Consider the following 243,793-nt stretch of genomic DNA (forward strand, 5'->3'; position numbering starts at 1 on the left):
CAGTCCATCCTAAAGGAAATCAGTCCTGAATATTCATTAGGACTGATGTTGAAGCCCCAATACTTTGGCCACTTGATGCAAAGGACTGACTCTTTGCAAAGAAAAGACCCTGATGCTGGGAAAGATTGAAGGTAGGAGGAGAAGGGGATGACAGAGGATGAGATGGTTGGATGGCATCACCGACTCAATGGACATGAGTTTGTGCAAGCTCTGGGAGTTGGTGATGGACAGGGAAGCCTGGCATGCTGCTGTCCATGGGGTCACAAAGTGTCAGACACAACTGAGCGACTGAAGGACAACTGACACAAATTCAGTTTCGTGGTGCCAAAAGGTAGAGTAGAGTCCAGCAGGCTAATGCTGGTTATTCTCTCATTGACTATCCAAAATTTCAAAAGTTCTTATGTCAACCATCTTCTTTCCTTTAATGTCTTCATTTGGTACCAATATAATTTAATATTTATAGGGTTCTGTCTGTAACTGTGGCCAAAATAAAGCATTTAGGGCTTATAATTCTCTCTATTCCCTTATAGCTCAGTTGGTAAAGAATCTGCCTGCAAAGCAGGAGAGCTGAGTTCGATTCCTGGGTCAGGAAGATCCCCTGGAGAAGGAAATGGCAACCCACTCCAGTATTCTTGCCTGGAGAATCCCATGGACAGAGGAGCCTGGCAGGCTACAGTCCATGGGGTCGCAAGAGTCGGACACGACTTAGCGACTAAAGAGAGAGAGAGATCTACACCTCTGAATGGCATAAATAGTTTAGACAAAAAATGTCACCTTCCATATCAGTAAACAAAGGATACTGCTGACATCAAGGCATTAGTGACTGCCCCCACCAGCAGACAGTGCAGCCTGAGGGGATTCAAGATGGCGAGCACTCGGTACTGGCCCTAAATAGTTAAGGTGCATACCGAAGGAATGATTCCAGTGAGCCAGACTCCTACATCTTCCCATACAAATAAAAGTGCTAAATTCATTTTTTTAATTAACAGTAATCTTTTGATGTTCCAACTATCTGTTTTTTGTTTTTTGTTTTTTCGCAAAACTCCTATATATCCTGGTTCTTCCCTTTCCTATTCAGAGCAGGCCCTCAGAATTATCTGAGAGGCTGCCTCCCAGACTTAAGCCCTCAGCAAATCCACCAAATAAAAGATAATTCTCAGTTTTTAGGTTTGCATTTTTTTTTGAGTTGATGATAATAAACCTCATGACTAATTTTCCTGCAAATGAAGAAAACTTATTTTCTGTAGAAATCAAAGGCAACATAAAGAAAACTTTAGATCTCTAGAAATGACTGAGTAAGTAAGCTAAAAGATGAGATACACTGAGTAGGCCTTAAGTCTTGCTTTTTCCAACCATGTTCCAGTACCTTTTATAGAAGTTAATTCCCCAAACCCTCTTCTTCCACTTTAGAACTTAATTTCTATTTTCATCATTTTCCTAGGACAAGGTGGACATTCTTACCTCAAGGAATGGCTCTGGTGGGCAGGATTACTCTCAAGTGAGTCCATAATGCCAAGAATGGTGTTTGCTTGCAAAATGTTGAATAAATTACATGCAGTTGTTCAAATTGATCAGTTTATCCAACTGGTAAGGCTGGCATATAAGTCTGGAAGTTTTTGTGTGGGCATAATGTCTTATATGTAAAGTAAGTCCTATGAATTTAGAATTAATTTTTATTCTGTCTTCCTCCCACCCTCATGTTCTCAATACTGTCTTGGAATGCCAGGAAAAAACTTATCATCTGAAATCTTATATTTTATCACAAACTTCTCCTCTTGTATTTTATTCCTCATAATAATTGATGAAAATGCTTCCTTCCTACATTTCCCCGGCTCCTAATTCTATATGTGACTATTCTAGCTGCATAGAGTGGGTAACTTTCCTAGCAAGGACCAAAACGTGGATAAATGAAAGTCCCCTTGGGCTGCTTAGTTCTGAACAGAGAGGAGATGAAGATTGTCAGCATTCTCCCTCCTCCTAGACTTGCCCGGAGGATTAAATGAGACTCTGTATGAGGTGAAAGCACTTTCATTAATGTGATGTCCAGAGAGAAGGCAGTGTTATCTCTCAAGCACTTTTGCAGATTTATATCTCCCTGCTAACTCCTCTGAACTCTTTCAAATTCCAAGCCTTAAACTTCCAGAGAAAGGACCTCATAAATTGTAGTTTCACACACTTGCCAGCCATGTCCCTCTGCAGCCTTTAAACTTCCATCAGTTTTCCTGCACCAAGTAAAACATTTCAGTATTTTTGAGATTCTCTTAAAGAATTGGATAACTTTTTTTTTTTAACAAATGGTGGTATCTAAAAGGCTTGTTACCTCAAAACTGGGTTTTGCCTCTTGGTGGGTGTCAAAAGACACAACCAAACCAAAGACAAGAAGAAAAAAGGATTTGTTACTTGAAGCAGGTAAGAATTCCGGGGATCTTTCCCAAAGCGCTGTCTCCCCAAACAGCAAATTGGGAAAGTTTCAAGCTCAAAGTATGTGCATACTCATGGAGGGCTTGAGCAGAGAATCCAACATAGAAATGAGATGAAGGTTGATAAATTCTAAGCTAAGGCTTCTATCTAGTTTATAGAAGTCATGAGGGTTGGGCAAGTTCAACATCATTCCTTAGGTTCAAATGGATCTAGTGGTGGAGGGGATTTAAATTCTGCAAAATAGCTCAAGAAGGTACTTTAGGCTAACCTTTCCACTGAACCAGAATTGGCGGTCTTTACAACCAATTTATCGTCTTTACTGTTGTTACTTTTCTTGCCTGATAACAGTTTGTCCTTTTGTTCCTTTAAGATCATTAATTACTGAGGCCTGTTCAAGGACAAGCACTGTTGGCCAGGCTTAGAGCACACAATAGCTTAGGCCTAAGATGGCTTCTCTTACATCAAAAAGCTGTATCTCATTCTTTTCCTTTGGGAAACCCATACCCTATCTGCTTACAAGATGAATAAAAATAATTTCTTTTTTTTTCAATTTTTTCAATTTTTAAGATGTTTCCACATTTGTTTTCTTACTTCATTTGAGTAACTGTTGTCAGGGACCCTACTGGGAAGATTCCAAATAAATACTTGGATGATTCTCTTCCTTTACTCTCTCTCTTTCTCGTACCTTCCCACCCTCTACCTATGCAATAGAAAGTAGAAGAATATTACATGGCTACATTTGTAATTGTATTCTCACCATGCACATGGTTTCTACAAGTATTGAAGAGAGAAAAGCACTGTCTTCAACATTAGAGATTTTTACCTAGAGACAAACACACAGTACTTCATGAAGTCAGTATTTTCCTAAAGCTATCATCATGAAAGCTATCATGATAAAAATATAAATAATGAGATATTCAAGAAAGCTTATGTTGACGAAAAATTAACTAGTCAGTCTAAAAAAGAAATGGAAAATTTTATTCAAGCCAAATTGAGAATTATAACCTGAGAACAGCCTCTCAGCAAACTATTCTGCCCATTAGAGATCAAAGCACAGTTGTATAAGTTTTTCAAGACAGGAGGCTGTACATTAAATGCTGTATAATGTACACTTTACACAATCCAGATATGCATGTACAAAGAAGGTAGTGGGCCCCTCAAGATTAAGGAGGAAGGATATCTGCTAAGGAGGTCTGGTTAATGCACAAGACACACTAAAGGGGAGAGGGGAGGCCCAAATGGGGGAAAAAATTATGTTTACATTTTTCTCATCTTGCCATAAAATATGAATTTTATTTCATTGCTTATGATTCCAAGAAAACCACCATTGTTGCTATTATGCACAGTCTTCTAATTGTTCCATTCTGTATGTTTCTATTTCTTTTACGATGTTTTGAAGCTGATTACTCTTGCAGATCTGGCTGGGGATGGGGTAGGGGCTGGGAGTGGAGTGGATAGCAGCCAAGGGGAAAAAGAAAAAGGGTACTGGTGTCTTTTATCTGTTCCAGAAGCTCTCTCAACAAGAAGTATGTGCTTGGCATAGTTGCGGTGTGAAATACTACATTCTGTGGGCAAGCATTCAGTGGTGACCCAGGAGAATAATCTGCCCTCAATACAAGAACCCAACTCTTAGAGGGATTTTCCATTGCTCTCAAAGTTAATTGCATCTCCCTATCTCATGGAAGTCTGGAGTTGCTCAGATAAGAAAAGGCCTTCAGGAGCACATTATTAGGACTTGAGCTAAGATACTGTTACTTGCTTGTAGATCCCCTGCAATCCAGGGCTGGCTGACTACACAGGCCTGTGGGTATCTCTGCCTAACCCTGACTGGAGTGTACACCTCTAGAAAGTGTTCTAATTTTACAAGTTGCTTTATTGTTAATTTGCCCAATAGTAGGTACTCTTGAGCAAACAATAATTCTCTGCTCACTTCAAAGCCTGCCTCTACCAGATTTCAGCAGAGTGACCAACTATGTTTCTGGTACTAAAGTAACTAAAATCTTTATTGAAGGTCTTTTAAAATAGATATTTCCCTGTCACCACTTTTTGCATTAGTGAGTTTGCATCATCAGGTAATTATGGTTTATCTGGAACCTTTTAATACCAAACTTTCCCCACCTTCCCTAAAAGAAGTTAAATCATTCCTTTTCATTAGATGTGAGCGTCTTCAGGATAAAAGACTACTGTTTTGCCTGTGTCAGTTGTTGAATACATGTGCCTGTCCTTTATATTAACGCTGCTGCTTGCTTTCCAGTGGGAGCAGGAGAGGTGGTGAATTTTGCAGCTTATGCGTTCGCTCCTGCCACTCTGGTCACCTCACTGGGCGCTCTGAGTGTTCTTGTAAGGTATGTGAGCAGTAAGGAACTTGGCTTCTGCAGAGATTTTAATACCATGATTCACATAACCCACAAGAAATAGATTACTAAGCGTATCATCGAAGCAAAATTTTGAAAATCACAAAAATAATTTAAGACGATTCCACAATAAATAGCAGTAGAAATAAGAAATGGAGTGTCTTCCTGCCAAACTTGAGGTAATTGTGTGTTTTCTTTGTGATGATTCAGTGAAGCCAAGCAGTTTTTCCCCTCTCGCCTGAACAAATTGCCACAACCCTCTTTATGCTTTCTCTTGTCATAGTGGTTAATGACCATAGTTATCAGAGGACTTTAAAAAGCATGATATTTGGGTTAAATTTCAGCTCTTTACTAAAACTCTTGCATTGATGCTGAATTACTTCCATTTGGAGACATCTTAGTTTCTTTTAGTCCTGCAAGCAGGAGTCATTTTCCTGTCAATAGAAAGTGGATCTAATATATCTGAGTTGATTGTTATTATGATCCCAAATGAATGTGTTCCATGAGCCCATGAACTGTTTTATTTTGTAACTAAGCAACTATTGTGTTTGTTGTCTTTCCCTTTTATCTCCATTATCAACCTCTAGAAGAAGGTTTATGACTAGGCCTACCCACTGGTGGGAGTGCCAGGGCATAAGGAGAAGGGACCACAGCCGACCTAGTGGTTGAACAGCAGGAAGGCATAATCTGTGTCCATCGTGGTGCCAATCTAGAACTTCCTGAGGCCATAGCAACCAAAGCAGTGGGAGCATTGGATAGGTGAAAGTATCAGGGCAATAGCAGCTGGTAAGGAAATATTTTAGTATTTTGACAAGCCATTTGGTTGTACTTGTGTGTACCAGCTAACTACTGGCCCTGAAGAGCAGAGTTAATTCTGCTTTAGGCTTATATCTCTTTTTGAAGCTTTCATGAGCATGCATGTTCTAAATGTATCATGCCAGTAAGATGTAAAAATATCTTCTACTTTGACTTTACAGAAGAAGATGGGGAAATTGAAAACAAATTGAGTGGGACCTCTTAGAAGGTCATGGGAAATTTTCAGGTGTACAGAATGCCTATTATGACGTTTTAGATATAAAAGCAATTAAGCAGATTTGATTAATCATCTTTTCTGAGTTTTAAAGCTAATCAGAGTACCGATGTAGAAAATAAACCTACAGTTACCAGAAGGTGAAGGGAGAGGAAGGGATAAATTGGAAGACTGGAATTGACATATATATACTATATATAAAATAGACAACTAATCAGAACCTACTGTATAGCACAGGGAACTCTACTCAGTACTCTGTAACGGCCTATATGGGAACAGAATCTAAAAAAGAGTGGACATATGCATACTTATAGCTGATTCACTTTGCTGTATTCCTGAAACTAACAGAACATTGTAAATCAGCTATACTCCCATGAAATTTTTTTAAAATAGCAAACTACCAATGATTTTTTAAATGTTAATCTTAAAGTTTGACAAATGGTAGAAATTTTTCTAAATACAAATTTAGTAATATATAACAAACTTCACACACACATAAATAAAGCAAGCAAGCTAAGTGGGGTTTTCAGTGTCCCGTAGCATATTCCAAGCAGTTGACTGAGATATAGACTGGTTCACACCACAGCCTGACAACTGAGCTGCTGTGGAATCCAAAGATAATTAAATAAGAGTGATTTTTTTTTTCCTTCTTCCCACAGTGCAATATTGTCTTCGTACTTTTTAAATGAGCAGTTGAACATTCATGGGAAAATAGGCTGCATATTAAGTATATTGGGATCAACTGTGATGGTTATCCATGCCCCACAAGAAGAGAAAGTTGCTACTCTGCATGAAATGGAAATGAAATTGAGAGACCCAGGTCTGTAATTCAACCGAAAGAGACACTCAAATTCTGCTCCACTTTCTCTCCTCATCACATGAGTTTGTAATAATATTATAATATGCTTCCTGCAAGCCTGTCTGTGGGTTGAGATATAGTACAAGCCTTCTGAAAAGGTGCCACAGCTTATTTTTGTGTCCGTGCTTCACTTCCAGAGAATGAAGGGAAGAGATGGGAATTGGAGAGGGGAAAGGCATATATTCCAACCCAAACTTTGACATCTTCCTCATTCTGAAAATAAAGTCAATCGGGCAATACCTGCTGTACCTTATAGTGTTGTCTGTGAGGTTCAAATATGTCTGTGAAAGTCCATTGTGAGATATCAAAAGCCATGCAGTAACATGTTGTTGCTGTTCCTGTTTTTAATTTAATCATGGTTCTCTTTCTAAAACACTTATGCTCCTAAACTCATGACTAACAAGATTTCACAAAGACCTGACCCTATTGGCATTTTCTAAAGTCTAATTCTTTTCTCCTTCTAACAGGATTTATCTGCTTTGCTGTGATCATAACTGTGATCTCCTTGGTACTAATTTTGATTGTGGCACCCAAGAAAGGACAGACCAATATATTGGTCTACATATCAATCTGTTCATTGATTGGAGCATTTTCAGTTTCCTCTGTCAAGGGCCTGGGAATTGCCATCAAAGAACTACTGGAATGGAAGCCCGTTTATAAGCATCCCCTGGTCTTTGTTTTGTTGGCTGTACTTGTGCTTTCGGTGACGACACAGATCAACTATCTCAACAAAGCACTGGACACCTTTAATACATCTCTTGTGACTCCCATTTATTATGTGTTGTTCACATCCATGGTGGTGACTTGCTCCGCCATCTTATTCCAAGAATGGTATGGCATGAATGCCGGAGATGTCATCGGGACTTTGAGTGGGTTCTTCACCATCATCAATGGCATCTTCCTTCTACATGCTTTTAAAAACATTAACATTACCTGGAGTGACCTGACATCCACTACTCAGAAAGAAGTCCTCTCTGCAAATGGCAGTGAAGACAAATACGTCTTACTAGAGAACACAGACTGTTCAGTCCCAGGGTTTGATGATGACATTACCTTATATAGCAGGACTGGTCAAAATCCCTAGAAGCCTGGACTTTAACCAGCAGGAGACACTTGGAGAGGAGAAGCAATACCTGATTCTTGAAAGAAATATTAGGAAAGCTGGCATTTTTAAAGTTCTAACTCATAATGTACACATGAGGCCAAATAAAAATGCCTGCACTTTTGGCCATCAGGTTTGAAAAATCAAAGTTTTGGTCCGGAAGACTTCTGCTGTTTTTCATTTCTGCACACTTGAAACACTCCCTAAGCATGAAAGAAATCAAAGAATTAGATAACTCTCAGAATAATCTCTTTCTTCTGGTCACAGTGTGCGTGACTCTGCCAGGTGGCTCTTCGTTCCTTTGGCTGCTATTCTCAGTCTCTCAGTAATTCATAGGTAAACTCAACTGTGTACTGATAAGCAGAATATCAGCCATCACTCTCTAATGAGTCATAGTTTCAAATTATTAAGACTGAGAACCGAGATCACTGATGCTTCCCCTCGCTCTACAGCTTCCTTCTTTCTAAACTAAAGAGCTAAAGGGAAGAGCGTTAAAGAACATACACATGTTGGAAATCTTCTCGGTGGTATGCTAGACTGCAAGACACATGTGCCCATGACGGGCTTATAAGTTGTAATTTATTGATATATCACAGAGATTTATTAACAATTAAAATGGGAGAATGGAAGAGAGAAATACTTAATACCTTAGGTAAATGAAACTGTTTTTCCTTTTCACAAAAACAAATGCACATGATTATGTTCATAGGTTATTTTAATTCAGACCTGAACAATATAGGACACAACTGAGTTTCTGAAGAAGTACAAGTGATTTCAGCTTTGGAGTTCTCTATATTAATTTTGTTTTTTACTTTTGTTATTATCCCAAGTGTCATTTTTCTTTTTGATGTAGAGACTTTCAAAGAATAATTGCTACATTATTTTAACATTATATTATACTTCAATTTTTCTCAAAGGTTTAATCCCCAAAGGGTGGGTTTTCCACAAACTAGAAACAAATAGAAAAATCTTTATGAAAGACCTGAATGAGTTATCATAATTGTCCTCTTGAAATCTGACACTTTGACCTTTATTAAGGAAATTATAATTGGTTACTAACCTTTAAAAAATATACATATCCTACCACGGAGAAGGAAATGGCAACCCACTCCAGTGTTCTTGCCTGGAGAATCCCAGGGACGGGGGAGCCTGGTGGCTACCGTCTGTGGGGTTGCACAGAGTTGGACACGACTGAAGCGACTTAGCAGCAGCATTCTACCACAATAAGTGGTAGATTGTCTTTTTCTGTTGAATTTCATCCTGGCCATGCTTTCCATACATTTTATTGTAGTTATCTGGGGAGAATAGGAAGGTGGGTTAACTTCTTAGAAAACAAAATACTAAGACCTCAGGGTAAAATACTAAGACCTTAGTACAGGGAAATATATTTTCATGTTTAAAGCCTGCATAAAATTTTCCTATCTTCAAGTGCACGGGAGAAGTAACAATTTTGGTGGTCTTTACTGTTAATGGGTAGATTACTCATCACTCATTAATTTAATGGAAAAGAAATTAGCTATATTATTTCTAGACTAAAGTTATTTCTCTCAAAAAAATCCTAACCCCAAAAACCCTTCAGTTTGACTGGATTTTTCTTCTCTAACGTCAAATGTTAGTAGTTTTATTTGTTTGTAATCTAGCTTAAGTCTGTCCTGGGTAATTTCTTCAGAATTCCATTAAAATGACTTGAGCATTTCCACAGTTTCGCTGAACTATGACTGACGTCCATAGTGATGACCTGAGATGATTGCAACGTTCTAAAGTGCTGGTATAGTCTCTTTAGCATAGGGCTGCGCTAGTGGTAAAGAACCAGCCTGCTAATGCAGGAGACATGAGAAACACAGGTTCAATCCCTGGATTAGGAAGATCCCCTGGAGAAGGGCATGGCAACCCACTCCAGTGTCCTTGCCTGGAGAATCCTATGGACAGAAGGGCCTGGCAGTCTACAGTCCATGGGGTTGCAAAGAGCTGGACATGACTGAAGTGACTTAGCACACACGCAGTGTTGAGTGCAATTCAGTGCCTTCCAAATATTTGAAAATTGATAATCCATGGAAGATTCATGGGTTGATACCTCAGGTCAAATATATGTTTACTCTGTTGATTGCTGTTTCATCTAAATTGTATATCAGATTCATAAGTTATAACCACAAGCTTGTGTTCATTGAAAACGTGGTTTCTAAAAAGGTAGTGGTTAAAAGTTGTAGAAATTCATTTAAAGTTTTTCTTTTTTTCTGTTGAAAACTGTTGCTTTCTCCAGGACACCTTCTTAGTGAGCATCCAACCTGACTCCAAGGTAGTCCTCCGTTTAACTGAATCTTGGTTTCAGGTATTTCCTCAAAGTCACCTGTTACAAAGCTTTGCCCTTGGTATATTATGCCCAGCTTGAAGGTTCCTGGAATACAAGAAACCATGTGTACCCTGGGATGGATAATGAACTGGTGTTGACACATATGCCCAGGAGAAAGTCTCAGAAAAATCTAATGAGTTGAAATATATTGAGAAGCAATGAAACATTTGAAAAACTCTAAAAATCTCTGGTGGGCATATGCATTGAAAAACCAAAATTTTGCAAATCCAAAACCCAGAATACTTTTTCCCAAATAGGAAGATGTTGTCTAAGGAGGAATAAAATGCTGGATCCCTATATTCAGACTAACTGTGTTAGTCTTAACTGGTACTTTCAAATGTATATATTTTAATATATATACACTTTATCTCAGATACCTTAAGATTTATTATGTGAAAATCTGTACATGTATCATTAAGGATCACAAAGCTGTCTTCACACAGCCAAAAGCAAAGCCTTTCCTAATTCTGTAAACATAATAGTTTCATTTTATTTTCTAACTTAAAATTTTATTCTTAGATCAATGGTTAATTATTTAATTTTTAGTTCAGATTTCCAAATGTTCATAAAAGCCTCTCGATTTGGCAGCATGCAGTTAACATTTTTAAGGGTATGAAATCAAATATATGTATATGGAAAGCACTCACATTTATGCCTGACATTGAGGCATTCAATACAATTCAGGTCTCTGAAACATTTTAATTCTCATAGTCTTAATATTAGACTGATAAGGACCATTAGTCATCAGTTTTCATAAATTGTTTTTTGTTCTCAGTTTGTCACTTTAGTTCATTTTTAATAATTCAACTGAAAATGAATTCTATTAGTGTATTATCAACAATACAAAATGTCAGACAAAAATATTTTTCTTAATAAAACCAAACTAAATACAGTTTTTACATCCCAATAAAGCTTTGTAGAAAATAACATCAATATATATGAAATATTTTCAAATATTTAAAAAATTGTGATCATGAAATTTTCTATTTTTCTAATGTTTATAAATACTGTGCATTTTAGAAAGTTTACAACTTTTAATGTTTCTCTATATCTTTTCATTTGTAATAAAATAATGTGGCTTACTTATCCTTGTTGGAATTCCATTTTGAGTTTCTTAAAGTTTATGTCATGGCAAAATTAAAAAGAAAAGTTCAAGGTTTAAAAGGCTTTGTGCTTAATGCTTTGTCATTTTCCTTGAAATTAAAGTCTATGTTTTAGAAAAAGGCTCTGCACAAAGCCATCTCCTGTATAACTAACTGATCTGGCACCTGAACAAAAAGTAGAAGAAACTGTCTTATCTTTTGATAATTTTGTTGAACAGTCAGTGTAATGGTATCTCCTCTCAGTTCAGAAATTTAAAAGAAAAATGAGAAAAAGAAAAAAATATATAACAAAGTTTGGTAGCACTGCATTACATTAAAATGTATATTCTCAAACCCTCTTTCTGGCCCCAGGGGAACTTGACCACATGCCTTTATCAACTTTATCAGTATTGACCATATCACCATAACTTTATCAACTTTCCTTATTTTAATTTGAATTCATGTTTAAGAACAGTTCTCTCAGTTGTTTCTAAGGAAATAAATTGTCTAGGGTACAAAAGCCTCTTTCTTACCTGTGTCTGTTTTTTATATGAACAGAAATAATTTGCAGTTCCCTAAATCACATTGCTACTTAGGGCCAGAATGAGGACCAAAACCCAAGCTCCCCAAACTCCCCACTCCACAGTATGGAGGGCCACTCCTTAGGCACATCTAAGGAGGCCTTGGTGGAACAGATCTCCCCAGAGTCAGAATGAACGACAGCTGCCCCCAGCAAGCCATGTTAGCGTAGACCAAACATTACAGTACCCTAGCTGCAGTGTACAGGAAGCCTCTAAGAGGTAAGCTTAGATTACAAAGAGTCTTAAATTTTATCTACAACAATGAACAATACATGTTTCCCAACTGAGAATTTGTTTGCCAAAAAACAAGCAGAAAAAGCTTTTTGAGAGAGCTGACCACCCGAGACACCTTTTCCCACTTCAGTTACAAATCATGAAAAATCTTTCTTCTTGAAGGAAAACTGAGTCTCCATTAATGCCTTTAATATGGGAGAAAACCTCTGAGTTCTAAAGCACTTTTGTGTTTCATATGGAGAACTCCCCCTGTGGCTAGGAATAGAGCTGGCAGGAATCAGTAGGCCAAGCTTCACTAACCTCAAGCTTGTCCAGTGGTCAGGAGACAAGGCCTCACACCAGCTTTCTGCACTGGGGTGCTTTTAAGACCATGCAGCCCTGCCTCACACAGCCACATGTAGGCCCGACCAACTACTTGACTGGGGCAGGGGGCGGGGCCGGGGGGAGAGGTGTGTGGTGCAGAAGGGATGACAGATGGAGGTAAAAGCCCTGAGTACCATATTCCCAGAATTCCCTCCCACACCCTACTTTCTGTGATCCAGCCAGAAATTCCTGACTGCCAGCATGAAACTCAGTCTGTTCCCACAGCTTGTGGCACTATTTAGAACAGCCAAGACATGGAAGCAACCTAAGTATCCATCAACAGAACATGTGGTATGTATACACGATGGAATAGTAGTCAGCCATAAAAACCAGTGAAATAATGCCATTTGCAGCAATATGGATGGATCTACTTCCCTCATAGCTCGAAGATCCCCTGGGGAAGGGACAGACAACCCACTCCAGTATTCTTGGGCTTCCCTTGTGTGGCTCAGCTGGTTAAGAATCCACCCACAATGCAGGAGACCTCGGTTCGATCCCTGGATTGGGAAGATCCCCTGGGAAAGGGAAAGGGTACTCACTCCAGTATTCTGGCCTGGAGAATTTCATGGACTACAGTCCGTGGGGTCACAAAGAGTCAGACACAACTGAGCAACTTTCAGAGATTATGATATTAAATAGGTCAGAGAAAGATAGACATCATATGATATCTCTTACTTGTGGCATCGTTTAAAAAAATGATACAAATGAACTTATTTACACAGAAACAGACTCACCGACTTAGATAACGAATTTATGGTTACCAAAAGCGAAGTTGGGGAAGGTGCTGCTAAGTCGCTTCAGTCGTGTCTGACTCTGTGTGACCTCATAGACGGCAGCCCACCAGGCTCCGCCGTCCCTGGGATTCTCCAGGCAAGAACACTGGAGTGGGTTGTCATTTCCTTCTCCAATGCATGAAAGTGAAAAGTGAAAGTGAAAGTGAAGTCCTGTCTGACTCCGAGCGACCCATGGACTGCAGCCTACCAGGCTCTTCCGTTCATGGGATTTTCCAGGCAAGAGTACTGGAGTGGGGTGCCATTGGGGGAGGGATAAATTAGGAGATTGGGATTAAAACATATGCAAAATACTGTATATAAAATATATAATAACCAACAAGGACCTACTGTATAGCGCATCAAATTCTGCTCAATGTTATGTGACAGCCTGGATGGGAGGGGAGTTGGGGGGAGTATGAATACATGTATATGTATGGCTTGTTGTTTTTTGTTTTGTTTTTTTTTTTGCTATTTACCTGAAAATATTATAACGTTGTTAATCAGCTACAACCCAATACAAAATAATAATTTTTTTAAAAAGAATACATATATAAAACTGAATCACTTTGCTGTACACCTGAAACTAATACAACACTGTAAATCAACTATATTCCAATAATTTTTTAAAAGAAAACTAGGTACAATAAAAGTATTATACTTAAAAAAGCTTGTGGATTGCATTGTGAATGCCTTCTATAGACTCACCAACCATGGAAACCAAATACAGGGCCTGACTCTTTAGCATCTATGAATCAAGTCTCTAGATCTTCCCTGGAATGGATCTGGGTGAAGTATATGGCTCCTCCTTGAGTTAATTGTGCACAACAAACATTCAGAAAATAAACTCAAAAACATCCCAATGAAATCGTTTCATAGACCAAGAAGGGACAAACTAGCTCTCCAACTCAGAAAGTCTCCTTGTTTTTCAATTAGCTTTTGCCTTTGTTTTCACTATAAACATTTCATCATTTCACTAGAAGAGTTTAAATAAAGTATATGTGAATAAAAGAGTGCACACTTCTCCCAACCCAGGGAATGGTAAGGCTAGGTTATAATGGACAAGCCTTGCAGGAAACAGAAATTTAATTATTATGGATAGAATGTGGTTTTATTTACCCTTGTTATCTTACTTGAACTTAATTCCTTCTGAGTAATCTTGCATGCACAGAAAAAAAGGGCAAGGCTTTGAGAGTCTGAGATCACAGGATCGCAGGGTGTAAACTTAAGGAAGGCAGTGATTCAGTCTTTTTAGCAAGTACTGAGACAGACTTTCTGCAAAGGTAGGCTGCTGGATTGAGTTCACCTGGGCAAGAAGGAGGGTCAACATTGGAGACACCACAGTGTGGTTTCACTGTGAGAACCAAACTGGTTTAGGTCAGGTGGACTTAAGGAATTCAATGTAATTCAGGTTACAGGCAGCATTTCCACTTCTTATGGGAGGTGCCTGCTGATAGGAGATTACCCTGCTGCCCGAGAAAAAACAAAAGGCATGGAGGAACTGGTCAAACAAGATCAAGTGTTATATTATTTGTTTTGCTTCATGGTGTGGCATAGCTGGGGCTGGAAGAAGCAGGTCCCCGCCAGCAACATGGGCATGTGATCTTACCTTCACAACATTGGGATAATTTACAGTCCAGCCGAATGAAGATTAAACCCTTCTGACAAACTCATCCGTGTGTCCAGTGTCTCTGAAAGACCATGACTTCAGAATCATCAGTGACACATAAAAGGCTGAGCTCTAAAACCTGTAGCTGAACAGAAACGTCCAAACAGGTTCCCAAGCAGACAAGAAAACAAGGCTTAATTTCAGAGTCAGAAACTCACCTGACTTTCACTTCCCCCAATCAACCAGCAGATTCCACAAAACAACAAAATACATGAATTTCCGGCTCTTTTCCGAGATTTCATGAAATTCTGTATGCAGAGTGCCCCCCACCCCTCCTCCATCAGATATAAACAGTAACTCCTCAGAACTTGTCCAGTGGTTAAGACTTTACCTTCCAATGCAGGCATTGTGAGTTCAATCCCTAGTCCAGGACCTAAGATCCCACGAGCCTTTTGCCCCAAAATCCCAAAACGCAAACAATATTGTAACAAATTCAATTAAGACTTTTAAAATGGTCCACATTAAAAAAAATCTTAAAAATAATTTTAAAATGAGTACATCCTCTCTAGGTTCTCAGCATCTTTAATATCTTCCCAAGAAACCTGGAAGCACTGCCATCCAGAAAGGAGAAACTGCAGACTCCCTGCCTCTGGATTTCTGGCTCTTTGTAAAAAAAAAAAAAAAAGGTCCTTGTATTCCTTTAGCCCTCCTTGGCTTTGATGTCCTGGCTGTGCTGGTGGCTAAAGGCAGGCTAACTAAAGCATCTGATGTCTTATTAAGGGGCCCCCTGTTGAACAGCTGTTAGTCATCAGGCATCACTGAGATATCTTTCTCCTTTTGTTCCACCTTTTAAAAAATCTTCACAAGAAGTCTTGACCCAGAGAAAACATACATAAAGTATTTTATTTCACACAATGATTTTTGACCCTGACTGCACATTACTTTCACCTGAGAAGGCTGTTTTACCTTCCCAAGCCCAGGCCCCACCCCAAACCAATCAAAGAGAACATGTGAGGGTGGGGGTACAGCCAAGCTATTTTGTTAGAAGTTCCCCAGGTGATTTTAATAGGCAGCCAGGCTTGAGAACCACAGATCTAAGACCCCACCTATCCAAGTCACATCCCCATGGTAAAGCTGTTTTTTTAAAAGTGCTAAAATATAGCATGTATATTCTGTGGCTATGGTTGTTTTCAATTTCGTAGATTTCAATAATCTTTGAAGTGAGCTACATAATTGGGACCTAAGTAGAAGCATATAGTAAGATAGCTGCCAATAGAAGAATCAGTAGACACGTATCATTTAGGAATAGGCTTGGCTTCTGGTAATTAAATGACTAATATTGGCTTAAAGAAATAGGGGTTCATTTGTTTCATAGAACAAGAAGCCTAGAAGTGGGCAATGCAAAGCTGCCACAAAGGAGAGATTCATGCCCTTTGTATCTCTCTGCTCCATAGACAAGGCTGCCATTTAATAACCACAACCACCACCCAGCTGAATTTGAACTTCACACACACAATACCTCAAATAGTATAAGAATGTCCCTACAATCCTTGGAACACACAGTTATAAAGAGTTTAACTGATGACAGTTTTCAAGCCTCATCACTGCCTTCTTCCCTTCTGCCCACGCCCAAGCAAGCTGATAGGAACGGCTGCTCCTTCCGTAGCATCGGAAGTTCAAACTACACCAGCCCAGCCCCTTCCTCTCTGCCCCACCCTTCCTCACCACAAAACCCCAAGGGAACTGCTCCTCCCTGCGCTCTCAAGTCAACTTTTGGGTCTGCTGGGGAGCGTGTTCACGGGTGTCCGCAGAAACCCTCACTCTGAGTCATAAACCTTTCACACTCTCTCGATGTGTGTATGACAACGGCAGTCTCAACATCTGAACCAAGTCTGGGATAGGGGTTCATCCATCTCTGAGGGTGACCACAACAGAAGAGACTACAACACACTAGAAAACTGTTGGGAACCCCCTGGCGGTCCAGTGGTTGAGTCCACGCTTTCAGTGTCCATCCCTGGTCTGGGAACTAAGGTCCCTGCAAGCCATGCACGACGTAGCCAAAAAAAGAAAAAAAAAGTCTGTTATCCCAAATTGAGATTTAACTGGTCCTTCTATGTTTAATCTGAGAATCCCATCCACGGTAACTATACCTACTATACCTCCAGGTCTCAAGGCTGTGCTCCAAGTAGGAAGAAGCAAAAATTTTCCTTCTGGTGAAATTGGTTGTTCCTTTGGGAAGGGAAGCTATCCTTGGGTGCTTCTGGCTGCATCTCGTTATGTAGAACTTTCTCATGCGGGTAAGCTTGTCATGGGGCTTTAAGAACGTATCTGCCAATGCAGAAGATGTGGGTTCAATCCCTGGGTTGGGAAGATCCCCTGGAGAAGGAAATGTCAACCCACTCCAGCATTCTTGCCTGGAGAATTCCACGGACGGAAGAGCCTGGTGGGCTACCAGGACTCATAAGAGCCTTATGAGTCCATGGAGTCATAAGAGTCAGACATGACTTAGCAACTAAAGCAACAAGCTTGCCGCAAGACAGCCTTAAAAATTGAATTTTTCAACCTTTCATAACAGGAATAATAAAGGGTTTTACCTGACTTTTGGAAGATAAAATGCCAACAATTACCAGGAAATATGTAATAGGCATAATAACTTTGAAATACGTCACTCACTCACAAGGTGATTTCCCTCTCTCTGAATCCAGTTAGTTTGTGGGAGTAGGAAGGCAAATACTCTGGGAAGAAGGATATGGTCTAAAGACCTGCACCATTGACATCAGCTGGGAGCTTTTTAGTGACTAAGACTCTGAGGCCCCACCTCAGACCTATTGAATCAGAACCTGCGTTTTAACAAAGGCCGCAGGTGATTGTACATGCATTAGCGTTTGAGAGTAACTGACCTGGAAGAACAAGGGTTGTCACATTTGACTCCTGTTGGAATAATCCAAAGAACTTAAAAAGTCCTGTGCTAGCGATTCTGATTTCATTGCTCCAGGATGTAGCCTGAGCATGAAATCTCCCCCAGATGGTTCTAGTAAGCAGTGAAAACTGAGAGCCACTGGGCTAACAACCATGGTTCTCAGCCCTGCATGAGAATCACTTGGGGCACTTTTTTGTAAAACCAATGCCTGGGTCCCCTCAAAGCAGTTGAATAAGATATTTTTGAAGAGCTCTTGGATCATTCTAATGTGTGAGGACCACGGCAAGGAAGTAAAAAATCTCATATTCTTTGGGAGAGTGATGTTAGATGGGTTGAAGATACCACCGAAGCAGGGGAGGCCAGGTGGACACTGCCAAGGGCAGTGAGGGGCTTTTGCTGTGATTCATATTTCAGACTCCTGGAGGGGGTTCCCTCACAAACAGTCCCTGCCCAAGTCTGGCAAGCAGCAACCAGGCTGATAAGCAGTGTTGCTGAGACCAGATTTGCCAGGGGACACTGCTCCAATCCAAGCAGCCCTCCCATTCACGTCAGCACCTCAAGGTCACCTCGCCAGGGCTGATAGTCATGGTCTCCATCAGCAGGGCTGGACTGATTACTGGCGGTCACCATCCATTCTGATTGGTGTCTGTCTGTGACAAATCAGTTGGTAAATATTTTGAATATCACCCCCTGGATAAAGTCACCCCTCTCTCTTCTCTGCCCAGATGCTACCTTGGCAGAAGCAGAAGGAAAGGCAAAATCTGAGAGACAACCCACTTCACCCACAGAAAATATTTTCATTTTTGCCCTGGACTAAAGTCACAAGATTAAGCTAAATTTTCTCAGCACTCTTAGCAGGTAGGGGAACCTGAGGAAAACAGGATAATTTCAGATAAAATAAAATAGCTGCAGGCTGCTTGTACATCTGGTAGGAGTGTGAAGAAACTTCTATCCTTGTGTAGACACAAGGATAATCTACTTCCTCTATTAAATATCTATGTGTCTATATGAATTTGTTTCTCTATAGATTTATTTGGGAATCTTTTTTTCTGTTAATCTGATGTCAATCCCTAATAAAACATAATTTTCTCTATGTAAACAGGGAAAAGGAGATATAGAAAATTTATGGGTAAGTCAAATTGTTCTGGAAAAAGTAAGAATTCTACTAAAAAGAGCGATGAACACCTGAGATTATACACTAGAATCAGAAGGAAAAATGGCCCACTATTGTGTGGCAAAGCAATGGATTGTCCAAGAATCCCAAGAGGAGAGCTGCTTACCAGACTGGATCCCCACCTCTGGAAGATGAAGCCTCCGGATAATTCCACCACTTGTATTTCATTGAGTTATTCCATGAGTGTTTAGCTTAACTCTGTGTTGGGCCCTATTTAAGGAGCTGGGGATATAGCAGTGAACAAAAGAGACAAAAATGCCTGACCTCACACATGTTACAGTTTCAGGGATAATGAGACAGACAATAGACCAAATAAATAAGTAGAAATATATTATTTTCTGTATAGTGTTAAGAGCTGTAGATAAAAAATTATATGGAAAAAGGAGACAGGGAATGTCCATGGTGGGGTTATCATTTTAAATAGGATGATTCAAGACAGCGTAACAGAGAGGGTGACTTTTGAGCAACAGTCCTGAGGAGATGAGGAGGCAAGCCACGTTGCTATCAAGGAGAAGCACTCCTGGCAAAAGGCAGGCAGATGCAAAAGCCCTGAGGTGAGAAGGTGCCTGGAATGTTCGAGGGACAGTGTGGGTTAACAGGGGAGGAGCAGGAGATGAGGTCAATGAGTGGATGCGCACAAGTGACAGAAGGAAACCACTCTGCTTCAGTCCAAGCTGATTCTTCACCTGCATTTTCAGCTTTCCCAGACAGCTTATCATACAGGAAGTCACCAACCCACCACTACCGGCACTAAAAGAAGGCACCTATATTTCTTAAGATCCTCATTTACTGCTGAAGCTTTCTCTTTAGTTGTGAGAAAAATTACCCCAGACCACTTCAAAACATTAAAGTGCTGGAGAAAAACAAACCTGGCCAACTGGCACTTAATACTGACAAAGTCCCCCAGTTTATCAATCATGCTTGAGCTAATCTGCTTTAAGGAAATAGGGATCATAGCTGAACAGCTCCAAGTTGTTACTAGTGAAGATGCTGGACCACGTGTTAAATGACCAAGAAAGCAAGAGACTCACGGGGAAGAGAAGAACGGTGGATGTCTTTTGATTATCTTTCCTGCATCTGTTACTCACTCCTCCGCTGCCCTCCCCAGAGCTCTCAGTTTCTATTTCCAAGTGCGAGTGTGCTCAGCTGTGTCCAGCTCTTTTTGTGACCCTATGGGTTGTAGCCTGCCAAGCTCCTCTGTCCAGGGGATTCTCCAGGCAAGAACACTGGAGTGGGTTGCCATGACCCCCCTCCAGGGGATCTTCCCGACCCAGAGATCAAACTCGTGTCTCTTATGTTTCCTGCATTGGCAGGTGGGTTCTTTACCACTAGTGCCACCTAGAAAGCCTCTCCCATTGTTAAACCTTATGGTAATGACTCCTGCTTTCTGCAGCACCCTTTCCACTATGCAGCTTCCCCTTTCTGAAGCACTGAGGATGACAAAGATCAATTTCCAATCATTCCTGCAAATGGTATGTGAAAAATTAAGGTTTAATGGTGATTACTGGTTATTTCATTTTGAATCTAAAACCCTGGACTTCAGAAATAATGGAACTTGATGTAACATTTGAGTATCTTGCTTTTGCCACCTTTTGTTCTTATGGAAAAAGCAAGTCATCTTCTAGAAGGTGCCAGAGGTACTTTCTATGACAAAATGAGGCTTCCTCAATTTTCCAATTTCACAGGTACCAAGGGTGAAATCTCAGAACAGAGATTCAGGTTCTGAATTGTCCTGGACAGTGGATCTCACTAGAAACAGAAACTTCACCAGGTCCTGTTCAAAGGACTTTCTCCTGTAACAGTGTTCAATACTGGAGCACAGGAAACTGTGCTGAAATAATCAAATCTGTGCAAAAATAGTTTATTAAATAACATAAGGAAGATTATGAAGGACAGTTCCAGAATGCCCACTCATGTGGCTTGTAAAGGTGCATTTTTCATAAAGATCTGTACAGCTCAAAAGCATGACATCCTGCAGGGGAGGCTCCTTTATTCCAGGATTTGGCAGAATTTATTTTCATCTTCTACACATGCGCCACCAAAGTAAAAAAAAAAAAAAAAGTCACTCTTCTTCAGTAAAGGATAAGGTTCTCATGTAGCCTTGGGGGCTCTCAGGGCGCTTCTCCTGAACAGCAGTCACTGTAAAGACCACCATGGAGCAATTTTCCATTCTTCATGCATGAGACATAAAGAGTGTTACAGAAAAATCCAAGTTTAGAAGTCACTTTCAAACATACATGTAGAAAAGTTATTGTCAGAATACTCTCAAGCTTTAACAAATTGGAAAAGCCTGTGATCTTTGCACTTTCTCAGAGTCAGTGGCTCTAAAGGGTGATAGTCACCAACAGTGACTTCACCCAGGGTTTCCTTTCATGACGGTCCTGCAGGATGATCCTCTGGGTTGGCAGTCCCTTTAGGTCACCAGGTTTCTGCAATCTCTGTAAGAACCTGCAGCAGCTCAGCAAACGTCGGGCGGCCTTTAGGTTTCTGGAAAAGGGAATTGAAGGCGGTCAACTTAGCTTAAGATTCACACAGAGACCAGCTTTGGAACTTGCTGGCAGGACCCAGATCCAGTCTGGTTCACCACGAACAGAAGAGACAGATATGTTGGCTGATAGACAGGGCATGAACAGCAGCTGAGCGAGGCAGGGGTGTGAAAATATAAGGGAAGAGATCGCTGCAAAAATAAAATGGCTAGAGCTGCAAACATTCACATGGCTATTTAAATTAACTGAAATTAGATACATCTTAAAATTCAGTTCTCAGTCACCCTAGCTACTTTTCAATTCTTTGATAGCCAGGTATCACCTGACCTACAGGACAATGCGGATAGCATACTTCCATCACCACAGAACGCTCCATAGATCTGCCCTAGAGATCTATTTGGATGACTTGATATGCATGGAATAAAGGAAGAGCTGGGAGAGAGGGGCCTCTAGAGTCCCAAGTCCCCAAGCTCTGCCCATTATTCACTATACCTGACCCCCTGTAGAAAGACAGATTTTAGTCAGAAAGCAAAAGGCATATTTCCATGAGGGCCTTTTCAGGTCTTGAAGCACTGATTGTGCTGTCTTCAGGCTCAGTCAATAAATTCCAAGCCATGAAGATTAGAGCCTTTTTTCTATTTCACAGTGGGATGTGGTTTGACTTTGACTCCATGAGGAAGCTCCATGGCATCTTTGAAATCCATGGGAAATAGAAATATTCATGGTAGTAGAGGTCCCTGGCAACAGGGTTAGTAGGGAGACACCACCCCTAGTGGCTTGTAAACAGATGGCATCAATAAAAGTACAGAGTAGGAGACAACCTAAATGTGCATCAATGCAGGAATGGATAAAGAAGATGACGTACATATATACAACGGAATACTACTCAGCCATAAAAAAGAGAAAGCAATATCATGTGCAGCACCATGGGTAGACCTAGAGATTATCATACTGAGTGAAGTCAGTCAGAAAGAGAAAGACAAATACCGTATGACTTTACTTATATGTGGATAAACTATGAAACGAATGAACTTATCTACAAAAAAGAAAGAGACTCACAGACATAGAGAACAGATTTTTGGTTGCCAAAGGTGAGGGGGAGTGGAGGAGGGAGGGATTGGGAGTTTGGGATTAGCAGGTGCAAACTATTATATATAGAATGGATAAACAACAAGGTCCTACTGTATACACAGGGAACTACATTCAACATCCTGTGATAAACCATAACAGAGAAGAATAAGAAGAGTGTACATATATGTATAACTGAATCACTTTGCGGTACAACAGCAATTCATATACAACATTGTAAGCCAACTATACTTTAATAAACTACATTTTTTAAATAGAGGAAATAAAATATAACAATTAAAGGACAGAATAGGAGAATATGTGAGCACATGTGAGAGTCTTCCTTGAGACTTCAAGAATAAATAGAGGAGCTTGTTGCTGGTGCTGAGGTTGTGCCAGTAGTAGAGCCAATGAAACAAGTATGCTGCTGCTGCTAAGTCGCTTCAGTCGTGTCCGACGACTCTGTGCGACCCCATAGATGGCAGCCCACCAGGCTCCGCCATCCCTGGGATTCTCCAGGTAAGAACACTGGAGTGGATTGCCATTTCCTTCTCCGATGCATGAAAGTGAAAGTGAAAGTGAAGTCACTCAGTCGTTTACGACTCTTGGCGACACCATGGACTGCAGCCTACCAGGCTCCTCTGTCCATGGGATTTGCCAGGCAAGAGTACTGGAGTGGGTTGCCATTGCCTTCTCCAGAAACAAGTATAACCATGCTAATATAATCATGTTTGAGTCTAGAGATGCTTAAGCACCTTGTTTACTTGGTCTTCAGTATCTTATTTACTCCTTTCTCTGTCTCCTCTCCACAGACATGTAAAATCTCAAAATGTATTCTATTGTATATGCATGTACAAGTATATTGCTTTAGACATGTACATTCCTGAGCTATTTACATTATTATTGCAAAGATGCTCTTCAGACATCTGTTTGCTACTAACAGCTTACTTAATATTTTTTTATGTCTTTCAAGAGCCCTTGCAGAGCAGTTAATCATATGTAAAGTATTTTCATACACTGGGGATCTTTATAAAATTAATACTTTTCTGGAATGGAAACAACCATGTTACTTTTGAAATACTGAATTTTTTTAGTGTTTGTGAATTGGAAGTTGAGTGATTTCTTTTTTAGCCAGGAGGAAATCCTCATCCAGTTGTAGCTATTCTGGGCTGAAACTGTCAACTGGAAAGAGAGAACTGTCAAAGTCACAGAGGAGTCTGATGATGGGGAGGGGTGTGTTGAGTTGTCCCCAGAAAAGACAGAGGTGGGATATAAACTCATCTGGCCTTATTTTTAAGGTTGGCATTTCAAGTAAAAGAGAAACTGGCCTCCTGAGAGAGAGTTTTCTGAGTACAAGTTCGTGGCACACTTCCTGCCTTCATTCCTATTTTTGTTTAATCTATCAGGAGTCTCAAATGCCACAGGAGAGATAAAACCCATTACTCTTACCCTTGGAAAAGCAAGACGAATTATAGTAGAGTGAAGTAAATAAAAACACCATCCTTCTCTTTCAACGTGAAAATTGAACAAGTCTGATTCCACCCTTAGTTTCCACCCAGAAGTTCTTAAAAGGAGTAAAACCTCTCATCATGGAGGCTTTAATAACATCGAGAGTTTCTGTAGGAACCAATTTTGGAAAGATAAGACTTAGAAAAGGTACTGAATTCCTCAGTTGAAAGGCCACTGTTAAAATGTGTTAATGATTTTTGTTGTGGAAGTACTTCTGGCTCTCAGGGATCATTACCAAGAAATAGAAACCGTTTCCTGCCATGACAGAGTCCTGGGGTAACATGGGTGATAATCAATCTGCTCTCAGATGCAGGAACTGCCAACCTTTGAAGGAAATTAAGGGCACTCACCTCATGCCAGCAGCTATACATGACTTCATATATGGACATTGGTGCCAGGTAAGGTCGGTACAGCCTGAAGCCTTTAGAAATAGCTTCCACAACTTGCAAATTTGACCTATTCTCAAAAGGCATTTTTCCTTCTGAGAAAACTTCCCACATCAAAACTCCTGAAAATAAAACACATAAAAATAAGAGGTTAGACAGAGGTGGTTACTTGGAACTGAGCTGTTTCCAATTACAAGGCATTATTTCCCTCCTGTAGCCATGGAGTTGCAATCATCCAGAATGACTGCAGTTCTATCCAGGAAGCAGATCCCATGCATCTTAGGTTTTGAACTGAATATATTCCAAGGGAAAACAATTCCTTCCCTTTTCTGTTGGTTCTGACTGCCTTCTTATTGGAAGAAAATGCTGGCAGCATCTTTAATTCAAAGTACTATTCATGTCTCCATACCCTGATATCAATGAAACTTTCTACCATTCCATAGAAAATGACAATATTGTGTAATCCCCTGCTGCCTGCTAAGGCCAGGAAAACTCCTGACCAGGAGGCATGCATTTCCCTCTTTCCATTGAAAGACTGCTGAGTAGAGTCCCAGAAAATCTGGCAGGGGTTCTGTTTGTATAAGCAGGTGTTCAAAACTCATTGATGATTGATGAAGCTCCTTCAAGTCTCTCAATTTGAGTTCATTTAATTATTCACTTATTCTACAAATATGTATTATATATTGATCAGACTCCACCCTTATGTTAGAGCCACAGAATTAAGATTGAAACCTGTCCAAGTTCTTAAGAATTTAAGAAGCTCACTGTCCAGTGAGGAAGAAAGACAGGTGGTCAGGTAAAACTCAAGGGTTTCTAATTGTTCTATAACTACCATTGATGAAATCCTTATGTTGCTATCATTGGTCTCACAACTCAACTGCTCTCCAGCAGAGCTTAAAATGTCACCAGTCAAGACTATCACATGTCAGTGGAGAGCTAATGAGATCAATACAAGCTAAACCTTATTGTGGGCAATAACATTCACACCCTTTGAGGGTACAGATGTCTCTCACAACCTAAGAAGGCACCCAGGAAGGCCCAGGTGAAAGAAAATAGATAGATCACTTACACATTTATTGCCATTTTCTGCAAGTCAACTCAAAGAACAAATTCCGTCAGACATGGATCCACGGTATCTCTTTTTCAATGAAGAATATTACCCAATATAAATAGCTATTGATAGACCCCAAGGAAGCCTACGTCTAATTTCACAAAATATGGGAATAATAATGTAAATGAGATGGCATCACGGATAGGCAAGCAATGAAGGTTATTAATTACACTCAAGATTAAATGACACTGTAAGATCAGTTTTCCTTGCAAGTCTCTGTGGTGTGGGAAGGTTGGCTGAATTTGTTTTCTAAATCAGTAGACTCTGTAAACGGTTTTACAGCAAGTGCTCAGTGGGAAAGGAAAAGACCCCAAAGGCAAATTTATATAAGAAGGTTGCCAGTTGCCAAAGACAATCTGATGTGTTAGAACACCTGAGACAGAAACACAGTTATAAGAAGACTTTTAGCTAGATAATATCAAGAAATCAAAGTTAAAAGAGCAATCTCTATTTTATTCAATAAAGCTCCAACAAATGAACATCAAATTCACTCACCGAATGACCAGACGTCAGATTTGCTGCTATATCTGTTGAAATGAAAAACTTCAGGAGGGGACCACTTGACTGGGAACTTGGCTCCAGAAGAACTGACATATTCATCATCCAAAACGTACCTACAGCCATCAGAGTTCAGAGCACATTGTGTTAATCACCCCTAAGTTCTGTGTACTTCTAATCCTTTTGGTTAACTCTGATTTCTAAAATACAAAGTCTTTTACCACAGAAAGGCTCAGGATACCTTCTCTTCTTGCTATCAAGGTAGGAAAGTAACCCTGATATAGTTTCCCCCTTAAACCAAACCTCCATTGTGTTTATTATATTTGAATCTCAGAAAACCATAGCAATTCTTCAGTTTAAAACAGGCCTGTGGTTTAATAATGCCAGGCATGAAGGAATCTTGCAGACAGAAATTCAGGATGAGTCAGCAACCACCTGTGTCAAGAGTCAGACAAGGACAAAACAGGAAAATGGTAGCTGCAGGGAAGCCAGTTTCAGTGGTCAGCAACAGGGACCAGTCAGGCCATCTCTAGTATGTGGCCCCATGAGACAGAAGGAGTTTGGATTTTGACCCTGAAGAGAGCCAGAGAGAAACCCTGAAATCACTAGGATTAAATTTCTAGCAACCTGAAGGAAAGCAGACTCAAAATATAAATTGCACTGAATTGTTGAAAATAAGGTTTTCCAACCTTATTTTCACACCCTTGCTGACTGTCAGCTACTACAATTGATAAGAGAAATGCAGGAAAAGGACAGCAAAATCAAAGCTGAGCAAACACATTTTTTTTCTATTTCAGAAATATATAAGGACAACTTTTCTCTTAACCTTCTACATATGATAAGTAGACTAAGAAATTCTTTTTATTTTTAAGGGATGACATAATTTTATTAATAATGACCTGACAGATCAGAAGACTAGCCCACAGTCTCAGTTTCCCTTATAGCTAAATTGGTGCATGTCCTAAAGCTCAAAGTGGGTCAGCAGGACATCCAACCACATCAACACTTCCCTCAGGGAAAAAAGAGCAAAGCCAATCACACCTTCAGTCTGTCTGTAGATGAATGTAAGATTCCCTACTATGAGTAAACAAAGAAAGAAAGTGCATCATGTACCTTGTCATTCCAAAGTCCGAAATTTTTACTATACATGTAGAACTGACCAAACAATTCCTTGCTGCCTATAGAAAGAAGAAAAGAATCCAGGTTTGAATACAAAGTTTTTTCTTTCCAGAGTTTGTACTCTTCCTTATTTCACTTGTGGCTCAGCACTACCTCTGAGTGAACAACCATGTTACTTCATGGTGATAACTGTCGATGCTACATAGGATTTAATGTATCTGCCCTTGCGAGATGGATTTTAGTGATTTTTTTTTTTAAGAAATGATAAAAAAAGAAAAATTTTAACTAACTTTTTTCCTTTTTAAAATGTGTAATCTTTCTCAAGAAGTATCCTTGACAAGTATCAGGATAAACTCAACCTAAGAGGTAAAAATCTATGAATCTTGATATAAAAAACAGTGTGTATTTAAAACTTTACCTTTATAAATAAAAAGAGGAAAGTCCAATATGCATGAAAAATAAAAGATCATTATATATCTTTGGGATAATCATTGTATAAAATTACTTATAGAAATTAAGAAATTGTATTTAAAATTTACATTTCATTGAATGTAACATCATGGGGTCACAAAGAGTCGGACACAACTGAGCGACTGAACTGAACAGTTTACAATTGATATTTTCTTATTTATTAAACCACAGTCAACTAAATATAGTAGTATATAATGTAGAAACTATTTGATGCCAAGATAATCTATTTTCAGTCAGCTTAGTCAGGAAAACCATTGACTTCATTTTTTAGCCTCATGTAGGTCAAAGGTTTGACAGAATTTTTCTCTTTTGAGCTAATTTGTGGTTCAGTTAGTTCAAAAACAAAAGAAAAAACTTGAAATGGAGAGCCAGCAGGGGCCAGTCTGGAAGATGTTGACAAGTGCCAGCAATGATCTCAAAGTCAAACCACAAGGCAAGCCTTCAACAGAGAACACACACATTGTTAGCTAATAGATAAGTGGCATGTAGGTGGAGAAAACAGGACACAAAAGACAGTGATCAAGGAAGGAACCAAGACTAGGTAGGTCTGCAAGAAGACAGCTGGAGCAAATGGAATTACCTCAGCTGTCACCTGACTGAATTTTGAATTCTAATCTTCATGGGGAGGACAAACCACAGAGACTAGGAAGGTGAGTTAGGTGGAACTGATACCATATCCATCCAATAAAATGTGTGCTCAATGGCAACTCAGGCCAGACACTGGGGAATGCGTCATGAGGCATGTAGAACAATGGTGGAGCTTTTCTATGTGCCAGGCACTGCTTTAAGTGCTTACACATATTAATTCCCGTAATCCTCCCAGTGAGCCCATAGGAAGGAGGTGCTATAATTAACACCACTTGACTAGTTAACTAACTTAAGGTCACAGGGCTAGTAAGAAACAAAGGTGAGATTTCAACTAGCTGAGGCAGGGTATGCCATCTTGACTACATAACAAACTTATCAGGGAAATTTTCCCAAAAACTTGATCACTACATTTTACCCCCAAAGATTCTGATTTCATTGGTTGGTGGTATGGGCTCAGTACTGTGATGTTTTAAAGCCCCCAGATGATTCTAATGCCCAGCTAAGTTTGAGGGCCATTGCTCAGCAACTTGCACTCTCATGACACTGAACTGCAGCTCAGAAGTCTACGCCTTGGTGTCAAGGAGTCTGGAGTCTAATATTTGTGTAAACAATGTAAATAATTATTAAAGGAGGTCGTATATAATAAACGCCAATGAGAGCTCTAAATCATGTGTAGGACAAGCAATGGTGTGCTGGGGCTAATGAAATTATGACCCCTTTCTTGCCCCAAAATAGTCCAGCCTGAATGACAGATATTATGGTCATCCTAGTCATGGCTGATGGAAGTTCAGGATTACCTGTAAGTGTCAGTAAAAGGGACTCCTCATAAATTCTCAAATTTTCATTGGATTTAATTTGGGAACTTAGAAACGAGACATGAAAGGACACAGAAGGAATAGTATGAATATCATGAATAAATACGGAGCAGATAGAAAATGTTTTTCAAGGGGAGGTAGCAAGGCAGAGAAGCAGAGCTATTTGCTTCTGAGGTAAAACAAGCTTTGATCTTTTTTGTTTGGAGGGTTGTTCTGAGTGATACAGAACAGAATGGTTTAACATTTCGAGTCCCTCTCAATAATGCCAGTAGTGCTTTTATGCTGCTGTAAGAACCAAACCATCTCTACTCAGAGGCAGTTTCACCCCCCTGGGTGAGACCCACTGGGGCTGGTGCTTCAGCATGGTCCTCCAGCACCTGGCAGAGAGCTTGTCATATATAGGCACTTAGTATGTATTTGATTATTGGTTGAAAGAAAGAAAGATGGCAGTAAGAGAAGGAAGAAGAAAGGGGGAGAGAGGAAGGGAAAGTAGTTTAGTTCATTTGTTGGTGAATAATTAGTTCAAGACATATGTAGAGTAACATCTTACTTGGTTACAGCATCAGTAGGCAATAGAAAATAAATCTACATTTCTCAACAAATTACATGAATAGAAAAATGTTTTAAAATTAAGCCAAAGGATGCATTATTCAAAGTACTGAAAGTCCTAACTTATCATGTCCTTCACAAAATAGCAAATTTGCTCTGTACTTACTAAATCCCTATGGATAAAGCAGTTTCTCTCCAGATACTCCATTCCTTCACAGATATCTTGGCACACACTCAGTAGCATCTCCTTGCTAAGCTTTCCTTTTCTCTCTCTCAGATAGTTAAGCAGGCAGCCATTTTCCATAAACTCTGTCACAATATAAAGGGGCTTCTGCTGTATACACACTCCATAAAGCTGAACCAGCTTCGAATGAGATAACTTCCTGTTGAAGAAAACATAGACCCACCCATGAGCAAAATCGCTTTTGCGTTTTCAAGTGTTTGAACTCAACTGGTGATACTTACCATTTCCATATAATGTTCATCATCAAGCTATGATTGAAACTAACCCAACCACAGAGCAAGTAGGACAGTTTCCTTTCCACTTTATGTGCTAAGAGAGTGGGGTCAAGAGGTTATGCGGTACTACTTCCTAAGTTGTGGTACATACAGGATAGTCCATATTCTATTTTTCTTTTTTCCATTTTGTAAGCTTTTTGTTTCCTCTTTACTGCTACTCCTTGCCCAGTTCCGGGTCCTTGAGTTTCAACCTCCCCAATCACAGCTGTCTAGACAAAAAATTCGGGACAGACAGAGGGAAGAAAGAGCAATTGATGTGAATTTTTAAAAGAAAATTAAATTATAACTAATAAATGCATTTAAAGGAAAATTTTAGATTAAGTTGAAGACTGAAAAACATTTGCTGACATGAAACTCTTCTATGTATTTAGTAATCACAAACATACACACAGACACACCCATATCATAGAAATGAGCTTTGAACTGTTGGATAACTTAAAGAAAATTTCACTTTAGAGAATTAAAACATTTGTGCTCAGCTGCTTGAACTTTTCTCTCCTCTCTTTTTCTCTTTTCACACACACATACACAGTGTCCTTGAATATCACCTACTAAAATACACTAAAATAAAGTTTTTAAGAAATGATACAAATGAGGGGCCTCCCTGGTGGCTCAGTGGTAAAGAATCCACCTGCCAATGTAAGAGACGCAGGTTTGATCCCTGATCTGGGAAGATGCAATGAAAATCACGCACACCGCAGCTAGAGAGCAGCCCCGGCTCACCGTTACTGGAGAAAAGCCCAAGCAGCAACAATGGCCCAGCACAGCCAAAAATAAAATACACTTAAAAAAATTTTGTTTAAGGAAATGAAATGATACAAATGAACTTATTTACAAAACAGAAACAGATTCACAGACTTAGAGAATGAACTTATGGTTACCAGCTGGGAAAGATGGGGAGAAGAGATAGTTAGGGAGTTTGGATCCACACATACACACTGCTATATCTAAAATGGATAACCAACAAGGACCTACTGTATAGCACAGATAACTCTCCTCAATGTTATGTGGCAACCAGGATTGGAGGGGAGTTTGAGGGAGAATGGATACATGTAAATATATGACTAAAAGAAGAGAAGCGAAAAGCAAAGGAGAAAAGGAAAGATATAAGGATCTGAATGCAGAGTTCCAAAGAATAGCAAGAAGAGATAAGAAAGCCTTCCTCAGGGATCAGTGCAAATAAATAGAGGAAAACAACACAATGGGAAAGACTAGAGATCTCTTCAAGAAAATTAGAGATACCAAGAGAACATTTCATGCTAGTATGGGCTCGATAAAGGTCAGAAATGGTATGGACCTAACAGAAGCAGAAGATAGTAAGAAGAGGTGGCAAGAATACACAGAAGAATTGTACAAAAAAGATGTTCATGACCAAGATAACCATGATGGTGTGATCACTCACCTAGAGCCAGACATCCTGGAATGTGAAGTCAAGTGGGCCTTAGAAAGCATCACTATGAACAAAGCTAGTGGAGGTGATGGAATTCCAGTTGAGCTATTTCAAATCCTGAAAGATGATGTTGTGAAAGTGCTGTACTCAATATGCCAGCAAATTTGGAAAACTCAGCAGTGGCCACAGGACTGGAAAAGGTCCGTTTTCATTCCAATCCCAAAGAAAGGCAATGCCAAACAATGCTCAAACTACCGCACAATTGCACTCATCTCACACGCTAGTAAAGTAATGCTCAAAATTCTCCAAGCCAGACTTCAGCAAGACGTGAACCGTGAACTTCCAGATGTTCAAGCTGGTTTTAGAAAAGGCAGAAGAACCAGAGATCAAATGGCCAACATCTGCTGGATCATGGAAAAAGCAAGAGAGTTCCAAAAAAACATCTATTTCTGCTTTATTGACTATGCCAAAGCCTTTGACTGTGTGGATCACAATAAACTGTGGAAAGTTCTGAAAGAGATTGGAATACCAGACCATCTGACCTGCCTCTTGAGAAACGTATATGCAGGTCAGGAAGCAACAGTTAGAACTGGACATGGAACAACAGACTGGTTCCAAGTAGGAAAAGGAGTACGTCAAGGATGTATATTGTCACCCAGCTTATTTAACTTATATGCAGAGTACATCATGAGAAACACTGGGCTGGAAGAAGCACAAGCTGGAATCAAGATTGCCAGGAGAAATATCAATAACCTCAGATATGCAGATGACACCACCCTTATGGCAGAAAGTGAAGAGAAACTAAAATGCCTCTTGATGAAAGTGAAAGAGAAGAGTGAAAAAGTTGGCTTAAAGCTCAACATTCAGAAAACGAAGATCGTGGCATCCAGTCCCATCACTTCACGGCAAATAAATGGGGAAACAGTGGAAACAGTGTCAGACTTTATTTTTCTGGGCTCCAAAATCACTGCAGATGGTGATTGCTGCCATGAAATTAAAAGACACTTACTCCTTGGAAGAAAAGTTATGAGCAACCTAGATAGCATATTCAAAAGCAGAGACATTACGTTGCTGACTAAGGTCCATCTAGTCAAGGCTATGGTTTTTCCTGTTGTCATGTATAGTTGTGAGGGTTGGACTGTGAAGAAAGCTGAGCACCAAAGAATTGATGCTTTTGAACCGTGGTGTTGGAGAAGACTCTTGAGAGTCCCTTGGACTGCAAGGAGATCCAACCAGTCCATTCTGAAGGAGATCAGTCTTGGGTGTGCTTTGGAAGGAATGATGCTAAAGCTGAAACTCCAGTACTTTGGCCACTTCATGCGAAGAGTTGACTTATTGGAAAAGACTCTGATGCTGGGAGGGATTGGGGGCAGGAGGAGAAGGGGACGACAGAGGATGAGATGGCTGGATGGCATCACTGACTCAATGGACGTGAGTCTGAGTGAACTCCGGGAGATGGTGATGAACATGGAGGCCTGGCGTGCCGTGGTTCATGGGGTCGCAAAGAGTCGGACACGACTGAGTGACTGAACTGAAATGAAAGCCCTTTTATGCCAACTTGAATATGAAATAGAATATTCAAATTAATGTTTGTAATTATAGGAGGTGTATAATTAACTAACATTTTGTTAGTCAAAAATGCCTTGAAATGTTACTTCTTTCCATTCATAAAGATAATACAAGATCAATGAATCAGGGAGATTAATTATATTAAAACAACATGTATGAGTGATTGATACATTCCCCTATAATGAGCAAACAGAAACACTCCAGTTAGTAGGGGGAAAGATAGTCAAGCACCTATATATGATTTTAATTTGTAGATATAGGTATTATATGGTGGCGCTAGTGGTAAAGTCTGCCTGCCAGTGCAGGAGACATAAGAGACGGTTTCCATCCCTGGGAAGATTCCCTGGAGTAGGAAATGGCAACACACTGCAGTTATTCTTGCCTGGAAATCCCATGGATAGAGGAGCCTAGCAGACGACAGTCTATGGGATCGCAAGCATCAGACACAACTGAGCAGCTGAGCGCGCGCGCACACACACACACACACACACACACACGTACATATTATATGTGTAGATTTTGTCTGATTTACGTTTCTGATTCATGAAGTGTGCTTTCACTTAGCGGATGCAGCTTACATGTGTGCAGAATAATGGCAGGAAGCCAATTTTGAGATGGAAAACTAATTTTCCAAGAGAAAACTGCCAAATTGATACTCACACGTAAGCATTTGAGAATTAGAACATTACACTGTATTTGCTCAGTAAGATCACTAGCAACAGTTTATCAGAAAAAATTATCAGAAATAAGGCAAGAACAAATAAATAAACCCTCACTTGTATGGTTCAGTCTAAGAAATAGGACAAATATTTTCAAGGTCACAGAAAGATGCAAACAGAAAAAGAATGCTGTTGTTTGCTGTAACTTTAGGATCCATTAATACACATTCCTTTCTCATCTTAGAAAAATGCATATGATTCATTGTAGAACAAACATGTCATATTTATGTAAATTTGTTACTTAAATATTTTCAAACTCTGTAGTCTTCTTCTCTTCTAATTGTTCTTTTTTCCCATGTGATCAGATCAAGTTTCAGAGTTTTTAATGTCATCTGTGGTGACCAGGCTGACCTCTCTCCTGAACTCTAGACTCATGCATTTGACCCTTGGTCATACTTGGCTACCCAAAAGGTCTCTCAAATTCAACATGTCCAAAGCAGAATTACTAATTTTTCCTCTAAAACTATTCCTCAGCAGGTCTCTTCCATTTCAGTAAATGGTGCCATTCTCTGCTTAATAGTGCACCCAAGACCTTGGTTTTCACTTTTTGGTCCCCCAGTCTCCTTAAGTGATTTGCAACATCTAATTTATCAGCAAGTCCTGATAATTTTATCTCAAAAATGTATCCTGAAACTATTCCCTTCTTTCCATCTCTGCTATCACCCCTTTCACCATCATCTTCCACCTGCTTTATCGAAAGGGCTCCTAAAAATGTATAATAAGATTTGAAAAAAAAATGAAATATTTTTTCCCAAAAATTGCTCAAATTATGTTTAAACATCTCAGAAGAAGGATTTAAATTCAAATTCCTTGTTTCTGATAGAGATTCTAGGTGAAATTTTACAGGTGAGGAAATTGAAGCTTAGAAAAACGAAACAACTCAAGCCACACAGAAGTCAAATAATTCGCCCAGGTCCCACAACTAGCTTGGGCAGAGTTGTGACACAAATCCACTTGTGACCGACTCCAAGATCCATGTTCTTTCCATGACACCTGGATGTTGTGCCTACTTGTCTGGGTTTTGTGTATACTTACATCATCACTTTAGCCTCTTCAATGAAATCCTCTTCAGACATGAAGCCTTCGTTGATGGCCTTGATAGCTACCTGGACATGTGCTCGCCATTGGCCTAAATAGACCACTCCAAACTGACCACTTCCAATCTGCTTCACAAAAGCCAACTCAGATGGATCTATCTCCCACTTTTCTGGAAAAGTAAAATATCCATGTTACAAGTAAGGAAAAGTTAAATTTTAGAGCTAGAAAAGATCTAGGAATTATCTCAACCTATTTTCTTTTATTTTTCAGAGAGGTCGAAAGCATTTACAAATGAGTAGAAAAGGCCTGTTACCATTTTTAATACTATCATTGTGGCTTAAAAGTGTAATTCCAGAATTCAAGTTTAAATGCAATAATTTCTTAAGGAATTTTGTATGTTGAGCTGTGCCATATAAACACATTTTCATAAAATAAGTAAAAATAAACAAAGATACAAACCTCACTTACTTAGAAATTATGGGTATCAAAACAGGCTTTTTCTTTCCTGAGAGACCCAGAAGGAAACACAGTTCTGTGTCTTTCTAAACTATACCTGCCAAAACCAGATGTGGGACCTAAATATGTACATCCCCAGACTCTTTTTGTTCTGATAAGTAAACATGTGAGGTAGATAAAACCTGGGCTCCCCGACCCCGATCCCAGTTTCTTTTACAGTTCCTCTGCCACTCCCACCCCTAAAGGGCTTTTTTGCCCTTTCTCTTTTGCAAAAAGTCTAATCAATTCATCTAATAAATATTTTCAATATTAAGATTCTAACCTATATCTAAGTGTATGTTTGAAATGAGAATTGCATTAGTGAATATGTCTCGTCCTATAGAAGCAAATCAGTGGGGGAGGGGGGACTATTTTTAAAATAATACTTTGGAAAAATGAGAATCAAATCTTAACTTTTTAGTATCCCTTTTTACATAGCAATGCCACCATCTGCTGGAACTTTAAGATAATGCATTTAAAAGAATCGAAGGGAATTCTCTGGCTCTCCAGTGGTTAGGATTTCATGCTTTCACTGTCCAGTGCCCAGGTTCAATTTCTGGAAAGGGAACTAAGATCTCACAAGCTGTGAAGCATGTTCTCCCCTACCCACCACCCCCCCAAAAAAAAAGAATTATAAGGACTAATGGACCCTTGTATCGGGCTAAGTAACACAGGAGAATATATTTATGACCTTGGGATTGGCATAGATTTATTCAACAGAATATAATCATAGAAGAAAATATTGATAAATTATACTTCATAAAATCTTACTTATCAAATATAGCCCACTAAGAAAATGAAAAGTTAAGCCTCAGACTGGGGGAAGGTATTTCTTAAAATACATAACCTACCTAAGAATTTCTTTTCAAAATAAGAATAAATCAACTAGGAAAAGGCATATAATCCTATTTTTAAGTGTCAAATAAAAACTTGAATAGAGTTTTCTCTCACAAAAGAGAATACCCAAAATGGCAACTGAACCTATGAAAAGTTGATCAAGGAAATTGCATATGTAAACCAAAATGAGATATGCACACACAGACTAGATTGGCTAAAATGTGAACCAAAACCAAGCCACAGCAAACAAAAACCACAAGAATATGAAACACTGGCAAGGACAAAGATGCGGAACAGCTGAAACTCACATATGTCATTGATTGAAATATAATTTGGGATAAGCTCTTTGGAAAACTGACTAAATCTGAGTGTGTGCATACTCTATGACCCAGCAAATCTACTTCTAAGTATACATCCAACATTGTCTGGCCATAAATGTGATTAAACTTTACCAAAAGACATATAAGAATGTTCATAATAATATTATTTAGAAAAGCCAAAAATTGGTTACAACCCAAATGGCTATATAAAGAAAAATGGGCAAACCCATTGCAGTATAGTCACAAAACAGTAGTGCAGCGCCACACAGATGAGCCAACCACATCCGACACCATGAGTGAACTCACCCATGGGCCAGTGGGAGAAAGAAGCCAGACATGGATGCACGGTGTTGAACTTTGTTTATATAAAGTAATCAAAATTAGACAAAATGAATCAGACTCTAGATTTATGAGCTATATACTGTTAAGGATATTTAAATATTGAAAAGTTTATTTTTTAATGAATGAGGACCATATTTAACTTAGATAAACTGCTAATGATAGAATTTTTAAACATGTAGTATTTATGGGGTAGAGAAATAGTCTAAGCACACATAACACTCTGGAATCACCTTTCCATCCCAATTCAGAGACTGAGTCCTGGGTACCTGCTACACAATAATTGTGTGTGTGTGTGTGTTTTTTAAGTATATTCTTAGTCCCCATAGTGAGATAAATTTAAGGAAATAAAATAACACCAAATTAGAAAGAAAGATTCTTTGGCTCTTATTTATTCTCATAGATTCGTAACTACCACATTCACTAGAAAATACTTCAAATCAAACTTCACCCAAGTTCTATTTGAAAAGGTGAAAAGGACAGATTTCACAGTTCGTTTTAGTAGGTCCCATTGGGAAGAAGTCATTTCCCAGTCACCCACATAACCAGAGAGCAACAACCCAATCATTCAAATAAAAAGAATTGGAATTTATCAAAGAGGTCCCAAATAATGTATAATGAAATTTAAAGCAAAAGTGAAACATTTCCCCCCAAAGTTTAAATGCCTTTATGAGATGCATTTAAATGCATTTAAATCTCAGAAAGCAGATTTAAACATTGAGGAGAAAACATATATCAAGACAGACATCTCGAAAGAGCTGAGAATTCAAAGAACATAGAACTTGGGATAGACTCTTTACTTGATTTGATTTTTACTTGAGCACACATGCATACTTTACCATAACTAAAACCAGCTGTGGCTGGCAAACAACTGCCCATCAGACCAACTGGGTAACGGAGACGGGACATGAGTCCTGGGAAGAAAAAGAAACCAGCATTTCAGTTCTAGTTCCTGGTACAAGAGAAAAAGCCAAACATACCAGAAGATGGAACCATTCCCTAAACAGATCAGCCAGAGAAAGTATTCTACAGTTAGTCTGTTTGGTTATTTTTCCTATTTGAAAAAGACTTTTCATAATATAGTATATGCTCATTGAACACAAGTTAAAGAATCCAAGAAAATACAAAAATGAAAAGGTCCCTTACAAAATCTTAGTATCCAGAGATACTTTGTTATCATTTTTGTGACCATCTTTGCAAAAATCTCTATATGTGTACTTGAAGGTATATACACATATGTATGTTTCATGGAAATGTCAATGTTTTGCTATAAGCTTCTTATACTCAACATATAATCGATATACATCAATGACTATGAATCAACCTTAAAATTATTTCCAAGATTTCACTATAGAAAAATATGCTGTATGCTGGAGGGAGTGAGATGAGGGTAAGAGCATGGCAAGCAAAAGGATGAGATTGAGATAGCTCATGTTTGGTGACTTTGATGTTCTTTTAATTTTTTAAAACAGAATATAGTTGATGTACAATATTATATCAGTTACAGCTGTACAATAAGGTGTTTCATAATTTTTCAAGGTTATATTCCATTTATAGTTATAAAATATTGGCTGTAACTCTCTATGTTGTATAATATATCCTTGTAGCTTATTTTATACATAGTTTATACTGCTTAGATTTCAATTTTCTTAGTGAAGTAGAGAGGCAATTTGCTGATGGGCAGTGGATAATACTGGAAAGAGGGTTTTGAGGAGAATGGTAGAAATTTGAACAGAAGAAAGGATGCTTACTAGTGACTCTGAAGACCTAGTTGGGGTTAGAGTCCTCATCGAGTTGGGACTCCATAACACATGATCCAAATAAAAAACACCAGAGGAACTGCTTTAACACCCTAACACTTCCCTCTGAATTCAAAGTTTTCGCTTGCCAAATATTTTTGTTTTGTGAATGACTACCAATAGTTTAGTGACAGTGTATCTCTCTGATAGAAACAGAAAGAGCCTGTCACTCTCTGCACTGTCCTTACCTCTGGTAAGGAAATGGATTGTTATGAGCGTAACTGACCAGAAGTCAAAAAGTAGACGGGCTAGTCATGGGTTTCAAGCCTCTTCTAAAATGGTCTCTCAAATAATCTAATTTGCTTCTTTCTGGAAAAGACAGCAGTCATTAAACACAGACTGTGGAGCCAGAGGGTTGAATGGCTCCAGTGGCTTCATAGATTTCTGTGGTTTCAAATCTTGGCTCAAATACCTATTAATGGTGTGACCTTGAGCACAACGTATGCCTGAGTTTTCTCATCTGGGAGATGGAGATGTCAACAGTATCAACCTCATCGGATTTCTCTGAGGATTAAATAAATAAATAGACATAAATAGGGTCTGGCCCAAAGTAAGTCTTCAATAAATACTAGTCGCTTCTGGATCCCATGCCTTTCCTCTTATCATTTTTCTTCCTCTTTGTCTTATCTCTTTTCTACTTTCTCTTCTGTCTAACAGCAGCCATAGTTATAAGTTTTCAACTCCTGTCTTTCATCTTCTTATTGTTTGATCTAGCTTTAATTTTAAAAGTTATCTGTATGGTATTTCATACACTGTAAGAATAATTTATGTATATGTATATTGTAATAATAAAAAAAAACCTAGGGCAAGCTATAAAGCAGAAAATAAAAGTTTTCCTTACCCTCAGTCTCCTTCCTCAGAGGTAAACATTAACAGTTTATAGTCTGTAATCATGTTATTAGTTTAAAACTTATTATCTAAATTTAACAGAATTTTCCTAGGCACGCATGTCTGTGTGACTGTGTATTACTCTACAAAAGTGAGGCTATAAATATACTGTTTTGCACTTTTTTTTCCTTTATAAACAATTTATCACTAACAACTTTTTAGGTTAGCACATCCTGATCTGCCTCAGTACTTTTTTTAACCTCACCACCACAGACACTCAGTTTCTTAAATTTCTTCTTTGAAGGAAGAGGAAAGAGAAGAGTAAAGAAGAAAACTCAGACCTGATCTGATTCTAAGGGTTTCTATCTCTGGCCACAAATACGTCCTCACTGGCCTCACTCAAACACGTTGCCATTTCCTCTCTAACTAAAGGCCCAGTGACCACCAGGAGTATCCAGGTGGACTCAGCCCATAAGTGTATAAAATTTCCATGGATTTATTCCTGATATAAAAAACCAGTGTAATGGAAAAGTGACTGCTTTCCGAAAGGGATTCTTTTTTTGTCAGCACAACTTTTCATGAGATAAATCTTAAAAAGTACTGTGCATCAAGAAATCAAAACAATATGAAAGTTGCACTGGGTTCCAAATTCTCTAATGTTGAGGTAAAGAGATTCCCCTTGGACTCAGAGTAGTCCAGGATAGACTGAATGATGGCTGAAGGTCAGAGCTGTGATTGTAATTGTGATGGAACTTTCTGGAATCTTATATCTTTCCACGGATGATAGGTTTGCAAAAGTAGCCATCATTGCAAATAACAGCAAGAGGAGGGGGTTAAATATGCCTCTGGTATGGTATACTTAAGTCAGATTATAACTGTGAAAGACTGTGCCTGCTCTCCAAACAGGAAATACAGAGAATGAGACATTTAAGGGTAATTTTCTACTGTAACTGTCTAGAGAGCAAATTTATAGGGGCAAAGGAAAAAAAAAGCATGATTCTTTAAGACATTTGAAATGTTGTTACATTGAGCACCATGCAAATTTCAAGAACAAACGTATAGTGACTAAATGGCCTTTTGAATCTTTGTCATGTATCTTTTTTCTAAACTGGCAGAAATGTGAAAAATCAACCTACCTCTTGCCCCTCTAACTAGAAAAACAAAAAAACATCTCCTCCTTCTCTCCTGAGGAGGAGAACTACTCATAAGACAGGTTGTATTTCAAGCTCTTAAACATTTCTACAGGGATATTTGCTCCTGTTAAATGTCTGACCAAAGACACATAAACCTGCCTGGGGCCTGGCTCCCCAACTCTCCCAGCCTGAATCTTTCAACTTACCGGCTGCATTGTGCTGGTGATACCATATCAACTCAGGGATTGATTGAAACAGGTGTCTTTCAGCCACATACCACTGTCCTGAGTCACTCCTTTTGATTTGATAATGCTTGATGGTAGCCTCCATATCTCTATAACCAGTAAAATGTGAGTTCGTAAACAAGCAGAAGATCACTTTGAAACCAAGTCAATCATTAAGCAACAGGACTCGACTTCAAAACCTTGTATCCTCACTTCACACTGAAAAGTAGATAGGATTACAATAAACAGGTGCCTCACCATTGCTGGGAAAATTCCACAGCTATGGTATTAGGGTCTTAGATCAAATATAACTTCAGCCAAAGATGTCTAGGTGACAAGTCTAGTGTCCAAAAATGTACAGCTCGTAATGGATACGTATAAGCATCTACTGAATCAGGTATCAGTCCAGTGAATAAGCAAATGCACTGTGAGACATGTGAGACAAAGAAAGGAGGAAAGCCACAAGAGGGTGTCTTGATGAGCAGGTTTGTTATGGGCAAGTGGGGCTTAATCCCTTCAGGAAGCCATGAGAGAAATGTGGAACATACCTACAATGCTCTTCGTCACTTCCAGCCCACCCCCGGGGGACCACGAGAACCCACAGGCAAAGAACATTCTCAGGAAGAAAGAAACAGGAAGCTTTCTGCATTCAAGAGAGCTCTCTGTAGGTAAACCCTGGGGTTAGCCAAGGGATATAAGGAAAGCATCAGCAGTGTGTGCTACAACTAATCACATCTCCTCACTTGATACTTGAGAAAAGGAGGCGAGAGAGTGTAAGTAACTTATATTTAATATCACACACAGAGCTTCTTAGGGGATAAAATTGGAACCAATTAGTTGTCCCAGTATCCAGGCCAGCAATTTTCTATGTTAGGCTCTCACTTCCATTCTCTATGTGATGGTGACTCCTTAACAATGACTATCCTAGTGACTGTTATTTCTAAAGTGACCAAAATCACAATTGCTTACCTTTTATCTCTTATAAACACAGAAATGGTGTAGGATCCCAAATGTCTTGAATTTCTGACAATAAATGCACCTTCTTTAGACTGCAAAACAATTCATTCATTGTACATGTTTATTCCTTATTTGGAAGAAAGACAAATATCTCCATAATGAAAACTAAAGCTATACTGACTACTATAGAAGGATGATATTGTTTTTATAAGTACACACAATCTTATCTCTTAAATTCTTACAGATTTAGATGTCATACCTATAAAATAAAATAAAATTGGGTTAAGAATCTGCAATGTATGAGCATTTTAAAACTTCGCTCATGATTTTTCTAATACTGCATTTGACAACCTTGTACCCCACCATTTAGTTATTTTTGTATACTGATTAAGTAATAGATAAAAGAGCTGATGAATAAGAAGAACTCTGAGACAGATGAGCAGGATTTTTCTCTACAGGCAAAGAAACAATATGGCAAGTAGGGGTGAGGGAGGCAGGGAGAAATACATCTAGGAAGCTCAGGAATGGGAAAAAAGACCAGTTTATTACACAGATGGAAAGAGAATAGACTTGGAGAAGTCTTGAGAGAAGAGCAAGGAGAACCATTTTGTTTGCTCTAAGGATACAGGCTTCCCAGGCGGCAGTAGTGGTAAAGAATCCGCCTGCTGATGCAGGAGACACAAGAGATGCAGATTCGATCCCTGGGCCGGGAAGATCCTCTGGAGACGGGCATGGCAACCCACTCCAATATTCTTGCCTGGAAAACCCTATGGACAAAGGAGCCTGGTGGACTACAGTCCATGGGGTTGCAGAGTTGTACACGAGTGAAATGACTTAGCATGCATGCATGCAGGGATATAGGAGACACAGAGGGAGACATGGCAAGAGGGAAGAATATTATAGTAAGGTTGATGTTTACATTATCAGTTGGATCCCCAATGACATTCTTTGGGCTTCCCTGGTGGCTCAGATGGTAAAGAATCTGCCTGCAATGTGAGAGACCTGGGTTGAATCCCTGGGTCAGGAAGATTCCCTGGAGATGGGAATGGCAACCCATTCCAGTATTCTTGCCTAGAAAATCCCACGGACATAGGAGTCTGGCAGGCTATGGTCCATGGGGTCGCAAAGAGTCAGTCAGGACTTAGCAACTAATACTTTTGACATTCTTTGAAACTGCTTTTAAATAAATTTGAAGGTTGGACTGCTTGGTTTGGTTTGTTTGATATTAACAAACAAAAAAATCTTTGCCTCTATTAAGTTTGCTTACGTTCATGCAGAGGAAAATATCTCAGATCTTGTCAAACTCATGAACATTTACACTTATGAAGTACTGGTGAGAACTGCACAACCCTAACAGCATGATGTGACCCCTCAAGAGGAACATAATACATTGTCTCCTCCTTCCAGATGCTTACCAAGAGACAAGCCTTTTCTGGTCAGAGTTTTTAACCAGTGGTACAGTAGAGAGCCCAGAAATAAACCCATGCTTATATGGTCAAATAATCCGTGACCCAAAAAAGGGCAAGAATACACAATGGGGGAAAGACAGACTTTTCAATAAACTGCAGTGGGAAAACTGGACAGCCACATGCAAAGGAATCAAACTGGGCTACTTTCTCCCACAGTGTACCAAAATAAACTCAAAGTGGATTAAAGACTTAAATGTAAGACCTGAAACCATCACAGTCCTAGAAAAGAACATGGGCAGTATGCTCTCTGACGTTGGTCTTAGCAACATTTTTTTTGGATTTGTCTTCTCAAAAGGAAGACAAGGAACAATGGAAACAAAGCAAAGGAAACAAGCAAAAATGAACAAGACTACATTAAACTAAAAAGCTTCTACATAGTAAAAGAAATGAGCAACAAAATGAAAAGGCAGCTTACTGAATGGGAATAGATATTTACAAAAGATATATCTGATCAGCAGTTAGTACCTGAAACATACAAAGAACTCGTACAACTCAACATCAAAAACTAGACAATTTTGTTTAAAAATGGGCAGAGGATCTGAACAGACATTTTTCCAAAGAAGACATCTAGTTGGCAAACAGACCCATGAAAAGATGCTCAACACCGCTAATTATCAGGGAAATGCAAATCAAATCCACCTTGAGATATTACCTCACACCTGTTAGAAAGGCTGTCATCAAAGAGACAAGTGTTGCCAAGGATGTGGAGAAAAGAGAACCCTTGTGCACTCTTTGTGGGATTACAAATTGATACAGCCACTATGGAAAATAGCATGAAGATTTCTCAAATAGAACAACCACATGGTCCAGCAATTCTACTTCTGCGTATTCACCCAAAGAAAACAAAAACATTAATTTGAAAAGGCACATGTTCATAGCAGCATTATTTACAATAGTCAAGATATGGAAGCAACCTAAGTATCCATTGATAGATGAACGGATAAAGAAGATGTGGTGTACATATACAATGGAATATTACCTAGCCATAAAAAATAATGAAACCTTGCCATTTGTGACAATATGGACAGACCTAGAAGGTATAATGCTAAGTGAAATAAATTAGACCAAGAAGGACAAATACCACATGATCTCACCTATATGTGTAATCTAAAAAGCAAAGCAAACAAAACAAAAACAGACTCATAGATACAGAGAACAAATGGGTGGTTGCCCAACGGGAGGGGGTGGTAGGGAGCATGAACTAGGTGAAGGGGATTGAATTACAAACCTCCTGTTAGAAAATAAATCAGCCACAGGGATGTAATATGCAACATAAGAAATATGGTCAATAATATTATAGTAATTTTGTATGGGGACTGCTGCTGCTGCTGCTAAGTTGCTTCAGTCATGTCCAACTCTGTGTGACCCCAGAGACGGCAGCCCACCAGGCTCCGCCATCCCTGGGATTCTTCAGGCAAGAACACTGAAGTGGGTTGCCATTTCCTTCTCCAATGCATGAAAGTGAAAAGTGAAAGTGAAGTCACTCAGTCGTTTATGACTCTTGGCGACCCCGTGGACTGCAGCCTACCAGGCTCCTCCATCCATGGGATTTTCCAGGCAAGAGTACTGGAGTGGGTTGCTATTCCCTTCTCCGGTATGGGGACAGAATGTGACTAGATTTACAGTGATCATTTCATAATACATGCAAATATCAAATCAATATGCAGTACATACACCTGAAACTAATAAAATATGTTTACCATGTAACAATATGTTGACATGAAACATGTCAACCATGTTTCAATAAAAAAGGAAATTCAAATACAAATGAAAAAATCTAGAATACTGACACACTACTTATTAGGACCTCTGCTATATAGTTCAGGCAATACTCAGAAATAAATTCACAGTCTTATTATATCAATAAATGAGAAGAATATAAAATAAACATAGCCAACTCAAGAAGTTAGGTTAAGAATTATAAAATAAACTCAGGTAAAGTAGAAGAAAAGAATTAATAAAGGCAAAGGCAGAAAATAATAAATTATAAAAACAAAAATATAATATAGGTAGACAGTAATTACATTCAAAGTCTGGTTGTCTAGGGAAAAACAATAAAATAGGTAACCTACTAGTTAACCTAATTAATAAATAGTGGAGGAAATCTATTAAATATGTCACAAGGATTCAGAAAAAAAAAACTTCTTGGCTCTATATATTTGAAAACTTGAATAAAATGGACAAGTAGCTAGCAAAACATAAAATTTGTCAAAATTGATTCCAGCAAAGCTAGAAATCTTAATAGACCTAATAAATTGAAAAGCAGATAAGGTTTTAAAACAGCTTCAACATTAAAAAGCACTACATTGCACTGTGATGTTACTAAATCTTAAAAAAAAAAAGATAGATCAATTAAATAATTCCAGAGCATATGAAAAGAAAAAATAGGCTCAATAAAAAAGTAGGCTCAATATCCATACCATAACATAGCAAAGATTGTGCACAAAAGGGAAAATTACCAACCAGTCTTCACTCGTATCAATGCAAAAACCCTAACTAAATGTTAACAAACAGAATCCAGTAGCACAACAAAAGAATAATACAGCATAACCAAGAGGGATTACATACAGGAATGTAAAAGTAATGTAACATTAAGAATTTTATTAATATGAGTCAACATTTAATAGATCTGAGAAGAAAAATCTCACTTAAATTTCCATAGATGTTGAAGAAGCACTTAATTTCAATTTCTATTATCAAGGTTTTTTTATTCTTTATAAAATAGGAATATATGTATATTCTTTAACACAATAGCCCTTATTTACTTTGGTCCCAAGTCCAGCATCATGCTTTATGTGGAAATCATTCTAACTAAAATTAGGAAAAAAGAAATGCCCACTGTCAGCAGTGGTATTTTAAACTGTTCTAAGAAACTAGCCAGTGCCATTAAATGAGGCAGAAATTAGAACCCTGAATTAAAATTGTAAAAGAGGGTTGAAATAATCTGTTTGCTACTGCTAAGATTATGTACCTAAACCTAAGAGCATCAACTGAAAAACTACTACAGTAAAATAGTTGAGCCACACTCGCCTTCTGTGATGGCCCATACTCTGTCTGTGGAGTGTGTCTCTCTCTAAATAAATCCGCTTCTTAAGAAACTTTGAATTCATCAAAGTCATCAGTTACAAAATTAATTCATAGAAATCAAGAGATTTCAAAAGTAAAAATAAAAAGATATGCCCATTTATAATAGAAACAAAAAGATAAATTATTTTAATATAAATTTAAAAATACATGTGCATGTGTTAAATGAAGAAAACCTTAAAATTCTCCTGAAAAATACAAAAGCATTTGCTTTTTCTAATTAGGTCTTTCATCCATCTAATATCAATTTTTGCTTGAGGTTTGGGTCTAATTTTGATTTTTTTCTATGTGAATAATTAATATATACATCCTGGAACAAACTGGTCCCCAAAACACACTGATTTGTAATGCATAAATAATTTTCCCTAAATTAATCTGTAAATTTAATGCAAACAACAGGAAGACTTCTTAAACAAGGCAAAGTAATTCTGAAGTTCATACAGACAAAACATATATTTTCAGAAAGTTTCTTAAAAAGGGAGACTAGCCAGAGAAACCTTCATTGTTTAAAACAGTAAACTGTGCTTTGCTGTACAGCAGAAACCAACACAACATTGTAAAGCAACTATACTCTAATAAAAATTTTAAAAATAAGTAAGTTAAAAAAAATTGACAACTATATCAATATCTCCAATGTTAAGATAACTGGGTGCCACCTAGTGCTTGATTTCTGCAGCTACTAACCTTACATATTCAAAACTGCTACTATTAATAAAGCCCAGGTTTTAAAAACTGCGTTTTGAAAATGACTTTTTTGTTGATATGTTTATAGTGGCAGAAGAAGATCATGAAAAGAATGCATATGATATCAACATTAGCATGAAAATAGCCACATGCCCCTTAAATATGAAAAACAGACCAATCATTTTTCACTGCAAATGCAGATTTCTGCTTCCCTTAAATTTCACCAAAATCTCAAGGGAACATCTCTGTAACTGGAATGTACAAAAACTCACTATATGGTAAACAGGCTAGTCAAAACTAGGGCTTAATTATAATCCACGATGAGTATACAGCAAATGGTCTGTTCAAAACTTCCATTTACTTACTCAAAGTGGTCAAAGTGGAGAAGGCAGTAATGTATATTTTTCTCTTTCTTAAAAGGGTAGATGTGGTCTTTGCCAGACTATTTTATGAAACTTTTACTAACCTTCAAGAAACAAATAACATCTATCTAATATAAACAATTTCAGATATTAGAAAAAGATTAAAAACCCCACATTCCAACTCATTTTATGATGCTAGGATAACATTTATACCAAAACCAGACAAAGAGAACAGAAAATTAGAAGCCGGGCTCACTTTGAACTTAACAGGAAAAATGCTAAATTGAGGAAAGCCAAAACTAGCAATATATATTTTAAATGACTCATAACCAAATAAAATTTAAACCAGGCATAATTTTAAAAATAAAAATTGGAAAATATGTAAATTATACAAATATTTTAAGATATATAGGAAAGATATGTATGTATTTGAAACATCATACATACATTCTTCAGACAGATTAAAGACCTCAATGTAAAAGCACGTCTTTAAAACATTTAACGAAAAATATAAAATTCCTTTATTATCTCAGAAGAGAGAGGAATCTCTTATAGTAAATAACACAAAACAAAAAGCAGATATCATAAAGGAAAATATTGAGAGATTTGACATTAACATTTTAAAATTTTTGTATACGAAAATACTCTAAAGTTTACAAAAAGCCAGAAATCCAAAAAAAAATCATTGTAACACATAATGCCAAAAGATTGGTATTCAGAATATATATTTCTTAAGTACAACACATATTGATCAGTATAAAAAAAACCAAACACATTATAGAAAAATGAGCAAAGGATATTAACAGGCATGTGACAGCAGAGGCAGTACAACTGGTCAAAGACACATGGAAAGTTACTTCAGCTGAACTGTTTACCAAAGAAATTACATTTTAGAATACAGAATTTTTCACTCAATGAATTGGGGGGAAAATGTGAAACTACCCACTGTTAGTAAGAATATGAGTGAGTGTTAATCACTCAGTCGTATCTGACTGCAACCCCATGGACTGTAGCCTGCCAGGCTCCTCTGCCCATGGGATTTCCCAGGCAGAATCCTGGAACAAGTTGCCATGCCTTCCTCCAGAGGATCTTCCCAACCCAGGGATCGAACCTAGATCTCCTGCATTACAGGCAGATCCCTTTCCATCTGAGCCATGAGAAAAGCCCGTGTAGGAAACCAGCTTTTTCACTCCCTGTAAGAGTATAAATTGATCTAAGTACCTGAATCCTGATTTGAATACACAGTATCTAGTAATGTTAAGTCTGCACATATCCTCTGACCAGATGATTCCATTTTGGAGTGTAATTCAAAGAACCCCTTGCCCTTGTATACAAGATGACATGCACAAGGATGTTCTTTGCAGCACTGTTTGTAAGAGCAAAAAATTAGAAATGATTAGAATGTTTATCTACAGTAAAATTGATATATTTTATATACTCATAATGAAATAGTACATAATAGTTGAAGGTATGTGTTGATCCATGTGTGTGCCTATGAATTAAATGGAAAATATAATGTTTGGTTAAAAAATCAACATATATGTGCTCTCCTTGACATCTAATATTAAAACACATTAAATAGCACTATAGGTTGTTTATATACATACATGTGATAAAAGTAAAAACCCATGGACAAAATGGGACCATGCTCCTCTATTGCGGTTGCCTCTGAGAAGTGAGGACCAAAAAGATAAGGGAGAGGGTGGGCCTCAACAGCTTCTGTAATGTCTTATTTTATTAAAGAACGTTATGATCAGTGCTACTATTTGTGATATCTGGGTTGGGGGTACGGAGGTTTTGCTACAAAATGCTCCATTCTACTCTTGGTAGGGAGGTCAGATTCTCACCCTGTTCTGGCTTCCTCTCAGATGCAGAACCTCATGTAGAACCCGCCCAGCCCAGTGATTCGGGCCGTATTGCCTGTGACAAGCTTGCTTTCCGTGGACCGAATTGTCCACTTCCTTTCTCCAGTTCTGCCTGCTTATCACTACATCTTCCTTGTCCGTTCTGAACCAGCTAATTATATAATGTCACCATGCCAGGCAGATATCACATTGGCTGTCATGCTCCCTTTTCTTGTAGCCAATGAGACCGGGCCAGACCTCCAACCTCCATCCCCACCAGCTCCTGAGAGGTCCGTGTTCCTCGTACTCCGCCTATCCCCCAAATACTAACTGGATCTTCCCTGTGTCATAGGTCATTACTGGCACTGAGTTTTGAGTTACAGAACTGATTTTTTTCTCACTCATATTACTAGATTTCCTCAGCATCTGACATCAGGTCATAATGACATGCATACTTCTCAGCTACTTTCTAGTTTTGACTATGCATTTACCCACAGCTGATACTTACCGTCAGTTGGCAATTTAAACTATACTCAGTTTTGTTTTGTTTTGACCTAAATGAGCAGTTTTGATCTAAGTTTGCTGCTCCACTCTTCCTTTTGTTCCCAAAGAATGAAAGTGCAGCTGCATGTATTTTTCTGTATCTATGCTTTTTACGAGTCTAAGCTAAGCTCAGGACCGAGAATCTATTGGACTGACATTGATGCAAATGTATACAGGCAATTCAATTAGAGACCCTTCTGGCAGAATGCACTTTGGAGCGAATGAAGCAGTTTTGGTATGTTAGAAATGAAATCATTTCAGGAGAAAGATATGTGAAATTGTGGTGAAAATCAATGGAAAACATGATTTGATACAAATTAATCTAGTTTATAATTTAATAGAAAATGTAGTACCAGTGAAGTTGTAATAATATTTTAGAACTAAAAAAATCAGGAAGTAATAAAACATTTTTAGCTGAGTATTTATAATTCACCTCTCTCAGAAATTTTGAAACTATCCACAAAATTATTCATGGATAAATTACCTCTTGTCTCAAAAGATGTTCTGCCTGATTTCTAGTGATATTCCTATGGTACCACCTGTAAGAGCAATAAAAATAATTTTTTAATGTTATATATCATTTATTTCCAGAAAAAAACCCTATTCCATTTCCTTCATTTAAAAAAATGGTCATTTTTGTACATTTGGTACAAAAATGTCATCTGGTCATTGTACATTTTTTTTTTCTGTCAGTGTTTTAGGATTGGCAATAAATTATCTCTACAGGAAAAAATAAAATAAAATAAAAAAACACTCCAGAACTAATTTTATAAAGGGACTGATTAATTCACATAAACAATAATGTAATATAATAATATATCAAGTGATTTATTTAACAGTTATATTAATTGCAAGCCAGTATCTCATTTTTCTACCATATTTCAATTCAACTTTCTGAAACACACTTGGTTTAACACACTTAATTTTGAATGGTTTAACTTCCTGAAAATTTCCATGAAATGTATGTGGTTAAAAAGCCATCATCTTCGATAAACACTTTCCTGAGCTTTGGTTAAACCCAACTAAAACATACACACTTCTTTCCCCTCAGGAATATCTTATTTGCCTGCTCTTACATGTGTCGTCACCTTTCCAAACTTAAAACTCACACTGACTTATCTGACTCTCCTAAATATGTTGTTGCTGTTTAGTTGCTAAGTCATGTCCAACTCTTTTGCGACCCCATGGACTGTAGCTCGCCAGACTACTCTGTCCTTGGGATTTCCCAGGCAAGAATACTGGAGTGGGTTGCCATTTCTCTCTCCCAGGGATCTTCCCCAGTCAGGGGTTGACTCATGTCTGCTGCATTGGCAGGCAAATTCTTTACCACCGAGCCACCTGGGAAGCTCCAAAGTATGTCACCTTGTAGTAAAGTCAGTAATTTAATAGAGTAAATGGAACAACCAGTATACTAATCACCCCACCCCACACCCTCCTGGGCCTCATATTCTCCTCATTCTTCCTTCACTCACTAAACTTCCATCACACTGGATTTCTTTCCTGGCTGAAATTCACCAAGCCCTTTTCTGCCTCCAGCCTTCCTGTTGTGTCTGCATGAAACACGTCATTAAATGACCTTAAAATATCAGACGTTCACACAGTAATCATAATTAATGAACACTGTAATTTAAACATATGGTTTTGGGACTTCCCTGGAAGTTCAGTAGTTAAAACTTCATCTTCCAATACAAGGGGTGTGTGGGTTTGATCCTTGATCTGGGAGCTAAGATCTCACATACCTCAGGGCCAAAAGACCAAAAACAAAACAGAAGCAATATTATAACAAATTCAGTAAAGATTTTTTTTAATGGTCCACATAAAAAATCTTTAACAAAATATTGTTTTTATTTTTTTTTAAATAAATAAACATATGGTGTGATGTGACAGCACCTAAGCAGTAAGCAAATGTTGTACGGGAAAGAGAGAGGAAGTGACGATAGAACAGAGGAGAAGAAAAGAAAAAGGAAACACTTTCATTCCAAAACAAGCCTTTAAGAAGAAGCTAATCTAATATTACCAGAAATACTATTTTTGTGGACAGTGGAAGAAAGGGTGTGGGTATAACCAGGCATTAAGTCAGGTGGGGGAGCCCAGTGGTGGCTGAATGAGACTCATACCTGCCTGGGACAATGGAACCTGTCTCCTCATGTGGACTTCCCCTAACCTTCTATAGTAGAAAGCTGCCACTAACTAGCGTGGCCAGGTGTTTAAAATATTAATATTAACGCGCTTAAATTGAAAACGGTCTTTTAAAAGGATGAACCACAGAGAACAAGGGATGATTACAGATGATTCTAGTCAAAGTCATATAACTGCCTATTGCTAATGGGAGCAAGAGTAACTGTGAATTTAAACTGTGCCTATCATTCAATATTTGTTAATGAATATTATTATTGTGGGAGGGAATTTCAAGATGAGTCTGAGACCTCTTGCTGTAGAAAGAAGAAATTTTTCAAAATAAATGAGGCAGAGTTAAATTTACAGGGAACCAATTTAAAGAGGCCCCCATACTGGCTAAGTTATGAAATATAGGTGCTAAAAAGAAACTAGTGATTATAGCTCACTGAAATAGACTGAAGTTGTGAAAAGAGAAGACAGCATGCTGCTTAGTCACTTCAGTCGTGTCCGACTCTTCGCGACCCCATGGACTGCAGCCTAACAGGCTCCCCCGTTGATGGGATATTCCAGGCAAGCGTACTGGAGTGGGGTGCCATCGCCTTCTCCAGAAGACATCATAATGACACTCAAAAAGGGAGGAATTAACATAAAATGATTTTTTTTCTAAATAATGTTTCTTTACCTGCTATCATGTTGGTATTAATTTTGTTGCTTTGTATTTATTTATTATAGTGATAAATAAAATGTTAATTGTGTTTAAATATAAATTAAAAATCCATCCGTGTGGAAGTCATTCTCAGAATGACTTCAAAAAAGTAACAAAAGAACCAGATAGAAGTATATGATGAACTTAAGATCAGTTAAAATAAGGCAGAATTCCATCTGCATTACAATAATGATAAATAAAAGGCAGAAAAAGGATAAATGTAATTTAGAGGAGGTTGAGGCATGGTATTTTAGAATTTCAGCTATTTAAATCAGATGATAAAAGGTAGAAGAGGTTTTTTGTTTTGTGTTTTTCAAATAGGTAAGGCTGCAACTTCTTTATTAAGACAACACTGACTATAAAATTAATATTGAATGATGTCATTAGAAGCCCCAATACACAGGATTGGAGTGGGGATTCTATTAATACATTTTTTAAAATCTACTACATCTAACTGTGGTTGAGTACAATCATCACATATGGAACATATATGTAAGCCTCCCATGTGCCAGTCTTAGATTTTTAATCAGTAAAGAATAGTATTGTGGCTTTGAGTTTTAGACCTGGAAACCCTATTAGATCTGAGAAAGTTAACTTGCTTCAATGGTGACTTTCTGGAGAAGGAAATGGCAACCCACTCCAGCACTCTTGCCTAGAGAATCCTATGGACAGAGGAGCCTGGTGGGCTGCTGTCCATGGGGTTGCACAGAGTCGGACACAGCTGAAGCGACTTAGCATGCAGGCATGCATTGGAGAAGGAAATGGCAACCCACTCTATTATTCTTGCCTGGAGAATCCCAGGGACAGAGGAGCCTGGTTGGCTGCCGTCTATGGGGTCGCACAGAGTTGGACACGACTGAAGCGACTTAGCAGCAGCAGGTGACTTTCTGACCCTGAGAAGATTAAGCATTTAGTGTAGAGAAAATGAGATAAGTCAGACTATACATCCATAGCTCAGAATAATCAATGTCTGCTACTTAAAATATCAAAAATTTTAAGAGAATCTGGCATATCAGGTTTTTTGTCTTTGCTTTAAGATTTATAACTAATCTTCAACTTGTTTACTAGCTGAGCCACAAGGGAAGCCTCTGATAGCTCAGTTGGTAAAGAATCCACCTGCAATGCAGGAGACACCAGTTCAATTCCTGTGTGGGGAAGATCTGCTGGAAAAGGGATGGGCTACCCACTCCAGTATTCTTGGGCTTCCCTGAGACCTGGATTTGATCCCTGGGTTGGGAAGATCCTCCGGAGTAAGGGAAAGCTACCTACTCCAGTATTCTGGCCTAGAGAATTCCATGGACTGTAAAGAGTTGGACACAACTTTCACTTCACACTTCAACTTGATATTTGAAGTTTGAGAATAATTAATTTTTAAAATGATATTCACATGGTTAAAAGAACTCAATTCACATTATGTTTAATTAAACATTTATGTTTAATTTATTACATTTCCAGGATCATGTAAGGACTTACAAGGGGCTATTACAATTGCAAATTTGACCTGTCAGGCATGTCCTTTATAAAGAAAACTGAATTTATTCAGTTTATTTATGCAAGTTAAATGTTTCAGGAAACTTAATTAACTGAGTTTGTAAATAGGATGGATTGTTTAAGGATATTTTTGTCAAGTATGAATTTAGGTAATTGTTCTTGTTTTTAGATTTATAAATAGTATATCAAGATTTAAAAGTTCAATTTGAAGGGTTACTGAAAACAAAGTTTTTTCATTGCATTGTTGATAATTTGAATATTAATTTCAAACCAAAGTAGCCATAAACATTTCTCTGTATAAAGGATCCCCAGAGATGTCAGAAGCCCACAGGGACAGGATTCCTTCTTCCATCAGCCCCTTAACTCTCCCCTTTCTCCTTTAGGCCTCAAGTCACGTCCTCAGAAAGGTCTTCCCCACTCAACATGCTCATTTAAATTATATTCCCTCCCCTCTTGTTTCCTTCCTGTGCCCCATACTATTCCTTCATAACACCACAATTTAAAATGATGTGTCTGTTTGTGAATTCAGGGTTGCTTAATGTCTATTTCCTTGTGAAGCTGTAAGTTCCATGAAAACCAGGACTCCTTCTGTGTATTCTGTATTGTGCTTCCACTGGTTACAACAGCTAACATCTAATATTATCCTAAGTACATAATGATAAAGACTGAACAAATTAAGTGGAGGACTGAAGTAACTCTGAATGTAGTGTACCAGTTATACTAGGCAAGGTGGACAAAGCTGTAAATGTCTTTCTTGTTTCACAGTTCAAGGAAATAGTCGTAACTTCTAGAATGTATTGAAAAGCTACTATGTACAGGCATTATTGTCCCCAGGGTTCAGATCATTCAGAGGTTTAAAGACATTAGGTAACTTTGCTCAGAGCTGAACCATTAGTCAAGAGTGATGCCAGGATTTGAACCCAGATTTTTCTGATTTATAAGCCCATACTGCTGCACTTCAACATGGGACAGTAATTTCTGTACAGTCAGTAGAATGGTGCTTGGTGCATAGTAAGTGGTTGATCAATTTTAGTGATTTATATTGATGTTCTGTATTTTAATAACCTTCTTAAAACCATAATAAAATTAAAAATTGGTCTTTTCATAATTAGAGTCATTTATAAAAGGGGCTTACAGAAACATAAATCCAGGCTAAGGAAATGAGATGATTATCTAACTTCAGAGTGGCTTAATTTGTGATCCAGTATCTGCAGTATAAACAAGTTGTTAAAGCCAGACGCTAAGCCTGTTCTAAACAGGGGAAGCAACAAGCACATCAATTCATAACAGAAGGAAGAAAAGTAGCCCCGCTGATTACTGAGCGTCCACTTGCTAATCACCAGGCACTGTGTTAGGTACCTTCACACAGGTCTCCTTTAATTTCCAGGAAAATCCAAACTGAAGTTAGAATATGGTGATAAAATCATCTTATTTTTCTGGTTTTTCTTAGCAGGAGATTTTCAAACAAAATTTTCCCTCATCTGGCCTTCAAAGAGTTCAAAGAGACCTGTTTGTGCTGAGCAGCTTCAGCTGGGGCTAGTGATGAGTTCCTCTCCCCTGCCCACTCCCCACCCCCAACTCCACATGGGGCATGCCTGAGCAACTGTAGAGAGTTGTGAGGCTATTTGCTAAGGAAGGTGGGGTCAGCCACCTGGGGGCTTTGAGTGGAGAAGGAATTTCAGGGCAGAGCTAAATGACACAGACCAAGAGAGGGGTTATGACAAGCTAAGCAAAGGAGAGGAAGAGACAAGACACCGTGATGGAGCTGAGGACAGAGACTTGAGAAGGAGAATGGAAACAGCCAGCAGAAAGGTCTGGTAAGGTTATGTGTTTTCGGTGACAGATGTGCTGAGTCTGGAGTTTCCCAGGTGGCACTAGCGGTAAAGAACCTGCCTGCCAATGCAGGAGATGTAATAGACACGGGTTCTGTCCCTGGGTTGGGAAGATCCCCTGGAGGAGGGCATGGCAACCCACTACAGTATTCTTGCCTAGAGAATCCCATGGGCAGAGGAGCTTGGTGGGCTAAAGTTCATAGGGTCGCACAGAGTCAGACATGACTGAAGCAAATTGGCAGGCAGGCAGGCATGCTGAGTCTGGCCTACAAATGGGCTTCAATGAGCAGCAAGGCAGTCCAAGGCTGAGTTCTCTTTCAATTTGCCTGGTTCTCAGGGAAGTACCTGTTCTAATGCCTCAATTCACATCACCTAATACAACCTACTGGAACATATGCTAATTGCAAAACCAGTATCTAAGTCGGGGGAGGGCACTCAAGTGCTCAAACTGCAAACCTAAATTTATAAAAGACTAGGAAATCAACCCTGAATACTCTTTAGAAGGACTGATGCCAAAGCTGAAACTCCAATACTTTGGCCACCTGACGTGAACAGCTGACTCATTGGAAAAGACCGTGATGCTGGGAAAGATTGAAGGCAGGAGGAGAAGGCGGCGACAGAGGATGAAATGGTTGGATGGCATCACCAATTCAATGGACAATTCAATGAACTTGGGCAAAGTCCAGGAGATGGTGAGGGACAGGGAAGCCTGCCAAGCTGCAATCCCAGGGCTCCCAAAGAGTCCGACATGACTTGGTAACTGTACAACAAGGACCACTCCTAGCCCTGTCACTCTATCTGTACATTAATATCTCAACTTTATTTTCTGATCTGCAGATTGAGGGGTTAAATAGTGATTGCTAATGTTTCTATCTTCTAAATCCATTAATATAGTGTAACAAGAATGCATTTCTAAGCAAAACTCTAGTGAACATATCAAAAGTTCTTCTGAACTATAGCATTAGCCTATTTCTCATCTTCAGTGATTTCTAAACACTTCAAAACATGAGTCAAACTATAGTAACATGTCTGTATATTGTCTAACTTAATTAATGAACAATTTATGTCATTTTTCATTTAGTTTTGGTCTTAGTTCCCCAACCAAGGATGGAACCCACGCCTTCTGCAATAGAAGTGTAGAGTCAACCACTGGACCACCAGAAGTCCTCATTTTTAAAATAATAACTTTTCCACTTAGGACTTGCAGTAAAACAAGTGCAAGATGAGTGTTTGGCTTCTTGTAGTCACTGTTAAAATTTCCTTTAACTGGCCAAACAAAACCAAAAAAAAGTAATTGTAAGAAAAAGAAGTTTCTGAATCAGCCATTATTAAGATTAAAAATCTCTTAAGCTAAAGTTTCCAAATGTGTTACTTTCTTTTCCCTTTTCAGACCCAAAACAGTATGTATACTAATAAGTTACCCAAATGTACCTGATTTTTATAGATTAACCACGGGACATATTTTGGAGGACACTTACTCATATATTTCTAAATTAGTTGGTTTGTTTTCGGTCACATAGTTGCTTGGAATTAAGCCTTCATTCCTACAAACACAAAGCAAAAGTCAAAACTGTGGCACATCTGTGGCATTATTGTGGCAAAGATCCCTTTAAAAAACCTCAAGGATGCAGAGGAAAATCAAATTCATTTGACTAATTAAATTGTTGAGAGAAGAAAAAAGTTTTTTCATTTCAACATTCAACTAAAATCTTTGCACAACAAATACTAAGTTTCTGATGTTTAACATTAGTAGTTTAAGATGTTTTCTCACACAGATATCTTTGCAAATAGGAAAAGGGCCGCTTAACATAATCACTGGGACATCATAGTGACTAGATTAAAAACATACCAATTGGAAAGATATTGACTTAATTCTTTTTAATTGCTGCAGAGCATCCCACAGAATAGATATTCTAGTTTAGCCATGCTCTATTACAACAAAGCTGTAAAGAAATACTTGAATATGCCTTCTTGTGTACAAGTAAGAGTATTTCTCTAAGACAGATACAAAGTGGGAAAATTGCTGGGTTGCTGATTAAGCGCATCTTTTCAGTAGATAACAGCAAATCGCTGTCAAAGGGCAACAATTTTCACACTTATCAGCGGGGAGGAGTTTTTCTTTTCCTATAACTTCACCAACAAAATCTGAAATTTAAAATTATGAAAGATCTCCAAGACATATTATTGAGGAATACAAGCAAGTTGCAGAGCAATGCATATAGTCAGATTTAAGTAAATTAAATCCTCAGACAATACCATATTTTTAATACATCCAAGAAAGTGCATTGAAAGTGATCTGGACAGGAAGATCATTGAAATGAATCACTAAATGAATAATGGTACTTACTTTTGGGAAAGAGTCTGGGTTTGGAGGTGTGGCAAAGCAGAATTTGGGCACTATTTGTCATGTTTGAATATTATTTTTTTTAAACCTATATTCACTGATTAACTTTGAAGTTAAAAATTGGTGCTGTTTCTCTTTAAGTCTGAGTCATGACAACATACCACCTGCAAGGATAGTTACTGATACAGACCTGAACCTACTAACTTACATGGTCTCTGGGACATCATTCCTCTTTACCCACTGAAAAGTCGCCAGCATATGTTGAGTCTTAATTAAGAACTGGTAAAAGAGCCAAATCATTAAGAAAACATAAAGAAAGAGATTTGTATGTACTTCTAATGCTTAGATACTTATAACCTCAAAATCTTGACAAGGCCAAGAATTCTCTCCCAGAAAGCAGACATACTCCTCAGAATTCTTTTCTACCCAGGACTCCAGTCTAGAATTAACAATCTATTGCAAGCGGTACAGAGAAGTATTTTTGTATCCCAGGGCCTTTTTTTCTAATTTCATTCAGAAACTACTGCAATGTTTACTTCCAAAACTAGTCATTGTAGAAATATGAAAATGAGTAAGACACTGTTTCTGTTTCTATCTTAGAGCTTAATAGGAAAACAAAATTCAAATTCCAAAAAAAAAAGCATAAATTAGAACAAAAACTTGTATGGTAGAAACTAGTATTCTTATTTACAAATAAAATTCATTAAAAACAGAACTATCTTATGATCCACCAATTCCACCTCTGGGTATTTATCTGAAGAAACTGAAAACACTAACTTAAAAAGATACATGCACCCCCATGTTCACTGTAATGCTATTTATAATAGCCAAGATATGGAGACAACCAAGTGTCCACTGATGGATGAATTGATAAAGAAAATGTGGTATATATGAAATATTATTCACCCATAAAAAGAATAAAATTTTTGTCATTTGCAACAACATAGACGGACCTTGACAGCACTATACTAAGTGAAATAAAGACAAAAACCATGTGGTCTCACTTACATGCGAAACTTTAAAAAAAAACAAAAAAATGAAAAATTGAAACAAAACAAGCTCAAAGTACAAAGAATACACTGGTGGCTGCCAGAGGCAAGGGTGGTTGTAGGGAGATAAAATGGGTGAAGGGGATCAAAAGGTATAAACTTCCAGTTACAAAATAAATGAGGCTTGGGATATGATGTGTAGAATCATGATGAGTTAATAGTACCGTATTGCATGTTTTAACTCCACAGTGATAACAGAACAGACTTCTGTAAGATTTCAATACATTTAGACCATGAAATTTTTGCACCTGGTCTTTTGTCCCTGAATTACGTTCCAGTGTCTCCTAGTTTATTGTCTATCAATTCAGTTCAGTTCAGCAGCTCAGTCATGTCTGACTCTTTGCAACCCCATGGACTGCAGCACACGTTTCCCTATCCATCACCAACTCCTGGAGCTTGCTCAAACTCATGTAGATCAAGTCAGTGATGCCATCCAACCATCTCATCCCCTGTTGTCCCCTTCTCCTCCCACCTTCAATCTTTCCCAGCATCAGGGTCTTCTCCAATGAGTCAGTTCTTTGAATCAGGTGGCCAAAGTATTGGAGTTTCAGCTTCAGCATTAGTCCTTCCAATGAATATTCAGGACTGATCTCCTTTAGGATTGACTAGTTGGATCTCCTTGCAGTCCAAGGGACTCTCAAGAGTCTTCTCCAACACCACAGTTCAAAAGCATCAATTCTTCAGCACTCAGCTTTCTTCACAGTCCAACTCTCACATCCATATATAACTCCTGAAAAAACCATAGCTTTGACTAGGCGGATCTTTGTTGGCAAAGTAACATCTCTGCTTTTTAATATGCTGTCTAGGTTGGTCATAGCTTTTCTTCCAAGGAGCAAGTGTCTTTTAATCTCATGGCAGAAGTCACCATCTGCAGTGATTTTGGAGCCCAAAAAAATAAAGTCTGTCACTGTTTTCCATTGTTTCCCCATCTATTGGCCATGAAGTGAAAGGACCGGATGCCATGATCTTCATTTTCTGAATGTTGAGTTTTAAGCCAACTTTTTCACTCTCTTTTACTTTCATCAAGAGGCATTTTAGTTCTTTTTATTGTCTATAGGAACTTGAATAGAATTTGTATCCTACTGTTGTGTGAAAGCTGTATAAATTTATATTATGTTGAATTGATTCATAGTGCTTTTCAGGTCTACTATATCCTTCTACTTCTCTGTATATTCATTCTATCAATTTTTGAGAGTTTAATATTGAAACTCTAACTAAACATCTTAATTTACCTACCTAAAAACAATTATATATAATAGAACTATATGTAACTTTGTTCTATATTTTCCATGTCTCCTGTAAATATGTTACCTTATTTTCATAATTTAAAAAAGTTAAAAAACATTAAAAGTGAAAAATAGTACCATATTGCATGTCTGAAAGTTGCTAAGACAGTAAATCATAAAAGTTCCCATCACAAGGAAAAAAAAATTGTAACTATGTACGCTGCCGAATGTTAACTAGACTTGTAGTGATTATTTCACAATAAATATAAAGAGCAAATCATTATGTTGTACCCCTGCAACTAATATAGTGTTCCATGTCAATTACAGAGACTTCCCTGGTGGCTATATCTGAGAAGAAAGAAAGAAAGGGAGAAGGGAGGAAGGAAGGGAAGGAGGGAGGGAGAAAGGAAAGAGGGAAGGGAAACAGAGAGGATTAGTAATTTGCCCAAAAACACACAGCAGTGTGTGGCTACATCAGGATATAAAGCCACATGTGCCTAGTTTGGAGAGTCTGCCTGAAATCACAGCATTATAATGCCCATTCATACAGATGGAGAGGTGTGGGAACAGCTTCTGTTTCATTTACAAGGGAGAGTTATAAACCTTGAGAAAATAAACAGAGTCTATTTCTCTAATAAGCTAAACGGAGTCTATTTCACACTTCGGAAGACTTTAGGGACTGAAAGAGGAAATATTTGGTCAAGACAAACCACCAGTCTTACCCCAAGCGGTCTCTTGCCTTCCACCAGTGAGGATCATACTTCTCCAAGATAAGGTATTCCTCTGCTCTCTTTAAGGCTAAATCATAGGGCTCTCTGGGCAGGAAATCGTACAGTGCCTTAACATGGATCTTCTCTTCAGAAACCTCAGAGGGTGGGAGGGGAGGCAGTGGCTTGCGTTTTGATGGTTGCCCATGGCCCCTGTTGGACTGTAAAACACTAAGAAGTGAGTCGTGCTACTATTGTTTAAGTGATCTGAGCTAAAAAAGAACAAGGGTAGAGAGTATCTGCCTGCCGCCTTTTTTCTCCCAGCTAGCTGCAGTAAAGCAGAAGCCCTGATGGTATAAACGTAGGAAATGACTAACTACAAAACAATTTTCTGATCCAGCAACACACTCATCATTCTGTAAATTCTCGAGATCACAAATTCTCTTGCCAGCATGGCACTGAATATTTTTCATGTCACAATTCTTAAAATTTTATTTCCTCCTTAATAATTTCACTTTAAGGATTTTTCTCCTTTGGAAAAAGGAGGAAGAAAAAAAAAAAAACCAGCTTTTCCCTTTAATAAGCTGTAAGCTTGTGTATGGGCTTATAAACTTCCCAAGAAAACTTATTTTCTCACACTGAACTGAAAACTGATCCTGGCCTCAAAATGGCGATAGCCAGAAGGCATTTTTTCCCCAATTTCAAATTCTGCCAAAATATTGCAGAATAGGCCATTTTAACTGGTCTTTTTTTCTTTCCCTTTCTTCTAGGCTGTTGATTCACTATAAGTTTATTGAAAACTTATTATGTGCCAAGCATGACATTAGGTTCTGGGCAGGATAGCAAACAGTACCTCACGAAGCACAGACCCTAAAAATGCCACCTTCCTCAACCCCTTCTCCCCCTTCAAAATGATACTCACTTGCTTCTTACTTGGCAAGTCACTGAACCATGGTCTGCGACGCTGTGTGTATTTTTCTGAAAGTTCTTCATCTTTGCTAAGGCTTATTTGTGTCCTCACTTGCCTGACATTGAAAAATAATCACGTTACAAGGGATTATTTTACTCTTAGCTATAAATCCACTAGACTATAAACAAGCTAGTAATAAAGTCTCCTTCCTATTTTTTATTTAGAAGACTTCCTAACTCCTTGGGCAAGGCACTCTGGGACCTCTCAGAACTTTATTTTACTTTTTTAAATCTAGCACCAGAGACACGAGCATATAGAGTTGTTATGAATAATAAAATTGAGAAAATACATGTCACGTGGGCAACATAGAGTCTGGTGACTCTTAAGGGCACACAATTACAATCATGATAATGAAGACCTTACTCTGTGTCAGGCACAGTGTTTCACATTTCACATGCATCGCCTCATTTGAAAGTATCTATTGTTAAAAAGTAGACGTGGTGTAGCGATTAAGAACATGAGTTTGGATCCCAGATCTACCATTTTTATAGCGTGGCCTTGGGCAATGTAACCTCCCTAGGCCTGCATTTCTTCATCTGTATAATGGGGATTGTAAAAACAAATAAAAAGGGTGGTTTTGAGAGTTACTAAGAGCTAAAAACGTAAACTTTTTAACACAGTCTGACATATAGGACTCCCATTAAATGCTGGCTGTTACTATTATCATGGCACCCTGGATTTTTATCTTTATGCATCATTTACTGGGCACCAAAGTATAAAACACATTGGTAGTTTCAGGGAGAATCTCAAATAAGACAGGATTTTTGCCCTTAAAAGGTAAAAATTACAGAGTGAGACACAGACACATAAATAGCATGCATGAAACAAATATTAAATACAGAACCAGGCCGCATGCTCTGGGAACACAATGGAAGGAGCAATTAAGTCCAAGAGATTGGAGAAAGACCATGGACCTGACACGTGACCTATCGCTAGCTTTAAATGAATGGCCATTCAATAGGGAGAAATTGGGAGGAGTTTCCCAGGCAGATGAACAGCAGATTCAAAGAAACAGGGAGATTCCACCCAAGAAGTTGCCCTCGGACTTACCGCTTCTGCACGGAACAGCAACAGCAGCAGCAGAAAATCGACTGGATGGTATTATCTGAAAAGCAGATCATTTTCAACTGTTAGAAAGCCACGAGTCCGTGATATTGGAAAGAGGAGGCTGCTGGCACTATTCCAAAGGAGGAAATCTCCGAGGGCATGGGTAATAGAAAGAATCCTATTAATACGGCACATGCCAACCTATACCTGCCCTTCTTCACTAGTAAAAGGTGAAAGATTGTCACTAACACGAAAATAAGTTACTGGCACCCTGGCCACTGTGGTTTCCCTTCTCAGGCTCTTGTCCCTGGTTCTGGTTTCATGCATTTCCTCAGTCAGTGAATGATAAATGACCGGTGTATTCACTTCACCTTGATCAGGGCTGATGTCGGCTGACAAACGTACCAAAGAATATGACTCCAAAAACAACGTTCTCCTAGAGAATCTACTAGCAGGGATTTAAAATTAGGTCCATTACATTTCTTCAAATATATTTTAAAATACATTTATATAAAGTAATATGAATATACTAAATATATTTATAATATGTAATATACTGCATAATAATTAACTTAGCATGTTTATTCTATTTTTATATTTTGTGTATAAAAATACACTTACCTTTTTGGATCTCAAACTTTCTATGGATTAGGTTCAAACAAACTGAATATTTAAAGAAAGTACTAACTACTTAGTAAATCTGAGTCATTCTTACACTTCTTTTGTCAAGCTTAATCTTTATTTGTTAGATTATTTGCCTATTTTCAAACCATAAATAAATTCTGAATATATCAAAAGCTGTTTTATGTTCATAGAACCTACATTTCACAGCAACTCTTTCTCATACTGGCCCCTGAAAATGAAGTATTATTAAGAAAGCAGAGTACATTAGACAAGACCATTAGCTTTGAGGTTAGAAAGGGCTGCATATGAATTCTAGCTGGAGGTGGGTGGGGTGCTGACTATATCAAGAATAAATCCCTTTACTTCTCTAAGTCATTGTTTTCCTATCTGTAAAAACAAGAAAATCATACCTATCCCCTTTGAGAAGCCTTAAGGGGCAGAGATTAATCTCCGCCTTTGTGGATTTGGGCAAGCTAGTTAAGTGTTTTGTGCTTAGGTTTCCTCATCTGTAAAATGGGAATAATAGAATACTTAGCATGTAAGGCTACTGTGAGGATTAATTGAATGAGTTCCTATACAACACCTAGAGCAATGCCATGTATGTAGTAAGAGGGCAATCAAGATCTATTATTATTACAGTTTTGTTGAAAAGATTAAATTAAATATTTTCTCTAAAGTTTCTCTCCTGGAACACAGAAGAGGGACGGATACAAGCAGAAGCCACCCAGTACAATCTACCCCTCAGCATCCACTCTATGCCCTCAGAACACAGGGTGCAACAAAGCCCCATCAGCTAACATTATCACCAGGTGCTGTCAATTTGATTATACTCCCACCTGAAACTTGGTACTTTAACCATCATTAGGATTCTTACATCAGATGGAGAAAGAAGGAAGGTGAAAACAAGAGTAACATAGGACATAGTTGCTACTATTCCCACCTTTATAGCTATCCTGAGTCGTAAGTCGATCACAGATGCCCTCTGTCACCTTCCATTCCTTGGGCTCTCTTCCCTTTGCTAACACTTTGATGGAAGGAGTTTTCATCTGCTGGAATTGCCCAAATGTTCATTCCAGATTCCATTAGGATCTGGTCCTTAGTTGTTCTTAATGGGGTTGTTACAATTTTCTACTGAGCAGGACTATTTTGAATATTAAGGAATGAAGCTAGTGGCTACTGTAGCCCACACTCTGTCTGTGGAATGTATTTCTCTCTAAATAAATCCACCTCTTACCTATCACTTTGTCTCTCACTGAATTCTTTCTGTGATGAGACAAGACTGAGCTTCATTAGGTCCTGAAACCAGATACTGAAACCCCCACCAGATGGAAGAAGTTAACTTTATGCTGCCCACAAGCACGTAGTCCCCAGGCCTGTTGGAACCAGAAGCTGATGATGCTGACTCACCACTAGCCAATCAGAAGAATGTCCACGAGCTGATCATGCCCTGTTCCTTGAACCATTCCTAATAAAACTCCTCATTACCGCCTCCAGGGGGAGAAACACTGTGATCTACTCACCCTCCACCCACCTTGCCTGGCAAAGCAATAAAGCTATTCTTTTCTACTTCACCCCAATAAAGGAAAGGAATGAAGCTAGTATGTCCCCTGAGTTTCCAAGCCCTCTTTGTCCTCATTGTAAAGAATGAACCCAGTTTCTTCCTGGAAATTGAGGTACTCATCTCTGATACATTGAGTCCTTTCTGTGCCTATCAGCTCACTGATACCAAGAATCCCATAATGGTCAGAGGGCAATCTTAGCTCCCAATATTCCCTAAGAAAAGGATTCTTCTCTGGGGCACTGGTATCTCCAAGTTCACCAAACACAAAAGTCACAGGGAAAGAAAATAACAATATTCCAGTGGGTTATTAGTGGGTTAGAGGGGCCACTCCAACCTCTTCTTCCTCAGTTGCCAGACGCATGCATCCTAGCTTTATGAAGACATCACCACATTTGCTGCTGGTTTAAGACATTTACTGTATCCTATAGAACATCATTCCAGCTTTGCAAGATGTTGTCTCCCAGATGTCATAGGAATTAAGGCTTTAGCCTGCCATTTAGCTACCAGAAGCCAGAGAGCTTGAAGCATGTTGAGCTAAGCCCTACAGATAACTTTTCCAGGAGAAGAAGGAATCGGAGAAGGCAATGGCACCCCACTCCAGTACTCTTGCCTGGAAAATCCCATGGATGGAGGAGCCTGGTAGGCTGCAGTCCATGGGGTCGCTAAGAGTCGGACACGACTGAATGACTTCAATTTCACTTTCCACTTTCCTGCATTGGAGAAGGAAATGGCAACCCACTCCAGTGTTCTTGCCTGGAGAATCCCAGGGACGGGGGAGCCTGGTGGGCTTCCGTCTATGGGGTCGCACAGAGTCGGACATGACTGAAGCGACTTAGCAGCAGCAGCAGCAGCAAGCTCACTAAGCCACTATGGAGGCTGGTTCCACATTTAACTCCTGCTGGTCATCCTTCCAGGACAGAACAGGGTGAATAAGATAAAGACACCCAGGACAGTAATCAATTATATATTGTTTCCTTTTCCTTTCACCGAAGTTGACCTTCAAAACCTAGATTCATGTATTACTTACATGCCTTTCTCTGATTTGGACACTGCCATTATTGTGTCTTTGGGCTATAGACACCTTGGGGGTCCAGTTGGCAAACATCTCATTTCTATCAGGCAAAGATTCACCTTTACCCCTCTGATTTAATAGCTTTCTTCCGTAGCCAAGAAACCATCTGTTCTCCATCCCAAAGTTGATTTCTGGAGAAATCAAATAGAGTCTGGGCTCTCAAATAGAGTGCCCCGCCCCCCCGAATTTGCACCACACTGTGTATTATTAGGCTTTGGGGTCTCAACTGCTTCTGTCAGTTTTCAAAATCTTACTGTTTTTCCCCCACCCTTCTGTTACTTAAAAGGTCTAAGTCTCCGTTATCTGAATTATACCAATAGCCTCCTAACTTCCTACTGCTTCTACCCTTAACTCCCCCTGTGGTTTCTTTTCCGCAGTCAGAGTAATTAATTTAAAACCTAGGTCAGATCATGCTACTCCTTGTCTCAAAAACCCACAACGGCTCTCCATTTCACGGGGCGTTTTAGCCAATTTTCTCCCAAGAGTCTCTAAACCTTCCGTGGTCTGGCCTCCTGGGGCCTTCTCACCCCTCTCTCCAATGCGCTCATGCTCATCTACCCCCCACACTGGCCACACTGGCCCCACAGTGCTTCCGGGCCAGGCCTGCTCTCAGCACAGGCTCTTCACTTCTGTTCTGCCTGGACCATTTCCCTCAGGTATCAGTCCTTGCCTCTCTCCACTCAAGTCTGCTCCAATGTCACCTTCTCAGTGAAGAGTACCCTGACCCATGACTATTGCTACCTGTCCTCCACCTAGTAACTTCAGGATTCCTGACTTTGCTCTATTCTTTTTTTTGTGAATAGCATTCCTCACATTCTAACATGATTAGCAATTAGTCATTTTTCCCCTTACTGTCTCCTCAAGTAGAATGCAGACAGGGATCATTGTCTACTTTGTTCACAGGTAGATCCCAAGAGGCCTGAACAGTTTTTGACACCTAATCATTACTCAACAAATATTTGTTGAGCAAAATCAACGTATGAATGAATGGGTTTGAAGGAGCATCAAATGATAACTTTTCCAAAGCACCCACCTGTTTTGATTCAATCCCAACAGGAAAATGAAAACTGAATGTGTAGGGGACAGAATAAGCAAGTGCAACTAAATAAGCAACAGAATAAGTTGTGAACTGTAAGAGTGGGGATATAAGATTAGGTTATGAAAGTCCTTGAAATAAGAGAAGATAGGACCTTACTGTGTATGTAGAATGGAGTCACTAACTACTGAAGACAGAGAACAATTTGGTCACAATAAAGCAGAATAAACTCTGTACTCAGCCTAGAAACCTTTGTAAGATGGTCTGGCAAGGTAAGCGATGACCTTTATGGTCACAGGTTTTAATATAAGCTAGAACATTGAATATCACTGAAGCTAAGTATTTATAATGGTTACTTCACTCCTTGAATAACTGCTGGCATGCTATATTTATTCTCTATAGTTTTCTGCATGCTTGAATACAGAGTATATTATAAAACTAAAATTTGTGAATTAAAAAAAGAAAGCAAAGACCCAGAAAATCAGGTACGCCTGTGACTAGTTAGATGCCTATTCTAGGATTGAAAACTTTTTGAATGTATATGATTTTTAGTGATAGATACAAAGATTTTTTATTTATCTAATTCAGCCAGCTGTCTCACCTTTTACCCAATTGGAATGATCATCTTCCTTGCAAGCCCCAATAAGAAAACTAGGCAATCATTTCCCCTTTCCAGTTTTCCTATGTCTGTGTATGAGTCCATCAAAATCATGGATTCTGTCTGAGCCCCATCCTTTATAACCAACTTCCATGATTCAGTTCAAATTATTCAGCTTTTTACATCTTCTCTCCCCTGCTACCAGCCTAGTCCAAGCCCTCATAAGTCCACACTTATAATTCTGCACTAATACACTTAATCCTCACAATGACCCCATGAACGAAGTCCCATTTTTCAGATGAAGACCCTGAGTCACAGAGATGTTGGGAGTCAAGGGCTTGTAAGTGGAGAGCCAGGATTAGAACCCAGGCAGGCTCAATCCAGAGTCTGCTCTTAACCTTTTTCAGTTACTGAATAAACTGGTCAAATTCCCCACTGGTCAAATTCCTCCCCCTCAATACATCCTATATACTCATTTCCCTAAAGTCTGTCTTAGCCAACTGCTCCTCATCCTCAGCATCTAAAATGACTCTCTCCGGTGACTATAGTTAATAATACTGTATTGCATTTCTGAAAGTTGCTAAGAGATTAGATCTTAAAATTTCTCATAATTACACTAACCAGGTACGGTGACCAATGTTAACTAGACTTATTGCGGTGCTCAGTTTGCAGTGTATACATGTACCAAATCACTGGGCTTCCAAGGTGGTGCTAGTGGTAAAGAACCACCTGCCAATGCAGGAAACATAAGAAATGCAGGTTCAATCACTGGGTCGGGAAGATCCCCTGGAGGAGGGCATGATAGCCCACTTCAGTATTCTTGCCTGGAGAATTCCAAGGACAGAGGAGCCTGGCAGGCTACAGTCCATAGGGTCACAAAGAGTCAGACACGACTGCAGCAGCTTAGCAGAGCACAACACCAAAGCACTATGTTGTACAGCTACACCTAATATAATATTATAGGTCAGTTAATGAAATTAAAACACGCTTACTCCTTGGAAGAAAAGTTATGACCAACCTAGATAGTATATTCAAAAGCAGAGACATTACTTGGCCGACTAAGGTCCGTCTAGTCAAGGCTATGGTTTTTCCTGTGGTCACGTATGGATGTGAGAGTTGGACTGTGAAGAAGGCTGAGCACCGAAGAATTGATGCGTTTGAACTGTGGTGTTGGAGAAGACTCTTGAGAGTCCCTTGCACTGCAAGGAGATCCAACCAGTCCATTCTGAAGATCAGCCCTGGGATTTCTTTGGAAGGAATGATGCTAAAGCTGAAACTCCAGTACTTTGGCCACCTCATGTCAAGAGCTGACTCATTGGAAAAGACTCTGATGCTGGGAGGGATTGGGGGCAGGAGGAGAAGGGGACAACCCAGGATGAGATGGCTGGATGGCATCATGGACTCGATGGACGTGAGTCTGAGTGAATTCCGGGAGATGGTGATGGACAGGGAGGCCTGGCGTGCTGCGATTCATGGGGTCACAAAGAGTCGGACACGACTGAGCGACTGAACTGAACTGAACTGAATCCTCAATAAAAAATTAAACTGATAAAATGGACTCTCAACAACACATGGCAACAAGATTGTGTCTTTCCTTGTCTTCAGGGCCTTTCAAAATGTGATCACCCCCATCCTGACTCTTACTGTTTACCAGTTCCTGTTACACCAGCTTCTTCTATCTGCTGTACTCACAGACATCTTGCCTAGTTCTGCCTCCAGCCTGAAAAGGGCTTCCTTTGTACTTCACTCCCATCTAATCTTCCTTCAGGCTTCTAAAGCACTGTAACTTGTCTTGCCCTGTGGCTCTTAATTAGGTACCATCTTCCATGGTCATCTATACTAACTGGGCTTCTCAATCTCACCACTACTGATACTTTAGACACTTTAGACTGATGAATTCTTTGTTGTGGGGAGCCGTCCTGTGTGTTGCAGGAAGTTTACCAGCATCTCTGGCCACTATGCACTAGGTGCCAGCGGCAACAGCCCCATCACCCTTCTAATACCCACCTCCCCCTCACAGGTGTGAACACCGCAATATTTAGCGGCATTGTCAGATGTCCCCTGCGGGCAAAACCACCCTTTGTTAAGAACCATTGAGCTAGATTGTAACTATTGAGCTAGATTCGTGGTCTGAGTTGCATGCTTTTTTGTCTTGTCCATAACATCCAGCATCAGAGGCTCCTTTAGAACAAGAAGTCAGTAAATAACTGTTAAGTAACACCTTCCTGATCTCTACACCATCATATTACATTTAGGCTCTATTTCTCAGTAACTCACTCTACCACATGGTATCTCACAGCTTGATGCTGGCCACAGACAAAGCTAGGTTGACCACGTCCTTTTGACTAAGTGGAACAATAAGGCTGAAGAAGACAGCTTCCGGAGCTTATAGTAGGTCATGAGTCTAACATTTTGTTCCAGATATAATAAAAGAAGAAGGAGGAGGAGGGTGGGAAGAAAAAGAAATAACAGTTTATTCGAAATCAAACATCGATCCATGAGATGCTAAACGAAATTGTAAAACTGGTGTTCAAATTTTTTTTTTTCTGTGTTAGGATAGATATGGAGTTGAGCGATCATTAGGGTCAGAGTAACCTGAAGTCACATCATGGCTCCATTTTCTTGTAGCAACAATATGATGTGGGGCAACTACTCAGGAAACTCACCTGGAAAATGTTGGAAATAAAACCTACCTTCTAAGAGAGGCAGTTCCCCACTCCTACCAACGAAGCCTTTACCATATGCAGACACTACTGCTGCTGCTGCTGCTGCTGCTAAGTCGCTTCAGTCGTGTCCGACTCTGTGCAACCCCATAGACGGCAGCCCACCAGGCTCCCCCATCCCTGGGATTCTCCAGGCAAGAATACTGGAGTGGGTTGCCATTTCCTTCTCCAATGCATGAAAGTGAAAAGTGAAAGTGAAGTCGCTCAGTCGTGTCCGACTTTGTGACCTCATGGACTGCAGCCTACCAGGCTCCTCCATCCATGGGATTTGCCAGGCAAGAGTACTGGAGTGGGGTGCCATCCCCTTCCCCAAGGCAGACACTACAGTAAGATATTATTATCATATACTAATTCACACCCTATGGGAGTGACGCTACTGGTAAAGAATCCGCCTGCCAATGCAGGAGATGCAAGAGGCACAGTTTTGATCCCTGGGCCAGGAATATCCCCTGAAGTAGGAAATGGCACCCGACTCCAGTATTCTTGCCTGGGAAATCTCATGGACAGAGGAGCTACAGTCCGCAGAGTCACAAAGAGTCAGACATGACTGACTGAGCACACACACATACACACACACTCACGCCCTACACTATTTCAATGTGTAATAGTAAGATCTTACTGTAATAATAATGTAATACTGTTATTATTAATGTTATTATTACCTAGAGCCAGACATCCTGGAATGTGAAGTCAAGTGGGCCTTAGGAAGCATCACTACGAACAAAGCTAGTGGAGGTGATGGAATTCCAGTTGAGCTATTTCAAATCCTGAAAGATGATGCTGTGAAAGTGCTGCATTCAATATGCCAGCAAATTTGGAAAACTCAGCAGTGGCCACAGGACTGGAAAAGGTCCGTTTTCATTCCAATCCCAAAGAAAGGCAATGCCAAACAATGCTCAAATCACTGCACAATTGCATCATCTCACATGCTAGTAAAGTAGTGCTCAAAATTCTCCAAGCCAGGCTTCAGCAATACATGAACTGTGAACTTCCAGATGTTCAAGCTGGGTTTAGAAAAGGCAGAAGAACCAGAGATCAAATTGCCAACATCCGCAGGATCATCAAAAAAGCAAGAGAGTTCTAGAAAAACATTTATTTCTGCTTTATTGACTATGCCAAAGCCTTTGACTGTGTGGATCACAATAAACTGTGGAAAATTCTGAAAGAGATGGGAATACCAGACCACCTGACCTGTCTCTTGAGAAACCTGTATGCAGGTCAGGAAGAAAGAGTTAGAACTGGACATGGAACAACAGACTGGTTCCAAGTAGGAAAAGGAGTATGTCAAGGCTGTATATTGTCACCCTGCTTATTTAACTTATATGCAGAGTACATCATGAGAAATGCTGGGCTGGATGAAGCACGAGCTGAAATCAAGATTGCTGGGAGAAATATCAATAACCTTAGATATGCAGATGACACCACCCTTATGGCAGAAAGTGAAGAGGAACTCAAAAGCCTCTTGGTGAAAGTGAAGGAGGAGAGTGAAAAAGTTGGCTTAAAGCTCAACATTCAGAAAACTAAGATCGTGGCATCTAGTCCCATCACTTCATGGCAAATAGATGGGGAAATAGTGGAAACAGTGAGAGACTTTATTTTGGGGGCTCCAAAATCACTGCAGATGGTGACTGCAGCCATGAAATTAAAAGACGCTTACTCCTTGGAAGAAAAGTTATGGCCAACCTACAGAGCATATTAAAAAGCAGAGACATTACTTTGCCAACAAAGGTCCGTCTAGTCAAGGCTATGGTTTTTCCAGTGGTCATGTATGGATTTGAGAGTTGGACTATAAAGAAAGCTGAGCACCGAAGAATTGATGCTTTTGAACTGTGGTGTTGGAGAAGACTCTTGAGAGTCCCTTGAACTCCAAGGAGATCCAACCAGTCCATCCTAAAGGAGATCAGTCCAGGGTGTTCATTGGAAGATCTGATGTTGAAGCTGAAACTCCAATACTTTGATCACCTGATGTGAAGAGCTGACTCACTGGAAAAGCCGTGATGCTGGGAAAGATTGAGGGCAGGAGAAGGGGAAGACAGAAGATGAGATGGTTGGATGGCATCACTGACTTAATGGACATGAGTTTGGGTGGGCTTCGGGAGTTGGTGTTGGATAGACGCCTGGCGTGCTGTAGCTCATGGGGTCGCAAAGAGTCGGACACGACTGAGTGACTGAACTGAACTGAGTGTTATTATCCCCATTGCACGGAAGAAACTGAAAAACAGAGAGGTTCGGTAATTTGTCCAAAGCCACATACCTAAAAAGCAACCAAGCACAAATTTAAGCCCACAGAGCTTGGTTGAGTCCATGAGCGAACTGATGAGTCTCTTCTTGTGGATAAGAAGATTGTGTAAGATAGCAAAGGGGAATGCCTAGAACAGAGCAGTTAGCCATTTAATTTCCCACCTTTCCCGTCAGTCAGCTTCCTAGAACTCATTCATGTACTGTGTATTCCCAGGGTGGAGTGAAGGTAAACAGACAGAAGGAGACTGTGCTTCTCCCTCTGAAGACAGAATGGGAAGAAGGCTAAGCAGGTTAAAGCTGACCTCCAGTCCCCCAACTCCTGTGTTCTGAGTCCATTCTCTACCCTATTTACCCCACTCAGGACTCTAATGGGCCCCCTTCCAACTAAAACAGCTCTCCAGGTATAAATGCTATGACAGTCAATTGATGCAACAGCAAGCATGCACTGCCGTGCTTCTTCTAAAGGCACTTGCATGTTTGCAGGCATGACACTCATATTTATCAAGGTGATCAGAGAGAGACTGATTTAAGGAATTGGCTCACACAGTTATGAGGGCTGGTGAGTCCAAAATCTGATGAGGCAGACTGGAGACTCAGGGAAGAACTGCAGTTTGAGTCCAGAGGCAGGCTGATGCCCCACTATTTTCTTGCTTAATGGAGATCAGTCTTTGCTCTATTAAGGCCTTCAACCAATTAAATGAGGCTCACCCACATTGTGTAAGGTGATGCTATCTAATTATCTCATCCTCTGCCACACCCTTCTTCTTTTGCTTTCTATCTTTCCCAGCGTCGGAGTCTTTTCCTTAAATATATAGAGCTTTCAAAGGGTAATTGCTGGTATTTGTCAGCAGACATAATATCTGGGGACTAGGAAAAGGCCTTGCCCTCTTCAATGAATTTATAATACATGACTACACACTAGCAGAGTGGATAATAAATCCAGTAACAATCTCTCAGTTACCTTTACTCTCTTCTGCAGCCTAAAATTTAGGAGGAAGATTATTCAGGAATATTCATTTGATTTGCAAAGCAGAAATAGAGACACAGACGTAGAGAACAAACATGGATAACAAGGAGGGGGAAGGGAGGTGGGATGGATTGGGTTATTGGTACTACTACGTACACTGCTAGGTACAGAAGAGATAACTAATGAGAACCGACTGTATAGCCCAGGGAACTCTCCAAATACTCTGTGGTGACATAAGTGGGAAGGAAATCCAATATCCATATACGGGATATATGTATATGTATAACTGATTCACTTTTCTGTGCAGCAGAAATTAACACAACTTTGTAAGACAACTATCAGTTCAGTTCAGTTCAGTTGTTCAGTCGTGTCCAACTCTTTGCGACCCCATGAATCGCAGCACGCCAGGCCTCCCTGTCCATCACCAACTCCCGGAGTTCACTCAGGCTCAAGTCCATCGAGTCAGTGATGCCATCCAGCCATCTCATCCTCTGTCATCCCCTTCTTCTCCTGCCCCCAATCCTTCCCAGCATCAAGGTCTTTTCCAATGAGTCAACTCTTCGCATGAAGTGGCCAAAGTACTGGAGTTTCAGCTTTAGCATCATTCCTTCCAAAGAAATCCCAGGGCTGATCTCCTTCAGAATGGACTGGTTGGATCTCCTTGCAGTCCAAGGGACTCTCAAGAGTCTTCTCCAACACCACAGTTCAAACGCATCAATTCATCGGTGCTCAGCTTTCTTCACAGTCCAACTCTCACATCCATACATGACAACAGGAAAAACCATAGCCGTGACTAGACGGACCTTAGTCAGCAAAGTAATGTCTCTGCTTTTGAATATGCTGTCTAGGTTGGCCATAACTTTTCTTCCAAGGAGTAAGTGTCTTTTAATTTCATGGCTGCAATCACCATCTGCAGTGATTTTGGAGCCCAAAAAATAAAGTCTGATACTGTTTCCACTGTTTCCCCATCTATTTCCCATGAAGTGATGGGACCAGATGCCATGATCTTCGTTTTCTGAATGTTGAGCTTTAAGCCAACTTTTCCACTCTTCTCTTTCACTTTCATCAAGAGGCTTTTTAGTTCCTCTTCACTTTCTGCCATAAGGGTGGTGTCATCTGCATATCTGAGGTTATTGATATTTCTCCTGGCACTCTTGATTCCAGCTTGTGTTTCTTCCAGTCCAGCATTTCTCATGATATACTCTGCATATAAGTTAAATAAGCAGGATGACAATATACAGCCTTGACGTACTCCTTTTCCTATCTGGAACCAGTCTGTTGTTCCATGTCCAGTTCTAACTGTTGCTTCCTGGCCTGCATGAGATTTCTCAAGAGACAGGTCAGGTGATCTGGTATTCCCATCTCTTTCAGAATTTTCCACAGTTTATTGTGATCCACATAGTCAAAGGCTTTGGCATAGTCAATAAAGCAGAAATAGATGTTTTTCTGGAACCCTCTTGCTTTTTCCATGATCCAGTGGATGTTGACAATTTGATCTCCGGTTCCTCTGCCTTTTTCTAAAACCAGCTTGAACATCAGGAAGTTCACGGTTCACGTATTTCTGAAGCCTGGCTTGGAGAATTTTGAACATTACTTTACTAGCATGTGAGATGAGTGCAATTGTGTGGTAGTTTGAGCATTCTTTGGCACTGCCTTTCTTTGGGATTGGAATGAAAACGGACCTTTTCCAGTCCTGTGGCCACTGCTGAGTTTTCCAAACTTGCTGGCATATTGAGTGCAACACTTTCACAGCATCATCTTTTAGGATTTGAAATAGCTCAACTGGAATTCCATCACCTCCGCTAGCTTTGTTCGTAGCTTTCTAAGGCCCACTTGACTTCACATTCCAGGATGTCTGGCTCTAGATAAGTGATCACACCATCGTGATTATCCGGGTCGTGAAGATCTTTTTTGTATAGTTCTTCTGTGTATTCTTGCCATCTGTTCTTAACATCTTCTGCTTCCGTTAGGTCCATACCATTTCTGTCCTTTATCGAGCCCATCTTTGCATGAAATATTCCCTTGGTATCTCTAATTTTCTTGAGGAGATCTCTAGTCTTTCCCATTCTGTTCTTTTCCTCTATTTCTTTGCATTGATTGCTAAAGAAGGAATGATCTCTGTTCGTTTCCAAGGCAAACCATTCAATATCACAGAAATCCAAGTCTATGCCCCAACCAGTAACGCTGAAGAAGCTGAACGGTTCTATGAAGATCTACAAGACCTTTTAGAACTAACACCCAAAAAAGATGTCCTTTTCATTATAGGGGACTGGAATACAAAAGTAGGAAGTCAAGAAACACCTGAAGTAACAGGCAAATTTGGCCTTGGAATGTGGAATGAAGCAGGGCAAAGACTAACAGAGTTTTGCCAAGAAAATGCACTGGTCATAGCAAACACCCTCTTCCAACAACACAAGAGAAGACTCTACACATGGACATCACCAGATGGTCAACACCGAAATCAGATTGATTATATTCTCTGCAGCAAAAGATGGAAAAGCTCTATACAGTCAACAAAAACAAGACCAGGAGCTGACTGTGGCTCGGACCATGAACTCCTTATTACCAAATTCAGACTTAAATTGAAGAAAGCAGGGAAAACCGCTAGACCATTCAGGTATGACCTAAATCAAATCCCTTATGATTATACAGTGGAAGTGAGAAATAGATTTAAGGGCCTAGATATGATAGATAAAGTGCCTGATAAACTATGGAATGAGGTTCGTGACATTGTACAGGAGACAGGGATCAAGACCATCTCCATGGAAAAGAAATGCAAAAAAGCGAAATGGCTGTCTGGGGAAGCCTTACAAATAGCTGTGAAAAGAAGAGAAGCGAAAAGCCAAGGAGAAAAGGAAAGATATAAGACAATTATACTCCAATAAGAAAAATTTATTTGTCCTCATTCAATAGCAAAGACAACTGCCTTGAAATAAAGGTACTACTCCACCATGACTTTAGTCACAATAAGGTTTTCCGCTGAAGGCCAAGGACAGCTGTGAGCAGGGAGGCCCACTTCTGCCTTGTTCATGGTTCCAGTTCTGCACAAAACAGTTGCTAGCAACTAGTTGCTGCCCAGTGAATTACCAACGAGTGAGTGAAACGGTAAAAGCCAAACAGCTTCCTGACAATCCTCGTTTGGCGTGACTCTTCAAGACACTTGGCATGTCTGTTTACAGACTGAAGTGTTGATTCATGCCAAAGTAAATGACAATGATTATTGGATTCATGGTCATTTGCTATTTACAGCATCACAGGTCATCCATGTGAATGAGTAAACGAAGTCACTGCCACATGCCCACGGTGATTACAGAAGCTATTCTTTGAATTTTTTCTCAGTAACCTGCAAAGAGAAAGCCTTTTTGCGCCTTTGTAAAATTTCCGATTTAGGCAGAAATTCATGCATACCTGGCCTTTGCCAGAGACTGTCTAAAACGCCCCAGAGACAGACAATGACTATTTGCCTGCTGGAAGGTTATACTCAGGGTTGAGGATTATCGCTGGAAGTAATCAGAGCTTCCTCTCTCCCAGGCTTACATCTGCGCTGTTCTTTTCATCTGCTTCTTATTCCCCAGCAAATGTCTTTAATTATCTATCTCGTACTAGCAAATCAGGAAAAGGGCATCACATCCCGGCATAATCTCTGTGACCTTTAGGAACTGGCACGTCTCTCATGGATAAGGGAGTTGGGCTTCTCATTTTATTTGATATTCTCGTTCTTTCCTGTGAAAGCTTGCCCTCTTCTCCCATCCGCGAGTCTCCTTTCCACCTCTGGCCTTGCGCACATGGCTACGGCAGGGCTCGGTTTGGGGACGGTTTTCCACCAGGGGGCGCTAGAAGGGAGCAAATGGGAGAAGCACCACCTCTCACAACATCTCCCGGAGGCTCTCAGTCCCAAAGATGAACCCAAGCACAGGAGCTGTTGGGCCACTGCTGTCTGGGAAGCAAAGCTGGCGCGTTTCTAATGTTTTCAGGTTTGTATGTGTATAACCTCACGTTCATCCCCGGGCGTTTCCGATGGCAGAGTTTCGTTTTGAATCAGTGCGCCAAGTGAAACTCATTCCTCCTGAGTTTGCTTATAACAACTGGCTGGTTGCTTATAACAACTTTGCTAGTAATAGATGGCTGGAGAAGGCAATGGCACCCCACTCCAGTACTCTTGCCTGGAAAATCCCATGGATGGAGGAGCCTGGTAGGCTGCAGTCCATGGGGTCGCTAAGAGTGGAACACGACTGAGCGACTTCACTTTCACTTTTCACTTTCCTGCATTGGAGAAGGAAATGGCAACCCACTCCAGTGTTCTTGCCTGGAGAATCCCAGGGACGGGGGAGCCTGGTGGGCTGCCGTCTATGGGGTCGCACAGAGTCGGACACAACTGAAGCGGCTTAGCAGCAGCAGCAGCAGCAGCAGTAATAGATGGCTGGTGACTTTTATTCGAAAACGTGAAGAACTGGCTCGTTTCAAGAGCTGCCACGAGCCAAAGACTGGGCTAGTGGCTCAGCCCACACAATCCAGGTTGTGGTTTTAGGACCAGGAATTCTAGGGCAGCTGCACTCACAGCTGAAGAATTCCAGGAATGGCAAAGTCTGGGAAACTTTGGCTTTGGAAAAAGGTCTCTGGGCTATTGGAGCTGATCCTCCTAAGTCCACTGTAAGAACCGCCTCTTTTTTTACCCCAGAAATTCACAGAAAGGGCACACCTCTTCATGACTGCAGTAAACTTCCACCACTAGATCCATTTCTGGGACTTCCCAGTAGGTCAGACGGTAAAGAATCTGCCCAATGCAGGAGACCTGGGTTTGATCCCTGGGTAGGAAAGATCCTCTGCAGAAGGAAATGGCAACCCACTCCAGTATTCTTGCCTGGAGAATTCCTTGGACAGAGGAGTCTGGTGGGCTACAGCCTGTGGGTTTGCAAAGAGTCAGACACGACTGAGCGACTAACAGTCCACTCCAGATCTATTAAGGGACTTTTGAAGACAGATACATTTTAGTGAACTTAACCCCACATCATCGGGGAGGTGTGACACATAGCTAGCTTTTTTCTAGCTTGGATTTCTACCTCTGAGCAGGCACCGCAAAAAGGCTTTCTGTTCACCGAACGAAGAATCCACATCAATGAGGATTCTCATTGAAAGAGAGGGAGGGGAAGAGAGGGAGGAAACGAGAGGGAGAGAAACACACTGAGTTTTTCAGAGAAATATTTACTCAGTTTAAATCATTATCCTTGATACAAACTTATGGTCACCAAAGGGGAAAGGTGAGGGCATGATAAATTAGGAGTTTCGGATACACATATACATAATACTATATATAAAATAGATAATCAACAGGAACCTACTGTATATAAATAGCACAGAGAACTTTTACTGAATATTCTGTAATAATCTATATGGGAAGAGAGTCTGAAAAAAAGTTGATATATAACTTAATCATTTTGCTGTATACCTGAAACTAACACATTGTAAATCAACTATACTCCAGTATAAAGTAAAAATTAAATTTTAAAACATTTAAAAGATATCCTCAATTCTGAGTTTATGCTCTATGTATCTTACATTTTCCTTGTTATGGGTGTGCGCCTCCTCTGATATTAAAAGGACACTCCTTTCACAGAATTAAGAAACAGTGTGTTTCCATTCTTCTAAAAATAAGTCATCAGAGATGTTAGTGTCTTTTAAATGTATTGACAAAATAAGTCAGTGACTCTGTATTAGATCTCAAACTGGTTTTTGGACATTATCCTGTCTGTTAAAGCTTCAAGTTACTCCACTAAGAGATTCGTTGGTTCCTAATAGAAAACAGGCAGCTAGCTCATGGGACAGTATCTGATACTCTGGGTGGAGGACAAGCGCAGTGCTGGCCTGGCTGTCCTGAGGAGCTGCTGTGTGAGGAAAAGGGCAAGGGGACTCTGGAAGCTCGCGGAGCTGCATGGGGCACTGGGCACTAGGGGAAATGGTGTCCTGGGAGCAAAGATGCTGAAGGAAAAGGGGGAGTCTCCCTGAAGACTGACAGCCCATCCATTCACAGCTTTAGCCAGCAAAGCCCCGGATATCAAACATTCCAGCTCCAGAAGCCCTTGTTTGCTCCAGGAAAGAACTTCATTCCTCCTCAGTTCTGAGCTAGCATGAAGAGGATTTTGCAAGCATCCTGCACACAACTCCTCCATCACCAGGTCTCAGAGTGGTGTTTCCTAGGAGGTTATGGTCTGTGACCTCCAAGTGCACAAACAGCTCATGGACATCACACCCAGACATCTGGCCAGCTTGGTGGCCACCAGACCCACTGGCAGCCAGCACTGGGCCACACTCTCCAAAGGCAGGGAGGAGACAGATGCTGGTCAGTGGGCTTCACTGAGCAGCAAGGCATCTGCTGGTCACACACAAAAAAACATGGAAACCTCACAAACCCGGTGCCAGACCGTGGCTGCTGTGGGCATTATTGCTTTTATGCAGCAGTGAGGGGATAAAAGTGAAATGATTTAGAAACAAAATAGAGTAGAAGGAAAAGTATTCTAGTGTCCATATTAACACTGAGCCTATTTTTCAGAAAGAGGACTGACTCCAGCCTGAGGCAAACTGGCCAAGTCTTCTTCAGGTCCATGGCTGTCCTAGGTTTTGCCACTGATTTAGCTATTCATTGCTGGATGCCAAACCTAGAGGCAGAAACCATCTCACAGTTTCTGTGGGTCGGGAGTCCAGGCACAGCTTTGCTGGGTGCCTCTGAATCAAGCTGAAAAGGTCACGAAGCTCATGACATTGTGGTAAAGGGGAGTTGGGTTAAGTTGGAGAATCTGCTTTCAAGTTCACTCACACGGCTGTTGCTGGCTTTGGTGGCATGGCTCATGGGGATGGGGATTCTCCATAGGCTGTCCAAGAAGGCTCACAGCATGGCAGTGGGCTTTCCAAAGGACAGGAAGTCTGAGAGCGCTAAGACAGAAGCTACAGTCTGCTGCAAGCTCATCTCCCAGGACCACTCTATCCAGCCCAGCTACCATACTCCATTCATACTAGAGAAGAGAGATCATGCAAGGGTGTGACAGCAAGAGGAGGCATCACTGGGCCACCTTAGAGATGCCTATGCAGCCACCCTCCTTATCTTTGTATTAACTGGAAAAGAAATAACAGAGAATATAAATTTAAAGGGGTTCGTGCGGGACTTAAATACAATGAGGAATGTTGTTGTTTTTCAGTTTTTGTTTGTTCAGTTGTTGTTCGCTCAGTCACGTCTGACTCTTTGTGACCCCATGGACTGCAGCACGCCAGGCTTCCCTGTCCTTCTCTGTCTCCTGGAATTTGCTCAAACTCACATCCATTGACTCGATGCTGCTATTTAACTAACTCATTCTCCTCTGTCGCCCCCTTCTCCTCCTGCCTTCAGTCTTTCCCAGCATCAGGGTCTTTTCCAGTGCCTCAGCTCTTTCCATCAGGTGGCCCAAGGAGGAACAAGAAGGAATAAGAGGGGCTTTGAAATCAGAGGCCCAGGAAAGGTAGCGTGATCATGGGGTCCTTACCTCGCCACCCCCAACCCCGATCAAATGATGAGTCCAGAAAACTACCTTTTAACAGTATCCCAGGCACACTTTGGACACACTAAGACTTAAGAAGCACTCAAAGATTACTTTTCCTTCTACTCTATAAACTGGAAAGAAACGAGAAATAAGGTGATGATGAGGTGGAAGGGAGGGCGGTGGTCAGCTTTATGAGCCCCCAACATTTCTCCCTGGTCCCTGTGCCCTAAATAATCCCCTGGGCTGGGACTGTCCTCAAAGCAGCCGTTAGTTGTTGTTTCACAAACTGACCCTCACTGGAGCAGGGCCCTGGCACCTCCCTCAGGCTCTGCCCACCAGTCTGTATGATCAACACTCACCTTCCACCTTCTCCTGTCCCGCAGCAGCAGCCTAGGAGGCCAGACTTCTATGACAATCCTTAAAACAACCAATGTGTTTCTCAAATGACTGTGGCCCAGCAAACACTTAGAAATACGGTTTCAGTTGGTACTAACACACCCTGGGGCACCCCTCAGTTTTCTCTCATTGGCAGTGAACACTCATTTATTTCACCCAGGAGGAAACAGAGTCACATCTAAGTGCACTTTGTTGGAATAAATAAATCGGTGATTCTCACCATGCAATCAAATTATCAGAAGCTGGAAAGGACAGTGATAGTTCATCAAACCTATGCCCTTCCAGACCAGACAGAATGATCCTCAAAATATCCCCACAAATAGGCAACCTCTTATTCAGTCCTTTGGGCAATCTAATCGTTATCTCAACCCTCACTGTTTATTTTATATATAACTGAATCCTTCCTGTTATTTACAGCCTTTTCTCTAGTTCTGATCTCAGGAGACATGAAGAACAGATGCCCACATGGCTTTTAATAAAAGGTTCTTATTAAGTCACTGCTCATCTTTGTCCTGTTGCTGGGGGAGGTGGGGACACGGGTTACTGCTTCTTAGCTCTTAGTGCTTCACTCTGCTTTGCCTGTAAGTCTGACAACAGGCATCCATCTTTATGTGTGGATCCTGACAGTAAGTTATAGTTCAGGTAAGTACAAGTAGGATAGCCTGGAAAATTTTTTTTTTTTTACAAATCTTATCGAGTCCTATGAGGTGATTTAGTTTAAACCCATGACATTTTAAAAATTGCAAACAATTTTTCCTAATGCCACTTAAAAAATCAGAAGTGCAAAAACTGTTGTCAGCTGGCCTTGACTGCTTTATTCTGATGTTACTGAGCATAGTTCTCATACTCATCCAGTATTCAAATCAGTGTTTTTCTTCCCAATTTTTAATTTCTTGCATAACAAGACTCTCTGAGTCTTCAAGGTAAATTAATATGCATTTCCAAAACTTGTACATGGGACTGAATAGTCCTCCAAATCAATTCCAAAATTAAGTTCATGAAGAACCTGTCATTTTAATTTCTTGTTTTCTATTATACTGTGTTGGGAGGTAGGCAAAAAGAGGGTTCCTGCTGTACAGATGGGGACCTCACATAAAGAAGTTGCCAAAGGTGACCCCCTAAGGTTGCAGCAAATCCTGAACTAGAACTTGGTATCCTAGACTTCTGCCCTCAGTTCTCTACACTAAATATTCTAACACAAATACTTTTCAAACTGATCACATTTCTACTCACAGAAACTTTGGGGTTTTTTTGTGTTCTTAAGGCTGAATATTTTCTAAAATGACATCATCACCATGCTTGTCAAATAACAAACAAAACCCTGTCACAACATCTGGGGAAATTATCTTCCAAAGATCATAATTTCTGGAATTCAAGAGTGAGAACCAAGCCCAGAACAAGCCCTGAAGATAAAGCCCCGAGCCATCTTACTTACAAGTGGAAAGAATCATGCTGCCTTATGTGGGGAGCATACAGCCTTCTGGTCTTCAGCGATGCTCCTGTCACAAAAACACATCTTTTAACTGAAATCATAGCTCACCGAGGGTGTTTCTCACGGGCAAAGTTAACCCCACCTATTTTCCTGTTCTAAAAACCTCAGCGAAGTGTGTGAATGACAACCTGGTGGCCTATATAAGAGAAAGCTGAATAATCTCCATCCAGATCTGAGGGTAGTTGCTGTTTGCTCCTCCTTCCCGACTGTGTGGGTGACCCCACCAAAGACCATTTCAAGAAGTCACAAGGTTTGGGTAAAAGGGACCTTAAAAAAGAGCATGAATGCAAACTTCTGTCTCTGAACAGAAGAGGAAATGGAGGCACAGATGGGATAAGGGGCACAGTTCATGGTAGAAGCAGAACTAGACTGTCAGTTTTGAAGTACCACGTCTAGAATGTTCTGTCCTCCGGCTCAGTACTAACACTTTTCGGCACCATCAGAAGAAAATTTATTCCGTGGGGAGGAGGGAAAACCAACCCAACCCCAGGTAACATTATCAATGATAAAAATGCACTTAGGAGTTTCACTTTATCCCACTGAAAAATAAACAAAAAGTGAGTAAACTAAAGGGAACAAGTGCGCTGAAGACATCGCAAATTCACATGGCCCTTCCTATTTCCTGCTTTATAGATTAAGATCTCTTTACATATTCTGGGTGGGTTCTTCTATTTCTACTCCTTTTGCTGCAGCTAGGGCTTTATATATATATTTTAAAAAAAAAACTTTTTCAAAACGTTCTAGTGAACGATTTAAAGATTTTTTAAGATGCTTCCAAATGTAGCCAAATCTTGCTTTCCCATCAAAAGTATTCATCAACTGTTAGGCAAGGGCTATAGCTTCTCCTTTTTCATCAAAGCCACCTAGCACTTTCAGTGCAGCTCCTCAAGGTCAAACGGGAAACACGGGATGTGGCTGGGAGGCGCAGGAGTCGTCAAGGCGAGGAAGGAAGGAAAAAAGCGTGAAAATGATTGTAAGGTAGGCTACAGCTTGTGCACAGCCAACTCCCTGAATGAGCTACAGTTAACATATGCATATGTTGTTGTGATGGGGGTACGGTTAAACAGGAAGATGAGGAGGAAGGCAAGAAACAGACTGTGGCAAGGCTCAGGACAAATGTTTTATTTTTTTCCATTAGGCAGGGAACAGGGAAGGATGGAAGGCAGCTGAACTGAACAGACTGGAAAGATGATTCTCCAGGGTCATATGAAGGTGCTGCTCAGAGAAGCCAGCCACAGCTTGTGTTCCTTCAAACGTCTTGTTTTTCCCTACATACAACATGTATAATTTTTTTTAACCATTTAAGCACTTTTTCAGTTAAATGGTTCTAGCACCACTGCGTGGAGAAGGTAATGGCACTCCACTCCAGTACTCCTGCCTGGAAAATCCCATGGATGGAGGAGCCTGGTGGGCTGCAGTCCATGGGGTTGCGAAGAGTCGGACACGACTGAGCAACTTCACTTTCACTTTTCACTTTCCTGCGTTGGAGAAGGAAATGGCAACCCACTCCAGTGTTCTTGCCTGGAAAATCCCAGGGACGGGGGAGCCTGGTGGGCTGCCATCTATGGGGTCGTACAGAGTCGGACACAACTGAAGCGACTTAGCAGCAGCAGCAGCAGTACCACTGCGAGAGCTGGGTTTGATCCCTGGGTTGGGAAGATCCCCTGGAGGAGGGCATGGCAACCCACTCCAGTATTCTTGCCTGGAGGATCCCTATGAACAGAGGAGCCTGGCGGGCTACAGTCCATGGGGTCGCAGAGTCCGACACGACTGAGTGACTTAGCACACATAGCACACAGTACCACCGCTGCAGTATTCAAGTCAGTGCCGTCCACAAAAGTAGATGGGTCACTCACCTTGACTTTGCCTGCTCTTGCCTCTAGATCCTCAGAGTAAACAGGGAAATGAGAAGTCACATGTAGAAGACATGCTGTCTGGGTCCCAACAGGCTGGCATGTGCCCTACAAGCTGGCATGTGATAGAAGCAGCCCCACCCATGTTCATGAGACTTGCAGGATGGTAAAGGAAGTGGTCTTGAGTGTGTAGTTTGAAAAAAAAAATTAAACATGGAGGCCTCAGCTCATTCTTGGAAGCAAGAGCCATAATAAATCCTTTGAAACCCGAGGCTTGCAGTACACAGGTTTCTTTGGGCCCTGCATAAATGAGTAAGACATTTTAGTGCTTCAAGCATACGAACCACAGAGGTGCCTTTTTGATGTCCCAAGATCAACAGGAGTCCTAGAGGAAACAGGTAGCTAGGGAACAGTATTTGTGCTATTCTGAGGCCATGGGCTCATCTTCTGACCTGTTACTTGCTTAGGGAACCAGAGAGGTAGACTCCTGAACCCAGCATTGCCCTCCTGTGAGCTGTTTCTTTGGCAACACTGTGGTTTAGCCTCTGCAGCTATTCCTGGGGGAGGTTCTATAGGATGTTGCTGGTCAAGACAACTCGCTGCCGGGCATTAAGTAGCTTCTTCACATAAGAACTACTGAGTGAATGCTACATAAGGAGTGTTCACACAGTGCTGCACAGAACAGGGTCAAGACCAGGGCCCCTGGAGCAGATGAATTCCTGAAGAAAGCCCCTGTGTCCTCCTGGGCTTTCTATGGCTTCAAAACCAACAATCCTGTGTGGAGCAATACATGGCCTTTGCTTTCATGATAGAGACTGTGTTTCTTTTCCCTGGGCTCATGAAGAAATGAGGTTCTAATTCAGATGGTATCTTGGTCAGAAATTATAAGGGGCAGAAACCCACTCAAATAACCTCAATCACAGGGTCTACTATGAAGCTATAATAGAAAATTTATTTGACACAGGAACTCAAGTCCAAGCAGGCCTCCTGAAAACCATCTGGGAGACAGCCTGGTACACCATGTTCTCCATTATTCCTGGCTGTTTCCTGGATTCTGCCAGAACTTGGCTTGCTCCTGCATCTTGCAGGCAGTGGGGACAGGCATTGTGCTGATCATCACTGATCCTTCTGCTCCAGAGTACACCTCCACTCACAGCATTTATGTCCAGGGACAGAGTTTCGGACACAGAGACTAACTGAATGGCTGAGTTCAATTCTCCATACAACTCCAATTAGCTGTGGATATCATGGACAGGACCTTTCAATTCTTTGTGATCTCAAGGACAACAGCCCTCCAGGGCCCTCTGTCCATGGAATTCTCCAGGCAAGAATACTGGAGTGGGTTGCCATCTCCTTCTCCAGGGGATCTTCCCAACCCAGGGATTGAACCCAGGTCTCCTGCATTGCAGGCAGATTCTTTACCATCTGAGCCATCAGGGAAACCCAGTTCAATTTTCCATCCAACTTCAATTAGCTGTGGATACCATGGACAGGACCACTTAGCCCAACACAAACCCTGCTGGGGGCTTAAACTGGACAGGCACCCCAAACATGGCTACTCAAGTAAGGAGCGGGCACAAGCAATAGACGGGTCCAGACATTCCTCTTCAGTAGGGAATGTTTTATCCCTGGGGGAAAAGGAATTAAGACAATCCATGTCCTAAGAAGGTTGGCTCATGTATTACAGCATTAAATGTTTCAATTAAACGACAACTCATGAAATCAGCTATATCCCAATAAAAATTAAATAAAAAAAAGACAACTCATGTTTCTTATAAATATATAACTTTATATATTATATATATTTATAATATGTACAGCATACAAATATGTTTTAATGAAATACTAATGGCAATCTTGAAACCAGATGTTTCAAAACCTAAGATGGGTACTGATCCATCCAGAACCCACATTCTAGACAACACCCTGGCCCAGATTTTTGAGAAATCACAGGGCAGATGGGTGGCTGGACTGCAGCTCTGACGCCCTTCCTCCTCCCAATTACCCTGGCCTTCCATTGATACCAGCGGACATGACCCCTTGTACACCCCAGAAATGGACTGACTCTGGGGGCCTGGGTACAGTGCCTGGCCCACAATGGGCACTCTAGCACTTGTGGAATGAATAAAAGTGGGTGCTTTTAACCACTTTGTCTAACCCAGCATTTCCATTAATCCAGAAGATTCAGTCACAGAGCTACGGCTGGTCATGAAGCAAATGCGTCAGGTGTTTCCACTTTGTAAGTAAAACAATCTACCCGTCCAAGTGCTAAATAAATTAAGAGTCTGCCACAACGTGCCATTTCATCCTTGTGCTTTGGAATCTGGAAGCCGTCGGTCACAGCAACACTCATCTTCCAAAAGTTTCTCCACATTCGACTAGTTCATCTATCGTGTGCAGCAAATCTTCAAAGGAAGGCCTTCCCTCCGGTTTCTATAATTCAAAATCAAAGAGAAGCTGTGGGTTCCAGAACTCATCCCCAAAATGAGTTTTCACTGCTCAAACTCAGACGGCACAGTGTACCAGAGTGAGGGACTCTTTGCTTCCGGACCGGAGCACACATACCTCTCCATCAGGTCTCACTGATCCTGCGTGTGTTGCTGCTACACTAATCTTTCTGCCCCACGGCTTTTGCATCCAACTCAAGAACCTAGTAGAGATCCCAACTACCTGTAAAATCAAGTTCTGCTACCCTGCAGTGCCCTCTATGACCTGTTCCACCCCCATGGCCTTGCTACCCAGTTTTATTTCCCACAAAACCCTCATCTGGGCTCTATGCTCAAGCAGAACAGTCTCCACACCTGTGTACACACACTACATCCAGTGCCACCACCTGATCTTTGCTCACACTATCCCCTCCCGGCCAGAGCCACTTCTTGGCCAGAAGGCCTCTTCCCATCCCAATCAATGCTCTTAGGAGGCAAATGATAGCAAGTGACTGAGGGCATGGGCTTTGGAGTTGGACAGGACTCTGTTTCTCTACGGCAAAGTGGCCTTGGGCAGGCATTAACATGGTATCCCCATCCACACCGTGGTCAATGTATCCAAACTTCACAGGGTTACTTTGAGGACTAATCAAAAGCACTTAGCATAGTGCCTATCACGTAATACTTGTGAACTAATGTCACTGTTGGAGAAGGCAATGGCACCCCACTCCAGTACTCTTGCCTGGAAAATCCCATGGACGGAGGAGCCTGGTAGGCTGCCGTCCATGGGGTCACTAGGAGTCAGACACGACTGAGCAACTTCACTTTCACTTTTCACTCTCATGCATTGGAGGAGGAAATGGCAACCCACTCCAGTGTTCTTGCCTGGAGAATCCCAGGGACGGGGGAGCCTGGTGGGCTGCTGTCTATGGGGTCGCACAGAGTCGGACACGACTGAAGCGACTTTCTTCCAAAAGTCACTTTCGTGTCTAATCTCTGTTGTTGTTGTTTAACTGTCAGTCAGGTCCGACTCTTGTGACCCCATGGACTGTAGCCTGCCAGGCTTCTCTCCATGGGATTCTTCAGGCAAGAACACTAGAGTGGGTTCTCATCTCCTTCACCAAGGGGTCTTCCCGACCCAGGGATCAAACCCACGTCGCCTGCATTAGCAGGGAGATTCTTCACCACTGAGCCACCAGGGAAGCCAGTCTCTTCTATGAGGTAACATTTCAACACATGGAGAAGCAAAGCTTCCAAAGACTACGAGTAAAGAGACCTGAGGAATTTGAGGCTTGGAGAAAAAAATCCTCTCTGGCGAAAGAGTATATATTTCAGTAACACCAGAGGGCCACTGAAAGAAGAGCTACTTCTCCAGGTTTGTTCCCAGAGTCCCCAACTCAGGCAACCACGGCAGGATGCCCACTTGGGAGGGAAGGGGCAGCCTGAATTGGCTATCTTATTATTAGTGTTTTCCTCATCTTCACATCTTCTTCCTGTTACTCAGACCGAGTTGAGAAGAGCAGCTTCCTACTTAAGAGTCTGAAATCATGTAAAGCATGCACTAGGCTATAATGACCACACATTAAATTAAAATCTACCAAGCCCAGATCCCTGAATGCTTTAGAGACTGAGGAAGAAAGCACCCCAAAAATGTAATACCTCCTGCCAACATCTCAGCATCACCTCGTATACATATCTGGAGGCCAGTTTTGGCTGGTGCAGTCGGTGGCCGCGGGTAACCATGGTTACCACTTCATAGTTGGTGTTTTTCTCAAAGGGCATTCTGCCTTCAGTGAATACTTCCCACATTAAGACACCTGGAAGACGAGAAGGATTGCCAAACAATGCACCCACTTCCTCTTTAGGGCAGAGTTGAGGAGAAATGGAGCGTGAGTCTTACCAAATGACCAGACATCTGATTTGCTGCTAAAGCGGCTGTAATTAAACACCTCAGGCGGACACCACTTCACAGGAAATTTAGCACCAGAAGAACTCGTGTACTGATCATCCAGGACATACCTAGGGTAAGACAGTGAGTTATGATCTCTATTTTGTACAGGTTCTTTATTACGCCCCTACCCCCACCCCCGCCGCCCACCCCAGAATCAAAACACAGTTGATTGAAGTCCAACAAGCATCCGGTTGAAGCTGCTTGCCTCTGCAGCCACGCCTCTGCGATTGTTGTCTTCCTCTGAGTGCTTGAGATGGAAACGGTGTAACATTCTATCTGCACTTTCACTTTTATGTTTTTCTTTTTTATAAGGCAGTGGAGGCAGCACACAATAAAAGCTTGCAACCTTTTTCTTAAATAAGCAATTATGTCCTATAAACCAAGTTCTACCCAAAGGTTGCATTTATAAAACATCTAAAGCAGAGCTGCTCTAAGGAAGTGGTGCAAAGAGCCTGGAACATGTGCTTTTGCCCCCATGATTCCACAGAGCACCACTTAAAACTATAGCAAATAAGAAGAGCAAAATGATGTCTGTACACTGTGGTGTATATACCACAACATCCCTCCTCTATACATACACACTCAAAACAATACCATGTAATTATTCCATGGGAGTATACTTATGTCCTTCCGGAAAGACACACACAAGCTGGTAACACCAGTTACCCCTGGGGAGGATCCTTAATTGGGATGGTAAACCTGGGTTCTTCAGCCCTTTTTATGTGTTCAGTATGTATTTGCAAGAGGAAGGTGTTTATGAAGTACAGGGACATATAAAGTTAACTTATACAAGCTCCATGGGAAAATATTCAAATACTTGCACAAACTTCCCTTGCTGTATAGACAAAGATGGTGACAATGCCACCATGGGTGCCTGTCAGGAGAGTTTGAATTGAGTGTGGAATGAGTGTTTTAGAAGCAGGGATTCCCAACCTCTAAGATCTAATGCCTGATGATCTGAGCTGGAATTGATGTAATACTAATAGAAATAAAATGCACAATAAATATAATGTGCTTGAATCATCCTGAAACCATCCCCCACCCCTGGGTCCATGGGAAAATTTTCTTCCATGAAAGTAGTCCCTGGTGCCCAAAAGCTTGGGGACCACTGTTTTAGAGGGACTGATGCAAAAGCACAGGTTTTTCTGAAAGCCTGACATATACGAAAATCAAGCATGAAATTGGAGATCTTCCTGGCAGATACAGAATGTCTTCACAGAATGAAAACAAAGAGCACTGGGTCATTACTTTCTGAGAGTCGGCAGTTCTGGTCCCATTTCTGACAGTAATGGCTTTCAAACCTCCCTTGGCTTGAGTTGCCTTAGGAGAGAGACCTGGCTGCATGACCTGGCTTTACCTGCTTTATAACTGTTCCTCACGCCGGCCGTGGGCCAACCACCCTGACCCTCTTTTGACTCCTGAGCAGGCCAAACTCATCCCTAATTTCAAATTTTTGCACTCACTGTTCCTTACCACCTGGATTATTTTACAGTCAGATTTTTCACCTAATTGACTACTGCCTACCTTTTGAGTCCCTTTCCAAATATCCTGGTCTCAAAGAGCCTTCCAGAGCAACAGACCTATAAAAGTAACCATCACCCCACCCCACACATCACTCAGCACCCACCACCCCACGAACCCCAGCTTATCACTATCACAAGGGTTGGCGAATGTTTTCTGTAAAAGGCAAGATCATGAATATTTCAGGTTTGCAGGCCTTTGTCGAGTGAAAGCAGTCAGACGAGTCTATGTCCTAATAATATCATATTTATGGACACTGATATTGGACTTTCAGATCATTTTCACATGTCATAACATTTTTTTAAGTTTTCTTCAGACCATTAAAAAATGTGAACACCGTGGGTGGCTCAGGTTGTACAAACAGAGGTGTCAGGTCAGATGTGGCCCGGAGGCTGATGTTTGTGAACCCCTGTGCTGGTACCTCACTCTGTTGTTTCCCCCTCTTAGTGCTTCTGAGGTCTTATGCTTCTCTCTCCTCCTGAATTAAAGCTGCACGTGGGCAGGGACTCAAATGTCTTAGCCTCTGCTAGGCTTCAATCTCTAATGTTGTGCCTAGCGCAGCACAGGCACCTAATTTTTTTATGGATGGAGGTACAGATGCCTGGAGAATTCCATGGACAGAGGAGCTTGGCAGGCTCCAGTCCACAGGGTCGCAAAGAGTCGGACAGGACTGAAGTGACTTAGCACTCACACACGTACAGATGAATGAATGAAAAGAAGGAAGGAGGGAAAGAAAGGACAAATGAAATACTTTTTAAAGGTCTTTTATAACACACTACTAAAATTTTAAAAATTAGGAGAATAAAAACACTACAGATTTGGTTATTCTAAAAACTGTACCCCAAACACATTTCTATCAAAACAAAAGATTCTAGAAATTAAATCCTCACCAGGGAGAAAAGAAAGCTGTATATTTAACAGGCTATACTACCACCTAGTGGAGAGAATGGTTAACAATGATTAACACAATGTATACAGTACTGTTATTAATACATTTATCTTTATCTCAGGATGGCTAACAGGATTTCCTTTTCGCTTTATCAGTACAGATTATTTCCATGCGTATCAATTTTATGAACTAATGTGAACATCAACTAAAGCCACATAATGAAGTACTGCTGCTGCTGCTGCTAAGTCGCTTCAGTCATATTTGACTCTGTGCGACCCCATAGACGGCAGCCCACCAGGCTCCCCTATCCCTGGGATTCTCCAGGCAAGAACACTGGATTGGGTTGCCATTTCCTTCTCCAATGCAGGAAAGTGAAAAGTGAAAGTGAAGTTGCTCAGTCGTGTCCGAATCTTAGCGACCCCATGGACTGCAGCCTACCAGGGAAATTCAATGAGATTTTCCAGGCAAGAGTACTAGAGTGGGTTGCCACTGCCTTCTCCAAATGAAGCACTAAGTAATCATAATTTCTCAACAGTTTAGCTGAGAAAAAATCAAAGCTAACAATAAAAAGACAAATTCAGCAAATAATTTTTTAAAAATATAGATTATCTAATTTATTTTCTAACCTTATATCAAAAATACTTAAGAAGCAGAAAAATCGATCTGTACAAAAATGATGCATACTTCTAATGCTTTGCTAATGGAGCAAAAGATATTTCAGAAGAGTTCTTAAATAGGCTTTAGAGGAAGAAGTTGACACAAACTGCAAAGAAAAGGTCAAGGGAAAGGCCACAGCCTTAATTTCATCCCAAATTTAGAGAAAATGGTCACATATACGCAGACTTACCTAGCCATTCCGAAATCAGACACTTTCACAATTCCTGCCTCATTTACTAGACAATTTCTGGCAGCCTGGAAAACAACATTAAAATGGTATATTAGTGTAAAAGTTCAATAAAAATAGAAAAATATAAGCTCTGTGCATGTTAAATTTACTGTAAGCCAGTCAACATTTGCAGAGGTGTCTTACATGAAATTTTTTTTACCCCTATGGAAATGTCTTCAACATATATGTGAAAGAATGGATAGAAAGACAGGTCAAAAGTCTCATGTGCAAACAAGGCACTATTACATAATCTTTGCCAACTGTCGCCACTAATGACTAACAGAAGGGTCAATCAGCTTTTTGCTATTCTTATTAAATTACCTGATTTTCTTACTGATAGTCACAACACCTCTTAAGGTCCTTAATTCAGGTTCTTACTAGGTGAGCTATATAACACAAAACCACCACAGTGATGGGTGAAAAATCTTTCACCCAGTGGTTTTGCTCAATGATTGGTCTTCCCTACCCCAAACAGTCAAAAGAACAGCCCTGCATAATATAGTTTGCTTTTTCACTTACGACAAATACAGTTCTAGATTATTTAAATTTTCTTGCCCATTCTTTAAGGTTACAAGGTTCAAGAAAATAGTTTGGAATAACACATAGTATCCCTCAGAGGGAGGACATGATGACAATCATTTAAAATGCTAAAGCCATAGGGTAAAAATGTATTTTTCTTCCTGATGCTTCAGAATGAGGTTATTTCCTGTTGAATGTGTTTTAAATGTTTCTTTAAAAGTATTACTTAATGCCCATTCTCTGGGTTATCTCCATCTTCCTGTAAAGATACCCTACAGTGCCTTTACATGATGGTCACCAGGACTCCTCACCCAGGAGACAGACCATCAAAATCTTTTAGGGATGACAAAAACATACCCTACTGATGTCAGTATCACAGGCACAAACGTATCAGAATTGCCTTCACCAAGATGTGTGTATAAAGAGGTGTACTCTGTCATACCCACGGAGACTACAGATTTCCATCAGTTTTACAAGTGTAAGAAAGAGGAAGGTGCTAAGTTCACAAGTTTCAATATGACAAAGAGATGTTCTTTATCATCACTGCACATAATAATAACAATAAGTAATGCTACACAGATCACATCTGCCTTTAAAATTTTTTATTTATTCATTTATTGGCTGCACTGGGTCTTCGTTGCTGTGCATGGGTTTTCTCTATTGCAGCAAGTGGGGAGTACTCTCTAGTTGGTGGTGCACAGGCTTCCTATTGCAGTGGCTTCTGTTGCGGGACTCTAAGACTCTAGGGCTCTTGGGCTCAATAGTTGCAACTCGCAAGCTCCAGAGCATGGGCTCAGTAGTTGCAGAACTCAAGCTTAGTTACTCTGCAATATGTGGGATCTTCCAGGACCAAGGATCAAACCAGTGTCCACTGTACCGCAAGACAGATTCTTAACCAGGGAAGCCCCCTAACCCCCACCCCACCCCACCACCTTTCCACATCTTCAAATTTGAAAAGTCCTTTGCCCCTATCATAAAATGTAGTCTTTAAAAGTTTTGTCCAGTGACTGGGAATCCGCCTGCCAATGCAGGGGGCATGGGTTCAATCCCTGGTCCAAGAAGATCCCACACGCCATAAGCAGTGGAGCCCATGTGCCACACGTGCCGAGTCTGTGCTCTAAAGCCCCTGCACAGCAACTACTAAAGCCCGCGTGCCCTAAAGCCCACGCTCTGCAACAACAGAAACCACTGCAATGAGAAGCCCATGCACTGGAACTAGAACAGACTCTCTAGTCACCACAGTTACAGAAGGCCATGGGTAGCAATGAAGACCAGCATAGCCAAAATAAATTTTTTAAGTTTTGTGAAAGAAAAGCCCAGGGCTAAATGATTGCACTGGTGAATTCTATCAAACATTTAAAGAAGACTTAACATCAAATTTGAGTTCTCTAGCTCTTCCAAAAATTTTTTAAAAGGTGCACTTCCAATCTTATTTAATAAGGTTGACATTACCCTAACACCAAAGCAGGATAAGGACACAAGAAAATAAAATTATAGGCCAATATCCCTGATGAACACAGATATAAAGATCCTCAACAAAATATTAGCAAACAGAATTCAACAGCACATTTAAAATGATCACATGCTATGATCCAGTGGTATTTAATCCTGAGATACAAGAATAGTTCAATACACGCAAATCAAAAAATGTGAGGAACCACACTAACAGAAGGAAGGATAAAAATGATTATCTCAATAGACACAGAAAAAGCATTTGACAAAACTGAACATCCCTTGATTTCATGATTAAAAACTCTCAACAAATTAGAAGTAATGTACTTAATAGAAGTAATATACTTCAACATAATAAAAACATATATTACAAGCTCACAGCTAACCACATACTCAATGGTGAAAAGCTAAAAGCATTTTCTTCAAGATCCAGAACAAGACAAGGATGCCCACTCTTGTCACTTCTTTTCAACACAGTACTTGGGAGTCCTAGCCAGAACAAGATGAGAAAAGAAAATAAAAGGCATCCAAACTAGAATAGAAAAGTAAGACTGTTGCTGTTTGCAGATGACATGATCTTATATATAGAAAACTATAAAGACTCCACTAAAAAACTGTTAAAAAAAAAAAAAAGAATTCAGTAAAGTTGGATACAAAATAAACAGAAAAATCAGTTTTGTTTCTATACACTAACAATGAACTGAGAGAAATTAAGAAACCAAGTGAATTTCAATAGTACAAAAAACATTAACATATGTAGGAATAAATTTAACCAAGGGGGTGAAAGACCTGTACATTGACAACTATAAGACTGATGAAAGAAACTGAAGAAGACACAATTAAGTGGCAAGATGGCCCGTGTTCACAGAGTGGAAGAATTAATACTAACAAAATGCCCATACTACCTAAAATTATCTATGGATGAAATGCAACCCTATCAACATTCTACTGCATTTTTCATAGAAATATAAAAAATAATCCTAAAATCCATATGGAACTACAAAAGATCTTGACTAGCCAGAAGAATCTTGAAAAATAATAAAGCTGGAGGCATCACACTTCCTGATTTTGAACCAGATTACAGAAATATAATAATCAAAACAGTATGGTACAGGCACAAAAAGAGAAACATAGGCCAACGGAACAGAAACAGAGAAACTGGAACTAAACCCACACATGTATGGTTAAATAATCTTTAACATGGGCACCAAGAACACACAATAGGGAAAGGATAATCTCTCCCATAAATGGTGCTGGGAAATTCAAATATCCATATGCAAAATAATGAACCTGGACCCTAACCTTACACCATACACAAAATTAACTTTTGGATATGACACCAAAGCATGGGCAACAAAAGCACAAATAAACTAACTAGGGCTACACCAAAATGAAAAGTTTTTTCACAACAAAGGAAACAATCAACAGAATGAAAAGGCAAACCACAGAATGGGAAAAAATGTTTGTAAACCATTCCTCTGATAAAGTGTTAATATCTAAAATAAATAAGGAACTCATTCAACTCAATAGCAAAAAAAAAAAAGCAAATATCTGACTGAAAAATGGGCAAAGGACAGAATACATATTTCATCCACAAAGACACACAGGGAATTCCCTGGTGGTCCACTGGCTAGGACTCTGCACTTCCACTGGAGGGAGCACGGATTCAATCCCTGGTCAGGGAACTAATATCCTGCATGCCACAAGGCACAGCAAACAAAACACAAGACACACAAATGGTCAATATATATACGAAAAGGGGCTTGACGCCACAAACCATCAGGGGAATGCAAATCAAAACTACAATGAGATATCACTTCACACCTATTAGAATTACTCCAACAAAAACACAAGATGACAAACACTAGCAAGAAATATAAAAGGTAGAAAAAGAGGGATATTTGTATGCTGTTGGTGGAAATGCAAATTGGTACAGCCACTATGGAAAGCAGTATGGAGGATCCTCAAGACATTAAAAATAGAACTACCATGTGAACCAGCAATCCCACTTATGAGTACATATCCAAAGGAAACAAAATTAGTGTCTTAAAGGAATATCTGCACTCCCGTATACAGAGCAACACTATTTACAACAGTCAAGATATGCTAACAATGTAAGTGTCCATCAGTGGGTGAATGAATAAAGACAATGTGGGGTGTGTGTGTGTGTATGTGTGTGTGTATGTGTGTGTATGTATATATACATCCATTCTGCATGCATGTGTAGTATGTGTGTGTGTGTGTGTGTACACCTGTGTGTACATATATACATGCATCAGTTCAGTTCAGTCTCTCAGTCGTGTCCAACTCTTTGCAACCCCATGAATTGCAGCACGCCAGGCCTCCCTGTCCATCACCAACTCCTGGAGTTCACTCAGACTCACGTCCATCGAGTCAGTGATGCCATCCAGCCATCTCATCCTCGGTCATCCCCTTCTCCTCCTGCCCCCAATCCCTTCCAGCATCAAAGTCTTTTCCAATGAGTCAACTCTTCCCATGAGGTGGCCAAAGTACTGGAGTTTCAGCTTTAGCATCATTTCTTCCAAAGAAATCCCAGGGCTGATCTCCTTCAGAATGGACAGGTTGGATCTCCTTGCAGTCCAAGGGACTCTCAAGAGTCTTCTCCAACACCACAGTTCAAAAGCATCAATTCTTTGGTGCTCAGCCTTCTTCACAGTCCAACTCTCACATCCATACATGACTACTGGAAAAACCATAGCCTTGACTAGACGGACCTTAGTCGGCAAAGTAATGTCTCTGCTTTTATATATATATATACACACGTATATAAATATACACATACAGGCATGCAGAATGGAACATTATTCAACCATAAAAAAGAAGGAAATCCCATCAGTTGCAACAACGTGGATGAATCTGGAATAAACTATGTCAAGTGAAAAAGGTCAGTCAGAGAAAGACAAACACTGTATGGTATCCCTTATACATGGAATCTAAGCGGGGGTTAAAAAGAACAGAACTTGTATAAAGAGAGAGTATACTGGTGACTGCCAGGGGTTAGGGGATAGGGGAAATAAGAGATGTTGGTCAAAGGGTACAAACTTTCAGTTATAAGTTCTGAGTATCTAAGACATAGCATGATTACTACAGTTAATAATAGAGTGTTGTATACTTTCAGTTTCAGTTCAGTCGCTCAGTCGTGTCTGACTCTTTGTGACCCCATGAATCGCAGCACACCAGGCCTCTCTGTCCATCACCAACTCCCGGAGTTCACCCAAACTCACATCCAACGAATTGGTGATGCCATGCAGCCATCTCATCCTCTGTCGTCCCCTTCTCCTCCTGCCCCCAATCCCTCCCAGCATCAGAGTCTTCTCCAGTGAGTCAACTCTTCGCATGAGGTGTCCAAAGTACTACTTTAACAGGAACTAACAGTTCTACCAACATACTGAAAATAGACACACTGGGCAATAATAGGCAGAGAAGAAAAAGAGAAAGAAAAAAGAATGGAGGAGAAAGGGAGACAGAATAAGACAGAGGAAAATCAAGAAGTGTCTCTATCATAATAATTTAGAACCAGTAAAAGATTACTGATATTTTCTGGAGTTATTAACATGGCCCTCCATCTCTTCCCAATGAAGAAAATGAACCGAAGGATTTTTGTTATATAATAGTTTCTGCTTCTAGTCTAGAAAAGACCTTCGTATTAAGTCAAAAGATGAGTCAACCCTTAACTTACCCATTTATCACCATATGCAAATTATCTCACTTCTCTGATGCTAATTTCCCTATATAAGACAATGGTGCTCAGAAAATCTGTTATCACTGGCTACCTCATGAGATTCTTGTGAAGATCAAATATCAATGGAGGGTTATTAATTGGAAATAAGACCACTGTAACTATATGTACTACATGTATTAGATTTAATAAGATCTTTCTGTTAAAACTATCGGGCAAGTTAAATTTATCACATTTAAAAATAATGGGGAAATACTGTTGAGAACAAAACTTGGGTATGAATAAATCATTGCTTGTCTGCTGACAAAGCTATGGTTTTTCCAGTAGACTAGTCAAAGCTATTGTTTTTCCAGTAGTCATGTATTGATGTCAGAGTTGGACTATAAAAAAGCTAAGCACCAAAGAAATGATGCTTTTGAATTGTGGTGTTGGAGAAGACTCTTGAGAGTCCCTTGGACTGCAAGGAGATCCAACCAGTCAATCCTAAAGGAAATCAGTCCTGAATATTCATTGGTAGGACTTATGTTGAAGCTGAAACGCCAATACTTTGGCCACCTGATGCGAAGAACTGACTCATTGGAAAAGACCCTGATGCTGGGAGAGACTGAAGGCGGGAGGAGAAGGGGACGACAGGGGATGAGATGGTTGGATGGCATCACAGACTCGATGGACATGAGTTTGAGCAAGCTCCAGGAATTGATGATGGACAGGGAAGCCTGGCATGCTACAGTCCATGGGGTCACAAAGGGTCAGGCACAACTGAGCGACTGAACTGAACTGAACTGCTGACCCAGATTACAAAGGAATTTGGCCAGTGACAGGGAAGCAGGTGGTATGATTACCAGGTCTCTGTGGATGAAGCTGTTTCTCTCCAGGTACTCCATCCCTTCACACACATCTTGACACATGCTCAGTAGAATATCTCTACTGAAATGGCCTTGTCTCTGCCGGAGGAAATTCAGAAGGCATCCCCTCTCCATGAACTCAGTAACAATGTAAATGGGTTTCTGCTGCGTGCATACACCATAAAGTTGTACTAACTTCGGGTGTGTCAGTTTCCTGGGAGGGAAGTTAAGCATACAGAGAGTTACTGCAGAGAAAGAAACCACCAGGGCTGTTAGCTGGCGAGGGGCCACTTCTGAATACAGAAAGGGGAACCAGAAAAAAACACAGAAACTTACATCATCACTTTAGCTTCTTCTATGAAGTCTTCCTCACACATGGCACCTTCCCGAATAGCTTTGATGGCTACTTTGTACTGAGCTCGCCACTTGCCGAGCCTCACCACTCCGAACAGTCCACTCCCCAACTCCCTCATAAAGGTCAGCTCTGAAGGGTTAATCTCCCATTTTTCTGTGAGACAGAAGGAGAAAGTGGTTAAAGTTTAAGCAGGAGAACACAGTAGAAATCAGTGAGAAACAAACTATAACCGACGTCAATCTAAAAATTATACAATTAATACTATTACTGGTAAAACAGAGAGCAGACTTGCAACCTGCATGTAAACTACAGAAGGTGGCTTTCTACTCTCTAGGACGATGGACCCATTCTCAGCTGTCACAATAAAAGCAGAGTGAACTGAAGGAAAGAAGATGCTGCATAATCAGCTAATAATGGAGCTGAAAATTAAAGGTGCTCTTTTTTTTTTTTTTAAACAAATACCTCCTCCTTTACCATTCTTCTCCTTCAGGTTTTTTTTTTTTCAAGTCCATCAAGTTGGAAAGAGTTTAACCTGTTTGAAAGGCTTTCACCAGTAGCACAAAGACAATCAAGTTGGATCTCTTCTCTACTAACCTCCATCTTTACATTCCTGTGAGTAGCCAACCAAGCCCGGTGAGAACCAGGAAGACTTTGATATAATTTAGAAGTAACATGGTAATGCTTCTTTTTCATAAACAGGCAGGTTTTGTTTTTGTTTTTTGTTTTTTTGCCATATAATGAATAATGATGAAAACAGAAAACTTAGGGTTACTACAGCTATTAAGTATAATCATCTAACATTTCAGACTACAAAGACAGCTCCACTATGTGCAATCCTACGCATCTAAACTGGCCTTGTGATAATGGGTTCTTTCCAAGAAAAATTACCCACACAACTACAAAAGGAGTTACCGTAGCTGAATCCTGCAGTAGTTGGTGCATTCTTCCCCTTTGTGCTAACTGGGTACCGCAGCCTTGTGACAAGTCCTAGAAATCAAAGAAAAGTATTGCAACTGAATTCACTCTGAATCATTCCGCACAGTAAAACACTAAACTAGAAATTCACCACAAAATTCATTCCTTTATTCACTTACTGCTCATCTTCTGTATGTACATACAGCCCTGTGCTGCTGCTGCTAAGTCACTTCAGTAGGGTCCGACTCTGTGTAACCCCAGAGACGGCAGCCCACCAGGCTCCCCCATTCCTGGGATTCTCCAGGCAAGAACACTGGAGTGGGTTGCCATTTCCTTCTCCTGTGCTATATGCTGGCAAAAAGTAAAGGAAGGAAGGAAGATGATCCTACGTTGTCAAAAGCAAGTCTGTGTGCCGGGTGCACAGTGAGGCCAAACAAACCAAAATGTCAGAGTTCGGAGCAGATAAAGGTTTATTGCAGGGCCGAGCAAGGAGAATGTGTGGCTTGTACTCAAAAGACTCAAACTCCCCAAAAGCCTTTCAACAAGGGTTTTAAAGACAGTGCTGTGGGAGGGGATCATCTGATGAGTGATTAGTTCATGGACCTTCTACTGACTGGTGGTAGGTAACAGCGTGATGTTTCAGGAATCTCAGTCATCAGCCTTCTAGTTCCAACCAGTCTGGGGTCTACCTGCTAGTGGTCAGCAGGCAGTCACCTTCCTGCACCTGGATGGGGGTCTTAGTTTCTTCAGAGCAACTCAAAGGTATGCATCAGATTGTTATCTATATACTTTCAGGAGGAACTAGGAGTCCGGTAACTCTAATCATGAACTGCTTGAGCCTGTCCTTGGGATTTCAGGGGAGGCTTTTTTTTTTTTTAAACAAACAAGAAATGGGAAACACACAGGGGTTTTTGTACCCAGGAAGGCCCCACAGGGTTCTACTTGGTTTCACTACTGAGTTGACAATTTCATATTTTTTAAATATACATATGTTTTTATTCATTCAACATTATTTTTTTTAATGCAGTGTTTATCAGGCACCATGCTAGCATACTGTCTTTGCAAACACTTTAAAGGATGTTTAAAGTTAGTTTCCAAAAATTAGTATCAATTATTGTATCATGTTCTTTCCCAGTATGATTTGAATTATAAAAGGGAACTACAGTAGTCTACTAAAAATTAAAGTGATTCACCTGACATAACTCTGTCTTTGTAATCTCAGCATAAAAACTGGACTCTATAAGGAGGGAGATGGGAGGGAGGTTCAAGAGGGAAGGGACATATGTATACCTATGGCTGATTCATGCTGATGTTTGGCAGAAACCAACAAAATTCTGTAAAGCAATTATCCTTCAATTAAAAAATAAATTTAAAAAATAAAGCATTTAGTAGAGAAAAAAACAAAAAATTGGACTCTACAACATTAACAATTGGGAATACCAGCTACTGGAAATCAGAGATGTACCTTAAATCCTTTAACTTAAGTTGCTTAAGTACTAAATAAGAAATCCCAGGTATTTCACCTATAGATACCTTGTAGCACAATGTGTTTTCTCTAGTATACCATATCTCATAGTAATTTAATATTCTCATGTACTTCTCTGTCTCTCCCACCAGATGGTGAGATTAATAACATCTAGTTCACCATAGTCTCCCGACAGCCTGACATAGCTACTGGTATGCAGTAGGCATTTAATACATGTTTCTGAAATGAATTAACTGAGATAATGATGAAGAATAAAATTCACACAAGAACAAACAGAAATGGGGGAATGTGAACACTGAAAAATAATAGAATAAAAGATTAAAAACAGTTCTTTGGGGGTAAGTTGATATGAAATTTGTTCATCAATATTAAACACAGAGTTGCTATATGATCTAGCAAATCCATTCTTAGGTAAGTACCCAAGAAAAATGCAACATGTTCCCAGGCAAAAACTTGTACACATATGTTCATAGCAGCACAACTGAAAACAGCCAAAAGGTGGAGACAACCCGAATGTCCATCAACTAATGAATGACACCAAACGGATAAACAAATCCACACAATGGATGATTATTCATCAGCGGAAAGGAATAGAGTACTTATAGAGGCTCTGACATACTATACTCAGAGAAGTTAGTCACAATAGACCACATATTGTATGATTCCATTTACATGAAAAATCCAGAACAGGCAAATCTGTAGAGAGAGAAAGTAGACTAGTGGTTGCCTAGAGCTGGACTGGTGGAGTGGGTTGAAGTGAAGTGAAGTGAAGTCGCTCAGTCGTGTCCGACTCTTTGCGACCCTGTGGACTATAGCCCACCAGTCTCCTCTGTCCATGGGATTCTCCAGGCAAGAATACTGGAGTGGGTTGTCATTCCCTTTAGGTGGTGACTATTAATGGGTTCAAGATTTCTTTGTGGGGGGTAGTAAAAATGACCTTAGATTATGGTGACAGTTGACACAACTCTGTAAATTACTAATTTATGAACATATCATACAGATGAACTTTGTAAATTATATTTCAATAACTGTTTCTATCATTTATCTGAGAAAAGTAAAGAGAGTCAAATAGCAACAGTCTTGGCAAAAGCCTTCAATAAGATATCCAAAGTTAATTTTCCATAAATTGGGTTGGATGCTTAGCTAACCTCTACTCAGTTAGACCTTTGAAGTCAAAAGCTAGAAACCTCTCTGTTTCATCCTGTGGAGCCTCAATGGGCAAAACTGTGGCCTCTGGTTTTGTTTTTGCTGTTTGGTTTATTCCCATTCAGTGGCAAGTGTAGCAGAGATTCAGGAAGATGAGGAACTTGTCTGGGACACTATTACTCTAGTCTCTAGAAGCCTCTAACACAGACCTAAACCCAAGCTGTTCATCTGGTGGCTTCTGTGACAACTCTGACACAGACATATGTTGAATTTTAGTCTGGTACTGTTAAAGGAAAAAAAAAAATTCAATGACACTGTCACAGACAGATGGTTCGGCAGGCTTCATTCAGCACCACTGTGACAGGTATTGGGACCACAGCAATGGGATTTTAGAATAGGGGAGAGAGACGGACTCAACTCCAAATACAGCATGGGCAAGCGAAAGCTTACAGCCAAGGAGAAGAGTGGGGTTCAGTGGGTGAAAATTACTACAAGAAACACCAGTGGAGGGAGGAGTGGGGATGGTTCTAGCTAAGCCAATCTAGCAGGAATCTTGCAACAAGATTATTCTCGCTGAAGATAAGCCAGGATGCCTGACAATCACCCAGGGGATGACTGGAGATGAGGAACTCAATCAGATATTGAAGGTGCTTAGATATATATCAGATCTCAAGGGTAAGAGGTTCTGGTTAAACTGACATAGCAGGGTTATTGCTAAAATTGGACTTTATAAGAAAATGTACTGATGGACCTAGGAGATGGTTCCAGAGCCTAAAGTTTGGTCAAGCAAAGAGTGTTTGTCAGCACCAAGGGTATAAATCACAAAAATGTGAACATTTGCCACCTACAACAAGAATAACTTGCATTTAAAGGTCAAGACTGTACTTCTTTAGTCATTATTTCTGATTTTTCTTTGTATATATCATTTCCTTAATATGCAATCATTTTAAATCAATGACATTCTACAACTAATTACAATATAAAATTGCTCAAGGAAGAACTCATCACAATGTCTAATTATTCTAATCATATTTGAAATAGGTTTTAACAGCTCACTTACCTGCTGCATTGTGCTTATGATATTCAATAATCTCAGGAATTGAACCAAAAGCATGTTTTTCTGCCAGATAATACTTCTTTGGAGATGTCATTGTTTCCTTTATATGGTAATGCCTGAAACCTGAGGAACCCTCGCTGTAACAAAAATCCAAATGTGTTAAAACTAAGTTGGAATAACATCACTTCACTTGTAAAATATTTTCTACCAGGGTCCCTACATATAGCCCCATCTAGTCTCCAACACAAATTTTATTTTTCCCCATGTTCTTCTTAGTTTTACCTTTCAAATTAGCAGATGAGATTTAAAGTGGTCACTGATAGCATCATTGATCTCTTGCATGAGATTGTGGAAAAGAATTTCTACCAACTCTTTACTAATAAAGTCTTAAAATAGCAATTAGCTGGCTACTGCTTTTTGTCCCTGCTATTGATGTTACAAATGTTCAGAGGACCTCTAAAAGTGAATAAACTGAACTTATAAAACATGTACAACTTCTGTTTTAGATATCTTTCTGTAACACAGATCTTGAGTCATCTGCTGAAAGTCCTTTTCAGAGAACTCTGGCTGGTGTTAAGATAAAGCTCAGGCTTCACATTTCCTTCTCAGGTTCCCCTCTCCTCCCTTGCCCTACCTCTCCCATTCTACAATCTAGTTACAATACCCTTTGCTCAGCTCACCAAGTGCTCCTTCACTTCTGGGTCCAGCAATTTCCTGTGTCAGAAACACTTGTTCCCCTCCCTCCAACCTCCACCTGCCTCACCCATCAGGTCTCAGATTGGATGTCAGTAGGCAGTATTAATGACTAACTCAGATGTGTCTGGGCTATGTACCCCCGTACCCGGCCACATATACACTCTGCCCAGCACTCACTCATCTATACCAGCACTGCCTGTTTGCTTCTCTGAAAGAAGCTCCCACCAGGCGACTGGAGGGCTGGTTCTGTGTGTGCTTTGCTCAGTGTGGGAGCCTTAGCACCTAGCACAGTACAAAGTAATTATCTGTGGAATGCTGCTAAGATTTCTGTGTGTGTGCTCAGTCCCTCAGTGGTGTCTGACTCTTTGTGACCCCGTAGACTGTAGCCAGTCAGGTTCCTCTGTCCATGAAATTTTCCAGGTAAGAACACTGGAGTGGGTTGTCATTTCCTACTCCAGGGGATCTTCCAGACTCAGAGATCAAACCCGAGTCTCTTGCATTGGCAGTTGTATTCTTTACTGGGCCACCTGGGAAGTCCCAAGGTTTCAATAGCCATTCTCCACAAATACATATATAGAAAATGAGGAAAATTACTAGATATGAATACAAACATGTTATAGACTTTATGGCTTCCTGGTGACTCAGACAGTAAAGAATCCGCCTGCAATGTGGGAGAGCTTGATTTGATCCCTGGGTCAGGAAGATCCCTTGCAGGAGGGCATGGCAACCCACCCCAGTGTTCTTGCCTGGAGAATCCCCATGGACAGAGGAGCCTGGTGAACTACAGTCCATGGGGTCACAAAGAGTCGGACACAACTGAGCAACTAAGCTCAGCACCGCACACAGACTTTAGAAATCAAGTTCAGATTTTTAAATTCTGAATTGCAGCTTATTTTTCAGGAATCTATGCAAACTATATAAGAACTGTATTCAAAGATTCTGAATTAAAAGAGAGAGAGATTACTTACCCGCCAAACTTTGTATAAAGGGAGACTGTGTACATGCCTGGTTGACTGGAATCTCTTACCATAAAACCACCTTCTTTATCCTAAAATCCAAGTTAAGAAAAATTTTATGTCAATCCAATATCAACACCATACAGAAGATCCAATAACCCCATCTTATGAGTTTATGATTATTATCCTCTGCCTAGAAAATCTGGCTGGAGAAGCACAATTTACCAACAGGTAAGTCATCCACGTGACCTTTCACTTCACATTACTGGACCGTGAGATTAGTTAAAGAAAGCACACTCATAATTCCCCACAGTTGCAACTCTTCACACACACACTAGTAGGAGACATTTCAACAAGATAATCTCTCAGGGCCTTTTCAGACCCTGACAGACAAGGTTTTGCAATTCCTTTACTTCCTGGACATTTGGGGAAACAGTTACTGAAAAAGGTATTTCTTAACAACTGGGTTTCATTTCATACATTTTTCATATTTGCTAGAAGTCCTGAATCCTAGCTCAATATCATCTTTGTCCACATAGCATTTTTCCTGTAAATATCTCAGTGCTCTTTATAGAAACACTTTAAAAAGTCCTTAATTCTCCTAGAAATCTATGTTAAATATCACTCTTTACAAAAGGAGAGACGGAAGCACAAGCAAGTTAAGCAGAGAAAACCAAAAGGCAGAAACACACTGAATGGTCAAAAGATAAATCCTCATCAAGTTCTAAGCCAAAGAGCAAGAAACAGAAGCTAGGAACCTCAAACACCTCTCCACCAATAACGCCACAGTCAGTCTCCATCACTGAACCTGCTTGGGAAGTGTGCCTAGCAGATGAAAATAAAAGTTTGTCCTTATTCCTAGGAAAGACAATGGAATGAAATAAAGCCCCCAAAATAAATCTGATAAGAACAATTAGGGACAATGATCATAATAATTTATTGGTCAGTAAAACTTTTTTTCCCCTGAGTTACTTAACATTATTTGCTTACACAAAATTTCCCGGAAATGATTTCACTCTATGAAGCTATTCCTTTTCTTTGCTGGAAGATTTTCTAGTAATACACATTTTGTTTGTTTGCTTGCTTATTTTCTTTTGTTTTTGGCTACACTGTGTGGCATATGAGGTCTTAGTTTCCCAACCAGGGATCAACCAGGTGCCCACTGCAGTGGGGAAGCAGAGTCTTAACCGCTGGACCACCAAGGAAGGCCCGAGTAAAACACACACTTATTGAAAACTTACTCTTATGTTATATGTGGACCTACTCAATCCTCCAAACAGTCTTTGGAGGTGGGTACTATTATCCCCTTACCTGTTTACAGGTGAGAAAATGAAGCACAGAAAGGTTGGAAATTTGCCCCAAGTCAAACAGATAGTAAACAGCAGGACCAGGATTTAGACCCTAAGCCTTCTAGGTACCCACTGCCCTACAGCGGCCTTTCACTGTGGAGCCACCCACAGAATGGGAAGAGAGGTGACATGTCATATGAATCAAGCATCAGCTGAGTTCAGTTCAGTCAATCAGGTGTGTCTGACTCTTTGCAACTGCATGGATGGCAGCATGCCAGAATTCCCTGTCCATCACCAACTCCCGAGGCTTGCTCAAACTCATGTCAGTAGAGTCAGAAATGTCATCCAACCATCCCATCCTCTGCTGTCCCTTTCTCCTCCTGACTTCGATCTTTCCCAGCATCAGGATCTTTTCCAATGAGTCAGTTCTTTGCATCAAGCGGCCAAAGTATTAGAGTTTCAGCTTCAGCATCAGTCCTTCCAATGAATATTCAGGACTGATTTCCTTTAGTTTCAGCTTCAGCATCAGTCCTTCCAATGAATATTCAGGACTGATTTCCTTTAGGATCGACTGGTTTGATCTCCTTGCAAACCAAGGGACTCTCGAGTCTTCTCCAACACCACAGTTTAAAAGCATCAATTCTTCGGTGCTCAGCTTTCTTTAGAGTCCAGCTCTCATATCCATGCGTGACTAATAAAAAAACCATAGTTTTGACTAGACGGATCTTTGTCGGCAAAGTAATGTCTCTGCTTTTTAATATGCTATCTAGGTTGGTCATAGCTTTCTTCCAAGGAGCAAATGTCTTTTAATTTCATGGCTGCAGTCACCATCTGCAGTGATTTGGAGCCCAAGAAAATAAAGTCTGTCACTGTTTCCTTTGTGTCTCCATCTATTTCCCATGAAGTGATGGGACCAAATGCCATGATCTTAGTTTTCTGAATGCTAGACTTTAAGCCAACTTCTTCCCTCTCCTCTTTCACTTTCATCAAAAGGCTCTTTAGTTCCTCTTTGCTATCTGCCATAAGGGTGGCATCATCTGTGTATATGAGGTTATTGATATTTCTCCCAGCAATCTTGATTTCAGCTTGTCCTTCAACCAGCCCAGCAGTTTGCATGATGTACTCTGCATATAAATTAAACAAGCAAGGTGACAATATACAGCTTCGACATACTCCTTTCCCAATTTGGAACCAGTCTGTTGTTCCATGCCTGGTTCTAACTGTTGCTTTTTGACCTGCATACAGATTTCTCAAGAGGCAGGTAAGGTGGTCTGGTATTCCCATCTCTTAAAGAATGTTCCAGTTTTTTGTGATCCACACCGTCAAAGGCTTTGGCATAGTCAATAAAGCAGAAGTAGGTGTTTTTCTGGAACTCTCTGCTTTTTCGATGATCCAATGGATGTTGGCAATTTGATGTCTGAATCAAGCATGATCACCTGCTCTTGCTCTCTTCCAGTATGGGCTTTCCAGGTGGCACTGGTGGCAAAGAACCTGCCTGCCAATGCAGGAGATGTAAAAGACATGGGTTCAATCCCTGGGTCCGGAGGATCCCCTGGAGGAGGAAATGGCAACCCACTCCAGTTTTCTTGCCTGGAGAATCCCATGGACAGAGGAGCCTGGCAGGCTACAGTCCATAGGGTCACAAAGAGTCAGATACAACTGAAGCAACTTAGCATGCATGCATGTACTGCTCTCTCAACATAAACTACAAGAAATAAGCAATAAGCACCCAACCCAACCAAACCTCAACTAGGGATAATAAGCAGGAGATAAAATGAGAAAGCACAGGCTTAAAAGAACTATTACTAAATAGAATAACTAGGTCATAAATTCAGAGAATTGTAGAGGCCATCTTTTAATACAACATCTCTGCCTTACAGATGTAAAAAACAGACTAGAAAAGTCACAGCTAGACTTGGATGGGTCTCCTTATTCAGTCCACTTAGCTTCCTCTAAACTAGATTTCATCTTGCCACTGTAATTCTTTCTAAAGTGCAAGAATTTTAGCACATTTCTAAAGGCAACTAAATACTGTGTTAACACTTCATTTATAAAAGACAGCATATAAGATTGATGTTAAAACTGTTTTAAAACAACTTGAGGCAAAAAAGAAAACTACATATAAGTACTAACATTAAGGTAGCAAATGATAAATCAGTAAGAAACAGTAAAGAAAATGTTGGCCATGTATAGCTATTATCCACTGTTATAAATCTGTTGACAGGAGTTTGAGCGAACTCCTGGAGATAGTGAAGGACAGGGAAGCCTGGCCTGCTGCAGTCCATGGGGTCGCAAAAAGTCAGACATGACTGGGCGACTGAACAATAGTGAGTTTTTTCCCCCCTTGAAAAACACACACTGGAGTTCTGATCCCTGGTACTTCAGAATGTGACCTTCGGTGGAGATTTACAGAGGCAATCAAGAGAAAATGAGGCCATGGGGCGGGGAGCCCTATTTCTATGTGGCTGGAGTCCTTATAAAGGGGAAATCTGGACGTAGAGCCAGATACGCACAGAGGGAAGAACCACAGGGAGAAAGGGAGAGAGGCCTCATTCAGATCCCTCCCTCACAGCCCCCGAAGGAGCCCCACCTACTGACCAGCTGGATTTCAGGTTTCTAACCTTCGGATCCGTGAAACAACAAACTCCTGCTTGTGGTACTTTAGCACAGCACTCAGTGTGTGGTACTTTGTTTACAGTAGCCCCAGGAAACAAATATAGCAGCCTTCACTTTTAAATGACTTAAAAAAAAATTTTGTACTTACATCACGGTATTTTTTTAGGCTTTGGTCACAGAGGTAGGTGGAATTACTAATCAGGAATTCATTTCAATTGATTCTGTGCTGGAACCAAACCCACAAAACAAGTACAAACACTTACCTCACTTCTAAGGAGTTGCTCGGCTTTGCTCCTATTCATATTTCTACAATACCATCTGAACAGAAAAAGATATGTTTAAAACCTGAGGTATTTTAATTGTTCTGTTTTTTTTTTTTTAGAATTAGCAAGGCAATACTGCTCACCATTGACAAACAATAAATAAGAACAAGATATCATGCATATTCTCTATAAAATAGAAAACCACTAGTAACATTTGGATGTACATACTTGTGGCCTTTTTCTACCCATATTTTTATAAAGACCCATATGTATGCTAACATTCTCATTTTCATTATTAAAGTGAGATCAAACTATACTTGTTGTATCAGAACCTGGATTTTTTCACTTAACAGTGTATCACACACATCTTTGCAAAGCAATATAGTTCACATTCTGGATGTGCCATAATTTATTTAAGCTCTTCTTTATTAGTTAACATAAAAATCATTTCTAATTTTTCACTATTATAATAACAGCAAGAATGAATTTTACCCCACAGACTCAAATATGCAGGAAATGTCACTACAATATTGTCTTTAATTCAAATTAAATCTAATCCCAAGCCTCCATCCCACCAACAGGCAGTAGATTTCATCTCAGCTTATCATGAAGACTCCCCTAGTGAACTTCACAAAGGTCCCAAGCGTTGAAAGAAACAGAGCAAAACAGAAGAGGAGGCCTCCTGGGTCTTCCAGACGTACTGCTTCTAGCATAGTCCTAACCCCTGGTAGCCTCCTCAGGTGTGCTGTAAGAATTCTGCCAGGGCCAAGCAGCGGCGCCTGCCCTACCCACTCTGTGCTAAGCCCCTGCATATCAGCGCCCCTTTTAACCCCTGGGAAATTTTTTTCTAAGGAAAGATGGATACTGCCATCTCCCACTTCATACTCAGAAGTATACCCCTTCCCTTGCTTTCTGCAGCTCAATCTCTCCATGGGACTATGAGCAAGTTGGCCAAAGAAGATCAACTCAAATTGTCAGGTTTATTTATTTTTTTGGCCGTGTGACATGTGGAATCTTAATTCCCGACCAGGAATCCATGCCCACACCTCCCACCGCCCCCACATCCCTCCCCATGTAGGAAGCATGGAACCTTAACCATTGAACTACTAGATAAGTCCCTCAAATTATCAGCTTTACACTTGAGTTTTTGTTCTCTGTTGTTTTGTTTTAGATGGCCTTTTGTGGGCAGAACCCTCCACCAGTCATATTTCCTGAGGGTTCCAATATTATAAAACTTAGCTTGGCCCCTCTAAACACATGAATTTTTTTATCACTGTTTCAGGCTTTTATAAGAGGATGAGCACCTGCTTTTGGCCCAGCAAATACCACGAGACGGGCAAATACAAAGGCCTTTCCTGACTGAGGAAGAGAAAAATACAAAGAAAAAAAACATAAGATCTTTTTTTGTCAAGATTCTTTTAGGCAGTTGTAGCAGCCAAACACAAATTCTAATCTCAGTACAAGCCGGTAACTTATTTTATTTGGAGCCTGAAATGATTAACCAGGCCTCAGAATTGTGGGTATTAAGATCTCATTTCTGTGGACCCCACTTTATGAACTGGGACCACATTCAACAAAGCTATAGTTCTGATCAATTTCTGAAAGCAAACTGAAAAATGAAATAAAGGAGGAGGGGACTTCCCCATCTGTCCAGTGGTTAAGACCTCACCTCTCAATGCAGGAGGTGTGGGCTTGATCCTTTTTTTTGTTTTTTTGGGGGCTTGATCCTTGATTGGGGAGCTAAGATCCTACGTGCCTTGAAACCGAAAAAAAAAAAAAAGAAACATAAAACAGAAACAACATTGTTAACGAATTTACTAAAGACTTTTAAAATGGTTTACATTAAAAAAAAAAAAAAAAGGAGAACAGATTGGATTCTGCCTGTCCCTAAAGCTTTCTCATTGATAGAGAAAATATTTATCTTCTTAAAAACAGTCTTAAGAACAGTAACTAGAGCTCTCATTACGCATTATAAACCAGCAGGATCTGAAAGACTAAAAAATATTCTCTTAACTAATCGGAGAAGGTAATGGCCACCCACTCCAGTACTCTTGCCTGGAAAATCCCATGGATGGAGGAACCTGGTGGGCTGCAATCCATGGGGTCACTAAGGGTCAGACACAATTGAGCGACTTCACTTTTACTTTTCACTTTCATGCATTGGAGAAGGAAATGGCAACCCACTCCTGTGTTCTTGCCTGGAGAATCCCAGGGACGGGCGAGCCTGGTGGGCTGCCACCTAGGGTTGCACAGAGTTGGACACCACTGAAGCGACTTAGCAGCAGTAATTAATCAGAGAAGATCCAAGCCCATATTCTCACAGCAAGAGTAAACAATGGAGGTTTAGTCTCACATTCACATGCAAGTAGTCGGTAAAACTAGACTATGGCTTTCAAGAGGAATTAGATGTAAGAAACTCAGAGGGAAAAAAAACAGGTCCTTTCCTCACTTAGTATATTCAAGCTCCTAGGAAGGGATAAAGAAAATAAGGAAAGAAAAGGAATTCACAGCACAAATCCTGTCCTAAGCAGTCATTTTTATGGCATTTGCAGGTTCTCCAGAAAGGATGCTCTCTTTCCCTAGAATAGAAACTCTAAATAGACACTGAAGTGTATGTTGAAGGAAGGAAAACAGGAGGCAGTGATGAGCAAATCAAAAGATGAATCAACTTGTGGCTCTTGGTGAGCATTTCCTAACGGTTCTTTGTGGCTTCTTTGTCTCCTCTATGATAGCTGTCACCGGGCAAGGAGGGAGAGACAAGAGGGAAAGGATAGAGGGAAAGAACGATGCACAGGGTGGGAATGTGAGGAAGCACACATGGTGAGGAGGAGAGCTACAGCTCTAGGAAGCCAGCACACGCATCTCTCACAAGACTGGTACACAGATACCTACAGGAGGTCAGTCAGTTCCCCTTGGTCAAGGTACAATATATCTCTAGGAATAACATCCAGGATTTGTAAGTAACTTGTCATTCCTTTCTTAGATATCAAAACCCTAATGGGAATGAGGGTTTCAGATTGGCTAGTCACTTCAAACACTTAAAGGGACAGGACTTCATGGTGGTGTCTGAATCGAGGGGAAAAGTAGATTTAGGGATACTGAGTTCTTTCTGGAAAGGAAGGATCCTAGCCAAGCTTCTTGGGGAGGGTGGGCTGGGTAAATTATAAAAAAAGAGGCAACAGGTATAAATTTAAAAAAAAAAAAAAAAGAAAGAAAACAACCAATCAATGACCTATAAATCTTAACCAGTTTTCAATTTGGGCCTTGCCTTCTGGATCACCCGTTAAGTCTTGCCCTGGACTATTCCCGCCTAAGGGCCCTTGCATTTCTGTCACCTTCTTCCTTTAATGTGCTTCCATCAGGAACATATTCCTGACAACAACAGTGAGTCCAGTTTCTTTCCTGCAGCACTTCTGCTGGTTCTGTCCTCCCCCAACTGGGACCTGATGTAGAGGTGAGAACCAGGGTGCTGACACCCCGGGAGCTGTAGGTTGGCAGTCCTGAGCCCAGCCCAGGGGACAACCATTGCCTGGGACTCCTCCTGCCCCCAAACAAACAGCAGAGGGGCTCTTGATTCAGTTCAGTTCAGTTCAATTCAGTTCAGTCGCTCAGTCGTGTCCGACTCTTCGTGACCCCATGGACCACAGCACGCCAGGCCTCCCTGTCCATCACCAACTCCCAGAGTTTACTCAACTCGTGTCTATTGAGTCAGTGATGCCATCCAACCATCTCATCCTCTGTCATACCCTTCTCTTCCTGCCTTCAATCTTTCCCAGCATCAGGGTCTTTTCCAATGAGTCAGTTTTTCACATCAGATGGCCAAAGCATTGGACTTTCAGCATCAACATCAGTCCTTCCAATGAACACTCAGGACTGATCTCCTTTAGGGTAGACTGGTTGGATCTTCTTGCAGTCCAAGGGACTCTCAAGAGTCTTCTCCAACACCACAGTTTAAACACATCAATGCTTCAGCGCTCAGCTTTCTTTAGAGTCCAACTCTCACATCCATACATGATTAATGCAAAAACCATAGCCTTGACTAGACAGACCTTTGTTGGCAAAGTAATGTCTCTGCTTTTCAATGTGCTGTCTAGGTTGGTCATAACTTTCCTTCCAAGGAGCAAGCATCTTTTAATTTCATGGCTGCAGTCACCATCTGCAGTGATTTTGGAGCCCCCCAAAATAAAATCTGTCACTGTTTCCACTGTTTCCGCATCTATTTCCCATGAAGTGATGGGAACGGATGCCATGATCTTAGTTTTCTGAATGTTGAGCTTTAAGTCAACTTTTTCACTCTCCTCTTTCACTGTCATCAAGAGCCTCTTTAGTTCTTCTTCATTTTCTGCCATAAGGGTGGTGTCATCTGCATATCTGAGGTTATTGATATTTCTCCCGGCAATCTTGATTCCAGTTTGTGCTTCATCCAGCCCAGCGTTTCTCAGTAGTATGAGCTGAAAGAGGGCATCAGAGGGCAGACAGCCTAAAACCACAATCACAGAAACTAGCCAATCTAGTCACATGGACCACAGCCTTGTCTAACTCAGTGAAACTAAGCCATGCCATGTAGGGCCACCCAAGACAGATGGGTCTTGCTGGAGAGTTCTGACAAAATGTGGTCCACTGGAGAAGGGAATGGCAAACCATTTCAGTATTCTTGCCTTGAGAATCCCATGAACAGTAAGAAAGGCAAAAAGACAGGACACTAAAAGATGAACTCCCCAGGTTGGTAGGTGCCTAGTATGCTACTAGAGATCAGCAGAGAAATAACTCCAGAAAGAAAGAAGAGACAGAGCCAAACCAAAAACAACAATCCAGTTGTGGATGTGACTGGTGATGGAAGCAAGGTTGGATGCTGTAAAAAACAATATTGCATAGGAACCTGGAATGTTAGGTCCATGAATCAAGGCAAATTGGAAGTGGTCAAACAGGAGATGGCAAGAGTGAACATTGACATTCTAGGAATCAGTGATCTAAAATGGACTGGAATGGGTGAATTTAACTCAGATGACTATTATATCTACTACTGTGGGCAAGAATCCCTTAGAAGAAATGGAGTAGCCATCATAGTCAGTGAAAGAGTCTGAAATGCAGTACTTGGAGGCAATCTCAAAGATGACAATCTCTGTTTGTTTCCAAGGTAAACCATTCAATATCACAGTAATTCAAGTCTATGCCCTGACCAGTAATGCTGAAGAAGCTCAAGTTGAACAGTTCTATGAAGACCTGTAAGACCTTTTAGAACTAACACCCAAAAAAGATGTCCTTTTCATTATAGGAGACTGGAACTCAAAAGTAGGAAGTCAAGAAACACCTGGAATAATAGGCAAATTTGGCCTTGGAGTACAGAATGAAGCAGGATAAAGGCTAACAGAGTTTTGCCAAGAGAACACACTAGTCATAGCAAACACCCTCTTCCAACCAACCTCACCAAACAACACAAGAGAAGACTCTACACATGGACATCACCAGATGGCCAACAACAAAATCAGATTGATTATATTCTTTGCAGCCAAAGATGGAGAAGCTCTATACAGTTAGCAAAAATAAGACCAGGAGCTGACTGTGGCTCATATCATGAACTCCTTATTGCTCTTGATTCAGCAGCTGGCAAAAGGTTTTTTAATCTTGGAGACATTTAAGATGTATTACAAGACGGGCTTTAGCAAAATCTAACACCAACTGTGGCATGGAAAGACAGCAGGAGTCAGCACTGAGAACAGGTTTTTCATCTCTCATGCAGCCAGAACTGGCACCCTGCCACATGGTATCCCCAACCTTGGGCGGAAGCCAGCTGAGGGGGCTCCCACAACAAGTACCCTTAATCATGCAGAGGTGGAGTCGGGCACCCAAAAAATGCATGGCAACGCATCATAAACTTCCTAAAACACTTATGGGTAATCCCGTGAGTCACAGAGGATAGTCTTACATTCAGATAAGGATTATCTGGTTTCCAAGCACTTCCCTCCTCAAATTATCAGTCACTTCTCTACCAGATCCCTTTAAAATCAGGTCCAAGTTTCTACTTTTAGCATCTTCCCTAAATTCTAAAGATATGCTCTATTTTCCTAAAACTTATTTCAGAGCAAAAACACTATTTTAGTCACATGTTTTTTATACCCTCATCTACTTCTAAAACACCTTTGAAGGGGTCACACCACTGGGAGCTATGACTTTTGAATCCGTCAATCCTTTTCTAGACTTTTAAGGTATACTCATGTTACAGGAAGTGACATGGACAGAGGAAACAGCTTTGTGTTGGAGGTGGTGGTGATGGTGTTTTTAAAGAAGTGAATGAAGCATCAAAATACCACCTCAGAGTGACCACAAACAGGATTTGGTATATTTGAGCCTCTCACTAAAACCTGGCCACACACTGCTAGTGGGCGTATGAACAGCAGCCCACTTGCTTTCTCTGAAAAGTAATTTGACAGCATGCTTTAGAAGTCTTAAGAGGTTCAAAACTAGCCTTTAGCCCAGTACGTAGGTTTTTAAAGAGCTAGTTTAAAACAATAAGCAGAAAGAGGTATCCCAGTATTTTCACATAGCAAAGACGCCAAAACATTCATGCCACACAAATAAGAAAATGATTTTATAAATTACTGCACATCCATGTGGCTATATGCCTGCTTGTACTCCTTAAGATCTCACACAGTGCATGATATATGCTAAGGTCTCAGTAAATATTTGAAGAATGAAATATAGTCCAATTATGAAAATGTTTTTGAAGAACATTTAATGGTATGAGGAAATAATATACTGTTAAGTGAATTAAACAGGATATAAAATAGTATATACAGCTTGATTCTGTTTTTTTTAAAACAGTAAAAAGACTGAAAGAAAATATACAAATGTTGACAGAGTTCAGATCTAGTTGATTTATAATTTTTCCTTATTAACATTTTTCATATTTTCAAACAATTTTAAAACAATAATCACATATTATTATAGTTAGAAAAAATACACAATCAAATGCTTTTTTAAAGGCAACTCTAGAAAACTCTATTTTCATTTCTTAAATGAATGAGCAATGAGCTGTATTTCAAAGCCAGTTAAGCTGTGATTTGTTTAAAATCAATTTAATTATATTCACTTCTGTAACTTGATTCACACATAGTATGTTCAGGTGAAGTGTATAATAGAAACTAATTCTTACAGCATCATTTACCATCTTAGACAACTGAGTTAAAAATAAGTTGGCATCACCTTATAAAGACGGTTAAAGATAACCATTAGTCTCCCAGATGCCTCACATAATTGGGAAAAGAAAAACAATGTCTGGTTCTCCACATTCACAAAATAATCTTTTACTTACTCATATTGATCTAAGTTGTTTGATTTCTTTCCTGTCACATAATTACTTGGGATATATCCTTCACTCCTAGAAATGAGAAAAATACTTTAGATAAACTGAAATTATTCAACTGACAGAGTATTAAGAGGAAAATTACTGCCCTTCTGTAATAATTAAAGTATAATATTGCCTAAAGCTTATAAGAAAGATTGGCTGACCCTCAATAAGTCAATATATCTGCAGTATTTGATGCTTTACAAAGGACTTCCTCATTGGATCCTTACAAAAATTCTAAGGTAGGTAGACATTCTTGTACCCACTTTTTGGTGGGGGAAACCAAAGCTAAGGAAGACTGAGACTTTCTCAAGGGCTCAGAACTAGTCAGCAACAGGGTCAGAATGTGAATTCTGAACTTGTGACTCAGTTCAGAGCCCTTCCTAACGTTCTATGGTGCTTCTCTTGAATTCACACTTTCTGGGGATGTTTTAAAGAAACCACCACTTCAGGAAAGTGGCAGTGTTGGATGAAAACAACTGCCACTGCAACACCGCGACAGTCTGTGCAGTGCACGCTTTCACAGAGTGTAATCCCTAACATCTACATCAGCATCATCTGGTCGCTCGGTAAATGACAAATTCCTGGGTCCTACTCAAGAGACATGAACTGAGGAGGCCTGTGTGGGGCCAGGGAACCTTGCATTTTTACCCTAGATCACTCCTGTGCACATTAAAGTTTAAGGAGCAATCAGAGTAGGTAGAATCTTGGCTGGAGCCAAGAATTTCAGCAGAAAAAGAGATATATGTATAAAATTTCTGAGTAAAAATGCTGTAATTCTGAATTTGAACTGTTAGTAACAATTCATAATATATGCACACATAAGAGTGTATATATGTGGCTCTGTGCACTAAGAAAGGCCTAGAAGCAAGGACAATCCAGCAGCAATAGAATCCTAGTACCCCACCTGTTGTCTTTAAATATTATTTCATATGAAAAGGAGCCAGAACTCTATGGGGAAATGGCAAAGTGCAGGTTTGACCAGGAAAAACACAAGAATGAAACTGAGCTTTTTTATTTTATTCAGAAAGCAAGAAAGCTGAGAAAGAAAAGCTAAAAGGATCCCTAACAAAAATAGCTACCATTGACGCATGATGGGACAATCCAAGCAAAAAAGAATAATGACTGCAATAGGAAAAAAACAAATATGAAACTATCCATGCTTCTCCTTCTGTTTAGTCGCTCAGTCATGTCTGACTCTTTCCAACCGCATGGACTGTAGCCCACCAGGCTCCTCTATCCATGGGATTTCCCAGGCAAGAATACTTGGAAATGGATTGCCATTTCCTTCTCCAGGCGATCTTCCTGACCCAGGGAGTGAACCCACGTCTCCTGCATTGATTGGCAGGTGGGTTCTTTACCACTGAGCCACCTGGGAAGCCCAAAAGTATCCATAATAACACTTTTAAAAGTATTGGTTAACACTGTTATCAGCAGAGGAAGCTTGGTCATCAGAATTAGAAAAATCACCATTTTGCTATCCTTAGTGAAATAATCGATCTAAGCAATAATCATCAATGGATGCTAAAATCATTAAGTGAAACATTGACGAAAAATTTTATGATGGAGGAATAAAGTTGACAAACATACCTGCGTAACCTTGGCATCATAAGAAGTGGAACCACCAGATACACGGGACATAGATACATATTAAACAACACCATGTGGAAGAAAATAGCTTAATCTAGATTGTGGCTCACTATAGAGAAAAAGATCTGGTTTCATCAATAAATCAAAAATGGGGGAAGAAAAGGACAGGGATTGTTGTAGAATAAAAGAGAGACATGAGACATATCAGCCAAAATGCATTGTGTGGACCTTGTTTTAATCTTGAGTAAACTGTAAAATTACAGATTAGAGCTAATCAAGGGAAACCAGAATTAAACCTGGGCCAGAAGGGCCCCTGTTCTGACCTCACACTTTCGAGAGAATGCTAAAATCCACCATTCCTCAGCTGGACCATCATCTGAAACTATGGCCTCAGAATTCGCTGCCTATTGCCAAGTCCTACATGCGCCTTTCCAAGGGGTTTCATTCTCTGAAAACCAAATGATGCTGCTTGCATGCACTCCTCCAGCCCAGGTCCAGGCAGTGACCAAGCTGGGAGGTGGCTTTTGCCAACCAAATGGACAGAATTTGGATGTGTAGCTGGGAGATGCACATGGTGCATGTGAGACGGAACCAGGGACAGAAGGGAAGGGAGAAGGGCAATACCCTGGGGAGATGGCCAGCCCTCTGTGCACTGTCACATTCTGGCACGGAACTCCAAGCCAAACTTTGCTTTCCTTGTCATTTTGAAGGTATGTTTGTCAAGTTGGAGGATAAATTATATCTTATTCACCAGTTTATCAGCTTGACTTATAAATATTTAAATATTTGATATCTGGGCTTTTATTTGTACTCTTCTTCTAGGGAAAATTATTATTCTGTTACAATGTTGGGGTTCCCTGGTGGCTCAGATGGTAAAGAAACTGCCTGCAATCAGGAGACCCAGGTACAATCTCTGGGTGGGGAAGATCCCTTGGAGAAGACAATGGCTACCCACTCCAGTATTCTTGCCTGGAGAATTCTATGGACAGAAGAGCCTGGTGGGCACAGAAAGTCAGACATGGCTGAGCGACTAACACACACACACATGATAATGACACAGCAGTTGTTTTAAAAAATCTTTCACAATTAAACTTGGGGGTGAAATTTCATGATGATTTGAATCTACTTTTAAATACTCAAAAAAAAAAGGAACAGTTGGGAAGATTTTTTTTTTAATGGGAAGATTTTAAAATTATGACTGACCAGTTTCTGAAGTCAAGTGGCAAGAGGCTCCATTAAACTATTACATATCTTTTGGATATGTCTATAATTTAAAAAAAAAATCTTGTTTGGCAAAAAAAAAAAAAAGCAGTGATGATCTTCCTGTAAACATAGATGAACAGGTTTCCATAAAGGTACTAATGCACAGCACTCAGGAGATGTACCACTACTAAGAAGTGAGCAGCAGACACGGGCCCTGCCCAATCCAGAAGCTTCCATTACTTCTCCAGCAGTGACCCTGCAACTGGGGGTGGGGCAGGAGGTAAGAAAGTGGATTTGCATGAAGGGACCAGTCCATTCTGAAGGAGATCAGCCCTGGGATTTCTTTGGAAGGAATGATGCTAAAGCTGAAACTCCAGTATTTTGGCCACTTCATGAGAAGAGTTGACTCATTGGAAAAGACTCTGATGCTGGGAGGGATTGGGGGCAGGAGGAGAAGGGGACGACAGAGGATGAGATGGCTGGATGGCATCACTGACTCGATGGACGTGAGTCTGAGTGAACTCCGGGAGATGGTGATGGACAGGGAGGCCTGGCGTGCTGCGATTCATGGGGTCGCAAAGAGTCGGACATAACTGAGCGACTGAACTGAACTGAACTGAATGCTCTAATCAGGACAAAAAGTCCTCCTCTTCTTATTCACAGGAACTCAGAATAAAAACAGGGTTATACTACAGAGGTAAGCACAGGATACAGAGCTTTCCTAATGAAGCTTAAGATACAGCCCCCCCCCCCCGCAATGTTTATCATATTTACCCACTATTTACCAGTAATAAGGTTGAAAGGATTATTCTCTTTAAATCCTATTCAGTATAAATAATGTTTTTTTTAAACTTCTTGAATGTATGTATTTTAGACATAGGCACACACACACATACATATAGACAGACACACACTCACATTTTTTCTTTCTACAACCAATCTAAGATTACTTATTTACTTTGAGGGGGAGGGGGACGGGAAGAGACCTAAAATGTCATTTCCCCCAAGATAAAAACAATCAAATTCAAACATACAATGGATGAGAAATAGACCAGTGTAATGGATTCTAATATCTGGAAAGAAGTGGTTGATCCATTTACACTTATTGAGTCACCAAGAATACACTGTGCTACTAAAAGGTAATAATGTATATTTTCATTTATGGCTGCTGAACTGGTCTCCACTACATAACAGTTACAGATTATCATCTTCTCACTCAGTATTTAACTCCCAGCCACCCACTGTGTATCGTCCACAGGGAGGGAATACCTACCCGTATTTATCTCTTGCTTTCCACCAATGAACATCATTCTTTTCCAGTATGATATACTCCTGGCCTCTCTCTAGTCTGAGATCATGTGCTTCCGTCGCTTGGAAATCATACATGGCTACAACTATTTCTTCACCATTTTCTTCTTCAGGCGGAATTGGTGGAGGCGGCCTTCGCTAAGAAATGGAAATGTGAAAGTTTAGTCTTCCATGTGAAACTGGGTGTGAAGTAAAACACTAAGCCACTGCATACTGCCACAGAATAAACTCTACCTAAAATAAGCTGCGGACTCTCCGCACATGAGTTTGAGGATATTGATGCTACTGGGCCTCTCATGGGTTTCAGAATACAGGACAAGAGCAAAAACTGCCTTTAAATATCAAAAGGATTCTTCTCGGTGTCAGGATTAACTTACCAGGGAGAGGCAAGGGTAGAATGTGAGTAGAAATAACGACTAGAAGCAGATCCACCATTTAACGGCCTACAATGGGAAAAAGACCTACTTTCTCAGGTCTCCCACTTGAAGGAATCTACTTCTTCATGCCTACTATGTGCAAGGTACACTCTAAGTACATAGCTGGCATATTTCTTCTCATTTATTCTGTTTTTTATTATTTAAATTGAAATATATAGTTGGGCTTCCCTGGTAGCTCAGCTGGTAAAGAATTCACCTGCAATGCAGAAGACATCAGTTTGACTCCTGGGTCAGGAAGTTCCCCTGGAGAAGGGACAGGCTACCCACCCCAGTATTCTTGCCTGGTGAATCCCCATGGACAGAGAAGCCTGGTGGGCCACAGTCCGTGGGGTTGCAAAGAGCTGGACATGACTAAGCGACTAAGCACAGCATAGCACATAGTTAGCTTACAATGCTGCATTCGTTTCTGGTATACAGCGAAGTGATTCAGTATATACTCTTTTTCATATTGTTTTCATTATGGTTTATTACAGGATACTGAATACAGCTCCCTATGCTATAGAGTAGGACCTTGCTGTTTATCTACTTTATATATAATAGTTCCTATCTGCTAATCTCAAACTCCTAATTTACCCCCATACCCCGCCTTTCCCCTTGGGTAACCCTATGTTTCCTTCCTCTGTGAGTCTGTTTCTGTTTTGCAAATAAGTTCATTTGCATCCTCATTTATTCTTAGTACTAATTCCATAAGCATATATAATTTCCACTTTATAACTAAGGAAACAATGGTTTAAAGTCACCCACATCAGATTCGTGCTGGATCAGGTCCCTCCCAAGTCCAAAGTATATGCGTTTTCTACCATACTCCACTATTCATAGGTATATCATTAAATCACTAGAGTCATTCCTTTGTCATAATACTGTGGTCTCAAGACTGAAATATTCCTCTAAAGTCCCACACTGCTTGAATAATATTCAAAGCCAAAATATAGGCAGAATGCCAGATGATAATAGGGCCCCCAGTGATGATTTCTGATACACTTAAATAAATATTATTTGACACCAAAAAAAATCAAGTTAAGCCATAATCTATCCATTTCTGAGGAGAAGACAATGGCACCCCACTCCAGTACTCTTGCCTGGAAAATCCCATGGATGGAGGAGCCTGGTGGGCTGCCGTCTATGGGGTCACATAGAGTCGGACACGACTGAGGTGACTTAGCAGTAGTCCATGGGGTCCCTAAGGGTTGCACACAACTGAGTGACTTCACTTTCACTTTTCACTTTCATGCATTGGAGAAGGAAATGGCAACCCACTCCAGTATTCTTGCCTGGAGAATCCCAGGGACGAGGGAGCCTGGTGGGCTGCTGTCTATGGGGTCACATAGAGTCGGACACGACTGAGGTGACTTAGCAGTAGCATCCATTTCTCATATGATCCATGCAGGAGGCAACATCACAGGACTGAACAAAAACACACTTGGTAAACACATGCTTAAAAAAGTTAGGGGCTTCCCTGGTGGCTCAGACAGTAAAAAAGCTATCTGCAATGTGGGTTCGATCCCTGGGTCAGAAAGATCCCCTGGGGAAGGGCATAGCTACTGACTCCAATGTTCTTGCCTGGAAAATCCCACGGATCGTGGAGCCTAGCAGGCTACAGTCCATGGGTCGCAAAAAGTTACACATGAATGAATGACTATCTCTTTCATCACTTCCAAAAGTTAAAGACCACCTACTTTCTTTATTTCTGGTGCTGGTGTTGGAGGTAGTGCTTTTCTTATACCTAAAAATACAACAACAAGATGGGTTAAAATGCCATCTAACAATGATCAACAGTTTTAAGGAAAAGTAAACATAACAAGAAGTCCACTCTGACCTCTCACTCTGGTGCATGTTGCTTGCAACACTATTTTAGAACAGATATCTTGAACGGACTGTAAATGCCATAGGGATTGAAGTCATGTGTTATTCATTGTAAGCAAATGGGATTACATCAGAACCAAAAATCTTCTGCTCAGCAAAGGAAAACCATCAATAAAATGAAAAGGCAACCAACAGAAGGGGAGAAAATATTTGCAACCCACGTATCTGAGAAGGGGTTAGTATCCAAAATATTCAAAGAACTCATACAACTCAATAGTGAAATAATAACTCAGTTAAAAGTGGACAAAGGACCTAAAGAGATTTTTTTTTTTTAAGAAGACATACAAACAGCCAAGAGGTACCTTAAAAGGTGCTCAGCATAACTAATCATTAGGAAAATGCAAATTAAAACCAGGAATAAAATACCAACTAATATGTACTAGGATAGCAATTATAAAACCCACATGTGAAAGTGGGCACCCTTGTCTTCCCGACTTTAGGGGAAATGCTTTCAATTATTCACCATTGAGAATAATGTTTGCTGTGGGTTTGTCATATAGCTTTTATTATGTTGAGGTATATTCCTTCTAGTCCTGCTTTCTGGAGAGTTTTTATCATAAATGGATGTTGAATTTTGTCAAAGGCTTTCTCTGCATCTATTGAGATAATCATATGGCTTTTACTTTTCAATTTCTTAATGTGGTGTATTACATTGATTGATTTGCGGATATTGAAGAATCCTTGCATCCCTGGGATAAAGCCCACTTGGTCATGATGTATGATCTTTTTAATGTGTTGTTGGATTCTGATTGCTAGAATTTTGTTAAGGATTTTTGCATCTATGTTCATCAGTGATATTGGCCTGTAGTTTTCTTTTTTTGTGGCATCTTTGTCAGGTTTTGGTATTAGGGTGATGGTGGCCTCATAGAATGAGTTTGGAAGTTTACCTTCCTCTGCAATTTTCTGGAAGAGTTTGAGTAGGATAGGTGTTAGCTCTTCTCTAAATTATTGGTAGAATTCAGTTGTGAAGCCATCTGGACCTGGGCTTTTGTTTCCTGGAAGATTTCTGATTACTGTTTCAATTTCCATGCTTGTGATGGGTCTGTTAAGCTTTTCTATTTCTTCCTGGTTCAGTTTTCGAAAGTTGTACTTTTCTAAGAATTTGTCCATTTCTTCCAAGTTGTCCATTTTATTGGCATATAATTGCTGATAGTAGTCTCATGATCCTTTGTATTTCTGTGTTATCTGTTGCGATCTCTCCACTTTAATTTCTAATTTTACTGATTTGATTTTTCTCCCTTTGTTTCTTGATGAGTCTGGCTAATGGTTTGTCAATTTTATTTATCCTCTCAAAGAACCAGCTTTTGGCTTTGGTCACTTTTGTTTCTTTTGCATTTATTTCTGCCCTAATTTTTAAGATTTCTTTCCTTCTACTAACCCTGGAGCTCTTCATTTCTTCCTTTTCTAGTTGCTTTAGTGTAGAGTTAGGTTATTTATTTGACTTTTTTCTTGTTTCTTGAGGTATGCCTGTATTGCTATGAACTTTCCCCTTAGCACTGCTTTTAGAGTGTCCCACTGGTTTTCGGTTGTGTTTTCATTTACATTCATTTCTATGCATATTTTGATTTCTTTTTTTATTTCTTCTGTGATTTGTTGGTTATTCAGCAGCGTGTTGATCAGCCTCCATATATTGGAATTTTTAATTGTTTTTCTCCTGTAATTGAGGTCTAATCTTACTGCACTGTGGTCAGAAAAGATGCTTGGAATGATGTCAATTTTTTTCAATTTACCAAGGCTAGATTTATGGCCCAGGATGTGATCTATCTTGGAGAAGGTTCCATGTGCACTTGAGAAAAAGGTGAAGTTCATTGTTTGGGGGTGAAATGTCCTATAGATATCAATTAGGTCTAACTGGTCTATTGTATCATTTAAAGTTTGTGTTTCCTTGTTAATTTTCTGTTTAGTTGATCTATCCACAGGTGTGAGTGGAGTATTAAAGTCTCCCACTATTATTGTGTTACTGTTAATTTCCCCTTTCATACTTGATAGCATTTGTCTTACATATTGCAATGCTCCTAGGTTGGGTGCATATATGTTTATAATTGTTATATCTTCTCCTTGGATTGATCCATTTCCTCTAAAGTCAGGAACAAGACAAGGGTGCCCACATTTACCACTACTATTCAACATAGTTTTGGAAGTTTTGGCCACAGCAATCAGAGCAGAAAAAGAAATAAAAGGAATCCAAATTGGAAAAGAAGAAGTAAAACTCTCACTGTTTGCAGATGATATGATCCTCTACATAGAAAACCCTAAAGATTCCACCAGAAAGTTACTAGAGATAATCAATGAATATAGTAAAGTTACAGGATATAAAATCAACACACAGAAATCCCTTGCATTCCTATACACTAATAATGAGAAAATAGAAAGAGAAATTAAGGAAACAATTCCATTCACCATTGCAACGAAAAGAATAAAATACTTAGGAATATATCTACCTAAAGAAACTAAAGACCTATATATAGAAAACTATAAAACACTGGTGAAAGAAATCAAAGAGGACACTAACAGATGGAGAAATATACCATGTTCATGGATTAGAAGAATCAATATAGTGAAAATGAGTGTACTACGCAAAGCAATCTACAGATTTAATGCAATCCCTATCAAACTACCAATGGTATTTTTCACAGAGCTAGAACAAATAATTTCACAATTTGTATGGAAATACAAAAAACCTCGAATAGCCAAAGCAATCTTGAGAAAGACGAATGGAACTGGAGGAATCAATCTGCCTGACTTCAGGCTCTACCACAAAGCCACAGTCATCAAGACAGTATGGTACTAACACAAAGACAGAAATATAGATCAATGGAACAAAATAGAAAGCCCAGAGATAAATCCACGCACCTATGGACACCTTATCTTTGACAAAGGAGGCAAGAATATACAATGGCGAAAAGATAATCTCTTTAACAAGTGGTGCTGGGAAAACTGGTCAACCACTTGTAAAAGAATGAAACTAGAACACTTTCTAACACCATACACAAAAATAAACTCAAAATGGATTAAAGATCTAAAAGTAAGACCAGAAACTATAAAACTCCTAGAGGAGAACATAGGCAAAACACTCTCCAACATAAATCACAGCAGGATCCTCTATGACCTACCTCCCAGAATACTGGAAATAAAAGCAAAAATAAACAAATGGAACCTAATTAAGATTAAAAGCTTCTGCACAACAAAGGAAACTATAAGCAAGGTGAAAAGACAGCCTTCAGAATGGGAGAAAATAATAGCGACAAAGAATTAATCTCAAAAATATATAAGCAATTCCTGCAGCTCAATTCCAGAAAAATAAACGACCCAATCAAAAAATGGGCCAAAGACCTAAACAGACATTTCTCCAAAGAAGACATACAGATGGCTAACAAACACATGAAAAGATGCTCAACATCACTCATTATCAGAAAAATGCAAATCAAAACCACAATGAGGTACCATTTCACGCCAGTCAGAATGGCTGTGATCCAAAAGTCTACAAGCAATAAATGCTGGAGAGGGTGTGGAGAAAAGGGAACCCTCAAACTGCTGATGGGAGTGCAAACTACTACAGCCACTATGGAGAACAGTGTGGAGATTCTTTTAAAAACCGGAAACAGAACTGCCATACGACCCAGTAATCCTACTGCTGGGCATACACACCAAGGGAACCAGAATTGAAAGAGACAAGTGTACCCCAATGTTCATTGCAGCATTGTTTATAATAGCCAGGACATGGAAGCAACCTAGATGTCCATCAGTAGACAAATGGATAAGAAAGCTGTGGTACATATACACAATGGAGTATTACTCAGCCATTAAAAGAATATATTTGAATCAGTTCTAATGGGGTGGATGAAACTGGAGCCTATTATACAGAGTAAAGTAAGCCAGAAAGAAAAACAGCAATACAGTATACTAAGGCATATATATGGAATTTAGAAAGATGGTAACGATAACCCTGTATGAGAGATAGCAAAAGAGACACAGATGTATAGAACAGTCTTTTGGACTCTGTGGTAGAGGGTGAGGGTGGGATGATTTGGGAGAATGGCATTGAAACATGTATAATATCATATGTGAAACGAATCACTAGTCCAGGTTCAATGCATGATACAGGGTGCTTGGGGCTGGTGCACTGGGATGACCCAGAGGGATGGTATGGGGAGGAAGGGGGGAAGGGGGTTCAGGATGGGGAACACATGTACACCCGTGGTGGATTCATGTTGATGTATGGCAAAACCAATACAATATTGTAAAGTAATTAGCCTCCAATTAAAATAAATAAATTTATATTAAAAAATTTTTAAGAACAAAAACAAACCAAAAAAAACACCCCACATGTGATATCAAATGCTGATACGGATGCAGAGAAAAGAGAACTCTTGTGCACTGCTAGTGAGAATGTAAATGATGTAGCCACTGTGGAAAATAACATAGAAGTTCCTCAAAAAACTTAAAAATAGAACTACCAGATGATCCACCAATCCCACTTCTGGGTATATACACAAATGAAAGGAACTCAATACCTCGAGGAGACAATCTGTACTCCCATGGTCACGGCAGCATATTTTACAATAGCCAGGAATAGAAAGAAACTGAGCATTCACCAACAGAGGACTGGATACAGAAAATGCAATGTGTGTATATATATGTACATATATACATGATGGAATATTCAGCCTTAGAAAAAGAAGGAAATCCTTTCATTTGTGACAACACGGATGAAGCTGGGGGGCATAATGCTAAGTGAAATAAGTCAGACAGAAAAGGACAAATAGCACATGCTGTAATGTATATGGGGAATCTTAAAAAAAAAACAACAACTCATAGTAGAATAATGGTTGCCAGGGGATGCAGGGTGGGGAAAATAGAGATGTTGGTAAAAGAATACAAGTTTACAGTTATTCAATGAATAAGGTATGTTAATTATTACTCAATTTATATATATATATATATATAACAGGAGAAGGAAATGGCAACCTACTCCAGTATTCTTGCCTTGAGAATCCAATGGACAGAGAGCCTAGCAGGCTATAGTCTATGGGGGTAGCAAGAGTCGGACACAACTGAGCAACTAAGCATGCATGCACGCACATATACACACACATATATCTAGAACTAACACCCCCCAAAAAGATGTCCTTTTCATCATAGGGGACTGGAATGTAAAAGTAGGAAGTCAAGAAACACCTGGAGTAACAGGCAAATTTGGCCTTGCAGTACAGAATGAAGCAGGGGAAAGGCTAACAGAGTTTTTCCAAGAGAATGCACTAGTCATAGCAAACACCCTCTTCCAATAACACAAGAGAAGACTCTACACATGGACATCACCAGATGGTCAATACTGAAATCAGATTGATTATATTCTTTACAGCCAAAGATGGAGAAGCTCTATACAGTCAGCAAAAACAAGACCAGGAACTGACTGTGGCACAGATCATGAACTCCTTATTGCCAAATTCAGACTTAAATTGAAGAAAGTTGGGAAAACCACTAGACCATTTAAGTATGACCTAAATCAAATCTCTTATGATTATACAGTGGAAGCAACAAATAGACTCAAGGTATTAGATCTGATAGGCAGAGTGTCTGAAGAAGTATGGATGCAGTTTCATGACACTGTACAGGAGGCAGTGATCAAGACCATGCCCAAGAAAAAGAAATACAAAAAGGCAAAATAGTTGTCTGAGGAGGCCTTACAAATAGCTGAGAAAAGAAGAGAGGCAAAATGCAAAGGAGAAAAGGAAAGATACACGCATCTGAATGCAGAGTTCCAATGAATAGCAAGCAGAGATAAGAAAGTCTTCCTCAGTGATAAATGCAAAGAAATAGAAGAAAACAATAGAATGGGAAAGACTAGAGATCTCTCAAGAAAATTGAGATAGCAAGGGAACATTTCATACAAAGATGGCCACAATAAAGGACAGAAATGGTACGGACCTAACAGAAGCAGAAGATATTAAGACGTGGCAAAAACACACAGAACTATACAAAATAGATCGTCGTGACCCAGATAACCATGATGGTGTCATCACTCACCTAGAGCCAGACATCCTGGAGTGCCAAGTCAAGTGAGCCTCAGGAAGCATCACTATGAACAAAGCTAGCGGAGGTGATAGAATACCAGTTGAGCTATTTCAAATCTTAAAATATGATGCTGTTAAAGTACTGTACTCAATATGCCAGGAAATTTGGAAAACTCAGCAGTGGCCACAGGACTGGAAAAGGTCAGTTTTCATTCCAATTCCAAAGAAAGGCAATGCCAAAGAATGTTCAAACTACCACACAATTGCACTCATCTCATACACGAGCAAAGTAATGCTCAAAATTTTCCAAGCTGGATTTAGAAAAGGCAGAGGAACCAGAGATCAAATTGCCAACATCCTTTGGATCATAGAAAAAGCAAGAGAGTTCCAGAAATACATCTGCATTGTTGACTATGCCAAAGCCTTTGACTGTGTGGATCACAACAAACTGGAAAATTCTGAAAGAGGAATACCAGAACACTTGACCTGCCTCTTGAGAAATCTGTATGCAGATCAAGAAGCAACAGTTAGAAGTGGACATGGAACAACAGACTGGTTCCAAATTGGGGAAGAAGTACATCATGGCTGTATATTGTCACCCTGCTTATTTAACTTAAATGCAGGGTACATCATGTGACATGCTGGGCTGGATGAAGAACAAGCTGGAATCAAGACTGCAGGGAGAAATATGAATAACCTCAGATGTGCAGATGACACCACCCTTATGGCAAAAAGCAAAGAGGAACTAAAGAGCTTCTTGATGAAAGTGAAAGAGGAGAGTGAAAAAGCTGGCTTAAAACTCAACATTCAAAAAACTAAAATCATGGCATCTGGTCCCATCACTTCATGGCAAATAGATGGGGAAACAAGGGCAACAGTGACAGACTTTATTATTTTTTGGCTCCAAAGTCACTGCAGATGATGATTGCAGCCATGAAATTAAAAGATACTTGCTCCTTGGAAGAAAAGCTATGACCAACCTGGACAGCATATTAAAAAGCAGAGACGTTACTTTGCCAAAAAAGGTCCATCTAGTCAAAGCTATGGTTTTTTTATTAGTCATGTATGGATGTGCGAGTTGGACCATAAAGAAAGCTGAACACCAAAGAATTGATGCTTTTCAACTGTGGTGTTGCAGAAGACTCCTGAGAGTCCCTTGAATTTCAAGAAGATCAAACGAGTCAATCCTAAAGGAAATCAGTCCTGAATATTCATTGGAAAGACCTATGCTGAAGCTAAAGCTCCTATACTTTGGCCACCTGATGTGAAGAACTGACTCATTGGAAAAGATTCTGATGCTGGGAAAGACTGAAGGCAGGAGGAGAAGGGGACAACAGATTAGGGGCTGGCTGGATGGTATCACCAACTGGATGGACATGAGTTTGAGCAAGCTCCAGGAGTTGGCGATAGACATGGACGCCTGACATGCTGCAGTCCACGAAGTAGCAAAGAGTCCAACACAACTGAGCAACTGAACTGAACTGTGTGTGTATATATAAAACAGGAAAAAAGACAAAGTCTAAGGATCTAGTGTATAACACGGCAACTATAGCTGACAGCTTTGTAATGTAAATTGAAGTTTTCTAAGAAAATAGAACTTAACTGTTTTCATACACACACACACACACACAGAGGTAAACACACAAGGTTTTAATTAGCTCAATGAGAAGAACCTTTTCCAATGGATAAGTATATCCAATCACCTCACTGTAAATTTTACAGATGTTGCAATTTTGTTAATTATACCTCAGTAACACTGGGGGGAAAGGAGAGAAAAAGTACTGACAGTCCTTCCTTAGGTTCACACTTACCCTTACAAAATATACCTACCCTGAAAGTCTGAAGGCCATATTTAACCAATGGCAAAATCAAAAACATGTCACTTTCTCCCTTTACCAATAATATGTACATCCTGAGCACAATATAGTTATAGAATAAAATGAATACTTACTACTTTCAAAAAGATTATATTTTTCACATCCAGGTGCTAGTTTTTCAGTTTGTCTGCAACACTGATAACTTCCATCTGCCCAAAATTTAGGATGGTATTTAATCATAATATTATTGTTGTTCTTTATTTCTGTAATTCAAAGATACATTAAATGATCAGTGAAATAAAGCAGAGATGACAGAATGTTTCCTTGAATAACACTGTTGATCACTCTTTCCCAAATTCATTGTTATTGTTTAGACACGAAGTCGTGTCTGACTCTTTTGTGACCCCATGGACTGTTTATTATGAGGAAATCCTCATAACATAAAATTAAACACTCAGAAGATGCATATAGTTCTCTTTTTCCTCCTTTTTTTGGTGAGGCACCCTTGTGCTAACAAGGTGAAGCAACCTCTGCTACACTGTGATGGATCAACACAAAAGTCAGCCCATCACCATTTTGTTCTTCAGAGAAAGCAATGAGGATTATGCAGGACAAATTACAAGTGAACATTCTTCACGTACAAGTCAATTCCTCCACATCAAGTGTTGACTACACAATTTCTTGGAAACTACTAAATCCTGCTATCATAAAAGCCCAGTGCTTAGTCACCTGCAAATGTATTATATATTAAATGAAAGCTTGTTTTTCTTAAAAACTATGTATAAGCCACTAGAAGGAAGCAGATTATAAAAAAAGGAAGTTATCTTCGATGTGTGTCACTTACAGGAAAAGAATGACCTTGGAGAAGCATTTATTGTCGATTAAAAGATTATAAATGTAAGATAGTTCTGTCCTAGTGATAAGAATGTTATATTCTGAAATTATGTACAGATTAATATTTCATGATATGAGTTTACCTTCTTTTAACTTCTTTACCCACCGGTCCCTGCTTTGTGCACTAGGTGCAAAAATGTAAAGTGTGTTAGCATCATGCACAACCTGAAATAAAACAAAAAATGGAACAGGTCAGAAATAGCACTCCTGCCTAGCACAGAGCCCTTGGTACTATCAGTTCAGTTCAGTTTAGTTGCTCAGTCGTGTCTGACTCTTTGTGACCCCATGAATTGCAGCACGCCAGGCCTCCCTGTCCATCACCAACTCCCGGAGTTCCCTCACGTCCATCGAGTTGGTGATGCCATCCAGCTATTTCATCCTCTGTCGTCCCTTTCTCCTCCTGCTCCCAATCCCTCCCAGCATCAGAGTCTTTTCCAATGAGTCAACTCTTCTCATGAGGTAGCCAAAGTACTGGAGTTTCAGCTTTAGCATCATTCCTTCCAAAGAAATCCCAGGACTGATCTCCTTTAGCATGCACTGGCTGGATCTCCTTGCAGTCCAAGGGACTCTCAAGAGTCTTCTCCAATACCACAGTTCAAAAGCATCAATTCTTCTGCGCTCAGCTTTCTTCACAGTCCAACTTTCACATCCATACATGACTACTCAGTTCAGTTCAGTTCAGTCGCTCAGCCGTGTCTGACTCTTTGAGACCCCATGAATCACAGCACGCCAGGCCTCCCTGTCCATCACCAACTCACGGAGTTCACTCAGACTCGCGTCCATCAAGTCAGTGATGCCATCCAGCCATCTCATCCTGTCGTCCCCTTCTCCTCCTGCCCCCAATCCCTCCCAGCATCAGAGTCTTTTCCAATGACTCAACTCTTTGCATGAGGTGACCAAAGTACTGGAGTTTCAGCTTTAGCATCATTCCTTCCAAAGAAATCCCAGGGTTGATCTCCTTCAGAATGGACTGGTTGGATCTCCTTGCAGTCCAAGGGACTCTCAAAAGTCTTCTCCAACACCACAGTTCAAACGCATCAATTCTTTGGTGCTCAGCCTTCTTCACAGTCCAACTCTCACATCCGTACATGACTACTGGAAAAACCATAGCCTTGACTAGACGGACCTTAGTCGGCAAAGTAATGTCTCTGCTTTTCAATATGCTATCTAGGTTGGTCATAAGTTTTCTTCCAAGGAATAAGCATCTTTTAGTTTCATGGCTGCACATGACTACCAGTAGGAACCAATAAAAGATTCGGAAATTCTTTAAGCAAAAGTCAATTGCTTTCCAAAGAACCAATTTCAATTTCCAATTCTTTTCCAAAGAACCTAGATTCCCTTCTTACAAAAGCAAATTTATTTCTTCATGTCTACATCAAGTGGGATTTTGCAAAGGACTGTGCTTTTACAGGAGGAAAAAAATGTACAGAGGCCAGGATGCTGTGCCAATCTTATTATTTCTTGCAATGTAAGGAACTAAAGTTCCTTAAGTAAACTTGGTACAACAGGGATTATTCCAATCAAGTATTTTTCTGAATAATATTTAGATGAATGGACTACTCTTTCAGCATCACTCCTACACCTTCCTTTTGCCACTACAAATAACTGCAGTAGGTAGCTTAATTAAGCACTGACTACTCCAACTCGAAACTTCATGCTTTACAGATATTAACTCAATCAATCCTACCATCAAGGCATTAGTATTCCCATTTTGCAGAAGAGGAGACTAAGGCCTATCCAAGACACCAATTCTAAATAGCTCCCAGAGGCACCACTCACACAGAATACACTGCAAATGGTACCCCTTAATTTACCTGCCCATCAGCATGTAGCTGGTCATCCAGAAAGCCAAGATCCTGACTCTAAGTTCCAAACTTTTAACCACAGTACCTCTTTTAGAGTTACCTCCAGGTGAGCAATTAGACAGTCTTATTCCTAATATTTTTAATATTAATAACAAAATTAAGAATGGGAAGCTAACCCAAGAATTTTGGTCTTCACTTTACCCTTGATGGTCAGTCACAAGGCAGAAACACCCTGATTGACCAAAAAGAAATATCTGGCTAGAAACCTCTCTTTACTATGTTAACAGTCACTAGATTGAACACAGATAGCTCTTTCATCAATAGATGACTCTTCCTGACCATATTTAATAGATAATCCTGAGAAATAAAAATAATGTTTTTATGGCAAGACAAGAGAAATGTAAACAAAAAATTCTTATCAGCTCTTCAGCCTCCTCTCCCCCTCCACTGTACATTGTGTAACTCTGTAATGCAAAATCAAACCTCCCCATCGGCAGAAATACCTGCTCAACCCTAAAGAGCAACATCATCTTCCCAGCAGGAACAATACAGTGCCTTAAAAGATAGCATTCCTTCTTGATCTTGTAAGGGGTTACATGACCCACTACAATGCTGCTCAGATCTGGATTCTGTAAAACTGTCAATAATATGTCACATGATGTCCAGGCCTCTGACTCAAAAACTGATGTATCATTAACTGTGTCTTGACTTGTAGAAGGTGGAACAATTCTCAGAGCTTTTTGAGATGCTCCTCCCAGGTTATAATCCTCAACTCTGGCTCGAATTAAGTTTTCCATTTTTTTTTTTTCAAATTCTTTTCCCATGTAGATTGTTACATAATATTGAGCAGAGTTCCCCATGCTATCAGCAGGTCCCTGTTGGTTAGCCATTTAAAATACAGCAGTATGGGGACTTCCCTGGCAATACAGTGGTTAGGACTTCACCCATGCTCTCACTGCCAAGGGCCCAGGTTCAGTCCTTGGTCAGGGAAATAAGATCTCACAAGCTGCATGGAAAAGCCAAAAAAATATATACATACATACATATATACACACACACACACACACACACACACACACACACACACACACACACGGCAGTGTGTACATGCCAATCCCCCCAAAAAATAGATACATGCGTGTGTGTGTGTGTATATATATATATATATATATATATATATATATATAGAATCATTCTGCTGTACACCTGAAACTAACATGACATTGTTAATCAATTATACTTCAATATAAAATAGTTTTTTAAAATCCCCACTTCTTTCTTAGATCAACTGATTAGTTTTTTGTCAACAATCCCTTCTCATTCATTTTAATCAAATAAATGTGGTCTAATAACAATGGGAACACCATAGAACAGTTCAGTTCAGTCACCCAGTCGTGTCCAACTCTTTGCAATGCCATGGATCGCAGGACACCAGGCTTCCCTGTCCATTGCCAACTCTGGAAATTTACTCAAATGCATGTTCATTGAGTCGGTGATGCCATCCAACCATCTCATCCTCTGTTGTCCCCTTCTCCTTCTGTCTTCAATCTTTCCCAGCATCAGGGTCTTTTCCAAGGAGTCAGTTCTTTTTCAACAGGTAGACAAAGGATTGGAGTTTCAGCTTCAGCATCAGTCCTTCCAATAAATATTCAGGACTGATTTCCTTTAGGATGGACTGGTTGGATCTCCTTTCATAGAAAAAATATTGCTATATTCTCCTCAGTGATTAATTCATACAACTAGCACTTTGCTAGGACTACATAAGATACAGAAATGAATCTAAGAAATACCTTATTACAAGACAGTAAATGAGATGTAATAAAGAGGTAAAGATAAAGCACTAAGAGAGAGGGCTCTGGGGATGTATGCTGCCTCATTCGGCCCACGATTTTCATACCTGTGTCAGCCTTGAAAAGATACAATGTGAGAGCTGCAAGTTTTATTTAGGGCAAAATGAGGACTGCAGCCCAGGAATCAGCACGTCAGATAACTCTGAGAAACTGCTCCAAAGAGGCAAGGGGGATGATCAATATATATGTGACTTTTGCTGAAGGGAGGGTACATGCAATCAAGCACATATTTTGCCAGAAGGTTTCTGCTAGGCTCGTTAAACAGTCATCATTATGAAAGATTTTAGTGCTTTTCCAGATATGAGGAGATACAAGAACTGTGCTCATAAAATCAGCTCCTGAAAATATCTATCAGAAGACCTGTCCTGCCAGTTTTTCCTAAAACACAGAGTGCTTCATTTCCACTCTATACCCTGAACTTCTTTCAGGGGGTACTGAAGGTCAGCAGCTGCAGCAGCATCTTGTAGAGGTAAATGGCAAGTGCCCATGACAAGTGCCAATTTGTAGCTAACACCTGTGATATTGTGATTTATAACAACAAATATATATTTGGTCTCTGTTCTGGTTCCTGGCACAGAGCTCCTAGAAACCCCTTGGAATTTCCTGCGCTGAGAAAAGGGGTATTTTTTATTATGCTAATGAGGTGACAATCTGGGAGAAGGTGCGGGAGGGTGCTGGCTGCCAGTGAAGCCAGCCCTGTGATCACAGTATTGGAACTTTCAGTCTCACTTCTCGGAGGTGGAGAGCTCCGAGAAGGACAGAGGAGCTGTGACTGAATTCATTCATCAATGGCCAATGACGTAATCACCTGTGCCTAAGTAATGGAGCCCCCATAAAAACCCAAAAAGGAGAGGGTTCTGACAGCCATCTAGTTGGTAAACATGAGGAGATGTCCACAGACAGATTAATGAATAAAAGCAATTGTTTTATATATACACACACACACACACACATACAAACATATATCTACATACACACAGTGGAACATTATGCAGCTTTAAAAAAGAAAAACCCTGTCACTTGCCTCAACGTGGATAAACCTGGAGGGCATCATGATAAGTGAAATAAACCAGACACAGAAAGATACACACTGCATGATCACAGATGTGGAATCTTAAACGCACTCATAGAGACAGCAAGAGTGGCTGACAGGGGCAGGTAGGAGGAGCACTGGGAGATGTTGGTCAAAGGGTACAAAGCTGAAGTTACGCAAGATGAATGAGTTCTGGAGATCTAAGGTACAGCATGGGGACAGCAGTTAACAACACTACATGCTTGAAATTTGCTAAGAAGGTAGATAAGTGTCTCACCACTGGAGAAAAAAAAAAGGGAGGGGGGAAGGAAAGAAAATGGTAACTACGTGAAATGATGGATATGTTAACTGGCTTGATTGTAGCAATCATCTCATAATGGGAGAAGGAAAGAAAATGGTAACTACGTGAAATGATGGATATGTTAGCTGGCTTGATTGTAGCAATCATCTCATAATGTTGAAATATATCAAAACATCAAATCTATACCCTACATATATATGATTCTTATGGGTCAATTATATTAATACTTCAACAAAGCTGCAAGAAATCAATCAACAAAGCAATGACAGGGAACTTACATGTGAAATAGTAAACATGACTAAAAGCCCAGAAATTCACTGTGGAAAAAATATGCCAGCTCACCTGAAATGGATATTTATTTTGACAGGGAATGACACCATCATCGTTCTTCACTATTTCCACACACTTGATTTTTGACACATCAATAAATCCCTTTCTGTACTTTTTCTGTTAAAAAAAGAGAACCATTTCAATCATAAGTTAAAAGGAAAATATTATTAATAGCAATATTTGTTTTAAAAATCACTGATTCAAAACATTACAATTTCCTTCATAATTATCTGAATCATGCCTGGCTGTATGGCTAAAATTATTCAAAATACTAACACTATGAGGGTTATAATCAAAATAATTAAGCCTTTTAATTTTCAAAGCTGAAATTGCTCTGTCCTTGCCCTCTCCGGAAAGGTCTAGAACTGAGAAAGAGACTCCTTTTGATTGCTGTCTTCCTCAAAGACACACACCTTAACTTGCAGATGACAGCCAACTCTCATAACCCAAAAAAGAAAGCATCAGAGACAAACCAAGCAAAAGTCCATCTACCCGATCACAGATGCAAACTCCAGCCAGAGACATCTTGCACTCCAGCACACAGAACTCAGGAGGATGTGAGGACGCATGCTCATGCAAAACCTCCATTCAGAGTCTATGTTTGAATTTTCTTTTCTTTTTTTTTCCTTCCCTATTGCCCTCCCTCCCTGCTCACTGCAAATCTCCCTACAGCAAGTAACTAATGACATACCAGGACTTCTCCCTGCAAAATATTAACATCCGTGAGCATAATGATCTCACATGTGAGAATTTATCCCAGGGAAAAAAAAATCCAGAAGAATACAAAGTAGTATGTGCAAAGACAATTCGGCATCCTTAAAAATGATTTTAAGCACAATGTAGAAATAAAAAATGTTTACTGAATAATATTAACTGATACATCCCATACAAAAAGCTGCACAAAGACTAAGATTACTTTAGAAGAGAATGTACGGAGTCATATGACAAAGAACAGAAGAAGAGAAATGCAGACGAAGAACACTGTAGTATCTGGGGTGACCCAGGCATGCCCTGGCCCTGGTCATTCAAAATTGCTTCATCTAGTGCTTTGAAACTCCCCTCTGGCCACAACCTTTGGAGTCCCTACCCTGCTCCTTATAAGCAGCTCTGTGTTTTAACTACCACCACCCTTAGCCCAGACTACCAGCTCCCATTTGTTACCTGACCGTCATTTTACCAGTGCAGCCATCCTCCTTGTCTCCCTTCCTCCCTCCACCCCCATCTCTCTCTCCCTCTCCCCAACCCACTCCCACACAGGAATCCCCATCCCCCACTGACATTTCCGTCAGTCCCCAGTTCTACCCACACCTTCTTCTGCTCCTGCATGCCTGGCAGCAGCAGGTCACAAAACAATCCTACCTGTCCTCTCATACTTAGCCAGGCCTTCACAGGTCTCATCTGCCTCCAGTGGAGAGAAGCTGGTGGCCTCCACGGAGACCACCAGTCTCATAAATGCTACAGAGCTGCCAACCCCACCAATTCCCCTCATCCCAGTGGACCATCCCTGTCACTCCCTCATGGAGAAGAGAGAAGCCGTCCCACAAGCACATCCCTGACTTCTTACTTTTGCAGGCCTAAAACACCCTAAGATTCACCCTTCTTTTTCTTCTGTTTCATCCTGTCTCTATGAGAAGGTTAAAAGGACACAACAGCTAAGGACACAATAGTTGGCACTTAACAGACCTCATTTCTCTCTATGCTCACCAAATTCTCACTTTACAGATGAGGAAACTGCACCTCAGACAGGTTAAACACATCACCCAAGGATCCCAAACAGCTCCTAAGGCTCCCTCAACCTTGGATGCCCCAGCTGTAAACAGGTTGACAAAATTAATGGAGCCAAGTCCTCGATGGGGCAACATGGATTCTGAGCATGGACTGACCTTCCGCCCCAAGAGCCAGAGGAAAGCTCTTTACAGCCATACTCTTCTGAGGCCTTTGCTTCTCCTGCCTACAGATCAGAAGTCCCCCACCTTTTTGGCATCAGGGACCAATTTCGTGGAAGACAATTTTTCCATGGACCATGGGGTTGGGGATTGGTTTTAGGGTATTTCAAGTGCATTACATTCCCTGTACACTTTATTTCTAACCTAATGTTGCTGCCAGCAATTAGACAGCAATTAGCGATCTGACAGCAGGTACCGGTCCCAAGCCTGGAGGCTGGGGACCTCTGCTATAGTCACCTTCAGGCCTCTGCCATCCACACCGAGGACCTTCTTCTGGCCTTCCCTTCCTGAAAGAGAGGTATTACACCTTCAGCCTTCATTTCCTTCCCACCCACTCCTCCTTAACCACGTGCAATCTGCCTGCCTCCCTTCTCACCACAGCTGCTAAAGTTGTTCTCAAAAACACTACTCATGACCAAACCAAATGGCCTTCGCTCAGCTATCTTCCGCTCAAGCCTTTATGAGGCATTAAGGAAGTGCTGCTATTCTCTCCTGCAGAGGCTCTGACTTTAGGTCACTCTGGTTTTCCTTCTGTCTCATCCACTCAGTTTCTTACAGAACAATACTTGCTCCGTGCCAGCCACTGTGTTAAGGAACACACCAAGTCCAGAGAGAGAAAGCGCATTTCCTGAACATACAATCCAAATATTGTGCCATTGTTGTGAGTTAACAGTTAACAGACACATCTTACAGAAGAAGGAAACAAAAATTAAGTAACTTGCCCAAGTTTACCTGTGGGAGAGACACACATGAGAACACAGCAATACGTAGTAAGTACTGGATATAAAAAAGATGCTAAGAGAACACTGGGGAACCAAGGCTTATATGATTAATTTCAGAAAAGAAATTCTGATAATACGGTAGGAAGGGAATGAAAATCACAGCACATGGGATGAAAAACATATTCCAGAATGACCTCAGTTGCCTCATCTATAAAATGGGAATAATAGTGCCCACTTCATAGAGATTATTAGATAGTTATGAGAGTTAAATGAGTTAGCATTTGCAAAATGCTTTAAAGAGTGATCTATAATATGATATCTGTGAGTGTTTGCTATATAAAATAAATAAGTAGGAAAAAAAGTGTGGCTGAAGCCCAGGGTACATGAGGCAGGTGCTGCTGCTGCTGCTAAGTCATTTCAGTCGTGTCCGACTCTGTGCGGCCCCATAGACAGCAGCCCATCAGGCTTCCCCGTCCCTGGGATTCTCCAGGCAAGAACACTGGAGTGGGTTGCCATTTCCTTCTCCAATGCGTGAAAGTGAAAAGTCAAAGTGAAGTCGCTTAATCGTGTCCGACTCTAGTGACCCCATTGAATGCAGCCCACCAGGCTCCTCCTTCCATGGGATTTTCCAGGCAAAAGTACTGGAGTGGGGTGTCATTGCCTTCTCTATGAGGCAGGTGAACAGGGCCCAACTTGTAAAGAACCTGGTGCACAGTGCCAAGGGGGCTAGTTAGACAAGGCCACCTACCCTGTTCCTGGGCTTATGCCAGTTAGTGGGCAGAAGAAACTGCGATCCTATTAATAAGTCACACGTGTTCACTGTAGAAACCTTCGAAAATATTAATAGCACGAAGAAAATCAAGTGACTTTTAACCCCCCAACCCTGGAGAAAATCCCTGTTGATACATCATGGAGCTTTTTCAGACACTGCTCTGGGGTCATTTATCACCTGCCAGCTCCCTTAGCTCTTGAGCAGCAGACCATCATCACTTTCTGGAACGCCTATCTCCACTTACCATCTGCCCCCGCGACTAAAAGCGGCTGACAGATGCCAGTTAATCTATATAGGAAAATCGGGGGTGGGCTGGTTTATGCCCCCCTAAATACACATCCCATGATATATAATCTATTGTACTATACTAACATTTGGGTTTATTAATTCAAATACTTCCCTATGAAATTTACAGATAAAGGTTCACACTTAAGTTGGTCATTCATTACTTTACCTATCCTGCCGGCAAACACTGATCAGACACCAAGCACAGCGCTGTGTGCTGCAGTCTCAACATTACGGAAAGGGGTTGAGAGTCCCCTCAAGAGGAGCTCACAATAATATGGTAGGTGGAAGGGGAAGGGGGAAATGACTCACAATCAAATAAAGATGAAGTCATGTGTCATGCTATGCTATGGAATGAGCCGGGAAAAGGCAGGAAAGTTTCAGGGAGGAACTGATATTTTGATTTGGTTTTTAAAAGATAAGTACAAGTTTTCTTTTAGAGAAAGTGGAGAAGAGAACTCAGGCGATAAAAACAACAAAGCACTGATTTAGGGAACAGAAATTCACTGTGGCTGAAGTTCAAAGTGGTTCAGGGGAAGTGTAGGAAAGGACACCAAAATGATTGTTTGAGACCAAATTAGGAATAGGTAACTAATGGTCATTTTGTCCATTGTTTAAATAGGGAAACTAGAGAGACAGATGAAATATGACGTGTGTAAAACAACACATCAACAGAACAGTACAACTGGGAATTAGATGAAAGAGAACCTGCCCCTGGGAAAGTCTTACAAGATACACTATTTTCCTTTAATTTCTAGAATTAAAATATTTTTTAAAATATCAATAACAACTCTAAATTAAACTAAATTTTTATGATTGTATACAAATATCCAGAGCTGGCCCCAGGTTTACCTGCAAAACACCCTCGGGTCCTCCTTTCTACATCCCTGTCCTAAGACTTACTATGCACAATAAGAGTTTCCCTCCGATATTGTTAATGGTTCCTCCCTTTCCCCCTGTATCACAACTTTTATTCCTAATGTGGCTATTCTCAGCTGCCTGCCACAGAAGAAAGCTACTGGATGAATTACCTGTGCACTGCAGGGACCTCAGGTCGGGGGCATGGACTTTGGAGGCAGGCAGATCCTGAGTCCAGCCACATTCTGCCTTCTCTGGGTTCCTCTGTAGGTATAGGATAATTTCACTAAGGATAAAGGATAATTTCACTGCTCATTTCACTAAGCTCTAAGCAGGAAAAAAGATGAGGTACAAAGGTGCTCAGTACAGTCGCCGGTATAGGGAAGTCACTCTCTAAATGGCAGCATCTACTATTAATTCATCTTCACAACAACCCTAGGAAGTTGTTAGGAAACTGAGTAGCTGAGAGGTGATGAGTGGCTGAGCTAGAACTGAAACCACATCTTTCAAACTCACAGAAGCTTTTACCTGACTCCTGGTCTCTCAAGCCTGAGTATTTGTGAACACTTATTTTAAGAAAATAAAATTATCTTATGTCAAACCGTAACAATTATTCTGAGCCAGGCACTATGTGCACCTTTAATGGTAATTCAATGAATCCTCACAGCATTATGAGAGCTACTACCCCACTTTACCGATGAAGAAATCAAGGCTGACAGCGTGTAATTAACTGGGCAGAAGTCACACAACAAACCAAGACCTTAACTCTAATTCCAATCCTGATTTCTCAAGTGCTATGTACTCTTTAGTAACTTGGTATCACTTAACTGAGTACAAACTAACAAGTTAGTACAAACTAACTCAGTGGAAATTTCTCATGTTTATAATTCTTAATAGGTATAAGATCAAAGCAAGTTAAGATTAAATGCAAACTGGACAGTAAATAAGATTCAAACTAACAGCTTACTTGAATGTGAGGGCTGGGCTATTTGCTGGAATTGAATCTCTCTCCCCAAACTATGGAATTAAAACTCTATGGACAGAGAAGCCTGGTGGGCTATAGTCCATGAGGTTGCAGAGTCAGACACAACTGAGTGACTGAACACACACACAGCACACCTTAAAAGCACACCTCAAACCAGTTAGTTGCACACACACTGCCACGCTTTCATTAGGACTCATCTGGTCCAGTTAAATTGTTTAGTGTTCAGTCAGCTTCTGTTTTCTCCAAAGGACACAACAATTAAAACAGACCATAAGTACAAACCCAAAGATGGCTGTTGACATGGCATGTTTAATGACAAAGGACCTTCCAGAGAATACAGACAAAAGATATATTATATATAATAATAGTGAAGTTCTTAAATCTCACAGTCCTCAGCAGATGGGCAGCATCAAAGCTTACTAGTGACATTCACTATATTCTATCATGACCGTTTCTTCACTCAGTCACATTAATTAAAGATTGATTTTGGTTTCCTTCTACCATCAGGCACAGAGATACCAAAGAACCATGATAGAGATTTTAAAAGCACAGAATTTCTTGCCCTTATGGAATTTACAACTAGCCATTTGCTAAGGTTAAGGAAAGGAATAATCAAGTTGACAATGAAAGTTCAGAGGGGTCAATAATAAAAGGCCATAGAGTTTTCAATCAACTCTTGAAAAGGAAAGAAATAAAATGATGTATTCTACCAAAAATCTCAAATGAGTAAAAAGGCCTACTTCATACATGAAGGTTGTTTTCCCTTTCCACTCAGAACAAAGCTGAAAAAATGGGCCTCAAGAGCAACAGGACACATTAATCATAAGAAACAAGGAAAACCTCAGGATGGTTATGACCGTGTGCAAGTGGATACTGGAAATAATTTTGATATAGGCCTTTCCAGTATCAGGAGAATCAGGAGAAGCAGAATAAATAAAATATAAAGTCATTTCCAACTTGGTAATGCTATGATGAAAACTCCCCGCTTTACTAAGTACTAAATTCCAATGAAAAACTAGAAGAAAACTAAACCAAACACTTGGCATCTTAATATTTTTTTCCTCCCTTTTAATCAGCCCATAATAATAACTGACATAAGGGCCTTACAATTTACAAAGTGACTTTAATCAAACAAACAAAAAGAGTACTTTTACATTAAGAAGCCAGTAGTTACATATATAAGCATGGCTCACTTAGGAAGATCATGGTTTCTAACATAACATCCAGAACAAAAACAGGATAAATGATAAGGAATCTGAAGACAAAAAAAAATTCACTTCCAAAATCACATAATAATCTTCAAATAATATTGTGCTGATAGAGATGATTATAAGGTTTCTGGAGATTGTTTTTCACTATATTCAAAGTTAAAGTTTTTATTCCCCCCAAGTAACCATTTCCTGTTAAAGATGCTTCTATACTTCTGGCACCCTTTTCCTAATACCCTTTTGCAACCCAAGGGCACTTTTTAAAACTAATACCAATTATGTTTTATCATAGTTGAAAGCAAAACCTACTAACACAAGTATTTGCAAGTAAGTCTAAAAGTAATTTACTTAAATTCTTAAACTTAGTAAAAACTGGAGTGAGTTATGTAGAAATCAACATATATAGATCTCTTACTTTATAAATTTCATGTGACAGACATCCAAATTCAATGAATTCAAGAATTAACCAATTCAATCCAAAGACTATGAGCCCTAGGGAGCAGAGATGATGCTCGAGATCTCGACTGCCATGTTTCCCCCTTCTTCCTGGTTGCCCAGCTAGACTGTATTTTCCTATCTCCATGCATTTGGGTAAGACCGTGTGCCCAATCTCTGGCCAAAGGCATGTAAGTGAAAGTAATATCAACCATTGCTTATTATATTATACATAAATTTTTCAGTTTTTAGAACTACTAATTGCCACATGCAAACACTAAGATCACAAACAGAAGTCCATAGAGTCACCTTCTATACTAAATTATGATTATTCTGCCACCCTCAGACTAACAAAGCTCTCTTACTCCCATACATCTGCTAAAATGTTCTTCCCAGCGGCTTTATTTGTATTAGCTGAAAACTGGAAACAACCTGAATGACCATCAACAGGTGACGGGACAAACAATGAAATAGCTTACAGCAATAAAAAGAAATGCAACATTGATACAATAAAATGGATATACTTCAAAATAATATGCTAGGTGAAAGGAGCTAGCTTTTTAAAGAGTAAATGCTATATGAGTTTATTTCAAAATTCTCATATATGCAAACTATAGTGCCAAAAATCAGATGAGTGATTACCTAGGGACAGTGAGATAGAAAGGGGGTATGAATTACAAAAAGAGCATGAGGAAAATTTGAGGGGTAATGGATATGTTCATTATTTTATTGTAGTAATGGCTTCACAGGTATATACATATGTCAAGACTTCTCACATAATACATGTAGTATGAAAGTGAAAGTTGCTCAGTCATGTCCAACTCTTTGCGACCCCATGGACTATACAGTCTGCAGAATTCTCCAGGCGAGAATATTGGAGTGGATAGCCATTCCTTTCTCCAGGGGATCTTTCTCAACCCAGGGATCAAACCCAGGTCTCCCCCATTGCAGGCAGATTCTTTATCAACTGAGCCACCAGGGAAGCCCAAGAATACTGAGTGGGTAGCCTATCATGCAGTTTACTATATATCAATTATAACATGCAGTTTACTATATATCAATTATAATCTCAACAAAGCTGAAAAAAAAAAAAATATGGCCCCTGCCTTCAGAGACCTTAAAATCTGGGAATATTTAGAAACTAAGAAATTCTTTGCTAATAATTTACTGTTCTAAATCATAGACTTCAAATAGCTCACGCAGCTCAATATCAAACAACCTTGGGACTTCCTTTGAAGATCCAGCACTTCAGACTTTACCTTCCAGTGCAGAGGGGGTGGGATGGACTCTCAGTCGGGGAAGTAATATTTCACATGCCTCAAGGTAAAAAAACTAAAACAATGGAAACTATATTAACAAATTTAATAAAGACTTTAAACGTGGTTCACAGAAAAAGAAACTCTTAAAAAAAAAAACAACACCCAATCAAAAAATGAGTGGAAGATCGAAATAGACATTCCTCCAAGGAAGACATACAGGTAGCCAAAAAAGTACATGAAAAGATCCTCAATGCAAATCAAAAATACAACGAGGTATCACCTCACACGGTCAGAAGGGTCATAAAAAATCTACAAATAATAAATGCTAGAGAGGGTATAGAGAAAAGGGAACCCTCCTACACTATTGGTGGGCATGTATATTGGTACAGCCTATGGAGAACAATTTGGAGGTTCTTTTAAAAACTAAACACAGAATTACCACAGGATCCAGTAATCCATCTCTTGGCATCTACCCAAAGGAAACCATAATTTGAAAAGATGCATGCATCCCAACGTTAAATGCAGCACAATTTACAGTGGCTCAGACGGTCAAGAATTCACCTGCAATGCAGGAGACCCAGGTTCAATCCCTGAGTCAGGAAGATCCCCTGGAGAAGAGAATGGCTACCCACTCCAATATTCTTGCCTGGACAATTCCATAGACAGAGGAGCCTGGCAAGCTACAGTCCATGGGGTCACAAAGAATCAGACATGACTGAGCAACTAACACTTTCACTTTTTTTCCACTTTCACAGGACATGAAATGTCCTCATCAACAGGAATGCATAAAGAAGATGTGGTACATATATGCAATAGAATACTGCATGCTCAGCCATTCAGCTGTGTCCAACTCTTCAAGATCCCATGGACAGTAGCCTGCAGGCTCCTATGTCATAAGATTTTGCAGGCAAGAATACTAGAGTGAGTTGCCATTTCCTCCTCCAGAGGCTCTTCCTGACCCAGGGATCAAACCCACATCTACTGCATTGCCTGCAGTGGCAGGCAGATTCTTTACCACTTGGGCTTCCACGGTGGGTCAGACAGTAAAGAATCTGCCTGTAATCTGGGAGACCCAGATTCGATTCCTAGGTAGGGAAGATCCCTTGAAGAAGGGAATGACAACCTACTCCAGTATTCTTGTCTGGAAAATCCCATGGACGGAGGAGTCTGGAGAGGATACAGTCAATAGGGTTGCACAGAGTCGGACACGACTGAGCAACTAACACTTAAGCCATGTACTCTTAGTCTTCTTTACCACTTGATCCACCTGGGAAGCCCTACACTGAATATTACTCTGCTATTAAAAAAAAAAAGAACAAAATAATGCCATTTGCAGAAACATAAATGAACTCAGAGATTGTCATACTGGGTGAAGTTAAGTCAGACAGAGAAGGACAAATACAGTATGATATTGCTTACACATAAAATTTAAAAAAATGGTACAAATGAACTTATTTACAGAACAGAAAAAAAGTTACAGATACAGAAAACAATCTTATGATTACCAGGAGGTAAAGGCTGCTGCTGCTGCTGCTAAGTCACGTCAGTCATGTCCGACTCTGTGCAACCCCATAGATGGAAGCCCACCAGGCTCCTCTGTCCCTGGGATTCCCCAGGCAAGAACACTGAAGTGGGTTGCCATTTCCTTCTCCAATGCAGGAAAGTGAAAAGTGAAAGTGAAGTCGCTCAGTCGTGTCTGACTCTAGTGACCCCATGGACTGTAGCCTACCAGGCTCCTCTGTCCCTGGGATTCCCCAGGCAAGAACACTGAAGTGGGTTGCCATTTCCTTCTCCAATGCAGGAAAGTGAAAAGTGAAAGTGAAGTCGCTCAGTCGTGTCTGACTCTAGTGACCCCATGGACTGTAGCCTACCAGGCTCCTCTGTCCCTGGGATTCCCCAGGCAAGAACACTGAAGTGGGTTGCCATTTCCTTCTCCAATGCAGGAAAGTGAAAAGTGAAAGTGGAGTCGCTCAGTCGTGTCTGACTCTAGTGACCCCATGGACTGTAGCCTACCAGGCTCCTCCATCCATGGGATTTCCCAGGCAAGAGTACTGGAGTGGGGTGCCATTGCCTTCTCCAGAGGTGAAGGCGGGAGGGATAAGTTGGAGATTGGGACTGACATGTATGCCCTACTATATATACAATGGATAACTAATAAGGACCTACTGTATAGCACAGGGAACTCTACTCAATACTCTATAGTTACCTACATAAAAAAGTTTTAGATAAATCAAAGACAGAAAACTTAACAACAAACAAAGAAAAAAATTGGTATAAAAATGAAGTAGGCAATTAATCAGCTCTCAATTAAATGAAGGCTCTGCCTTATTTGTTTTGATTTAGAAACAATTCATCCACCTACCTGATTCATCCAGTGCTAAATTTTTCTAGTTAAGAAATAAAATTAATTTAATACCTTCCCCTAATGCTGGTGCCCAGCCCTACCTTCCTCTCCCTCCCTTTCTCATCACCCACTTCTTCGAGGCAGGCAGGATAAAGGTCACTAAGTGGGAAAGACACACCCACGTCCTCCACAGCACCTGACCTGTGGCAGGTGCCTGATGACTTGTGCATGAATGAATGAATGAATGCTTCCCAGGTGGCACAGTGGTAAAGAACCCACCTGCCACTGCAGGAGATGCAGGAGACTTGGGTTCGATCCCTGGGTTGAGATCTGCTGGAGAAGGAAATGACAACCCACTCCAGTATTCTTGCCTGGAGAATTCCATGGAAAGAGGAGCCTGGCAGGCTACAGTCCACAGGGTCACAGGGTTGGACATGAATGAATGAAAACATGAATGAACAGAAGAGGATTCAGCTAAGCAGGGAGGAGGCCTTCCTTGAATCTGATTTCATAATATCCTGTCACAGCCATCAATTTTTTTTTAATTAGAGGATAACTGCTTTACAATGTTGTGTTAATTTCTGCTGACAATAATGTGAATAAGCTAAATGTATACAGATATTACCTCCCTCTTGAATCTCCCTCCCACACTCACACCATCCCACACATCTAGGTCATCACAGAGCACCAAGCTGAGGTCGCTGTGCTGTACGGCAGCTTCCCACAAGCTATCTGTTTGACTATGCTATTTTAGAGCAGGGTTTCAGCTAGTGGGTTGGGAAGATCCCCTGGAGAAGGGAAAGGCTACCCACTCCAGTATTCTGGCCTAGAGAATTCCATGGGCTGTATAGTCCATGGGGTCGCAAAGAGTCAGACACGACTGAGCAACTTTCACTTCCATTGCAGCTAGCTTTATTTCTGCCATTGCTGTCTCAGACATACACCAACCCAGATGGGCACAGGCACACCACAAATTTCCAGGACCTAAGAGGCCTTTTTTCTGGCCTCCTGTTCAGTCAAAGCACATTGTTGAATGTGTGACTACAAATGAACACAGTAACTGACGCATTACATTCTCAGAAATACAACTCTGTCAAGGGACCCCTCCTTCAACCACAGAGAAGGTAATCACTGGATAAGCCGCTGCAAATCTTGTTTGTTTGTATGTTTAAGTAGTAAAAGAGAAAGAAGGAAGGGGATAAAAGAAGGAAAGTCTTTTAACCTAGGTTTCAGTTTTCAAGTTTCTACTGTTAACAGTGACAAGCAGAACCTTGCTTCTGTATCAGGGGTTCTGTGCGCACCCACATGTATGTGACTGCACATATGTTTGCTCACACGTGTTCTGAGGCTCTCCAGTGAACAAGTCATGTGTTCATGTTTTTTTTTAATGACATTTTATATCTTTTTGAAAGTACAAATAACTAGAATCACAAAAACATGATTTCTAATCAAGAGGAACTTAGGAGAGAGAAGCTGTGTGAGTTTCTGGTGGGTGAAAATTATAGAGCAAACAGGGCAAAATTGAAAATGCAGTTTCCGGGATAAGTGGTGCGTGGCAGGGCAATGAGTAATGCCAACACACTCAGCAAACTCTGTGGCTTTTGCATGTGGCATGAGCCTACTTCTGCAGCACAATTAGGGGTACGATTTCCACCCCTACTCCCAGTATCCCCTTCGTGGCCAAATGGATTGATGAAGTGATTGTTCAGAGAAACAATAGCCCCAGGGGTGGGAAAACCCTGTGGTAACTGCTCCCAGCCTCATCCTGAAGGCTGACCTATGACATGCAGGCAGGACTGGGTTTCTGAGCAAGGGGAATGTTAGGAGGCTCACAACCTCCTGGGAACTTTATCTATGCACTGCCCATGTGAGACCTCCAGATTCTCCACTAAAAAAAAAAACCTCTCTGCTTATCTGATGTGAGTGGACCACAAAGGTGCCTGCAGAAAAGTAAGATTTGGAGATAAGATTTCTTTAAAATAAACCCAGCTGTGCTAGGATCCTGCAAGACCAGTGCATGAACTTGGCCTTTAAATAAGTTTCTACTGGACCATATATGACATTTCTCTAGTTTGCTCCAGTGTTAACAGGATCATCCTGCAGTCTGCTCACTAAAATACCTTTAAAACATTCAACTACATATAACGTAGCTTCCCTAGACTGCTTGCTGCCCGCAAGAAAGCAACATCCTTCCTTTTTGCCAGTAAAGATAATCAGTCCTGCTGGGGAAACTTCCTTCCTTTTGCTTCTAGTGGGGCCTAAGAGATAGGGGTGAAGGGAAGGAGAATGAGGAGGTGGACATGGGGAGATGGAATCACATGGGACAACACCAGCAAGAAAGAGAAAATGTGTATCTTATATTGAGATCTCTCATAAGAAAAGATGAACTATCAATTCTCCCCACAGTAAGATATTCAAAGAGAAATACATGAAAGTGCCTAGTTCCATGGATTTCTGGAGGCCTAATGGGTGCTAACCACTGCTTTTACTATGGTTTCTATAGGAATATTCACTTTGTATTACAATTAATTTACAGAAAACATTGGTAGCACAATCTCTTAATTGTGAACATTCTACGGATAAAACTATTTTAAAAACAATTTCTTCCACTAACTGGGCCTGCTTCATGCCATCAAGGAAGTTCTGTTGATACGTTTTGAGATGAGTGATAGTATTAAGGTTCTAATTAAGACGCAGACTTTGTTAAAAAAAAAATATGATACAAATGAACTTACATACAAAACAGAAACAGACTCACAGACAGAAAGCAAACTTCTGGTTACCAAAGGGGAAAGGCAGGGGGAGAGAGAAACTGGAAGTCTGGAACTAACATATACACGCTACTATATATAAAATAATCAAGAAGGACCTACTGTATAGCACAGGGAACTATGCTCAACATTTGTAATAAGTGAAAAGAACCTGAAAAAAAAAATATATATATATGTCTAGCTTTGCTGTATTCCTGAACACTGCAAACCAAATGTACTTTCATAAAAAACAAAATGCAAAAAGATGGGTACTGTGTCTTTTGGGGATGGATACGGAAGCATATGTAGAAGAAACTATGTGATTTCTGTAAGATACTGAGAGTGCGAAGGATGTACCACAAGATAACCGAAGTGGGCATGGGGAGTATGACTTGGGGTTATTTAGCCAGGTGCTGGATACATACGAGTCAGTGTGCTATTCTGTCCACACTTGAGTACGTTTGAAAAGTCTAAAAAAATATTTCTTTCCATCATATTTTTAAAAATCCTGATCAAAGCAGTTGTTGAATATACTTACAAAAATTCCTTGTGAAAATACAGAAAGTACGCATTATAAACAGGTAAAAACAGTAGAGATGAACAAATTGCTTAAGTGCTGCTAATGAAGATTTAGCTATCCTTGTTGGTACTGTGAACAATGGATTCAAAAGAGGAACCAACACAATTCCTGATGTTCACACAGTGCTCTTAGAGGTCTCATTTAACTCTTTGCATCCATCAGTCTCTAAGTGCTTCAAGTCTAATTATAAAACTACTGATCTTACTGAAAAAATGAGTTATTTAGCATCTGTATTGTATAATTAGGTACATGGGGGCACTGACATTAAACCAGTTGACCAAGAGCAAATGAAGACAGAGTTCTAGACTGTGCTACTCTACTCTTTATTGGTTATCACAGCTGGCGGCTATCCTTAAACTGTTCATCCTCTCTTACTCTGCTATTGCTAATAAAATTAACTCTCAAATAATCTAATAAAAATTAATCCATGTTGCAGAATATATGGCCATTCCAAGAGATGCTCTCCAATGCCAAATACATGACCCCCACAGCCCAGAAACCAAGCTATGCTCACTGTGGGCCCACCAGCACCTGTGAGGGGCCTTGTCTGTTTGATTCTCTCTTCCTTACCCCCTTAGCTCCCTTCTGGGTGCAGAGGGACCATATCATACCACCTAGACAGCAACAGCCTTTGCAAGGCTTTCAAGGAACTTGTAGGAGTTTCTATAGCAAATGACTTCTGTGAGAACATCTGAAACCTCCATATTACCAAGCACAGGCTTTCAAGTGGATTCAGAAAGAGAGGTGGCTTTTCTCATCAATTCACAAAGGTAATATTACATCAAACCATAAGAAACTACCCTTTTAGAAGTGAAAAATGATCAAATACTGGTATTTTCAGGTAGCTCCATTTAATACATCTTGCACCATTAGAACGTTTTGGTCCTACTCACATACCTCACACTTTGAAACAAAAGCAGCCTGTACTTTTTCTGAAAGTACTTTTGCTAACTTCTACATATCATAATATGTAGTTAACTGTGAGACTCTCGTGGAATACTCCATGTCCATAATAGATGGGTAGGGGATGGGCACCTGCCTCATGTGGTCACCACTAGCACCCAGCACAGTGGGAACTCAATGGATATGTGGTATGGGCAGCCCAGGAATCTCAGCTCTGGAATTGAAACTGGATTTAACTTAATCAAATTAAAACATCAGACAGTTAACCTAGAATCAGCACAATTATTTAAAATCACATACACTATTTCAATTGCCAAACTGAGAGTTATTTCACTGTTGCTTGTTTCATGGATATCACAGTTGTGAACAATGTAATTCATACACTTCTCGTTTCGAGTTATGGAAGGAAGTATGAATAGGTCACAATGAATAATTTATGTCCCCAAATCAAAAAGCCTTACATTCCATACACAGGATATTAAATATCTGGAATTAACCCACATATCCTCAGACGTGTGAAGTATCTCCCCTGCACCTCCTCACCCCTCCAGCTCTCACAGTCAACATTTATGTAGCATCTGCTCCTGTTCTCAGGAATTTCCAGCTAATTGGGAAGAGATGATTACTCATGAGGCAGTGTAGAAGGTTCTTTCCTGAACAAAATGTAGTGGGACACAAAGGAAGAAGAGGTTGATTCTTCCAGGAGAAGAGTAAGAGAAGGTTGCATGGAGAAGGTGCCTCTTTGAGCTGCACCTTGAGTCCTAAAAAGAGTTTTCCCAGCAAAGAACAAGAGTATTACTGACAACTAGAATATCATAGGCTAAGGAGCAAAGCAGATTTAGGGATGTCAGTGTAGCTGCACGTTCAGATAACTGAGGAGGACAAGTGGAAGAGGCAGGAGAGGAGAGTCGGGGCGGGGACGGGGGGCGGGGAGCGGGGCGGGTGAGAAGGGACCAGATTATGGAAGCCTCTGATACAGGGGTTGCATTTAACCTTAAAGGAGATGAGGAATCATGGCACTGAATGATTATATTTGGCATGCAAGGGCCCAGGCTGCTAAAAATAATAAACTGGGAACTCTCTGGTGTCCAGTGATTAAGACTCTGAGATACCAATGTAGGAGGCCCAGGCTCAATCCCTGGTCAAGGAAGCAGATCCCACAGCCCGCAGCTAAAGATTCTGCATGCCATAAAGAAGACTGAAGATTCTGTGTGCTGTCACTAAGAGCAGGTGCAGCCAAATACATAAATAATAATAATAATTTAAAATAACAATAAAAGGAAAAATCATTTTTACTTTGTATTATCTATCTCACACCTCATTAGACTAAGAACCAGCAGGACTCTAACACGAGCTTACTGCTTAAGAGGCAAGACTCTGGAGTCAGAATGCCTGGGTTTGAATCTCAGCTCTGTCACTTACTTGCTGTGTCTCCTTGGACAAGTTACTCAACCTTCCTGAGCTTCAGTGCCTTTAGCTATATCATAGGACGAATAACAGCACCACAGCCTCCTAAGCCTGCTATAAGAGTTGAAGACTCAACTCACGTTAAGCTCTCAAAACAAACCTGACAGATAGCCAGTGTCTGATCAATTTAGCTATTAATATTATTTTAAAACAACATTAGTCCTTAGGGAAAATAAAGGAAAAGTTTCTTGTTCTAGTAAAAGAAAGACCCTCACACCTACCTTCTAGATGCCAGGAAAGGTCTTCTGAGAACTGATATCAAATTTGATTGTATCTTAGAAAATAAAATGGCATGAATGAGATTCTTCCCTGGGTTAGGACAAATATCAGTTCCCTAACATTACAGTAGGATATAATAGAAATTACCAGTATCTACCAATATCCACTCTTTTCATCTGGAAAAAGAGATTAACCTCTAATTCATGGGTCTGATAATTCTGTTTTTTAAAAAGGACTATTGATGCTTCACGTGACTGTACTATTTTCGCCCTGGGAGGCTATTTTAGCTCTGTCTTACAGTATGAAACCAATACTGAATCTGCAAACTACTATATTAGCACTTCCTTTTTACGTTAGAAACAGTCGATCTCTGGTAGCTCACAGCCTTTACACACCACAGCAGAGAGCACCTTTGGCCCAAAACTGCTCTTTCTTCAAAGTATACTATTGACAGTAGTTACTACAAAGGCACACTTTAACAAGTTTCCTAGGCTTTCTTGAGGAAAAGTTCTTTTTTCTGCTGAACATAAAGATGAACAGAAGCCTGATCCTTATGTATGAATCAGACAGCTTCAGCTGGATTCCTGGCTCTGCAACCCTGGGTGAGGAACTCAACCTGCTTATCCTTCAGTTTCCTCATCTGTAAAATGGAAATGATAGGTGCATCTACTTTATAAAGGTCAGAGGATTAAAGTTAACGCTTGAAAAGCACAGAAGACCATGACATATGGTACAAACTATGGAAGTATTTGGTAAGTTACGTTCAACAAGGACCTACTGTATAGCATGTGGAACTCTGCTCAATGTTATGCAGCAGCTTGGACAAGAAGGGAGTTTGGGGGAGAATGGACACATGCATACATATGGCTGAGTCCCTTTGCTGTCCACCTGAGACTATCACAACACTGTTCATCAGCAATCCTCCAACATAAAATAAAAAGTTATTTTTTAAAAAAAGCCTCCAGGTGGGAGGGGGTTTCATGTTTGGGAACACATGTAAGAATTAAAGATTTTGAAATTAAAAAAATAAAAAATTAAAATAAAAAAAATAAAAAAAAAAAAAAAAAAAAAGCCTCCAAAAAAGCCCCAAAGCCCTCTGTTCCTAAGCCCAGAAGGCAATTTGATTTTCACTGTGCAAAAAGGATGTGCATTCAAGATGACCAGGAAATGATTAAAAAGGATAATGTTTTCCATCATCTCTGTTTATTTAAGTAGCTATATCTTCCTTTTTAATAGTGAGGTGTATCTTCCTTCTTAATAGTGTTTTTTTAAGACTAAACAGAAGAGTTCAAAATATTCTGGCTGCATATAAATGTCCTTGCAGGCTATGTATTTTCTCCATTTACACATAAGGAAACAGAATTTTATCAGCTGACCAATGTCATAGCTAGTGAATGCCAGATCCAGGATTCAGAGCAAACTGTCTGGATTTAAAGCCCCACTGCACATCCCCTTAGGAAGCTACCTCCTTCTGGGATAAAGAGAATTAAACAGATTAGATATGATTATTTCAAAATTACTTCTCTAGTCCCAACTTCTTACTGTGCCTGATTCAGTATCTCTACCTACCAAGCCACTTCTCTTTACAGTTTTCATTTATATCTCTTTATCATGATCCAGAATAAATTCATAACATCCATCCTTGAACCTCAATACCATTCAGTCATTCAACAACCATTTATTACCTACCACAGGTCAAGTACTGGGCTAAGAAATGCCTTCATCTGCCTTGCAAAAGATTAGTTAAGAGAGAGACTGCAAAAACAATGGCACTAAAAATTTATTAAGCAGAGACAGGCGGTAAAAAAAAAAAAGTAAAAGCTCAAGTTGATTTTATAAGTGGAAAACTAATCTAACCTGGAAGATCACTAAAGTTATACTGAACGAGTGATATTTAAGCTGAAACCTGAGGAAGTTAGCCAGTCAAGGGAAGGGAGGGATGGATTCTAGACAGAGGACATAGCGAAAGCACATGCTCTAAGGTGGAAAGGAGCCAGGTGCCTATAAGGAACACAAAGACTGGTAACCTGGAAGGTCAGAAGTGAGAAAGAGAAAGAAGTGCAGATAATGCAGGGAGATGGGCAAGCTGCTGGACCAAAGGCCTGTTGAGGACTTTTGAGATTTAAATTGGAGATAATAATTAATTTATGAAAGATTTTAAGCATAGGAGGAACAAGACTGTGTTTTTAAAAGATCATTGTGGCCAAGATGTACACAGACTGTAGAGGGCAAGAGCAGAAAAAGGAGCTATTAGGATGTAGCAGAGATCCCTATTTGTCTAGCCATAATATCCACTTCTCAGCAATAACGGAATCCTAACTTACGCCAACAAATTTGGAAAACTCAGCAGTGGCCACAGGACTGGAAAAGGTCCGTTTTCATTCCAATCCCAAAGAAAGGCAATGCCAAACAATGCTCAAACTACCGCACAATTGCACTCATCTCACATGCTAGTAAAGTAATGCTCAAAATTCTCCAAGCCAGGCTTCAGCAATACATGAACCGTGAACTCCCTGATGTTCAAGCTGGTTTTAGAAAAGGCAGAGGAACCAGAGATCAAATGGCCAACATCTGCAGGATCATGGAAAAAGCAAGAGAATTCCAGAAAAACATGTATTTCTGCTTTATTGACTACGCCAAAGCCTTTGACTGTGTGGATCACAATAAACTGTGGAAAATTCTGAAAGAGATGGGAATACCAGACCACCTGACCTGCCTCTTGAGAAATCTGTATGCAGGTCAGGAAGCAACAGTTAGAACTGGACATGGAACAACAGACTGGTTCCAAATAGGAAAAGGAGTAAGTCAAGGCTGTATATTGTCACCCTGCTTATTTAACTTACATGCAGAGTATATCATAAGAAAGGCTAAACTGGAAGAAACACAAGCTGGAATCAAGATTGCCGGGAAAAATATCAATAACCTCAGATATGCAGATGACACCACCATTATGGCAGAAGTGAAGAGGAACTAAAAAGCTTCTTGATGAAAGTAAAAGAGGAGAGTGAAAAAGTTGGCCTAAAGCTCAACATTAAGAAAATGAAGATCATGGCATCCGGTCCCATCACTTCATGGGAAATAGATGGGGGAACATTTTAAACAGTGTCAGACTTTATTTTGGGGGGCTCCAAAATCACTGCAGATGGTGACTGCAGCCATGAAATTAAAAGATGCTTACTCCTTGGAAGAAAAGTTATGACCAACCTAGATAGCATATTCAAAAGCAGAGACATTACTTGGCCGACTAAGGTCTGTCTAGTCAAGGCTATGGTTTTTCCAGTAGTCATGTATGGATGTGAGAGTTGGACTGTAAAGAAACCTGAGCACCGAAGAATTGATGTGTTTGAACTGTGGTGTTGGAGAAGACTTTTGAGAGTCCCTTGGACTGCAAGGAGATCCAACCCGTCCATTCTGAAGGAGATCAGCCCTGGGATTTCTTTGGAAGGAATGATGCTAAAGCTGAAACTCCAGTACTTTGGCCACTTGATGCAAAGAGTTGACTCATTGGAAAAGACTTTGATGCTGGGAGGGACTGGGGGCAGGAGAAGAAAGGGACGACAGAGGATGAGATGGCTGGATGGCATCACTGACTCGATGGATGCGAGTCTGAGTGAACTCCGGGAGTTGATGATAGACAGGGAGGCCTGGCGTGCTGCGATTGATGGGGTCGCAAAGAGTCGCACATGAGTGAGCAACTAAACTGAACTGAACTGAACTTTTAGTTGGGTATACTGATATAGAAATAGAAGACTACTTCTCAGCTCCCTTTGCAGCTAAGTATGACCATGCGGCCAACTTACAGTCAATGATACAAGGTGGAAGTCTTACACAGAACATAAGGAAAGGCTGTAAAGGAAATCAACTCAGGTGAGAGAAGTACCTTCTTTTTCTCCTCCCTCCATGGGATTCTCCAGGCAAGAGTACTGGAGTGGGTTGCCATTTCCTTCTCCAGGTTCTTCCTTCTTACAACCTGCAATTCAGAAAAGATGGCTGGAGCACCAGCAACCATCTTGGTCCAAAATAAAAGATATAAGCTAGGACGATAAAAGAAAAAGACAGGATTCAAAATCCCTAGGGTGGATCTACTGTACCAGTTCAGGGCAGCTTGCTTCCAGTCTTTGTCTTTTCCACATTGAAAGAAAAAAAATTTCTATTACATTTAAGTTGCTATTAGTTAGAGGTTTTGTGTCATATATAGCCTAACTCAATCCTACATGATACAGAGGCTACTATATTTACCCAATAATAGGCAGGGGTGTTTTGGATCATGGTGGTGGTAGAGATAAGAAAAAGCGGCCCGATTGAGGTTATATTTAGAAGATAGGAACAACAAAATCTGTTGTGAGTCCAGACATGACAGAGAGTGAAGAAGGGTAAGGTCAGAATGACTTTCAGTTTCCTCGCACAAGCAGTTGGAGAGACCATGGTACAATTACTGAGGCAGAGATGGTGGGCAGAAACTCAGAGATCCCGAGTTTCTTTTCAGACAGTTTGAATTTGAGGTGGCGATGAAAATTCTTAGATCTCAGAATAGACATCAGGCTGGAAACCACAGCAGAGATGTTATTAGCAAATAGATGCCAACCCAAAGCCACGGAAATGAATGATGTCCCCTCAGGCAAGTGTGGAATGAGAAAAGAGGCCTTAAAGAACAACCTTAAGGAACACTGACTCTTGAAGGAGACAAGAACAAACAGCCAGAAAGGAAGCAGGAAAACCTTGGAGCTCACAAAAGGAGAAAAACGCCATTACTCACTGTATGAACAGCAGGGTTAAGAGTTGGGGAGTCTTGGATGGACATGTACACAAAGCTATATTTAAAATGGACAACCAACAAGGACCTACCATATAGCACAGGACCTCTGCTCAAGTTACGTAATAACCTAAACAGGAAAAGAATCTGAAAAAGAAGAGGTACATGGATCAATATACGTAAATAAATTAATAAATAAGAGCTAGGGGGTCATTAAAGAGGCAGGGAGAGCACATCCAAATGGCACTATCCGAGATGGGCCAGGAGGAGGAGGAAGAGGAGGAGCAGGAACAGGAGGGGCGTAATGGTGGGAGGAAGCTGTGAGCCTGCAGAGAGACTTTGGAGGGGCCTACATTCCGAGGCTGGAGGGGCAGATCACGCCCTCCCCACCCCCCACCTCAAGAATCAAAAGCCCAGTTAGTGATCCCTCTGCTCACAGAGTCAGAGAATGGTCTCAGGTGGACCCCAGGCTGCCCAATCCCAAAGCCCGTAACTTGTTTCAAGGTAAGCAGCCTTCACTCACTACACTGGAACTCCTTTCAGACAATTTTCTTAAAATTTTCACTGTCAGTTAAATAGAGTTCTAAAGGAGTGTGGGGTAGAGGGTCAGGGTGTTTATTTACTCAAATCAGTATGAGCAGTCAAAAAGAATGATTCTTTTATACCAACAGTTAACTAAAAGATACTGACTTTCCTTTTAAAGTGAAAGTCACTCAGGATACTGGAGTGGGTAGCCTATCCCTTCTCTATCGGATCTTCCCCACCCAGGAATCGAACCGGGGTCTCCTGCATTGCAGGTGGATTCTTTACCAACTGAGCTAGGCTCACTATATGGAGGATTGTGTTTTAAATTCACTTAGTGCACATTTTAAAGGCATTCTCTCAGACTTCCCTGGTGGTCCAGTGGCTAGGACTCCATGTTCCCAATGCAGGGGGCCTGGGTTACCCCTGGTCAGGAAACTAGATCCCACATGTGGCAAATAAGAGTTCACATGCCTCAACTAAAGACCCCACATGATGAAACTAAGACCCAGTGCAGCCAAATAACTAAGAAATAAATCTTAAAGGCATTTTCTCAACTGATGCCCACAACAACCCTATGAGGCAGTAACTATTATTGCCCCCAGTTCACAGATGAGAAGACTGTGGCACAGAGCAGTTAAGTTTGCTCATCCCCAGTTTCATATGAGCCAGTGAGTGACGGAGTTTGGGACCGAACGCTGGCCATCTGACATCTGAATCAGTGCTTCCTCTTTTAGTTAGAAAATTTGCTTTTAACTCCAAAAAAGAATATTTCCAGCCATAATATTAAATTAATTAGTGGAAAAAATAATTATGTAAAGTCATAGGCAGAAAAACAACTACTTCACCTGAAAGCTGAGGGAAATGGTCAAAGAAAGGTAAGTTGTTTTCTTTAACTGATCTGTCTGGTGACTCAGAATGAGAGGAACTGGGTTTCAGTCAGCTCGTGGCAGCCGGGTCTGCTCTCTCCCAGTACTGTTCCTCTACAGCAGAGACCCCCGAATGCGCTGGTAACAACTGGACCCAGGGCGGACGACTCACTCTGTCAGTGCCCGCTAGAACAAAAAGAAGGAGTGACCCCAACACAGGACCATGGCAGAGGAAGTCAGGGGGAAGAAACTGTTTCAATTTTAGTTAAAGTTCACAGAAGTAAAAGTGAGCCTGAGGCAAGGTGTCTGGGGCACTGGAACAAAAGAACCACTGTTTCCACTGGAGATACAAATGTAGATCTCAGTGATTCAAATGAAGGCCTTGCAAGAAACAACAGTCACTGAGAAGTCAGAGGAGGGGTTGTGAAGCTACAGAGACTTCTAGGCTAAGCAGTCATAATTAGTCATAATTAATCATGATCTGGAGGTTCTGGCTGAACCCAGAGAACCTTTCGAGCACAGAAGCCTTACAGAGGGCACAAGGGCTGAGCACCAGTGAGGATCTGCATAACTCAGGGCACCATTATTAGAAACCCAGCTCATATCAAGTCTGATGCAGGCACCAGAAGTGGAAAAGGGATGAAATGATAAGCAGATATGGTCTCTGCCCTTTCTCAACCTTCTTTCCTATTTTTGCATTGGGGTTAGTGTGCAGAAAAGAGTTAATACAGCAGACTAGAGACTGTTATTCTTAGAAAGGCCTATTGGCCTTTCTGCAATTGGCCTGGGCTGGCATTTAGGAACTTGGAAAGGTCCTGTCATTCCCAGCACAGATAAGAATGGCTCACTGAGATCCAGTGGTTGAGACCACGCTTCCACTTGCAGGAGGCATGGGTCTGATCCCTGGTCAAGGAACTAAGAGCCCACATGCCACAGAGTCAGAAAATAAAAGAAAAAAGAAAATAAAGCATGGCTCACTGGGTCTAAACTGTCTGTACAAACAACCTGGTTTACACTGAACACCTGTGTTCCTTCTGGAACTTGGATTTTTGGCTCATGCTAGGCAGCAGGTGCCAATAGAACCAACCAGTGCCCTAATGCATCTGTAATGAGCTTCCTGCCAGGTAATATTTCACACATTGTCAACTCACTGCTAGAGGTTTAGCACACTCTGTGTGACTCCACAGAGAAAGGATCTTGCAAGCTCGAGCCTGGTTTCCTCTGGGCTTCACCTCATGTCCCTTTTCCCTTTGCTGATTTTACTCTGTATCCTTTTGCTATAATAAATGAGAGTCATGGGTATAGTAACATGCTGCATTGAATGAGTCCCCTCAGCAATTAATCAAGCCTGAGGGTGGTCTTGGAGATCTCACCATCTCTCCAAAACAGCTGGTAAACTGGAATCCTGACCTAAATCCCAAGGATGACACTGAGCTGTGAATCACTGAATTGGTTAATAGTTCCCTAAGCCTTGGATTTCTCTGAAAATAAGATAGTAAAATCTGCCTCAGGAGACTCTTGTGAAGATTAAGTACATGGTAGACACTCAATGAACATTATACATTTTTCTCTTTAGACTAACATGAGGACGGCACCCCTTCCGATGTGCAGGGCCCAGCCTGCACTCACCAGGCAGCCCTAATGAGGTTTACTTCACCCAATCCTCCCCCTCCTGATATGCTGGAAGGAGTCAGCTCATGCCAGCTCATGAGAGCGTACTGTGCACACCATCTCCCTGCTCCACTTTCAATGGCTCGTTGATGGCTGGAAATATGCCATAGCAGGAGTGCTTAACAGAGAAGGCAATGGAACCCCACTCCAGTACTCTTGCCTGGAAAATCCCATGGACGGAGGAGCCTGGTAGGCTGCAGTCCATGAGGTCGCTAAGAGTCAGACACGACTGAGTGACTTCACTTTCACTTTTCACTTTCATGCATTAGAGAAGGAAATGGCAACCCACTCCAGTGTTCTTGCCTGGAGAATCCCAGGGACAGAGGAGCCTGGTGGGCTGCCATCTGTGGGGTCGCACAGAGTCGGACACGACTGAGGAACTTAGCAGCAGCAGCAGCAGCAGCAGGAGTGCTTAAACCACAGAAACTGGCAAACGCTAAAAATTTGGGCTTCCCCCCGACCTCCAGTTGCGAAGCATTTACTAGCACACCACTGTCCCCTTCATTTAAAAAACTGAGTAAAGATAAAGTTCCTGCCAGACAAGCTTTATTGTCTAACCAAAGAGAGCAAGCATATATGCATTTTAAAAAGCAACAGGCTACATGAAAAGATGCTCAGCATTTTTAGACAAAAGAGAAATACAAATCAAAACCACAATGAGATGCCACTTCAACTAGGAGGACTTCAAACAATAAGGGAGATTTAAACAAGTGTCTTAAGAAGGATGTGGAAAAACTGGAACCTTCCTTCACTCCCAGGTGGGAATGTAAAATGTCACAGCCCCTTTGGAAAACAGTCTAGCAGTCGCTCAAAATGTTAAACATAGTCACCTAATGACCCAGCAAGAGAAATGAAAATATACGTCCACACAAAAACATGGACCTGGATATTCACAGCAGCTCCATTCAAAAAGCCACAAGGACCTATGATGGATTAGTCTCCAGAATTTACAGACAGCTTATGATGCTTAACGGCATCAAAACAAACATCCCACTTAAAAAATGGGCAAAATACCTGATTAGCCATTTCTCCAAAGAGGACATACAGATGGCCAACAGGTACATGAAAGATGTTCAACATCACTAGTTATCAGAGAAATACAAACGAAAACTACAATAAGGTATCAGCTCACACAGTCAAAATGGCTACCATCAGAAAAATCCACAAACAACAAATGCTGCAGAGGGTGTGGAGAGATGGGAACCCTCCTACACTACTGGTGGGGATGTAAACTGGCAAAGCCACTATGGAGAATTCCTTAGAAAACTAAAAACGGAGCTACCATGTGACCCAGAAGTCCCACTTCTGGGCATATATCCAGAGGAAAACATGATATGCAAGGGTACCTGCACCCCAGTGTTCACTGCAGCACTGTTCACCATAGCTAAGACATCGTGTTCAGTCACTCAGTCGTGTCTGACTCTGCGACCCCATGGACTGCAGCATGCCAGCCTTCCCTGTGCTTCATTAATTCCCGAAGCTTGCTCCAACTCATGTCCACTGAGTCGGTGATGCCATCCCACCATCTCATCCTTTGTCGTCCCCTTTTCCGCCTCCCTTCAACCTTTCCCAGCATCAGGGGCTTCTACAATGAGTCAGCTCTTCACATCAGGTGGCCAAAGTATTGGAGCTTCAGCTTCAGCATCAGTCCTTCCAATGAATATTGAGGACTGATTTCCTTTAGGACTGACTGGTTTGATCTGCTTGTTGTCCACGGGACTCTCAAGAGTCTTCTCCGGCACCACATTTCGAAGTGGTACTTTAGCACTCAGCCTTTTTTTATTGTCCAGCTCTCACATCCATACATGACTACTAGAAAAACCATAGCTTTGACTAGACGGACCTTTGTTGGCAAAGTAATGTCTCTGCTTTTTAATACGCTGCCTAGGTTGGTCATAGCTTTTATTCCAAGGAGCAAGCGTCTTTTAATTTCATGCCTGCAGTCACCATCTGCAGTGATTTTGGAGCCCAAGAAAATAAAATCAAATAGGTCAAACAGGAGATGGCAAGAGTGAACATTGACATTTTAGGAATCAGTGAACTAAAATGGACAGGAATGAGCGAATTTTATACAGGTGACCATTATATCTACTACTGTGGGCAAGAAGCCAAGACTTGGAAGCAACTTAAACGTCCATTGACAGAGGAATGGATAAAGATAATCTAGTACATATATACAATGGAATATTACTCAGCCACTAAAAAGAATGAAATAACGCTATCTGCAACATGGATGGACCTAGAGAGTGGCATATGAGTGAAGCAAGTCAGACAAAGAAGGAAAAATATTGTATGACATCTAAAAAGAAATGATACAAATGAATTTACTTACAAAACAGAAAGAGACTCACAGACTTAGAAAATGAACTTATGGTTGCTGGCGGTGGGGGATGGGGGCTCGGGGGGAGAGGGATAGTTAGGGAGTTTGGGAAGGTCATGAACTCACTGCTATCTGCTATTCAAAACAGATAACCAACAAAGGACCTATTGTACAGCACATGGAACTCTACGCAATATTTTGTGCCAACCCAGATGAGAGGGGGCTTTGAGGGAGAATGAATACATGTATATCTATGGCTGAGTCCCTTCACTGTTCACCTGAAATTACCATAATATTGTTAATCAGCTATACCCCAATACAAAATAAAAAGTTTAAAATTTGAAAAAAAAAAGAACAAAAGAGCCGCAAAGTGGAAACAACTCAAATACCATCAACAGAGAAGTGAATAAGCCAAATGTGGCATACCCTTATGATATAATATTATTTAGTTATAAAAAGGAACGAGATCTGGGTGTATAGACAAAAAAATAAAAACACTAATGTGAAAAGGTACAGGCACCATAATGTTCACAACAGCATTATTTATAACAGCCAAGACATGAAAACAACCTGTGTCCATCAACAGGTGAATGGACAAAGAAGATGTGGTCTATATATACAACGGAAGACTATTCAGCCATAAAAAATTTCGCCATGTGTAACTAACATGGACAGATGAAGATGGCCCTATACTAAGTGAAATGAGTCAGATGGAAAAAACTAAATACTGTAAGGGATTACAGTATTAAGGGAATGGGGACCAACTATTTAATGAGGCCAATGGTGGATGGGTTGTTTGGTTTTGTTTTAAAGACCCACTGCTCTCCTTTGTTGCCTTTCCCTGTATCAGTCTTTAGGATTCTATAATGTTTAGTCTACTCTTTTACACTGGAAGTCCTTCCCTTTGAACATTTTAATGACCCTTCTCGATAATTTTCAGCTAGTTTCCAGTTTTTTTATTTTGAGGAATGACCAAAACTACATGTGGTTTTTCAGAAGTTAATTATGTACTAAAAAATTCTGTACCATCTGGATTTACCTGACCTTTTCAGATAAACTTCAGATACAACTTTTCAGATGACTGATAATGACAATTAATTTAGAATCATAATAATATGTGTGCTCACTCAGTCAGGTCAGACTCTGTACAGCCCCATGAACTGTAGCCCTCCAGGCTCTTCTGTCCATGGGATTCTCCAGGCAAAAATACTGGAATGGGTTGCCATTTCCTCCTCCAGGGGATCTTTCTGACCCAGGGATCAAACCCACATCTCCTGTATCTCCTGAATTGGTAGGCAGATTTTTCACCACTGAGCCACCTGGGAAGCCCGTATCATAATAATAATGATAGCTAATTTTTTAAAGATGCAAAATAGTTTCACTACCATTTTTCTAAGTAGATATTCACCAATGTATAAAATAGGTAAGGCAGATGCTACTCCTCCTGCCCCACCTGCACCTCTTTATGCATAAAATTACTGGAGTTCAGAGTGATTAAGTGACTGCTTGGTTCCACAGACCAAATAAACACTAGACCTTGGGTTTACTGATTCCCATTTTTATATTCGATAGTCTTAAAAACTATCAAAAGTTAGAGGTAGATGTCCCTGGTGGTCCAATCATTAAGAATCTACCTGCCAAAGCAAGGGACACAGGTTCAATCCCTGTTCTGGGAAGATTCCACACGCCAAGGACCAACTAAGTCCGTACACCACACCTACTGAAGCCCTCATGCCCCACAGCCCCTGCTCTGCAACAAAAGAAGCCACTGTGGTGAGGAGCCTGAAAGCCACATCTAACCAAAGCCCAAGTACAGCGAAGACCTAGTGAGGCTAAAAAAACAGAACAGAGGTGAAGGGCAAGACATTATGTGTCGTTCACTTCAGTTCAGTCGCTCAGTCGTGTCCAACTCTTTGTGACACCATGAATCGCAGCATGCCAGGCCCCCCTGTCCATCACCAACTCCCAGAGTCCACCCAAACTCATGTCCATTGAGTCGGTGATGCCATCCAACTGTCTCATCCTCTGTTGTCCCCTTCTCCTCCTGCCCCCAATCCCTCCCAGCATCAGGGTCTTTTCCAATGAGTCAGCTCTTCGCATCAGGTGGCCAAAGTATTGGAGTTTCAGTTTCAACATCAGTCCTTCCAATGAACACCCAGGACTGATCTCCTTTAGAATGGACTGGTTGGATCTCCTTGCAGTCCCAAGGGACTCTCAAGAGTCTCCTCCAACACCACAGTTCAAAATCATCAATTCTTTGGCACTCAGCTTTCTTTATAGTCCAACTCTCACATCCATACATGACCACTGGAAAAACCATAGCCTTGGCTAGATGGACCTTTGTTGACAAAGTAATGTCTCTGCTTTTGAATATGCTGTCTAGGTTGGTCATAACTTTCCTTTCAAAGAGTAAGCATCTTTTAATTTCATGGCTGTAGTCACCATCTGCAGTGATTTTGGAGCCCAGAAAAAAAAAAAAGTCAGCCACTGTTTTCCACTGTTTCCACATCTATTTCCCATGAAGCAATGGGACTGGATGCCATGATCTTCGTTTTCTGAATGTTGAGCTTTAAGCCAACTTTTTCACTCTCCTCTTTTACCTTCATCAAGAGATGCTTTAGTTCTTCTTCACTTTCTGCCATAAGGGTGGTGCCATCTGCATATTTGAGGTTATTGATATTGCCCCTGGCAATCTTGATTCCAGCCTGTGTTTCCTCCAGCCCAGCGTTTCTCATGATGTACTCTGCATATAAGTTAAATAAGCAGGGTGACAATATACAGCCTTGACGTACTCCTTTTCCTATTTGGAACCAGTCTGTTGCTCCATGTCCAGTTCTAACTGTTGCTTCCTGACCTGCATACAGGTTTCCCAAGAGGCCGGTCAGGTGGTCTGGTATTCCCATCTCTTTCAGAATGTTCCACAGTTTATTGTGATCCACACAGTCAAAGGCTTTGGCATAGTCAATAAAGCAGAAATAATTAAATTTATAGACAAGAAACTATTAGCCAAGAATGTAACCAAACTTCCCTCTAAATAAAAACAAAAAACTTTTCTAGGGGTATCCCAGTATCCTCACAGTGGAAAGGAAAGTTATAAGTTGACATACTAAGTCAGCTTCATTTAGGTTTCTTTTGTATAGTGTTTGTGAATCTTAGTGCTAAAAATTATTAATCACAATTTAGGGACCAATTTAGGAACCAGAATGTACGAGAAGCAGCTCACTTTCTTTTTTTTTTTTTAGCAGCTCACTTTCAATGGATTTACTTTTTTATGTAAAATAAGAAAAACTATGTATTCTAACTTTTATTGTAATTTTTTCCCTCATTACTTTATGTTTTCATTTTTTAAATATTTAAATACCATTGTACACATTTCTCAAACCCTGCACCCCCTACTTCTGGCAATCACCAATCTGTTATCTCTATCTATAAACTTGGCTTTTTATTTTTTTAGGTTCTACATACTTTAAAAATCACTCTGTAATCCCAGAGAAAGGCAATGCCAAGGAATGCTCAAACTACCGCACAATTGCACTCATCTCACATGCTAGTAAAGTAATGCTCAAAATTCTCCAAGCCAGGCTTCGGCAGTGCATGAACCGTGAACTTCTAGATGTTCAAGTTGGATTTAGAAAAGGCAGAGGAACTAGAGATCAAATTGCCGAAAATCCATTGGATCATCCAAAAAGCGAGAGATTTCCAGAAAAACATCTACTTCTGCTTTATTGACTACGTCAAAGCCTTTGACTGTGTGGATCACAACAAACTATAGAAAATTCTGAAAGAGATAGGAATACCAGACCACCTGACCTGCCTCTTTTTGAGAAATCCATATGCAGGTCAAGAAGCAACACTTAGAACTGGACATAGAACATCAGACTGGTTCCAAATCTGGAAAGGAATATTTCAAGGCTGTATACTGTCACCCTGCAAAGTTAACTTATATGCAGAGTACATCATGAGAAACACTGGGCTGGATGAACCACAAGCTGGAATCAAGATTGCCAGGAGAAATATCAATAACCTCAGATATGCAGATGATACCACCCTTACGGCAGAAAGCGAAGAACTAAAGAGCCCCTTGATGACAGTGAAAGAGGAGAGTGACATGGAGAAAACTAAGTGGCTTCTGGTCCCATCACTTCATGGCAAATAGATGGGGAAACAGTGGAAACAGTAATAGGTTTTATTTTGGGGGGGCTCCAAAATCAATGCAGATGGTGATTGCAGCCATGAAATTAAGATACTTACTCCTTGGAAGAAAAGTTATGACCAACCTAGACAGCATATTAAAAAGAAGAGACATTACTTTACCAACAAAAGTCCACCTAGTCAAAGCTAAGGTTATTCCAGTAGTCATGTATGGATTTAAGAGTTGGACTATAAAGAAAGGTGAGCACCAAAGAATTGATGCTTTTGAACTGTGGTATTGGAGAAGACTCCTGAGAGTCCCTTGGACTGCAAGGAGATCCAACCAGTCCATCAAAGGAAATCAGTCCTGAATATTCATTGGAAGGATTGATGCTAAGCTGAAACTCCAATACTTTGGCCACCTGATGTGAAGAAATGACTCACTGGAAAAGACCCTGATGCTGGAAAAGATTGAAGGCGGGAGGAGAAGGGGACAACAGAGGATGTGATAGTTGGATGGCATCACCAACTCGATGGACATGAGTTTGAGTAAACGCCGGGAGTTGGTGATGGACAGAGAGGCCAGGAGTGCTGCAGTCCATGGGGTCCCAAAGAGTCGGACATGACTGAGAGACTGAACTGAACTGATGTCTTCTTTAACTGATTTTTACTTAGCAGTGCCCTTGAGGTCTATCTCAAGTATTCAAGTGTTAGTTGCTCAGTTGTGTCCAACTCTTTGCAACCCCAAGGACTGTAGCCCGCCAGGCTTCTCTGTCCTTGGGATTTCTTAGGTAAGAATATTGGAGTGAGTAGCCATTCCCTTTCTGCAGAGGATCATCTCAACCCAGAAATCAAACCCAGGTCTCCTGCATTGCAGGAAGATTCTTTACTGTCTGAGCCACCAGGGAAGCCCTGAGGTCTGTCTACATTGTTGCAAATGGCACACTTTCATTTCTTTTTTATGATTGAGTAATATTCCCCTGTGTGCATGTATGTCTCTGTATATCACAATTTCTTTATCCATTCATTCATTTATTGATATTTAGATTGCTTTAATATTCTGGCTATTGTAAATAATGCTGCAATGAACACTGAGGAGTGCATATCATTTTGAACTAGTGTTTTCCTTTTCTTTAGATAAATATCCAAAAGTGGAACTTCTGGATCATATGGTAGCTGTATTTTTAATTTTTTGAGAAACCTCCATATCGTCTTCTGTAGTGGCTGCACCAATTACATTCCCACCAACAGTGCACAAATGTTTCCTTTTCCCCACACCCTCACCAATGTTTGTTATTTCTTGTCTTTTTTAATAGCTATTCAGACAAGTGTGAAGTGATATCTCATTGTAGTGCTGATTTGCATTTCTCTGATGATTAGTGATGTTGAACTCCTTTCCATATACCTGTTGGCCATCTGTTATGTCTTCGTTGGAAAAAATGTCAATTCAGACCTTCAGCCCACTGTTTTTTTTTTTGTCACTGAGTTGTATGAGTTATATATACATTTTAGATATTAACTTCTTATCAGATATGTGATTTGTAAATATTTTCTTCCAGTTGGTATGTTGCCTTTTCATTTTGTTGATGGTTTCCTTTTCTATGCAGAACCTTTTTGGTTTGATGAAGACCCATTTGTTTATTTTTGCTTTTGTTGCCTTTTCTTTTGGTGTCAGATTTAAAAAATCATCAAGACCTATGTCAATGAGTTTACCACCTAAGGATTTTTACATCTGAAGTTATCAGGGATATTGATCTGCAATTTTCTTTTCTTGCAGCATCCTTGTCTGGTTCTGATACTGGGGTAATTCTGGGGTAGTTCAATATAGCCAAAGGCCTGAAAGAAGTAAACGTCAAACCAAGAATACTTAATTGACAGAGTTATTCAGAATTAAAGGAGAGACCAAGAGTTTTCCAGACAAACAATGCTAAAGGAGTCACCATCACTAAACCAGATGTGTAAGGGCTTCTTTAAACTGAAAAGAGAGGGCACGAATGAGCAACCAGAATATATTTGGAAGGATAAATCTCATGGGAAAGGTAAGTATAAAGGTAGTGGTGAATGGAAACCCAAGGAAAACTTGGGCAGCTTTACCCATGTTATACAAATAGACTTTAAAACAGACTGTAATAAAAGGTGAAGAATATGTAATTATCATTACCTAACTGCAGCCATGAAATTAAAAGACGCTTACTCCTTGCAAGAAAAGTTATGACCAACCTAGACAGCATATTGAAAAGCAGAGCCATTACTTTGCCAACAAAGGTCCGTCTAGTCAAGGCTATGGTTTTTCCAGTGGTCATGTATGGATGTGAGAGTCGGACTGTGAAGAAGGCTGAGTGCCGAAGAATTGATGCTTTTGAACTGTGGTGTTGGAGAAGACTCCTGAGAGTCCCTTGGACTGCAAGGAGATCCAACCAGTCTATTCTGAAGGAGATCAGCCCTGGGTGTTCTTTGGAGGGAATGATGCTAAAGCTGAAGCTCCGGTACTTTGGCCACCTCATGCGAAGAGCTGACTCATTAGAAAAGACTCTGATGCTGGGAGGGATTAGGGGCAGGAGGAAAAGGGGACGACAGAAGATGAGATGGCTGGATGGCATCACCAACTCAATGGACGTGAGTTTGAGTGAACTCCAGGAGTTGGTGATGGACAGGAAGGCCTGGTGTGCTGTGATTCATGGGGTTGCAAAGAGTCAGACACAGCTGAGCGACTGAACTGAACTGAACTGAATGGAATTATAAAGACGTCAACCCAATAAGAGGATACAGCATTCATAAATATTTAAGTCCAACATAGGAGGATGTAAATATATAAAGCAAATATTAACCAATCCAAAGGGAGAAACCACAGTGCAGTAACAGCAAGGGACTTTAACACCCCACTTACATCAATGGATAGATCATCCAGACAGAAAATCAATAAGGAGCCATCTGCCTTAAATGATACTTTATATAAGATGTACTTAACAGATATATACAGAACATTTCATCCAAAAAGCAACATAATACATGTTCTTCTTCAGTGCACATGGAACATTCTCAGTTTCTGTTTGGAGAAATAAAAAAAGTTCCAGAATTAAATAGTGGTGGTTGTTGCACAACATTATTAATATATTTAATGCTGCTGAATTGTACACTTTAAAATAGTTACAATGGTAACCTTTATGTTATGTGTTTTTACCACAATAAGAAAAAAGATGCCATGAAGAGAAGACAAGTCACAAAGCACAAACAAGTATTTGCAAAGCATATACAGATAGCGAGTTTGATTCAGAATATGTATTTTATGTATTCTAAAAGTACATTTTAAAAGGCAAAAAACCTAATAGAAAAAAAAAGGAGGAAAAAAATCTAAACGGGCACTTAAACAGACAGTAAATGCCGACAGTCAATGAAAACAGGTAGACTTGCTCACCCTTTTTAGTAACCAGGGAAATATATGTTGGAAAAAAAAGTGTTACCACCACTCCACACTCAACGGAATCTGGCTACCCACAGAGGCAGAGGTGAAGCTGATCAGGGAAGGAAAGTCCAAGTCTGAGCAGGTGGGGGAGGTGGGGGACACTGCCGATACATGTTGAATGTTTAATAACTATTTTAAGACTTGAGAATCATATTTAGCCACGAAAAGGACTCTGACCACATAATCCAACTTCTTCATTTTAGGGTTGAAACTGAGATGTTTCATGGATAACTCACCTCCTCAAGATCACACTGGCTGCTGCTGCTGCTGCTAAATCACTTCAGTCGTGTCCAACTCTATGTGACCACACAGACGGCAGCCCACCAGGCTCCGCCATCCCTGGGATTTTCCAGGCAAGAACACTGGACTGGGTTGCCATTTCCTTCTCCAATGCATGAAAGTGAAAAGTGAAAGTGAAGTCGCTCAGTCATGTCCGACTCTTCGCGACCCCATGGACTGCAGCCTCACGCTGGCTAGCAGAGCCAAAACAACCTCACACCTTCTAACCACCGACTCATGTTGCACTGAGCCCCAGGATTCTGATGTGCATGAATGTCAGGGCCAAACTATGTCACTCCCCACTCGTAACCCTCCAATATCTTGGTGCTCAGGGCTGGTGCACTGGGATGACCCAGAGGGATGGGATGGGGAGGAAGGTGGGAGCAGGATTCAGGATGGGGAACACATGTACACCCACTGTGGATTCAAGTCAATATATAGCAAAACCAATACAATATTTTAAAGTAAAATAAATTAATTAATTAAAAAAAGAAAAAGAAGAACAAAATTCAGTCTTTTCCATGGTTGACAACAATCCATGTACAAACTTGCCCAGGTCACCAGCCACCTCCCACACCACACTCCACACCCGCCCCCACCCCCGCCAACCCCCACTACCCTGCCAACTCCACTTCAGCCTCTCAGCCTCTCTGCTGTTTCTGGAGCAAAGAAGTACCCCATGTCTCCCTTGGGGCCTTACTTCCTGGATTTGCCTGCCGGAACACCCTCCCCTAGGCATCCATGTGGCTTTCAAGTATTTCTGTTTAGGATTTTAAATGCTTTTATTTTTCTTAATATATTTTTAAAAATTATTTTATTCTCATAATTGGATTAAATTTAGTATAAAATAACCCTTTTATAGCAAGGTTGGTAATATAAAATTGCGCCCCTATATAAGTACTTAGAAATAATATAGTATACTGGTTAGTTACAGAACAGATATATAAAAATCAAGAGCTTGATTACATATCAACAGTATCCAACTATAACACATCTTGAAAATTCACCTGTTCACAAGAGTAACTACAACCATAAAATACTCAGGAATACATTTAGTATGAGACTTTTTAAAAACAATGCTAAAACTTTAATTAAAGAAAAATAAATTGAACAAATTTAAGTAGATAAATTGCCTTGATATTGAAAGAAAAACTTTTAAGAACATAAACTATAAATGTGCTTCCTTTACAGTGGAGATGTCTGTGGGTATTTCACTGGCAGATTTGTAGCTATTATCAGACACTAGAACAAATAGTGTCTCACAAGTTCTGCAAAAGCAGATCCAGGTCTTGAGAGGCTTGAGGCTTACCCACCTTGGGAAGAAGACTCTTATTTTCAGTGCAAAATTATAAATGTGAAAGTGCTAGGGCCCCTCTAGGGGCTTTACAAATCCAATTCTATGGAACTGAAAGGTTCTAATGCTTACTTCTCCTTAGCTTCCCAGTCGATCTACCTCTAGTGTTATGAAATATAAAACTGAAGAACACAACAGTCATCAAACCAGCATTCATTCTGTCATGTGCCAGTGGGCAAAAGAGACACTTACAGGGTAAACCCAATGAGAGTACCACCAACAGATGCTCAGAGGTGCCAAAAATGAGAACTAGCCCTATCCCAAGGGAGGCATGGTTTCCCAGGTAGCAGAGTGGTAAAGAATCCGCCTACCAATGCAGGAGATACAAGAGATGCAGGTTCAATCTCTGGGTCAGGAAGGTCCCCTGGAGGAGGAAATGGCAACCCACTCCAGTATTCTCGCCTGGAGAATTCCATAAACAAAGTAGCCTGGTGGGCTACAGTCCAGGGGGTCACAAAAAGTCAGACATAACTGAGTGCGCGCGCACACACACACACGGTATGCATTTACACACACACACACACACACACACACGGTATGCATTTCCCCTAGTGATCAGACTCCACAAATGCAACTAGGCTACAAGGAGCAAAGATCAATTTAAAGAACGAAATCACCTGTGATTAGTGACTTACTAGGAAAATGAAATGGTTATGCTTATTGCAAAAAAAAATGTCTGTATCTGGGAAAAGCCAGATGCAAGAGCAAAAACTGAAACACATTATACTAAAAAGACAGAAGTGGGTAGACAATGCAATTTACTTATAACAACAACAATCACTGACACTTAGAATGGCACCTACTGTATGCCAGGAACTGTCCTAACTCCTTCATATACAGGGCAATCCATTTACCCCTGACAAAAACCTGTAAGGAAGTACTATTATTTGCCCCAGTTTAAAGATGAGGAAAATGAGACACAGAGAGATTAAGCAATTTGACTGAGGTCACACAGTTAATAAGTAACAAATTGAGAATTTGAACCCACATGATCTGGCTCCAGAGTCCATAATCTACTCTCTAACTCACAGAAAAGCAATTAATTCAAAGATGGACCTCAGACCACAACAGAAGTTCCCTACAGTGAAGAAGGAATAGAAAACTGCTGATAAGCTTGTTCTAGAACCTCTAGAAACATACTTTCATCCAGTAGATACTGCTCTTGTTTCCTACATATATTTTAGTCATAATACCTATCTTAGAAAGTGATTTAGTGTGATGTCTGAAAGTAAAAGAATCGCTTTGTTTAAAAACAAATTTTAAATTCCATATTTGACCTTTAGCATCAAGCTGCTCTCTTTTTTCCAAGAAAATTCAAGTCTCTACCCTTTTAATGATGTTGTACAATAATCAGTGCTTCCTTGGTGGCTCAGACGGTAAAGAATATACTTGCAGTGCAGGAGACCTGGGTTCAATCCCTGGGTCGGGAAGATCCCCTGAAGAAGGGAATGGCTACCCGCTCAAGTATTCTTGCCTGGAAAATTACATGGACAGAGGGGCCTGGCAGTCTACAGTCCATGGAGTCATGAAGAGTTGGAGACGAGTGAACAACTTAGTCAGAACTGAGTTAACCTAAAAATCAGCTTACTTAACTATTTAGAAAAAATATTTAACTACTTATCTACTATTTTAAAAAGCACTTAACTTCTTACTGCAATAGCTTTTATTAGTTCTCTTCAGCTGTGATAATGTTCTCTACTTGTTGGGATAGACTACGAATGTGAATAAATTCATCTTTAGTTATCTGTGAGTTTTCTTTGTGAAGAAACATTTGACCATTCATACTTTGAAATGAGGGCTTCCTGGGTAGCCAGCTGGTAAAGAATCCGCCTACAATGCAGGAGACCCAGTTCGATTCCTGGGCCAGGAAGTTCCCCTGGAAAAGGGATAGGCTACCCACTCCAGTATTCTTAGGCTTCCCTGGTGGCTCAGATGGTAAAGAATCTGCCTGCATTGTGGGAGACCTGGGTTCAATCCCTGGTTGGGAAGATCCCCTGGAGGAGGGTATGGCAACCCACTCCAGTATTCTTGACTGGAGAATCCCTATAGACAGAGGAGCCTGGTGGGCTACAGTCCATGGGGTCACAAACAGTCAGACACGACTGAGCAACTAAGCACAGCACAAGCACTTTGAAATGAACTACTTAAAATTAAATAAAAGGAATTATTTAACCAAACCCATTTTAAAGTTCTGAAGAGTTACAACTTCAGTTTAGCCCTTTCCATTTCTTTCATCTAAGCATTCACAGAAATGTGTTCTTTCTGTGGGTCTCTTTTCTGTACAACTATAATTTACTGAAATGCATAGGGTTCCCAGCATCTCACAGGGGTGCAGTGAGGAAAACAGCAAACACAATTCAACATCTGCTAAAAAGAACACCCTTTCAAGATCTAACATATAAAGCTACAGGAGGAAAGGAGGAAGGAAATGTATGTTTAGAGGTGGTCAGTGAAAACACTATTTAAGGAAGTCCCCCTTCAAGGGAAGGAGCATAATGTGGTTTAACAGCACGCTAGCCAGAAAGATAAGACATCTTGGTTCACCTAGTCAAATGGGATGTCAGTTCAGAGAAGGTACATGACTTAGTTGTTTCTCCTTCAGTGTCTTCACTTGTGAAATAAATAGTGGAGAAATGGTTATCTACACATATACTTTATGGAGATGCTATGGAGAACAGAATATTGCAAGTGTGTATGCAAAACCCCTCTACGTTTGTGAAATCTATGCTATGTAAAGTCTGAGAACAGACGGAAACCCAAGGGCGAGGGAAGTTCAGAGTTCCAGGTAATCCAGAAAAGTATGGGCGAGTGCAAATAACCGTGGCATACAAGGACAAGAACTCCAGGTGCCAAGAAGTCCCCTTTGAAACAGACTGGATGCAGGATAGGAAAGTCTACCATTATGAACCCAGAAAAGTAGAACTATAACTTAATCAGATTGTAAGCTTAACAAAACCAGGATCATTCATTTTTCGGTTTTCCCATCCCTATCTTATTGTGTGTGTGTGGTCAGTCATTTCTGACTTTTTGCAACTCATGGACTATAGCCTGCCAGGTTCCTCTGTCCATGGAATTTTCCAGGCAAGAATACTGGATTTGGACTGCCATTTCCTTCTCCAAGGAATCTTCCCAACTCAGGGATCAAACCCGTGTTTCCTATGTCTCCTGTGACGGCAGGAGGATTCTTTACCACTAGCACCACTTACATACTCACTAAATCTTTGCTGTACAAATGATGAATAAATGAAAACAAATGAACTGACTTCCACATAACAAATAAGTGTATGGACTCTCTTCTGCCAAGATATACATATAGATAAAATATCAATATTTTATCTGCATATTCCTCTAAAATGAGAAAAATTCACATATTACAATCTCATGAGCAGAGAATTACACCTGTCCATGTTACCTTTTGCAGTGGCAAATAAAATTAAGGAACAGCTATACCAATGTGACTACTTGGAAGGAAGATAGAACTTTTCCAAAAGTCTTCTCACATAACCAGGATGATCACAGAGAAATTCCTTTCTCACAATCTATTAAAAATCACTACAGATTTCACTTAAGTCTCACTTATTCCTTCAATTTTATTTAACAACCATATTCACACATTTTGTGAAATTTCTCATTTCAGGTGTTTACCAATGTAGAATCTTCCAAACATCACAGCAGTTCTCTAAGATTGAAAATAAAAAAGGTAAATGAAGAGCCTTGGTAAAAAAGACTGTAACAATGCTTTTAATTATATGAAGTAGCAATTATCAAATCATCATGTGATAAGATTTATCTCAGAAGTACAGTATATTCACAAGACCCAAAGGCTAATAATGTCAGGAGTTCTCTTAAGAAAGTCACTGGATTATTGATAATCATTGAATAACCCAGGTGTTTCTAAGCACCCTTCAAAAGGTGATTCTCTACATGTACCTGACGAGCACAGACCAGTGGTGAAACCATGTTCTAAATGGGTTTAGAAACAACTCAAAATGTAGTTTCACTTTCTCAAATGGACATATGATTTCTTCTGACAGTTCATACTCTGGTTGTTTACAATAATGCCCATATTTTAGTTTCGGAGAAAGGTTAATACTAATAAATACTACATCAAAACATACTTTTGATTCTAAATCTAAATAATGCGTCTCCTCAACAACTAAAACGGAACAAACAGCATCAGAAATAACTATTACAATATCTTTAAAGATCTTTTTGCTTACTTGAAATATTAACTGATCATCACTATTGTAATTACTACCAACAAAAACTTTTCTGAGCACCTAATGGGTACAAGATATTGTGTGATATATTGAAATTAGAAGGCAACAACCTCTTTCCTCAAACAGGTAATCATGTAGTTAGCAATTTTAAAGAGGCAATAATAATACACATAAATTTAACAGTAATCCTGAAAGGGCCGGCATTACAACCAGCTAAGGGAGGGGGAGGTTGTGAGCTGGAAAAGTGGGAGGTGAACAAGGTCTCTCAAAGGTAAGCCAGACAGAAACATCATATGATATCACCTCTATGTGGAATCTAAGACAATGATACAAATAAACTTATTCACAAAACAGAAACAGATTCACAGACATAGAAAACAAATTTACCAAAGGGGAAATTTAGGTTTGGGGGGGGGGGAGTAAATGAGGAGCTTGGGAATTAATAGATACACAATTCTTTATATAAAACAGATAAACAACAAGGTCTTACTGTGCAGCACAGGGATGTAGTCAATATCTTATAATAACCTATAATGGAAAAGAATTTGAAAAAGAATATATATATATGTACACACATACACATACATATATATATACACATATACACATACATACACGCACACACACATACATAACTGAATCACTTTGCCGTCCACCAGAAACTCATACAAGGTTGTAAATCAACTATACTTCAATTTTAAAAATTTTAGCTTTTTTTAAAAAAGAGAACTTGACATGGTACTTGCATAAACATAAGGAGAACTATTAGTAACAGAAAGAGCAAAGCTTCAAAAGTAGAAAAATGACAAGAATTTTTAGGCAAAGGGGTCTGAATAATCACTAGATGGGAGTCTGTTCTGTGCATGAACATATTATTGAAGCTGTAAAAGTTCCCTCAGCTACTTGGGCAACCCAAACACATCCTTTTCAGAACAAAGGCAGTGCAGTCAGATCTGATTTTGGCCCAAGCTTAACAACTGGCTTACTGGACGATCTGGAGCAAATCATCTCGTTATGTTCAGTTTCTACAAGTGAAAAACTTGAAGATTATTCTTTAATGTCCCTTCAAGCTCTAAAATTGTATGCTTCTTCTTCATTACTAACAAATAAGAAATCCCCATGGACGGTGATTATCAGTATACAAATCTATACAGGTCTAGAACAGTACAGTCCCAAGTACAGTCCCAGTACAGACACACCAAGTCCTCTTCTACCCCAGGGCCTTTGCATGTGATGTTCCTACCATATGAATGGGCTCTTTCTGCCCCACACTGCTCATACTCCAACCCATGGCCAAGCACACACCTTTTCTAATCTTTCCCCAGTCTCCATCTTACCCTTTGCCAAAAATCTACATAGTCTACACTTTTACCACCAATGCTTCCTCTGGAGTGGAGTGTTAGTTGCTCAGTCATGTCCAGCTCTTTGCTAATCCATGGACTGTAGCCTGCCAGGCTCCTCTGCCCGTAGAATTCTCCAGGCAAGAATACTGAAATGGGCTGCCATTTCCCTCTCCAGAGGATCTTCCCGACTCAGGGATCAAACCCGGGTCTCCTGCACTACAGGCAGATTCTTTACCATCTGAGCTACTAGGAAGTCCGTGCTTCCCCTACTCACATAATTTGGCCTCTTTTCTAATTGTCCTTCAGGATAAGTGATATCATATATATCCTCATCAACAAACACTTAATAGAAACTACTAATTACAGAACTAGCTTCCAAGATTTCTAAGGATCCCCAGACCAGCAGCTCATGATGCGGAGAACAAAACTCATCTTACAAAAACCATGACGTCAAATACAGTTCTTTAAAAAAAAAAAAAAAAAAGCTGCAACAAGTGACACACACTCCTGGTTAAAACAAGTTTCTTTTAAGACAGGCAGGTGGGAAAGGGGGCTACGGAGAAACACTGTTTCAACTATACTGCCATTTCCCAGACATTCTGGGAGTTGGTCTTTTCATAACGGCCTTCAGTGCCTACAGCACAGTTTTCTGAATATATTCAGTGCTAAAATAACTATACAAAACTTTGATGGAAATTTTATTTTCTGATAACACTAAAAATTGCTGATAGCTATGAATAAATTAGGTAATACCATTTCTGAACAGAAATGCTAATTTTTTCTTACAGGCTTTGTCTTTCTCATCATGATACAAATAATTAATGAATAAATCACAACTATTATAGCCAGATCCAGAAGTGTTTTTGAGACCTAGAATTCTTTTATTATTTCTACTTTTAGGTAGCATAAGGAACAAATCTTTGATTAAACTCTCACTTCATTTACTAGAAATTACTCGTACTGTTCTCCATAAAATGCTTTATATGACTAGTAATTGTTTAACACAGGAAAATAAAAAGTTAAAATTGAGGAGGGGGTGAGAGAAAAGGAAACAGGAACAAGTGATTTCTAATCATCCCAGGGTACCAGGCTAAAATGATTTATTTCATGGGAAGGTGATCTTCAGCTCCTAATGATGACCATAAGAATGTGAGCAGGGGAATAACGCATAATGATTTTTAAATCTGATTTCATGCATGTGGACTCTCATATACAGTCACTGAGTATTCATGAGATAGTTGGCACTTTACAACAAAGAACAGTATTTCCTGTATACCATTCTCTTCCTTGCACCATGAACATTTACAAACTGTATGTCTTGACCTACTAAACACAATGCATGATCAGGGATTAGATGCTCGATTTGGGAGGGGAGGTTTTGAAACAGCTATGAAGACATCAGTGGAATGATGAATGAAATTTGACCGTGGCGGCTGCTGCTGCTGCTAAGTCGCGCCAGTCATGTGCAACTCTGTGTGACCCCATAGATGGCAGCCCACCAGGCTCCTCTGTCCCTGGGATTCTCCAGGCAAGAGTACTGAAGTGGGTTGCCATTGCCTTCTCCTATTTGACCATGGACTCTGGACCAAATAATAGTATTGTATCAGTGTCACATGTCTTGATTTTGACCATTGGACTGTTGTTCTAAAAGAGAATGTCCTCATTTTTAGGCAATATACAACAACCCATTTAGTGGCAAAAAGGGATTATCTACATGGGCCTTCGCTATGATCCACTTAAGACTCTACACTTCCACAGCAGAGGGCATAGGTTCTATTTCTGATGTGGCCAAAAAAAAAAAAAAGTAAAGAAGGGGACCATCTACAACTTATTCCCCAATGGTTCAGAAAACATGCATAGGAAGAGAAAGAGACCACGCAACAGAACAACAGAGCAAATGGGGCAACCACAGGCAATTTGTGAAGCTAAGTCAAGTTTATTTGAGAGTTCCTTGTACTAGTCCTGCAACTTTTCTATCAGTTTGAAACTATAGCAAAATAAAAGGTTATAAAAATACTTTAGGGGAGTGGATAAAACAAATGGTGTTATCCCCTTCTTCTGCCTTAAATACATTTTGGCTTCCTAGAGAAAAAAGAAAAAAACAGTGAATGCTGTTTGATAAAAATAGATAAATTGGCAAATTAAGAGGGTAAATCAGACCCTAGGACTTCAGACCTACATCTTGGCTGTTTTAAGTGATGAAGAAGGTCAGATCCAGGAGAGAAAAATAAGAACACAAATACAAATCAAGAGTGGGATAAGAAAAGAGAGAGAGGAAATTAAGACACAAGACAGGAAGCTGATACAACCTTATTTCAGAAACAGGGAAACTCAACTGCCAGTGAGAAAATGAGTTTTCATGGGATCACAGAGTTGAGGCTTTTCAGAGCCAGAAAAATCCCCTAGCACACTAGTCATTGTACTGTTTATGGAGTATTTAGAGCTGTCTCACTTTTTATAAGCTAGAGAATTGTCTGAAAACCTCAAAAGCCCGATGCCAATGCTCCCAATTGTCCTGAAGTAAAAGATACTATATCTTCCACCCCATACTCACCCCCCAGAATCCTAGAAAGTGCTAGAAGATATAAATCTTCAGGTAGCAATAAGAAGGATCCTATAAACTTATACTTTCCCCTATGAGTCCACCTAGTCAAGGCATACAACTAAGGGAGAAATAACCAATAATCTCAGAAGCTTACAAGCTCTTATGTCTCCATCACTAGAGTCTCCAGGTTCCCAGGAACAGTCAAGCAAACAACAATATGACCTAGAAGACCTTATAGAAATATGCGAGATGGCCCAGGATATTCAAGAGACTCATGCCGTCGTCTTGTAACTTCCTCCACCATCCAGACAGTTAACCTGGGTAAAAAGTTAAATTTTCAAACATCTCATCATATAGAATGTTTGATTTAAGTACAAAGTATAAAATGATAAGGGAGGCATTACAGAAAGAACACTGAACTTACAGTTAGAATACCAAGGCTCTAATCCTGACTCTTCTTCTTACTAGCAGCATGATAACCTTTTTGGTTGTCCATGATGTCTGCATAGGATAAACCTGCATAGGAAGCCCTACCTTCTTTGAAGGGTTGAGGTCTCCCCAAGTCTCCTTGGAACCAACCAGCCATCCAACTAGGTACTGAGGACTCAACTCTCCACTCAACTCCCAGAAATACGAAAATAGGAAAGCTTTGAACCCTGCCCTCAAAGAGCTTGAAGTCCAATGGGGGAGCAGATACATAAACAAAGTCAAGCAAACACGATGTCTCAATAAAAATAGGGGACAGGGCGCAGAGGGCTGACGGGGGCTGGTGAGTCCACCACTGGTGTGAGGATTACAGAAAAGGCTTCAGAGAAGGGAGGGACTGAACTCAGTCAGAAAATATGAGCAAGTGTTGACTAGGCCTCTCACCATATTTTTGATGGGTAAATGTGGGTAGACAGACAGATCCTGGCAAGCACGTGGAAGAATATATCACTCCAAGTTGACTGAACAATACTAAGAAAGGTACAATGTGAAAGAGTACAGGTAGAAGACACAGCTGGAGATGGAGGGAAGACAGAGGGAAGACAAGGGGAAATGGCATCAAGTACCTTGTACACCAACCTAAGGGGTTTTAACTTGATCCTAGAGTAGATGCAAAGCTATAGGTTTTAAGTATCCTTCTGAAGTCTGTATAGTTGAAAGATGAAGATTCAAAAGTAGAATCAACTAGGGCAGTGATCCACCAAAAGAATGAAAGTGGGGGCTGGAATAAGATTCTCATGAAAGAAAGGAGAATTCATGTGACTGGGTGTGTGTTGGCTTGAACAGTCATGGCGAAGGAGTTAAGAGTGTAAAGAGACAATATATATGAAAGTAATTTCTAAACTACAAAAACAATTGAAAAACATTGTTTTATAAAGTCTAGGTAGATAGTGGCAGAATCAGACAGAAACCTTAGTTTTGTCTGATGTTAATTTTCTTCTACCACAAGAAACATTTTTAAAAATTTGTAACTGAAAGTAAGAAATAAAAATTTCCTCAAAACTTTTAAAATAAAAATGTATCTGTACTATAGAGAGATTTAATAGATTTTTCCCTTAATTTTCCCTGGAGTATCAAGGCTGTTTCAAAGATAGGCTTTGAATAAATAGCCCTGTAATTCATCAGTATTTGACCTTGTGTAAGTTTTTATACGTACAAGTCTCATGTTGCTCATTTTTGAAATGGGAGTCCTAATAAGATGTAATATGCTATTCTTTTGAGGAATAAAGAAAATAATGCATGTACTTAGCACAGTAGAACAGTACCTGGCCGTATCTGGTACTCAATAATTTGTGCCATAACTACTACAAATGTGTGGGAAAGAGTTAACCTAACAGGCCTGTGAGGCTGAAAAAGGTCTCCTTACAAGGTTGGTCCTTGGCTGGCATCTGGGAACTTGGACTTTGGGAGGGGGAGAGCTCTAATATTCCCAGTGCTGATAAGAATAGCTCACTGGGTCTAAACTGTACAGACAATCTGGTTTACACTGAACACCTGCTTTCTTTCTAGAGTCTGGAATTTTGGTACATGCTTTGATCGAGGGTGCCTATATGACCAGCCCAGTGAAAACCTTCAGCACTGAGTCTCCATTGAGATTCCCAGTGAGAAAACATTTCACAACTGTCACAACTGGGAGCTGAAGGAATTATACACCCTCTTTGTGACTCTACTGAGAGAGAACTCCTGCAAGCTTGTGCTTGGTTTCTCCAGACCTGCCCCATGCACCTTTTGCCTTGGTCGTTTTGCTTTGTCTCCCTTTCACTAAAATAAATCATAGCAGTGAGCTCAACTCTATACTGAGTCCCATGCATTCTACTGAATCACTGAACCTAGGGATGGCCTTAGGGATCCCCAGCACAATTAGTCTCCTTGTTCCTCAACCTCATCAACTACTGGCCGAGTATTACAGACAACAAACCAACCAAATTGATAATTTCAAAGTCGAATTTAAAAACTTCCTGATTTTTCAAGTAACAGTAGTTGCAGGTTTACATACAACTTGAAATTTCTGTATTCAAACATCTCATCATATAGAAATCTCACCATTCTTTGTTTTCTATTATTTAACAGGTCATTTTTCTGATTTAACTCCAGCCCTATTCTTCCCTAGATTCCATCTCAAAACCAAGTGGAGGCTCCAGCAGAATATTAGATGGTCTGACCTATGTGATTAGTTCCCTAATCAGAAAGCAAGATCACAGTGTTCTCTGTTCTGAGTTATTACAAGAAGAGCAAACAATATAAACTGTCAGGAAGATATTTTATCAGTTCACTAGAAGATGCAGAAATATGAGCTGGTTGAGAATGAGTAAGAAGGACAAACCAATGAACCACAGCAGAAACTGAAACATAAGTTTTCCAACATCAGACTTGAAAGAAACAGCTTGACTGAATTTCCCAGAATTCCTTGGCACACTTCAAAAAGTACAATAAATTGTACTTAGGGTACAAGAAAATTTTCAGTAAAGTCCTGCTGCCATCATATCAAAGGAGCTGGGATGTAGAAAACCTGGAGAAGACTGATGTCTGACTCACACTGTGATTAACTGAGAGTTTTAATAAAGGATAAGTGTCACTTAATAGCTATAAAGAAACCACATAGCTACTAGATCAATCAGTAGCCTACCCACTGTTTCTCTTCTAAAACAGAATATGAGCAACTAAAATAAATATATCTGGGTCTATCCCAGAATGGCCCCTGTGGTTTTTCTAATACACTTACAAGAGTTCTGTATTTTTAACAAAATAATAGTTTAAATTCTTGTTGATTTCCATGGATACCCACGTCACCTTAGATCACAGGGTAAGGGAGATGGAAACAAGAACACTGAATTGTGGAAAACAGAGAACTGGGCACATTAACTCAAACAGCGAAGAAACCCTACAATGAAGTGCTACTGGGCTTACCTAGAAGCCAGGTTGAGGGCTGTCATGAAGGAATTCAGCCCAATATGATCAGAACTTTTACTTTCTCAAGAATTCAGATTCTTCTCTTAAAATTCCAAACTTTTTAATATAGGTAAACATTTGTTTTTAATTGTGGGAAGAAAACAAATCTGCAATCATATTTTCAACTGAAGATCATAAGTGTCCCAATGAACATCAGCTCCTGAGAAAGAATCCAGGAGGGATAAAAATGCCCAGCTCCTGGGATGAGCAGGGGCTCAGGCAGAACTAGCTAATGCGACTAGGCTCCCTGGGCCAGTCATCAGTAGCCAGAAAGGAGATGAATTCTTTTTTTTTTTTCCCATTGAAGTATAGTTGATCTACAATATCATGTAAGTTTCATGTATACAGCATAGTGGTTCAGGTTTTTTGCAGATTATATTCCATTATAAATTATAAAATACCGAGTATAATCCCCTATGTGTGGGTGTGTGTGCTCAGTCGTGTCCGATTCTTTGTGACCCCGTAGCCTAGCCCACCAGGCTCCTCTGTCCATGGGATTTTCCAGGCAAGGTAATTCCCTGTGCTATACAGTAAATCGATGATAAGCGTCACAGGCTGGGCTTTTTTTACATTGTGACAACTTCCTCATTCTGTCCTTTCTGGTTCTCATGGTGGCTGAAGCTGCTTCCAGGAAAGACAGCGGGTCAGGTTGTCAAACAAGAGGGTTTCCACTGTTCTCTTTATTCTTCCTAAGCTAAAGCAATGAGGGCCTTTTTAACTTTGTATCATCTTTGTATTATCATTTATCATCTTCAAAGTGATTTAACAATTGCAAAGAATTTCAGCTGTAAGAGTCCATATCTCTAAGTAGGTAAGGTAGGTTTCCGAGGCTTTCTTGGTTAGTAAAGGACCACACTTTCCCATGTTTACTGTAACATTTCTATTCTTTTCTTATTTTACTTTTCAAATTATAACAGATCATTATCATACAGCAAAAATGTATTAATCTTTCCCTTAAATTTTATTTTAGATTTTAAAATAATTCATATTTCTAGTCTTACCTGAAACTCTTTTGGAATCCTGAATTTTTCAGATTTAATAAATGTATTATACCTCATATAGCACACATAACACTCCCAGCAAGAACTAGGACAGCCCCATGTAATTAAACACATGATTATTACCATATATACCCATATCCACTAAGATAAAAACTAAAAACAGCTTCATCTAAGGTTAGGTTTTACAACTGAGTTTTTAAAGTTTGGGTCTTCAGCATTATGGGGATTTAGGAAGGTGCATGAAAGACTGAATTATATGAACCTGCAGAATTCCACAGGTCACAATGACAAGCCACAACAGAAATTAACAGAATTGAGGCCCACCAGTGAAAAGCAATGTCATTCTGTCTGTACTGGGGGAACCAAAACACAGAGAAATCAGTGGGAAAAATCAGTGGAAGTAAAACAAAACAAAAACAAAATAAAAAGAAGCAAATCCATTTCTGAGGAAAGCACTCCAGGAAAAAAGTAGAATAAAATAAAACATCAAGATCACCAGCAATCTACTAGTAAACAACTAGACAATGGCATGTGGTAAACAAGGGTGCCCCAGTCTCTCCAGCCATCCCCTGGGACCCGAGAAAACGTCTAAAAGGGAGGACACAGCTGGACCTGCAGTCCCCTGGATGATGCGTCCCCAATACAGCAGGAAGGAAAAGGTGGGTCAGAGGCTACTCTACACTCACACACCTCATCGAGTGGTAGAACCAGAGGACAAACCAACTTAAGAGCCAGGAGCTGGATGACAACATGAGCCCCATGCCAGCTGCTCACCGACCAGGTTCTCAGTGAGCCACTGTCCCCTGCTCCCATCAAAGGAACTTTGTACTAGCTGCTTAGCACAAAAAAAGTTGAACAGTTTTGCTACCAGTCAACTTCACCAAATCACTAACCAGTTTTAAGTGACTTTCACTGAGTAATGGAGAAATATTCATAGAGTGATGGATATAGACACAGTTTGTATGTGCTAATAAAGAAGACTTTGATACATAATATGAGTTTATGGGAAACGGTCATTTACAAAACATACCTAATGAATTCCACAAGGATCTAAAACTGATGTAGGAATTTGTTTCCTCTAACAGATTAATTCAGTAGGCCAACATAAAATGTATACCCGTGCATACTAAACCCATAATTAACAGACGTGTGAAAATGTCCATTCATATTCTAAACTTTATCTTTCAAATCATTAGCTTAACTTCATTAGCTAACAAATCATTAGCTTAACTTCATTAACCTAAAGCTTATTGCATAAGATTTGGAGGGTGTGAGGAATGTCAGTGTCAAAAGGTAGTATCAACATAGAAAGCAGCGAAGTAAATTTTGATTGTCTCCTACCTCTGGGCGACCCTCGTAGTAGGTCAACATGGACTTTGTGAGCACAAAAAGTCTCTCTTTGTAGTTTAAGGGCGACGTCTTCTTTTTCTGCTGTGACCTCTTAATAAGAATCTCTTCCAGAATAGTGTTAAAATTCATCTCGGTCTTCTGATCACTGTTTCTCCTGCCATTGAAGATCCCAGTGTTCTAAAGTAAGAAAATAAACAGTTGAAATAAAATGCGACATGTTAATTATCCAAGGACGCCTGTCATTCCAAATTACAAAAACAGATTTTACTCTGACAACTGGAGCTGAGGAATGTTACTCTATGCACCCGGACTGAAAATGCCCAGGGCATGAAAGCTCAACCTCCTCTTCTTCCATCTTGTTCCTCCAAGTCCCAGGATGTCATAAGAAAACCTAATCCGAATTGCCATGATGATTCACTCCTTTGTCCCTCCCTGCCAATCCCTTGGTTTGCTGGCACACCACTGCTATTTGATTGCAGAGAAATAAATATCTCAGATGGAAAAGTACATTTCATCACCTGCATGGCTGGTTTAGGCTGGTGTTTAAATTGCCTCAGGATCTTGGTACACAAATAGACAAGCACATAGGCATGCAGACTTGTGAACAAAATGAATTACCACAGTGGTGGATGGCATCCATCTCCAGTTGTAACAAGGACGTAATCTTGATAAGCAACCTCACCACCAGAACTACAGGGATGCTCTCTGATACCTACACTACCATGCTGCACATTCTCTTCCCTGTGGCCCCTGTCTCAATCACAAGAGAAAGCAATTTCCACCCAGTTACAGCTTATGCTACTCAGCTACCCTACCCTACACGGCTGCCTTTCAAGGCAGAGCTCATCAGTATGAGGTCCTCAGTCCTGTATTTGGAGCCCCCACATCTAGACTGTCCATGCCCAGGCTAATAGGCCTTCCAAAATCCAACAAAATTTCACTTTCTGAAAACCAAAGACACTCAGAAAAGGCCTGGACATTTTTATCTGAGACAAGTTGAAAAGACAACAGCCCTTTCTTCCCTTCCTTCCACCACACCCTGACAAGAAGTTATTGTTTAGCAAATCATAGAGGCAAGGACTTCCCTGATGGTCCAGTTGCTAAGACTCTGGGCTCACAATACTGGGGGCCTGGGTTCGATCCCTGGTCAAGGAACTAGATTCCACATGCAGCAACTAAAGATCCTGTATGCCACAACTAAGACCTGACACAATTAAATAAATTAATAAAATATTTTTTAAAAATCAGAGAGGCAACAGGAGTCATGTGAAGAGAATAAGTGGTTATCAGAGAGCAAAACTGGGAACTTGCCACTGAGTTTGGCAGTGAGAAATTAATGAACTTTTCGGCCAACCCAATACCAACCTCAGCCAACCTAATGCCACCCAAGCTGACACCCTGGCAACTCCCTTGCAACTCCCTACTACTGATCTTTCATTATCCAATCAGGCCTTCTATTTTCTGTAAAGTTACTTTACAACAGTGTAACCTCTGAACATCAGTTTCTTTCATTCATAAAATATGGAGCTAAATATCACAAGGTCACTGTGAGGTTTAATGAGATGTGAGAGAGAACTTAATTATGAAACACTGTACAAATGTTTATTATTGTTATTTTTTATTTCCAATGTTCTTTTTCTAGCTTAAAGAATTATCATCTGGGCCATGACAATAGCTTTCCAACTGGTCTTCCTTTCACCCCAGCTTCTGCCTCATTTTATTCAAACTACATGCCCTTAATTCCCACTGGCTCAGCCTTCAAAGACATCACAGTCATCATGCCACATTCATTCACTGGAAATCCTCCATGCCTCCCCAAAGTCCTCCTCATCACCTGCAGGATAAAGTAAAAATTCTTTAGCCAAAACACTAGACATGGTCCATAATTTAGCTGCAACCTAACACCCAACCTTTACTTTTACTGCTCTCCAAACACTCCATATCCCAGTCAAAATAGTTAGCATTCATTCCCTGGCCTAGAGAACCCCCTCTCTCCACCTATGAAAACTACTAGCTCAAAACTCACCTCCCTGATGAAGCCTTTCCTGATGGTCCCAATTAATTAAAAATTATCTGGTTCCTGGGCCCATGATCTCTGTATCACCCATCACAGAGCTCATTGTTGCCTTCCATGTTTTAGAGCAATTGATGCTGCTCTAAAGTGATAGTCTAACTCTCACCTAGATTTTAAGCTCCTGGAGGAATAATTCTTACCTTTAAGTATACATCAGAATCACACAGGGAAGTTTTTTTCAGAATTCAGAATTCAGACATCCTGAACCCATACCTAGATACTCTGAATTGGCCTGGGGTGGGGTTCAGGGCATCATAATTGAATGTGCAGGTAGATTTGAGAGCCACTATCTTAAATGAGGAGAAACTGGGCTCTGACACGAACTCTTTATACCACTCTTAGTGCCTCTCAATAAGCGGTGGATAACAGGTCTAATTGACCCATTATCCTAAGCTGAGAAGTCAGAGTAAAAAGCTCTTGTTCCTTTGCATCTAAGTTGGTCCTCCTTATTTTAAACTAAAAATTTGGTACCCAGCAAGCCCAGCAGATACCCTGAGAAAACAACAATCGAAAAAAGACACATGTACCCCGATGTGCATAGCAGCACTATTTAAAACAGCCAGAACATGGAAGCAACCTACATGCTCATCAGCAGATGAATGGATAAAGATGTGGCACGTATATACAATGTGATATTAGACATAAAAAAGAACAGACCTGAGTCAGCTCTAGTGCAGTGAATGAACCTAGAACCTGTTATACAGAGTGAAGTAGGTCGGAAAGAGAAAAATAAATATAGTATATTAGTGCATGTATATGGATAACAAACGGCATTGACAAGCCTATTTGCAGGGGGGCAATGCAGACACAGATGTAGAAAATGGGCTTGTGGACACTGTGGGGGAGGGAGAGAGTGGGCCAAATGGAGAAAGTAGCATCAACACATATACACCATCAGATGTAGGATGGATAGCTGGTGAGAAGTTACTATGTAGCACAAGGCCAGTCTAGTGCTCTGTGATGACCTGGGGGTGTGTTATGGAGGGAGTGGATGTATGTATAATTATGGCTGACTTGCACTGTTGTATGGCAGAAACCAACACAACATTGTAAAAAATTTTAAATACATACTTAAATAAATGAAAAAAATAGTTCATTGTTGTTATAATAATCTGTTGGTCAATGGGAAATCCTGGCCAAAGAATACTATGAAAGTTCATATAAATGAAGGAAAGTTCTCCTCACGTAGGTTTTCAGTTAAAGATGGAGGGCTGAATGTACACATTAGCCCAGGCTCCCTCCTAAGATCCTAGTGTTAAGAGAAGACATTGCATGCATAAAACAAGGTCAGGATACAGCCAAAATAAAGTACACAGAACCAAAAGAGAAGAACACTGGGGGGAAAATAGATATGAGAAGCTCAGTAGAAGAGTCAGAATATAAAACTGAGAAAATATCCCCAAAATATGAAACAAAAAATAAAAATAAAAACTGGAGAGGAAATATAATTTTCTGGATCCATCCAGAAAATTTAGCATTTGAAAAATAGGAGTTCCAAGAGGAGAAAGCAGTGAGAAACCAATCAAAGAAGAAATTTAGGAAAATTTCTCCAAATTAAAGATTACTTCTCAATTGAAACAGAACCAAATCAGCAGAGCTCATAAAATTTCAAAATCACAGGGACAAGCACAAGATCCAGCAAGCTTAAAAATAGGTTTCATAGAAAGGATCAAAATTCATAATAGCAATCATCAAGGACAATAATAGAAGCTAGAAAATAATGGAGAAATTTCTTGAAGAAAACTGATTTCTAACTTAAGAGTCTATACTCAACCAAACTATCAATACAATGACAAAAGAATAAAAACATTTTTCAAATATGCAAGGTTTTAAAATTTTTACCTCCTATTCACCCTCTTCAAATAGCTACCTGAGGACAATACTCCATTAAAATTAAAAAAAAGAAAAAGAAACTATATCATAAAATACACAGAATCCAGGAAACAAGGGTTTCAAAACAAAAGAGGTAAAGATAGTCTCCCAAACAATGGTGAAGGGAAATCTGAAGCTGCCATTGGGCAGCAGACTGAAAATCACCAGGCCAAACTAGATCAAGGTAAACAGTTCTTGGAAGGAATTCTTCCAGGAAATGAACCGGAAGGTGTTAAGAGAAGATTTATAATAAATTAGTTAAAATGCAGCAAACCTAAAAATAATAAATCAGTTTATGGAAAATAAGAAATTGTACAGAAAAGGAAAAATAATAACAGTTTGCTGCAGACTTCAGCCATATGTAACATCTAGAGCATCATAATAAAACAGACTATAAGTAGTGATCTTACATTTAAGATCAAACCAGTCAATCTTAAAGGAAATCAACCCTGAACACTCTTTGGAAGGACTGATGCTGAAGATGAAGCTCCAATACTTTGGCCACCTGATGTGAACAGCTGACTCACTGGAAAAGACCCTGATGCTGGGAAAGACTGAAGGCAGAAGGAGAAGAGGAAGACAAAGGATGAGATGGTTGGATGGCATCATTGATTCAATGAAAATGAACTTGGGCAAACTCTGGGAGATGATGAGGGACAGGGAAGCCATGGGATCGCAAAGAGTCAGACACAACTGAACAACTGAACAACAATAACCTTACTACTAGCATAAAAATACTGGGGTAAGGGAATGCAGGAAATATGCTTCTTTGTGGATCCCAAGGTATGTTGTGAAAGAGAACTATGTCCTCCACAGTACTAGTAGGAAGTCAATGCATCATACCTAAAATTGAAAAAGCAAGAAGTGGCAGCGTAAGTACATCACTTAGAGATTTACAATACTAACGTGTTGTTTTAAAAGTAAAAGTGGTTGCTTCTGGGATCAGAAATTAGAAGATGGCAGTGGAAAGAGTATTAATATGTTCTCTACTCACTTTCCCTAAAACTCTATGCAAGCAATAAAATGTTCAAATCAGAGAGGAAGATAATCCCAACCTCCAGTGAACAAAAACATGGCTCTGAACCCCAAGCTGCAAACTATGAAACACGTTATCTGCCAAATACTGTGAAAAGTACATCAAAGTATACTACCATGTAAGAATTGAATCGCCAGTCCATGTCTGACGCAGGATACAGCATGCTTGGGGTTGGTGCATGGGGATGACCCAGAGAGATGTTATGGGGAGGGAGGTGGGAGGGGGGTTCATGTTTGGGAACACATGTAAGAATTAAAGATTTTAAAATTAAAAATAAATAAATAAATAAATAAATATAAATTTAAAAAAAAAAAAAAAGGAGAGGAGGCTGAGTAGATTTCCCTTATAGTAAACATCATTGTCCTGATAAGATCAATGAAACCCAGAGGGATAAGCAGACCAGAAGAGAATCAGGGAGTATCCCTGTAGAATTACTATTTATACAGAAAAATAATAAAAATTATAATCAAGCTTTCACTATTTTGCTATGTGTTGGCATTTCTAAGGACTTCCCTGGTGGCTCAGACAGTTAAGCATCTGTCTACAATGTGGGAGACCCGGGTTCGATCCAGCACTAAGCACTTCAGATGTAGCAACTCATTTAATTCAACAAACCTATTGAAGGTACTATTTTCTAGTCATATGATAAGAATAAGAGCCAGACTTTAATACAGGCATTCCGACCACACAGCCTGCACTATTAACCGCTACACACACAACCTCTCCAGTGGAAAGGAAGAGAGATCTAAAAGGAAAAGCATATGATGCGTCATTATCAGCCTTCTATTTAGGCAGATGGCTAAAGGCAATTCCACGCAACTTCCAAATTTCAACAGATAAACTATGACTCCCAAGGCATCATTAAGAAGGACACCAATCTCTCAATACCAAAGACTAAAGAGAACAAATGAATTTATAATCAAACAGAAATAGACCCACACATTCTACCAGAGGAACAGGGAATGGCAGGAGAAGTATGAGCTCTGGAACCAGCCAAAGCCAGGTACCAGATCAAGTCAGGCTTCTTCAGTTCTGTGAATGTGGGAAAGTCCCTCAACTTTTGTGAAACTGAGTTCTCCCTTGGGAAAGGGGACTGATGATAAGAAATGTAAATGCAATGTGCATGTCAAAGTCATTTGATCACTGCAAGTTTCAATAACAGATCTGGGAGATTTTTTTAAAAAAGAAAAGAAATAGACCACAGAACACAAACTTACGGTTACCAAAGGGGAAAGGGGTGAGGGGGGGATAAATTAGGAGCTCGGGATTAACATACATACACTACTATAAATGAAACAGACAACTACCAAGGACCTATTGTATAGCATAGGGAACTATACTCAATATTGTATAATAACTTACATGGGAAAAGAATCTGAAAAATACATATATATATATATATATATATATATATGTATACCTGAATCATTTTGCTATACACTTGAAACGAATGCAACATTGTAAATCAACAGTACTTCAATAAGAATACATACAGACATAATTAATTTTAAGAAAACTGGAGACAATTACTCTCAATGAAAGAATCGGTTTGATGCTCCAAAGGAAAAAACAAAAGATGAAACAAAATTTCAGAGTCCTCCAGGTGATTCTCCCATTTTCCACACCAAAAAGGACTGAGCCTTTCAGACAAAAGAATCACAAAGGAACCAACTCTGGGTTACAAATATCTTTTTAAAATGAAACTAAGAGCTACAACTTAAAACCCTTTTCTCTGTGTCTCCTTAACAGTGAGCACAAGAACATTCTTTTCTTTACTCTGACTGCTAATTGCTAAAAGCTTGAAAAACAACACATTAGTCTTTGAACATCAATATTCTTTTTGTATTAAAGTATTAGATGACTTACAACACTGTGTTAGTTTAAGGTGTACAGCAAAGTAATTCAGTTATGCTTCTCAGATTATTTTCCATTGTAAGTTTTTACAAGATATGAATATAGTTCCCTGTGCTATACAGTATATCCTTGTTGCTTATCTGAATACCAATATTCTAAAGTAGAGAACAGACACTGTTCACTCTTTCACCAACGAGAAACCCAAACCACCATGAAGTTGTATTCTCCGTCTAGTGTTACAAATCTAAGTACCAAACTAATGGTTCTCGGTTTCATGGTCTACCAATTTTAGCCAAAAGATCTAAGAACTCCTTTATCATAACAATTCTGCCTGAAGAAAAATGTTTTTTTAAATGGCTACTAAGGTTATCCAGCCTATTATATAAATCCTTTCACAATATTTTTAATCAATCAGGGGTACAGAGATGATTGTGAATTACCAAACAAGAGGATGGTAAGGAATATAGTAATTAAGAAACCCTAGTTGTCAGGGTAGAGAAAGGATGAACTCCTTACAGGAAGAAGCAGAGTGATCAAAGGTTGTTGAAATTCTCATCTTACTATGTTAAGCCATATGAAAATGTCAATGTTCGGCAATATTTTACCTATACAAATCAACAATATTATCTAACTCAGTCTAATACTTGGCAATGCTCTAAGAGCAGTAATGTAGTTAAAGCTCTCAATTTCAGAAGTTTACATCAGAACACATTGGCTATTACACATTTCATCATAGGTTTACCACAAAGTTTGAGCCTGTTTGTAATGTTAAGAAATCTATCATGAATAAACATCAGACTGACAATTATCTGAGAAATCAAATGCTGTATGCCTGCCAACAGTTTCTGTGGGTTATGTTTCAATTCAAAAGTACCTAAAATGGGTCGGTACTATACAGTAACAAACCTTATCCTGCTCTCTTCTACAATGTAAACCCCAGCTTAAGCCCCAATTTTCTTTTGTAAAAGGGGAACTGAACAGCAGAAACACAAGCAAAAAGAAGGGAAATGCTCGGCTGACTTTAATCAGAATAAAGGGTACATTCTAGGCTCCCCATTTAATATCATGAATTGGTGCTATTCCAGGATCAGACACTTTTTTAGCTCTCAGATGAGAGTAAAAGTTTAGCCTGCAAGTCTTCCTTACCTATTAAACAAGGCACCAAGGGATAAACTGTATTTTCTTAAAGTCTTGACTATGTCTCCTTTCAGCTAGTTGCTCAGTAACAGGCTACAAAGTTTTGAGTAGTTTGTTGATCTACTGAACCTAGGTCTAGATTAGACTCAAAAGGTCAAAAGGCAAAAGTTACAGAAGTCAGCTGACTTATCTCTCCTGGGTATGCAGCGCCTGTCCAGCCATATGGTGGGTGATCAAGATGTTGGACTTGGGGTGGACTTGCAGTACTTCACTACAGATAGTGGTTTCCTACTGTCCATATAACACAGGTATATGCAATAATTTAACATATACTCTTTAGGACAGGTTTGGGGTTCACAACAAAGGACCCTGCTAGGGTCTTTGGCTATGATTGTGGTTGAGGGTCTCCTGGCTGATAAAAATGAAGAAAAAAAAAAGAGAGAGATAGAAAGAACAGTGGATGGAGAAAAAAGTTTTGACAGAAGAAACCATGAGCAATACTATTACAAGAAAATTGGTTTCACCTCTTGGCAGGTATCGAGCCAAAAGACAGACTCAAACAGAAGAGCAGAAGGAAGGATTTATTACTTGCAGCAAGTAAGGAGGACAACAAGGACACTTCCCAGAGCATTATCTCCCCAAACAGCAAGACTGGGGCTGGAGCAAAGAGAATTCAGCATAGAACTGGGGAAAGGTTGACAGAGTCCAGCACAAGTTGATGGAAGTTGGGAGGGTCAGCAAAGGTCACCATCATCATTCCTTAGGTTCCAGTGGATCTGGAAATTGTGCCCTCAAGAGGGTTTGCATTCTGCAAAACAGCTCAAGAATGTGCTTCAGGCTAATCCTGACCTTTGAAATAGTACAACTGATATATCACGGTTAAGTTATCTCCCTGGCCTGATTATATCTGTTCAGTTTTACCTTCTTTTGCTCCTATAAAATCATTAACTATTGAGACCTATTCTTCTGCAAGAACGAGCACTGTGGCTGGGCTAGATCACAAAATGATTTAGGCCTAGGATGGCTGAGTTCTCTTCCTCTGAGGAGCCCCACCCTATCTGCTTGCAATACCTCAACGCATCATCACATATACTTACACTACAGAAGATTCATAGTTAAGTATTCTAGAGAGAATCAAAAGTTGTCTTAACATAGAAACTACTCATTGATCAACTGACCACATAGGCTCCAAATATTCCTTCCACATTACTAGGTTCTGCTTCTTTGTGGGTCATTTTTTCTCAGTGAATGAGGGAATGCAACAGTCAACATCAAATGTTCAAAAGACGAGGGTTTTCAAAAAGTCAATAATGAGAATGATGTTGGAGAATTGCTCCCATCACACTCAATGAATGCCACTGGCAAATGAGGATCTTGCAGTTAGCTGGTAAAAATAAAATAAAACTAGCAACATTGTAAAGTAACTATACCCCATTTAATTAGATTAATTAAATGCACTGAAAAAAACAATAACGTAGGTATCAAAAATGAGTTACACTTTAGAAAGAGAAATATAAATATCATATACTGAGACATATATATAGAATCTGAAGATATGGTACTGGTGAATTTATTTTCAGGGCAGCAGTGGAGAAACAGACATGGAGAACAGACCTATGGGCAGTGGGAGGAGAGGAGGGAGAAGGGGAGATGTATGGAGAGAGTAACAGAAATTCACAAGACCATACGTAAAATAGACAGCCAATGGGAATCTGCTCTATGACTCTGAACTCAAACAGGGACAAGTGGAAGGGTGGGATGGAGAGGGAGATGGGAGGGAGGCCCAGGAGAGCGGGGACATGGGTATACCTAAGGCTGATTCTTGTTGATATACCACAGAAAATCACAAAATTCTGTAAAGCAATTATCCTTCAATTAAAAAAAAATTTTTTTAATGAGTTACACTTAAAATACTAAAATACACTGTGTCAGACCACTTTTTGCTCCCTTTCCCACTTGTAATCCTGTGCCCTACTCATCCTTCCCTTCTTCCCGGATGTATGGGCTAGAGATAATATTTCCCAGCCTTGGCAGCAAGTTGCGGCCATCTAACTTAAAGCCAAAGGGATGTGTGCAGACATGATATGTGGACCAGCTTCAACTTAAAGACAGGTCACTCTCCCCAGATTTAGAGAACTGTCCACCTCCTCATTCTCATTTAGAGCATTCTCCACTTTTCTCTTAGAAAGTACACATGGCAGACACAACTTCATGCATTCAACACATGACCGTAGGGAGTAGAGGGGAAGAAGAAGGAATCTAGTCCTTGAATGACTTCATGGATTAGAGCTGCTGAATCAGCCTAGACTTGTGCTACCCTACTTTGTGAGGGATTAACACACTTCTGTCAGATTTTAGAAATGCCATATGATGCTTTCTTTGTTATAGTGACTTAACCTTTAATCTACCTCGGGATACACCCTTGCAAAACCTGATAAAGCTTGCTAAGGCTTTCCCAAAAGAGGGCCCTCTTTAGATCTGTGCTGACAAATGCAAAGGAAAGGGAAGGAAGTCAAAAATCTTTATCATGCATTTTCATCAGAAAAATAATTTCAAGAAAACTAAATAGTTGATTCCCTCTTCATTCATAAGTTAAAAATTATAATCTAAATGGTACCATATATGAGATAAAAAAACATATATTCACTTTATTTTTCATGATAAAGTCTGAATCATAGTGGGTTTTTTGTTTGTTTACTATTTACTATGAAATGTAAGTGGATTCACTTTAAGTGACAATACTCTGGCACTAGTTCTCCTCGCATAAGGGAATTTCTGATACACAAAAAATATTTCTCTTTCTGCTTCTTGCAAATTCAGAAGGAAACAATAACCAGTGAGAACAAGGCATGAATAACAAATTTCTCAAGTAGGTCAAGTGATTTTCAGCAACTTTTACTAGAAGAAGACATGAAAGTAATTTGGAAATTATATATAAAATAATCTATACCAAAATATGTTCCTTGACTACATTAATCTAGATTGTTTTTAATTTGAAACATTCATTGATGCCAACATATTATTTTCCTATTGTTTTCAATATAGGAATAAAGAACTCAAGTCATTATTGCATTCAGCTGTTTTTACAGGAAAGTAAGCTTAACAAAAAATTACAAGAACAAAAACAGTGAGACTGAGGAGGAGTCAAAAGCCTTTTAAAAGTCTTAAGAGATATCTCTTAAATGTGTGAGATAACTCTTAACAACTTGACCACTAACTATATACTGGTGATCATTTAAGTTTGTGGTAAGATTTATTTGATGATAACAAAATAGTACTAGGTCACTTTGGAATTTTGGGGGGGTGATGATGCTACTGTGATTCTATTTTTAAGAGTTATCTTTTAGAGATACATACTGAAATTTTGCAGACAAAATACTGTCTGTGATTTGCTTCATAATCTGGTAAAGGGGATATGGGGCTGTAGACAAAATAAAACTGTTCATGAGTTGATAACTGTAGAAGCTGAGTGAGGCACACAGGAGTTCATTACACTTATTTTTGTCTGCGTTTGAAAATGTCATAATAAAAACTTTTTGAAATATATTTAAAGAAACAGTATGGTTTTCCATGTCCCTGTCATCCAACCCTTTGGAACTGGTAAGAAAGAGTACATAAAAAGATGAAAAAAGGAAGAGAAGGGGATGGAGGGAAAGACAGTCAAATAAAAGTAGAAAAAAGTGGGTGGACTCTCCTTCGAGGATATTATTACCACGCTATCCAGCTCATCACAGAAGCTCTTCCAATGATCCCAATGATTCCTTGAGTCAGCAAAGCCTCATGATAATGTAATATGATACCATTTCTTCCCCAACAAAGAGGAGTATGTGGTTTCCAGGGCCAAAAATAAAACCACAGTCTATATAACATTTGTCCTTGTTATAACTCCTCTTCTTCTATTTCCTTTCCTTTCCCCTGTTCAAATTTCATGAAAGCAGAAGTTAGCTTTTCAAGCCTAAAGCACAATAAAAAGAAAATTCTATACACACTAACAAAGCACCAAAGCACAGTGGACAGTCAGATAAAGTGAGTATATCTGAACTGTAGCCTTTTTTAAAAGAATCATTAGAAAGTTTACCAAAGGTGAGCATCACAATTGAAACTACAAAGCACACTAAGACAAGGAGGCAAATTTGACCAGACAATTATTCACCCTTAATTCTAAGGCTTGTGGAGCTCAAAGATGAATTTCCCCAAGTGAAATGCCAGCTGTTATATACCTGATCTCTAAAACAATAAAATTAAACACCTATGAATACCAATTCCATAGAAAACATTCTTTCTTATTTTTTTATTGAAGGAGAAACATTCTTATACATCACTTGCAACAATTAAAAACTGTAAACTACATTCAAAAAGTATCATGAATATAAGCCATGATCTAATTACTGAGGAAAATGTCCACTGACTTTTGTTTATGGGATTATAATTAGTACACAAGAGTACTAGAGTGGGTTGCCGTTTCCTTCTCCAATTATATTAGTTTCAGGTATACACCAGTGATTCAATATTTTTATACACTATGACATGATCGCCATAAAAGTCTAATTATCTGTCAGCACACAAACTTATTACAGTATTACTGACTATATTCCTCATGCTGCATGTTACTTTTCCATGTCTTATTTGTTTTATAGTCTGAAGACTGAACCTCTTCATCCCTTCACCTGTCCTTCCACCCACCTCCCCTCTGGCAACCACCAGTTTGTCTTCTGTATCTGAGTCTGTTTCCACTTTGCTTTTCTTTGTTCATTTGTCTTGATTTTTAGATTCCAAATAAAAGTAAAATCATAGCATGTGTTTTTCTCTGTCTGATTTATTTCACTGAGACCTGGAAGGTAACCAGGTCCATCCATGTTGCTGCAAAGGGCAAGATTTCATTCTTTCTTATAGCCAAGTAGTATTCCATTGTGTATATATACCACATCTTCTTTATCCATTCATCTATCAATGAACACTAGCTATTCATAAATAATGCTTCAATGAAGACTTATGGGTATATGTCTTTTTGAGTCACTGTTTTGTTTTCTTCAGATAAAGACCCAAAAGTGGAACTGTTGGATCATTTGGTAGCTCTATTTTTTAACTCTTTGAGGAAACTCCATACAGTTTTCTATAGTGGCTGCACCAATTTACATTCCCCCCAACACAGCACAGCGGTTCCCTTTCCTCAACACTTGTTGTTTCTTCTTCTTGCTAAGAGCCGATCTAACAGGTGGGAGGTGATACCTCATAGTGGTTTTGATTTGCATGTCCCTGGTGGTGAGTGACAATGGAGCAACTTTTCCTATGCCTTGTTTATCTTCTTTGGGGAAATGTCTATTCAGGTCCTCTGCCCAGATTTTAACTGGGGCTTTTGTTTGTTTTTTGATACTGAGTTGTAGGAGTTCTTTGGATATCAACCCCTTATCAAATATACAATTTACAAATATCTTCCCCCATTCAGTGGGTTGTCTTTTTGTTTTGTTGACTTCATCAAAGGCTTAGTTTGATGTAGTGCCATTTGTTTATTTTTGTTTTTGTGGCCCTAACAGCATATTAAAAAAATATTACTAAGATAGATATAAAAAAAGATTACTGCCCATGTGTTCTAGGAGTTTTGTAGTTTCAGGTCCTATATTCAGGTCTTTAATCCACTTTGAGTTTATATTTTAGTATGGTATAAGAAAAGCAATATACATAAATCTGCTGCATTTCTATATACTAATAACAAACTATGGAAAAGAGAAATAAAGCAAACAATGCCCTTTACAATTGGAATAAATTTAACTGATGAGATGAGAGACCTATACTCTGAAAACTCCTAAGACACTGAGGAAAGAAACTGAAAACAAGGCAAATAAATGGAAAGATATACCATGCTCATAGACTGGAAGAATCAATATCATTTAGATGTGCTACCCAAAGCAACCTACAGATTCAATGTAATCCATATCAAAATACCAATGTCATTTTTCATAGAACTAAAACAAATAATCCTGAATTTGTTTGGAATCACATGCATGCTAAGTCGCCTCAGTACAACTCTTTGCGACCCCGTGCTCCTCTGTCCACCAGGCTCCTCTGTCCATGGGATTCTCTAGGCAAGAATACTGGAGTAAGTTGCCATTTCTTCCTTCAAAAGATCTTCCCAACTAAGGGATCAAACTCAAGCCTCTTACATTTCCTGCACTGGCAGGCAGGTTCTCTGCCACTAGCACCAGCTGGAAAGTTTGGAACCACAAATGACCGCAAATAGACAAAACAATTTTAAGAGAGAAGAACAAAGCTGGGGTATAACACTCCCTGATTTCAAACTATACTACAAACTTACAGTGCTGTAATCAAAACTGTATGGCATTGACACAGAAAGACACACAGATCAGTGGAACACAATAGAGAGCCCCCTAATAAACCTACACTCACACAGTCAAGCTACAGCAAAAAAGGCAAGCATATACAATGGAAGAAAAGACAATCTCTTCAATAAGTGGTGTTGGGGAGATTCCCCGGGGCTCAGTGGTAAAGAATCCACCTGCCACTGCAGGAGACAAGAGTTCAATCTCCAATCTGAGAAGATCCCTCGTGCCACGTGGAGCAACTAATCCCGTGCACCACAGCTATTGAGCCTGTGCTTTAGAGCCCAGGAGCTGTAACTACTGAGCTCATGTGCCACAACTACTAAAGTCTGTGCTCAGCAATAGGAGAAGCCACCATAATGAGAAGCTCATACACTGTAGTGAGAGAGTAGTCTCCATTCCCCACAACTAGAGAAAAACCCATGTAACAAAGACCCAGCACAGCCAAAAATAAATACATGAAATTATTTTTCCAAAAAGAAAAGAATAAAAATAAATAAAGGTGTTGGGAAAACTGGATAGCTATACACAAAAGAATGAAACTGGACCTTTCTCATACACACTCTCCCTAATGAAGTAAACTGATAATGTACCTCCCTGTTCTTGGCTCTACCCATCACTGCCATTGTCTGAGCCACTTATGACACGTAATACTGTTGTTTTTAAAAACAGATGCAAATTCACTGACACTCCTCCCAGGGAATTTGAGTAGGATTTTGATTCCTTCAACTAATAGAGGACAGCAGAAGGGATACTGGGTAATCTGTGAGGCTAGGCCAGAAAAGGCCAAGTAGCTTCTGTCTTGTTTTTTCACACTTCTCATTCTTGGGACAGTCTTACATGGAACCTAGCTACCATAATGTGAGAAGCTCCTGCCAAACAGAGAAGTCACATACAGGTGTTCCAATGCAGAATTCCTGCTGAGCCCAGCCTTCAAATCATCCCAGCCCAAAAGCCTGAGACAAATAAGTGAAAAAACCCTCAGATGATTCCAGCTCTCAGATGTCCAAGTTGCTCCCAGCTATCAAGTTTTCCAAGATAAGAGCATGAGATATTGTGGAGCAAACATTCCCACTGGGCCCTAGTCCAATATTTAGCCTACAGAATCCACGAGTGTAATAAAGTGGTTATGATTGTGTGCTGGTAAGCTTAAGGTGGTTAGTTAACACAGCAATGCATAACCAGGACATATAATTAATATACTTTTATCATTCCTGATCATCTCATTCTCATTTCATTCATCTCTAATCCCTTTCAACCATCTTCCTTCCCTTAAATGTTTCCTCTTCTTCACTCATCCATCTTTTCACCAAGTTCAGTTGATGACATAATCTGTCCACAATAATAATTTCAGGGATTCATATATGGTCATTCATTCTGGCATTTATTGCAAAGCCATGATGTATGAAAACTATGCAGGAGGCACTGAGGAGGTAACAAAGGTTAGCGAGACAAGAACTCTGCTCTAGGCAGGCACATGGAAAAGCAATTTAAAAACAAAGAGCTACAATGCAATCTGTTGAGGGCCATACAAGTGACATGGAGAAGTTGTTTTGGAACACCGATAGACCTTAAAAACCACTAACATGTAATCACTAAAGAGGAACAACTACCCCTCTTCAAAATATGGTGGACCATGTCAATGAGCATATTACAGAATTACAATCAAATTAACTGTAATTTAATGAAATTACAGAATTAAAAATACGTTTCCATGGGGAAGAAAGATTTGTTCAATACACATACTACAAATCTTTGGAAAGAAACAAGGCCATTCTGGGTCTTAAATAATTGGGAAATGGTTTCACGGAACTTCCAGAATTCTGACAGATAGCTGGATGTACACCAACACATGAATAAAAGTATCAATAGATGTTAATATTCTGGTCTGTATAATCACTTCCACATATAACAGATATGAAAATGTTGTTCTTATTGAGTTGCTTGATTTTTATCTGAATCATAAACAGGAAAGAAAAGTTTAAAATGGCATGTGTTCACTCTCATTTTCAGAAGTTATGTACTGGCTCTCCATCATGAGATTTACTTTGGCATGTTTTGTTGTGAAGAAAAGAACTTAAAGACAAAAGCAGAAGTCTTGGTTACAGAAGAATGACTCTTTTAACTACATATATCCTTCACTTTACAGACCAAATGCATTCCAAGTATATGACTGAAATTAAAATAAAATTTAACTAGAGTAACATGTCTGTTTGAATTCAATTACAGAATTAAAAACATATTTCCATGGGGGACAAGATTTATTCAATACACATACTACAAATCTTCGGAAAGAAAAAGGCCATTCTGAGTGTTAAAGAATTGAGAAACGGTTTCATGGAACTTCCAGAATTTGTCAACAGCTTGAATTGAAATTTAGTAGTTACAGAACTTTCACTTCGTCATCATCCTACTATTTTCAACTACTTTCTCCAAAACAAAAGTTTTCCCCACATAAGCATTCCCTAACCATACCAAGATTCTGAAGCTAGATACTTCTCCTTTGGGGGTGACAGCCAAGCATTAAATCTTAACATCATGTTTGGCCAACAGACGGTTGTATAGTTCAGTGCAACTGAAAATTTCATTTGAAAAATTATATTCTATTAAAGAAACCGATGCCCAATTTTTTTCCCAGTGCTGGTGTGAAATTGTAAAAATCAACTTGACATAAACAAGCCATACTGGGACTTCCCTGGTGGTCCAGTGGTTAAGAATCTGTCTTCCAACACAGGGGATGTAGGTTCTATCCCTGGTCAGGGAACTAAGATCCCATACGCTAGGGGACAACAAAGCTCTCGTTCCACTGCCCCTGATCCCCTGCATTCTTGAGCCCACATGCCACAACACAAGAAGTGCACGTACCATAGTGAGAAGCTCTTGCACTGCAACTAGACAGAGCCCGTGTATCACAATGAAGCCCGTATACCACAGCCAAAATTTAAAAAAAAAGGCAATGCTGATATTTAGGCAGCCACAACAGAATAAATTAGCTGATATCTATGTATATATGCATATATATGTTGGAGAAGGAAACGGCAGCCCACTCCAGTATTCTTACCTGGGAAATCCCATGGACAGAGGAGCCTGGTAGGACAGTCCACGGGGTCGTAAAGAGTCAGACACGATTGAGCCCATGTGCACATACATACGCTATACAGATACATAAATCTCCATTCCATTCCACAGCAATTTCTCAGAAGCATATTACCAAGTATTTCTCCCGCCCTGAATAATACTCTGTCTTAACAAAAAATCAAGCAAAACAAAGTATAACATTTGGCAGGATCCAGCAACCAGTACACTGCCTGAAATACAATAGGTATTCAATAAGTACTTGATAGCTTAACAATTTCACTCTATTTAAGCCTTGGTGGTATTTACCTCAGAAGCCAAACCACAAAAGAAACAGAAGTATCTATTTTCAGATCCTTCACCATTTTTAGTTTTTCTTGTTGTCACTGGACAGATTTGCAGGAAAAATTTTTTTCAAAAGTACATCTATCTGTATTGCAAATCATCAGGGTCTTTGTCTCTTAATCATAAATCACCAAAAAAAAACCAGGATCTTTCTCTCCTCTGAGATGTTCTGGAGGATTAAGTCTGACCTACTCAAGAAGTTCTTTTTCCTGACGGGGTTGGCAGCTCAAAGCTCTGAGTCTCACCCATCTCTGATGTTGGGAAATGATGGTGCTTCCTCCCAGCTCTCCTGGTCTGTCTCGTCGATGTGGCAGGTCTTTGTCCACCACTATTCTGAATCCCTTGTTACAGTATAAAAGTGAGCCTCACGGTGTAGAAGAATCTATTCTGCCCTCAGCTGACAATGCAACTGAAAGCAAAACTCACAAACTCTAAAGTCCTATGACGTTATCTCTAAGATTAATGCCTTGAAGCTGAGGAGCTCTAATTTTGTCAGCCCTAAAACTCTATGTAGCTCAACATTTTGGAAACCTACTTGTTCCCTATATTACCACTGTATTCAGTTCAGTTCAGTCGCACAGTTGTATCCAACTCTTTGCGACCCCATGAATTACAGCACGCCAGGCCTCCCTGTCCATCACCAACTTCTTAAGTTCACTCAGATTCACGTCCATCGAGTCGGTGATGCCATCCAGCCATCTCATCCTCCGTCGTCCCCTTCTCCTCCTGCCCCCGATCCCTCCCAGCATCAGAGTCTTTTCCAATGAGTCAACTCTTTGCATCAAGTGGCCAAAGTACTGGAGTTTCAGCTTTAGCATCATTCCTTCCAAAGAAATCCCAGGGTTGATCTCCTTCCGAATGGACTGGCTGGATCTCCTTGCAGTCCAAGGGACTCTCAAGAGTCTTCTCCAACACCACAGTTCAAAAGCATCAATTCTTCAGCGCTCAGCCTTCTTCACAGCCCAACTCTCACATCCATACATGACGACAGGAAAAACCATAGCCTTGACTAGACAGACCTTAGTCAGCAAAGTAATGTCTCTGCTTTTGAATATGCTATCTAGGTTGGTCATAACTTTCCTTCCAAGGAGTAAGCGTCTTTTAATTTCATGGCTGCAGTCACCATCTGCAGTGATTTTGGAGCCCAAAAAAATAAAGTCTGATACTGTTTCCACTATTTCTCCATCTATTTCCCATGGAGTGATGGGATCAGATGCCATGATATTCGTTTTCTGAAGGTTGAGCTTTAAGCCAACTTTTTCACTCTCCTCTTTTACTTTCATCAAGAGGCTTTTCAGTTCCTCTTCACTTTCTGCCATAATGGTGGTGTCATCTGCATATCTGAGGTTATTGATATTTCTCCCGGCAATCTTGATTCCAGCTTGTGTTTCTTCCAGTCCAGCGTTTCTCATGACGTACTCTGCATATAAGTTAAATAATCAGGGTGACAATATACAGCCTTGACGCACTCCTTTTCCTATCTGGAACCAGTCTGTTGTTCCATGTCCAGCTCTAACTGTTGCTTCCTGGCCTGCATACAGACGGCCAGTGCACTAAGCGCGGCCAAGACCTACCCCACGTCCGAGATCAGGGACAGCGGCCTAGAGTGCCAGGCTGCGACAGCGCAGGAACGGCCGAGAGGAGCTACCCCGCGTCAGAGGTCAGGGGTGGCGGCGGAGAGGAGCTACCCTGCCCCCGAGGGCAGGGACAGCGGCCGGGAGGAGCCACCCCACATCCGAGCCCAGGGGCGGCGCCCGAGGCCACGGCCAGAAGGAGCAACCCTACACCCAAAGCCAGGGGCGGCTGCTGGGAGGAGCAACCCCGCTTCCAAGGAGTGGTGGCTGCCCGGGTGCAGGAGGGCCTAGAGGAGCCATCCCTCGCTGAAGGTCAGAAAGGGCGGTGAGAGGAGATACCCCTCATCCAAGGTAAGGATCAGGGGCTGTGCTTTGCTGGAGCAGCCGTGAAGAGATACCCCACCCCCAAGGTAAGAGAAACCCAAGTAAAATGGTAGGTGTTGCAAGAGGGCATCAGAGGGCAGACATGCTGAAACCATACCACTGTATTAAACACAGGAAATTCAACCATCTAGAAGGCAAGCCTATATCTTTTGACATATTAACTCTAAAAATTTTAATATGTGCCCTGACAGAGCTGTAGAAGATATAACCAATGGTTCTTTATACATTATCCTAAAGATTTCCTTCCCTATGTCACCCTCTGTCATCTTATTTCACCAATTACTTACATTAGAACTCCTGGTTTAAGCAGAATGATTTAGCAGAAGGAACCTAACTTTTTTTCTATTGGAGTATGGTTGATTTACAAGACTGTGTTAGTTTCAGGTGTACAGGAAAGTGATTCTGTTATACATACACATATACGTAGTCTTTTTTCATATTCTTTTCCATTATAGGTTATAAGATATTGCATATAGTTCCCTGTACTATATAGTATGGCCTTGTTTTTATCTATTTTATATATAGTATTGATAGTTTGTAACTGCTAATCTCGAGCTCCTAATTTATCCCTCCCCCACCTCCTTTCCCCTTTGGTAATCATAAATTTGTCTTCTACATCTGTGAGCCTGTTTCTGTTTTGTAAATAAGGTCATTTGTGTCATATTTTAGATTCCACATATAAGTGATATCATATGATATTTGTCTTTGTCTGACTTACTTCACTTAGTTTGATAATCTCTAGGTCCATCCATGTTGCTGCAAATGGAATTATTTCATTCTTTTTACAGTTGAGTAATATTCCATTGTATATACATCCCACGTCTTTTTTATCCATTCATGTGTCAATGGGCATATATGTTACTTTCACGTCTTGGCTACTGTAACTAGTGCTGCTAGGAACACTGGGATGCACATATACTTTGTACCAGAGCTTTCTCCAGATAAATGCCCAGTAGTGGGATTGCTGGATCATATGGTGACTCTATTTTTAGTTTTTTAAGAAACCTCCATACTACTTTCCATGGGGGCTGCACCAATTTACCTTCCCACCAACAGTGTAGGAGGTTTCCCTTTTCTTCACATCCTCCCTAGCATTTAATGTTTGTGGACTTTTTAATGATGGACATTCTGACTACTATGAGATAAGTAGTTTTGATTTGCATTTCCCAGATAATTAGTGATATTAAGCCTCTTCTCATGTGCCTTGGGCCACCTGTATGTCTTCTCCGGAGAAATATCTATTTAGGTCTTCCGCCCATTTTTTGATTGGGTTGTTTGGTTTTTGTTATTGAATTGTCTTAGCTGTTTGTATATTTTGTAAATTAAGCCCTTATCAGTCACATTGTTTGTAAATATTTTCTCCCAGTCCATAGGCTGTCTTTTCATTTTGTTTATGGTTTCTTTCGCTGCACAAAAGCTTCTATGTTTGATTAGGTCCCATTTATTTATTTTTGCTTCTATTTCTATTGTCTTGGGAGACTGACCTAAGGAGACATTGCTACACTTTACGTCAGAGAATGTTTTGCCTATAGGAGCCTGAACTTTTAAGTCTGACTGACCTGGCTCTAAATCTTACCTTTGCCATTTATTAGCTGTATAACTTCATACAAGTTACTTAACTCATTTGACACTATTCCCTTACCTCCATAATGAGGATAATGGTACCAACCTTAATGGAGTAACATGAGGTATAAATCAGAAAAATGCACATAAAGTTTCTTATACACAGCAGTCAGTTCATTTTGCCATACCTTTGTTTTGAACTGATACATGTCTTCATATTCCACAACTTGTTAACTGAGTATCTGCTAAGTGCCAGATATGCTATCAGATTCTGGGAATAAAGCAGAAGACATAGCCAATAAGGTATCCAGAACGTAGGAGAAAGGACATATATAACGGAAAGTAAAAATATCATTAACCATGTGGTAAGTGCTATATCACAGATGGATACAAGCTTCAGCTCTGCCCAAAGGTAGGAGGTAGAAAGATAATCAGAGAAGATGACGTCTGAGCTGGGGTAAGGGCTGAGTTAGTTGTCACCTATGGAAGACGGTCAAACAAGGGCTCAACCCCACTAAATGCAAGGTGAGTTTGAAGAAAAACAGTAAAAACAACTTCCATTAATTTAAACATATTCTATTTCAATAATCCTTTCTCTCTTCCATTTCTACCCAAATACACACACATATTCCCAAAGGAGAGAATGGTATTTACACTATCAAAAAGAAATCAAAATCCAAACTGATTCTTTTCCAGCCTTGTATTCATTTGTTCATTCATTTTTCAACCAAAGAGTTTGTTTAAAATCTACTCTACATCTAACGCTGTGAGAGGGTTACAACAGTGCAATGGAAAACACAGGCCTCACCTTCTTCAAGCTTATACTCCAGCAGAGTTTCTGTCTAAAGCTTTAAAGAGCCCTCTCCTCCAATATCCTTCTCAAGTGCCATACAGAGAACTGTGACATTTACAGCTTATTCACATTCAAGTTATTTGTTTACAGAAAATGAGAGCTGGGTACTCCAATAATTAGAATCATCGGGTCCAAACCTCTCTACTGATAATTCGGAGTACACAAAAGCTGAGTTTACAAATACTACTTCCCTCTCTTTGTTCATTAATACTATTATTAGTACCTTAATTTTTAAAACTAACAACTCACTGTAGCTATTTTTAAGAATTCTAGATTAAAATTGTTTTAAAAAATGTCATTCAAATGTAAAGTTTCATAAACACAAAGTCACAGCCCCTTAGCTTTTAAAATTGCACCCCCACTCAGAATTTCATTAAATGAGTTAATACACAGAAAGCACTCAGAAGAGCACATGTACTTAAGTGTCACATGTTCGCTCTTAGTCTTACCATTTTAATTTTTGTAGTGCTACTATTATCACTAAGAAATTAAAATGTGCAAAAGTCCCATAGTAAGTGCAAGTGCCATTTCATAAATGAAAAAAGAAAAGAGAATGTAACTAATATAATACCTTTAAGAATAGAAATCTTGTGTCCTTACTTTCAGACTTTTATAGTAAAAGTCTGACTACATTAGATAGCTGATTAACTACATTAAAATTTTTATTTTTATTGATTTACAATTTATACCTTGTGTACATTCAGAGAGAAATTGAGAGACCTTACAATAAAAATACATCACTATTCACAATAGCCAAGCAGCACTATTCACAATAGCCAAGACACAGAAACGACCTAAATACCCATCAACAAATGAACAGATAAAGGAGATGTGGTACATTACTCAGCCATAAGAAAAGAAAGAAACAATGCCATCTGCAGCAACATGGAGCAACACAGATGGACCTAGAGATTATCATGCTAAGTAAAGTAAGTCAGAAAGACAGATAACATGATTACCACTTATATGTGGAATCTAAAATACGATACAAGTGAACTTATCTGTGAAACAGAAACAGAAATAGAGAACAGACTTGTGTCAGACAAAGGGGAGTGGTGTGGAGGGAGGGAGGGATTGGGAGTTTGGGATTAGCAGACGCAAACTATTATATATAGAATGGATAAACAACAAGGTCCTAGTGAATAGCACAGAGAACTATATTCAATATCCTGTAATAAGCCACAATGGAAAGGATATGAAGAAGAATATATATATATATATGCATGTATAACTGAATCACTCTGCTGTATAGAAGAAATTAACATAACATTGTAAATCAATTATACTTCAATAAAGTAAAATTTTAAAAACTACATGAACATGGGAATTTCCTGGAGGCCCAGTGGTTAGGACTCCATGCTTTCACTGCCAAGGGCCCAGGTTCCATCCCTGGTCAGGAACCTAAGAGCCACAAGGCATATGACTCCATCAAAAAAGAAAAAAAAGAAAAAGAAACATGGACAGAATTTAACCAAAGATGTGTAAGGCTTATGCACTGGAAACTACAAAATGCTGTTAAAAGAAATTTAAGACCAAAATAAAGGGAAAGATGTCCATGCTCAAGGACTGAAATTCTTAATATTGCTAAAATGGTACTCATTATCAAATGATTCTACAGATTCAACATAATCTGTATCAAAATTCCAATTGCCTTTTTTTTTTTGCAAAAATGGACAAGCTAATACTAAAACTAACACAGTAATGCTGAATAGCCATTTAATCTTGAAAAACAAAAGGTTGGTGGTCTCATAGTCCCAATTTCAAAGGGAATGGCAACCCACTCCAGTACTCTCACCTGGAGAATTCCAAGGACAGAGGAAACTGGTGGGCTACAGTCCACATGGTTGCAGAGTCAGACACAACTGAGCAACTAACACTTTCACTTTCACTAAATATTACAGGAATTCAAACAGTGTAATATTATATAAAGACAGATGTACAGATCAACAGTATAAAACTGGGAGTCCAGAAAGAAACCCCACACATCAATGGTTAATTGATTTTTGATGAGCATGCCAAGACTATTCCACAAGGAAAGAGTAGTCTTTGCAACAAATGGTTCTGAGACAACTAGATATAAGTGAATTTGGATCCCTACTTCACACCAAAAACAAAAATGATTTCTAAATGAATCAAAGACAATGTAAAAACTAAAATTACAAAAACTCTCAGAAGGAAACATAGCAGTATGATTTTAGTTCACACAATGGTTTTTTAAACACAACTTCAAGAAGTGCACAAGTGACGAAAGAGAGAAACTGGACTTCAACTCAAAAACTTCTGTATGTCTAGGGACACTACAAAGGAAGTAAAAAGACAACCCACATATGGGAGAAAGGATTCACAAATGATATACCCAATAAGAGTCTGAAGAGAAGTGAAAGTCACTCAGTCGTGTCCGACTCTTTGCAACTCATGGACTATACAGTCCATGGAATTATCCAGGCCAAATACTGGAGTGGGTACCGTTCCCTTCTCCAGAGCATCTTCCCAAACCAGGGATCGAACCCAGGTCTCCTGCATAGAAGGCAGATTCTTTACCAGCTGAGGCACCAATGAGAGTCTAGTATCCAGAAAATATAACACAACTGAATAATTTTTTTAAAAAAATTAACAGGTAAAGGACTTAAGTAGACATTTTCCCAAAGATGTCAAAAGGCTAATAAACACTTGAAAAAATGCTCAACATCACTAGCTTTTCAGTTCAGTCCAGTCGCTCAGTCGTGTCCGATTCTTTGCAACCCCTGGACTGCAGCACAGCAGGCCTCCCTGTCCATTACCAACTCCCAGAGCTTACTCAAACTCATGTCCATTGAGTTGGTGATGCCATCCAACCATCTCACCTCTGTCGTCCCCTTTTCTTCCCACCTTCAATCTTTCCCAGCATCAGGGTCTTTTCAAATGAGCTAGTTCTTCGCATCAGGTGGCCAGAGTATTGGAGTTTCAGATTCAGCATCAGTCCTTCCAATGAATACTCAAGACTGATTTCATTTAGGATGGACTGGTTGGATCTCCTTGCAGTCCAAGGGACTTTCAAGAGTCTTCTCCAACACCACAGTTCAAAAGCATCAATTCTTCAGTGCTCAGCTTTCTTTACAGTCCAACTCTCACATCCATACATGACTACTGGAAAAACCATAGCTTTGACTAGACAGACTTTAGTTGGCAAAGTAATATCTCTGCTTTTTAATATGCTGTCTAGGTTGGTCATAACTTTTCTTCCAAGGAGCAGGTGTCTTTTAATTTCATGGCTGCAGTCACCATCTACAGTGATTTTGGAGCCCAAGAAAATAAAGTCTGACCCTGTTTCCACTGTTTCCCTATCTATCTGCAATGAAGTGATGGGACTGAATACCATGATCTTTGTTTTCTGAATGTTGAGTTTTAAACCAACTTTTTCACTCTCCTCTTTCACTTTCATCAAGAGGCTCTTTAGTTCTTTGCTTTTTGCCATAAGGGTGGTATCATCTGCATATCTGGTTATTGATATTTCTCCTGGCAATCTTGATTCCAGCTTGTGTTTCATCCAGCCTAGTGTTTCTCATGATGCACTCTGCATTAAGTTAAATAAGCAGGGTGACAATATACAGACTTGACATACTCCTTTCCCTATTTGGAACCAGTCTGTTGTTCCATGTCCGGTTCTAACTATTGCTTCCTAACCTACATATATATTTCTCAAGAGGCAGGTCAGGTGGTCTGGTATTCCCATCTCTTGAAGAATTTTCCACAGTTTATTGTAATCCACACAGTCAAAGGCTTTGGCATAGTCAATAAAGCAGATGTTTTTCTGGAACTCTCTTGCTTTTAGGAATACATAAATCAAAAGCACAAGGAGATCCTACTATACACATACTAGGCTCATTATAATCCAAAAAAAGGAAAATAAGGATTGACAAGAATATGGAGAAACGGGAACCCTCATCCATTGTTAGTAGGAATGTAAAGAGATACAGCCAATGTGAAAAACAGTTTGGTAGTTCCTCAAAAGTTAAACACAGAGTTAAGCTATGACCCAGCACTTCCACTCTTAAGTACATACCCAAGAGAATTGAAAACATATATTCACAAAGAGGCTTATAAACTACTGCACATAGAGGTATTAGTCATAATAGCCAAAAAGTGGAAACAACCCAAATGTCCATACACTGATGTATTGAGATATATATAAACCCATACAACTGAATGTTATTCCACCAGAAAAAAACAATGAGGTGCTGATTCATAGTGCAACACAAATGAACTTTGAAAATATTATACTAAGTAAAAGAAGCCAAGCACAAAAGGCCACATGTTTTATTGATTCCATTTATGTGAAATGACCAGAACACCATTTATGTGAAATGTCCAAAACAGGCAAACCCACAGAGAAAGAAAGTAGACTATCATTTGGATGAAATGAAGAGAGAATGGGGTAGGGAGGGTGTGTACAGAGATTTTTTTAAATGATAAGAATCTTCTGGAATTAGATGGTGGTGGTGGTTATACAACATTATAAATATATTAAAAACCACAGGATTGTACTCTTCAAATTGGTTCAAATGGTGGTTACCTGAATTTATTCTCAATAAAAAAATTCAAGAAAAATATAAATGTACAACATGTAAATAACATACAGATGAGAATCAAAAGTAAAAGGAGAAATCAGAAACCAAAAGGAAGGAATAAAACAGAGTGAAACCAAGCAAAATTTATACGGAAGTTGGTTCTCACATCAGCTCATACAACAGAAACTGAATATAATCAAAATTAGCCTTGAATGTTCCATAGAAGACACGGCCACACTGTCTCTAGATAAGTCCAACACAGCATTAGCAGAAATGTCCACCAGCACTGGAAGTTGTATCCATTAGCTCTTGATGAGAAAAATCACCAGCAAAATAAACCCCATTCCGTAATTAGGAACATAAAAGCAATTAAAATGCATTCTTCCTCCTGATTCTGTCAGGGGAACAATTCTGATCTCGATGTCCAGAATGGTCTCACTCACATTTTGAGCACTTGCAGGCTATCAGCCAGGACACCTCAGGTCCCTTCCATGTGACCTCTTCAACCGGACAGCTTAAGCTGATACATGTAGTTCTCCAGGTTCCAAGAGCAATAAGAGAGAGCAAGCCCCAATGTGCAACACACTTTAGGTCTCTGAATGATTTACCTTAGCTATTATCTCATTGGCCAAAGCAAGTCTATGACCAAGCCCAGATTCAGAATGGGAGGTGATCTTCAAAGTGGAGGAGGGAGAGGAATTATGGAGACCACTTTGCAAACAATCTAATAATCTGGCAGAGAAAAACAGGATTTTGGTTTTTTGTTTGATACCAGACAAAGTACTTAACTTGAACTCAAGAGATAGTTTGTATGAAAAACTTACCTCTAACCACTAAAATCACATTCAGCACTGTGAGATGCTCATGGAAAAACCTTGACAGACTAAGACAGACAAGGAAGCAGGAGGTTCCCACATCTCCCAAAGCACATACCCTCTGGAGCATATGCTTCTGGAGTGGAAAGGTGAACGGAAGCACCCACATTCTTTAAATTGTTGTTTCTCTAAAAAGAGAGCTACCATATGGCCCAGCAATCCCACTTGTTGGTATATATCTAGAAAAAAACATAATTCGAAAATATACATGCACCTCATTGTTCACTGCAGTGCTATTTACAATAGCTAGGATACAGAAGCAACCTAAATGGTCAGCGACAGAGGAATGGATAAAGACGATGTGGCACACTTATACAATGGAATATTACTCGGTCATAAAAAGGAAAGAAATGACGCCATTTGCAGCAACATGGATGGACCTAGAGATTAATGTACTGAGTGGAGTAATTCAGACAAAGACAAATATCATATGATTTCACTTATATGTGAAATCTAGAAAGACGATACAAATGATCTTATCTACAAAACAGAAACAGACTCACAGACACAGAAGACAAACTTATGGTTACCAAAGGGGAAGGGTGTCAGGGGAGGGATAAATTAGGAGTTTGGGACTAACGTATGTAATAGTTTATATAAAATAGATAATCAATAAGGACATTGGTATGGCACAGGGAATGCTACTCAACATTCTGTAATAATCTATAAGGGAGAAGAATTTGAAAAGGAATATATATATATGTATATATATACACATACATGTTACACATATGTATATGTATAACTGAGTCACTGTGCTGTATACCTGAAATCAACATGAAACTGTAAATCAACTATACTCCAAGATAGAATAAAAATTAAATTTTTTAAAATGGTCCAAGCTTTAAAAAAAAAATGTTGTTGCTTTCCTTTGTTAACCCATAGGATTTAATTCCCCAAAGTTTAATGCACATAGGCTACAATGCTACTACACACTGATAACCAGAGCAATAAATTTGGAGCTTCTCAAAACCCAGGGAAGGGATAACATAATGCTTCACAGGATAGGAAATGTTTTACCATAAGAGACACACCAACTGATCAAAAGGAAAACGTTCCCTGTCATTAAATTCTAAGGACAAACTAGTTTATGGGGTCATAAAGGACAACAAAAGATACTACATGATACATCTTGAATAGAAGTTTGGGCAGAAATTATAAAAACATTCCTCACTTGGCTATTTCTTATATTAACACTTCGTAATAGCTAAGTGGAGAAGGCAATGGCACCCCACTCCAGTACTCTTGCCTGGAAAATCCCATGGACAGAGGAGCCTGGTAGGCTGCCGTCTATGCACAGAGTTGGACACAACTAAAGCGACTTAGCAGCAGCAGCAGCAGCAGCAATAGCTAAGTAAATAAAGCCTTATAAAACATTTCTCCTTGAGCTAAGCTAGACAGGTTACTTTCTTTTTGAGTCAAGAAACAAGAGTAGATGGGAATTCCCTGGTGGTCCAGTGGTTGGGACTCAGCAGTTTGGGTTCAATCCCTGGTGGCAGAACTAAGATCCCACAAGCCACAAAGCATGGCCAAAAAAAAAGAAAGAAGAGTAGAGTACAGAATTAGGTAAATAGATACAATCCTTGAGCGATATCTGATAAACACTCTTAAGCTCATTTTCAATAACGGTTAAATGAAATTCAGACTTACTCTCCAACATGTGAAAGAAATGTAAATATTACATTAATAAAATAACAATATATTTGCTGTAAAAATTTTTGAAGGCTAAGTATTTTCAGATACACCTTCCTGAAAGATCTAAGGTAATAGAAAACACCAACAATTCCAAAGAGCCACAGCTTCACACTAGAAGCATTTACATTTTGAGATTCTGACTTCATCTGATTTACATCTTGCTTCTTGACTTCCTAATATTTCTAACTTTGAACTAACAGTCCTTTGAACTAACAGACCGCTATATATAAGAATTACTAAGACCCTAGCAGATGTCTTTTTCAGTATTATTTCCACCAAATCAGAAAGCAGTAAAAAGCAGAGTGGTGGCAGATGTGGTTCTCAGTTCACAATATGAACTGCACAAGTAAACACTAATATTTTAAATGAGTGAAATAGGAAAACAGATTCACAGCAACTGAACAAAAATCTTTGAAGACTGTGAAGACACTCTAAGACAGGGTACTACATTTTTTTCATACCACCATCCTCACCCACCACACACAGAGCACAGATTCCAGGAAGGCTGGTGAAAACAGTTGCTTAAATATCACCAAATGTACACATGAACTTCTACAAAATACATTTTAAATTACCATTCATTTAATATATTTGCTTTATATTATAGTTTCAAGTTTAAGTTCAGTTCAGTTGCTCAGTCATGTCCGACTCTTTGCAACCCCCTGAACCGCAGCACACCAGGCCTCCCTGTCCATTACCAACTCCTGGAGTTTGCCCAAACTCATGTCCATTGAGTTGGTGATGCCATCCAGCCATCTCATCCTCTGTTGTCCCCTTCTCCTCCCCTCCTCAATCTTTCCCAGCATCAGGGTCTTTTCAAATGAGTCAGCTCTTCGCATGAGGTGGCCAAAGGATTGGAGTTTCAGCTTCAACATCAGTCCGTCCAATGAACACCCAGGACTGATCTCCTTTAGGATGGACTGGTTGGATCTCCTTGCAGTCCAAGGGACTCTCAAGAGTCTTCTCCAATACCACGGTTCAAAAGGTAAATTTGAAGTTACTTTATCTTAAAAAGCATAAAAGGCAATTTTCATCTCCCAGCTGGAATTACAGAATACATACCTGGTCTGCAATCTACTCAACTGATCAAAACATCAAGTCATACTGTTTTAAGAATCTAGACACTGTCATTCACATTCCCTTTCTAACTTTGCTCAAGAAGTGCCACACTTGCTACCCATATCAAAAATCTAAGAAACTGAATTTATCAGTTTTTCTATCATTATAGGAAACATGGAAGGTTTCCCTGGCAGTCCAGTGGTTAAGACTCCATGCTTCCACTGCAGGGGGAGATGTGCAATCCCTGGTTGGCAAACTAAGATCCCACATGTCAGGCAACACAGCCGAAAAATAAAAATAAGTAAAAAAAGAAAAAAGAAACACTGAGCACCACCTACAGAAATAGAATACTTCCAAAGAAGTCTCTCCGTCTCTCCTCTACAACGATAGCTGAATGAGCCTAATACAGAGGCATTCCCTCTGCCCAGTGTTACAGCAGAACTTATATCCATCCTTACCCTGGCAGGTGGCTGAAACGATTCACTTCAATGGTAAATATTTCATTCCAAAATTAGAAATAAAACAGAGTACCCAAATACCCCTGAAGAAGGTAACACATTAATTATTCTAAATTCTCAATCCCATCCTCTCCTGCCATCTCCACCATCTGTGGCCTGTAGCTTTCCCTTCTTTGGAGCACCTGATGTCTCTTTACTGGATCATCCCCTTTGGTACAGCAGCATCACATACATTCCCCAAAATAAGCCTCTGCCTTGACCCACAGTCACCTCCAACTACCGTATCACCTGAGTCCCTTTACAGCAAAAGCTCTTGAAAGACAGGATTAGGGTTGCTATCCCTGCTCCTCAACTCATGTGCTGGCCTCAAACTGCTCCAGGTGCGCTTCTGTCTCATCAGGCCACTAAGACTGCATGTGTCAAGATCACCAAGAACAGCCTTGTTGCCAGAACCAGTGGTCACTTTCCAGTTCTTGTCTCTCTCCCCGGACACCCTAACGATGTTAACACAGCTGACCATTCTCTCCTTGAAATGCTTCGCTTCTGTTGGTTCTCTGTGACACCAAAGTCTCCTTGATTTTTCTCCAATCTTAGAGGCTGAACCTTCTCAGTCTCCTTTGCTGACCTCTGTTTTCCTCCTTCACTTCTAAACACTGGTGTGCACCAGCGCTCTGTCCTGGGCTTGTTTTGCTTCTTCATCTATGAATCCTCCTCGGAGGTACCCTCATCCAGTTCCACAGCTTGACAGACCATCTGTGTAGTAATAAACCTGACATCTCCATCTTTAGCCCTGTTGCCAAGAACCTCAGATTTATATATCCAACTGCAATCTTGATATCTTTACTTAAATATCTAGCAAGTATCTCAAATGTAACATGGCTACAATGGAGTGCTATATGGTCCCCCCAAATTTGCTCTTTATCTAGTCTTTGATGTCTGAATAAATGGCCTCACCATCTCCCCAGCTGCTCAGCCAAAAATCTAAGAGCTATCATTGATTCATTCCTCTCTTTCATACCTCAACTCTAATCCATCAGCATGTTCTTTTGACTGTGGAAGTGGAAGTGTTAGTCGCTCAGTCGTGTCCAACTCTTTGTAACCCCATGGACTGCAGCATGCCAAGCTCTTCTGTTCATGGAATTCTCTAGGTGAGAATCCTGGAGTGGTAGCCATTCCCTTCTCCCGGGGATCTTCCCAAAACAGGGATCGAACCCACGTCTCCTGCATTGCAGGCGGACTCTTTCCCACGGAGCCACCAGGCTCCAAAATATTCTAATATCCTATGAATATTCAAGACTCCACTTCATACTTTTTCCCTTTAGTGCAACAGACTGATTGCACTAATGGCTCCGATTTTAATGCCTCTCTGAATCTTTTCATACCTCTCTGTATAGCTGCTCTTTGGCAATGCCCCTCATACTAGCTGTTGATGTACTCAGGTAACCTGCCTTGACCAATGTGACAGTAGCAAACTGAACACAAGCTAAAGCTTAAAAATCTGCCTGCCCATTTCTACTTCCTTTCTTGCTTCTTTATTATGACCATGAGACTAGGACTGGGCCAGCCTGAGAATAAGAATAGAGTCATGTAACACCACCACACAGAGGAGACCAGAGTTGTCCCAGCCATCTGAGTTGAGGCCATCCTAGACAGTCAACAACCAGCTGGCCCTCCCAAACATATCAGGGAAGCCAGGTAATATGGCAGAGTTGCCTACCTGACCCACAGCTGATCACAGACATGCACAAGCTCAGTTAGGATCAGCTGAGCCTGGCCCAGGAGAGCAGAATTACCCAACCATTCCATTGACCGAGCAAAAATAATCCTTTTTTCTGTATGTCACTAAGTTTAAGGGGATATCTGTCACACAGCATTACTGTGGCAATAACTGATATAGATACCATCATCCCTTGTCAGGACTATTGCAGTATCCTCCTGTTAGGTCTCACTACTTCCTTCCTCATCTTCTTACAATCCTTTCTCTATTCATCAATCAACACAAACTTTTTTTTCTGGTTGCACTGGGTCTTCGTTGCTGCACACAGTCTTCTTCTAGTGGCAGAGAGTAGGGGGCGACTCTTCGTTGTGGTGTTCAGCCTTCTCATTCCCATGGCTTCTCTCGTTGCAGAGCACGGGCTCTAGGCACACGTGCTCACTAGTTGTGCCTCGTGAGCCCTAGAGCGCAGGCTCAGAAGTTGTGGCACACTGGCTTAGCTGCTCCAAGGCATGGGCACTCTTCCCAGACTAGGGATTAAACCCATGTCCCCTGCTTCAGTAGGTGGCTTCTTATCCACCAGGGAAGTCTCAGTCAACACAAACTTTTAAAAACATAAATCAGCTTATGTCCTCAGTCCTGCTTAAATCCTCTAATGGATACCCTGAACTCAGACTAAAAATCTCTTAATTTAGGACACCACCTACTTGTCCAACCTCATCCAGTACCACTCTCTCCCTGGCCCACTATGTGTCAACCCACAACAGCCTTCTTCCTGTCCTTCACACACAGCAAATCCATGGCATGTTGGGGGGGCAGGCGGTCTTTGCAAATCATGTTACCTCTATCTAGAAAATCATTCCACCTGCTCTCTCTTGCTCACTCTTGAACCAATAACATCTTGTAACTCAAATTCAACCGATATGTCACTTTCACCAAAAGACCTTTCCTTGATCGTTGCTTTTGTTGTTTAGTCACTAAGTCATATCTGACTCTTTGCAACCCCAAGGACTGTGGCTCCTCTGTCCATGGAATTCTCCAGACGAGAATACTGGAGTGGCTTGCCATGCCCTCCTCCAGGGGATCTTCCTGACCCAGGGATGGAACTTGTGTCTCCTGCACTGGCAGGCAGATTCTTTACTGCTGAACCACCACGGAAACCCTCCTTCCCTTGACTACACAATCTAAACTAATCAGTCACTCTGATTAAATTAAAATAAGGATTTAAATTCTCTGCATCATACGTATTACTATGCAGGATTTCTGTTATTTGTTTTTAATCATGTGACCTCCACACTGACTCTAACTAAGCAGGAACCTAGTCTGTGTGTTCACCACTGGATCCTCAGCTCCTAAAACAGTTCCTTCACATAGTAGTACAGTTCAGTTCAGTCGCTCAGTCGTGTCTGACTCTTTGCAATCCCATAAATCGCAGCACGCCAGGCCTCCCTGTCTATCACCATCTCCCGGAGTTCACTCAGAGTCGCGTCCATCGAGTCAGTGATGCCATCCAGCCATCTCATCCTCTGTCGTCCCCTTCTCCTCCTGCCCCCAATCCATCCCAGCATCAGAGTCTTTTCCAATGAGTCAACTCTTCACATCAGGTAGCCAAAGTACTGGAGCTTCAGCTTTAGCATCATTCCTTCCAAAGAAATCCCAGGGTTGATCTCCTTCCGAATGGACTGGTTGGATCCCCTTGCAGTCCAAGGGACTCTCAAGAGTCTTCTCCAATACCACACTTCAAAAGCATCAATTCTTCAATGGTCAGCCTTCTTCACAGTCCAACTCTCACATCCATACATGACTACTGGAAAAACCATAGCCTTGACTAGATGGACCTTAGTCAGCAAAGTGATGTCTCTGCTTTTGAATATGCTATCTAGGTTGGTCATAACTTTTCTTCCAAGGAGTAAGCGTCTTTTAATTTCATGGCTGCAGTCACTATCTGCACTGATTTGGGAGCCAAAAAAAAATGAAGTCTGTCACTGTTTCCACTGTTTCCCCATCTATTTGCCATGAAGTGATGGGACCAGATGCCATGATATTCATTTTCTGAATATTGAGCTTTAAGCCAACTTTTTCACTCTCCTCTTTCACTTTCATCAAGAGGCTTTTGAGCTCCTCTTCACTTTCTGCCATAAGCGTGGTGTCATCGGCATATCTGACGTTATTGAGATTTCTCCTGGCAATCTTGATTCCAGCTTGTATTTCTTCCAGTCCAGTGTTTCTCATGATATACTCTGCATAGAAGTTAAATAAGCAGGGTGACAATATACAGCCTTGACATACTCCTTTTCCTATTTGGAACCAGTCTGTTGTTCCATGTCCAGTTCTAACTGTTGCTTCCTGACCTGCATACAGATTTCTCAAGAGGCAGGTCAGGTGGTCTGGTATTTCCATCTCTTTCAGAATTTTCCAGTTTATTGTGATCCACACAGTCAAAGGCTTTTGCATAGTCAACAAAGCAGAAATAGATGTTTTTCTAGAACTCTCCTGGTTTTTCCATGATCCAGCAGATGTTGGCAATTTGATCTCTGGTTCCTCTGCCTTTTCTAAAATCAGTTTGAACATCAGGAAGTTCACGGTTCACATATTGCTGAAGCCTGGCTTGGAGAATTTTGAGCATTACTTTACTAGCACGTGAGCTGAGTGCAATTGTGTGGTAGTTTGAGCATTCTTTGGCATTGCCTTTCTTTGGGATTGGAATGAAAACTGACCTTTTCCAGTCCTGTGGCCACTGCTGAGTTTTCCAAATTTGCTGGCATATTGAGTGCAGCACTTTCACAGCATCATCTTTCAGGATTTGAAACAGCTCAACTGGAATTCTATCACCTCCACTAGCTTTGTTCATAGTGATGCTTTCTAAGGCCCACTTGACTTCACATTCCAGGATGTCTGGCTCTAGATGAGTGATCACACCATTGTGATTATCTTGGTCATGAAGATCTTTTTTGTATAGTTCTTCTGTGTATTCTTGCCACCTCTTAATATCTTCTGCTTCTGTTAGGTCCATACCATTTTTGTCCTTTATTGTGCCCATCTTTGCATGAAATGTTCCCTTGGTATCTGTAATTTTCTTGAAGAGATCTCTAGTCTTTCCCATTGTGTTGTTTTCCTCTATTTCTTTGCATTGATCGCTGAAGAAGGCTTTCTTATCTCTTCTTGCTATTCTTTGGAACTCTCCATTCAGATGCTTATATCTTTCCTTTTCTCCTTTGCTTTTCGCCTCTCTTCTTTTCACAGCTATTTGTAAGGCCTCCCCAGACAGCCATTGTGCTTTTTTGCATTTCTTTTTCATGAGGATGGTCTTGATCCCTGTCTCCTGTACAATGTCATGAACCTCATTCCCTAGTTCATCAGGCACTCTATCTATCAGATATAGGCCCTTAAATCTATTTCTCACTTCCACTGTATAATCATAAGGGATTTGATTTAGGTCATACCTGAATGGTCTAGCGGTTTTCCCTACTTTCTTCAATTTAAGTCTGAATTTGGTAATAAGGAGTTCATGATCTGAGCCACAGTCAGCTCCTGATCTTGTTTTTGTTGACTGTATAGAGCTTCTCCATCTTTGGCTGCAAAGAATATAATCAATCTGATTTCGGTGTTGACCATCTAGTGATGTCCCTGCATAGAGTCTTCTCTTGTATTGTTGGAAGAGGGTGTTTGCTATGACCAGTGAGTTCTCTTAGCAAAACTCTATCAGCCTTTGCCCTGCTTCATTCCGCATTCCAAGGCCAAATTTGCCTGTTACTCCAGGTGTTTCTTGACTGCCTACTTTTGCATTCCAGTCCCCTATAATGAAAAGGACATCTTTTTTGAGTATTAGTTCTAAAAGGTCTTGTAGGTCTTCATAGAACCGTTCAACTTCAGCTTCTTCAGCGTCACTGGTTGGGGCATAGACTTGGATTACCTTCACATAGTAAGCATCCATTAAATACTTGATGAATGTTACCTGACATGGAATAAATAAAAGATCAGATCCTTTCTGAAATCAAGTTTTTCACAAAGAGAATGGGCTTGGCAAGCTGAAATGGCAAGGGAGAAAAGACAGACTGATTCTGAGAAGGAATTTTAGAAGCAGAGAAAAAAATTCACCTAATAGAAGATGAAGTTAAGTATGTGGACTCTGAAAACAGCCTAGAATGGAAGCCTGGCTTTGTTGCTTCCTAGCTGTATAAACATGGATATATCACTCACTTTTCTGAGCTGGCCTCCCCATCTATAAAATGGGGTAATAATTACTACTTCACAGAGTTGTTGTAAAAATTAAATATATGTAAAGTGCTTAGCACAGAACACAGATCATAGTAATTACTCAACATTAGTGATGACGATGGTGGTGGTGGTGGTGATATCTAAATCAGCCCTGATAATGATTAAATTGGCATAATCCATAGTATCTCATTCAACCTGTTGAGTTTATTTTTTTTCAATATTTAGGCATTCCATATTGTCCCTTCTCACCAAGAATGGAATCTGTATAGGACCTAGAGTCTGAAGAACTGGGCTCTGGCTCTACCACTAACTAGCTGAGTTACCCTGGGCAAGTCACCAACTTCCCAGAACTGAAAATTAGCTTGTCATCAGCTCTGTCCATCTCCAAGGCAGAAGGGGCAGGAAAAAGTATGCGAAAAGTAGAGATATTGGCGTAACACAGAGACAAGGAGGCAGAGAGACAGGAAGGGAGATTAGCACGCTGCTCGGGGCGGGGTCCAGTGGCCAAGACTCCAAGCCTCAAACCCTGGTTAGGGAACTAGATCCCACCCCCTGCAACTAACAGCATTCAAATGCTCCGCAAGTCCCACATGCCACAAGAAAGACTGAGGATTCTGAGTGCCACAACTAAGACCTGACGCAACCAAATAAATAAATATGCATTGCTTTAAAAATCACTCCACTCTATTCCAGAGCACAAACAAGAATGTCTACACACCTTAAAGCTTCCCAAACTGTCCCAGAACACCAAGAACTTGTCAGAGGATACCAGTCCACACTCTCACAAGGGCAGGCACATGGGCTGATTTTATTCTCTTACTGACCAGTGGCCAGCACAGTGGCCAGATCATACTATTACAGTGTGTGTTGACTACATGCTTGCTGAAATAGACAAATATATTTAGGGAAATCAGGGTTAATCAATGTCTAACTGGTTCCCTGCATGTATTTTGCAGAAGCTCTTAAGACATGAATAGGCTCTGTGAATCATATAGAATACTTTCCAATCTTATTTGATCATAGAACTCATTCTGTTTCCCTTGAACCCGATTAACATCTCCCAGAGTTGTAGTATTCTACAGAACAGTTTGCGAAACATCTTAACACAATTTTTTTTTTTTTGGCCATGCGGTGCGGCTTGCAGGATTTTAGTTCCCTGACCAGGGACTGAACCCAGGTCCCAGCAGTGAAGTATGGAGTCCTAACCACTAGATTGCCAAGGAATTCCCAAGCTTACATAATTTAAGTCATTTTAATCATCATGATATAAAAATTTTACTCTTAATATATAAGATAATTAAAAGGCCGATTGTACTTGGACTCACATCTAGTACACAGTTGTTTCACACCAAATCCTGCACCTCTAAATCACCCATCACCAAGCAGGACCTTGATCTCTCTCATCTCCTAAGAAGCAGATGTCCTGCTGGTTTCTCTGCCTGCTCCCTGCACCCTCACAACCAGTTTGCTCCACAAATTCTCCCACCTTTTCTTCTACCGCCCCCTCACTACATCCTTAGTCTTACTATGAACTTCCTTCAACTGCTTTAATTACAGCTCTTCTCCTTTTATAATCAACCTAACAGGTTTTTATCTTATAATCTGTACTATCATCCTATGCCTGAAAACTTCAAAGTACTTCTCCCTTTAATAATAAAGGCTGGTCCGTCGCTTGCATTCTCCACACTGGATCCTCTTTTGGGTTATTCCTTAATCTTAACTACATATCATCATGTCAAATTCTACCTGGGTTCCCTCTTCCCACCCTACCATCTGTTTCCAAGAGCTCAAGGACATAGATGTCTTCACTTCCCCATGCCTTTGTTTGAGTTCTCTCTGCCTAGAAGAGCACCTGTTGAAATCCGGCCCATTTGTTAAGGTCCTGATCACAGGTAATCTCTTTCATGGAGTGTCCCTGATATACCACTCTGGTCACAATTAGCTACTCCCTTTAAGTACCTCAAGGCAACTGGGCAACTTATCACAGATATATAAAGCTAGCTGTACATATGAATGCAGAGACGGCAGAGTTGGGAGAGAAAATCATGAACCAAGTGAGTCTAACAAGCAGCGTGACCACGGGTCGGTGACAAAAGGAGAAATCAGAAGGGTGTTTGCATGAAAGGCTTGAAGGCTAAAGGAGAAAGGCTTTTGCGCGTCCCGGAAGGAACAGAGGGAAGCCAGGAGAAGGCTACAGAAGAGTGAGCTGCAGAGAAGGGAGCGTTCTCACTCTGTGAGGCGGCTGGGCTGTGGGAATGCTGATTCACCATGGAACAATGCCCTCAGAGGGCCACCGGAAAGACGTGGGCAGGAAGCCAGTAGAAGGGTGGAAGCTCAGAATCACAGGGGAGTTGAGAGTACATAAGAAGGCAGCTGATCAGAAAGGCTGGGAGCCAAGGAAACTAGGGATAAGAGGTAACGCTCTGGCCTAAACTGGCTGAGATCCCAGAGAGTGTCAGGGGCCAGACGAGTTAAGCATTCAACAATCTTTGATCAACATTCAAACGCAGGTTGATGAGTAATTGTTCTAACGTCTACAAAGATCCGATTTCCCTAATGTTCCACTCATGGCGCAACTGACATCTCCCTGTGTGGGCTGTGCCACGGGGGTAGTGGATTGAGGGGAGTACCAGGGAGGGACTGGGTGTGGAATAAGGGAAGAAACAAGCTGAATATGTACAGGGTCTACAGGGATCAAAGACCTCCAAGCACAGAGCAGATCACAGGAGGCACCCAGGCCCAAGAAGTAGTGAATACATCCAGTTGGCAGACCGAGAATGGCAACAGGAAATCCACAACAAAAATATCTTCTGAAAAGACTATTAGTTAGCATTTTCAATTCCAAACAACTAGATTTGGACACACAACAACAGCAAAAAGGAATGTATTCGCTCACATAACCAAGAAGTCCTGGAAGATTCAGGCACATCTGAATGCTGGGGTTCAAATGCTGCTGTGCTCTCACCACCGCTTGGTACTTCTCTCTGCATGTCAGCCTCATTCATTCCCTCCTCCTTCAAACAGCTGCCTCCATGTAGTGGAAAGATGGCCACCGGAAGTTCTAGGTTACATTATTCCAGCAGCCTAAAAATCCCAGAGGGAAAAAAATGCCTCCTCTCTTAAAGTGAACCAGAAAAAGAGGCTGAGTGAGTCTAGGTCATGTGCCCACATCTGACCAATCACCTGGCCAGGTCAGGAGGCACTTCTCAGATTGGCCAAAGCTGAGTCACATGACCATCCTTGGCATTGGTGTCAACCCCACCCAAACTACATGGACTGTGAATAGAAAGTTCCCCAAAGGAAGGAAGTCTGGGCAAAGACAGTGTAGTGACTTGTCAGTCAGGCCCCAGATACCAAAAGAGAAGCCCAGTTTTGTCACTTAAACCATTAGAAGGGCTTTGAAGTTAGACAGAGCTGGTTTTAAATTTCAGCTTTGACACTGATTAGCTGCATATGTATGTATGTTCAGCCGCTCAACTGTGTCTGACTCTTTGGGGCCCCGTGACTGTATCCCACCAGGCTTCTCTGTCCATGAGATTTTTCAGGCAAGAATAGTGGAGAGGGTTGCCATTTCCTCCTCCAGAGGATCTTCGACCCAGTGATTGAACCTGCATCTCCTGTGTCTTCTGCATTGCAGGCGAATTCTTTATCACTGAGCCACCTGTGTGACCTCAAGTAAATTACTTAATTTCTCAGTGCCTCAGTTTCCTGCTTATAAAACAGTACCTACCTTCTAGAGATGTTTGAAAAGATTAAATGAAATAACGCACATAAACTGCTAAGCATAATGCTTGATGAACAGGGATCAATAAATGGTAGCTATTATCAGTAATAAAAAAAATCATGACAATTATTATTCAGAACAAGGGCACCACATGAAGGGTGAGTTGTGACTTGGTGAGAGAGAGAGCCAGGTCAGCAAACTTGGATAAATCAGCCTCAGGTCCAGATTCATTAAGGGCAACTCAGGCTACAATACAGGGGCCCTGAATGAACTCTGAGATGACAATTCAAATCAGTGAATCTGTTCAGCACCTATATACTATGTGACAGCCACTGAGGATACCGTGATGAGTGAGACACATGGCTCCAAGGTAAATTACCATGAAAAATGACTATGGGTTTGTGACATGATTTTGGGGAGAGGAGAGGGTGACTGAAGCTGCTTCCTTACTTTTAGCCATAGGCTGTGAACACTGGAAGTCCTGAGCATACAAGAGAAGAATGTCAGGCCCGACTGCTGGAATGCTAAGAAGGTATAAAAGGACTGCAACCACTGCCCCCTCCCCAAAAAATGCCTTTGCATGAATTAGGAAATTATGTTTCTTCATTTAGACACTTCACTTTCGTCCACCTGAATGACATCCCAGAGTTTTGCAGTGAATAACCTGCACAACTGTACATGGTAGCCCTGGGTATAGGCAGGGAAGATGACATGGGGGCTGGAAGGGGTCAAGGAATAGGGTGGGGGATAGAGAATCTGGAGTTCCCAGGCCTTTGGAGACAGACAGTAACTTTTGCTATGGGGCTGCTCCATTTAATATGGTAGACACTCACCACAAACAGCAATTAAGCATTTGATATGTGGCTATTACAACCGAGGACTAATTTTTTAATTTCACTTCAATTAATTTTAATTTAAAATTTAAAACTGAAGTGGTGTAAAATATGGTTCCTAACTTTGTTTGGTAGGACTACATTTTACTTTATTCACTGTACTGCATAAGATATTCTATTGAATTGCATTGCATTGTATTATACTGTATTGCTCATAGGAAGCTCCTGAGTTGTTTCTAGTATCATATTAATAACTTTTATATGATTATATGGTAAAATATTTTTTATGTACTGAGTTACCCAAAATATACTATTAAAATTAATTTCACTTGTTGTGTTTTGCTTTTTTAATGTGGCAACTAGAAACTTAAATTACATGTCTGGCACACAGAATATTTCTTTTTTAAAATATGTATTTATTTGGCTGCATGGGTCTTAGTTGAGCATGCAGGATCTTCAGTTGTGGCACGTGGGATCTACTTCCCCGACCAGGTATCAAACCCAGGCCCCTTGCATTAGGAGCATGGAGTCTTAGCCACTGGACCACCAGGGAAGTCCCAAAATATTTTTATTCATCAGTGCTGCTGTGAAGACATCTTAGGACCTATAGTACGAGGGGCTTGGAATGATACTCAGGGGAACTGGTTGCTTTTAGTTTTGTTTGAAGCAGACCTCTATGTTTTCTTCCAGGTTGTCCAACTCTGTTGACCAGGAAGGAAAATAACAGAGCGAGCGGGCAAGCAGGTGGCTCAGTACGTGTAGCTCAGAGAGCTTGCAGAGTACACTGGAGTCAGACTGTATTGTTCTGAACTCCTCTACCAGGTAACCAAATTTCCCTGAGTCTCCTTCAGGCTCTTCATCTATAAAAATGCCAAAAATTATCTTGCCCACTTTATAGGGATTGTTGGGAGGGTTAAATGAGATAATCCAATGTAAAGAACTAAGCATGGAGTCTGGCACATCTTACATGCTCAGTTAACTACAAGGGGGCCACTGGAGCATTATTTGGAAATAAAGAAGGTGCAAATGAAAGATCTTCCTGTACAACAGAGCTTGGGTTGCCATGGCTTAAGAGGATACACCATGTCCATGTGTCTCCTCAGCATTTATCTTTCAAGACCAAAGAACTGGACAGAATTATTTACTCAATCCTCTATGCTGCCGATTGATATATTTGCTTTTTTCTAAGTCCATTGTGTTTTTAAGGTACATTGATGAACAATCTTACATGCTTAAGGATCATGAAAACCGGTAAGGTAGCATTTCTGAATTATATGTAACAACAGCTAAGATGTAGCTAGCTTTTTTGTTCTAAATCCTACTGTGAATCAATGTCTTCAGTTAAGAATTGACAGTAATATCTGAATCTCATTCTTGAGTAAACTAGAACATTTGTATGTACAGATGGATTCATTTTACCTAAATGCTTTCTTTACTACTTCCCTGACATTTTGTATGAGCTTGAGACCAGCAATTTGGCTTCTTACATCCCTAAAGGTTCAGGTTGACTGTAAACTTGGGAGCTTACACTGTATACTCCCTCTTCTACATGTTTACTTTAGAAATAGTAGTAAATAAACTAACTTACTCACATTTGTAATCTGAGACATGTCCATCTATGCTTAACCTCTGTTCTATCTTCCAGCCCCCTCCCTATTCCTGACTTCTAAAAATATTTCTCCCAGCCTCCCACTGACTAAATTTATTTAATAGCCTTTGTGTGGAGTCTTTTCACAATTTATCCCTAGCTTCCATAACTATGCGATGTTCCTCAAGAACTCTAGAGAATTTGTCAAACATGATTCCTCTTCACAAAGGAGTAGCCTATCCCAGCAAAAGGTTATATCTGCTTAAAAACTGTAAAATCCACTTTCCCAACACATACACTTCTGCATAATTTGTTTTAAATTCTACTCGTTCCACAAGTTCAGTTCAGTTCTCGCTCAGTAGTGTCCAACTCCTTGCAACCCCAGGGACTGCAGCTCGCCAGGCCTCCCTGTCAATCACCAACTCCTGGAGTTTACTCAGATTCATGTCCATTGAGTCAGTGATGCCACTGAACCATCTCATCCTCTGTTGTCCCCTTCTCCTCCCACCTTCAGTCTTTCCCAGCATCAGGGTCTTTTCAAATGAGTCAGTTCTTCCACAAAGACCAAGAAAAATTCCACAGACACCACATTAAATTTATTGTCTGATTCTCAACAAGGCATTATCCTCTATGAGGCTCACTTTTTTCATCTGTGAAATGGGCATAATATACATGTGTTAAGTTGCTTTGGTCATCTCTGACCCTTTGCGACCCTAAGGACTGTAGCCTGCCAGGCTCCTGTCCATGGGATTCTCCAGGCACGAATACTGGAGTAGGTTGTCACGCCCTCCTCCAGGGCAAACTTTCCAATCCAGGGATCGAACCCATGTCTCTTACATCTTCTGCATTAGCAGGTAGGTTCTTTATCACTAGTGCCACCTGGGAAACTCATAACTTAGATGTCCTTTGCTAAATAGAGCAGGCCATCTCATTACTCATGAATGTATATAAAACACTCTGGGAAAAGCTCAAAGTCTTTTACAAGCATTAGGCCATGAATCTTTCTGAAGTGGACTGTTAATTAGGTGTCATTATGCTTTGTTTAATAGATGGAAAACCCGAGGCTTGGGAACACAATACCACATAATGGCTAACTTAGAAATCTAGCCTAGGCTTTCAACATCAGACTGAGAGATTGGGGGCTGTGGGGGTAGGGATCTGAATAGGAATTCACTCTGCTCCAGTTCTTTATCAAGAAACTGCATTACTACAAAATTCTCTCCCGTTACTGGTTGCCCTGCCCCTCCTACTTCCTCATGCAGTCCAGTAATGGGGAAATGGGTGGGAGAGTCATAATTCCCTACTGAACATATAATGCCTTCCCCACTTCCATGAACCTTAGACCAGGTACTAACGACAAATTTAGTTTCACAGATCTCATTACAACCCCTCCACATTTTGTTACTGATCCCTGGAAACTTTTCCTATCAGATATCCAACAAAATAAAAAGAGGCTGTAGACATTTATCAACAAGAACACAGTCTCCCCAAATAAACCTGTCAGGCTACTCCAGCTTTACTATCTGACCTACAACTGGGTACATGGCATGGCCCCAAGAACTCCAGATAAACCTTATGTCTTCACCTAAAAGAGATACTGTGGATCCAAAAGGTCAAAAAAGAGGTAATGGAAACTTTATATAGCCAGTGAGCTTTTATAAATTATTATTATGTACCTGCTGACAATGATTAATGGAAACTAGAAATCCTTTAATCCCAGAGTGGTATTTTGAAAAATATTTCCTGAGAAAACAATTCCCAAATGGGAAAAAGATAAAGCAACACTATTTACTTAAAGACAAACAAACAAAAAATATGTCCAACAATTGGGGAGTGGTTCAAAAATATCATTGCATATTAACAAGACAGACTGTCACCAGGCTATTAAAAATGGTAATTATTCCTATAAGAAGATGCCTGTTTTGAACACTGTTACCCAAAGAATAGCATGTCTAAGTATAATCTTATAAAGTATATATATATATATACACACACACACACGTGTGTGTTAATGTATCTATATATGTGTTATATATGTAAAGATTATAGAATTCAGAGTTACATAAATGGTTGCACACAATGCTCCCTCAGTTAATTACTTTCTAGAAAGTTGCTAAAGATTTGTAGAAAGTCAAATGATGATAAAGATGATGGAGAGGGGAGTTTACCAAGATTTTCTCTGGAACAGATTGGGGGCTATTTTAAATCTCTTTTTTGCAAGCTTCAGTACTGTCCACAATTTTTTAACAATGAATATATAAAATTCTATAAAATGACTTCTTTTTAATGATGGCAGGGAGAGTCCAGAAAGCACACTGAGAGCTGGGGAATGCTAGTGGCAGGCAGAGTTCCATCCTTGGTCTGGGAGAGGAAAGCTGGATGTGTCACCAGCTGAGCCTCAAAAATCTCAGCTATGATTCCAGAATCTATGAGCAAGAATTCTTTAATGCACTGCTTCTGTAACTGGCTTAAATTTGTGAAAAATAAGCTGAATATCATTTTAAAAAAATAAAAGCATTCATACCTAAAACTTACATATCTAACAGCACTCAAAACTCAGTTAAATTGTTTTCTTTTTCTCTGCATGCTTAAAGGATCAAGCATTTTTATTACTCAAGGCAGGAAAATAAAATAGAAAGCCAACTGCCTTCTGTGAAACAAAAATAATCCCAATGGTAAAAACTAACTCTACTGCATGCTTAAATTGTATTTGCAGAATAATAAACACTGAAATCACTACTATGTAGGAAAGAAAAACACAATTTAACTTAGGGGTTCACTTCAGTTCAGTCACTCAGTCGTGTACGACTCTTTGCAACCCCATGATTGCAGCACACCAGGCCTCTCTGTCCATCACCAACTCCCGGAGTTCACCCAAACTCACGTCCATTGAGTCGGTGATGGCATCCAGCCATCTCATCCTCTGTTGTCCCCTTCTCCTCCTGCCTTCAATCCCTCCCAGCATCAGGGTCTTTTCCAATGAGTCAATTCTTTGCATGAGGTAACCAAAGTATTAGAGTTTCAGCTCCAGCATCATTCCTTCCAAAGAACACCCAGGACTGATCTCCTTTAGGATGGACTGGTTGGATCTCCTTGCAGTCCAAGGGGCCCTCAACAGTCTTCTCCAACACCACAGTTCAAAAGCATCAATTTTTCGGCACTCAGCCTTCTTCACAGTCCAACTCTCACATCCATACGTGACCACTGGAAAAACCACAGCCTTGACTAGACGGACCTTTGTTGGCAAAGTAATGTCTCTGCTTTTCAATGTGCTATCTAGGTTGGTCGTAACTTTTCTTCCAAGGAGTAAGCATCTTTTAATTTCATGGCTGCAGTCACCATCTGCAATGATTTTGGAGCCCCCCAAAATAAAGTCTGACACTGTTTCCACTGTTTCTCCATGTATTTCCCATGAAGTGATGGGACCGGATGCCATGATCTTCGTTTTCTGAATGTTGAGCTTTAAGCCAACTTTTTCACTCTCCTCTTTCACCTTCATCAAGAGACTCTTTAGTTTCTCTTCACTTTCTGCCGTAAGGGTGGTGTCATCTGCATATCTGAGGTTATTGCTGTTTCTCCTAGCAACCTTGACTCTATCTTGTGCTTCTTCCAGCCCAATGTATCTCATGATGTACTCTGCATATAAGTTAAATAATCAGGGTGACAATATACAGCCTTGACATACTCCTTTTCCTATTTGGAACCAGTCTGTTGTTCCATGTCCAGTTCGAACTGTTGCTTCCTGACCTGCAGATAGGTTTCTCAAGAGGCAGGTCAGGTGGTCTGGTATTTCCATCTCTTTCAGAATTTTCCACAGTTTATTGTGATCCACACAGTCTAAGGCTTTGGCATAGTCAATAAAGCAGAAATGTCATGTGGAAATCTCACAAGTTATAGCTGAAACTTAATATTGGGGGATACTTGAGGACATGACAGTTTCTAAAGAAACAGCTAACAGAAAAACACTATTAGAACTCTATTCAGGATAAAGAGAAGAGACATTACAAGTTTTCCCTATTAAATCAGGCTAGAATTTTGCAAAAAGGTAAAGTAAAGGGAGTAAGGTACTTGACAGAGAGTTTTACTGTATAAGCCTTTCATGTAGTATATGACGATGTAAAGTTTTTCATTTTGATGCTCTGTAGCTAAGCATTTCCAAAGCTCTCAACCTAAAAAAATAAATAGCCTGAAGTTACCAAAGTAAAACTATATGAAATATTGCTGAAATCAAGAGAAATCTTACTTTCAGAAATGTAAAACCTAAAAAAAAAAAGAAACGTAAAACCTAGAGGATTAGAAACCTAATTTGCACACACTTCCCTTCCTCTTCCAAAGCTACTTTCCTTAGCTATAAAAATCAAGACAATCACGACACTATGCTAAGAAATATATGGGTGAAAAACAACTAATAATAAGTAAAATTAATGTTGTCCTCTCAATGTTTTCAATCAGTATTATTTCTAAATAACATACTTCAGTCAGCCCAGTTCAGTCGCTCAGTCATGTCCAGCTCTTTGCGACCCCATGAATCGCAGCACGCCAGGCCTCCCTGTTCATCACCAACTCCCAGAGTTCACTCAAACTCACATCCATTGAGTCGGTAATGCCATCCAGCCATCTCATCCTCTGTTGTCCCCTCTTCCTCCTGCCCCCAATCCCTCCCAGCATCAGAGTCTTTTCCAATGAGTCAACTTTTCGCATGAAGTGACCAAAGTACTGGAGATTCAGCTTTAGCGTCAGTCCTTCCAAAGAACAGCCAGGGCTGATCTCCTTCAGAATGGACTGGTTGGATCTCCTTGCAGTCCAAGGGACTCTCAAGAGTCTTCTCCAACACCACGGTTCAAAAGCATCAATTTTTCGGCACTCAGCTTTCTTCACAGTCCAACTCTCACATCCATACATGACTACTAGAAAAACCACAGCCTTGACTAGACGGACCTTTGTTGGCAAAGTAATGTCTCTGCTTTTCAATATGCTATCTAGGTTGGTCATAACTTTTCTTCTAAGGAGTAAGCGTCTTTTAATTTCATGGCTGCAATCACCATCTGCAGTGATTTTGGAGCACAAAAAAATAAAATCTGACACTGTTTCCACTGTTTCCCCATCTATTTGCCATGAAGTGATGGGACCGGATGCCATGATCTTTGTTTTCTGAATGTTGAGCTTTAAGCCAACTTTTTCACTCTCCTCTTTCACTTTCATCAAGAGGCTTTTTAGTTCCTCTTCACTATACTTGGGAATACTTAAACTGAATACTGTATGGCTTCAGTCTATTCAGCCAAAGAGAAGTGAAAGTATAATCAAGAATTAGTGAATATACAATATTGTTTGTCAATCAGCTATACCGTGATACAAAATAAAAAGTTAAAAAAAATAAAAATATAATAGATTAAAAAAGAATTTAGTGAATACAGACTATCGGATACAACTTGGATAATTATAACGTGTGTGTGTGTGTGTGTGTGTGTGTGTTTTAACTGTCAAGTGTTGACAATTATTTGGAAAATTCATCTGATACAATGATCTAGTATTCATTAGACATGTGCTCTTAACCTGGGAGAGTTCACATTTCAGCTAAGAGGACAAAAAGAACTTATATGAATTACTCAGCACATTAAAGAAAAGGTATGCTACTTGGAAAAAGATGTTGCAATGTCTTCAAAGGTTCTGTTTAGAAAAAGGGAAGGATATCTGTGGAAATACAGAGGGAAGAATGAGCACCGAAGGTATTCCCCTGGGCCAAGCTTTTGTTCACAATGGTACCTAGTGAGTTCTAGCTGAGTGTTTCCTAACCATCCTCTCCTTTGCTGTCATCTTTCAGAATGACTGCTGTATCTGCTCCACTGTAGCAACTGGCAGCACTAGTTTTTCTGCATTCCCAATGCATAGCCACCTTCATGAGGGTATAGAGCTTTGCTTTTTCTACACAGATAAGGTGGTGTGTGATCAACACTCTTCCAACTTCAGTGGAAGCTAACTCTTGCACTCCTCTATGCGTAACCAGAAAATCATGTTGGTGTTGTCAAGCTACTGAGATAGAAAGCTGTAAGATCACACTGCATTAAGGGAGCCTGAAGAATGTCTCAGCTGGTTAAACAGGGTTGGAAAAGTTGTGATCATCTTTGAGGAGCAGGGTAAGTCCGTCATCCCTGCTCATCCAAGCCAGAAACAGGAACTTGGTGCCCATTCCAAGAAAAGGTGTGAACTCTGAAATGGGAAGAGAGGATGTTGCTGTTGGTAAGGCAACTATGTGATAAATGCCTCCAGAAGGACATATGATAATTTCCACTGGAAACCACATGATCACCAATGACACCAGGCCTACCTTGCAGCTTAAAACATTAGACTTATAGAGGCTGAGCTTCACTGAATGGTGTAACACCCAGAGGACAAGGTGACATAATGAGTCCTCCTAGACAAAGCCAATTTGAGAAGCAGGAACCAGGGCTCTATGACCAGTAAGCTATAATCTACTCAAGCTAGGGGTTTTGCTTCCTGTGACCACTGGAATCAACTGGTAGGGGATCCTTAGAGTGATATAAGAAGGAATGAGGGGCCTAAACTGGGCTGGGTGAGAAAATATACCCAGAGTGGTTAGAAAATGTTTATTGGGACTTCTCTGGTGGTCCAGTGGTTAGGACTTCGTGCTTCCAATGCAAGGGGCCCAGGTTTGATCCCTGGCCAGGGAACTAGGATCCCACATGCCATATGGTACACCCAAAAAGTAAATAAATTAAATTAAATTAAAAATAAAAGAAAATGCTTAGTCTGGGTAAAGGTAGGAAACATGGCAGCACACTGCCGTGGCTAAACCACACTAGTCCCTTGGCAGGGGTGGTTATGAAAGCTACACTTCAGGCACTAAGAGCAGAGTAAACAAACCTTCTGCTTTCTCTCCCGCCTGAGAGTCCAATAAAATGACAATTGAGGGACAAACCCACAAGGATGGAGAGAATGAGAAAAGAGACAATAGTAAAAGTACTTTGGTGGGGTGAAGGGAAGCCAAGATCCACCCTGATTTATACCATGGAATCTGAAAATGCTAAATTGTTGTTCAGTCTCTCAGTCATGTCCGACTCTTTCCAACCCCGTGGACTGCAGCATGCCAAGCTTCCCTGTCCTTTACTATCTCCCAGAGTTTGCTCAAACTCATGTCCACTGAGTCGGTGATCCCATCTAACCATCCCATCCTCTGTCGTCCCCTTCTCCTCCTGCCCTCAATCTTTCCCAGCATCAGGGTCTTTTCCAGTGAGTTGGCTCTTCGGATCAGGTGGCCAAAGTATTGGAGCTTCAGCATCAGTCCTTCCAGTGAATATTCAGAGTTGATTTCCTTTAGGACTGGCTGGTTTGATCACCTTGCAATCTAAATAAGTTAAGACAATGGCACCCTCTGTAGGGGGAGGGGTGATCGAAAATGAAAATGGAAAGCCTCCTAAGGAAGGAATTAGGTCTCCCAGGTCTCAGACAGTCTGAGCAGTTAAATGATTGCCCCTTCTCCACCCCAGCAAAAAAACACCTGGAGTTTCTTCCCTGCCTCCTCCCCCAGAGGGGTTACATGAACATGTAACTACTCGCAAAGAGGGCAGAAAAGAGAAGGTCTCTGTATTGGAGTATGTCAGCCACAGCTCGGGTGTTTTAATATCATGGAGGGGTTACATGAACATGCAGATGCTGAGACAATCAGCCTCTTCTCCACCTAGCTCCCAGATTCCTGACAGCCAGGCTCTTCCCATCAGCCAGGAAAAACACTGCAAGAGCTTTTTCTGAGCACCCTCACCAGCCCAAGAGGTACTAACATCAGAGTCTCCCCAAATCACCCAGTAGTGAATTTCCCAGTCAACAAACCCACTACATCTTTAGCTTTTTAATGCCCCACTTAGATATGAGTAGACAACATAGGATATCAGAAATACAAGGAAAGTCTCTAACACAAAAGGTAAAGATCTAAACAAACAGACAATAGCAACCTGGGGAAACTGAGTCTGTGCAGGAAGGGAAAAGCTTTAAAAGAAAAAAAAAAAAACTCAGAAAGATAAGACACTGAAACCATAAAACAAAATCAAGAAAGAAATAAATACAAAAGCCACACACAAATACATATGTATATATATTCAGGGAACAAAAAGGTTTTAATTTTAAATATTTAAAATATGATTGATTATACTCATGAAAAACTCAGTGGAAGGAGTTCATGATAATATTGAGAAAATCTCCCCCAAAATAGAAACAAGAAATAAAAAGACAGATAAGAGTAAAGAAAAAGTAAGAAAATATCTAGTATCCAGCCCAAAATATCTAGTAACCGAACAATAATTTTCTGAAAGTGACATCATACAGAAAAAGTAATGATCAATAAGATAACTCAAGAAAAGTTCCCAAACTAAAAGACACAGATTTCTGGACTGGAAGAGCCCAGAACAATGGATGAAAACAGACCCATATCGTAGCACACATGAAAATTTCAGGATTATGGAGGCCAAGAGAAAATTCTATAAACCTCCAGAAAGAATTCTATAAACTTCCTTCTACAAACAGCAGGTGTGTAGAAAGGTTACAGACAAAATTAAGGTGTCAGAAAAATTTTATAATGGTTAATTGTTCAGATTTCTTAACAATTAAGGAATCTGAATTTCTCAATAGCAACACCACAATCCAGAAGGGGATGATGAGACAATGCCTTCAAATCTTCCATCCTATAACTCTGCAGTCAGATAATCAATTGACAGTGGTAAACGTATTTTCAGCACTTGCTATAAAATGAATAGACAAAACACAAATCAATAAACTAAATAAAAAAAAATATACATCCTATGCAGCCTTCAGCAGGAAACTTATTGAGGATGGACTATACCAAAACAAAAGAGTCTACAAAGATAAGAAAGGCCTGTGCCACAGGTAACAGGAGAACTGATACAGGAGAGAAATGATGGGGATTCCCAGGACGATGACAAAGGGAGGTCCTCAGGGTGACATCTGTGCCCATATGCAGAAGGCAGCCAGTCCAGACTAGAGCAAGAATGCAATTGACAGAATACCTGATGCTTCCAAGGGAAGAATCTGAAAATTATTCAAAAGCTTTGGGTAAAATTAATGATGAGTACTTAAAAAGCTAAATCAGTGAACAAACAAAGAGCAATTACTGACTCTGAAGAAAAGAAGTTGTACTTGGCTTGGCTACGACTATTGATCTAATTACTGTTTAACTATTGCAAGGATAGGAAAATAAGGAAGCTGTGGTTAGATGGGAGGTCAGAGGGAAAAAGAGAACCAAGTCATCATCTTCCACAGCGGGAAGTGAACAGATAAACCTTCAGACTGAAAAATGCAACAAGTATCACCTACAAGGAATAAATATCAATATAACCATCTCAGGGGATCACAAGTGTTTATTTCTGGAGAGGAAAAAATGTAACTTGGATTAAAAGTTTAAAACTAAAACTGAAAAGAAAGAGAAGAATATAACAAAACAAAAAGCATAGTGGCTTCTGTGCCCTTTTATTATTTGCTTTTGCTCTGTTTCCCTAATAACAATTTGTTTGGGAAAATTCCAGCCTTGTTTCACCTAAACAAAAGAAAATATCATTTTCTACATCTAGACCATGCAGCTGTGGTCATCTGAGCTCTGAACAGTCAGACTTAGTGGGAAAGTTAATAGTTATAATCCAAACCAAGAAGGACTGGCTGAGCCAGAGCAGAGATGCAAAGGCAAGCCTGGGTGGAGGCATGCTTGTAGGTGAAGACAACTGCTATGCCTTTCTCCTCTGGGGTTCTTTTCAACAAAGCTAGTCTCATGGCATAATCTCCTGGGACGGGATAATTTTAGAACTGCCAGGGACCATGGACCAATTGCACTCCTTTCTAGCAGACTCCAGTTAATCCAACCAAGGCAGCTAGCCTTCACAGCGATTGATCTGGGTTCAACGTCAGTTGCTCCACTTTGCCTGAGTACACTGGAAAAAGAACACAGTAAGGGCTCTGAAACGGGCAGCCCCATCATCAACAGCATCTATGCACCAAGCTGGGCGTCAACAGCCCTGTCAACTACGTGGACTATCCCTGCCCTGAACAAGAAAATGATTCTCTCCAGGGGTGGAATCCCAGGGAGCAGTGGAGTGGGATGGAAGCCAAGGAGCTGGAAGAGCTGGGGTGGGGAAGGGAGGCACCAACCAGGTCAACCTGGAAGAACCTGTAGGTAGAGATATGCCTGGAGCGCAAGGCTCAGGCTGCCAGCGCTCTGTACACACAGAGGAAGGTCTCTACCAGCAATTCTTCCCCAAGCAAAAAAGTGGCCAGACACAGCCACAGTGCCGCCAGCCATCCTGTCCAGGGTCAACTTAGGAAGCAAAGATAGCCTTTTTCTTGAGATTCACTATGATTTGATAAAACATAGACTCTGCCCTTGAGTGACTAGCTGCTGACAAAATATGATGACTATTTTGATACACAATAAGCAAGGAACAGGTTGACAGTGCTAGAGCATACATTAATATTCTTTTTTTTTTTTTCTATTTGGGAAGATGTCAAAATTCTAGTTCAAGAACCTGTGTGTGGCAAACTAGAGGTTTGCCCATCAAGCAACACTGATTCCCATGTATTTGCAACACTTGCCCTATACAGTTCTACAAATCAAAATGTACACACCCTCTGGGAAGAATCAAGATCATTAACACAAATGCAGTAAGCATCTAGAACTGACAAAAGAATATACTGATCAGATTAACTGGAGTATTGGGAAAGTATGGTTTTTCCCTAAACAATGAAAATGTACCTAAACCAAAAAAAAAAAAAAAATTCAAATACTTAAGGAGACTGTTATACACATTTTCTATTCTCCATGTAAATCATGACACTCCATGCAATTCTCAACAACTAACCTACCAGTATAACAAACCAACCTGTTAAATCCTAAACTTACTTGGGAAACCTACTGGTTTGTTGGAGTGTTTCCTCCTTTCTAGCTCTTTAGGGAAGAATTATCTAGAAAAAAAAAGTGAATTCTCAGAATTTCCTAAGAGGAAAAAAATGGGCATTCACTGGAAAAACACAGGGTATATGCTCAGAACACTTAACTATTCTGGATAAGCTTCAAACCCACTTAGCCACCAGTCATCCTGTTGTTCTAACTTAACACTGAGACCTACCCTTCTAATCAAGTCTTCCAGTTTCCAAAGAATGGCAACAGATGAGACTGTTTCCGAATCTGATACACAGCAACTTGTTCTTCTTCCATGGAGGAAAAAAAACAAAATCAAACCAAAAGGAAATTTAGGATCCGAAGAAAAGCGCACACCCCGGAGTCAAGGCCCTAGTTTTCCCAACACATGTATTCACCGACTCCCTGCTATCAAGATTCAAACACAATTTCCCAGATTTAAAAATGTAAGGCTGGTGGGGACAGGCACTCAGACACATGCAACCGTGGAAAGTGTGTCGATTCTGCCAACTCTCGCATCAAGACTTCGCTGCTGCCCAAGAAGAGAGGAGGAATGAAGTCCGCGGCGCGGCTGGGAAGTGAACCCAACGCTGAATTTGGGGCAGGGCGGCCTCTGTCCCGAGACTCAAGGAGAAGGGCGGGCGCTCCTCGGGAGAAGCCAGCGCCGGAGCCCGGGGAACTGAGAGGCTGCGGCCGCCGGAAGGCGCGGCTACGCCGGGACGCGCACCTGTCCCTCCGTCGCCCGCAGGGGACGGGGTTCCTCACCTGGGGCGGCGCGTTCGGGCTCACAGCCGCGCGGGGTAGAGAAAATCCTTCCTGGTTCCACGAGAGTCAGCCTCTGGGCTGCTGGAACTCGCCTCTCGCCGCACACATCCCCACCCACCCTTCCCCGCCCCGAGTGGCGCAGGCCCGGGGCCGCCCTCGCCAGCCCGCAGCGCCCTTACCTGGCTGGAGCGCACCGGCTTCGCGGAGCCCGGGACACTGAAGTCCGCCCGAGCCTCGGAGTCATGTGCCTGGAGCCCCGCCCCCTCCTCGGCTCTCCCCGCCCCGGCCGGCAGGGCGACCGCCCGGCCCGCGAGGGCTCCGCCTCCAGCTGCCGGAGGCCGGCGGCGACCTGTTCCCACTCCTCTGCTGCGGTGCTGAGACTGAAGGTGGGAGTGGGTCGCTTACGCGTTCCGACTCCCGGGACCCAGCGGAAGTTTCGGGAAAGTAGCGGGAACGTCCCTGGTGTTTCCTGGACGCAAGAACCTCCTCCTTCTTGCCCCCCTCAACCGCCCCGCGAGGACACGGACACCCCTGGCCCGGGAGAGCCCCGAGCAGTGCCACCTGTGGGTGACCGGGGACTCGATCGGAACTAGGGACCGCACCTCCCCTTCCGCTAAATGGTGGCGAGCCAGGTGGTAACGCAGTGAGGTGGAGCGAAGCAGCCAGTTTTACCAAAAGAATAAGACTTTTCTGTTCAACCTGAAGCAGCAGAGCGCATCTGATACACTTACAGGTCACGTGGTGTGTGGGTGTGTGTGCGTGTGTGCGTGTGTGACCCCATGGAACTATCACAACAGGTCACGTGGTCGGGGTGTGTGTGTGTGTGTGTGTGTGTGTGTGTGTGTGTTTTACCAAAAGAATAAGTCTTTTTCTGTCCAACCTGAAGCAGCAGAGCGCAACTGATACACTTACAGGTCATGTAGGGTGTGTGTGTGTGTGACCCCATGGAACTATCACAACAGGTCATGTGGTCGGGTGTGTGTGTGTGTGTGTGTGTGTGTGTGTGTTCTCGCTCAGTGGCTCAGCCCTTTCTGACTCTCTGCGACTCCATAAGAGTCCACCATTTTATGTAGGGTGAAAGGCACAGAGAATTTAAAGAACGTACTTAATGTCACCCAACAACAAATTGAAAGGCTGAAATTCAAATCCCTGTAGTCTGCCTCCTGATTTTGAACGCTAAACCACAGCTCTCCTGGCTCACCAAATTTGAGTGTCCACCATGTCTCATGAGGAGAAGGAAATGGCAACCCACTCCAGTATTCTTGCCTGGAGAATCCCGTGGACAGAGAAGCCTGGCGGGCTATATAGTCTGTGGGGTTGCAAAGAGTCAGACACGACTGAGCAACTAAGCACGGCACAGCACATATCT

General features: G+C 40.3%; 3 protein-coding genes and 1 non-coding gene across 4 annotated transcripts in view; 2 read left to right on the forward strand and 2 right to left on the reverse strand.

The window, feature by feature from the left end:
- Positions 1–7,748, forward strand: part of NIPAL1 (NIPA like domain containing 1) — a 22,802-nt gene extending 15,054 nt beyond the window's left edge. The window contains exons 3-6 of the mRNA XM_068975603.1: positions 1,442–1,498; positions 4,676–4,766; positions 6,465–6,625; positions 7,132–7,748. Of these exons, the coding sequence (XP_068831704.1) occupies positions 1,442–1,498; positions 4,676–4,766; positions 6,465–6,625; positions 7,132–7,748 (926 nt within the window). The remainder of the gene's footprint in view (positions 1–1,441; positions 1,499–4,675; positions 4,767–6,464; positions 6,626–7,131) is intronic.
- A 13,469-nt stretch (positions 7,749–21,217) lies between these two features.
- TXK (TXK tyrosine kinase) lies at positions 21,218–63,166 on the reverse strand. Its single transcript, XM_068975207.1, has 14 exons — positions 63,096–63,166; positions 61,998–62,100; positions 61,091–61,296; positions 57,228–57,293; positions 50,087–50,141; positions 41,629–41,708; positions 40,642–40,769; positions 37,515–37,589; positions 34,682–34,853; positions 29,616–29,832; positions 27,021–27,085; positions 25,905–26,023; positions 24,263–24,420; positions 21,218–21,336 (listed from the first exon to the last, which is right to left on the reverse strand). The coding sequence occupies exons 1-14, from the start codon at positions 63,164–63,166 to the stop codon at positions 21,268–21,270; spliced, it is 1,584 nt and encodes a 527-aa protein (XP_068831308.1). The 3' UTR covers positions 21,218–21,267.
- Positions 63,167–87,140: 23,974 nt separating this feature from the next.
- Positions 87,141–242,443, reverse strand: TEC (tec protein tyrosine kinase). Its single transcript, XM_068974837.1, has 18 exons — positions 242,425–242,443; positions 187,902–188,087; positions 137,934–138,038; positions 132,686–132,767; positions 131,843–131,971; positions 123,691–123,737; positions 121,543–121,715; positions 117,444–117,509; positions 110,132–110,186; positions 105,976–106,055; positions 104,315–104,448; positions 100,620–100,694; positions 99,689–99,860; positions 99,350–99,566; positions 92,798–92,862; positions 89,490–89,608; positions 89,249–89,406; positions 87,141–87,596 (listed from the first exon to the last, which is right to left on the reverse strand). The coding sequence occupies exons 2-18, from the start codon at positions 188,037–188,039 to the stop codon at positions 87,513–87,515; spliced, it is 1,899 nt and encodes a 632-aa protein (XP_068830938.1). The 5' UTR covers positions 188,040–188,087; positions 242,425–242,443; the 3' UTR covers positions 87,141–87,512.
- On the forward strand, positions 237,343–237,415 carry TRNAW-CCA (transfer RNA tryptophan (anticodon CCA)). Its single transcript has one exon. It is a non-coding gene; the product is annotated as a tRNA-Trp (tRNA).
- Positions 242,444–243,793: the final 1,350 nt, after the last annotated feature.

Source organism: Capricornis sumatraensis, chromosome 7, assembly GCF_032405125.1.
Source record: "Capricornis sumatraensis isolate serow.1 chromosome 7, serow.2, whole genome shotgun sequence".
In the NCBI taxonomy this organism is placed as follows: Eukaryota; Metazoa; Chordata; class Mammalia; order Artiodactyla; family Bovidae; genus Capricornis; species Capricornis sumatraensis.

Coding starts and splice junctions, on each gene's coding strand:
- TXK (XM_068975207.1), bottom strand. CDS start 63,166: ATGATCTGCTTTTCAGATAATACCATCCAGTCGATTTTCTGCTGCTGC. Junction 27,086..29,615: donor GCTTTATCCATAGGGATTTA/GTAAGTACAGAG, acceptor TTCTTTCTATAG/GCAGCAAGGAATTGTTTGGT. Junction 21,337..24,262: donor TGTATAGCTGCTGGCATGAG/GTGAGTGCCCTT, acceptor TCCCTTTTCCAG/AAACCTAAAGGCCGCCCGAC.
- TEC (XM_068974837.1), bottom strand. CDS start 188,039: ATGAATTTTAACACTATTCTGGAAGAGATTCTTATTAAGAGGTCACAG. Junction 131,972..132,685: donor GGTAAAGAAGTTAAAAGAAG/GTAAACTCATAT, acceptor TTTGAATTACAG/AAATAAAGAACAACAATAAT. Junction 89,407..89,489: donor ATCAGATGTCTGGTCATTTG/GTAAGACTCACG, acceptor CTCGTCTTCCAG/GTGTCTTAATGTGGGAAGTA.